The following is a 288358-nucleotide window of genomic DNA, read 5'->3' as shown; positions in this document are numbered from 1 at the left end:
GGGCCGGCCCACACCCCGCCATTGAGACTGAACGGGGATTATTATTTTTTTTAACTCGGCCTCCGGGCCGGCGCGGGCTTCGCCCCCGGTACCTCCAGCCGCTTCTATATACGCGCGCCGCGTTCCAACATATTCACCCCGGCCAAGAGGCCTCTTCCCCGGCCACACTCGTCCGCCGGGCCGGCCCGCACCCCGCCATTGAGACTGCACGGGAATTATTATTTTTTTATCTCTCAACCTGTCCAAGAGGCCTGCTGCCCGCCGCACTCGCCGCCGGGCCGGCCCACACCCCGCCATTGAGACTGAACGGGGATTATTATTTTTTTTAACTCGGCCTCCGGGCCGGCGCGGGCTTCGCCCCCGGTACCTCCAGCCGCTTCTATATACGCGCGCCGCGTTCCAACATATTCACCCCGGCCAAGAGGCCTCTTCCCCGGCCACACTCGTCCGCCGGGCCGGCCCGCACCCCGCCATTGAGACTGCACGGGAATTATTATTTTTATATCTCTCAACCTGTCCAAGAGGCCTGCTGCCCGCCGCAATCGCCGCCGGGCCGGCCCGCACCCTGCCATTGAGACTGAACGGGATTATTTATTTTTTTAATTTGGCCGCCGGGCCGGGGCGGGCATCGCCCCCGGTACCTCCAGCCGCTACTATTTCCGCGGGCCGTGTTCCAACACTATTCACCCCGGCCAAGAGGCCTATTCCCCGGCCCGCACCCCGCCATTGAGACTGCATGGGAATTATTATTTTTTTATCTCTCAACCTGTCCAAGAGGCCTGCTGCCCGCCGCAATCGCCGCCGGGCCGGCCCGCACCCTGCCATTGAGACTGAACGGGATTATTTATTTTTTTAACTTGGCCGCCGGGCCGGGGCGGGCATCGCCCCCGGTACCTCCAGCCGCTTCTATTTACGCGCGCCGCGTTCCAACATATTCACCCCGGCCAAGAGGCCTATTCCCCGGCCCGCACCCCGCCATTGAGACTGCACGGGAATTATTATTTTTTTATCTCTCAACCTGTCCAAGAGGCCTGCTGCCCGCCGCAATCGCCGCCGGGCCGGCCCGCACCCTGCCATTGAGACTGAACGGGAATTATTATTTTTTTATTTCTCAACCTGTCCAAGAGGCCTGCTGCCCGCCGCACTCGCCGCCGGGCCGGCCCGCATCCCGCCATTGAGACTGAACGGGGATTTTTTTTTTTTTTAACTCGGCCTCCGGGCCGGGGCGGGCTTCGCCCCCGGTACCTCCAGCCGCTTCTATTTACGCGCGCCGCGTTCCAACATATTCACCCCGGCCAAGAGGCCTCTTCCCCGGCCACACTCGTCCGCCGGGCCGGCCCGCGCCCCGCCATTGAGACTGCACGGGAATTATTATTTTTTTATCTCTCAACCTGTCCAAGAGGTCTGCTGCCCGCCGCACTCGTCGCCGGGCCGGCCCGCACCCCGCCATTGAGACTGAACGGGGATTATTATTTTTTTTAACTCGGCCTCCGGGCCGGCGCGGGCTTCGCCCCCGGTACCTCCAGCCGCTTCTATTTACGCGCGCCGCGTTCCAACATATTCACCCCGGCCAAGAGGCCTCTTCCCCGGCCACACTCGTCCGCCGGGCCGGCCCGCACCCCGCCATTGAGACTGCACGGGAATTATTATTTTTATATCTCTCAACCTGTCCAAGAGGCCTGCTGCCCGCCGCAATCGCCGCCGGGCCGGCCCGCACCCTGCCATTGAGACTGAACGGGGATTATTTATTTTTTTAATTTGGCCGCCGGGCCGGGGCGGGCATCGCCCCCGGTACCTCCAGCCGCTACTATTTCCGCGGGCCGTGTTCCAACACTATTCACCCCGGCCAAGAGGCCTATTCCCCGGCCCGCACCCCGCCATTGAGACTGCACGGGAATTATTATTTTTTTATCTCTCAACCTGTCCAAGAGGCCTGCTGCCCGCCGCACTCGCCGCCGGGCCGGCCCGCACCCCGCCATTGAGACTGAACGGGGATTATTATTTTTTTAATTTGGCCGCCGGGCCGGGGTGGGCATCGCCCCCGGTACCTCCAGCCGCTTCTATTTACGCGCGCCGCGTTCCAACATATTCACCCCGGCCAAGAGGCCTCTTCCCCGGCCACACTCGTCCGCCGGGCCGGCCCGCGCCCCGCCATTGAGACTGCACGGGAATTATTATTTTTTTATCTCTCAACCTGTCCAAGAGGTCTGCTGCCCGCCGCACTCGTCGCCGGGCCGGCCCGCACCCCGCCATTGAGACTGAACGGGGATTATTATTTTTTTTAACTCGGCCTCCGGGCCGGGGCGGGCTTCGCCCCCGGTACCTCCAGCCGCTTCTATTTACGCGCGCCGCGTTCCAACATATTCACCCCGGCCAAGAGGCCTCTTCCCCGCCCACACTCGTCCGCCGGGCCGGCCCGCACCCCGCCATTGAGACTGCACGGGAATTATTATTTTTTTATCTCTCAACCTGTCCAAGAGGCCTGCTGCCCGCCGCACTCGCCGCCGGGCCGGCCCACACCCCGCCATTGAGACTGAACGGGGATTATTATTTTTTTTAACTCGGCCTCCGGGCCGGCGCGGGCTTCGCCCCCGGTACCTCCAGCCGCTTCTATATACGCGCGCCGCGTTCCAACATATTCACCCCGGCCAAGAGGCCTCTTCCCCGGCCACACTCGTCCGCCGGGCCGGCCCGCACCCCGCCATTGAGACTGCACGGGAATTATTATTTTTATATCTCTCAACCTGTCCAAGAGGCCTGCTGCCCGCCGCAATCGCCGCCGGGCCGGCCCGCACCCTGCCATTGAGACTGAACGGGGATTATTTATTTTTTTAATTTGGCCGCCGGGCCGGGGCGGGCATCGCCCCCGGTACCTCCAGCCGCTACTATTTCCGCGGGCCGTGTTCCAACACTATTCACCCCGGCCAAGAGGCCTATTCCCCGGCCCGCACCCCGCCATTGAGACTGCACGGGAATTATTATTTTTTTATCTCTCAACCTGTCCAAGAGGCCTGCTGCCCGCCGCACTCGCCGCCGGGCCGGCCCGCACCCCGCCATTGAGACTGAACGGGGATTATTATTTTTTTTAACTCGACCTCCGGGCCGGGGCGGGCTTCGCCCCCGGTACCTCCAGCCGCTTCTATTTACGCGCGCCGCGTTCCAACATATTCACCCCGGCCAAGAGGCCTATTCCCCGGCCCGCACCCCGCCATTGAGACTGCATGGGAATTATTATTTTTTTATCTCTCAACCTGTCCAAGAGGCCTGCTGCCCGCCGCAATCGCCGCCGGGCCGGCCCGCACCCTGCCATTGAGACTGCACGGGAATTATTATTTTTTTATCTCTCAACCTGTCCAAGAGGCCTGCTGCCCGCCGCACTCGCCGCCGGGCCGGCCCACACCCCGCCATTGAGACTGAACGGGGATTATTATTTTTTTTAACTCGGCCGCCGGGCCGGGGCGGGCATCGCCCCCGGTACCTCCAGCCGCTACTATTTCCGCGGGCCGTGTTCCAACACTATTCACCCCGGCCAAGAGGCCTATTCCCCGGCCCGCACCCCGCCATTGAGACTGCACGGGAATTATTATTTTTTTATCTCTCAACCTGTCCAAGAGGCCTGCTGCCCGCCGCAATCGCCGCCGGGCCGGCCCGCACCCTGCCATTGAGACTGAACGGGGATTATTTATTTTTTTAACTTGGCCGCCGGCCCGGGGCGGGCATCGCCCCCGGTACCTCCAGCCGCTACTATTTCCGCGGGCCGTGTTCCAACACTATTCACCCCGGCCAAGAGGCCTATTCCCCGGCCCGCACCCCGCCATTGAGACTGCATGGGAATTATTATTTTTTTATCTCTCAACCTGTCCAAGAGGCCTGCTGCCCGCCGCAATCGCCGCCGGGCCAGCCCGCACCCTGCCATTGAGACTGAACGGGAATTATTATTTTTTTATCTCTCAACCTGTCCAAGAGGCCTGCTGCCCGCCGCACTCGCCGCCGGGCCGGCCCGCACCCTGCCATTGAGACTGAACGGGGATTATTTATTTTTTTAACCTGGCCGCCGGCCCGGGGCGGGCATCGCCCCCGGTACCTCCAGCCGCTACTATTTCCGCGGGTCGTGTTCCAACACTATTCACCCCGGCCAAGAGGCCTATTCCCCGGCCCGCACCCCGCCATTGAGACTGCACGGGAATTATTATTTTTTTATCTCTCAACCTGTCCAAGAGGCCTGCTGCCCGCCGCAATCGCCGCCGGGCCGGCCCGCACCCTGCCATTGAGACTGAACGGGGATTATTTATTTTTTTAACTTGGCCGCCGGGCCGGGGCGGGCATCGCCCCAGGTACCTCCAGCCGCTACTATTTCCGCGGGCCGTGTTCCAACACTATTCACCCCGGCCAAGAGTCCTATTCCCCGGCCCGCACCCCGCCATTGAGACTGCACGGGAATTATTATTTTTTTATCTCTCAACCTGTCCAAGAGGCCTGCTGCCCGCCGCACTCGCCGCCGGGCCGGCCCGCACCCCGCCATTGAGACTGAACGGGGATTATTATTTTTTTTAACTCGGCCTCCGGGCCGGGGCGGGCTTCGCCCCCGGTACCTCCAGCCGCTTCTATTTACGCGCGCCGCGTTCCAACATATTCACCCCGGCCAAGAGGCCTCTTCCCCGGCCACACTCGTCCGCCGGGCCGGCCCGCACCCTGCCATTGAGACTGAACGGGGATTATTTATTTTTTTAACTTGGCCGCCGGGCCGGGGCGGGCATCGCCCCCGGTACCTCCAGCCGCTACTATTTCCGCGGGCCGTGTTCCAACACTATTCACCCCGGCCAAGAGGCCTATTCCCCGGCCCGCACCCCGCCATTGAGACTGCACGGGAATTATTATTTTTTTATCTCTCAACCTGTCCAAGAGGCCTGCTGCCCGCCGCACTCGCCGCCGGGCCGGCCCGCACCCCGCCATTGAGACTGAACGGGGATTATTATTTTTTTTAACTCGGCCTCCGGGCCGGGGCGGGCTTCGCCCCCGGTACCTCCAGCCGCTTCTATTTACGCGCGCCGCGTTCCAACATATTCACCCCGGCCAAGAGGCCTCTTCCCCGGCCACACTCGTCCGCCGGGCCGGCCCGCACCCCGCCATTGAGACTGCACGGGAATTATTATTTTTTTATCTCTCAACCTGTCCAAGAGGCCTGCTGCCCGCCGCACTCGCCGCCGGGCCGGCCCGCACCCTGCCATTGAGACTGAACGGGAATTATTATTTTTTTATTTCTCAACCTGTCCAAGAGGCCTGCTGCCCGCCGCACTCGCCGCCGGGCCGGCCCGCACCCCGCCATTGAGACTGAACGGGGATTATTTTTTTTTTTAACTCGGCCTCCGGGCCGGGGCGGGCTTCGCCCCCGGTACCTCCATCCGCTTCTATTTACGCACGCCGCGTTCCAACATATTCACCCCGGCCAAGAGGCCTCTTCCCCGGCCACACTCGTCCGCCGGGCCGGCCCGCACCCCGCCATTGAGACTGCACGGGAATTATTATTTTTTTATCTCTCAACCTGTCCAAGAGGCCTGCTGCCCGCCGCACTCGCCGCCGGGCCGGCCCGCACCCCGCCATTGAGACTGAAAGGGGATTATTATTTTTTTTAACTCGGCCTCCGGGCCGGGGCGGGCTTCGCCCCCGGTACCTCCAGCCGCTTCTATTTACGCGCGCCGCGTTCCAACATATTCACCCCGGCCAAGAGGCCTCTTCCCCGGCCACACTCGTCCGCCGGGCCGGCCCGCACCCCGCCATTGAGACTGCACGGGAATTATTATTTTTATATCTCTCAACCTGTCCAAGAGGCCTGCTGCCCGCCGCAATCGCCGCCGGGCCGGCCCGCACCCTGCCATTGAGACTGAACGGGGATTATTTATTTTTTTAACTTGGCCGCCGGCCCGGGGCGGGCATCGCCCCCGGTACCTCCAGCCGCTACTATTTCCGCGGGCCGTGTTCCAACACTATTCACCCCGGCCAAGAGGCCTATTCCCCGGCCCGCACCCCGCCATTGAGACTGCATGGGAATTATTATTTTTTTATCTCTCAACCTGTCCAAGAGGCCTGCTGCCCGCCGCACTCGCCGCCGGGCCGGCCCGCACCCCGCCATTGAGACTGAACGGGGATTATTATTTTTTTTAACTCGGCCTCCGGGCCGGGGCGGGCTTCGCCCCCGGTACATCCAGCCGCTTCTATTTACGCGCGCCGCGTTCCAACATATTCACCCCGGCCAAGAGGCCTATTCCCCGGCCCGCACCCCGCCATTGAGACTGCATGGGAATTATTATTTTTTTATCTCTCAACCTGTCCAAGAGGCCTGCTGCCCGCCGCAATCGCCGCCGGGCCGGCCCGCACCCTGCCATTGAGACTGAACGGGAATTATTATTTTTTTATCTCTCAACCTGTCCAAGAGGCCTGCTGCCCGCCGCACTCGCCGCCGGGCCGGCCCGCACCCTGCCATTGAGACTGAACGGGGATTATTTATTTTTTTAACTTGGCCGCCGGGCCGGGGCGGGCATCGCCCCCGGTACCTCCAGCCGCTACTATTTCCGCGGGCCGTGTTCCAACACTATTCACCCCGGCCAAGAGGCCTATTCCCCGGCCCGCACCGCCATTGAGACTGCATGGGAATTATTATTTTTTTATCTCTCAACCTGTCCAAGAGGCCTGCTGCCCGCCGCACTCGCCGCCGGGCCGGCCCGCACCCCGCCATTGAGACTGAACGGGGATTATTATTTTTTTTAACTCGGCCTCCGGGCCGGGGCGGGCTTCGCCCCCGGTACCTCCAGCCGCTTCTATTTACGCGCGCCGCGTTCCAACATATTCACCCCGGCCAAGAGGCCTATTCCCCGGCCCGCACCCCGCCATTGAGACTGCATGGGAATTATTATTTTTTTATCTCTCAACCTGTCCAAGAGGCCTGCTGCCCGCCGCAATTGCCGCCGGGCCGGCCCGCACCCTGCCATTGAGACTGAACGGGAATTATTATTTTTTTATCTCTCAACCTGTCCAAGAGGCCTGCTGCCCGCCGCACTCGCCGCCGGGCCGGCCCGCACCCTGCCATTGAGACTGAACGGGGATTATTTATTTTTTTAACTTGGCCGCCGGGCCGGGGCGGGCATCGCCCCCGGTACCTCCAGCCGCTACTATTTCTGCGGGCCGTGTTCCAACACTATTCACCCCGGCCAAGAGGCCTATTCCCCGGCCCGCACCCCGCCATTGAGACTGCACGGGAATTATTATTTTTTTATCTCTCAACCTGTCCAAGAGGCCTGCTGCCCGCCGCACTCGCCGCCGGGCCGGCCCGCACCCCGCCATTGAGACTGAACGGGGATTATTATTTTTTTTAACTCGGCCTCCGGGCCGGGGCGGGCTTCGCCCCCGGTACCTCCAGCCGCTTCTATTTACGCGCGCCGCGTTCCAACATATTCACCCCGGCCAAGAGGCCTCTTCCCCGGCCACACTCGTCCGCCGGGCCGGCCCGCACCCCGCCATTGAGACTGCATGGGAATTATTATTTTTTTATCTCTCAACCTGTCCAAGAGGCCTGCTGCCCGCCGCAATCGCCGCCGGGCCGGCCCGCACCCTGCCATTGAGACTGAACGGGGATTATTTATTTTTTTAACTTGGCCGCCGGGCCGGGGCGGGCATCGCCCCCGGTACCTCCAGCCGCTACTATTTCCGCGGGCCGTGTTCCAACACTATTCACCCCGGCCAAGAGGCCTATTCCCCGGCCCGCACCCCGCCATTGAGACTGCATGGGAATTATTATTTTTTTATCTCTCAACCTGTCCAAGAGGCCTGCTGCCCGCCGCAATCGCCGCCGGGCGGGCCCGCACCCTGCCATTGAGACTGAACGGGAATTATTATTTTTTTATCTCTCAACCTGTCCAAGAGGCCTGCTGCCCGCCGCACTCGCCGCCGGGCCGGCCCACACCCTGCCATTGAGACTGAACGGGGATTATTTATTTTTTTAACTTGGCCGCCGGCCCGGGGCGGGCATCGCCCCCGGTACCTTCAGCCGCTACTATTTCCGCGGGCCGTGTTCCAACACTATTCACCCCGGCCAAGAGGCCTATTCCCCGGCCCGCACCCCGCCATTGAGACTGCACGGGAATTATTATTTTTTTATCTCTCAACCTGTCCAAGAGGCCTGCTGCCCGCCGCACTCGCCGCCGGGCCGGCCCGCACCCCGCCATTGAGACTGAACGGGGATTTTTATTTTTTTTAACTCGGCCTCCGGGCCGGGGCGGGCTTCGCCCCCGGTACCTCCAGCCGCTTCTATTTACGCGCGCCGCGTTCCAACATATTCACCCCGGCCAAGAGGCCTATTCCCCGGCCCGCACCCCGCCATTGAGACTGCATGGGAATTATTATTTTTTTATCTCTCAACCTGTCCAAGAGGCCTGCTGCCCGCCGCAATTGCCGCCGGGCCGGCCCGCACCCTGCCATTGAGACTGAACGGGAATTATTATTTTTTTATCTCTCAACCTGTCCAAGAGGCCTGATGCCCGCCGCAATCGCCGCCGGGCCGGCCCGCACCCTGCCATTGAGACTGAACGGGGATTATTTATTTTTTTAACTTGGCCGCCGGGCCGGGGCGGGCATCGCCCCCGGTACCTCCAGCCGCTACTATTTCCGCGGGCCGTGTTCCAACACTATTCACCCTGGCCAAGAGGCCTATTCCCCGGCCCGCACCCCGCCATTGAGACTGCATGGGAATTATTATTTTTTTATCTCTCAACCTGTCCAAGAGGCCTGCTGCCCGCCGCAATCGCCGCCGGGCCGGCCCGCACCCTGCCATTGAGACTGAACGGGGATTATTTATTTTTTTAACTTGGCCGCCGGGCCGGGGCGGGCATCGCCCCCGGTACCTCCAGCCGCTACTATTTCCGCGGGCCGTGTTCCAACACTATTCACCCCGGCCAAGAGGCCTATTCCCCGGCCCGCACCCCGCCATTGAGACTGAACGGGAATTATTATTTTTTTATCTCTCAACCTGTCCAAGAGGCCTGCTGCCCGCCGCACTCGCCGCCGGGCCGGCCCGCACCCCGCCATTGAGACTGAACGGGGATTATTATTTTTTTAATTTGGCCGCCGGGCCGGGGTGGGCATCGCCCCCGGTACCTCCAGCCGCTTCTATTTACGCGCGCCGCGTTCCAACATATTCACCCCGGCCAAGAGGCCTCTTCCCCGGCCACACTCGTCCGCCGGGCCGGCCCGCGCCCCGCCATTGAGACTGCACGGGAATTATTATTTTTTTATCTCTCAACCTGTCCAAGAGGTCTGCTGCCCGCCGCACTCGTCGCCGGGCCGGCCCGCACCCCGCCATTGAGACTGAACGGGGATTATTATTTTTTTTAACTCGGCCTCCGGGCCGGGGCGGGCTTCGCCCCCGGTACCTCCAGCCGCTTCTATTTACGCGCGCCGCGTTCCAACATATTCACCCCGGCCAAGAGGCCTCTTCCCCGCCCACACTCGTCCGCCGGGCCGGCCCGCACCCCGCCATTGAGACTGCACGGGAATTATTATTTTTTTATCTCTCAACCTGTCCAAGAGGCCTGCTGCCCGCCGCACTCGCCGCCGGGCCGGCCCACACCCCGCCATTGAGACTGAACGGGGATTATTATTTTTTTTAACTCGGCCTCCGGGCCGGCGCGGGCTTCGCCCCCGGTACCTCCAGCCGCTTCTATATACGCGCGCCGCGTTCCAACATATTCACCCCGGCCAAGAGGCCTCTTCCCCGGCCACACTCGTCCGCCGGGCCGGCCCGCACCCCGCCATTGAGACTGCACGGGAATTATTATTTTTATATCTCTCAACCTGTCCAAGAGGCCTGCTGCCCGCCGCAATCGCCGCCGGGCCGGCCCGCACCCTGCCATTGAGACTGAACGGGGATTATTTATTTTTTTAATTTGGCCGCCGGGCCGGGGCGGGCATCGCCCCCGGTACCTCCAGCCGCTACTATTTCCGCGGGCCGTGTTCCAACACTATTCACCCCGGCCAAGAGGCCTATTCCCCGGCCCGCACCCCGCCATTGAGACTGCACGGGAATTATTATTTTTTTATCTCTCAACCTGTCCAAGAGGCCTGCTGCCCGCCGCACTCGCCGCCGGGCCGGCCCGCACCCTGCCATTGAGACTGAACGGGGATTATTTATTTTTTTAACTTGGCCGCCGGGCCGGGGCGGGCATCGCCCCCGGTACCTCCAGCCGCTACTATTTCTGCGGGCCGTGTTCCAACACTATTCACCCCGGCCAAGAGGCCTATTCCCCGGCCCGCACCCCGCCATTGAGACTGCACGGGAATTATTATTTTTTTATCTCTCAACCTGTCCAAGAGGCCTGCTGCCCGCCGCACTCGCCGCCGGGCCGGCCCGCACCCCGCCATTGAGACTGAACGGGGATTATTATTTTTTTTAACTCGGCCTCCGGGCCGGGGCGGGCTTCGCCCCCGGTACCTCCAGCCGCTTCTATTTACGCGCGCCGCGTTCCAACATATTCACCCCGGCCAAGAGGCCTCTTCCCCGGCCACACTCGTCCGCCGGGCCGGCCCGCACCCCGCCATTGAGACTGCATGGGAATTATTATTTTTTTATCTCTCAACCTGTCCAAGAGGCCTGCTGCCCGCCGCAATCGCCGCCGGGCCGGCCCGCACCCTGCCATTGAGACTGAACGGGGATTATTTATTTTTTTAACTTGGCCGCCGGGCCGGGGCGGGCATCGCCCCCGGTACCTCCAGCCGCTACTATTTCCGCGGGCCGTGTTCCAACACTATTCACCCCGGCCAAGAGGCCTATTCCCCGGCCCGCACCCCGCCATTGAGACTGCATGGGAATTATTATTTTTTTATCTCTCAACCTGTCCAAGAGGCCTGCTGCCCGCCGCAATCGCCGCCGGGCGGGCCCGCACCCTGCCATTGAGACTGAACGGGAATTATTATTTTTTTATCTCTCAACCTGTCCAAGAGGCCTGCTGCCCGCCGCAATTGCCGCCGGGCCGGCCCGCACCCTGCCATTGAGACTGAACGGGAATTATTATTTTTTTATCTCTCAACCTGTCCAAGAGGCCTGATGCCCGCCGCAATCGCCGCCGGGCCGGCCCGCACCCTGCCATTGAGACTGAACGGGGATTATTTATTTTTTTAACTTGGCCGCCGGGCCGGGGCGGGCATCGCCCCCGGTACCTCCAGCCGCTACTATTTCCGCGGGCCGTGTTCCAACACTATTCACCCTGGCCAAGAGGCCTATTCCCCGGCCCGCACCCCGCCATTGAGACTGCATGGGAATTATTATTTTTTTATCTCTCAACCTGTCCAAGAGGCCTGCTGCCCGCCGCAATCGCCGCCGGGCCGGCCCGCACCCTGCCATTGAGACTGAACGGGGATTATTTATTTTTTTAACTTGGCCGCCGGGCCGGGGCGGGCATCGCCCCCGGTACCTCCAGCCGCTACTATTTCCGCGGGCCGTGTTCCAACACTATTCACCCCGGCCAAGAGGCCTATTCCCCGGCCCGCACCCCGCCATTGAGACTGAACGGGAATTATTATTTTTTTATCTCTCAACCTGTCCAAGAGGCCTGCTGCCCGCCGCACTCGCCGCCGGGCCGGCCCGCACCCCGCCATTGAGACTGAACGGGGATTATTATTTTTTTTAACTCGGCCTCCGGGCCGGGGCGGGCTTCGCCCCCGGTACCTCCAGCCGCTTCTATTTACGCGCGCCGCGTTCCAACATATTCACCCCGGCCAAGAGGCCTATTCCCCGGCCCGCACCCCGCCATTGAGACTGCATGGGAATTATTATTTTTTTATCTCTCAACCTGTCCAAGAGGCCTGCTGCCCGCCGCAATCGCCGCCGGGCCGGCCCGCACCCTGCCATTGAGACTGAACGGGATTATTTATTTTTTTAACTTGGCCGCCGGGCCGGGGCGGGCATCGCCCCCGGTACCTCCAGCCGCTACTATTTCCGCGGGCCGTGTTCCAACACTATTCACCCCGGCCAAGAGGCCTATTCCCCGGCCCGCACCCCGCCATTGAGACTGCACGGGAATTATTATTTTTTTATCTCTCAACCTGTCCAAGAGGCCTGCTGCCCGCCGCACTCGCCGCCGGGCCGGCCCGCACCCTGCCATTGAGACTGAACGGGAATTATTATTTTTTTATTTCTCAACCTGTCCAAGAGGCCTGCTGCCCGCCGCACTCGCCGCCGGGCCGGCCCGCACCCCGCCATTGAGACTGAACGGGGATTATTATTTTTTTTAACTCGGCCTCCGGGCCGGGGCGGGCTTCGCCCCCGGTACCTCCATCCGCTTCTATTTACGCGCGCCGCGTTCCAACATATTCACCCCGGCCAAGAGGCCTCTTCCCCGGCCACACTCGTCCGCCGGGCCGGCCCGCACCCCGCCATTGAGACTGCACGGGAATTATTATTTTTTTATCTCTCAACCTGTCCAAGAGGCCTGCTGCCCGCCGCACTCGCCGCCGGGCCGGCCCGCACCCTGCCATTGAGACTGAACGGGATTATTTATTTTTTTAACTTGGCCGCCGGGCCGGGGCGGGCATCGCCCCCGGTACCTCCAGCCGCTTCTATTTACGCGCGCCGCGTTCCAACATATTCACCCCGGCCAAGAGGCCTATTCCCCGGCCCGCACCCCGCCATTGAGACTGCACGGGAATTATTATTTTTTTATCTCTCAACCTGTCCAAGAGGCCTGCTGCCCGCCGCAATCGCCGCCGGGCCGGCCCGCACCCTGCCATTGAGACTGAACGGGAATTATTATTTTTTTATTTCTCAACCTGTCCAAGAGGCCTGCTGCCCGCCGCACTCGCCGCCGGGCCGGCCCGCACCCCGCCATTGAGACTGAACGGGGATTATTATTTTTTTTAACTCGGCCTCCGGGCCGGGGCGGGCTTCGCCCCCGGTACCTCCAGCCGCTTCTATTTACGCGCGCCGCGTTCCAACATATTCACCCCGGCCAAGAGGCCTCTTCCCCGGCCACACTCGTCCGCCGGGCCGGCCCGCACCCCGCCATTGAGACTGCACGGGAATTATTATTTTTTTATCTCTCAACCTGTCCAAGAGGCCTGCTGCCCGCCGCACTCGCCGCCGGGCCGGCCCGCACCCCGCCATTGAGACTGAAAGGGGATTATTATTTTTTTTTAACTCGGCCTCCGGGCCGGGGCGGGCTTCGCCCCCGGTACCTCCAGCCGCTTCTATTTACGCGCGCCGCGTTCCAACATATTCACCCCGGCCAAGAGGCCTCTTCCCCGGCCACACTCGTCCGCCGGGCCGGCCCGCACCCCGCCATTGAGACTGCACGGGAATTATTATTTTTATATCTCTCAACCTGTCGAAGAGGCCTGCTGCCCGCCGCAATCGCCGCCGGGCCGGCCCGCACCCTGCCATTGAGACTGAACGGGGATTATTTATTTTTTTAACTTGGCCGCCGGCCCGGGGCGGGCATCGCCCCCGGTACCTCCAGCCGCTACTATTTCCGCGGGCCGTGTTCCAACACTATTCACCCCGGCCAAGAGGCCTATTCCCCGGCCCGCACCCCGCCATTGAGACTGCATGGGAATTATTATTTTTTTATCTCTCAACCTGTCCAAGAGGCCTGCTGCCCGCCGCACTCGCCGCCGGGCCGGCCCGCACCCCGCCATTGAGACTGAACGGGGATTATTATTTTTTTTAACTCGGCCTCCGGGCCGGGGCGGGCTTCGCCCCCGGTACCTCCAGCCGCTTCTATTTACGCGCCGCGTTCCAACATATTCACCCCGGCCAAGAGGCCTATTCCCCGGCCCGCACCCCGCCATTGAGACTGCATGGGAATTATTATTTTTTTATCTCTCAACCTGTCCAAGAGGCCTGCTGCCCGCCGCAATCGCCGCCGGGCCGGCCCGCACCCTGCCATTGAGACTGAACGGGAATTATTATTTTTTTATCTCTCAACCTGTCCAAGAGGCCTGCTGCCCGCCGCACTCGCCGCCGGGCCGGCCCGCACCCTGCCATTGAGACTGAACGGGGATTATTTATTTTTTTAACTTGGCCGCCGGGCCGGGGCGGGCATCGCCCCCGGTACCTCCAGCCGCTACTATTTCCGCGGGCCGTGTTCCAACACTATTCACCCCGGCCAAGAGGCCTATTCCCAGGCCCGCACCCCGCCATTGAGACTGCATGGGAATTATTATTTTTTTATCTCTCAACCTGTCCAAGAGGCCTGCTGCCCGCCGCACTCGCCGCCGGGCCGGCCCGCACCCCGCCATTGAGACTGAACGGGGATTATTATTTTTTTTAACTCGGCCTCCGGGCCGGGGCGGGCTTCGCCCCCGGTACCTCCAGCCGCTTCTATTTACGCGCGCCGCGTTCCAACATATTCACCCCGGCCAAGAGGCCTATTCCCCGGCCCGCACCCCGCCATTGAGACTGCATGGGAATTATTATTTTTTTATCTCTCAACCTGTCCAAGAGGCCTGCTGCCCGCCGCAATCGCCGCCGGGCCGGCCCGCACCCTGCCATTGAGACTGAACGGGAATTATTATTTTTTTATCTCTCAACCTGTCCAAGAGGCCTGCTGCCCGCCGCACTCGCCGCCGGGCCGGCCCACACCCTGCCATTGAGACTGAACGGGGATTATTTATTTTTTTAACTTGGCCGCCGGCCCGGGACGGGCATCGCCCCCGGTACCTCCAGCCGCTACTATTTCCGCGGGCCGTGTTCCAACACTATTCACCCCGGCCAAGAGGCCTATTCCCCGGCCCGCACCCCGCCATTGAGACTGCACGGGAATTATTATTTTTTTATCTCTCAACCTGTCCAAGAGGCCAGCTGCCCGCCGCACTCGCCGCCGGGCCGGCCCGCACCCCGCCATTGAGACTGAACGGGGATTATTATTTTTTTTAACTCGGCCTCCGGGCCGGGGCGGGCTTCGCCCCCGGTACCTCCAGCCGCTTCTATTTACGCGCGCTGCGTTCCAACATATTCACCCCGGCCAAGAGGCCTATTCCCCGGCCCGCACCCCGCCATTGAGACTGCATGGGAATTATTATTTTTTTATCTCTCAACCTGTCCAAGAGGCCTGCTGCCCGCCGCAATTGCCGCCGGGCCGGCCCGCACCCTGCCATTGAGACTGAACGGGAATTATTATTTTTTTATCTCTCAACCTGTCCAAGAGGCCTGCTGCCCGCCGCACTCGCCGCCGGGCCGGCCCGCACCCTGCCATTGAGACTGAACGGGGATTATTTATTTTTTTAACTTGGCCGCCGGGCCGGGGCGGGCATCGCCCCCGGTACCTCCAGCCGCTACTATTTCCGCGGGCCGTGTTCCAACACTATTCACCCCGGCCAAGAGGCCTATTCCCCGGCCCGCACCCCGCCATTGAGACTGCACGGGAATTATTATTTTTTTATCTCTCAACCTGTCCAAGAGGCCTGCTGCCCGCCGCACTCGCCGCCGGGCCGGCCCGCACCCCGCCATTGAGACTGAACGGGGATTATTATTTTTTTTAACTCGGCCTCCGGGCCGGGGCGGGCTTCGCCCCCGGTACCTCCAGCCGCTTCTATTTACGCGCGCCGCGTTCCAACATATTCACCCCGGCCAAGAGGCCTCTTCCCCGGCCACACTCGTCCGCCGGGCCGGCCCGCACCCCGCCATTGAGACTGCATGGGAATTATTATTTTTTTATCTCTCAACCTGTCCAAGAGGCCTGCTGCCCGCCGCAATCGCCGCCGGGCCGGCCCGCACCCTGCCATTGAGACTGAACGGGGATTATTTATTTTTTTAACTTGGCCGCCGGGCCGGGGCGGGCATCGCCCCCGGTACCTCCAGCCGCTACTATTTCCGCGGGCCGTGTTCCAACACTATTCACCCCGGCCAAGAGGCCTATTCCCCGGCCCGCACCCCGCCATTGAGACTGCATGGGAATTATTATTTTTTTATCTCTCAACCTGTCCAAGAGGCCTGCTGCCCGCCGCAATCGCCGCCGGGCGGGCCCGCACCCTGCCATTGAGACTGAACGGGAATTATTATTTTTTTATCTCTCAACCTGTCCAAGAGGCCTGCTGCCCGCCGCACTCGCCGCCGGGCCGGCCCGCACCCCGCCATTGAGACTGAACGGGGATTTTTATTTTTTTTAACTCGGCCTCCGGGCCGGGGCGGGCTTCGCCCCCGGTACCTCCAGCCGCTTCTATTTACGCGCGCCGCGTTCCAACATATTCACCCCGGCCAAGAGGCCTATTCCCCGGCCCGCACCCCGCCATTGAGACTGCATGGGAATTATTATTTTTTTATCTCTCAACCTGTCCAAGAGGCCTGCTGCCCGCCGCAATCGCCGCCGGGCCGGCCCGCACCCTGCCATTGAGACTGAACGGGATTATTTATTTTTTTAACTTGGCCGCCGGGCCGGGGCGGGCATCGCCCCCGGTACCTCCAGCCGCTACTATTTCCGCGGGCCGTGTTCCAACACTATTCACCCCGGCCAAGAGGCCTATTCCCCGGCCCGCACCCCGCCATTGAGACTGCACGGGAATTATTATTTTTTTATCTCTCAACCTGTCCAAGAGGCCTGCTGCCCGCCGCACTCGCCGCCGGGCCGGCCCGCACCCCGCCATTGAGACTGAACGGGGATTATTATTTTTTTTAACTCGGCCTCCGGGCCGGGGCGGGCTTCGCCCCCGGTACCTCCAGCCGCTTCTATTTACGCGCGCCGCGTTCCAACATATTCACCCCGGCCAAGAGGCCTATTCCCCGGCCCGCACCCCGCCATTGAGACTGCACGGGAATTATTATTTTTTTATCTCTCAACCTGTCCAAGAGGCCTGCTGCCCGCCGCACTCGCCGCCGGGCCGGCCCGCACCCCGCCATTGAGACTGAACGGGGATTATTATTTTTTTTAACTCGGCCTCCGGGCCGGGGCGGGCTTCGCCCCCGGTACCTCCAGCCGCTTCTATTTACGCGCGCCGCGTTCCAACATATTCACCCCGGCCAAGAGGCCTCTTCCCCGGCAACACTCGTCCGCCGGGCCGGCCCGCACCCTGCCATTGAGACTGAACGGGGATTATTTATTTTTTTAACTTGGCCGCCGGGCCGGGGCGGGCATCGCCCCCGGTACCTCCAGCCGCTACTATTTCCGCGGGCCGTGTTCCAACACTATTCACCCCGGCCAAGAGGCCTATTCCCCGGCCCGCACCCCGCCATTGAGACTGCACGGGAATTATTATTTTTTTATCTCTCAACCTGTCCAAGAGGCCTGCTGCCCGCCGCACTCGCCGCCGGGCCGGCCCGCACCCCGCCATTGAGACTGAACGGGGATTATTATTTTTTTTAACTCGGCCTCCGGGCCGGGGCGGGCTTCGCCCCCGGTACCTCCAGCCGCTTCTATTTACGCGCGCTGCGTTCCAACATATTCACCCCGGCCAAGAGGCCTATTCCCCGGCCCGCACCCCGCCATTGAGACTGCATGGGAATTATTATTTTTTTATCTCTCAACCTGTCCAAGAGGCCTGCTGCCCGCCGCAATTGCCGCCGGGCCGGCCCGCACCCTGCCATTGAGACTGAACGGGAATTATTATTTTTTTATCTCTCAACCTGTCCAAGAGGCCTGCTGCCCGCCGCACTCGCCGCCGGGCCGGCCCGCACCCTGCCATTGAGACTGAACGGGGATTATTTATTTTTTTAACTTGGCCGCCGGGCCGGGGCGGGCATCGCCCCCGGTACCTCCAGCCGCTACTATTTCCGCGGGCCGTGTTCCAACACTATTCACCCCGGCCAAGAGGCCTATTCCCCGGCCCGCACCCCGCCATTGAGACTGCACGGGAATTATTATTTTTTTATCTCTCAACCTGTCCAAGAGGCCTGCTGCCCGCCGCACTCGCCGCCGGGCCGGCCCGCACCCCGCCATTGAGACTGAACGGGGATTATTATTTTTTTTAACTCGGCCTCCGGGCCGGGGCGGGCTTCGCCCCCGGTACCTCCAGCCGCTTCTATTTACGCGCGCCGCGTTCCAACATATTCACCCCGGCCAAGAGGCCTCTTCCCCGGCCACACTCGTCCGCCGGGCCGGCCCGCACCCCGCCATTGAGACTGCATGGGAATTATTATTTTTTTATCTCTCAACCTGTCCAAGAGGCCTGCTGCCCGCCGCAATCGCCGCCGGGCCGGCCCGCACCCTGCCATTGAGACTGAACGGGGATTATTTATTTTTTTAACTTGGCCGCCGGGCCGGGGCGGGCATCGCCCCCGGTACCTCCAGCCGCTACTATTTCCGCGGGCCGTGTTCCAACACTATTCACCCCGGCCAAGAGGCCTATTCCCCGGCCCGCACCCCGCCATTGAGACTGCATGGGAATTATTATTTTTTTATCTCTCAACCTGTCCAAGAGGCCTGCTGCCCGCCGCAATCGCCGCCGGGCGGGCCCGCACCCTGCCATTGAGACTGAACGGGAATTATTATTTTTTTATCTCTCAACCTGTCCAAGAGGCCTGCTGCCCGCCGCACTCGCCGCCGGGCCGGCCCGCACCCCGCCATTGAGACTGAACGGGGATTTTTATTTTTTTTAACTCGGCCTCCGGGCCGGGGCGGGCTTCGCCCCCGGTACCTCCAGCCGCTTCTATTTACGCGCGCCGCGTTCCAACATATTCACCCCGGCCAAGAGGCCTATTCCCCGGCCCGCACCCCGCCATTGAGACTGCATGGGAATTATTATTTTTTTATCTCTCAACCTGTCCAAGAGGCCTGCTGCCCGCCGCAATCGCCGCCGGGCCGGCCCGCACCCTGCCATTGAGACTGAACGGGATTATTTATTTTTTTAACTTGGCCGCCGGGCCGGGGCGGGCATCGCCCCCGGTACCTCCAGCCGCTACTATTTCCGCGGGCCGTGTTCCAACACTATTCACCCCGGCCAAGAGGCCTATTCCCCGGCCCGCACCCCGCCATTGAGACTGCACGGGAATTATTATTTTTTTATCTCTCAACCTGTCCAAGAGGCCTGCTGCCCGCCGCACTCGCCGCCGGGCCGGCCCGCACCCCGCCATTGAGACTGAACGGGGATTATTATTTTTTTTAACTCGGCCTCCGGGCCGGGGCGGGCTTCGCCCCCGGTACCTCCAGCCGCTTCTATTTACGCGCGCCGCGTTCCAACATATTCACCCCGGCCAAGAGGCCTATTCCCCGGCCCGCACCCCGCCATTGAGACTGCACGGGAATTATTATTTTTTTATCTCTCAACCTGTCCAAGAGGCCTGCTGCCCGCCGCACTCGCCGCCGGGCCGGCCCGCACCCCGCCATTGAGACTGAACGGGGATTATTATTTTTTTTAACTCGGCCTCCGGGCCGGGGCGGGCTTCGCCCCCGGTACCTCCAGCCGCTTCTATTTACGCGCGCCGCGTTCCAACATATTCACCCCGGCCAAGAGGCCTCTTCCCCGGCAACACTCGTCCGCCGGGCCGGCCCGCACCCTGCCATTGAGACTGAACGGGGATTATTTATTTTTTTAACTTGGCCGCCGGGCCGGGGCGGGCATCGCCCCCGGTACCTCCAGCCGCTACTATTTCCGCGGGCCGTGTTCCAACACTATTCACCCCGGCCAAGAGGCCTATTCCCCGGCCCGCACCCCGCCATTGAGACTGCACGGGAATTATTATTTTTTTATCTCTCAACCTGTCCAAGAGGCCTGCTGCCCGCCGCACTCGCCGCCGGGCCGGCCCGCACCCCGCCATTGAGACTGAACGGGGATTATTATTTTTTTTAACTCGGCCTCCGGGCCGGGGCGGGCTTCGCCCCCGGTACCTCCAGCCGCTTCTATTTACGCGCGCCGCGTTCCAACATATTCACCCCGGCCAAGAGGCCTCTTCCCCGGCCACACTCGTCCGCCGGGCCGGCCCGCACCCCGCCATTGAGACTGCACGGGAATTATTATTTTTTTATCTCTCAACCTGTCCAAGAGGCCTGCTGCCCGCCGCACTCGCCGCCGGGCCGGCCCGCACCCCGCCATTGAGACTGAACGGGGATTATTATTTTTTTTAACTCGGCCTCCGGGCCGGGGCGGGCTTCGCCCCCGGTACCTCCAGCCGCTTCTATTTACGCGCGCCGCGTTCCAACATATTCACCCCGGCCAAGAGGCCTCTTCCCCGGCCACACTCGTCCGCCGGGCCGGCCCGCACCCCGCCATTGAGACTGCACGGGAATTATTATTTTTATATCTCTCAACCTGTCCAAGAGGCCTGCTGCCCGCCGCAATCGCCGCCGGGCCGGCCCGCACCCTGCCATTGAGACTGAACGGGGATTATTTATTTTTTTAACTTGGCCGCCGGCCCGGGGCGGGCATCGCCCCCGGTACCTCCAGCCGCTACTATTTCCGCGGGTCGTGTTCCAACACTATTCACCCCGGCCAAGAGGCCTATTCCCCGGCCCGCACCCCGCCATTGAGACTGCATGGGAATTATTATTTTTTTATCTCTCAACCTGTCCAAGAGGCCTGCTGCCCGCCGCAATCGCCGCCGGGCCGGCCCGCACCCTGCCATTGAGACTGAACGGGGATTATTTATTTTTTTAACTTGGCCGCCGGGCCGGGGCGGGCATCGCCCCCGGTACCTCCAGCCGCTACTATTTCCGCGGGCCGTGTTCCAACACTATTCACCCCGGCCAAGAGGCCTATTCCCCGGCCCGCACCCCGCCATTGAGACTGCATGGGAATTATTATTTTTTTATCTCTCAACCTGTCCAAGAGGCCTGCTGCCCGCCGCAATCGCCGCCGGGCCGGCCCGCACCCTGCCATTGAGACTGAACGGGGATTATTTATTTTTTTAACTTGGCCGCCGGGCCGGGGCGGGCATCGCCCCGGTACCTCCAGCCGCTACTATTTCCGCGGGCCGTGTTCCAACACTATTCACCCCGGCCAAGAGGCCTATTCCCCGGCCCGCACCCCGCCATTGAGACTGCACGGGAATTATTATTTTTTTATCTCTCAACCTGTCCAAGAGGCCTGCTGCCCGCCGCACTCGCCGCCGGGCCGGCCCGCACCCCGCCATTGAGACTGAACGGGGATTATTATTTTTTTTAACTCGGCCTCCGGGCCGGGGCGGGCTTCGCCCCCGGTACCTCCAGCCGCTTCTATTTACGCGCGCCGCGTTCCAACATATTCACCCCGGCCAAGAGGCCTATTCCCCGGCCCGCACCCCGCCATTGAGACTGCATGGGAATTATTATTTTTTTATCTCTCAACCTGTCCAAGAGGCCTGCTGCCCGCCGCAATCGCCGCCGGGCCGGCCCGCACCCTGCCATTGAGACTGAACGGGATTATTTATTTTTTTAACTTGGCCGCCGGGCCGGGGCGGGCATCGCCCCCCGGTACCTCCAGCCGCTACTATTTCCGCGGGCCGTGTTCCAACACTATTCACCCCGGCCAAGAGGCCTATTCCCCGGCCCGCACCCCGCCATTGAGACTGCACGGGAATTATTATTTTTTTATCTCTCAACCTGTCCAAGAGGCCTGCTGCCCGCCGCACTCGCCGCCGGGCCGGCCCGCACCCTGCCATTGAGACTGAACGGGAATTATTATTTTTTTATTTCTCAACCTGTCCAAGAGGCCTGCTGCCCGCCGCACTCGCCGCCGGGCCGGCCCGCACCCCGCCATTGAGACTGAACGGGGATTATTTTTTTTTTTAACTCGGCCTCCGGGCCGGGGCGGGCTTCGCCCCCGGTACCTCCAGCCGCTTCTATTTACGCGCGCCGCGTTCCAACATATTCACCCCGGCCAAGAGGCCTCTTCCCCGGCCACACTCGTCCGCCGGGCCGGCCCGCACCCCGCCATTGAGACTGCACGGGAATTATTATTTTTTTATCTCTCAACCTGTCCAAGAGGCCTGCTGCCCGCCGCACTCGCTGCCGGGCCGGCCCGCACCCTGCCATTGAGACTGAACGGGATTATTTATTTTTTTAACTTGGCCGCCGGGCCGGGGCGGGCATCGCCCCCGGTACCTCCAGCCGCTTCTATTTACGCGCGCCGCGTTCCAACATATTCACCCCGGCCAAGAGGCCTATTCCCCGGCCCGCACCCCGCCATTGAGACTGCACGGGAATTATTATTTTTTTATCTCTCAACCTGTCCAAGAGGCCTGCTGCCCGCCGTAATCGCCGCCGGGCCGGCCCGCACCCTGCCATTGAGACTGAACGGGAATTATTATTTTTTTATTTCTCAACCTGTCCAAGAGGCCTGCTGCCCGCCGCACTCGCCGCCGGGCCGGCCCGCACCCCGCCATTGAGACTGAACGGGGATTATTATTTTTTTTAACTCGGCCTCCGGGCCGGGGCGGGCTTCGCCCCCGGTACCTCCAGCCGCTTCTATTTACGCGCGCCGCGTTCCAACATATTCACCCCGGCCAAGAGGCCTCTTCCCCGGCCACACTCGTCCGCCGGGCCGGCCCGCACCCCGCCATTGAGACTGCACGGGAATTATTATTTTTTTATCTCTCAACCTGTCCAAGAGGCCTGCTGCCCGCCGCACTCGCCGCCGGGCCGGCCCGCACCCCGCCATTGAGACTGAAAGGGGATTATTATTTTTTTTAACTCGGCCTCCGGGCCGGGGCGGGCTTCGCCCCCGGTACCTCCAGCCGCTTCTATTTACGCGCGCCGCGTTCCAACATATTCACCCCGGCCAAGAGGCCTCTTCCCCGGCCACACTCGTCCGCCGGGCCGGCCCGCACCCCGCCATTGAGACTGCACGGGAATTATTATTTTTATATCTCTCAACCTGTCCAAGAGGCCTGCTGCCCGCCGCACTCGCCGCCGGGCCGGCCCGCACCCCGCCATTGAGACTGAACGGGGATTATTATTTTTTTTAACTCGGCCTCCGGGCCGGGGCGGGCTTCGCCCCCGGTACCTCCAGCCGCTTCTATTTACGCGCGCTGCGTTCCAACATATTCACCCCGGCCAAGAGGCCTATTCCCCGGCCCGCACCCCGCCATTGAGACTGCATGGGAATTATTATTTTTTTATCTCTCAACCTGTCCAAGAGGCCTGCTGCCCGCCGCAATTGCCGCCGGGCCGGCCCGCACCCTGCCATTGAGACTGAACGGGAATTATTATTTTTTTATCTCTCAACCTGTCCAAGAGGCCTGCTGCCCGCCGCACTCGCCGCCGGGCCGGCCCGCACCCTGCCATTGAGACTGAACGGGGATTATTTATTTTTTTAACTTGGCCGCCGGGCCGGGGCGGGCATCGCCCCCGGTACCTCCAGCCGCTACTATTTCCGCGGGCCGTGTTCCAACACTATTCACCCCGGCCAAGAGGCCTATTCCCCGGCCCGCACCCCGCCATTGAGACTGAACGGGAATTATTATTTTTTTATCTCTCAACCTGTCCAAGAGGCCTGCTGCCCGCCGCACTCGCTGCCGGGCCGGCCCGCACCCCGCCAATGAGACTGAACGGGGATTATTATTTTTTTTAACTCGGCCTCCGGGCCGGGGCGGGCTTCGCCCCCGGTACCTCCAGCCGCTTGTATTTACGCGCGCCGCGTTCCAACATATTCACCCCGGGAAAGAGGCCTATTCCCCGGCCACACTCGTCCGCCGGGCCGGCCCGCACCCCGCCGTTGAGACTGCACGGGAATTATTATTTTTATATCTCTCAACCTGTCCAAGAGGCCTGCTGCCCACCGCACTCGCCGCCGGGCCGGCCCGCACCCTGCCATTGAGACTGAACGGGGATTATTTATTTTTTTAACTTGGCCGCCGGCCCGGGGCGGGCATCGCCCCCGGTACCTCCAGCCGCTACTATTTCCGCGGGCCGTGTTCCAACACTATTCACCCCGGCCAAGAGGCCTATTCCCCGGCCCGCACCCCGCCATTGAGACTGCACGGGAATTATTATTTTTTTATCTCTCAACCTGTCCAAGAGGCCTGCTGCCCGCCGCACTCGCCGCCGGGCCGGCCCGCACCCCGCCATTGAGACTGAACGGGGATTATTATTTTTTTTAACTCGGCCTCCGGGCCGGGGCGGGCTTCGCCCCCGGTACCTCCAGCCGCTTCTATTTACGCGCGCCGCGTTCCAACATATTCACCCCGGCCGAGAGGCCTATTCCCCGGCCCGCACCCCGCCATTGAGACTGCACGGGAATTATTATTTTTTTATCTCTCAACCTGTCCAAGAGGCCTGCTGCCCGCCGCACTCGCCGCCGGGCCGGCCCGCACCCCGCCATTGAGACTGAACGGGGATTATTATTTTTTTTAACTCGGCCTCCGGGCCGGGGCGGGCTTCGCCCCCGGTACCTCCAGTCGCTTCTATTTACGCGCGCCGCGTTCCAACATATTCACCCCGGCCAAGAGGCCTATTCCCCGGCCCGCACCCCGCCATTGAGACTGCATGGGAATTATTATTTTTTTATCTCTCAACCTGTCCAAGAGGCCTGCTGCCCGCCGCAATTGCCGCCGGGCCGGCCCGCACCCCGCCATTGAGACTGAACGGGGATTATTATTTTTTTTAACTCGGCCTCCGGGCCGGGGCGGGCTTCGCCCCCGGTACCTCCAGCCGCTTCTATTTACGCGCGCCGCGTTCCAACATATTCACCCCGGCCAAGAGGCCTATTCCCCGGCCCGCACCCCGCCATTGAGACTGCATGGGAATTATTATTTTTTTATCTCTCAACCTGTCCAAGAGGCCTGCTGCCCGCCGCAATCGCCGCCGGGCCGGCCCGCACCCTGCCATTGAGACTGAACGGGGATTATTTATTTTTTTAACTTGGCCGCCGGGCCGGGGCGGGCATCGCCCCCGGTACCTCCAGCCGCTACTATTTCCGCGCGCCGTGTTCCAACACTATTCACCCCGGCCAAGAGGCCTATTCCCCGGCCCGCACCCCGCCATTGAGACTGCACGGGAATTATTATTTTTTTATCTCTCAACCTGTCCAAGAGGCCTGCTGCCCGCCGCACTCGCACCCCGCCATTGAGACTGAACGGGGATTATTATTTTTTTTAACTCGGCCTCCGGGCCGGGGCGGGCTTCGCCCCCGGTACCTCCAGCCGCTACTATTTCCGCGGGCCGTGTTCCAACACTATTCACCCCGGCCAAGAGGCCTATTCCCCGGCCCGCACCCCGCCATTGAGACTGCATGGGAATTATTATTTTTTTATCTCTCAACCTGTCCAAGAGGCCTGCTGCCCGCCGCAATCGCCGCCGGGCCGGCCCGCACCCTGCCATTGAGACTGAACGGGAATTATTATTTTTTTATCTCTCAACCTGTCCAAGAGGCCTGCTGCCCGCCGCACTCGCACCCCGCCATTGAGACTGAACGGGGATTATTATTTTTTTTAACTCGGCCTCCGGGCCGGGGCGGGTTTCGCCCCCGGTACCTCCAGCCGCTACTATTTCCGCGGGCCGTGTTCCAACACTATTCACCCCGGCCAAGAGGCCTATTCCCCGGCCCGCACCCCGCCATTGAGACTGCATGGGAATTATTATTTTTTTATCTCTCAACCTGTCCAAGAGGCCTGCTGCCCGCCGCACTCGCCGCCGGGCCGGCCCGCACCCCGCCATTGAGACTGAACGGGGATTATTATTTTTTTTAACTCGGCCTCCGGGCCGGGGCGGGCTTCGCCCCCGGTACCTCCAGCCGCTTCTATTTACGCGCGCCGCGTTCCAACATATTCACCCCGGCCAAGAGGCCTATTCCCCGCCCGCACCCCGCCATTGAGACTGCATGGGAATTATTATTTTTTTATCTCTCAACCTGTCCAAGAGGCCTGCTGCCCGCCGCAATCGCCGCCGGGCCGGCCCGCACCCTGCCATTGAGACTGAACGGGATTATTTATTTTTTTAACTTGGCCGCCGGGCCGGGGCGGGAATCGCCCCCGGTACCTCCAGCCGCTACTATTTCCGCGGGCCGTGTTCCAACACTATTCACCCCGGCCAAGAGGCCTATTCCCCGGCCCGCACCCCGCCATTGAGACTGCACGGGAATTATTATTTTTTTATCTCTCAACATGTCCAAGAGGCCTGCTGCCCGCCGCACTCGCCGCCGGGCCGGCCCACACCCCGCCATTGAGACTGAACGGGGATTATTATTTTTTTTAACTCGGCCTCCGGGCCGGGGCGGGCATTGCCCCCGGTACCTCCAGCCGCTACTATTTCCGCGGGCCGTGTTCCAACACTATTCACCCCGGCCAAGAGGCCTATTCCCCGGCCCGCACCCCGCCATTGAGACTGCACGGGAATTATTATTTTTTTATCTCTCAACCTGTCCAAGAGGCCTGCTGCCCGCCGCACTCGCTGCCGGGCCGGCCCGCACCCCGCCATTGAGACTGAACGGGGATTATTATTTTTTTTAACTCGGCCTCCGGGCCGGGGCGGGCTTCGCCCCCGGTACCTCCAGCCGCTTGTATTTACGCGCGCCGCGTTCCAACATATTCACCCCGGCCAAGAGGCCTATTCCCCGGCCACACTCGTCCGCCGGGCCGGCCCGCACCCCGCCGTTGAGACTGCACGGGAATTATTATTTTTATATCTCTCAACCTGTCCAAGAGGCCTGCTGCCCACCGCACTCGCCGCCGGGCCGGCCCGCACCCTGCCATTGAGACTGAACGGGGATTATTTATTTTTTTAACTTGGCCGCCGGCCCGGGGCGGGCATCGCCCCCGGTACCTCCAGCCGCTACTATTTCCGCGGGCCGTGTTCCAACACTATTCACCCCGGCCAAGAGGCCTATTCCCCGGCCCGCACCCCGCCATTGAGACTGCACGGGAATTATTATTTTTTTATCTCTCAACCTGTCCAAGAGGCCTGCTGCCCGCCGCAATCGCCGCCGGGCCGGCCCGCACCCTGCCATTGAGACTGAACGGGGATTATTATTTTTTTTAACTCGGCCTCCGGGCCGGGGCGGGCTTCGCCCCCGGTACCTCCAGCCGCTACTATTTCCGCGGGCCGTGTTCCAACACTATTCACCCCGGCCAAGAGGCCTATTCCCCGGCCCGCACCCCGCCATTGAGACTGCATGGGAATTATTATTTTTTTATCTCTCAACCTGTCCAAGAGGCCTGCTGCCCGCCGCAATCGCCGCCGGGCCGGCCCGCACCCTGCCATTGAGACTGAACGGGAATTATTATTTTTTTATCTCTCAACCTGTCCAAGAGGCCTGCTGCCCGCCGCACTCGCACCCCGCCATTGAGACTGAACGGGGATTATTATTTTTTTTAACTCGGCCTCCGGGCCGGGGCGGGTTTCGCCCCCGGTACCTCCAGCCGCTACTATTTCCGCGGGCCGTGTTCCAACACTATTCACCCCGGCCAAGAGGCCTATTCCCCGGCCCGCACCCCGCCATTGAGACTGCATGGGAATTATTATTTTTTTATCTCTCAACCTGTCCAAGAGGCCTGCTGCCCGCCGCACTCGCCGCCGGGCCGGCCCGCACCCCGCCATTGAGACTGAACGGGGATTATTATTTTTTTTAACTCGGCCTCCGGGCCGGGGCGGGCTTCGCCCCCGGTACCTCCAGCCGCTTCTATTTACGCGCGCCGCGTTCCAACATATTCACCCCGGCCAAGAGGCCTATTCCCCGCCCGCACCCCGCCATTGAGACTGCATGGGAATTATTATTTTTTTATCTCTCAACCTGTCCAAGAGGCCTGCTGCCCGCCGCAATCGCCGCCGGGCCGGCCCGCACCCTGCCATTGAGACTGAACGGGATTATTTATTTTTTTAACTTGGCCGCCGGGCCGGGGCGGGAATCGCCCCCGGTACCTCCAGCCGCTACTATTTCCGCGGGCCGTGTTCCAACACTATTCACCCCGGCCAAGAGGCCTATTCCCCGGCCCGCACCCCGCCATTGAGACTGCACGGGAATTATTATTTTTTTATCTCTCAACATGTCCAAGAGGCCTGCTGCCCGCCGCACTCGCCGCCGGGCCGGCCCACACCCCGCCATTGAGACTGAACGGGGATTATTATTTTTTTTAACTCGGCCTCCGGGCCGGGGCGGGCATTGCCCCCGGTACCTCCAGCCGCTACTATTTCCGCGGGCCGTGTTCCAACACTATTCACCCCGGCCAAGAGGCCTATTCCCCGGCCCGCACCCCGCCATTGAGACTGCACGGGAATTATTATTTTTTTATCTCTCAACCTGTCCAAGAGGCCTGCTGCCCGCCGCACTCGCTGCCGGGCCGGCCCGCACCCCGCCATTGAGACTGAACGGGGATTATTATTTTTTTTAACTCGGCCTCCGGGCCGGGGCGGGCTTCGCCCCCGGTACCTCCAGCCGCTTGTATTTACGCGCGCCGCGTTCCAACATATTCACCCCGGCCAAGAGGCCTATTCCCCGGCCACACTCGTCCGCCGGGCCGGCCCGCACCCCGCCGTTGAGACTGCACGGGAATTATTATTTTTATATCTCTCAACCTGTCCAAGAGGCCTGCTGCCCACCGCACTCGCCGCCGGGCCGGCCCGCACCCTGCCATTGAGACTGAACGGGGATTATTTATTTTTTTAACTTGGCCGCCGGCCCGGGGCGGGCATCGCCCCCGGTACCTCCAGCCGCTACTATTTCCGCGGGCCGTGTTCCAACACTATTCACCCCGGCCAAGAGGCCTATTCCCCGGCCCGCACCCCGCCATTGAGACTGCACGGGAATTATTATTTTTTTATCTCTCAACCTGTCCAAGAGGCCTGCTGCCCGCCGCAATCGCCGCCGGGCCGGCCCGCACCCTGCCATTGAGACTGAACGGGGATTATTTATTTTTTTAACTTGGCCGCCGGGCCGGGGCGGGCATCGCCCCCGGTACCTCCAGCCGCTACTATTTCCGCGGGCCGTGTTCCAACACTATTCACCCCGGCCAAGAGGCCTATTCCCCGGCCCGCACCCCGCCATTGAGACTGCACGGGAATTATTATTTTTTTATCTCTCAACCTGTCCAAGAGGCCTGCTGCCCGCCGCACTCGCCGCCGGGCCGGCCCGCACCCCGCCATTGAGACTGAACGGGGATTATTATTTTTTTTAACTCGGCCTCCGGGCCGGGGCGGGCTTCGCCCCCGGTACCTCCAGCCGCTTCTATTTACGCGCGCCGCGTTCCAACATATTCACCCCGGCCAAGAGGCCTATTCCCCGGCCCGCACCCCGCCATTGAGACTGCACGGGAATTATTATTTTTTTTATCTCTCAACCTGTCCAAGAGGCCTGCTGCCCGCCGCACTCGCCGCCGGGCCGGCCCGCACCCCGCCATTGAGACTGAGCGGGGATTATTTTTTTTTTTAACTCGGCCTCCGGGCCGGGGCGGGCTTCGCCCCCGGTACCTCCAGCCGCTTCTATTTACGCGCGCCGCGTTCCAACATATTCACCCCGGCCAAGAGGCCTATTCCCCGGCCCGCACCCCGCCATTGAGACTGCATGGGAATTATTATTTTTTTATCTCTCAACCTGTCCAAGAGGCCTGCTGCCCGCCGCAATCGCCGCCGGGCCGGCCCGCACCCTGCCATTGAGACTGAACGGGATTATTTATTTTTTTAACTTGGCCGCCGGGCCGGGGCGGGCATCGCCCCCGGTACCTCCAGCCGCTACTATTTCCGCGGGCCGTGTTCCAACACTATTCACCCCGGCCAAGAGGCCTATTCCCCGGCCCGCACCCCGCCATTGAGACTGCACGGGAATTATTATTTTTTTATCTCTCAACCTGTCCAAGAGGCCTGCTGCCCGCCGCACTCGCCGCCGGGCCGGCCCGCACCCCGCCATTGAGACTGAACGGGGATTATTATTTTTTTTAACTCGGCCTCCGGGCCGGGGCGGGCTTCGCCCCCGGTACCTCCAGCCGCTTCTATTTACGCGCGCCGCGTTCCAACATATTCACCCCGGCCGAGAGGCCTATTCCCCGGCCCGCACCCCGCCATTGAGACTGCACGGGAATTATTATTTTTTTATCTCTCAACCTGTCCAAGAGGCCTGCTGCCCGCCGCACTCGCCGCCGGGCCGGCCCGCACCCCGCCATTGAGACTGAACGGGGATTATTATTTTTTTTAACTCGGCCTCCGGGCCGGGGCGGGCTTCGCCCCCGGTACCTCCAGCCGCTTCTATTTACGCGCGCCGCGTTCCAACATATTCACCCCGGCCAAGAGGCCTATTCCCCGGCCCGCACCCCGCCATTGAGACTGCATGGGAATTATTATTTTTTTATCTCTCAACCTGTCCAAGAGGCCTGCTGCCCGCCGCAATTGCCGCCGGGCCGGCCCGCACCCTGCCATTGAGACTGAACGGGAATTATTATTTTTTAATCTCTCAACCTGTCCAAGAGGCCTGCTGCCCGCCGCAATCGCCGCCGGGCCGGCCCGCACCCTGCCATTGAGACTGAACGGGGATTATTTATTTTTTTAACTTGGCCGCCGGGCCGGGGCGGGCATCGCCCCCGGTACCTCCAGCCGCTACTATTTCCGCGGGCCGTGTTCCAACACTATTCACCCCGGCCAAGAGGCCTATTCCCCGGCCCGCACCCCGCCATTGAGACTGCACGGGAATTATTATTTTTTTATCTCTCAACCTGTCCAAGAGGCCTGCTGCCCGCCGCACTCGCCGCCGGGCCGGCCCGCACCCCGCCATTGAGACTGAACGGGGATTATTATTTTTTTTAACTCGGCCTCCGGGCCGGGGCGGGCTTCGCCCCCGGTACCTCCAGCCGCTTCTATTTACGCGCGCCGCGTTCCAACATATTCACCCCGGCCAAGAGGCCTATTCCCCGGCCCGCACCCCGCCATTGAGACTGCATGGGAATTATTATTTTTTTATCTCTCAACCTGTCCAAGAGGCCTGCTGCCCGCCGCAATCGCCGCCGGGCCGGCCCGCACCCTGCCATTGAGACTGAACGGGAATTATTATTTTTTTATCTCTCAACTTGTCCAAGAGGCCTGCTGCCCGCCGCACTCGCACCCCGCCATTGAGACTGAACGGGGATTATTATTTTTTTTAACTCGGCCTCCGGGCCGGGGCGGGTTTCGCCCCCGGTACCTCCAGCCGCTACTATTTCCGCGGGCCGTGTTCCAACACTATTCACCCCGGCCAAGAGGCCTATTCCCCGGCCCGCACCCCGCCATTGAGACTGCATGGGAATTATTATTTTTTTATCTCTCAACCTGTCCAAGAGGCCTGCTGCCCGCCGCACTCGCCGCCGGGCCGGCCCGCACCCCGCCATTGAGACTGAACGGGGATTATTATTTTTTTTAACTCGGCATCCGGGCCGGGGCGGGCTTCGCCCCCGGTACCTCCAGCCGCTTCTATTTACGCTGCCGCGTTCCAACATATTCACCCCGGCCAAGAGGCCTATTCCCCGGCCCGCACCCCGCCATTGAGACTGCATGGGAATTATTATTTTTTTATCTCTCAACCTGTCCAAGAGGCCTGCTGCCCGCCGCAATCGCCGCCGGGCCGGCCCGCGCCCTGCCATTGAGACTGAACGGGATTATTTATTTTTTTAACTTGGCCGCCGGGCCGGGGCGGGAATCGCCCCCGGTACCTCCAGCCGCTACTATTTCCGCGGGCCGTGTTCCAACACTATTCACCCCGGCCAAGAGGCCTATTCCCCGGCCCGCACCCCGCCATTGAGACTGCACGGGAATTATTATTTTTTTATCTCTCAACCTGTCCAAGAGGCCTGCTGCCCGCCGCACTCGCCGCCGGGCCGGCCCGCACCCTGCCATTGAGACTGAACGGGGATTATTTATTTTTTTAACTTGGCCGCCGGGCCGGGGCGGGCATCGCCCCCGGTACCTCCAGCCGCTACTATTTCCGCGGGCCGTGTTCCAACACTATTCACCCCGGCCAAGAGGCCTATTCCCCGGCCCGCACCCCGCCATTGAGACTGCATGGGAATTATTATTTTTTTATCTCTCAACCTGTCCAAGAGGCCTGCTGCCCGCCGCAATCGCCGCCGGGCCGGCCCGCACCCTGCCATTGAGACTGAACGGGAATTATTATTTTTTTATCTCTCAACCTGTCCAAGAGGCCTGCTGCCCGCCGCACTCGCACCCCGCCATTGAGACTGAACGGGGATTATTATTTTTTTTAACTCGGCCTCCCGGCCGGGGCGGGCTTCGCCCCGGTACCTCCAGCCGCTTCTATTTACGCGCGCTGCGTTCCAACATATTCACCCCGGCCATGAGGCCTATTCCCCGGCCCGCACCCCGCCATTGAGACTGCATGGGAATTATTATTTTTTTATCTCTCAACCTGTCCAAGAGGCCTGCTGCCCGCCGCAATCGCCGCCGGGCCGGCCCGCACCCTGCCATTGAGACTGAACGGGATTATTTATTTTTTTAACTTGGCCGCCGGGCCGGGGCGGGCATCGCCCCCGGTACCTCCAGCCGCTTCTATTTACGCGCGCCGCGTTCCAACATATTCACCCCGGCCAAGAGGCCTATTCCCCGGCCCGCACCCCGCCATTGAGACTGCACGGGAATTATTATTTTTTTATCTCTCAACCTGTCCAAGAGGCCTGCTGCCCGCCGCAATCGCCGCCGGGCCGGCCCGCACCCTGCCATTGAGACTGAACGGGAATTATTATTTTTTTATTTCTCAACCTGTCCAAGAGGCCTGCTGCCCGCCGCACTCGCCGCCGGGCCGGCCCGCATCCCGCCATTGAGACTGAACGGGGATTATTATTTTTTTTAACTCGGCCTCCGGGCCGGGGCGGGCTTCGCCCCCGGTACCTCCAGCCGCTTCTATTTACGCGCGCCGCGTTCCAACATATTCACCCCGGCCAAGAGGCCTCTTCCCCGGCCACACTCGTCCGCCGGGCCGGCCCGCGCCCCGCCATTGAGACTGCACGGGAATTATTATTTTTTTATCTCTCAACCTGTCCAAGAGGTCTGCTGCCCGCCGCACTCGCCGCCGGGCCGGCCCGCACCCCGCCATTGAGACTGAACGGGGATTATTATTTTTTTTAACTCGGCCTCCGGGCCGGGGCGGGCTTCGCCCCCGGTACCTCCAGCCGCTTCTATTTACGCGCGCCGCGTTCCAACATATTCACCCCGGCCAAGAGGCCTCTTCCCCGCCCACACTCGTCCGCCGGGCCGGCCCGCACCCCGCCATTGAGACTGAACGGGGATTATTATTTTTTTTAACTCGGCCTCCGGGCCGGGGCGGGCTTCGCCCCCGGTACCTCCAGCCGCTACTATTTCCGCGGGCCGTGTTCCAACACTATTCACCCCGGCCAAGAGGCCTATTCCCCGGCCCGCACCCCGCCATTGAGACTGCATGGGAATTATTATTTTTTTATCTCTCAACCTGTCCAAGAGGCCTGCTGCCCGCCGCAATCGCCGCCGGGCCGGCCTGCACCCTGCCATTGAGACTGAACGGGAATTATTATTTTTTAATCTCTCAACCTGTCCAAGAGGCCTGCTGCCCGCCGCACTCGCACCCCGCCATTGAGACTGAACGGGGATTATTATTTTTTTTAACTCGGCCTCCGGGCCGGGGCGGGTTTCGCCCCCGGTACCTCCAGCCGCTACTATTTCCGCGGGCCGTGTTCCAACACTATTCACCCCGGCCAAGAGGCCTATTCCCCGGCCCGCACCCCGCCATTGAGACTGCATGGGAATTATTATTTTTTTATCTCTCAACCTGTCCAAGAGGCCTGCTGCCCGCCGCACTCGCCGCCGGGCCGGCCCGCACCCCGCCATTGAGACTGAACGGGGATTATTATTTTTTTTAACTCGGCCTCCGGGCCGGGGCGGGCTTCGCCCCCGGTACCTCCAGCCGCTTCTATTTACGCGCGCCGCGTTCCAACATATTCACCCCGGCCAAGAGGCCTATTCCCCGGCCCGCACCCCGCCATTGAGACTGCATGGGAATTATTATTTTTTTATCTCTCAACCTGTCCAAGAGGCCTGCTGCCCGCCGCAATCGCCGCCGGGCCGGCCCGCACCCTGCCATTGAGACTGAACGGGATTATTTATTTTTTTAACTTGGCCGCCGGGCCGGGGCGGGAATCGCCCCCGGTACCTCCAGCCGCTACTATTTCCGCGGGCCGTGTTCCAACACTATTCACCCCGGCCAAGAGGCCTATTCCCCGGCCCGCACCCCGCCATTGAGACTGCACGGGAATTATTATTTTTTTATCTCTCAACCTGTCCAAGAGGCCTGCTGCCCGCCGCACTCGCCGCCGGGCCGGCCCGCACCCTGCCATTGAGACTGAACGGGGATTATTTATTTTTTTAACTTGGCCGCCGGGCCGGGGCGGGCATCGCCCCCGGTACCTCCAGCCGCTACTATTTCCGCGGGCCGTGTTCCAACACTATTCACCCCGGCCAAGAGGCCTATTCCCCGGCCCGCACCCCGCCATTGAGACTGCATGGGAATTATTATTTTTTTATCTCTCAACCTGTCCAAGAGGCCTGCTGCCCGCCGCAATCGCCGCCGGGCCGGCCCGCACCCTGCCATTGAGACTGAACGGGAATTATTATTTTTTTATCTCTCAACCTGTCCAAGAGGCCTGCTGCCCGCCGCACTCGCAACCCGCCATTGAGACTGAACGGGGATTATTATTTTTTTTAACTCGGCCTCCCGGCCGGGGCGGGCTTCGCCCCGGTACCTCCAGCCGCTTCTATTTACGCGCGCTGCGTTCCAACATATTCACCCCGGCCATGAGGCCTATTCCCCGGCCCGCACCCCGCCATTGAGACTGCATGGGAATTATTATTTTTTTATTTCTCAACCTGTCCAAGAGGCCTGCTGCCCGCCGCACTCGCCGCCGGGCCGGCCCGCATCCCGCCATTGAGACTGAACGGGGATTATTATTTTTTTTAACTCGGCCTCCGGGCCGGGGCGGGCTTCGCCCCCGGTACCTCCAGCCGCTTCTATTTACGCGCGCCGCGTTCCAACATATTCACCCCGGCCAAGAGGCCTCTTCCCCGGCCACACTCGTCCGCCGGGCCGGCCCGCGCCCCGCCATTGAGACTGCACGGGAATTATTATTTTTTTATCTCTCAACCTGTCCAAGAGGTCTGCTGCCCGCCGCACTCGCCGCCGGGCCGGCCCGCACCCCGCCATTGAGACTGAACGGGGATTATTATTTTTTTTAACTCGGCCTCCGGGCCGGGGCGGGCTTCGCCCCCGGTACCTCCAGCCGCTTCTATTTACGCGCGCCGCGTTCCAACATATTCACCCCGGCCAAGAGGCCTCTTCCCCGCCTAAACTCGTCCGCCGGGCCGGCCCGCACCCCGCCATTGAGACTGCACGGGAATTATTATTTTTTTATCTCTCAACCTGTCCAAGAGGCCTGCTGCCCGCCGCACTCGCCGCCGGGCCGGCCCACACCCCGCCATTGAGACTGAACGGGGATTATTATTTTTTTTAACTCAGCCTCCGGGCCGGCGCGGGCTTCGCCCCCGGTACCTCCAGCCGCTTCTATTTACGCGCGCCGCGTTCCAACATATTCACCCCGGCCAAGAGGCCTCTTCCCCGGCCACACTCGTCCGCCGGGCCGGCCCGCACCCCGCCATTGAGACTGCACGGGAATTATTATTTTTATATCTCTCAACCTGTCCAAGAGGCCTGCTGCCCGCCGCAATCGCCGCGGGGCCGGCCCGCACCCTGCCATTGAGACTGAACGGGGATTATTTATTTTTTTAATTTGGCCGCCGGGCCGGGGCGGGCATCGCCCCCGGTACCTCCAGCCGCTACTATTTCCGCGGGCCGCGTTCCAACATATTCACCCCGGCCAAGAGGCCTATTCCCCGGCCCGCACCCCGCCATTGAGACTGCATGGGAATTATTATTTTTTTATCTCTCAACCTGTCCAAGAGGCCTGCTGCCCGCCGCAATCGCCGCCGGGCCGGCCCGCACCCTGCCATTGAGACTGCACGGGAATTATTATTTTTTTATCTCTCAACCTGTCCAAGAGGCCTGCTGCCCGCCGCACTCGCCGCCGGGCCGGCCCACACCCCGCCATTGAGACTGAACGGGGATTATTATTTTTTTTAACTCGGCCGCCGGGCCGGGGCGGGCATCGCCCCCGGTACCTCCAGCCACTACTATTTCCGCGGGCCGTGTTCCAACACTATTCACCCCGGCCAAGAGGCCTATTCCCCGGCCCGCACCCCGCCATTGAGACTGCACGGGAATTATTATTTTTTTATCTCTCAACCTGTCCAAGAGGCCTGCTGCCCGCCGCACTCGCCGCCGGGCCGGCCCGCACCCCGCCATTGAGACTGAACGGGGATTATTATTTTTTTTAACTCGGCCTCCGGGCCGGGGCGGGCTTCGCCCCCGGTACCTCCAGCCGCTTCTATTTACGCGCGCCGCGTTCCAACATATTCACCCCGGCCAAGAGGCCTCTTCCCCGGCCACACTCGTCCGCCGGGCCGGCCCGCACCCCGCCATTGAGACTGCACGGGAATTATTATTTTTATATCTCTCAACCTGTCCAAGAGGCCTGCTGCCCGCCGCAATCGCCGCCGGGCCGGCCCGCACCCTGCCATTGAGACTGAACGGGGATTATTTATTTTTTTAACTTGGCCGCCGGCCCGGGGCGGGCATCGCCCCCGGTACCTCCAGCCGCTACTATTTCCGCGGGCCGTGTTCCAACACTATTCACCCCGGCCAAGAGTCCTATTCCCCGGCCCGCACCCCGCCATTGAGACTGCACGGGAATTATTATTTTTTTATCTCTCAACCTGTCCAAGAGGCCTGCTGCCCGCCGCAATCGCCGCCGGGCCGGCCCGCACCCTGCCATTGAGACTGAACGGGAATTATTATTTTTTTATCTCTCAACCTGTCCAAGAGGCCTGCTGCCCGCCGCAATCGCCGCCGGGCCGGCCCGCACCCTGCCATTGAGACTGAACGGGGATTATTTATTTTTTTAACTTGGCCGCCGGGCCGTGGCGGGCATCGCCCCCGGTACCTCCAGCCGCTACTATTTCCGCGGGCCGTGTTCCAACACTATTCACCCCGGCCAAGAGTCCTATTCCCCGGCCCGCACCCCGCCATTGAGACTGCACGGGAATTATTATTTTTTTATCTCTCAACCTGTCCAAGAGGCCTGCTGCCCGCCGCACTCGCCGCCGGGCCGGCCCGCACCCCGCCATTGAGACTGAACGGGGATTATTTATTTTTTTAACTTGGCCGCCGGGCCGGGGCGGGCATCGCCCCCGGTACCTCCAGCCGCTACTATTTCCGCGGGCCGTGTTCCAACACTATTCACCCCGGCCAAGAGGCCTATTCCCCGGCCCGCACCCCGCCATTGAGACTGCACGGGAATTATTATTTTTTTATCTCTCAACCTGTCCAAGAGGCCTGCTGCCCGCCGCACTCGCCGCCGGGCCGGCCCGCACCCCGCCATTGAGACTGAACGGGGATTATTATTTTTTTTAACTCGGCCTCCGGGCCGGGGCGGGCTTCGCCCCCGGTACCTCCAGCCGCTTCTATTTACGCGCGCCGCGTTCCAACATATTCACCCCGGCCAAGAGGCCTCTTCCCCGGCCACACTCGTCCGCCGGGCCGGCCCGCACCCCGGCATTGAGACTGCACGGGAATTATTATTTTTATATCTCTCAACCTGTCCAAGAGGCCTGCTGCCCGCCGCAATCGCCGCCGGGCCGGCCCGCACCCTGCCATTGAGACTGAACGGGGATTATTTATTTTTTTAACTTGGCCGCCGGGCCGGGGCGGGCATCGCCCCCGGTACCTCCAGCCGCTACTATTTCCGCGGGCCGTGTTCCAACACTATTCACCCCGGCCAAGAGGCCTATTCCCCGGCCCGCACCCCGCCATTGAGACTGCATGGGAATTATTATTTTTTTATCTCTCAACCTGTCCAAGAGGCCTGCTGCCCGCCGCAATCGCCGCCGGGCCGGCCCGCACCCTGCCATTGAGACTGAACGGGGATTATTTATTTTTTTAACTTGGCCGCCGGGCCGGGGCGGGCATCGCCCCCGGTACCTCCAGCCGCTACTATTTCCGCGGGCCGTGTTCCAACACTATTCACCCCGGCCAAGAGGCCTATTCCCCGGCTCGCACCCCGCCATTGAGAGTGCACGGGAATTATTATTTTTTTATCTCTCAACCTGTCCAAGAGGCCTGCTGCCCGCCGCAATCGCCGCCGGGCCGGCCCGCACCCTGCCATTGAGACTGAACGGGAATTATTATTTTTTTATTTCTCAACCTGTCCAAGAGGCCTGCTGCCCGCCGCACTCGCCGCCGGGCCGGCCCGCATCCCGCCATTGAGACTGAACGGGGATTATTATTTTTTTTAACTCGGCCTCCGGGCCGGGGCGGGCTTCGCCCCCGGTACCTCCAGCCGCTTCTATTTACGCGCGCCGCGTTCCAACATATTCACCCCGGCCAAGAGGCCTCTTCCCCGCCCACACTCGTCCGCCGGGCCGGCCCGCACCCCGCCATTGAGACTGCACGGGAATTATTATTTTTTTATCTCTCAACCTGTCCAAGAGGCCTGCTGCCCGCCGCACTCGCCGCCGGGCCGGCCCACACCCCGCCATTGAGACTGAACGGGATTATTATTTTTTTAATTTGGCCGCCGGGCCGGGGCGGGCATCGCCCCCGGTACCTCCAGCCGCTTCTATTTACGCGCGCCGCGTTCCAACATATTCACCCCGGCCAAGAGGCCTCTTCCCCGGCCACACTCGTCCGCCGGGCCGGCCCGCGCCCCGCCATTGAGACTGCACGGGAATTATTATTTTTTTATCTCTCAACCTGTCCAAGAGGTCTGCTGCCCGCCGCACTCGCCGCCGGGCCGGCCCGCACCCCGCCATTGAGACTGAACGGGGATTATTATTTTTTTTAACTCGGCCTCCGGGCCGGCGCGGGCTTCGCCCCCGGTACCTCCAGCCGCTTCTATTTACGCGCGCCGCGTTCCAACATATTCACCCCGGCCAAGAGGCCTCTTCCCCGCCCACACTCGTCCGCCGGGCCGGCCCGCACCCCGCCATTGAGACTGCACGGGAATTATTATTTTTTTATCTCTCAACCTGTCCAAGAGGCCTGCTGCCCGCCGCACTCGCCGCCGGGCCGGCGCACACCCCGCCATTGAGACTGAACGGGGATTATTATTTTTTTTAACTCGGCCTCCGGGCCGGCGCGGGCTTCGCCCCCGGTACCTCCAGCCGCTTCTATTTACGCGCGCCGCGTTCCAACATATTCACCCCGGCCAAGAGGCCTCTTCCCCGGCCACACTCGTCCGCCGGGCCGGCCCGCACCCCGCCATTGAGACTGCACGGGAATTATTATTTTTATATCTCTCAACCTGTCCAAGAGGCCTGCTGCCCGCCGCAATCGCCGCCGGGCCGGCCCGCACCCTGCCATTGAGACTGAACGGGGATTATTTATTTTTTTAATTTGGCCGCCGGGCCGGGGCGGGCATCGCCCCCGGTACCTCCAGCCGCTACTATTTCCGCGGGCCGTGTTCCAACACTATTCACCCCGGCCAAGAGGCCTATTCCCCGGCCCGCACCCCGCCATTGAGACTGCACGGGAATTATTATTTTTTTATCTCTCAACCTGTCCAAGAGGCCTGCTGCCTGCCGCACTCGCCGCCGGGCCGGCCCGCACCCCGCCATTGAGACTGAACGGGATTATTATTTTTTTTAACTCGGCCTCCGGGCCGGGGCGGGCTTCGCCCCCGGTACCTCCAGCCGCTTCTATTTACGCGCGCCGCGTTCCAACATATTCACCCCGGCCAAGAGGCCTATTCCCCGGCCCGCACCCCGCCATTGAGACTGCATGGGAATTATTATTTTTTTATCTCTCAACCTGTCCAAGAGGCCTGCTGCCCGCCGCAATCGCCGCCGGGCCGGCCCGCACCCTGCCATTGAGACTGCACGGGAATTATTATTTTTTTATCTCTCAACCTGTCCAAGAGGCCTGCTGCCCGCCGCACTCGCCGCCGGGCCGGCCCACACCCCGCCATTGAGACTGAACGGGGATTATTATTTTTTTTTAACTCGGCCGCCGGGCCGGGGCGGGCATCGCCCCCGGTACCTCCAGCCGCTACTATTTCCGCGGGCCGTGTTCCAACACTATTCACCCCGGCCAAGAGGCCTATTCCCCGGCCCGCACCCCGCCATTGAGACTGCACGGGAATTATTATTTTTTTATCTCTCAACCTGTCCAAGAGGCCTGCTGCCCGCAGCAATCGCCGCCGGGCCGGCCCGCACCCTGCCATTGAGACTGAACGGGGATTATTTATTTTTTTAACTTGGCCGCCGGCCCGGGGCGGGCATCGCCCCCGGTACCTCCAGCCGCTACTATTTCCGCGGGCCGTGTTCCAACACTATTCACCCCGGCCAAGAGGCCTATTCCCCGGCCCGCACCCCGCCATTGAGACTGCATGGGAATTATTATTTTTTTATCTCTCAACCTGTCCAAGAGGCCTGCTGCCCGCCGCAATCGCCGCCGGGCCAGCCCGCACCCTGCCATTGAGACTGAACGGGAATTATTATTTTTTTATCTCTCAACCTGTCCAAGAGGCCTGCTGCCCGCCGCACTCGCCGCCGGGCCGGCCCGCACCCCGCCATTGAGACTGAACGGGGATTATTATTTTTTTTAACTCGGCCTCCGGGCCGGGGCGGGCTTCGCCCCCGGTACCTCCAGCCGCTTCTATTTACGCGCGCCGCGTTCCAACATATTCACCCCGGCCAAGAGGCCTCTTCCCCGGCCACACTCGTCCGCCGGGCCGGCCCGCACCCCGCCATTGAGACTGCACGGGAATTATTATTTTTATATCTCTCAACCTGTCCAAGAGGCCTGCTGCCCGCCGCAATCGCCGCCGGGCCGGCCCGCACCCTGCCATTGAGACTGAACGGGGATTATTTATTTTTTTAACTTGGCCGCCGGCCCGGGGCGGGCATCGCCCCCGGTACCTCCAGCCGCTACTATTTCCGCGGGCCGTGTTCCAACACTATTCACCCCGGCCAAGAGTCCTATTCCCCGGCCCGCACCCCGCCATTGAGACTGCACGGGAATTATTATTTTTTTATCTCTCAACCTGTCCAAGAGGCCTGCTGCCCGCTGCAATCGCCGCCGGGCCGGCCCGCACCCTGCCATTGAGACTGAACGGGAATTATTATTTTTTTATCTCTCAACCTGTCCAAGAGGCCTGCTGCCCGCCGCAATCGCCGCCGGGCCGGCCCGCACCCTGCCATTGAGACTGAACGGGGATTATTTATTTTTTTAACTTGGCCGCCGGGCCGGGGCGGGCATCGCCCCCGGTACCTCCAGCCGCTACTATTTCCGCGGGCCGTGTTCCAACACTATTCACCCCGGCCAAGAGTCCTATTCCCCGGCCCGCACCCCGCCATTGAGACTGCACGGGAATTATTATTTTTTTATCTCTCAACCTGTCCAAGAGGCCTGCTGCCCGCCGCACTCGCCGCCGGGCCGGCCCGCACCCCGCCATTGAGACTGAACGGGGATTATTATTTTTTTTAACTCGGCCTCCGGGCCGGGGCGGGCTTCGCCCCCGGTACCTCCAGCCGCTTCTATTTACGCGCGCCGCGTTCCAACATATTCACCCCGGCCAAGAGGCCTCTTCCCCGGCCACACTCGTCCGCCGGGCCGGCCCCCACCCTGCCATTGAGACTGAACGGGGATTATTTATTTTTTTAACTTGGCCGCCGGGCCGGGGCGGGCATCGCCCCCGGTACCTCCAGCCGCTACTATTTCCGCGGGCCGTGTTCCAACACTATTCACCCCGGCCAAGAGGCCTATTCCCCGGCCCGCACCCCGCCATTGAGACTGCACGGGAATTATTATTTTTTTATCTCTCAACCTGTCCAAGAGGCCTGCTGCCCGCCGCACTCGCCGCCGGGCCGGCCCGCACCCCGCCATTGAGACTGAACGGGGATTATTATTTTTTTTAACTCGGCCTCCGGGCCGGGGCGGGCTTCGCCCCCGGTACCTCCAGCCGCTTCTATTTACGCGCGCCGCGTTCCAACATATTCACCCCGGCCAAGAGGCCTCTTCCCCGGCCACACTCGTCCGCCGGGCCGGCCCGCACCCCGCCATTGAGACTGCACGGGAATTATTATTTTTTTATCTCTCAACCTGTCCAAGAGGCCTACTGCCCGCCGCACTCGCCGCCGGGCCGGCCCGCACCCCGCCATTGAGACTGAACGGGGATTATTATTTTTTTTAACTCGGCCTCCGGGCCGGGGCGGGCTTCGCCCCCGGTACCTCCAGCCGCTTCTATTTACGCGCGCCGCGTTCCAACATATTCACCCCGGCCAAGAGGCCTCTTCCCCGGCCACACTCGTCCGCCGGGCCGGCCCGCACCCCGCCATTGAGACTGCACGGGAATTATTATTTTTATATCTCTCAACCTGTCCAAGAGGCCTGCTGCCCGCCGCAATCGCCGCCGGGCCGGCCCGCACCCTGCCATTGAGACTGAACGGGGATTATTTATTTTTTTAACTTGGCCGCCGGCCCGGGGCGGGCATCGCCCCCGGTACCTCCAGCCGCTACTATTTCCGCGGGCCGTGTTCCAACACTATTCACCCCGGCCAAGAGGCCTATTCCCCGGCCCGCACCCCGCCATTGAGACTGCATGGGAATTATTATTTTTTTATCTCTCAACCTGTCCAAGAGGCCTGCTGCCCGCCGCACTCGCCGCCGGGCCGGCCCGCACCCCGCCATTGAGACTGAACGGGGATTATTATTTTTTTTAACTCGGCCTCCGGGCCGGGGCGGGCTTCGCCCCCGGTACCTCCAGCCGCTTCTATTTACGCGCGCCGCGTTCCAACATATTCACCCCGGCCAAGAGGCCTATTCCCCGGCCCGCACCCCGCCATTGAGACTGCATGGGAATTATTATTTTTTTATCTCTCAACCTGTCCAAGAGGCCTGCTGCCCGCCGCAATCGCCGCCGGGCCGGCCCGCACCCTGCCATTGAGACTGAACGGGAATTATTATTTTTTTATCTCTCAACCTGTCCAAGAGGCCTGCTGCCCGCCGCACTCGCCGCCGGGCCGGCCCGCACCCTGCCATTGAGACTGAACGGGGATTATTTATTTTTTTAACTTGGCCGCCGGGCCGGGGCGGGCATCGCCCCCGGTACCTCCAGCCGCTACTATTTCCGCGGGCCGTGTTCCAACACTATTCACCCCGGCCAAGAGGCCTATTCCCCGGCCCGCACCCCGCCATTGAGACTGCATGGGAATTATTATTTTTTTATCTCTCAACCTGTCCAAGAGGCCTGCTGCCCGCCGCACTCGCCGCCGGGCCGGCCCGCACCCCGCCATTGAGACTGAACGGGGATTATTATTTTTTTTAACTCGGCCTCCGGGCCGGGGCGGGCTTCGCCCCCGGTACCTCCAGCCGCTTCTATTTACGCGCGCCGCGTTCCAACATATTCACCCCGGCCAAGAGGCCTATTCCCCGGCCCGCACCCCGCCATTGAGACTGCATGGGAATTATTATTTTTTTATCTCTCAACCTGTCCAAGAGGCCTGCTGCCCGCCGCAATCGCCGCCGGGCCGGCCCGCACCCTGCCATTGAGACTGAACGGGAATTATTATTTTTTTATCTCTCAACCTGTCCAAGAGGCCTGCTGCCCGCCGCACTCGCCGCCGGGCCGGCCCACACCCTGCCATTGAGACTGAACGGGGATTATTTATTTTTTTAACTTGGCCGCCGGCCCGGGACGGGCATCGCCCCCGGTACCTCCAGCCGCTACTATTTCCGCGGGCCGTGTTCCAACACTATTCACCCCGGCCAAGAGGCCTATTCCCCGGCCCGCACCCCGCCATTGAGACTGCACGGGAATTATTATTTTTTTATCTCTCAACCTGTCCAAGAGGCCAGCTGCCCGCCGCACTCGCCGCCGGGCCGGCCCGCACCCCGCCATTGAGACTGAACGGGGATTATTATTTTTTTTAACTCGGCCTCCGGGCCGGGGCGGGCTTCGCCCCCGGTACCTCCAGCCGCTTCTATTTACGCGCGCTGCGTTCCAACATATTCACCCCGGCCAAGAGGCCTATTCCCCGGCCCGCACCCCGCCATTGAGACTGCATGGGAATTATTATTTTTTTATCTCTCAACCTGTCCAAGAGGCCTGCTGCCCGCCGCAATTGCCGCCGGGCCGGCCCGCACCCTGCCATTGAGACTGAACGGGAATTATTATTTTTTTATCTCTCAACCTGTCCAAGAGGCCTGCTGCCCGCCGCACTCGCCGCCGGGCCGGCCCGCACCCTGCCATTGAGACTGAACGGGGATTATTTATTTTTTTAACTTGGCCGCCGGGCCGGGGCGGGCATCGCCCCCGGTACCTCCAGCCGCTACTATTTCCGCGGGCCGTGTTCCAACACTATTCACCCCGGCCAAGAGGCCTATTCCCCGGCCCGCACCCCGCCATTGAGACTGCACGGGAATTATTATTTTTTTATCTCTCAACCTGTCCAAGAGGCCTGCTGCCCGCCGCACTCGCCGCCGGGCCGGCCCGCACCCCGCCATTGAGACTGAACGGGGATTATTATTTTTTTTAACTCGGCCTCCGGGCCGGGGCGGGCTTCGCCCCCGGTACCTCCAGCCGCTTCTATTTACGCGCGCCGCGTTCCAACATATTCACCCCGGCCAAGAGGCCTCTTCCCCGGCCACACTCGTCCGCCGGGCCGGCCCGCACCCCGCCATTGAGACTGCATGGGAATTATTATTTTTTTATCTCTCAACCTGTCCAAGAGGCCTGCTGCCCGCCGCAATCGCCGCCGGGCCGGCCCGCACCCTGCCATTGAGACTGAACGGGGATTATTTATTTTTTTAACTTGGCCGCCGGGCCGGGGCGGGCATCGCCCCCGGTACCTCCAGCCGCTACTATTTCCGCGGGCCGTGTTCCAACACTATTCACCCCGGCCAAGAGGCCTATTCCCCGGCCCGCACCCCGCCATTGAGACTGCATGGGAATTATTATTTTTTTATCTCTCAACCTGTCCAAGAGGCCTGCTGCCCGCCGCAATCGCCGCCGGGCGGGCCCGCACCCTGCCATTGAGACTGAACGGGAATTATTATTTTTTTATCTCTCAACCTGTCCAAGAGGCCTGCTGCCCGCCGCACTCGCCGCCGGGCCGGCCCACACCCTGCCATTGAGACTGAACGGGGATTATTTATTTTTTTAACTTGGCCGCCGGCCCGGGGCGGGCATCGCCCCCGGTACCTTCAGCCGCTACTATTTCCGCGGGCCGTGTTCCAACACTATTCACCCCGGCCAAGAGGCCTATTCCCCGGCCCGCACCCCGCCATTGAGACTGCACGGGAATTATTATTTTTTTATCTCTCAACCTGTCCAAGAGGCCTGCTGCCCGCCGCACTCGCCGCCGGGCCGGCCCGCACCCCGCCATTGAGACTGAACGGGGATTTTTATTTTTTTTAACTCGGCCTCCGGGCCGGGGCGGGCTTCGCCCCCGGTACCTCCAGCCGCTTCTATTTACGCGCGCCGCGTTCCAACATATTCACCCCGGCCAAGAGGCCTATTCCCCGGCCCGCACCCCGCCATTGAGACTGCATGGGAATTATTATTTTTTTATCTCTCAACCTGTCCAAGAGGCCTGCTGCCCGCCGCAATCGCCGCCGGGCCGGCCCGCACCCTGCCATTGAGACTGAACGGGATTATTTATTTTTTTAACTTGGCCGCCGGGCCGGGGCGGGCATCGCCCCCGGTACCTCCAGCCGCTACTATTTCCGCGGGCCGTGTTCCAACACTATTCACCCCGGCCAAGAGGCCTATTCCCCGGCCCGCACCCCGCCATTGAGACTGCACGGGAATTATTATTTTTTTATCTCTCAACCTGTCCAAGAGGCCTGCTGCCCGCCGCACTCGCCGCCGGGCCGGCCCGCACCCCGCCATTGAGACTGAACGGGGATTATTATTTTTTTTAACTCGGCCTCCGGGCCGGGGCGGGCTTCGCCCCCGGTACCTCCAGCCGCTTCTATTTACGCGCGCCGCGTTCCAACATATTCACCCCGGCCAAGAGGCCTATTCCCCGGCCCGCACCCCGCCATTGAGACTGCACGGGAATTATTATTTTTTTATCTCTCAACCTGTCCAAGAGGCCTGCTGCCCGCCGCACTCGCCGCCGGGCCGGCCCGCACCCCGCCATTGAGACTGAACGGGGATTATTATTTTTTTTAACTCGGCCTCCGGGCCGGGGCGGGCTTCGCCCCCGGTACCTCCAGCCGCTTCTATTTACGCGCGCCGCGTTCCAACATATTCACCCCGGCCAAGAGGCCTATTCCCCGGCCCGCACCCCGCCATTGAGACTGCATGGGAATTATTATTTTTTTATCTCTCAACCTGTCCAAGAGGCCTGCTGCCCGCCGCAATTGCCGCCGGGCCGGCCCGCACCCTGCCATTGAGACTGAACGGGAATTATTATTTTTTTATCTCTCAACCTGTCCAAGAGGCCTGCTGCCCGCCGCAATCGCCGCCGGGCCGGCCCGCACCCTGCCATTGAGACTGAACGGGGATTATTTATTTTTTTAACTTGGCCGCCGGGCCGGGGCGGGCATCGCCCCCGGTACCTCCAGCCGCTACTATTTCCGCGGGCCGTGTTCCAACACTATTCACCCCGGCCAAGAGGCCTATTCCCCGGCCCGCACCCCGCCATTGAGACTGCACGGGAATTATTATTTTTTTATCTCTCAACCTGTCCAAGAGGCCTGCTGCCCGCCGCACTCGCCGCCGGGCCGGCCCGCACCCCGCCATTGAGACTGAACGGGGATTATTTTTTTTTTTAACTCGGCCTCCGGGCCGGGGCGGGCTTCGCCCCCGGTACCTCCAGCCGCTTCTATTTACGCGCGCCGCGTTCCAACATATTCACCCCGGCCAAGAGGCCTATTCCCCGGCCCGCACCCCGCCATTGAGACTGCATGGGAATTATTATTTTTTTATCTCTCAACCTGTCCAAGAGGCCTGCTGCCCGCCGCAATTGCCGCCGGGCCGGCCCGCACCCTGCCATTGAGACTGAACGGGAATTATTATTTTTTTATCTCTCAACCTGTCCAAGAGGCCTGCTGCCCGCCGCAATCGCCGCCGGGCCGGCCCGCACCCTGCCATTGAGACTGAACGGGGATTATTTATTTTTTTAACTTGGCCGCCGGGCCGGGGCGGGCATCGCCCCCGGTACCTCCAGCCGCTACTATTTCCGCGGGCCGTGTTCCAACACTATTCACCCCGGCCAAGAGGCCTATTCCCCGGCCCGCACCCCGCCATTGAGACTGCATGGGAATTATTATTTTTTTATCTCTCAACCTGTCCAAGAGGCCTGCTGCCCGCCGCAATCGCCGCCGGGCCGGCCCGCACCCTGCCATTGAGACTGAACGGGAATTATTATTTTTTTATCTCTCAACCTGTCCAAGAGGCCTGCTGCCCGCCGCAATCGCCGCCGGGCCGGCCCGCACCCTGCCATTGAGACTGAACGGGGATTATTTATTTTTTTAACTTGGCCGCCGGGCCGGGGCGGGCATCGCCCCCGGTACCTCCAGCCGCTACTATTTCCGCGGGCCGTGTCCCAACACTATTCACCCCGGCCAAGAGGCCTATTCCCCGGCCCGCACCCCGCCATTGAGACTGCATGGGAATTATTATTTTTTTATCTCTCAACCTGTCCAAGAGGCCTGCTGCCCGCCGCAATCGCCGCCGGGCCGGCCCGCACCCTGCCATTGAGACTGAACGGGGATTATTTATTTTTTTAACTGGGCCGCCGGGCCGGGGCGGGCATCGCCCCCGGTACCTCCAGCCGCTACTATTTCCGCGGGCCGTGTTCCAACACTATTCACCCCGGCCAAGAGGCCTATTCCCCGGCCCGCACCCCGCCATTGAGACTGCACGGGAATTATTATTTTTTTATCTCTCAACCTGTCCAAGAGGCCTGCTGCCCGCCGCACTCGCCGCCGGGCCGGCCCGCACCCCGCCATTGAGACTGAACGGGGATTATTATTTTTTTTAACTCGGCCTCCGGGCCGGGGCGGGCTTCGCCCCCGGTACCTCCAGCCGCTTCTATTTACGGGCGCCGCGTTCCAACATATTCACCCCGGCCAAGAGGCCTCTTCCCCGGCCACACTCGTCCGCCGGGCCGGCCCGCACCCCGCCATTGAGACTGCACGGGAATTATTATTTTTATATCTCTCAACCTGTCCAAGAGGCCTGCTGCCCGCCGCAATCGCCGCCGGGCCGGCCCGCACCCTGCCATTGAGACTGAACGGGGATTATTTATTTTTTTAACTTGGCCGCCGGGCCGGGGCGGGCATCGCCCCCGGTACCTCCAGCCGCTACTATTTCCGCGGGCCGTGTTCCAACACTATTCACCCCGGCCAAGAGGCCTATTCCCCGGCCCGCACCCCGCCATTGAGACTGCATGGGAATTATTATTTTTTTATCTCTCAACCTGTCCAAGAGGCCTGCTGCCCGCCGCAATCGCCGCCGGGCCGGCCCGCACCCTGCCATTGAGACTGAACGGGGATTATTTATTTTTTTAACTTGGCCGCCGGGCCGGGGCGGGCATCTCCCCCGGTACCTCCAGCCGCTACTATTTCCGCGGGCCGTGTTCCAACACTATTCACCCCGGCCAAGAGGCCTATTCCCCGGCCCGCACCCCGCCATTGAGACTGCACGGGAATTATTATTTTTTTATCTCTCAACCTGTCCAAGAGGCCTGCTGCCCGCCGCACTCGCCGCCGGGCCGGCCCGCACCCCGCCATTGAAACTGAACGGGGATTATTATTTTTTTTAACTCGGCCTCCGGGCCTGGGCGGGCTTCGCCCCCGGTACCTCCAGCCGCTTCTATTTACGCGCGCCGCGTTCCAACATATTCACCCCGGCCAAGAGGCCTATTCCCCGGCCCGCACCCCGCCATTGAGACTGCATGGGAATTATTATTTTTTTATCTCTCAACCTGTCCAAGAGGCCTGCTGCCCGCCGCAATCGCCGCCGGGCCGGCCCGCACCCTGCCATTGAGACTGAACGGGATTATTTATTTTTTTAACTTGGCCGCCGGGCCGGGGCGGGCATCGCCCCCGGTACCTCCAGCCGCTACTATTTCCGCGGGCCGTGTTCCAACACTATTCACCCCGGCCAAGAGGCCTATTCCCCGGCCCGCACCCCGCCATTGAGACTGCACGGGAATTATTATTTTTTTATCTCTCAACCTGTCCAAGAGGCCTGCTGCCCGCCGCAATTGCCGCCGGGCCGGCCCGCACCCTGCCATTGAGACTGAACGGGAATTATTATTTTTTTATCTCTCAACCTGTCCAAGAGGCCTGCTGCCCGCCGCAATCGCCGCCGGGCCGGCCCGCACCCTGCCATTGAGACTGAACGGGGATTATTTATTTTTTTAACTTGGCCGCCGGCCCGGGGCGGGCATCGCCCCCGGTACCTCCAGCCGCTACTATTTCCGCGGGCCGTGTTCCAACACTATTCACCCCGGCCAAGAGGCCTATTCCCCGGCGAGCACCCCGCCATTGAGACTGCACGGGAATTATTATTTTTTTATCTCTCAACCTGTCCAAGAGGCCTGCTGCCCGCCGCACTCGCCGCCGGGCCGGCCCGCACCCCGCCATTGAGACTGAACGGGGATTATTATTTTTTTTAACTCGGCCTCCGGGCCGGGGCGGGCTTCGCCCCCGGTACCTCCAGCCGCTTCTATTTACGCGCGCCGCGTTCCAACATATTCACCCCGGCCAAGAGGCCTCTTCCCCGGCCACACTCGTCCGCCGGGCCGGCCCGCACCCCGCCATTGAGACTGCACGGGAATTATTATTTTTATATCTCTCAACCTGTCCAAGAGGCCTGCTGCCCGCCGCAATCGCCGCCGGGCCGGCCCGCACCCTGCCATTGAGACTGAACGGGGATTATTTATTTTTTTAACTTGGCCGCCGGGCCGGGGCGGGCATCGCCCCCGGTACCTCCAGCCGCTACTATTTCCGCGGGCCGTGTTCCAACACTATTCACCCCGGCCAAGAGGCCTATTCCCCGGCCCGCACCCCGCCATTGAGACTGCATGGGAATTATTATTTTTTTATCTCTCAACCTGTCCAAGAGGCCTGCTGCCCGCCGCACTCGCCGCCGGGCCGGCCCGCACCCTGCCATTGAGACTGAACGGGGATTATTATTTTTTTTAACTCGGCCTCCGGGCCTGGGCGGGCTTCGCCCCCGGTACCTCCAGCCGCTTCTATTTACGCGCGCCGCGTTCCAACATATTCACCCCGGCCAAGAGGCCTCTTCCCCGGCCACACTCGTCCGCCGGGCCGGCCCGCACCCTGCCATTGAGACTGAACGGGGATTATTTATTTTTTTAACTTGGCCGCCGGGCCGGGGCGGGCATCGCCCCCGGTACCTCCAGCCGCTACTATTTCCGCGGGCCGTGTTCCAACACTATTCACCCCGGCCAAGAGGCCTATTCCCCGGCCCGCACCCCGCCATTGAGACTGCACGGGAATTATTATTTTTTTATCTCTCAACCTGTCCAAGAGGCCTGCTGCCCGCCGCACTCGCCGCCGGGCCGGCCCGCACCCCGCCATTGAGACTGCACGGGAATTATTATTTTTATATCTCTCAACCTGTCCAAGAGGCCTGCTGCCCGCCGCAATCGCCGCCGGGCCGGCCCGCACCCTGCCATTGAGACTGAACGGGGATTATTTATTTTTTTAACTTGGCCGCCGGCCCGGGGCGGGCATCGCCCCCGGTACCTCCAGCCGCTACTATTTCCGCGGGTCGTGTTCCAACACTATTCACCCCGGCCAAGAGGCCTATTCCCCGGCCCGCACCCCGCCATTGAGACTGCATGGGAATTATTATTTTTTTATCTCTCAACCTGTCCAAGAGGCCTGCTGCCCGCCGCAATCGCCGCCGGGCCGGCCCGCACCCTGCCATTGAGACTGAACGGGGATTATTTATTTTTTTAACTTGGCCGCCGGGCCGGGGCGGGCATCGCCCCCGGTACCTCCAGCCGCTACTATTTCCGCGGGCCGTGTTCCAACACTATTCACCCCGGCCAAGAGGCCTATTCCCCGGCCCGCACCCGCCATTGAGACTGCATGGGAATTATTATTTTTTTATCTCTCAACCTGTCCAAGAGGCCTGCTGCCCGCCGCAATCGCCGCCGGGCCGGCCCGCACCCTGCCATTGAGACTGAACGGGGATTATTTATTTTTTTAACTTGGCCGCCGGGCCGGGGCGGGCATCGCCCCGGTACCTCCAGCCGCTACTATTTCCGCGGGCCGTGTTCCAACACTATTCACCCCGGCCAAGAGGCCTATTCCCCGGCCCGCACCCCGCCATTGAGACTGCACGGGAATTATTATTTTTTTATCTCTCAACCTGTCCAAGAGGCCTGCTGCCCGCCGCACTCGCCGCCGGGCCGGCCCGCACCCCGCCATTGAGACTGAACGGGATTATTATTTTTTTTAACTCGGCCTCCGGGCCGGGGCGGGCTTCGCCCCCGGTACCTCCAGCCGCTTCTACTTACGCGCGCCGCGTTCCAACATATTCACCCCGGCCAAGAGGCCTCTTCCCCGGCCACACTCGTCCGCCGGGCCGGCCCGCACCCCGCCATTGAGACTGCACGGGAATTATTATTTTTATATCTCTCAACCTGTCCAAGAGGCCTGCTGCCCGCCGCAATCGCCGCCGGGCCGGCCCGCACCCTGCCATTGAGACTGAACGGGATTATTTATTTTTTTAACTTGGCCGCCGGCCCGGGGCGGGCATCGCCCCCGGTACCTCCAGCCGCTACTATTTCTGCGGGCCGTGTTCCAACACTATTCACCCCGGCCAAGAGGCCTATTCCCCGGCCCGCACCCCGCCATTGAGACTGCATGGGAATTATTATTTTTTTATCTCTCAACCTGTCCAAGAGGCCTGCTGCCCGCCGCAATCGCCGCCGGGCCGGCCCGCACCCTGCCATTGAGACTGAACGGGGATTATTTATTTTTTTAACTTGGCCGCCGGGCCGGGGCGGGCATCGCCCCCGGTACCTCCAGCCGCTACTATTTCCGCGGGCCGTGTTCCAACACTATTCACCCCGGCCAAGAGGCCTATTCCCCGGCCCGCACCCCGCCATTGAGACTGCATGGGAATTATTATTTTTTTATCTCTCAACCTGTCCAAGAGGCCTGCTGCCCGCCGCAATCGCCGCCGGGCCGGCCCGCACCCTGCCATTGAGACTGAACGGGGATTATTTATTTTTTTAACTTGGCCGCCGGGCCGGGGCGGGCATCGCCCCCGGTACCTCCAGCCGCTTCTACTTACGCGCGCCGCGTTCCAACATATTCACCCCGGCTAAGAGGCCTCTTCCCCGGCCACACTCGTCCGCCGGGCCGGCCCGCACCCCGCCATTGAGACTGCACGGGAATTATTATTTTTATATCTCTCAACCTATCCAAGAGGCCTGCTGCCCGCCGCAATCGCCGCCGGGCCGGCCCGCACCCTGCCATTGAGACTGAACGGGATTATTTATTTTTTTAACTTGGCCGCCGGCCCGGGGCGGGCATCGCCCCCGGTACCTCCAGCCGCTACTATTTCCGCGGGCCGTGTTCCAACACTATTCACCCCGGCCAAGAGGCCTATTCCCCGGCCCGCACCCCGCCATTGAGACTGCACGGGAATTATTATTTTTTTATCTCTCAACCTGTCCAAGAGGCCTGCTGCCCGCCGCAATCGCCGCCGGGCCGGCCCGCACCCTGCCATTGAGACTGAACGGGGATTATTTATTTTTTTAACTTGGCCGCCGGGCCGGGGCGGGCATCGCCCCCGGTACCTCCAGCCGCTACTATTTCCGCGGGCCGTGTTCCAACACTATTCACCCCGGCCAAGAGGCCTATTCCCCGGCCCGCACCCCGCCATTGAGACTGCACGGGAATTATTATTTTTTTATCTCTCAACCTGTCCAAGAGGCCTGCTGCCCGCCGCACTCGCCGCCGGGCCGGCCCGCACCCCGCCATTGAGACTGAACGGGGATTATTATTTTTTTTAACTCGGCCTCCGGGCCGGGGCGGGCTTCGCCCCCGGTACCTCCAGCCGCTTCTATTTACGCGCGCCGCGTTCCAACATATTCACCCCGGCCAAGAGGCCTATTCCCCGGCCCGCACACCGCCATTGAGACTGCATGGGAATTATTATTTTTTTATCTCTCAACCTGTCCAAGAGGCCTGCTGCCCGCCGCAATCGCCGCCGGGCCGGCCCGCACCCTGCCATTGAGACTGAACGGGATTATTTATTTTTTTAACTTGGCCGCCGGGCCGGGGCGGGCATCGCCCCCGGTACCTCCAGCCGCTACTATTTCCGCGGGCCGTGTTCCAACACTATTCACCCCGGCCAAGAGGCCTATTCCCCGGCCCGCACCCCGCCATTGAGACTGCACGGGAATTATTATTTTTTTATCTCTCAACCTGTCCAAGAGGCCTGCTGCACGCCGCACTCGCCGACGGGCCGGCCCGCACCCTGCCATTGAGACTGAACGGGAATTATTATTTTTTTATTTCTCAACCTGTCCAAGAGGCCTGCTGCCCGCCGCACTCGCCGCCGGGCCGGCCGCACCCCGCCATTGAGACTGAACGGGGATTATTATTTTTTTTAACTCGGCCTCCGGGCCGGGGCGGGCTTCGCCCCCGGTACCTCCAGCCGCTTCTATTTACGCGCGCCGCGTTCCAACATATTCACCCCGGCCAAGAGGCCTCTTCCCCGGCCACACTCGTCCGCCGGGCCGGCCCGCACCCCGCCATTGAGACTGCACGGGAATTATTATTTTTTTATCTCTCAACCTGTCCAAGAGGCCTGCTGCCCGCCGCACTCGCCGCCGGGCCGGCCCGCACCCTGCCATTGAGACTGAACGGGATTATTTATTTTTTTAACTTGGCCGCCGGGCCGGGGCGGGCATCGCCCCCGGTACCTCCAGCCGCTTCTATTTACGCGCGCCGCGTTCCAACATATTCACCCCGGCCAAGAGGCCTATTCCCCGGCCCGCACCCCGCCATTGAGACTGCACGGGAATTATTATTTTTTTATCTCTCAACCTGTCCAAGAGGCCTGCTGCCCGCCGCAATCGCCGCCGGGCCGGCCCGCAACCTGCCATTGAGACTGAACGGGAATTATTATTTTTTTATTTCTCAACCTGTCCAAGAGGCCTGCTGCCCGCCGCACTCGCCGCCGGGCCGGCCGCACCCCGCCATTGAGACTGAACGGGGATTATTATTTTTTTTAACTCGGCCTCCGGGCCGGGGCGGGTTTCGCCCCCGGTACCTCCAGCCGCTTCTATTTACGCGCGCCGCGTTCCAACATATTCACCCCGGCCAAGAGGCCTCTTCCCCGGCCACACTCGTCCGCCGGGCCGGCCCGCACCCCGCCATTGAGACTGCACGGGAATTATTATTTTTTTATCTCTCAACCTGTCCAAGAGGCCTGCTGCCCGCCGCACTCGCCGCCGGGCCGGCCCGCACCCTGCCATTGAGACTGAACGGGATTATTTATTTTTTTAACTTGGCCGCCGGGCCGGGGCGGGCATCGCCCCCGGTACCTCCAGCCGCTTCTATTTACGCGCGCCGCGTTCCAACATATTCACCCCGGCCAAGAGGCCTATTCCCCGGCCCGCACCCCGCCATTGAGACTGCACGGGAATTATTATTTTTTTATCTCTCAACCTGTCCAAGAGGCCTGCTGCCCGCCGCAATCGCCGCCGGGCCGGCCCGCAACCTGCCATTGAGACTGAACGGGAATTATTATTTTTTTATTTCTCAACCTGTCCAAGAGGCCTGCTGCCCGCCGCACTCGCCGCCGGGCCGGCCCGCACCCTGCCATTGAGACTGAACGGGGATTATTTATTTTTTTAACTTGGCCGCCGGGCCGGGGCGGGCATCGCCCCCGGTACCTCCAGCCGCTACTATTTCCGCGGGCCGTGTTCCAACACTATTCACCCCGGCCAAGAGGCCTATTCCCCGGCCCGCACCCCGCCATTGAGACTGCACGGGAATTATTATTTTTTTATCTCTCAACCTGTCCAAGAGGCCTGCTGCCCGCCGCAATCGCCGCCGGGCCGGCCCGCAACCTGCCATTGAGACTGAACGGGAATTATTATTTTTTTATTTCTCAACCTGTCGGAGAGGCCTGCTGCCCGCCGCACTCGCCGCCGGGCCGGCCCGCACCCTGCCATTGAGACTGAACGGGGATTATTTATTTTTTTAACTTGGCCGCCGGGCCGGGGCGGGCATCGCCCCCGGTACCTCCAGCCGCTACTATTTCCGCGGGCCGTGTTCCAACACTATTCACCCCGGCCAAGAGGCCTATTCCCCGGCCCGCACCCCGCCATTGAGACTGCATGGGAATTATTATTTTTTTATCTCTCAACCTGTCCAAGAGGCCTGCTGCCCGCCGCACTCGCCGCCGGGCCGGCCCGCACCCCGCCATTGAGACTGAACGGGGATTATTATTTTTTTTAACTCGGCCTCCGGGCCGGGGCGGGCTTCGCCCCCGGTACCTCCAGCCGCTTCTATTTACGCGCGCCGCGTTCCAACATATTCACCCCGGCCAAGAGGTCTATTCCCCGGCCCGCACCCCGCCATTGAGACTGCATGGGAATTATTATTTTTTTATCTCTCAACCTGTCCAAGAGGCCTGCTGCCCGCCGCAATCGCCGCCGGGCCGGCCCGCACCCTGCCATTGAGACTGAACGGGAATTATTATTTTTTTATCTCTCAACCTGTCCAAGAGGCCTGCTGCCCGCCGCACTCGCCGCCGGGCCGGCCCACACCCTGCCATTGAGACTGAACGGGGATTATTTATTTTTTTAACTTGGCCGCCGGCCCGGGACGGGCATCGCCCCCGGTACCTCCAGCCGCTACTATTTCCGCGGGCCGTGTTCCAACACTATTCACCCCGGCCAAGAGGCCTATTCCCCGGCCCGCACCCCGCCATTGAGACTGCACGGGAATTATTATTTTTTTATCTCTCAACCTGTCCAAGAGGCCTGCTGCCCGCCGCACTCGCCGCCGGGCCGGCCCGCACCCCGCCATTGAGACTGAACGGGGATTTTTTTTTTTTTTAACTCGGCCTCCGGGCCGGGGCGGGCTTCGCCCCCGGTACCTCCAGCCGCTTCTATTTACGCGCGCCGCGTTCCAACATATTCACCCCGGCCAAGAGGCCTATTCCCCGGCCCGCACCCCGCCATTGAGACTGCATGGGAATTATTATTTTTTTATCTCTCAACCTGTCCAAGAGGCCCGCTGCCCGCCGCAATTGCCGCCGGGCCGGCCCGCACCCTGCCATTGAGACTGAACGGGAATTATTATTTTTTTATCTCTCAACCTGTCCAAGAGGCCTGCTGCCCGCCGCAATCGCCGCCGGGCCGGCCCGCACCCTGCCATTGAGACTGAACGGGGATTATTTATTTTTTTAACTTGGCCGCCGGGCCGGGGCGGGCATCGCCCCCGGTACCTCCAGCCGCTACTATTTCCGCGGGCCGTGTTCCAACACTATTCACCCCGGCCAAGAGGCCTATTCCCCGGCCCGCACCCCGCCATTGAGACTGCACGGGAATTATTATTTTTTTATCTCTCAACCTGTCCAAGAGGCCTGCTGCCCGCCGCACTCGCCGCTGGGCCGGCCCGCACCCCGCCATTGAGACTGAACGGGGATTATTATTTTTTTTAACTCGGCCTCCGGGCCGGGGCGGGCTTCGCCCCCCGGTACCTCCAGCCGCTTCTATTTACGCGCGCCGCGTTCCAACATATTCAACCCGGCCAAGAGGCCTATTCCCCGGCCCGCACCCCGCCATTGAGACTGCACGGGAATTATTATTTTTTTATGTCTCAACCTGTCCAAGAGGCCTGCTGCCCGCCGCACTCGCCGCCGGGCCGGCCCGCACCCCGCCATTGAGACTGAACGGGGATTATTATTTTTTTTAACTCGGCCTCCGGGCCGGGGCGGGCTTCGCCCCCGGTACCTCCAGCCGCTTCTATTTACGCGCGCCGCGTTCCAACATATTCACCCCGGCCAAGAGGCCTATTCCCCGGCCCGCACCCCGCCATTGAGACTGCATGGGAATTATTATTTTTTTATCTCTCAACCTGTCCAAGAGGCCTGCTGCCCGCCGCAATCGCCGCCGGGCCGGCCCGCACCCTGCCATTGAGACTGAACGGGAATTATTATTTTTTTATCTCTCAACCTGTCCAAGAGGCCTGCTGCCCGCCGCAATCGCCGCCGGGCCGGCCCGCACCCTGCCATTGAGACTGAACGGGATTATTTATTTTTTTAACTTGGCCGCCGGGCCGGGGCGGGCATCGCCCCCGGTACCTCCAGCCGCTACTATTTCCGCGGGCCGTGTTCCAACACTATTCACCCCGGCCAAGAGGCCTATTCCCCGGCCCGCACCCCGCCATTGAGACTGCACGGGAATTATTATTTTTTTATCTCTCAACCTGTCCAAGAGGCCTGCTGCCCGCCGCACTCGCCGCCGGGCCGGCCCGCACCCCGCCATTGAGACTGAAAGGGGATTATTATTTTTTTTAACTCGGCCTCCGGGCCGGGGCGGGCTTCGCCCCCGGTACCTCCAGCCGCTTCTATTTACGCGCGCCGCGTTCCAACATATTCACCCCGGCCAAGAGGCCTCTTCCCCGGCCACACTCGTCCGCCGGGCCGGCCCGCACCCCGCCATTGAGACTGCACGGGAATTATTATTTTTATATCTCTCAACCTGTCCAAGAGGCCTGCTGCCCGCCGCAATCGCCGCCGGGCCGGCCCGCACCCTGCCATTGAGACTGAACGGGGATTATTTATTTTTTTAACTTGGCCGCCGGCCCGGGGCGGGCATCGCCCCCGGTACCTCCAGCCGCTACTATTTCCACGGGCCGTGTTCCAACACTATTCACCCCGGCCAAGAGGCCTATTCCCCGGCCCGCACCCCGCCATTGAGACTGCATGGGAATTATTATTTTTTTATCTCTCAACCTGTCCAAGAGGCCTGCTGCCCGCCGCACTCGCCGCCGGGCCGGCCCGCACCCCGCCATTGAGACTGAACGGGGATTATTATTTTTTTTAACTCGGCCTCCGGGCCGGGGCGGGCTTCGCCCCCGGTACCTCCAGCCGCTTCTATTTACGCGCGCCGCGTTCCAACATATTCACCCCGGCCAAGAGGCCTATTCCCCGGCCCGCACCCCGCCATTGAGACTGCATGGGAATTATTATTTTTTTATCTCTCAACCTGTCCAAGAGGCCTGCTGCCCGCCGCAATCGCCGCCGGGCCGGCCCGCACCCTGCCATTGAGACTGAACGGGAATTATTATTTTTTTATCTCTCAACCTGTCCAAGAGGCCTGCTGCCCGCCGCACTCGCCGCCGGGCCGGCCCGCACCCTGCCATTGAGACTGAACGGGGATTATTTATTTTTTTAACTTGGCCGCCGGGCCGGGGCGGGCATCGCCCCCGGTACCTCCAGCCGCTACTATTTCCGCGGGCCGTGTTCCAACACTATTCACCCCGGCCAAGAGGCCTATTCCCCGGCCCGCACCCCGCCATTGAGACTGCATGGGAATTATTATTTTTTTATCTCTCAACCTGTCCAAGAGGCCTGCTGCCCGCCGCACTCGCCGCCGGGCCGGCCCGCACCCCGCCATTGAGACTGAACGGGGATTATTATTTTTTTTAACTCGGCCTCCGGGCCGGGGCGGGCTTCGCCCCCGGTACCTCCAGCCGCTTCTATTTACGCGCGCCGCGTTCCAACATATTCACCCCGGCCAAGAGGCCTATTCCCCGGCCCGCACCCCGCCATTGAGACTGCATGGGAATTATTATTTTTTTATCTCTCAACCTGTCCAAGAGGCCTGCTGCCCGCCGCAATCGCCGCCGGGCCGGCCCGCACCCTGCCATTGAGACTGAACGGGAATTATTATTTTTTTATCTCTCAACCTGTCCAAGAGGCCTGCTGCCCGCCGCACTCGCCGCCGGGCCGGCCCACACCCTGCCATTGAGACTGAACGGGGATTATTTATTTTTTTAACTTGGCCGCCGGCCCGGGACGGGCTTCGCCCCCGGTACCTCCAGCCGCTTCTATTTACGCGCGCCGCGTTCCAACATATTCACCCCGGCCAAGAGGCCTATTCCCCGGCCCGCACCCCGCCATTGAGACTGAACGGGGATTATTTATTTTTTTAACTTGGCCGCCGGCCCGGGGCGGGCTTCGCCCCCGGTACCTCCAGCCGCTTCTATTTACGCGCGCCGCGTTCCAACATATTCACCCCGGCCAAGAGGCCTATTCCCCGGCCCGCACCCCGCCATTGAGACTGCATGGGAATTATTATTTTTTTATCTCTCAACCTGTCCAAGAGGCCTGCTGCCCGCCGCAATCGCCGCCGGGCCGGCCCGCACCCTGCCATTGAGACTGAACGGGAATTATTATTTTTTTATCTCTCAACCTGTCCAAGAGGCCTGCTGCCCGCCGCACTCGCCGCCGGGCCGGCCCACACCCTGCCATTGAGACTGAACGGGGATTATTTATTTTTTTAACTTGGCCGCCGGCCCGGGACGGGCTTCGCCCCCGGTACCTCCAGCCGCTTCTATTTACGCGCGCCGCGTTCCAACATATTCACCCCGGCCAAGAGGCCTATTCCCCGGCCCGCACCCCGCCATTGAGACTGCATGGGAATTATTATTTTTTTATCTCTCAACCTGTCCAAGAGGCCTGCTGCCCGCCGCAATCGCCGCCGGGCCGGCCCGCACCCTGCCATTGAGACTGAACGGGAATTATTATTTTTTTATCTCTCAACCTGTCCAAGAGGCCTGCTGCCCGCCGCAATCGCCGCCGGGCCGGCCCGCACCCTGCCATTGAGACTGCACGGGAATTATTATTTTTTTATCTCTCAACCTGTCCAAGAGGCCAGCTGCCCGCCGCACTCGCCGCCGGGCCGGCCCGCACCCCGCCATTGAGACTGAACGGGGATTTTTATTTTTTTTAACTCGGCCTCCGGGCCGGGGCGGGCTTCGCCCCCGGTACCTCCAGCCGCTTCTATTTACGCGCGCTGCGTTCCAACATATTCACCCCGGCCAAGAGGCCTATTCCCCGGCCCGCACCCCGCCATTGAGACTGCATGGGAATTATTATTTTTTTATCTCTCAACCTGTCCAAGAGGCCTGCTGCCCGCCGCAATTGCCGCCGGGCCGGCCCGCACCCTGCCATTGAGACTGAACGGGAATTATTATTTTTTTATCTCTCAACCTGTCCAAGAGGCCTGCTGCCCGCCGCACTCGCCGCCGGGCCGGCCCGCACCCTGCCATTGAGACTGAACGGGGATTATTTATTTTTTTAACTTGGCCGCCGGGCCGGGGCTGGCATCGCCCCCGGTACCTCCAGCCGCTACTATTTCCGCGGGCCGTGTTCCAACACTATTCACCCCGGCCAAGAGGCCTATTCCCCGGCCCGCACCCCGCCATTGAGACTGCACGGGAATTATTATTTTTTTATCTCTCAACATGTCCAAGAGGCCTGCTGCCCGCCGCACTCGCCGCCGGGCCGGCCCGCACCCCGCCATTGAGACTGAACGGGGATTATTATTTTTTTTAACTCGGCCTCCGGGCCGGGGCGGGCTTCGCCCCCGGTACCTCCAGCCGCTTCTATTTACGCGCGCCGCGTTCCAACATATTCACCCCGGCCAAGAGGCCTCTTCCCCGGCCACACTCGTCCGCCGGGCCGGCCCGCACCCCGCCATTGAGACTGCATGGGAATTATTATTTTTTTATCTCTCAACCTGTCCAAGAGGCCTGCTGCCCGCCGCAATCGCCGCCGGGCCGGCCCGCACCCTGCCATTGAGACTGAACGGGGATTATTTATTTTTTTAACTTGGCCGCCGGGCCGGGGCGGGCATCGCCCCCGGTACCTCCAGCCGCTACTATTTCCGCGGGCCGTGTTCCAACACTATTCACCCCGGCCAAGAGGCCTATTCCCCGGCCCGCACCCCGCCATTGAGACTGCATGGGAATTATTATTTTTTTATCTCTCAACCTGTCCAAGAGGCCTGCTGCCCGCCGCAATCGCCGCCGGGCGGGCCCGCACCCTGCCATTGAGACTGAACGGGAATTATTATTTTTTTATCTCTCAACCTGTCCAAGAGGCCTGCTGCCCGCCGCACTCGCCGCCGGGCCGGCCCACACCCTGCCATTGAGACTGAACGGGGATTATTTATTTTTTTAACTTGGCCGCCGGCCCGGGGCGGGCATCGCCCCCGGTACCTTCAGCCGCTACTATTTCCGCGGGCCGTGTTCCAACACTATTCACCCCGGCCAAGAGGCCTATTCCCCGGCCCGCACCCCGCCATTGAGACTGCACGGGAATTATTATTTTTTTATCTCTCAACCTGTCCAAGAGGCCTGCTGCCCGCCGCACTCGCCGCCGGGCCGGCCCGCACCCCGCCATTGAGACTGAACGGGGATTTTTATTTTTTTTAACTCGGCCTCCGGGCCGGGGCGGGCTTCGCCCCCGGTACCTCCAGCCGCTTCTATTTACGCGCGCCGCGTTCCAACATATTCACCCCGGCCAAGAGGCCTATTCCCCGGCCCGCACCCCGCCATTGAGACTGCATGGGAATTATTATTTTTTTATCTCTCAACCTGTCCAAGAGGCCTGCTGCCCGCCGCAATCGCCGCCGGGCCGGCCCGCACCCTGCCATTGAGACTGAACGGGATTATTTATTTTTTTAACTTGGCCGCCGGGCCGGGGCGGGCATCGCCCCCGGTACCTCCAGCCGCTACTATTTCCGCGGGCCGTGTTCCAACACTATTCACCCCGGCCAAGAGGCCTATTCCCCGGCCCGCACCCCGCCATTGAGACTGCACGGGAATTATTATTTTTTTATCTCTCAACCTGTCCAAGAGGCCTGCTGCCCGCCGCACTCGCCGCCGGGCCGGCCCGCACCCCGCCATTGAGACTGAACGGGGATTATTATTTTTTTTAACTCGGCCTCCGGGCCGGGGCGGGCTTCGCCCCCGGTACCTCCAGCCGCTTCTATTTACGCGCGCCGCGTTCCAACATATTCACCCCGGCCAAGAGGCCTATTCCCCGGCCCGCACCCCGCCATTGAGACTGCACGGGAATTATTATTTTTTTATCTCTCAACCTGTCCAAGAGGCCTGCTGCCCGCCGCACTCGCCGCCGGGCCGGCCCGCACCCCGCCATTGAGACTGAACGGGGATTATTATTTTTTTTAACTCGGCCTCCGGGCCGGGGCGGGCTTCGCCCCCGGTACCTCCAGCCGCTTCTATTTACGCGCGCCGCGTTCCAACATATTCACCCCGGCCAAGAGGCCTATTCCCCGGCCCGCACCCCGCCATTGAGACTGCATGGGAATTATTATTTTTTTATCTCTCAACCTGTCCAAGAGGCCTGCTGCCCGCCGCAATTGCCGCCGGGCCGGCCCGCACCCTGCCATTGAGACTGAACGGGAATTATTATTTTTTTATCTCTCAACCTGTCCAAGAGGCCTGCTGCCCGCCGCAATCGCCGCCGGGCCGGCCCGCACCCTGCCATTGAGACTGAACGGGGATTATTTATTTTTTTAACTTGGCCGCCGGGCCGGGGCGGGCATCGCCCCCGGTACCTCCAGCCGCTACTATTTCCGCGGGCCGTGTTCCAACACTATTCACCCCGGCCAAGAGGCCTATTCCCCGGCCCGCACCCCGCCATTGAGACTGCACGGGAATTATTATTTTTTTATCTCTCAACCTGTCCAAGAGGCCTGCTGCCCGCCGCACTCGCCGCCGGGCCGGCCCGCACCCCGCCATTGAGACTGAACGGGGATTATTATTTTTTTTAACTCGGCCTCCGGGCCGGGGCGGGCTTCGCCCCCGGTACCTCCAGCCGCTTCTATTTACGCGCGCCGCGTTCCAACATATTCACCCCGGCCAAGAGGCCTATTCCCCGGCCCGCACCCCGCCATTGAGACTGCATGGGAATTATTATTTTTTTATCTCTCAACCTGTCCAAGAGGCCTGCTGCCCGCCGCAATTGCCGCCGGGCCGGCCCGCACCCTGCCATTGAGACTGAACGGGAATTATTATTTTTTTATCTCTCAACCTGTCCAAGAGGCCTGCTGCCCGCCGCAATCGCCGCCGGGCCGGCCCGCACCCTGCCATTGAGACTGAACGGGGATTATTTATTTTTTTAACTTGGCCGCCGGGCCGGGGCGGGCATCGCCCCCGGTACCTCCAGCCGCTACTATTTCCGCGGGCCGTGTTCCAACACTATTCACCCCGGCCAAGAGGCCTATTCCCCGGCCCGCACCCCGCCATTGAGACTGCACGGGAATTATTATTTTTTTATCTCTCAACCTGTCCAAGAGGCCTGCTGCCCGCCGCACTCGCCGCCGGGCCGGCCCGCACCCCGCCATTGAGACTGAACGGGATTATTATTTTTTTTAACTCGGCCTCCGGGCCGGGGCGGGCTTCGCCCCCGGTACCTCCAGCCGCTTCTATTTACGCGCGCCGCGTTCCAACATATTCACCCCGGCCAAGAGGCCTATTCCCCGGCCCGCACCCCGCCATTGAGACTGCACGGGAATTATTATTTTTTTATCTCTCAACCTGTCCAAGAGGCCTGCTGCCCGCCGCACTCGCCGCCGGGCCGGCCCGCACCCCGCCATTGAGACTGAACGGGGATTATTATTTTTTTTAACTCGGCCTCCGGGCCGGGGCGGGCTTCGCCCCCGGTACCTCCAGCCGCTTCTATTTACGCGCGCCGCGTTCCAACATATTCACCCCGGCCAAGAGGCCTATTCCCCGGCCCGCACCCCGCCATTGAGACTGCATGGGAATTATTATTTTTTTATCTCTCAACCTGTCCAAGAGGCCTGCTGCCCGCCGCAATTGCCGCCGGGCCGGCCCGCACCCTGCCATTGAGACTGAACGGGAATTATTATTTTTTTATCTCTCAACCTGTCCAAGAGGCCTGCTGCCCGCCGCAATCGCCGCCGGGCCGGCCCGCACCCTGCCATTGAGACTGAACGGGGATTATTTATTTTTTTAACTTGGCCGCCGGGCCGGGGCGGGCATCGCCCCCGGTACCTCCAGCCGCTACTATTTCCGCGGGCCGTGTTCCAACACTATTCACCCCGGCCAAGAGGCCTATTCCCCGGCCCGCACCCCGCCATTGAGACTGCACGGGAATTATTATTTTTTTATCTCTCAACCTGTCCAAGAGGCCTGCTGCCCGCCGCACTCGCCGCCGGGCCGGCCCGCACCCCGCCATTGAGACTGAACGAGGATTATTATTTTTTTTAACTCGGCCTCCGGGCCGGGGCGGGCTTCGCCCCCGGTACCTCCAGCCGCTTCTATTTACGCGCGCCGCGTTCCAACATATTCACCCCGGCCAAGAGGCCTCTTCCCCGGCCACACTCGTCCGCCGGGCCGGCCCGCACCCCGCCATTGAGACTGCACGGGAATTATTATTTTTATATCTCTCAACCTGTCCAAGAGGCCTGCTGCCCGCCGCAATCGCCGCCGGGCCGGCCCGCACCCTGCCATTGAGACTGAACGGGGATTATTTATTTTTTTAACTTGGCCGCCGGGCCGGGGCGGGCATCGCCCCCGGTACCTCCAGCCGCTACTATTTCCGCGGGCCGTGTTCCAACACTATTCACCCCGGCCAAGAGGCCTATTCCCCGGCCCGCACCCCGCCATTGAGACTGCATGGGAATTATTATTTTTTTATCTCTCAACCTGTCCAAGAGGCCTGCTGCCCGCCGCAATCGCCGCCGGGCCGGCCCGCACCCTGCCATTGAGACTGAACGGGGATTATTTATTTTTTTAACTTGGCCGCCGGGCCGGGGCGGGCATCGCCCCCGGTACCTCCAGCCGCTACTATTTCCGCGGGCCGTGTTCCAACACTATTCACCCCGGCCAAGAGGCCTATTCCCCGGCCCGCACCCCGCCATTGAGACTGCACGGGAATTATTATTTTTTTATCTCTCAACCTGTCCAAGAGGCCTGCTGCCCGCCGCACTCGCCGCCGGGCCGGCCCGCACCCCGCCATTGAAACTGAACGGGGATTATTATTTTTTTTAACTCGGCCTCCGGGCCTGGGCGGGCTTCGCCCCCGGTACCTCCAGCCGCTTCTATTTACGCGCGCCGCGTTCCAACATATTCACCCCGGCCAAGAGGCCTATTCCCCGGCCCGCACCCCGCCATTGAGACTGCATGGGAATTATTATTTTTTTATCTCTCAACCTGTCCAAGAGGCCTGCTGCCCGCCGCAATCGCCGCCGGGCCGGCCCGCACCCTGCCATTGAGACTGAACGGGGATTATTTATTTTTTTAACTTGGCCGCCGGGCCGGGGCGGGCATCGCCCCCGGTACCTCCAGCCGCTACTATTTCCGCGGGCCGTGTTCCAACACTATTCACCCCGGCCAAGAGGCCTATTCCCCGGCCCGCACCCCGCCATTGAGACTGCACGGGAATTATTATTTTTTTATCTCTCAACCTGTCCAAGAGGCCTGCTGCCCGCCGCACTCGCCGCCGGGCCGGCCCGCACCCCGCCATTGAGACTGAACGGGGATTATTATTTTTTTTAACTCGGCCTCCGGGCCGGGGCGGGCTTCGCCCCCGGTACCTCCAGCCGCTTCTATTTACGCGCGCCGCGTTCCAACATATTCACCCCGGCCAAGAGGCCTATTCCCCGGCCCGCACCCCGCCATTGAGACTGCACGGGAATTATTATTTTTTTATCTCTCAACCTGTCCAAGAGGCCTGCTGCCCGCCACACTCGCCGCCGGGCCGGCCCGCACCCCGCCATTGAGACTGAACGGGGATTATTATTTTTTTTAACTCGGCCTCCGGGCCGGGGCGGGCTTCGCCCCCGGTACCTCCAGCCGCTTCTATTTACGCGCGCCGCGTTCCAACATATTCACCCCGGCCAAGAGGCCTATTCCCCGGCCCGCACCCCGCCATTGAGACTGCATGGGAATTATTATTTTTTTATCTCTCAACCTGTCCAAGAGGCCTGCTGCCCGCCGCAATCGCCGCCGGGCCGGCCCGCACCCTGCCATTGAGACTGAACGGGATTATTTATTTTTTTAACTTGGCCGCCGGGCCGGGGCGGGCATCGCCCCCGGTACCTCCAGCCGCTACTATTTCCGCGGGCCGTGTTCCAACACTATTCACCCCGGCCAAGAGGCCTATTCCCCGGCCCGCACCCCGCCATTGAGACTGCACGGGAATTATTATTTTTTTATCTCTCAACCTGTCCAAGAGGCCTGCTGCCCGCCGCACTCGCCGCCGGGCCGGCCCGCACCCCGCCATTGAGACTGAACGGGGATTATTATTTTTTTTAACTCGGCCTCCGGGCCGGTGCGGGCTTCGCCCCCGGTACCTCCAGCCGCTTCTATTTACTCGCGCCGCGTTCCAACATATTCACCCCGGCCAAGAGGCCTATTCCCCGGCCCGCACCCCGCCATTGAGACTGCACGGGAATTATTATTTTTTTATCTCTCAACCTGTCCAAGAGGCCTGCTGCCCGCCGCACTCGCCGCCGGGCCGGCCCGCACCCCGCCATTGAGACTGAACGGGGATTATTATTTTTTTTAACTCGGCCTCCGGGCCGGGGCGGGCTTCGCCCCCGGTACCTCCAGCCGCTTCTATTTACGCGCGCCGCGTTCCAACATATTCACCCCGGCCAAGAGGCCTATTCCCCGGCCCGCACCCCGCCATTGAGACTGCATGGGAATTATTATTTTTTTATCTCTCAACCTGTCCAAGAGGCCTGCTGCCCGCCGCAATTGCCGCCGGGCCGGCCCGCACCCTGCCATTGAGACTGAACGGGGATTATTATTTTTTTTTAACTCGGCCTCCGGGCCGGGGCGGGCTTCGCCCCCGGTACCTCCAGCCGCTTCTATTTACGCGCGCCGCGTTCCAACATATTCACCCCGGCCAAGAGGCCTATTCCCCGGCCCGCACCCCGCCATTGAGACTGAACGGGAATTATTATTTTTTTATCTCTCAACCTGTCCAAGAGGCCTGCTGCCCGCCGCACTCGCCGCCGGGCCGGCCCGCACCCCGCCATTGAGACTGAACGGGGATTATTATTTTTTTTAACTCGGCCTCCGGGCCGGGGAGGCTTCGCCCCCGGTACCTCCAGCCGCTTCTATTTACGCGCGCCGCGTTCCAACATATTCACCCCGGCCAAGAGGCCTATTCCCCGGCCCGCACCCCGCCATTGAGACTGCACGGGAATTATTATTTTTTTATCTCTCAACCTGTCCAAGAGGCCTGCTGCCCGCCGCAATCGCCGCCGGGCCGGCCCGCACCCTGCCATTGAGACTGAACGGGAATTATTATTTTTTTATCTCTCAACCTGTCCAAGAGGCCTGCTGCCCGCCGCACTCGCCGCCGGGCCGGCCCGCACCCCGCCATTGAGACTGAACGGGGATTATTATTTTTTTTAACTCGGCCTCCGGGCCGGGGCGGGCTTCGCCCCCGGTACCTCCAGCCGCTTCTATTTACGCGCGCCGCGTTCCAACATATTCACCCCGGCCAAGAGGCCTCTTCCCCGGCCCGCACCCCGCCATTGAGACTGCACGGGAATTATTATTTTTTTATCTCTCAACCTGTCCAAGAGGCCTGCTGCCCGCCGCAATCGCCGCCGGGCCGGCCCGCACCCTGCCATTGAGACTGAACGGGAATTATTATTTTTTTATCTCTCAACCTGTCCAAGAGGCCTGCTGCCCGCCGCACTCGCCGCCGGGCCGGCCCGCACCCCGCCATTGAGACTGAACGGGGATTATTATTTTTTTTAACTCGGCCTCCGGGCCGGGGCGGGCTTCGCCCCCGGTACCTCCAGCCGCTTCTATTTACGCGCGCCGCGTTCCAACATATTCACCCCGGCCAAGAGGCCTCTTCCCCGGCCACACTCGTCCGCCGGGCCGGCCCGCACCCCGCCATTGAGACTGCACGGGAATTATTATTTTTTTATCTCTCAACCTGTCCAAGAGGCCTGCTGCCCGCCGCACTCGCCGCCGGGCCGGCCCGCACCCCGCCATTGAGACTGAACGGGGATTATTTATTTTTTTAACTTGGCCGCCGGCCCGGGGCGGGCATCGCCCCCGGTACCTCCAGCCGCTACTATTTCCGCGGGCCGTGTTCCAACACTATTCACCCCGGCCAAGAGGCCTATTCCCCGGCCCGCACCCCGCCATTGAGACTGCATGGGAATTATTATTTTTTTATCTCTCAACCTGTCCAAGAGGCCTGCTGCCCGCCGCAATCGCCGCCGGGCCGGCCCGCACCCTGCCATTGAGACTGAACGGGGATTATTTATTTTTTTAACTTGGCCGCCGGGCCGGGGCGGGCATCGCCCCCGGTACCTCCAGCCGCTACTATTTCCGCGGGCCGTGTTCCAACACTATTCACCCCGGCCAAGAGGCCTATTCCCCGGCCCGCACCCCGCCATTGAGACTGCATGGGAATTATTATTTTTTTATCTCTCAACCTGTCCAAGAGGCCTGCTGCCCGCCGCAATCGCCGCCGGGCCGGCCCGCACCCTGCCATTGAGACTGAACGGGGATTATTTATTTTTTTAACTTGGCCGCCGGGCCGGGGCGGGCATCGCCCCCGGTACCTCCAGCCGCTACTATTTCCGCGGGCCGTGTTCCAACACTATTCACCCCGGCCAAGAGGCCTATTCCCCGGCCCGCACCCCGCCATTGAGACTGCATGGGAATTATTATTTTTTTATCTCTCAACCTGTCCAAGAGGCCTGCTGCCCGCCGCAATCGCCGCCGGGCCGGCCCGCACCCTGCCATTGAGACTGAACGGGGATTATTTATTTTTTTAACTTGGCCGCCGGGCCGGGGCGGGCATCGCCCCCGGTACCTCCAGCCGCTACTATTTCCGCGTGCCGTGTTCCAACACTATTCACCCCGGCCAAGAGGCCTATTCCCCGGCCCGCACCCCGCCATTGAGACTGCACGGGAATTATTATTTTTTTATCTCTCAACCTGTCCAAGAGGCCTGCTGCCCGCCGCACTCGCCGCCGGGCCGGCCCGCACCCCGCCATTGAGACTGAACGGGGATTATTATTTTTTTTAACTCGGCCTCCGGGCCGGGGCGGGCTTCGCCCCCGGTACCTCCAGCCGCTTCTATTTACGCGCGCCGCGTTCCAACATATTCACCCCGGCCAAGAGGCCTCTTCCCCGGCCACACTCGTCCGCCGGGCCGGCCCGCACCCCGCCATTGAGACTGCACGGGAATTATTATTTTTTTATCTCTCAACCTGTCCAAGAGGCCTGCTGCCCGCCGCACTCGCCGCCGGGCCGGCCCGCACCCCGCCATTGAGACTGAACGGGGATTATTTATTTTTTTAACTTGGCCGCCGGGCCGGGGCGGGCATCGCCCCCGGTACCTCCAGCCGCTACTATTTCCGCGGGCCGTGTTCCAACACTATTCACCCCGGCCAAGAGGCCTATTCCCCGGCCCGCACCCCGCCATTGAGACTGCATGGGAATTATTATTTTTTTATCTCTCAACCTGTCCAAGAGGCCTGCTGCCCGCCGCAATCGCCGCCGGGCCGGCCCGCACCCTGCCATTGAGACTGAACGGGGATTATTTATTTTTTTAACTTGGCCGCCGGGCCGGGGCGGGCATCGCCCCCGGTACCTCCAGCCGCTACTATTTCCGCGGGCCGTGTTCCAACACTATTCACCCCGGCCAAGAGGCCTATTCCCCGGCCCGCACCCCGCCATTGAGACTGCATGGGAATTATTATTTTTTTATCTCTCAACCTGTCCAAGAGGCCTGCTGCCCGCCGCAATCGCCGCCGGGCCGGCCCGCACCCTGCCATTGAGACTGAACGGGGATTATTTATTTTTTTAACTTGGCCGCCGGGCCGGGGCGGGCATCGCCCCCGGTACCTCCAGCCGCTACTATTTCCGCGTGCCGTGTTCCAACACTATTCACCCCGGCCAAGAGGCCTATTCCCCGGCCCGCACCCCGCCATTGAGACTGCACGGGAATTATTATTTTTTTATCTCTCAACCTGTCCAAGAGGCCTGCTGCCCGCCGCACTCGCCGCCGGGCCGGCCCGCACCCCGCCATTGAGACTGAACGGGGATTATTATTTTTTTTAACTCGGCCTCCGGGCCGGGGAGGCTTCGCCCCCGGTACCTCCAGCCGCTTCTATTTACGCGCGCCGCGTTCCAACATATTCACCCCGGCCAAGAGGCCTATTCCCCGGCCCGCACCCCGCCATTGAGACTGCACGGGAATTATTATTTTTTTATCTCTCAACCTGTCCAAGAGGCCTGCTGCCCGCCGCACTCGCCGCCGGGCCGGCCCGCACCCCGCCATTGAGACTGAACGGGGATTATTATTTTTTTTAACTCGGCCTCCGGGCCGGGGCGGGCTTCGCCCCCGGTACCTCCAGCCGCTTCTATTTACGCGCGCCGCGTTCCAACATATTCACCCCGGCCAAGAGGCCTATTCCCCGGCCCGCACCCCGCCATTGAGACTGCATGGGAATTATTATTTTTTTATCTCTCAACCTGTCCAAGAGGCCTGCTGCCCGCCGCAATTGCCGCCGGGCCGGCCCGCACCCTGCCATTGAGACTGAACGGGGATTATTATTTTTTTTTAACTCGGCCTCCGGGCCGGGGCGGGCTTCGCCCCCGGTACCTCCAGCCGCTTCTATTTACGCGCGCCGCGTTCCAACATATTCACCCCGGCCAAGAGGCCTATTCCCCGGCCCGCACCCCGCCATTGAGACTGAACGGGAATTATTATTTTTTTATCTCTCAACCTGTCCAAGAGGCCTGCTGCCCGCCGCAATCGCCGCCGGGCCGGCCCGCACCCTGCCATTGAGACTGAACGGGATTATTTATTTTTTTAACTTGGCCGCCGGGCCGGGGCGGGCATCGCCCCCGGTACCTCCAGCTGCTACTATTTCCGCGTGCCGTGTTCCAACACTATTCACCCCGGCCAAGAGGCCTATTCCCCGGCCCGCACCCCGCCATTGAGACTGCACGGGAATTATTATTTTTTTATCTCTCAACCTGTCCAAGAGGCCTGCTGCCCGCCGCACTCGCCGCCGGGCCGGCCCGCACCCCGCCATTGAGACTGAACGGGGATTATTATTTTTTTTTAACTTGGCCTCCGGGCCGGGGCGGGCTTCGCCCCCGGTACCTCCAGCCGCTTCTATTTACGCGCGCCGCGTTCCAACATATTCACCCCGGCCAAGAGGCCTATTCCCCGGCCCGCACCCCGCCATTGAGACTGCATGGGAATTATTATTTTTTTATCTCTCAACCTGTCCAAGAGGCCTGCTGCCCGCCGCAATCGCCGCCGGGCCGGCCCGCACCCTGCCATTGAGACTGAACGGGATTATTTATTTTTTTAACTTGGCCGCCGGGCCGGGGCGGGCATCGCCCCCGGTACCTCCAGCCGCTACTATTTCCGCGTGCCGTGTTCCAACACTATTCACCCCGGCCAAGAGGCCTATTCCCCGGCCCGCACCCCGCCATTGAGACTGCACGGGAATTATTATTTTTTTATCTCTTAACCTGTCCAAGAGGCCTGCTGCCCGCCGCACTCGCCGCCGGGCCGGCCCGCACCCCGCCATTGAGACTGAACGGGGATTATTATTTTTTTTAACTCGGCCTCCGGGCCGGGGAGGCTTCGCCCCCGGTACCTCCAGCCGCTTCTATTTACGCGCGCCGCGTTCCAACATATTCACCCCGGCCAAGAGGCCTATTCCCCGGCCCGCACCCCGCCATTGAGACTGCACGGGAATTATTATTTTTTTATCTCTCAACCTGTCCAAGAGGCCTGCTGCCCGCCGCAATCGCCGCCGGGCCGGCCCGCACCCTGCCATTGAGACTGAACGGGAATTATTATTTTTTTATCTCTCAACCTGTCCAAGAGGCCTGCTGCCCGCCGCACTCGCCGCCGGGCCGGCCCGCACCCCGCCATTGAGACTGAACGGGGATTATTATTTTTTTTAACTCGGCCTCCGGGCCGGGGCGGGCTTCGCCCCCGGTACCTCCAGCCGCTTCTATTTACGCGCGCCGCGTTCCAACATATTCACCCCGGCCAAGAGGCCTCTTCCCCGGCCACACTCGTCCGCCGGGCCGGCCCGCACCCCGCCATTGAGACTGCACGGGAATTATTATTTTTTTATCTCTCAACCTGTCCAAGAGGCCTGCTGCCCGCCGCACTCGCCGCCGGGCCGGCCCGCACCCCGCCATTGAGACTGAACGGGGATTATTTATTTTTTTAACTTGGCCGCCGGGCCGGGGCGGGCATCGCCCCCGGTACCTCCAGCCGCTACTATTTCCGCGGGCCGTGTTCCAACACTATTCACCCCGGCCAAGAGGCCTATTCCCCGGCCCGCACCCCGCCATTGAGACTGCATGGGAATTATTATTTTTTTATCTCTCAACCTGTCCAAGAGGCCTGCTGCCCGCCGCAATCGCCGCCGGGCCGGCCCGCACCCTGCCATTGAGACTGAACGGGGATTATTTATTTTTTTAACTTGGCCGCCGGGCCGGGGCGGGCATCGCCCCCGGTACCTCCAGCCGCTACTATTTCCGCGGGCCGTGTTCCAACACTATTCACCCCGGCCAAGAGGCCTATTCCCCGGCCCGCACCCCGCCATTGAGACTGCATGGGAATTATTATTTTTTTATCTCTCAACCTGTCCAAGAGGCCTGCTGCCCGCCGCAATCGCCGCCGGGCCGGCCCGCACCCTGCCATTGAGACTGAACGGGGATTATTTATTTTTTTAACTTGGCCGCCGGGCCGGGGCGGGCATCGCCCCCGGTACCTCCAGCCGCTACTATTTCCGCGTGCCGTGTTCCAACACTATTCACCCCGGCCAAGAGGCCTATTCCCCGGCCCGCACCCCGCCATTGAGACTGCACGGGAATTATTATTTTTTTATCTCTCAACCTGTCCAAGAGGCCTGCTGCCCGCCGCACTCGCCGCCGGGCCGGCCCGCACCCCGCCATTGAGACTGAACGGGGATTTTTTTTTTTTTTAACTCGGCCTCCGGGCCGGGGAGGCTTCGCCCCCGGTACCTCCAGCCGCTTCTATTTACGCGCGCCGCGTTCCAACATATTCACCCCGGCCAAGAGGCCTATTCCCCGGCCCGCACCCCGCCATTGAGACTGCACGGGAATTATTATTTTTTTATCTCTCAACCTGTCCAAGAGGCCTGCTGCCCGCCGCAATCGCCGCCGGGCCGGCCCGCACCCTGCCATTGAGACTGAACGGGAATTATTATTTTTTTATCTCTCAACCTGTCCAAGAGGCCTGCTGCCCGCCGCACTCGCCGCCGGGCCGGCCCGCACCCCGCCATTGAGACTGAACGGGGATTATTATTTTTTTTAACTCGGCCTCCGGGCCGGGGCGGGCTTCGCCCCCGGTACCTCCAGCCGCTTCTATTTACGCGCGCCGCGTTCCAACATATTCACCCCGGCCAAGAGGCCTCTTCCCCGGCCCGCACCCCGCCATTGAGACTGCACGGGAATTATTATTTTTTTATCTCTCAACCTGTCCAAGAGGCCTGCTGCCCGCCGCAATCGCCGCCGGGCCGGCCCGCACCCTGCCATTGAGACTGAACGGGAATTATTATTTTTTTATCTCTCAACCTGTCCAAGAGGCCTGCTGCCCGCCGCACTCGCCGCCGGGCCGGCCCGCACCCCGCCATTGAGACTGAACGGGGATTATTATTTTTTTTAACTCGGCCTCCGGGCCGGGGCGGGCTTCGCCCCCGGTACCTCCAGCCGCTTCTATTTACGCGCGCCGCGTTCCAACATATTCACCCCGGCCAAGAGGCCTCTTCCCCGGCCACACTCGTCCGCCGGGCCGGCCCGCACCCCGCCATTGAGACTGCACGGGAATTATTATTTTTTTATCTCTCAACCTGTCCAAGAGGCCTGCTGCCCGCCGCACTCGCCGCCGGGCCGGCCCGCACCCCGCCATTGAGACTGAACGGGGATTATTATTTTTTTTAACTCGGCCTCCGGGCCGGGGAGGCTTCGCCCCCGGTACCTCCAGCCGCTTCTATTTACGCGCGCCGCGTTCCAACATATTCACCCCGGCCAAGAGGCCTATTCCCCGGCCCGCACCCCGCCATTGAGACTGCACGGGAATTATTATTTTTTTATCTCTCAACCTGTCCAAGAGGCCTGCTGCCCGCCGCAATCGCCGCCGGGCCGGCCCGCACCCTGCCATTGAGACTGAACGGGAATTATTATTTTTTTATCTCTCAACCTGTCCAAGAGGCCTGCTGCCCGCCGCACTCGCCGCCGGGCCGGCCCGCACCCCGCCATTGAGACTGCATGGGAATTATTATTTTTTTATCTCTCAACCTGTCCAAGAGGCCTGCTGCCCGCCGCAATCGCCGCCGGGCCGGCCCGCACCCTGCCATTGAGACTGAACGGGGATTATTTATTTTTTTAACTTGGCCGCCGGGCCGGGGCGGGCATCGCCCCCGGTACCTCCAGCCGCTACTATTTCCGCGTGCCGTGTTCCAACACTATTCACCCCGGCCAAGAGGCCTATTCCCCGGCCCGCACCCCGCCATTGAGACTGCACGGGAATTATTATTTTTTTATCTCTCAACCTGTCCAAGAGGCCTGCTGCCCGCCGCACTCGCCGCCGGGCCGGCCCGCACCCCGCCATTGAGACTGAACGGGGATTATTATTTTTTTTAACTCGGCCTCCGGGCCGGGGCGGGCTTCGCCCCCGGTACCTCCAGCCGCTTCTATTTACGCGCGCCGCGTTCCAACATATTCACCCCGGCCAAGAGGCCTCTTCCCCGGCCACACTCGTCCGCCGGGCCGGCCCGCACCCCGCCATTGAGACTGCACGGGAATTATTATTTTTTTATCTCTCAACCTGTCCAAGAGGCCTGCTGCCCGCCGCACTCGCCGCCGGGCCGGCCCGCACCCCGCCATTGAGACTGAACGGGGATTATTTATTTTTTTAACTTGGCCGCCGGCCCGGGGCGGGCATCGCCCCCGGTACCTCCAGCCGCTACTATTTCCGCGGGCCGTGTTCCAACACTATTCACCCCGGCCAAGAGGCCTATTCCCCGGCCCGCACCCCGCCATTGAGACTGCATGGGAATTATTATTTTTTTATCTCTCAACCTGTCCAAGAGGCCTGCTGCCCGCCGCAATCGCCGCCGGGCCTGCCCGCACCCTGCCATTGAGACTGAACGGGGATTATTTATTTTTTTAACTTGGCCGCCGGGCCGGGGCGGGCATCGCCCCCGGTACCTCCAGCCGCTACTATTTCCGCGGGCCGTGTTCCAACACTATTCACCCCGGCCAAGAGGCCTATTCCCCGGCCCGCACCCCGCCATTGAGACTGCATGGGAATTATTATTTTTTTATCTCTCAACCTGTCCAAGAGGCCTGCTGCCCGCCGCAATCGCCGCCGGGCCGGCCCGCACCCTGCCATTGAGACTGAACGGGGATTATTTATTTTTTTAACTTGGCCGCCGGGCCGGGGCGGGCATCGCCCCCGGTACCTCCAGCCGCTACTATTTCCGCGGGCCGTGTTCCAACACTATTCACCCCGGCCAAGAGGCCTATTCCCCGGCCCGCACCCCGCCATTGAGACTGCACGGGAATTATTATTTTTTTATCTCTCAACCTGTCCAAGAGGCCTGCTGCCCGCCGCACTCGCCGCCGGGCCGGCCCGCACCCCGCCATTGAGACTGAACGGGGATTATTATTTTTTTTTAACTCGGCCTCCGGGCCGGGGCGGGCTTCGCCCCCAGTACCTCCAGCCGCTTCTATTTACGCGCGCCGCGTTCCAACATATTCACCCCGGCCAAGAGGCCTATTCCCCGGCCCGCACCCCGCCATTGAGACTGAACGGGAATTATTATTTTTTTATCTCTCAACCTGTCCAAGAGGCCTGCTGCCCGCCGCAATCGCCGCCGGGCCTGCCCGCACCCTGCCATTGAGACTGAACGGGGATTATTTATTTTTTTAACTTGGCCGCCGGGCCGGGGCGGGCATCGCCCCCGGTACCTCCAGCCGCTACTATTTCCGCGGGCCGTGTTCCAACACTATTCACCCCGGCCAAGAGGCCTATTCCCCGGCCCGCACCCCGCCATTGAGACTGCACGGGAATTATTATTTTTTTATCTCTCAACCTGTCCAAGAGGCCTGCTGCCCGCCGCACTCGCCGCCGGGCCGGCCCGCACCCCGCCATTGAGACTGAACGGGGATTATTTATTTTTTTAACTTGGCCGCCGGCCCGGGGCGGGCATCGCCCCGGGTACCTCCAGCCGCTACTATTTCCGCGGGCCGTGTTCCAACACTATTCACCCCGGCCAAGAGGCCTATTCCCCGGCCCGCACCCCGCCATTGAGACTGCATGGGAATTATTATTTTTTTATCTCTCAACCTGTCCAAGAGGCCTGCTGCCCGCCGCAATCGCCGCCGGGCCGGCCCGCACCCTGCCATTGAGACTGAACGGGGATTATTTATTTTTTTAACTTGGCCGCCGGGCCGGGGCGGGCATCGCCCCCGGTACCTCCAGCCGCTACTATTTCCGCGGGCCGTGTTCCAACACTATTCACCCCGGCCAAGAGGCCTATTCCCCGGCCCGCACCCCGCCATTGAGACTGCATGGGAATTATTATTTTTTTATCTCTCAACCTGTCCAAGAGGCCTGCTGCCCGCCGCAATCGCCGCCGGGCCGGCCCGCACCCTGCCATTGAGACTGAACGGGGATAATTTATTTTTTTAACTTGGCCGCCGGGCCGGGGCGGGCATCGCCCCCGGTACCTCCAGCCGCTACTATTTCCGCGGGCCGTGTTCCAACACTATTCACCCCGGCCAAGAGGCCTATTCCCCGGCCCGCACCCCGCCATTGAGACTGAACGGGAATTATTATTTTTTTATTTCTCAACCTGTCCAAGAGGCCTGCTGCCCGCCGCACTCGCCGCCGGGCCGGCCCGCACCCCGCCATTGAGACTGAACGGGGATTATTATTTTTTTTAACTCGGCCTCCGGGCCGGGGCGGGCTTCGCCCCCGGTACCTCCAGCCGCTTCTATTTACGCGCGCCGCGTTCCAACATATTCACCCCGGCCAAGAGGCCTCTTCCCCGGCCACACTCGTCCGCCGGGCCGGCCCGCACCCCGCCATTGAGACTGCACGGGAATTATTATTTTTTTATCTCTCAACCTGTCCAAGAGGCCTGCTGCCCGCCGCACTCGCCGCCGGGCCGGCCCGCACCCCGCCATTGAGACTGAACGGGGATTATTTATTTTTTTAACTTGGCCGCCGGCCCGGGGCGGGCATCGCCCCCGGTACCTCCAGCCGCTACTATTTCCGCGGGCCGTGTTCCAACACTATTCACCCCGGCCAAGAGGCCTATTCCCCGGCCCGCACCCCGCCATTGAGACTGCACGGGAATTATTATTTTTTTATCTCTCAACCTGTCCAAGAGGCCTGCTGCCCGCCGCACTCGCCGCCGGGCCGGCCCGCACCCCGCCATTGAGACTGAACGGGGATTATTATTTTTTTTAACTCGGCCTCCGGGCCGGGGCGGGCTTCGCCCCCGGTACCTCCAGCCGCTTCTATTTACGCGCGCCGCGTTCCAACATATTCACCCCGGCCAAGAGGCCTATTCCCCGGCCCGCACCCCGCCATTGAGACTGCATGGGAATTATTATTTTTTTATCTCTCAACCTGTCCAAGAGGCCTGCTGCCCGCCGCAATCGCCGCCGGGCCGGCCCGCACCCTGCCATTGAGACTGAACGGGAATTATTATTTTTTTTATCTCTCAACCTGTCCAAGAGGCCTGCTGCCCGCCGCACTCGCCGCCGGGCCGGCCCGCACCCTGCCATTGAGACTGAACGGGGATTATTTATTTTTTTAACTTGGCCGCCGGCCCGGGGCGGGCATCGCCCCCGGTACCTCCAGCCGCTACTATTTCCGCGGGCCGTGTTCCAACACTATTCACCCCGGCCAAGAGGCCTATTCCCCGGCCCGCACCCCGCCATTGAGACTGCACGGGAATTATTATTTTTTTATCTCTCAACCTGTCCAAGAGGCCTGCTGCCCGCCGCAATCGCCGCCGGGCCGGCCCGCACCCTGCCATTGAGACTGAACGGGGATTATTTATTTTTTTAACTTGGCCGCCGGGCCGGGGCGGGCTTCGCCCCCGGTACCTCCAGCCGCTACTATTTCCGCGGGCCGTGTTCCAACACTATTCACCCCGGCCAAGAGGCCTATTCCCCGGCCCGCACCCCGCCATTGAGACTGCACGGGAATTATTATTTTTTTTATCTCTCAACCTGTCCAAGAGGCCTGCTGCCCGCCGCACTCGCCGCCGGGCCGGCCCGCACCCCGCCATTGAGACTGAACGGGGATTATTATTTTTTTTAACTCGGCCTCCGGGCCGGGGCGGGCTTCGCCCCCGGTACCTCCAGCCGCTTCTATTTACGCGCGCCGCGTTCCAACATATTCACCCCGGCCAAGAGGCCTATTCCCCGGCCCGCACCCCGCCATTGACACTGCATGGGAATTATTATTTTTTTATCTCTCAACCTGTCCAAGAGGCCTGCTGCCCGCCGCAATCGCCGCCGGGCCGGCCCGCACCCTGCCATTGAGACTGAACGGGAATTATTATTTTTTTATCTCTCAACCTGTCCAAGAGGCCTGCTGCCCGCCGCACTCGCCGCCGGGCCGGCCCGCACCCTGCCATTGAGACTGAACGGGGATTATTTATTTTTTTAACTTGGCCGCCGGCCCGGGGCGGGCATCGCCCCCGGTACCTCCAGCCGCTACTATTTCCGCGGGCCGTGTTCCAACACTATTCACCCCGGCCAAGAGGCCTATTCCCCGGCCCGCACCCCGCCATTGAGACTGCACGGGAATTATTATTTTTTTATCTCTCAACCTGTCCAAGAGGCCTGCTGCCCGCCGCAATCGCCGCCGGGCCGGCCCGCACCCTGCCATTGAGACTGAACGGGGATTATTTATTTTTTTAACTTGGCCGCCGGGCCGGGGCGGGCTTCGCCCCCGGTACCTCCAGCCGCTACTATTTCCGCGGGCCGTGTTCCAACACTATTCACCCCGGCCAAGAGGCCTATTCCCCGGCCCGCACCCCGCCATTGAGACTGCACGGGAATTATTATTTTTTTATCTCTCAACCTGTCCAAGAGGCCTGCTGCCCGCCGCACTCGCCGCCGGGCCGGCCCGCACCCCGCCATTGAGACTGAACGGGGATTATTATTTTTTTTAACTCGGCCTCCGGGCCGGGGCGGGCTTCGCCCCCGGTACCTCCAGCCGCTTCTATTTACGCGCGCCGCGTTCCAACATATTCACCCCGGCCAAGAGGCCTATTCCCCGGCCCGCACCCCGCCATTGACACTGCATGGGAATTATTATTTTTTTATCTCTCAACCTGTCCAAGAGGCCTGCTGCCCGCCGCAATCGCCGCCGGGCCGGCCCGCACCCTGCCATTGAGACTGAACGGGAATTATTATTTTTTTATCTCTCAACCTGTCCAAGAGGCCTGCTGCCCGCCGCATTCGCCGCCGGGCCGGCCCGCACCTTGCCATTGAGACTGAACGGGGATTATTTATTTTTTTAACTTGGCCGCCGGCCCGGGGCGAGCATCGCCCCCGGTACCTCCAGCCGCTACTATTTCCGCGGGCCGTGTTCCAACACTATTCACCCCGGCCAAGAGGCCTATTCCCCGGCCCGCACCCCGCCATTGAGACTGCACGGGAATTATTATTTTTTTATCTCTCAACCTGTCCAAGAGGCCTGGTGCCCGCCACAATCGCCGCCGGGCCGGCCCGCACCCCGCCATTGAGACTGAACGGGGATTATTATTTTTTTTAACTCGGCCTCCGGGCCGGGGCGGGCTTCGCCCCCGGTACCTCCAGCCGCTTCTATTTACGCGCGCCGCGTTCCAACATATTCACCCCGGCCAAGAGGCCTATTCCCCGGCCCGCACCCCGCCATTGAGACTGCATGGGAATTATTATTTTTTTATCTCTCAACCTGTCCAAGAGGCCTGCTGCCCGCCGCAATCGCCGCCGGGCCGGCCCGCACCCTGCCATTGAGACTGAACGGGAATTATTATTTTTTTATCTCTCAACCTGTCCAAGAGGCCTGCTGCCCGCCGCACTCGCCGCCGGGCCGGCCCGCACCCTGCCATTGAGACTGAACGGGGATTATTTATTTTTTTAACTTGGCCGCCGGGCCGGGGCGGGCATCGCCCCCGGTACCTCCAGCCGCTACTATTTCCGCGGGCCGTGTTCCAACACTATTCACCCCGGCCAAGAGGCCTATTCCCCGGCCCGCACCCCGCCATTGAGACTGCACGGGAATTATTATTTTTTTATCTCTCAACCTGTCCAAGAGGCCTGCTGCCCGCCGCAATCGCCGCCGGGCCGGCCCGCACCCTGCCATTGAGACTGAACGGGGATTATTTATTTTTTTAACTTGGCCGCCGGGCCGGGGCGGGCATCGCCCCCGGTACCTCCAGCCGCTACTATTTCCGCGGGCCGTGTTCCAACACTATTCACCCCGGCCAAGAGGCCTATTCCCCGGCCCGCACCCCGCCATTGAGACTGCACGGGAATTATTATTTTTTTATCTCTCAACCTGTCCAAGAGGCCTGCTGCCCGCCGCACTCGCCGCCGGGCCGGCCCGCACCCCGCCATTGAGACTGAACGGGGATTATTATTTTTTTTAACTCGGCCTCCGGGCCGGGGCGGGCTTCGCCCCCGGTACCTCCAGCCGCTTCTATTTACGCGCGCCGCGTTCCAACATATTCACCCCGGCCAAGAGGCCTATTCCCCGGCCCGCACCCCGCCATTGAGACTGCACGGGAATTATTATTTTTTTATCTCTCAACCTGTCCAAGAGGCCTGCTGCCCGCCGCACTCGCCGCCGGGCCGGCCCGCACCCCGCCATTGAGATTGAACGGGGATTATTATTTTTTTTAACTCGGCCTCCGGGCCGGGGCGGGCTTCGTCCCCGGTACCTCCAGCCGCTTCTATTTACGCGCGCCGCGTTCCAACATATTCACCCCGGCCAAGAGGCCTATTCCCCGGCCCGCACCCCGCCATTGAGACTGCACGGGAATTATTATTTTTTTATCTCTCAACCTGTCCAAGAGGCCTGCTGCCCGCCGCACTCGCCGCCGGGCCGGCCCGCACCCCGCCATTGAGACTGAACGGGGATTATTATTTTTTTTAACTCGGCCTCCGGGCCGGGGCGGGCTTCGCCCCCGGTACCTCCAGCCGCTTCTATTTACGCGCGCCGCGTTCCAACATATTCACCCCGGCCAAGAGGCCTATTCCCCGGCCCGCACCCCGCCATTGAGACTGCACGGGAATTATTATTTTTTTATCTCTCAACCTGTCCAAGAGGCCTGCTGCCCGCCGCACTCGCCGCCGGGCCGGCCCGCACCCCGCCATTGAGACTGAACGGGGATTATTATTTTTTTTAACTCGGCCTCCGGGCAGGGGCGGGCTTCGCCCCCGGTACCTCCAGCCGCTTCTATTTACGCGCGCCGCGTTCCAACATATTCACCCCGGCCAAGAGGCCTCTTCCCCGGCCACACTCGTCCGCCGGGCCGGCCCGCACCCCGCCATTGAGACTGCACGGGAATTATTATTTTTTTATCTCTCAACCTGTCCAAGAGGCCTGCTGCCCGCCGCACTCGCCGCCGGGCCGGCCCGCACCCCGCCATTGAGACTGAACGGGGATTATTATTTTTTTTAACTCGGCCTCCGGGCCGGGGCGGGCTTTGCCCCCGGTACCTCCAGCCGCTTCTATTTACGCGCGCCGCGTTCCAACATATTCACCCCGGCCAAGAGGCCTATTCCCCGGCCACACTCGTCCGCCGGGCCGGCCCGCACCCCGCCGTTGAGACTGCACGGGAATTATTATTTTTATATCTCTCAACCTGTCCAAGAGGCCTGCTGCCCGCCGCAATCGCCGCCGGGCCGGCCCGCACCCTGCCATTGAGACTGAACGGGGATTATTTATTTTTTTAACTTGGCCGCCGGCCCGGGGCGGGCATCGCCCCCGGTACCTCCAGCCGCTACTAATTCCGCGGGCCGTGTTCCAACACTATTCACCCCGGCCAAGAGGCCTATTCCCCGGCCCGCACCCCGCCATTGAGACTGCACGGGAATTATTATTTTTTTATCTCTCAACCTGTCCAAGAGGCCTGCTGCCCGCCGCACTCGCCGCCGGGCCGGCCCGCACCCCGCCATTGAGACTGTACGGGATTATTATTTTTTTTAACTCGGCCGCCGGGCCGGGGCGGGCTTCGCCCCCGGTACCTCCAGCCGCTTCTATTTACGCGCGCCGCGTTCCAACATATTCACCCCGGCCAAGAGGCCTCTTCCCCGGCCACACTCGTCCGCCGGGCCGGCCCGCACCCCGCCATTGAGACTGCACGGGAATTATTATTTTTTTATCTCTCAACCTGTCCAAGAGGCCTGCTGCCCGCCGCACTCGCCGCCGGGCCGGCCCGCACCCCGCCATTGAGACTGAACGGGGATTATTATTTTTTTTAACTCGGCCTCCGGGCCGGGGCGGGCTTCGCCCCCGGTACCTCCAGCCGCTTCTATTTACGCGCGCCGCGTTCCAACATATTCACCCCGGCCAAGAGGCCTCTTCCTCGGCCACACTCGTCCGCCGGGCCGGCCCGCACCCCGCCATTGAGACTGCACGGGAATTATTATTTTTATATCTCTCAACCTGTCCAAGAGGCCTGCTGCCCGCCGCAATCGCCGCCGGGCCGGCGCGCACCCTGCCATTGAGACTGAACGGGGATTATTTATTTTTTTAACTTGGCCGCCGGGCCGGGGCGGGCATCGCCCCCGGTACCTCCAGCCGTTACTATTTCCGCGGGCCGTGTTCCAACACTATTCACCCCGGCCAAGAGGCCTATTCCCCGGCCCGCACCCCGCCATTGAGACTGCACGGGAATTATTATTTTTTTATCTCTCAACCTGTCCAAGAGGCCTGCTGCCCGCCGCACTCGCCGCCGGGCCGGCCCGCACCCCGCCATTGAGACTGAACGGGGATTATTATTTTTTTTAACTCGGCCTCCGGGCCGGGGCGGGCTTCGCCCCCGGTACCTCCAGCCGCTTTTATTTACGCGCGCTGCGTTCCAACATATTCACCCCGGCCAAGAGGCCTATTCCCCGGCCCGCACCCCGCCATTGAGACTGCACGGGAATTATTATTTTTTTATCTCTCAACCTGTCCAAGAGGCCTGCTGCCCGCCGCAATCGCCGCCGGGCCGGCCCGCACCCTGCCATTGAGACTGAACGGGAATTATTATTTTTTTATTTCTCAACCTGTCCAAGAGGCCTGCTGCCCGCCGCAATCGCCGCCGGGCCGGCCCGCACCCCGCCATTGAGACTGAACGGTGATTATTATTTTTTTTAACTCGGCCTCCGGGCCGGGGCGGGCTTCGCCCCCGGTACCTCCAGCCGCTTCTATTTACGCGCGCCGCGTTCCAACACTATTCACCCCGGCCAAGAGGCCTATTCCCCGGCCCGCACCCCGCCATTGAGACTGCACGGGAATTATTATTTTTTTATCTCTCAACCTGTCCAAGAGGCCTGCTGCCCGCCGCACTCGCCGCCGGGCCGGCCCGCACCTTGCCATTGAGACTGAACGGGGATTATTTATTTTTTTAACTTGGCCGCCGGGCCGGGGCGGGCATCGCCCCCGGTACCTCCAGCCGCTATTATTTCCGCGGGCCGTGTTCCAACACTATTCACCCCGGCCAAGAGGCCTATTCCCCGGCCCGCACCCCGCCATTGAGACTGCATGGGAATTATTATTTTTTTATCTCTCAACCTGTCCAAGAGGCCTGCTGCCCGCCGCAATCGCCGCCGGGCCGGCCCGCACCCCGCCATTGAGACTGAACGGTGATTATTATTTTTTTTAACTCGGCCTCCGGGCCGGGGCGGGCTTCGCCCCCGGTACCTCCAGCCGCTTCTATTTACGCGCGCCGCGTTCCAACATATTCACCCCGGCCAAGAGGCCTATTCCCCGGCCTGCACCCCGCCATTGAGACTGCATGGGAATTATTATTTTTTTATCTCTCAACCTGTCCAAGAGGCCTGCTGCCCGCCGCAATCGCCGCCGGGCCGGCCCGCACCCTGCCATTGAGACTGAACGGGAATTATTATTTTTTTATCTCTCAACCTGTCCAAGAGGCCTGCTGCCCGCCGCACTCGCCGCCGGGCCGGCCCGCACCCTGCCATTGAGACTGAACGGGGATTATTTATTTTTTTAACTTGGCCGCCGGGCCGGGGCGGGCATCGCCCCCGGTACCTCCAGCCGCTACTATTTCCGCGGGCCGTGTTCCAACACTATTCACCCCGGCCAAGAGGCCTATTCCCCGGCCCGCACCCCGCCATTGAGACTGCACGGGAATTATTATTTTTTTATCTCTCAACCTGTCCAAGAGGCCTGCTGCCCGCCGCAATCGCCGCCGGGCCGGCCCGCACCCTGCCATTGAGACTGAACGGGGATTATTTATTTTTTTAACTTGGCCGCCGGGCCGGGGCGGGCATCGCCCCCGGTACCTCCAGCCGCTACTATTTCCGCGGGCCGTGTTCCAACACTATTCACCCCGGCCAAGAGGCCTATTCCCCGGCCCGCACCCCGCCATTGAGACTGCACGGGAATTATTATTTTTTTATCTCTCAACCTGTCCAAGAGGCCTGCTGCCCGCCGCACTCGCCGCCGGGCCGGCCCGCACCCCGCCATTGAGACTGAACGGGGATTATTATTTTTTTTAACTCGGCCTCCGGGCCGGGGCGGGCTTCGCCCCCGGTACCTCCAGCCGCTTCTATTTACGCGCGCCGCGTTCCAACATATTCACCCCGGCCAAGAGGCCTATTCCCCGGCCCGCACCCCGCCATTGAGACTGCACGGGAATTATTATTTTTTTATCTCTCAACCTGTCCAAGAGGCCTGCTGCCCGCCGCACTCGCCGCCGGGCCGGCCCGCACCCCGCCATTGAGATTGAACGGGGATTATTATTTTTTTTAACTCGGCCTCCGGGCCGGGGCGGGCTTCGTCCCCGGTACCTCCAGCCGCTTCTATTTACGCGCGCCGCGTTCCAACATATTCACCCCGGCCAAGAGGCCTATTCCCCGGCCCGCACCCCGCCATTGAGACTGCACGGGAATTATTATTTTTTTATCTCTCAACCTGTCCAAGAGGCCTGCTGCCCGCCGCACTCGCCGCCGGGCCGGCCCGCACTCCGCCATTGAGACTGAACGGGGATTATTATTTTTTTTAACTCGGCCTCCGGGCCGGGGCGGGCTTCGCCCCCGGTACCTCCAGCCGCTTCTATTTACGCGCGCCGCGTTCCAACATATTCACCCCGGCCAAGAGGCCTATTCCCCGGCCCGCACCCCGCCATTGAGACTGCACGGGAATTATTATTTTTTTATCTCTCAACCTGTCCAAGAGGCCTGCTGCCCGCCGCACTCGCCGCCGGGCCGGCCCGCACCCCGCCATTGAGACTGAACGGGGATTATTATTTTTTTTAACTCGGCCTCCGGGCCGGGGCGGGCTTCGCCCCCGGTACCTCCAGCCGCTTCTATTTACGCGCGCCGCGTTCCAACATATTCACCCCGGCCAAGAGGCCTCTTCCCCGGCCACACTCGTCCGCCGGGCCGGCCCGCACCCCGCCATTGAGACTGCACGGGAATTATTATTTTTTTATCTCTCAACCTGTCCAAGAGGCCTGCTGCCCGCCGCACTCGCCGCCGGGCCGGCCCGCACCCCGCCATTGAGACTGAACGGGGATTATTATTTTTTTTAACTCGGCCTCCGGGCCGGGGCGGGCTTCGCCCCCGGTACCTCCAGCCGCTTCTATTTACGCGCGCCGCGTTCCAACATATTCACCCCGGCCAAGAGGCCTATTCCCCGGCCACACTCGTCCGCCGGGCCGGCCCGCACCCCGCCGTTGAGACTGCACGGGAATTATTATTTTTATATCTCTCAACCTGTCCAAGAGGCCTGCTGCCCGCCGCAATCGCCGCCGGGCCGGCCCGCACCCTGCCATTGAGACTGAACGGGGATTTTTTTTTTTTTTAACTTGGCCGCCGGCCCGGGGCGGGCATCGCCCCCGGTACCTCCAGCCGCTACTATTTCCGCGGGCCGTGTTCCAACACTATTCACCCCGGCCAAGAGGCCTATTCCCCGGTCCGCACCCCGCCATTGAGACTGCACGGGAATTATTATTTTTTTATCTCTCAACCTGTCCAAGAGGCCTGCTGCCCGCCGCACTCGCCGCCGGGCCGGCCCGCACCCCGCCATTGAGACTGTACGGGATTATTATTTTTTTTAACTCGGCCGCCGGGCCGGGGCGGGCTTCGCCCCCGGTACCTCCAGCCGCTTCTATTTACGCGCGCCGCGTTCCAACATATTCACCCCGGCCAAGAGGCCTCTTCCCCGGCCACACTCGTCCGCCGGGCCGGCCCGCACCCCGCCATTGAGACTGCACGGGAATTATTATTTTTTTATCTCTCAACCTGTCCAAGAGGCCTGCTGCCCGCCGCACTCGCCGCCGGGCCGGCCCGCACCCCGCCATTGAGACTGAACGGGGATTATTATTTTTTTTAACTCGGCCTCCGGGCCGGGGCGGGCTTCGCCCCCGGTACCTCCAGCCGCTTCTATTTACGCGCGCCGCGTTCCAACATATTCACCCCGGCCAAGAGGCCTCTTCCTCGGCCACACTCGTCCGCTGGGCCGGCCCGCACCCCGCCATTGAGACTGCACGGGAATTATTATTTTTATATCTCTCAACCTGTCCAAGAGGCCTGCTGCCCGCCGCAATCGCCGCCGGGCCGGCCCGCACCCTGCCATTGAGACTGAACGGGGATTATTTATTTTTTTAACTTGGCCGCCGGGCCGGGGCGGGCATCGCCCCCGGTACCTCCAGCCGTTACTATTTCCGCGGGCCGTGTTCCAACACTATTCACCCCGGCCAAGAGGCCTATTCCCCGGCCCGCACCCCGCCATTGAGACTGCATGGGAATTATTATTTTTTTATCTCTCAACCTGTCCAAGAGGCCTGCTGCCCGCCGCAATCGCCGCCGGGCCGGCCCGCACCCTGCCATTGAGACTGAACGGGGATTATTTATTTTTTTAACTTGGCCGCCGGGCCGGGGCGGGCATCGCCCCCGGTACCTCCAGCCGCTACTATTTCCGCGGGCCGTGTTCCAACACTATTCACCCCGGCCAAGAGGCCTATTCCCCGGCCCGCACCCCGCCATTGAGACTGCACGGGAATTATTATTTTTTTATCTCTCAACCTGTCCAAGAGGCCTGCTGCCCGCCGCACTCGCCGCCGGGCCGGCCCGCACCCCGCCATTGAGACTGAACGGTGATTATTATTTTTTTTAACTCGGCCTCCGGGCCGGGGCGGGCTTCGCCCCCGGTACCTCCAGCCGCTTCTATTTACGCGCGCCGCGTTCCAACACTATTCACCCCGGCCAAGAGGCCTATTCCCCGGCCCGCACCCCGCCATTGAGACTGCACGGGAATTATTATTTTTTTATCTCTCAACCTGTCCAAGAGGCCTGCTGCCCGCCGCACTCGCCGCCGGGCCGGCCCGCACCCCACCATTGAGACTGAACGGGGATTATTATTTTTTTTAACTCGGCCTCCGGGCCGGGCGGGCTTCGCCCCCGGTACCTCCAGCCGCTTTTATTTACGCGCGCTGCGTTCCAACATATTCACCCCGGCCAAGAGGCCTATTCCCCGGCCCGCACCCCGCCATTGAGACTGCACGGGAATTATTATTTTTTTATCTCTCAACCTGTCCAAGAGGCCTGCTGCCCGCCGCAATCGCCGCCGGGCCGGCCCGCACCCTGCCATTGAGACTGAACGGGAATTATTATTTTTTTATTTCTCAACCTGTCCAAGAGGCCTGCTGCCCGCCGCACTCGCCGCCGGGCCGGCCCGCACCCCGCCATTGAGACTGAACGGGGATTATTATTTTTTTTAACTCGGCCTCCGGGCCGGGGCGGGCTTCGCCCCCGGTACCTCCAGCCGCTTCTATTTACGCGCGCCGCGTTCCAACATATTCACCCCGGCCAAGAGGCCACTTCCCCGGCCACACTCGTCCGCCGGGCCGGCCCGCACCCCGCCATTAAGACTGCACGGGAATTATTATTTTTTTATCTCTCAACCTGTCCAAGAGGCCTGCTGCCCGCCGCACTCGCCGCCGGGCCGGCCCGCACCCCGCCATTGAGACTGAACGGGGATTATTATTTTTTTTAACTCGGCCTCCGGGCCGGGGCGGGCTTCGCCCCCGGTACCTCCAGCCGCTTCTATTTACGCGCGCCGCGTTCCAACATATTCACCCCGGCCAAGAGGCCTATTCCCCGGCCCGCACCCCGCCATTGAGACTGCATGGGAATTATTATTTTTTTATCTCTCAACCTGTCCAAGAGGCCTGCTGCCCGCCGCAATTGCCGCCGGGCCGGCCCGCACCCTGCCATTGAGACTGAACGGGAATTATTATTTTTTTATCTCTCAACCTGTCCAAGAGGCCTGCTGCCCGCCGCACTCGCCGCCGGGCCGGCCCGCACCCCGCCATTGAGACTGAACGGGGATTATTATTTTTTTTAACTCGGCCTCCGGGCCGGGGCGGGCTTCGCCCCCGGTACCTCCAGCCGCTTCTATTTACGCGCGCCGCGTTCCAACATATTCACCCCGGCCAAGAGGCCTATTCCCCGGCCACACTCGTCCGCCGGGCCGGCCCGCACCCCGCCGTTGAGACTGCACGGGAATTATTATTTTTATATCTCTCAACCTGTCCAAGAGGCCTGCTGCCCGCCGCAATCGCCGCCGGGCCGGCCCGCACCCTGCCATTGAGACTGAACGGGGATTATTTATTTTTTTAACTTGGCCGCCGGCCCGGGACGGGCATCGCCCCCGGTACCTCCAGCCGCTACTATTTCCGCGGGCCGTGTTCCAACACTATTCACCCCGGCCAAGAGGCCTATTCCCCGGCCCGCACCCCGCCATTGAGACTGCACGGGAATTATTATTTTTTTATCTCTCAACCTGTCCAAGAGGCCTGCTGCCCGCCGCACTCGCCGCCGGGCCGGCCCGCACCCCGCCATTGAGACTGTACGGGATTATTATTTTTTTTAACTCGGCCGCCGGGCCGGGGCGGGCTTCGCCCACGGTACCTCCAGCCGCTTCTATTTACGCGCGCCGCGTTCCAACATATTCACCCCGGCCAAGAGGCCTCTTCCCCGGCCACACTCGTCCGCCGGGCCGGCCCGCACCCCGCCATTGAGACTGCACGGGAATTATTATTTTTTTATCTCTCAACCTGTCCAAGAGGCCTGCTGCCCGCCGCACTCGCCGCCGGGCCGGCCCGCACCCCGCCATTGAGACTGAACGGGGATTATTATTTTTTTTAACTCGGCCTCCGGGCCGGGGCGGGCTTCGCCCCCGGTACCTCCAGCCGCTTCTATTTACGCGCGCCGCGTTCCAACATATTCACCCCGGCCAAGAGGCCTCTTCCTCGGCCACACTCGTCCGCTGGGCCGGCCCGCACCCCGCCATTGAGACTGCACGGGAATTATTATTTTTATATCTCTCAACCTGTCCAAGAGGCCTGCTGCCCGCCGCAATCGCCGCCGGGCCGGCCCGCACCCTGCCATTGAGACTGAACGGGGATTATTTATTTTTTTAACTTGGCCGCCGGGCCGGGGCGGGCATCGCCCCCGGTACCTCCAGCCGTTACTATTTCCGCGGGCCGTGTTCCAACACTATTCACCCCGGCCAAGAGGCCTATTCCCCGGCCCGCACCCCGCCATTGAGACTGCATGGGAATTATTATTTTTTTATCTCTCAACCTGTCCAAGAGGCCTGCTACCCGCCGCAATCGCCGCCGGGCCGGCCCGCACCCTGCCATTGAGACTGAACGGGGATTATTTATTTTTTTAACTTGGCCGCCGGGCCGGGGCGGGCATCGCCCCCGGTACCTCCAGCCGCTACTATTTCCGCGGGCCGTGTTCCAACACTATTCACCCCGGCCAAGAGGCCTATTCCCCGGCCCGCACCCCGCCATTGAGACTGCACGGGAATTATTATTTTTTTATCTCTCAACCTGTCCAAGAGGCCTGCTGCCCGCCGCACTCGCAGCCGGGCCGGCCCGCACCCCGCCATTGAGACTGAACGGGGATTATTATTTTTTTTAACTCGGCCTCCGGGCCGGGGCGGGCTTCGCCCCCGGTACCTCCAGCCGCTTCTATTTACGCGCGCCGCGTTCCAACATATTCACCCCGGCCAAGAGGCCTATTCCCCGGCCCGCACCCCGCCATTGACACTGCATGGGAATTATTATTTTTTTATCTCTCAACCTGTCCAAGAGGCCTGCTGCCCGCCGCAATCGCCGCCGGGCCGGCCCGCACCCTGCCATTGAGACTGAACGGGAATTATTATTTTTTTATCTCTCAACCTGTCCAAGAGGCCTGCTGCCCGCCGCACTCGCCGCCGGGCCGGCCCGCACCTTGCCATTGAGACTGAACGGGGATTATTTATTTTTTTAACTTGGCCGCCGGGCCGGGGCGGGCATCGCCCCCGGTACCTCCAGCCGCTATTATTTCCGCGGGCCGTGTTCCAACACTATTCACCCCGGCCAAGAGGCCTATTCCCCGGCCCGCACCCCGCCATTGAGACTGCATGGGAATTATTATTTTTTTATCTCTCAACCTGTCCAAGAGGCCTGCTGCCCGCCGCACTCGCCGCCGGGCCGGCCCGCACCCCGCCATTGAGACTGAACGGGGATTATTATTTTTTTTAACTCGGCCTCCGGGCCGGGGCGGGCTTCGCCCCCGGTACCTCCAGCCGCTTCTATTTACGCGCGCCGCGTTCCAACATATTCACCCGGGCCAAGAGGCCTATTCCCCGGCCCGCACCCCGCCATTGAGACTGCATGGGAATTATTATTTTTTTATCTCTCAACCTGTCCAAGAGGCCTGCTGCCCGCCGCAATCGCCGCCGGGCCGGCCCGCACCCTGCCATTGAGACTGAACGGGAATTATTATTTTTTTATCTCTCAACCTGTCCAAGAGGCCTGCTGCCCGCCGCACTCGCCGCCGGGCCGGCCCGCACCCTGCCATTGAGACTGAACGGGGATTATTTATTTTTTTAACTTGGCCGCCGGCCCGGGGCGAGCATCGCCCCCGGTACCTCCAGCCGCTACTATTTCCGCGGGCCGTGTTCCAACACTATTCACCCCGGCCAAGAGGCCTATTCCCCGGCCCGCACCCCGCCATTGAGACTGCACGGGAATTATTATTTTTTTATCTCTCAACCTGTCCAAGAGGCCTGGTGCCCGCCACAATCGCCGCCGGGCCGGCCCGCACCCCGCCATTGAGACTGAACGGGGATTATTATTTTTTTTAACTCGGCCTCCGGGCAGGGGCGGGCTTCGCCCCCGGTACCTCCAGCCGCTTCTATTTACTCGCGCCGCGTTCCAACATATTCACCCCGGCCAAGAGGCCTATTCCCCGGCCCGCACCCCGCCATTGAGACTGCATGGGAATTATTATTTTTTTATCTCTCAACCTGTCCAAGAGGCCTGCTGCCCGCCGCAATCGCCGCCGGGCCGGCCCGCACCCTGCCATTGAGACTGAACGGGAATTATTATTTTTTTATCTCTCAACCTGTCCAAGAGGCCTGCTGCCCGCCGGACTCGCCGCCGGGCCGGCCCGCACCCCGCCATTGAGACTGAACGGGGATTATTATTTTTTTTAACTCGGCCTCCGGGCCGGGGCGGGCTTCGCCCCCGGTACCTCCAGCCGCTTCTATTTACGCGCGCCGCGTTCCAACATATTCACCCCGGCCAAGAGGCCTATTCCCCGGCCCGCACCCCGCCATTGAGACTGCACGGGAATTATTATTTTTTTATCTCTCAACCTGTCCAAGAGGCCTGCTGCCCGCCGCACTCGCCGCCGGGCCGGCCCGCACCCCGCCATTGAGACTGAACGGGGATTATTTTTTTTTTTAACTCGGCCTCCGGGCCGGGGCGGGCTTCGCCCCCGGTACCTCCAGCCGCTTCTATTTACGCGCGCCGCGTTCCAACATATTCACCCCGGCCAAGAGGCCTATTCCCCGGCCCGCACCCCGCCATTGAGACTGCACGGGAATTATTATTTTTTTATCTCTCAACCTGTCCAAGAGGCCTGCTGCCCGCCGCACTCGCCGCCGGGCCGGCCCGCACCCCGCCATTGAGATTGAACGGGGATTATTATTTTTTTTAACTCGGCCTCCGGGCCGGGGCGGGCTTCGTCCCCGGTACCTCCAGCCGCTTCTATTTACGCGCGCCGCGTTCCAACATATTCACCCCGGCCAAGAGGCCTATTCCCCGGCCCGCACCCCGCCATTGAGACTGCACGGGAATTATTATTTTTTTATCTCTCAACCTGTCCAAGAGGCCTGCTGCCCGCCGCACTCGCCGCCGGGCCGGCCCGCACCCCGCCATTGAGACTGCACGGGAATTATTATTTTTTTATCTCTCAACCTGTCCAAGAGGCCTGCTGCCCGCCGCACTCGCCGCCGGGCCGGCCCGCACCCCGCCATTGAGACTGAACGGGGATTATTATTTTTTTTAACTCGGCCTCCGGGCCGGGGCGGGCTTCGCCCCCGGTACCTCCAGCCGCTTCTATTTACGCGCGCCGCGTTCCAACATATTCACCCCGGCCAAGAGGCCTATTCCCCGGCCACACTCGTCCGCCGGGCCGGCCCGCACCCCGCCGTTGAGACTGCACGGGAATTATTATTTTTATATCTCTCAACCTGTCCAAGAGGCCTGCTGCCCGCCGCAATCGCCGCCGGGCCGGCCCGCACCCTGCCATTGAGACTGAACGGGATTATTTATTTTTTTAACTTGGCCGCCGGGCCGGGGCGGGCATCGCCCCCGGTACCTCCAGCCGCTACTATTTCCGCGTGCCGTGTTCCAACACTATTCACCCCGGCCAAGAGGCCTATTCCCCGGCCCGCACCCCGCCATTGAGACTGCACGGGAATTATTATTTTTTTATCTCTCAACCTGTCCAAGAGGCCTGCTGCCCGCCGCACTCGCCGCCGGGCCGGCCCGCACCCCGCCATTGAGACTGAACGGGGATTATTATTTTTTTTAACTCGGCCTCCGGGCCGGGGAGGCTTCGCCCCCGGTACCTCCAGCCGCTTCTATTTACGCGCGCCGCGTTCCAACATATTCACCCCGGCCAAGAGGCCTATTCCCCGGCCCGCACCCCGCCATTGAGACTGCACGGGAATTATTATTTTTTTATCTCTCAACCTGTCCAAGAGGCCTGCTGCCCGCCGCAATCGCCGCCGGGCCGGCCCGCACCCTGCCATTGAGACTGAACGGGAATTATTATTTTTTTATTTCTCAACCTGTCCAAGAGGCCTGCTGCCCGCCGCACTCGCCGCCGGGCCGGCCCGCACCCCGCCATTGAGACTGAACGGGGATTATTATTTTTTTTAACTCGGCCTCCGGGCCGGGGCGGGCTTCGCCCCCGGTACCTCCAGCCGCTTCTATTTACGCGCGCCGCGTTCCAACATATTCACCCCGGCCAAGAGGCCTCTTCCCCGGCCACACTCGTCCGCCGGGCCGGCCCGCACCCCGCCATTGAGACTGCACGGGAATTATTATTTTTTTATCTCTCAACCTGTCCAAGAGGCCTGCTGCCCGCCGCACTCGCCGCCGGGCCGGCCCGCACCCCGCCATTGAGACTGAACGGGGATTATTTATTTTTTTAACTTGGCCGCCGGCCCGGGGCGGGCATCGCCCCCGGTACCTCCAGCCGCTACTATTTCCGCGGGCCGTGTTCCAACACTATTCACCCCGGCCAAGAGGCCTATTCCCCGGCCCGCACCCCGCCATTGAGACTGCATGGGAATTATTATTTTTTTATCTCTCAACCTGTCCAAGAGGCCTGCTGCCCGCCGCAATCGCCGCCGGGCCGGCCCGCACCCTGCCATTGAGACTGAACGGGGATTATTTATTTTTTTAACTTGGCCGCCGGGCCGGGGCGGGCATCGCCCCCGGTACCTCCAGCCGCTACTATTTCCGCGGGCCGTGTTCCAACACTATTCACCCCGGCCAAGAGGCCTATTCCCCGGCCCGCACCCCGCCATTGAGACTGCATGGGAATTATTATTTTTTTATCTCTCAACCTGTCCAAGAGGCCTGCTGCCCGCCGCAATCGCCGCCGGGCCGGCCCGCACCCTGCCATTGAGACTGAACGGGGATTATTTATTTTTTTAACTTGGCCGCCGGGCCGGGGCGGGCATCGCCCCCGGTACCTCCAGCCGCTACTATTTCCGCGGGCCGTGTTCCAACACTATTCACCCCGGCCAAGAGGCCTATTCCCCGGCTCGCACCCCGCCATTGAGACTGAACGGGAATTATTATTTTTTTATTTCTCAACCTGTCCAAGAGGCCTGCTGCCCGCCGCACTCGCCGCCGGGCCGGCCCGCACCCCGCCATTGAGACTGAACGGGGATTATTATTTTTTTTAACTCGGCCTCCGGGCCGGGGCGGGCTTCGCCCCCGGTACCTCCAGCCGCTTCTATTTACGCGCGCCGCGTTCCAACATATTCACCCCGGCCAAGAGGCCTCTTCCCCGGCCACACTCGTCCGCCGGGCCGGCCCGCACCCCGCCATTGAGACTGCACGGGAATTATTATTTTTTTATCTCTCAACCTGTCCAAGAGGCCTGCTGCCCGCCGCACTCGCCGCCGGGCCGGCCCGCACCCCGCCATTGAGACTGAACGGGGATTATTTATTTTTTTAACTTGGCCGCCGGCCCGGGGCGGGCATCGCCCCCGGTACCTCCAGCCGCTACTATTTCCGCGGGCCGTGTTCCAACACTATTCACCCCGGCCAAGAGGCCTATTCCCCGGCCCGCACCCCGCCATTGAGACTGCATGGGAATTATTATTTTTTTATCTCTCAACCTGTCCAAGAGGCCTGCTGCCCGCCGCAATCGCCGCCGGGCCGGCCCGCACCCTGCCATTGAGACTGAACGGGGATTATTTATTTTTTTAACTTGGCCGCCGGGCCGGGGCGGGCATCGCCCCCGGTACCTCCAGCCGCTACTATTTCCACGGGCCGTGTTCCAACACTATTCACCCCGGCCAAGAGGCCTATTCCCCGGCCCGCACCCCGCCATTGAGACTGCATGGGAATTATTATTTTTTTATCTCTCAACCTGTCCAAGAGGCCTGCTGCCCGCCGCAATCGCCGCCGGGCCTGCCCGCACCCTACCATTGAGACTGAACGGGGATTATTTATTTTTTTAACTTGGCCGCCGGGCCGGGGCGGGAATCGCCCCCGGTACCTCCAGCCGCTACTATTTCCGCGGGCCGTGTTCCAACACTATTCACCCCGGCCAAGAGGCCTATTCCCCGGCCCGCACCCCGCCATTGAGACTGCACGGGAATTATTATTTTTTTATCTCTCAACCTGTCCAAGAGGCCTGCTGCCCGCCGCACTCGCCGCCGGGCCGGCCCGCACCCCGCCATTGAGACTGAACGGGGATTATTTATTTTTTTAACTTGGCCGCCGGCCCGGGGCGGGCATCGCCCCCGGTACCTCCAGCCGCTACTATTTCCGCGGGCCGTGTTCCAACACTATTCACCCCGGCCAAGAGGCCTATTCCCCGGCCCGCACCCCGCCATTGAGACTGCATGGGAATTATTATTTTTTTATCTCTCAACCTGTCCAAGAGGCCTGCTGCCCGCCGCAATCGCCGCCGGGCCTGCCCGCACCCTGCCATTGAGACTGAACGGGGATTATTTATTTTTTTAACTTGGCCGCCGGGCCGGGGCGGGCATCGCCCCCGGTACCTCCAGCCGCTACTATTTCCGCGGGCCGTGTTCCAACACTATTCACCCCGGCCAAGAGGCCTATTCCCCGGCCCGCACCCCGCCATTGAGACTGCATGGGAATTATTATTTTTTTATCTCTCAACCTGTCCAAGAGGCCTGCTGCCCGCCGCAATCGCCGCCGGGCCGGCCCGCACCCTGCCATTGAGACTGAACGGGGATTATTTATTTTTTTAACTTGGCCGCCGGGCCGGGGCGGGCATCGCCCCCGGTACCTCCAGCCGCTACTATTTCCGCGGGCCGTGTTCCAACACTATTCACCCCGGCCAAGAGGCCTATTCCCCGGCCCGCACCCCGCCATTGAGACTGCACGGGAATTATTATTTTTTTATCTCTCAACCTGTCCAAGAGGCCTGCTGCCCGCCGCACTCGCCGCCGGGCCGGCCCGCACCCCGCCATTGAGACTGAACGGGGATTATTATTTTTTTTTAACTCGGCCTCCGGGCCGGGGCGGGCTTCGCCCCCGGTACCTCCAGCCGCTTCTATTTACGCGCGCCGCGTTCCAACATATTCACCCCGGCCAAGAGGCCTATTCCCCGGCCCGCACCCCGCCATTGAGACTGAACGGGAATTATTATTTTTTTATCTCTCAACCTGTCCAAGAGGCCTGCTGCCCGCCGCAATCGCCGCCGGGCCTGCCCGCACCCTGCCATTGAGACTGAACGGGGATTATTTATTTTTTTAACTTGGCCGCCGGGCCGGGGCGGGCATCGCCCCCGGTACCTCCAGCCGCTACTATTTCCGCGGGCCGTGTTCCAACACTATTCACCCCGGCCAAGAGGCCTATTCCCCGGCCCGCACCCCGCCATTGAGACTGCACGGGAATTATTATTTTTTTATCTCTCAACCTGTCCAAGAGGCCTGCTGCCCGCCGCACTCGCCGCCGGGCCGGCCCGCACCCCGCCATTGAGACTGAACGGGGATTATTTATTTTTTTAACTTGGCCGCCGGCCCGGGGCGGGCATCGCCCCGGGTACCTCCAGCCGCTACTATTTCCGCGGGCCGTGTTCCAACACTATTCACCCCGGCCAAGAGGCCTATTCCCCGGCCCGCACCCCGCCATTGAGACTGCATGGGAATTATTATTTTTTTATCTCTCAACCTGTCCAAGAGGCCTGCTGCCCGCCGCAATCGCCGCCGGGCCGGCCCGCACCCTGCCATTGAGACTGAACGGGGATTATTTATTTTTTTAACTTGGCCGCCGGGCCGGGGCGGGCATCGCCCCCGGTACCTCCAGCCGCTACTATTTCCGCGGGCCGTGTTCCAACACTATTCACCCCGGCCAAGAGGCCTATTCCCCGGCCCGCACCCCGCCATTGAGACTGCATGGGAATTATTATTTTTTTATCTCTCAACCTGTCCAAGAGGCCTGCTGCCCGCCGCAATCGCCGCCGGGCCGGCCCGCACCCTGCCATTGAGACTGAACGGGGATAATTTATTTTTTTAACTTGGCCGCCGGGCCGGGGCGGGCATCGCCCCCGGTACCTCCAGCCGCTACTATTTCCGCGGGCCGTGTTCCAACACTATTCACCCCGGCCAAGAGGCCTATTCCCCGGCCCGCACCCCGCCATTGAGACTGAACGGGAATTATTATTTTTTTATTTCTCAACCTGTCCAAGAGGCCTGCTTCCCGCCGCACTCGCCGCCGGGCCGGCCCGCACCCCGCCATTGAGACTGAACGGGGATTATTATTTTTTTTAACTCGGCCTCCGGGCCGGGGCGGGCTTCGCCCCCGGTACCTCCAGCCGCTTCTATTTACGCGCGCCGCGTTCCAACATATTCACCCCGGCCAAGAGGCCTCTTCCCCGGCCACACTCGTCCGCCGGGCCGGCCCGCACCCCGCCATTGAGACTGCACGGGAATTATTATTTTTTTATCTCTCAACCTGTCCAAGAGGCCTGCTGCCCGCCGCACTCGCCGCCGGGCCGGCCCGCACCCCGCCATTGAGACTGAACGGGGATTATTTATTTTTTTAACTTGGCCGCCGGCCCGGGGCGGGCATCGCCCCCGGTACCTCCAGCCGCTACTATTTCCGCGGGCCGTGTTCCAACACTATTCACCCCGGCCAAGAGGCCTATTCCCCGGCCCGCACCCCGCCATTGAGACTGCACGGGAATTATTATTTTTTTATCTCTCAACCTGTCCAAGAGGCCTGCTGCCCGCCGCACTCGCCGCCGGGCCGGCCCGCACCCCGCCATTGAGACTGAACGGGGATTATTATTTTTTTTAACTCGGCCTCCGGGCCGGGGCGGGCTTCGCCCCCGGTACCTCCAGCCGCTTCTATTTACGCGCGCCGCGTTCCAACATATTCACCCCGGCCAAGAGGCCTATTCCCCGGCCCGCACCCCGCCATTGAGACTGCATGGGAATTATTATTTTTTTATCTCTCAACCTGTCCAAGAGGCCTGCTGCCCGCCGCAATCGCCGCCGGGCCGGCCCGCACCCTGCCATTGAGACTGAACGGGAATTATTATTTTTTTATCTCTCAACCTGTCCAAGAGGCCTGCTGCCCGCCGCACTCGCCGCCGGGCCGGCCCGCACCCTGCCATTGAGACTGAACGGGGATTATTTATTTTTTTAACTTGGCCGCCGGCCCGGGGCGGGCATCGCCCCCGGTACCTCCAGCCGCTACTATTTCCGCGGGCCGTGTTCCAACACTATTCACCCCGGCCAAGAGGCCTATTCCCCGGCCCGCACCCCGCCATTGAGACTGCACGGGAATTATTATTTTTTTATCTCTCAACCTGTCCAAGAGGCCTGCTGCCCGCCGCAATCGCCGCCGGGCCGGCCCGCACCCTGCCATTGAGACTGAACGGGGATTATTTATTTTTTTAACTTGGCCGCCGGGCCGGGGCGGGCTTCGCCCCCGGTACCTCCAGCCGCTACTATTTCCGCGGGCCGTGTTCCAACACTATTCACCCCGGCCAAGAGGCCTATTCCCCGGCCCGCACCCCGCCATTGAGACTGCACGGGAATTATTATTTTTTTTATCTCTCAACCTGTCCAAGAGGCCTGCTGCCCGCCGCACTCGTCGCCGGGCCGGCCCGCACCCCGCCATTGAGACTGAACGGGGATTATTATTTTTTTTAACTCGGCCTCCGGGCCGGGGCGGGCTTCGCCCCCGGTACCTCCAGCCGCTTCTATTTACGCGCGCCGCGTTCCAACATATTCACCCCGGCCAAGAGGCCTATTCCCCGGCCCGCACCCCGCCATTGACACTGCATGGGAATTATTATTTTTTTATCTCTCAACCTGTCCAAGAGGCCTGCTGCCCGCCGCAATCGCCGCCGGGCCGGCCCGCACCCTGCCATTGAGACTGAACGGGAATTATTATTTTTTTATCTCTCAACCTGTCCAAGAGGCCTGCTGCCCGCCGCAATCGCCGCCGGGCCTGCCCGCACCCTGCCATTGAGACTGAACGGGGATTATTTATTTTTTTAACTTGGCCGCCGGGCCGGGGCGGGCATCGCCCCCGGTACCTCCAGCCGCTACTATTTCCGCGGGCCGTGTTCCAACACTATTCACCCCGGCCAAGAGGCCTATTCCCCGGCCCGCACCCCGCCATTGAGACTGCATGGGAATTATTATTTTTTTATCTCTCAACCTGTCCAAGAGGCCTGCTGCCCGCCGCAATCGCCGCCGGGCCTGCCCGCACCCTGCCATTGAGACTGAACGGGGATTATTTATTTTTTTAACTTGGCCGCCGGGCCGGGGCGGGCATCGCCCCCGGTACCTCCAGCCGCTACTATTTCCGCGGGCCGTGTTCCAACACTATTCACCCCGGCCAAGAGGCCTATTCCCCGGCCCGCACCCCGCCATTGAGACTGCATGGGAATTATTATTTTTTTATCTCTCAACCTGTCCAAGAGGCCTGCTGCCCGCCGCAATCGCCGCCGGGCCGGCCCGCACCCTGCCATTGAGACTGAACGGGGATTATTTATTTTTTTAACTTGGCCGCCGGTCCGGGGCGGGCATCGCCCCCGGTACCTCCAGCCGCTACTATTTCCGCGGGCCGTGTTCCAACACTATTCACCCCGGCCAAGAGGCCTATTCCCCGGCCCGCACCCCGCCATTGAGACTGCACGGGAATTATTATTTTTTTATCTCTCAACCTGTCCAAGAGGCCTGCTGCCCGCCGCACTCGCCGCCGGGCCGGCCCGCACCCCGCCATTGAGACTGAACGGGGATTATTATTTTTTTTTAACTCGGCCTCCGGGCCGGGGCGGGCTTCGCCCCCGGTACCTCCAGCCACTTCTATTTACGCGCGCCGCGTTCCAACATATTCACCCCGGCCAAGAGGCCTATTCCCCGGCCCGCACCCCGCCATTGAGACTGAACGGGAATTATTATTTTTTTATCTCTCAACCTGTCCAAGAGGCCTGCTGCCCGCACCCTGCCATTGAGACTGAACGGGGATTATTTATTTTTTTAACTTGGCCGCCGGGCCGGGGCGGGCATCGCCCCCGGTACCTCCAGCCGCTACTATTTCCGCGGGCCGTGTTCCAACACTATTCACCCCGGCCAAGAGGCCTATTCCCCGGCCCGCACCCTGCCATTGAGACTGCACGGGAATTATTATTTTTTTATCTCTCAACCTGTCCAAGAGGCCTGCTGCCCGCCGCACTCGCCGCCGGGCCGGCCCGCACCCCGCCATTGAGACTGAACGGGGATTATTTATTTTTTTAACTTGGCCGCCGGCCCGGGGCGGGCATCGCCCCGGGTACCTCCAGCCGCTACTATTTCCGCGGGCCGTGTTCCAACACTATTCACCCCGGCCAAGAGGCCTATTCCCCGGCCCGCACCCCGCCATTGAGACTGCATGGGAATTATTATTTTTTTATCTCTCAACCTGTCCAAGAGGCCTGCTGCCCGCCGCAATCGCCGCCGGGCCGGCCCGCACCCTGCCATTGAGACTGAACGGGGATTATTTATTTTTTTAACTTGGCCGCCGGGCCGGGGCGGGCATCGCCCCCGGTACCTCCAGCCGCTACTATTTCCGCGGGCCGTGTTCCAACACTATTCACCCCGGCCAAGAGGCCTATTCCCCGGCCCGCACCCCGCCATTGAGACTGCATGGGAATTATTATTTTTTTATCTCTCAACCTGTCCAAGAGGCCTGCTGCCCGCCGCAATCGCCGCCGGGCCGGCCCGCACCCTGCCATTGAGACTGAACGGGGATTATTTATTTTTTTAACTTGGCCGCCGGGCCGGGGCGGGCATCGCCCCCGGTACCTCCAGCCGCTACTATTTCCGCGGGCCGTGTTCCAACACTATTCACCCCGGCCAAGAGGCCTATTCCCCGGCCCGCACCCCGCCATTGAGACTGAACGGGAATTATTATTTTTTTATTTCTCAACCTGTCCAAGAGGCCTGCTGCCCGCCGCACTCGCCGCCGGGCCGGCCCGCACCCCGCCATTGAGACTGAACGGGGATTATTATTTTTTTTAACTCGGCCTCCGGGCCGGGGCGGGCTTCGCCCCCGGTACCTCCAGCCGCTTCTATTTACGCGCGCCGCGTTCCAACATATTCACCCCGGCCAAGAGGCCTCTTCCCCGGCCACACTCGTCCGCCGGGCCGGCCCGCACCCCGCCATTGAGACTGCACGGGAATTATTATTTTTTTATCTCTCAACCTGTCCAAGAGGCCTGCTGCCCGCCGCACTCGCCGCCGGGCCGGCCCGCACCCCGCCATTGAGACTGAACGGGGATTATTTATTTTTTTAACTTGGCCGCCGGCCCGGGGCGGGCATCGCCCCCGGTACCTCCAGCCGCTACTATTTCCGCGGGCCGTGTTCCAACACTATTCACCCCGGCCAAGAGGCCTATTCCCCGGCCCGCACCCCGCCATTGAGACTGCACGGGAATTATTATTTTTTTATCTCTCAACCTGTCCAAGAGGCCTGCTGCCCGCCGCACTCGCCGCCGGGCCGGCCCGCACCCCGCCATTGAGACTGAACGGGGATTATTATTTTTTTTAACTCGGCCTCCGGGCCGGGGCGGGCTTCGCCCCCGGTACCTCCAGCCGCTTCTATTTACGCGCGCCGCGTTCCAACATATTCACCCCGGCCAAGAGGCCTATTCCCCGGCCCGCACCCCGCCATTGAGACTGCATGGGAATTATTATTTTTTTATCTCTCAACCTGTCCAAGAGGCCTGCTGCCCGCCGCAATCGCCGCCGGGCCGGCCCGCACCCTGCCATTGAGACTGAACGGGAATTATTATTTTTTTATCTCTCAACCTGTCCAAGAGGCCTGCTGCCCGCCGCACTCGCCGCCGGGCCGGCCCGCACCCTGCCATTGAGACTGAACGGGGATTATTTATTTTTTTAACTTGGCCGCCGGCCCGGGGCGGGCATCGCCCCCGGTACCTCCAGCCGCTACTATTTCCGCGGGCCGTGTTCCAACACTATTCACCCCGGCCAAGAGGCCTATTCCCCGGCCCGCACCCCGCCATTGAGACTGCACGGGAATTATTATTTTTTTATCTCTCAACCTGTCCAAGAGGCCTGCTGCCCGCCGCAATCGCCGCCGGGCCGGCCCGCACCCTGCCATTGAGACTGAACGGGGATTATTTATTTTTTTAACTTGGCCGCCGGGCCGGGGCGGGCTTCGCCCCCGGTACCTCCAGCCGCTACTATTTCCGCGGGCCGTGTTCCAACACTATTCACCCCGGCCAAGAGGCCTATTCCCCGGCCCGCACCCCGCCATTGAGACTGCACGGGAATTATTATTTTTTTTATCTCTCAACCTGTCCAAGAGGCCTGCTGCCCGCCGCACTCGTCGCCGGGCCGGCCCGCACCCCGCCATTGAGACTGAACGGGGATTATTATTTTTTTTAACTCGGCCTCCGGGCCGGGGCGGGCTTCGCCCCCGGTACCTCCAGCCGCTTCTATTTACGCGCGCCGCGTTCCAACATATTCACCCCGGCCAAGAGGCCTATTCCCCGGCCCGCACCCCGCCATTGACACTGCATGGGAATTATTATTTTTTTATCTCTCAACCTGTCCAAGAGGCCTGCTGCCCGCCGCAATCGCCGCCGGGCCGGCCCGCACCCTGCCATTGAGACTGAACGGGAATTATTATTTTTTTATCTCTCAACCTGTCCAAGAGGCCTGCTGCCCGCCGCACTCGCCGCCGGGCCGGCCCGCACCCTGCCATTGAGACTGAACGGGGATTATTTATTTTTTTAACTTGGCCGCCGGCCCGGGGCGGGCATCGCCCCCGGTACCTCCAGCCGCTACTATTTCCGCGGGCCGTGTTCCAACACTATTCACCCCGGCCAAGAGGCCTATTCCCCGGCCCGCACCCCGCCATTGAGACTGCACGGGAATTATTATTTTTTTATCTCTCAACCTGTCCAAGAGGCCTGCTGCCCGCCGCAATCGCCGCCGGGCCGGCCCGCACCCTGCCATTGAGACTGAACGGGGATTATTTATTTTTTTAACTTGGCCGCCGGGCCAGGGCGGGCTTCGCCCCCGGTACCTCCAGCCGCTACTATTTCCGCGGGCCGTGTTCCAACACTATTCACCCCGGCCAAGAGGCCTATTCCCCGGCCCGCACCCCGCCATTGAGACTGCACGGGAATTATTATTTTTTTATCTCTCAACCTGTCCAAGAGGCCTGCTGCCCGCCGCACTCGCCGCCGGGCCGGCCCGCACCCCGCCATTGAGACTGAACGGGGATTATTATTTTTTTTAACTCGGCCTCCGGGCCGGGGCGGGCTTCGCCCCCGGTACCTCCAGCCGCTTCTATTTACGCGCGCCGCGTTCCAACATATTCACCCCGGCCAAGAGGCCTATTCCCCGGCCCGCACCCCGCCATTGACACTGCATGGGAATTATTATTTTTTTATCTCTCAACCTGTCCAAGAGGCCTGCTGCCCGCCGCAATCGCCGCCGGGCCGGCCCGCACCCTGCCATTGAGACTGAACGGGAATTATTATTTTTTTATCTCTCAACCTGTCCAAGAGGCCTGCTGCCCGCCGCACTCGCCGCCGGGCCGGCCCGCACCTTGCCATTGAGACTGAACGGGGATTATTTATTTTTTTAACTTGGCCGCCGGGCCGGGGCGGGCATCGCCCCCGGTACCTCCAGCCGCTATTATTTCCGCGGGCCGTGTTCCAACACTATTCACCCCTGCCAAGAGGCCTATTCCCCGGCCCGCACCCCGCCATTGAGACTGCATGGGAATTATTATTTTTTTATCTCTCAACCTGTCCAAGAGGCCTGCTGCCCGCCGCACTCGCCGCCGGGCCGGCCCGCACCCCGCCATTGAGACTGAACGGGGATTATTATTTTTTTTAACTCGGCCTCCGGGCCGGGGCGGGCTTCGCCCCCGGTACCTCCAGCCGCTTCTATTTACGCGCGCCGCATTCCAACATATTCACCCCGGCCAAGAGGCCTATTCCCCGGCCCGCACCCCGCCATTGAGACTGCACGGGAATTATTATTTTTTTATCTCTCAACCTGTCCAAGAGGCCTGGTGCCCGCCACAATCGCCGCCGGGCCGGCCCGCACCCCGCCATTGAGACTGAACGGGGATTATTATTTTTTTTAACTCGGCCTCCGGGCCGGGGCGGGCTTCGCCCCCGGTACCTCCAGCCGCTTCTATTTACGCGCGCCGCGTTCCAACATATTCACCCCGGCCAAGAGGCCTATTCCCCGGCCCGCACCCCGCCATTGAGACTGCATGGGAATTATTATTTTTTTATCTCTCAACCTGTCCAAGAGGCCTGCTGCCCGCCGCAATCGCCGCCGGGCCGGCCCGCACCCTGCCATTGAGACTGAACGGGAATTATTATTTTTTTATCTCTCAACCTGTCCAAGAGGCCTGCTGCCCGCCGCACTCGCCGCCGGGCCGGCCCGCACCCTGCCATTGAGACTGAACGGGGATTATTTATTTTTTTAACTTGGCCGCCGGGCCGGGGCGGGCATCGCCCCCGGTACCTCCAGCCGCTACTATTTCCGCGGGCCGTGTTCCAACACTATTCACCCCGGCCAAGAGGCCTATTCCCCGGCCCGCACCCCGCCATTGAGACTGCACGGGAATTATTATTTTTTTATCTCTCAACCTGTCCAAGAGGCCTGCTGCCCGCCGCAATCGCCGCCGGGCCGGCCCGCACCCTGCCATTGAGACTGAACGGGGATTATTTATTTTTTTAACTTGGCCGCCGGGCCGGGGCGGGCATCGCCCCCGGTACCTCCAGCCGCTACTATTTCCGCGGGCCGTGTTCCAACACTATTCACCCCGGCCAAGAGGCCTATTCCCCGGCCCGCACCCCGCCATTGAGACTGCACGGGAATTATTATTTTTTTATCTCTCAACCTGTCCAAGAGGCCTGCTGCCCGCCGCACTCGCCGCCGGGCCGGCCCGCACCCCGCCATTGAGACTGAACGGGGATTATTATTTTTTTTAACTCGGCCTCCGGGCCGGGGCGGGCTTCGCCCCCGGTACCTCCAGCCGCTTCTATTTACGCGCGCCGCGTTCCAACATATTCACCCCGGCCAAGAGGCCTATTCCCCGGCCCGCACCCCGCCATTGAGACTGCACGGGAATTATTATTTTTTTATCTCTCAACCTGTCCAAGAGGCCTGCTGCCCGCCGCACTCGCCGCCGGGCCGGCCCGCACCCCGCCATTGAGATTGAACGGGGATTATTATTTTTTTTAACTCGGCCTCCGGGCCGGGGCGGGCTTCGTCCCCGGTACCTCCAGCCGCTTCTATTTACGCGCGCCGCGTTCCAACATATTCACCCCGGCCAAGAGGCCTATTCCCCGGCCCGCACCCCGCCATTGAGACTGCACGGGAATTATTATTTTTTTATCTCTCAACCTGTCCAAGAGGCCTGCTGCCCGCCGCACTCGCCGCCGGGCCGGCCCGCACCCCGCCATTGAGACTGAACGGGGATTATTATTTTTTTTAACTCGGCCTCCGGGCCGGGGCGGGCTTCGCCCCCGGTACCTCCAGCCGCTTCTATTTACGCGCGCCGCGTTCCAACATATTCACCCCGGCCAAGAGGCCTATTCCCCGGCCCGCACCCCGCCATTGAGACTGCACGGGAATTATTATTTTTTTATCTCTCAACCTGTCCAAGAGGCCTGCTGCCCGCCGCACTCGCCGCCGGGCCGGCCCGCACCCCGCCATTGAGACTGAACGGGGATTATTATTTTTTTTAACTCGGCCTCCGGGCCGGGGCGGGCTTCGCCCCCGGTACCTCCAGCCGCTTCTATTTACGCGCGCCGCGTTCCAACATATTCACCCCGGCCAAGAGGCCTCTTCCCCGGCCACACTCGTCCGCCGGGCCGGCCCGCACCCCGCCATTGAGACTGCACGGGAATTATTATTTTTTTATCTCTCAACCTGTCCAAGAGGCCTGCTGCCCGCCGCACTCGCCGCCGGGCCGGCCCGCACCCCGCCATTGAGACTGAACGGGGATTATTATTTTTTTTAACTCGGCCTCCGGGCCGGGGCGGGCTTTGCCCCCGGTACCTCCAGCCGCTTCTATTTACGCGCGCCGCGTTCCAACATATTCACCCCGGCCAAGAGGCCTATTCCCCGGCCACACTCGTCCGCCGGGCCGGCCCGCACCCCGCCGTTGAGACTGCACGGGAATTATTATTTTTATATCTCTCAACCTGTCCAAGAGGCCTGCTGCCCGCCGCAATCGCCGCCGGGCCGGCCCGCACCCTGCCATTGAGACTGAACGGGGATTATTTATTTTTTTAACTTGGCCGCCGGCCCGGGGCGGGCATCGCCCCCGGTACCTCCAGCCGCTACTAATTCCGCGGGCCGTGTTCCAACACTATTCACCCCGGCCAAGAGGCCTATTCCCCGGCCCGCACCCCGCCATTGAGACTGCACGGGAATTATTATTTTTTTATCTCTCAACCTGTCCAAGAGGCCTGCTGCCCGCCGCAATCGCCGCCGGGCCGGCCCGCACCCTGCCATTGAGACTGAACGGGGATTATTTATTTTTTTAACTTGGCCGCCGGGCCGGGGCGGGCATCGCCCCCGGTACCTCCAGCCGCTACTATTTCCGCGGGCCGTGTTCCAACACTATTCACCCCGGCCAAGAGGCCTATTCCCCGGCCCGCACCCCGCCATTGAGACTGCACGGGAATTATTATTTTTTTATCTCTCAACCTGTCCAAGAGGCCTGCTGCCCGCCGCACTCGCCGCCGGGCCGGCCCGCACCCCGCCATTGAGACTGAACGGGGATTATTATTTTTTTTTAACTCGGCCTCCGGGCCGGGGCGGGCTTCGCCCCCGGTACCTCCAGCCACTTCTATTTACGCGCGCCGCGTTCCAACATATTCACCCCGGCCAAGAGGCCTATTCCCCGGCCCGCACCCCGCCATTGAGACTGAACGGGAATTATTATTTTTTTATCTCTCAACCTGTCCAAGAGGCCTGCTGCCCGCACCCTGCCATTGAGACTGAACGGGGATTATTTATTTTTTTAACTTGGCCGCCGGGCCGGGGCGGGCATCGCCCCCGGTACCTCCAGCCGCTACTATTTCCGCGGGCCGTGTTCCAACACTATTCACCCCGGCCAAGAGGCCTATTCCCCGGCCCGCACCCTGCCATTGAGACTGCACGGGAATTATTATTTTTTTATCTCTCAACCTGTCCAAGAGGCCTGCTGCCCGCCGCACTCGCCGCCGGGCCGGCCCGCACCCCGCCATTGAGACTGAACGGGGATTATTTATTTTTTTAACTTGGCCGCCGGCCCGGGGCGGGCATCGCCCCGGGTACCTCCAGCCGCTACTATTTCCGCGGGCCGTGTTCCAACACTATTCACCCCGGCCAAGAGGCCTATTCCCCGGCCCGCACCCCGCCATTGAGACTGCATGGGAATTATTATTTTTTTATCTCTCAACCTGTCCAAGAGGCCTGCTGCCCGCCGCAATCGCCGCCGGGCTGGCCCGCACCCTGCCATTGAGACTGAACGGGGATTATTTATTTTTTTAACTTGGCCGCCGGGCCGGGGCGGGCATCGCCCCCGGTACCTCCAGCCGCTACTATTTCCGCGGGCCGTGTTCCAACACTATTCACCCCGGCCAAGAGGCCTATTCCCCGGCCCGCACCCCGCCATTGAGACTGCATGGGAATTATTATTTTTTTATCTCTCAACCTGTCCAAGAGGCCTGCTGCCCGCCGCAATCGCCGCCGGGCCGGCCCGCACCCTGCCATTGAGACTGAACGGGGATTATTTATTTTTTTAACTTGGCCGCCGGGCCGGGGCGGGCATCGCCCCCGGTACCTCCAGCCGCTACTATTTCCGCGGGCCGTGTTCCAACACTATTCACCCCGGCCAAGAGGCCTATTCCCCGGCCCGCACCCCGCCATTGAGACTGAACGGGAATTATTATTTTTTTATTTCTCAACCTGTCCAAGAGGCCTGCTGCCCGCCGCACTCGCCGCCGGGCCGGCCCGCACCCCGCCATTGAGACTGAACGGGGATTATTATTTTTTTTAACTCGGCCTCCGGGCCGGGGCGGGCTTCGCCCCCGGTACCTCCAGCCGCTTCTATTTACGCGCGCCGCGTTCCAACATATTCACCCCGGCCAAGAGGCCTCTTCCCCGGCCACACTCGTCCGCCGGGCCGGCCCGCACCCCGCCGTTGAGACTGCACGGGAATTATTATTTTTATATCTCTCAACCTGTCCAAGAGGCCTGCTGCCCGCCGCAATCGCCGCCGGGCCGGCCCGCACCCTGCCATTGAGACTGAACGGGGATTATTTATTTTTTTAACTTGGCCGCCGGCCCGGGGCGGGCATCGCCCCCGGTACCTCCAGCCGCTACTAATTCCGCGGGCCGTGTTCCAACACTATTCACCCCGGCCAAGAGGCCTATTCCCCGGCCCGCACCCCGCCATTGAGACTGCACGGGAATTATTATTTTTTTATCTCTCAACCTGTCCAAGAGGCCTGCTGCCCGCCGCACTCGCCGCCGGGCCGGCCCGCACCCCGCCATTGAGACTGTACGGGATTATTATTTTTTTTAACTCGGCCGCCGGGCCGGGGCGGGCTTCGCCCCCGGTACCTCCAGCCGCTTCTATTTACGCGCGCCGCGTTCCAACATATTCACCCCGGCCAAGAGGCCTCTTCCCCGGCCACACTCGTCCGCCGGGCCGGCCCGCACCCCGCCATTGAGACTGCACGGGAATTATTATTTTTTTATCTCTCAACCTGTCCAAGAGGCCTGCTGCCCGCCGCACTCGCCGCCGGGCCGGCCCGCACCCCGCCATTGAGACTGAACGGGGATTATTATTTTTTTTAACTCGGCCTCCGGGCCGGGGCGGGCTTCGCCCCCGGTACCTCCAGCCGCTTCTATTTACGCGCGCCGCGTTCCAACATATTCACCCCGGCCAAGAGGCCTCTTCCTCGGCCACACTCGTCCGCCGGGCCGGCCCGCACCCCGCCATTGAGACTGCACGGGAATTATTATTTTTATATCTCTCAACCTGTCCAAGAGGCCTGCTGCCCGCCGCAATCGCCGCCGGGCCGGCGCGCACCCTGCCATTGAGACTGAACGGGGATTATTTATTTTTTTAACTTGGCCGCCGGGCCGGGGCGGGCATCGCCCCCGGTACCTCCAGCCGTTACTATTTCCGCGGGCCGTGTTCCAACACTATTCACCCCGGCCAAGAGGCCTATTCCCCGGCCCGCACCCCGCCATTGAGACTGCACGGGAATTATTATTTTTTTATCTCTCAACCTGTCCAAGAGGCCTGCTGCCCGCCGCACTCGCCGCCGGGCCGGCCCGCACCCCGCCATTGAGACTGAACGGGGATTATTATTTTTTTTAACTCGGCCTCCGGGCCGGGGCGGGCTTCGCCCCCGGTACCTCCAGCCGCTTTTATTTACGCGCGCTGCGTTCCAACATATTCACCCCGGCCAAGAGGCCTATTCCCCGGCCCGCACCCCGCCATTGAGACTGCACGGGAATTATTATTTTTTTATCTCTCAACCTGTCCAAGAGGCCTGCTGCCCGCCGCAATCGCCGCCGGGCCGGCCCGCACCCTGCCATTGAGACTGAACGGGAATTATTATTTTTTTATTTCTCAACCTGTCCAAGAGGCCTGCTGCCCGCCGCAATCGCCGCCGGGCCGGCCCGCACCCCGCCATTGAGACTGAACGGTGATTATTATTTTTTTTAACTCGGCCTCCGGGCCGGGGCGGGCTTCGCCCCCGGTACCTCCAGCCGCTTCTATTTACGCGCGCCGCGTTCCAACACTATTCACCCCGGCCAAGAGGCCTATTCCCCGGCCCGCACCCCGCCATTGAGACTGCACGGGAATTATTATTTTTTTATCTCTCAACCTGTCCAAGAGGCCTGCTGCCCGCCGCACTCGCCGCCGGGCCGGCCCGCACCTTGCCATTGAGACTGAACGGGGATTATTTATTTTTTTAACTTGGCCGCCGGGCCGGGGCGGGCATCGCCCCCGGTACCTCCAGCCGCTATTATTTCCGCGGGCCGTGTTCCAACACTATTCACCCCGGCCAAGAGGCCTATTCCCCGGCCCGCACCCCGCCATTGAGACTGCATGGGAATTATTATTTTTTTATCTCTCAACCTGTCCAAGAGGCCTGCTGCCCGCCGCAATCGCCGCCGGGCCGGCCCGCACCCCGCCATTGAGACTGAACGGTGATTATTATTTTTTTTAACTCGGCCTCCGGGCCGGGGCGAGCTTCGCCCCCGGTACCTCCAGCCGCTTCTATTTACGCGCGCCGCGTTCCAACATATTCACCCCGGCCAAGAGGCCTATTCCCCGGCCTGCACCCCGCCATTGAGACTGCATGGGAATTATTATTTTTTTATCTCTCAACCTGTCCAAGAGGCCTGCTGCCCGCCGCAATCGCCGCCGGGCCGGCCCGCACCCTGCCATTGAGACTGAACGGGAATTATTATTTTTTTATCTCTCAACCTGTCCAAGAGGCCTGCTGCCCGCCGCACTCGCCGCCGGGCCGGCCCGCACCCTGCCATTGAGACTGAACGGGGATTATTTATTTTTTTAACTTGGCCGCCGGGCCGGGGCGGGCATCGCCCCCGGTACCTCCAGCCGCTACTATTTCCGCGGGCCGTGTTCCAACACTATTCACCCCGGCCAAGAGGCCTATTCCCCGGCCCGCACCCCGCCATTGAGACTGCACGGGAATTATTATTTTTTTATCTCTCAACCTGTCCAAGAGGCCTGCTGCCCGCCGCAATCGCCGCCGGGCCGGCCCGCACCCTGCCATTGAGACTGAACGTGGATTATTTATTTTTTTAACTTGGCCGCCGGGCCGGGGCGGGCATCGCCCCCGGTACCTCCAGCCGCTACTATTTCCGCGGGCCGTGTTCCAACACTATTCACCCCGGCCAAGAGGCCTATTCCCCGGCCCGCACCCCGCCATTGAGACTGCACGGGAATTATTATTTTTTTATCTCTCAACCTGTCCAAGAGGCCTGCTGCCCGCCGCACTCGCCGCCGGGCCGGCCCGCACCCCGCCATTGAGACTGAACGGGGATTATTATTTTTTTTAACTCGGCCTCCGGGCCGGGGCGGGCTTCGCCCCCGGTACCTCCAGCCGCTTCTATTTACGCGCGCCGCGTTCCAACATATTCACCCCGGCCAAGAGGCCTATTCCCCGGCCCGCACCCCGCCATTGAGACTGCACGGGAATTATTATTTTTTTATCTCTCAACCTGTCCAAGAGGCCTGCTGCCCGCCGCACTCGCCGCCGGGCCGGCCCGCACCCCGCCATTGAGATTGAACGGGGATTATTATTTTTTTTAACTCGGCCTCCGGGCCGGGGCGGGCTTCGTCCCCGGTACCTCCAGCCGCTTCTATTTACGCGCGCCGCGTTCCAACATATTCACCCCGGCCAAGAGGCCTATTCCCCGGCCCGCACCCCGCCATTGAGACTGCACGGGAATTATTATTTTTTTATCTCTCAACCTGTCCAAGAGGCCTGCTGCCCGCCGCACTCGCCGCCGGGCCGGCCCGCACTCCGCCATTGAGACTGAACGGGGATTATTATTTTTTTTAACTCGGCCTCCGGGCCGGGGCGGGCTTCGCCCCCGGTACCTCCAGCCGCTTCTATTTACGCGCGCCGCGTTCCAACATATTCACCCCGGCCAAGAGGCCTATTCCCCGGCCCGCACCCCGCCATTGAGACTGCACGGGAATTATTATTTTTTTATCTCTCAACCTGTCCAAGAGGCCTGCTGCCCGCCGCACTCGCCGCCGGGCCGGCCCGCACCCCGCCATTGAGACTGAACGGGGATTATTATTTTTTTTAACTCGGCCTCCGGGCCGGGGCGGGCTTCGCCCCCGGTACCTCCAGCCGCTTCTATTTACGCGCGCCGCGTTCCAACATATTCACCCCGGCCAAGAGGCCTCTTCCCCGGCCACACTCGTCCGCCGGGCCGGCCCGCACCCCGCCATTGAGACTGCACGGGAATTATTATTTTTTTATCTCTCAACCTGTCCAAGAGGCCTGCTGCCCGCCGCACTCGCCGCCGGGCCGGCCCGCACCCCGCCATTGAGACTGAACGGGGATTATTATTTTTTTTAACTCGGCCTCCGGGCCGGGGCGGGCTTCGCCCCCGGTACCTCCAGCCGCTTCTATTTACGCGCGCCGCGTTCCAACATATTCACCCCGGCCAAGAGGCCTATTCCCCGGCCACACTCGTCCGCCGGGCCGGCCCGCACCCCGCCGTTGAGACTGCACGGGAATTATTATTTTTATATCTCTCAACCTGTCCAAGAGGCCTGCTGCCCGCCGCAATCGCCGCCGGGCCGGCCCGCACCCTGCCATTGAGACTGAACGGGGATTTTTTTTTTTTTTAACTTGGCCGCCGGCCCGGGGCGGGCATCGCCCCCGGTACCTCCAGCCGCTACTATTTCCGCGGGCCGTGTTCCAACACTATTCACCCCGGCCAAGAGGCCTATTCCCCGGTCCGCACCCCGCCATTGAGACTGCACGGGAATTATTATTTTTTTATCTCTCAACCTGTCCAAGAGGCCTGCTGCCCGCCGCACTCGCCGCCGGGCCGGCCCGCACCCCGCCATTGAGACTGTACGGGATTATTATTTTTTTTAACTCGGCCGCCGGGCCGGGGCGGGCTTCGCCCCCGGTACCTCCAGCCGCTTCTATTTACGCGCGCCGCGTTCCAACATATTCACCCCGGCCAAGAGGCCTCTTCCCCGGCCACACTCGTCCGCCGGGCCGGCCCGCACCCCGCCATTGAGACTGCACGGGAATTATTATTTTTTTATCTCTCAACCTGTCCAAGAGGCCTGCTGCCCGCCGCACTCGCCGCCGGGCCGGCCCGCACCCCGCCATTGAGACTGAACGGGGATTATTATTTTTTTTAACTCGGCCTCCGGGCCGGGGCGGGCTTCGCCCCCGGTACCTCCAGCCGCTTCTATTTACGCGCGCACCCCGGCCAAGAGGCCTCTTCCTCGGCCACACTCGTCCGCTGGGCCGGCCCGCACCCCGCCATTGAGACTGCACGGGAATTATTATTTTTATATCTCTCAACCTGTCCAAGAGGCCTGCTGCCCGCCGCAATCGCCGCCGGGCCGGCCCGCACCCTGCCATTGAGACTGAACGGGGATTATTTATTTTTTTAACTTGGCCGCCGGGCCGGGGCGGGCATCGCCCCCGGTACCTCCAGCCGTTACTATTTCCGCGGGCCGTGTTCCAACACTATTCACCCCGGCCAAGAGGCCTATTCCCCGGCCCGCACCCCGCCATTGAGACTGCATGGGAATTATTATTTTTTTATCTCTCAACCTGTCCAAGAGGCCTGCTGCCCGCCGCAATCGCCGCCGGGCCGGCCCGCACCCTGCCATTGAGACTGAACGGGGATTATTTATTTTTTTAACTTGGCCGCCGGGCCGGGGCGGGCATCGCCCCCGGTACCTCCAGCCGCTACTATTTCCGCGGGCCGTGTTCCAACACTATTCACCCCGGCCAAGAGGCCTATTCCCCGGCCCGCACCCCGCCATTGAGACTGCACGGGAATTATTATTTTTTTGTCTCTCAACCTGTCCAAGAGGCCTGCTGCCCGCCGCACTCGCCGCCGGGCCGGCCCGCACCCCGCCATTGAGACTGAACGGTGATTATTATTTTTTTTAACTCGGCCTCCGGGCCGGGGCGGGCTTCGCCCCCGGTACCTCCAGCCGCTTCTATTTACGCGCGCCGCGTTCCAACACTATTCACCCCGGCCAAGAGGCCTATTCCCCGGCCCGCACCCCGCCATTGAGACTGCACGGGAATTATTATTTTTTTATCTCTCAACCTGTCCAAGAGGCCTGCTGCCCGCCGCACTCGCCGCCGGGCCGGCCCGCACCCCGCCATTGAGACTGAACGGGGATTATTATTTTTTTTAACTCGGCCTCCGGGCCGGGGCGGGCTTCGCCCCCGGTACCTCCAGCCGCTTTTATTTACGCGCGCTGCGTTCCAACATATTCACCCCGGCCAAGAGGCCTATTCCCCGGCCCGCACCCCGCCATTGAGACTGCACGGGAATTATTATTTTTTTATCTCTCAACCTGTCCAAGAGGCCTGCTGCCCGCCGCAATCGCCGCCGGGCCGGCCCGCACCCTGCCATTGAGACTGAACGGGAATTATTATTTTTTTATTTCTCAACCTGTCCAAGAGGCCTGCTGCCCGCCGCACTCGCCGCCGGGCCGGCCCGCACCCCGCCATTGAGACTGAACGGGATTATTATTTTTTTTAACTCGGCCTCCGGGCCGGGGCGGGCTTCGCCCCCGGTACCTCCAGCCGCTTCTATTTACGCGCGCCGCGTTCCAACATATTCACCCCGGCCAAGAGGCCACTTCCCCGGCCACACTCGTCCGCCGGGCCGGCCCGCACCCCGCCATTGAGACTGCACGGGAATTATTATTTTTTTATCTCTCAACCTGTCCAAGAGGCCTGCTGCCCGCCGCACTCGCCGCCGGGCCGGCCCGCACCCCGCCATTGAGACTGAACGGGGATTATTATTTTTTTTAACTCGGCCTCCGGGCCGGGGCGGGCTTCGCCCCCGGTACCTCCAGCCGCTTCTATTTACGCGCGCCGCGTTCCAACATATTCACCCCGGCCAAGAGGCCTATTCCCCGGCCCGCACCCCGCCATTGAGACTGCACGGGAATTATTATTTTTTTATCTCTCAACCTGTCCAAGAGGCCTGCTGCCCGCCGCACTCGCCGCCGGGCCGGCCCGCACCCCGCCATTGAGACTGAACGGGGATTATTATTTTTTTTAACTCGGCCTCCGGGCCGGGGCGGGCTTCGCCCCCGGTACCTCCAGCCGCTTCTATTTACGCGCGCCGCGTTCCAACATATTCACCCCGGCCAAGAGGCCTCTTCCCCGGCCACACTCGTCCGCCGGGCCGGCCCGCACCCCGCCATTGAGACTGCACGGGAATTATTATTTTTTTATCTCTCAACCTGTCCAAGAGGCCTGCTGCCCGCCGCACTCGCCGCCGGGCCGGCCCGCACCCCGCCATTGAGACTGAACGGGGATTATTATTTTTTTTAACTCGGCCTCCGGGCCGGGGCGGGCTTCGCCCCCGGTACCTCCAGCCGCTTCTATTTACGCGCGACGCGTTCCAACATATTCACCCCGGCCAAGAGGCCTATTCCCCGGCCACACTCGTCCGCCGGGCCGGCCCGCACCCCGCCGTTGAGACTGCACGGGAATTATTATTTTTATATCTCTCAACCTGTCCAAGAGGCCTGCTGCCCGCCGCAATCGCCGCCGGGCCGGCCCGCACCCTGCCATTGAGACTGAACGGGGATTATTTATTTTTTTAACTTGGCCGCCGGCCCGGGACGGGCATCGCCCCCGGTACCTCCAGCCGCTACTATTTCCGCGGGCCGTGTTCCAACACTATTCACCCCGGCCAAGAGGCCTATTCCCCGGCCCGCACCCCGCCATTGAGACTGCACGGGAATTATTATTTTTTTATCTCTCAACCTGTCCAAGAGGCCTGCTGCCCGCCGCAATCGCCGCCGGGCCGGCCCGCACCCTGCCATTGAGACTGAACGGGGATTATTTATTTTTTTAACTTGGCCGCCGGGCCGGGGCGGGCATCGCCCCCGGTACCTCCAGCCGTTACTATTTCCGCGGGCCGTGTTCCAACACTATTCACCCCGGCCAAGAGGCCTATTCCCCGGCCCGCACCCCGCCATTGAGACTGCATGGGAATTATTATTTTTTTATCTCTCAACCTGTCCAAGAGGCCTGCTACCCGCCGCAATCGCCGCCGGGCCGGCCCGCACCCTGCCATTGAGACTGAACGGGGATTATTTATTTTTTTAACTTGGCCGCCGGGCCGGGGCGGGCATCGCCCCCGGTACCTCCAGCCGCTACTATTTCCGCGGGCCGTGTTCCAACACTATTCACCCCGGCCAAGAGGCCTATTCCCCGGCCCGCACCCCGCCATTGAGACTGCACGGGAATTATTATTTTTTTATCTCTCAACCTGTCCAAGAGGCCTGCTGCCCGCCGCACTCGCAGCCGGGCCGGCCCGCACCCCGCCATTGAGACTGAACGGTGATTATTATTTTTTTTAACTCGGCCTCCGGGCCGGGGCGGGCTTCGCCCCCGGTACCTCCAGCCGCTTCTATTTACGCGCGCTGCGTTCCAACACTATTCACCCCGGCCAAGAGGCCTATTCCCCGGCCCGCACCCCGCCATTGAGACTGCACGGGAATTATTATTTTTTTATCTCTCAACCTGTCCAAGAGGCCTGCTGCCCGCCGCACTCGCCGCCGGGCCGGCCCGCACCCCGCCATTGAGACTGAACGGGGATTATTATTTTTTTTAACTCGGCCTCCGGGCCGGGGCGGGCTTCGCCCCCGGTACCTCCAGCCGCTTTTATTTACGCGCGCTGCGTTCCAACATATTCACCCCGGCCAAGAGGCCTATTCCCCGGCCCGCACCCCGCCATTGAGACTGCACGGGAATTATTATTTTTTTATCTCTCAACCTGTCCAAGAGGCCTGCTGCCCGCCGCAATCGCCGCCGGGCCGGCCCGCACCCTGCCATTGAGACTGAACGGGGATTATTTTTTTTTTTAACTCGGCCTCCGGGCCTGGGCGGGCTTCGCCCCCGGTACCTCCAGCCGCTTCTATTTACGCGCGCCGCGTTCCAACATATTCACCCCGGCCAAGAGGCCTATTCCCCGGCCCGCACCCCGCCATTGAGACTGCACGGGAATTATTATTTTTTTATCTCTCAACCTGTCCAAGAGGCCTGCTGCCCGCCGCACTCGCCGCCGGGCCGGCCCGCACCCCGCCATTGAGACTGCACGGGAATTATTATTTTTTTATCTCTCAACCTGTCCAAGAGGCCTGCTGCCCGCCGCACTCGCCGCCGGGCCGGCCCGCACCCTGCCATTGAGACTGAACGGGAATTATTATTTTTTTATTTCTCAACCTGTCCAAGAGGCCTGCTGCCCGCCGCACTCGCCGCCGGGCCGGCCCGCACCCCGCCATTGAGACTGAACGGGGATTATTATTTTTTTTAACTCGGCCTCCGGGCCGGGGCGGGCTTCGCCCCCGGTACCTCCAGCCGCTTCTATTTACGCGCGCCGCGTTCCAACATATTCACCCCGGCCAAGAGGCCTATTCCCCGGCCCGCACCCCGCCATTGACACTGCATGGGAATTATTATTTTTTTATCTCTCAACCTGTCCAAGAGGCCTGCTGCCCGCCGCAATCGCCGCCGGGCCGGCCCGCACCCTGCCATTGAGACTGAACGGGAATTATTATTTTTTTATCTCTCAACCTGTCCAAGAGGCCTGCTGCCCGCCGCACTCGCCGCCGGGCCGGCCCGCACCTTGCCATTGAGACTGAACGGGGATTATTTATTTTTTTAACTTGGCCGCCGGGCCGGGGCGGGCATCGCCCCCGGTACCTCCAGCCGCTATTATTTCCGCGGGCCGTGTTCCAACACTATTCACCCCGGCCAAGAGGCCTATTCCCCGGCCCGCACCCCGCCATTGAGACTGCATGGGAATTATTATTTTTTTATCTCTCAACCTGTCCAAGAGGCCTGCTGCCCGCCGCACTCGCCGCCGGGCCGGCCCGCACCCCGCCATTGAGACTGAACGGGGATTATTATTTTTTTTAACTCGGCCTCCGGGCCGGGGCGGGCTTCGCCCCCGGTACCTCCAGCCGCTTCTATTTACGCGCGCCGCGTTCCAACATATTCACCCCGGCCAAGAGGCCTATTCCCCGGCCCGCACCCCGCCATTGAGACTGCATGGGAATTATTATTTTTTTATCTCTCAACCTGTCCAAGAGGCCTGCTGCCCGCCGCAATCGCCGCCGGGCCGGCCCGCACCCTGCCATTGAGACTGAACGGGAATTATTATTTTTTTATCTCTCAACCTGTCCAAGAGGCCTGCTGCCCGCCGCACTCGCCGCCGGGCCGGCCCGCACCCTGCCATTGAGACTGAACGGGGATTATTTATTTTTTTAACTTGGCCGCCGGCCCGGGGCGAGCATCGCCCCCGGTACCTCCAGCCGCTACTATTTCCGCGGGCCGTGTTCCAACACTATTCACCCCGGCCAAGAGGCCTATTCCCCGGCCCGCACCCCGCCATTGAGACTGCACGGGAATTATTATTTTTTTATCTCTCAACCTGTCCAAGAGGCCTGGTGCCCGCCACAATCGCCGCCGGGCCGGCCCGCACCCCGCCATTGAGACTGAACGGGGATTATTATTTTTTTTAACTCGGCCTCCGGGCAGGGGCGGGCTTCGCCCCCGGTACCTCAGGCCGCTTCTATTTACGCGCGCCGCGTTCCAACATATTCACCCCGGCCAAGAGGCCTATTCCCCGGCCCGCACCCCGCCATTGAGACTGCATGGGAATTATTATTTTTTTATCTCTCAACCTGTCCAAGAGGCCTGCTGCCCGCCGCAATCGCCGCCGGGCCGGCCCGCACCCTGCCATTGAGACTGAACGGGAATTATTATTTTTTTATCTCTCAACCTGTCCAAGAGGCCTGCTGCCCGCCGGACTCGCCGCCGGGCCGGCCCGCACCCCGCCATTGAGACTGAACGGGGATTATTATTTTTTTTAACTCGGCCTCCGGGCCGGGGCGGGCTTCGCCCCCGGTACCTCCAGCCGCTTCTATTTACGCGCGCCGCGTTCCAACATATTCACCCCGGCCAAGAGGCCTATTCCCCGGCCCGCACCCCGCCATTGAGACTGCACGGGAATTATTATTTTTTTATCTCTCAACCTGTCCAAGAGGCCTGCTGCCCGCCGCACTCGCCGCCGGGCCGGCCCGCACCCCGCCATTGAGACTGAACGGGGATTATTATTTTTTTTAACTCGGCCTCCGGGCCGGGGCGGGCTTCGCCCCCGGTACCTCCAGCCGCTTCTATTTACGCGCGCCGCGTTCCAACATATTCACCCCGGCCAAGAGGCCTATTCCCCGGCCCGCACCCCGCCATTGAGACTGCACGGGAATTATTATTTTTTTATCTCTCAACCTGTCCAAGAGGCCTGCTGCCCGCCGCACTCGCCGCCGGGCCGGCCCGCACCCCGCCATTGAGATTGAACGGGGATTATTATTTTTTTTAACTCGGCCTCCGGGCCGGGGCGGGCTTCGTCCCCGGTACCTCCAGCCGCTTCTATTTACGCGCGCCGCGTTCCAACATATTCACCCCGGCCAAGAGGCCTATTCCCCGGCCCGCACCCCGCCATTGAGACTGCACGGGAATTATTATTTTTTTATCTCTCAACCTGTCCAAGAGGCCTGCTGCCCGCCGCACTCGCCGCCGGGCCGGCCCGCACCCCGCCATTGAGACTGCACGGGAATTATTATTTTTTTATCTCTCAACCTGTCCAAGAGGCCTGCTGCCCGCCGCACTCGCCGCCGGGCCTGCCCGCACCCCGCCATTGAGACTGAACGGGGATTATTATTTTTTTTAACTCGGCCTCCGGGCCGGGGCGGGCTTCGCCCCCGGTACCTCCAGCCGCTTCTATTTACGCGCGCCGCGTTCCAACATATTCACCCCGGCCAAGAGGCCTATTCCCCGGCCACACTCGTCCGCCGGGCCGGCCCGCACCCCGCCGTTGAGACTGCACGGGAATTATTATTTTTATATCTCTCAACCTGTCCAAGAGGCCTGCTGCCCGCCGCAATCGCCGCCGGGCCGGCCCGCACCCTGCCATTGAGACTGAACGGGGATTATTTATTTTTTTAACTTGGCCGCCGGCCCGGGGCGGGCATCGCCCCCGGTACCTCCAGCCGCTACTATTTCCGCGGGCCGTGTTCCAACACTATTCACCCCGGCCAAGAGGCCTATTCCCCGGCCCGCACCCCGCCATTGAGACTGCACGGGAATTATTATTTTTTTATCTCTCAACCTGTCCAAGAGGCCTGCTGCCCGCCGCACTCGCCGCCGGGCCGGCCCGCACCCCGCCATTGAGACTGTACGGGATTATTATTTTTTTTAACTCGGCCGCCGGGCCGGGGCGGGCTTCGCCCCCGGTACCTCCAGCCGCTTCTATTTACGCGCGCCGCGTTCCAACATATTCACCCCGGCCAAGAGGCCTCTTCCCCGGCCACACTCGTCCGCCGGGCCGGCCCGCACCCCGCCATTGAGACTGCACGGGAATTATTATTTTTTTATCTCTCAACCTGTCCAAGAGGCCTGCTGCCCGGCCGCACTCGCCGCCGGGCCGGCCCGCACCCCGCCATTGAGACTGAACGGGGATTATTATTTTTTTTAACTCGGCCTCCGGGCCGGGGCGGGCTTCGCCCCCGGTACCTCCAGCCGCTTCTATTTACGCGCGCCGCGTTCCAACATATTCACCCCGGCCAAGAGGCCTCTTCCTCGGCCACACTCGTCCGCCGGGCCGGCCCGCACCCCGCCATTGAGACTGCACGGGAATTATTATTTTTATAAATCTCAACCTGTCCAAGAGGCCTGCTGCCCGCCGCAATCGCCGCCGGGCCGGCCCGCACCCTGCCATTGAGACTGAACGGGGATTATTTATTTTTTTAACTTGGCCGCCGGGCCGGGGCGGGCATCGCCCCCGGTACCTCCAGCCGTTACTATTTCCGCGGGCCGTGTTCCAACACTATTCACCCCGGCCAAGAGGCCTATTCCCCGGCCCGCACCCCGCCATTGAGACTGCATGGGAATTATTATTTTTTTATCTCTCAACCTGTCCAAGAGGCCTGCTGCCCGCCGCAATCGCCGCCGGGCCGGCCCGCACCCTGCCATTGAGACTGAACGTGGATTATTTATTTTTTTAACTTGGCCGCCGGGCCGGGGCGGGCATCGCCCCCGGTACCTCCAGCCGCTACTATTTCCGCGGGCCGTGTTCCAACACTATTCACCCCGGCCAAGAGGCCTATTCCCCGGCCCGCACCCCGCCATTGAGACTGCACGGGAATTATTATTTTTTTATCTCTCAACCTGTCCAAGAGGCCTGCTGCCCGCCGCACTCGCCGCCGGGCCGGCCCGCACCCCGCCATTGAGACTGAACGGTGATTATTATTTTTTTTAACTCGGCCTCCGGGCCGGGGCGGGCTTCGCCCCCGGTACCTCCAGCCGCTTCTATTTACGCGCGCCGCGTTCCAACACTATTCACCCCGGCCAAGAGGCCTATTCCCCGGCCCGCACCCCGCCATTGAGACTGCACGGGAATTATTATTTTTTTATCTCTCAACCTGTCCAAGAGGCCTGCTGCCCGCCGCACTCGCCGCCGGGCCGGCCCGCACCCCGCCATTGAGACTGAACGGGGATTATTATTTTTTTAACTCGGCCTCCGGGCCGGGGCGGGCTTCGCCCCCGGTACCTCCAGCCGCTTTTATTTACGCGCGCTGCGTTCCAACATATTCACCCCGGCCAAGAGGCCTATTCCCCGGCCCGCACCCCGCCATTGAGACTGCACGGGAATTATTATTTTTTTATCTCTCAACCTGTCCAAGAGGCCTGCTGCCCGCCGCAATCGCCGCCGGGCCGGCCCGCACCCTGCCATTGAGACTGAACGGGAATTATTATTTTTTTATTTCTCAACCTGTCCAAGAGGCCTGCTGCCCGCCGCACTCGCCGCCGGGCCGGCCCGCACCCCGCCATTGAGACTGAACGGGGATTATTATTTTTTTTAACTCGGCCTCCGGGCCGGGGCGGGCTTCGCCCCCGGTACCTCCAGCCGCTTCTATTTACGCGCGCCGCGTTCCAACATATTCACCCCGGCCAAGAGGCCACTTCCCCGGCCACACTCGTCCGCCGGGCCGGCCCGCACCCCGCCATTGAGAATGCACGGGAATTATTATTTTTTTATCTCTCAACCTGTCCAAGAGGCCTGCTGCCCGCCGCACTCGCCGCCGGGCCGGCCCGCACCCCGCCATGGAGACTGAACGGGGATTATTATTTTTTTTAACTCGGCCTCCGGGCCGGGGCGGGCTTCGCCCCCGGTACCTCCAGCCGCTTCTATTTACGCGCGCCGCGTTCCAACATATTCACCCCGGCCAAGAGGCCTATTCCCCGGCCCGCACCCCGCCATTGAGACTGCACGGGAATTATTATTTTTTTATCTCTCAACCTGTCCAAGTGGCCTGCTGCCCGCCGCACTCGCCGCCGGGCCGGCCCGCACCCCGCCATTGAGACTGAACGGGGATTATTATTTTTTTTAACTCGGCCTCCGGGCCGGGGCGGGCTTCGCCCCCGGTACCTCCAGCCGCTTCTATTTACGCGCGCCGCGTTCCAACACTATTCACCCCGGCCAAGAGGCCTATTCCCCGGCCCGCACCCCGCCATTGAGACTGCATGGGAATTATTATTTTTTTAATCTCTCAACCTATCCAAGAGGCATGCTGCCCGCCGCAATTGCCGCCGGGCCGGCCCGCACCCTGCCATTGAGACTGAACGGGAATTATTATTTTTTTATCTCTCAACCTGTCCAAGAGGCCTGCTGCCCGCCGCACTCGCCGCCGGGCCGGCCCGCACCCTGCCATTGAGACTGAACGGGGATTATTTATTTTTTTAACTTGGCCGCCGGGCCGGGGCGGGCATCGCCCCCGGTACCTCCAGCCGCTACTATTTCCGCGGGCCGTGTTCCAACACTATTCACCCCGGCCAAGAGGCCTATTCCCCGGCCCGCACCCCGCCATTGAGACTGCATGGGAATTATTATTTTTTTATCTCTCAACCTGTCCAAGAGGCCTGCTGCCCGCCGCAATCGCCGCCGGGCCGGCCCGCACCCTGCCATTGAGACTGAACGGGGATTATTTATTTTTTTAACTTGGCCGCCGGGCCGGGGCGGGCATCGCCCCCGGTACCTCCAGCCGCTACTATTTCCGCGGGCCGTGTTCCAACACTATTCACCCCGGCCAAGAGGCCTATTCCCCGGCCCGCACCCCGCCATTGAGACTGCACGGGAATTATTATTTTTTTATCTCTCAACCTGTCCAAGAGGCCTGCTGCCCGCCGCACTCGCCGCCGGGCCGGCCCGCACCCCGCCATTGAGACTGAACGGGGATTATTATTTTTTTTTAACTCGGCCTCCGGGCCGGGGCGGGCTTCGCCCCCGGTACCTCCAGCCGCTTCTATTTACGCGCGCCGCGTTCCAACATATTCACCCCGGCCAAGAGGCCTATTCCCCGGCCCGCACCCAGCCATTGAGACTGCATGGGAATTATTATTTTTTTATCTCTCAACCTGTCCAAGAGGCCTGCTGCCCGCCGCAATCGCCGCCGGGCCGGCCCGCACCCCGCCATTGAGACTGAACGGGATTATTTATTTTTTTAACTTGGCCGCCGGGCCGGGGCAGGCATCGCCCCCGGTACCTCCAGCCGCTACTATTTCCGCGTGCCGTGTTCCAACACTATTCACCCCGGCCAAGAGGCCTATTCCCCGGCCCGCACCCCGCCATTGAGACTGCACGGGAATTATTATTTTTTTATCTCTCAACCTGTCCAAGAGGCCTGCTGCCCGCCGCACTCGCCGCCGGGCCGGCCCGCACCCCGCCATTGAGACTGAACGGGGATTATTATTTTTTTTTAACTTGGCCTCCGGGCCGGGGCGGGCTTCGCCCCCGGTACCTCCAGCCGCTTCTATTTACGCGTGCCGCGTTCCAACATATTCACCCCGGCCAAGAGGCCTATTCCCCGGCCCGCACCCCGCCATTGAGACTGCATGGGAATTATTATTTTTTTATCTCTCAACCTGTCCAAGAGGCCTGCTGCCCGCCGCAATCGCCGCCGGGCCGGCCCGCACCCTGCCATTGAGACTGAACGGGATTATTTATTTTTTTAACTTGGCCGCCGGGCCGGGGCGGGCATCGCCCCCGGTACCTCCAGCCGCTACTATTTCCGCGGGTGTTCCAACACTATTCACCCCGGCCAAGAGGCCTATTCCCCGGCCCGCACCCCGCCATTGAGACTGCACGGGAATTATTATTTTTTTATCTCTCAACCTGTCCAAGAGGCCTGCTGCCCGCCGCACTCGCCGCCGGGCCGGCCCGCACCCCGCCATTGAGACTGAACGGGGATTATTATTTTTTTTAACTCGGCCTCCGGGCCGGGGCGGGCTTCGCCCCCGGTACCTCCAGCCGCTTCTATTTACGCGCGCCGCGTTGCAACATATTCACCCCGGCCAAGAGGCCTATTCCCCGGCCCGCACCCCGCCATTGAGACTGCACGGGAATTATTATTTTTTTATCTCTCAACCTGTCCAAGAGGCCTGCTGCCCGCCGCACTCGCCGCCGGGCCGGCCCGCACCCCGCCATTGAGACTGAACGGGGATTATTATTTTTTTTAACTCGGCCTCCGGGCCGGGGCGGGCTTCGCCCCCGGTACCTCCAGCCGCTTCTATTTACGCGCGCCGCGTTCCAACACTATTCACCCCGGCCAAGAGGCCTATTCCCCGGCCCGCACCCCGCCATTGAGACTGCATGGGAATTATTATTTTTTTTATCTCTCAACCTATCCAAGAGGCCTGCTGCCCGCCGCAATTGCCGCCGGGCCGGCCCGCACCCTGCCATTGAGACTGAACGGGAATTATTATTTTTTTATCTCTCAACCTGTCCAAGAGGCCTGCTGCCCGCCGCACTCGCCGCCGGGCCGGCCCGCACCCTGCCATTGAGACTGAACGGGGATTATTTATTTTTTTAACTTGGCCGCCGGGCCGGGGCGGGCATCGCCCCCGGTACCTCCAGCCGCTACTATTTCCGCGGGCCGTGTTCCAACACTATTCACCCCGGCCAAGAGGCCTATTCCCCGGCCCGCACCCCGCCATTGAGACTGCACGGGAATTATTATTTTTTTATCTCTCAACCTGTCCAAGAGGCCTGCTGCCCGCCGCACTAGCCGCCGGGCCGGCCCGCACCCCGCCATTGAGACTGAACGGGGATTATTATTTTTTTTTAACTCGGCCTCCGGGCCGGGGCGGGCTTCGCCCCCGGTACCTCCAGCCGCTTCTATTTACGCGCGCCGCGTTCCAACATATTCACCCCGGCCAAGAGGCCTATTCCCCGGCCCGCACCCCGCCATTGAGACTGCACGGGAATTATTATTTTTTTATCTCTCAACCTGTCCAAGAGGCCTGCTGCCCGCCGCACTCGCCGCCGGGCCGGCCCGCACCCCGCCATTGAGACTGAACGGGGATTATTATTTTTTTTTAACTCGGCCTCCGGGCCGGGGCGGGCTTCGCCCCCGGTACCTCCAGCCGCTTCTATTTACGCGCGCCGCGTTCCAACATATTCACCCCGGCCAAGAGGCCTCTTCCCCGGCCACACTCGTCCGCCGGGCCGGCCCGCACCCCGCCATTGAGACTGCACGGGAATTATTATTTTTATATCTCTCAACCTGTCCAAGAGGCCTGCTGCCCGCCGCACTCGCCGCCGGGCCGGCCCGCACCCCGCCATTGAGACTGAACGGGGATTATTATTTTTTTTTAACTCGGCCTCTGGGCCGGGGCGGGCTTCGCCCCCGGTACCTCCAGCCGCTACTATTTCCGCGGGCCGTGTTCCAACACTATTCACCCCGGCCAAGAGGCCTATTCCCCGGCCCGCACCCCGCCATTGAGACTGCACGGGAATTATTATTTTTATATCTCTCAACCTGTCCAAGAGGCCTGCTGCCCGCCGCACTCGCCGCCGGGCCGGCCCGCACCCCGCCATTGAGACTGAACGGGGATTATTATTTTTTTTTAACTCGGCCTCCGGGCCGGGGCGGGCTTCGCCCCCGGTACCTCCAGCCGCTACTATTTCCGCGGGCCGTGTTCCAACACTATTCACCCCGGCCAAGAGGCCTATTCCCCGGCCCGCACCCCGCCATTGAGACTGCACGGGAATTATTATTTTTATATCTCTCAACCTGTCCAAGAGGCCTGCTGCCCGCCGCACTCGCCGCCGGGCCGGCCCGCACCCCGCCATTGAGACTGAACGGGGATTATTATTTTTTTTAACTCGGCCTCCGGGCCGGGGCGGGCTTCGCCCCCGGTACCTCCAGCCGCTTCTATTTACGCGCGCCGCGTTCCAACATATTCACCCCGGCCAAGAGGCCTCTTCCCCGGCCACACTCGTCCGCCGGGCCGGCCCGCACCCCGCCATTGAGACTGCACGGGAATTATTATTTTTATATCTCTCAACCTGTCCAAGAGGCCTGCTGCCCGCCGCAATCGCCGCCGGGCCGGCCCGCACCCTGCCATTGAGACTGAACGGGGATTATTTATTTTTTTAACTTGGCCGCCGGGCCGGGGCGGGCATCGCCCCCGGTACCTCCAGCCGCTACTATTTCCGCGGGCCGTGTTCCAACACTATTCACCCCGGCCAAGAGGCCTATTCCCCGGCCCGCACCCCGCCATTGAGACTGCATGGGAATTATTATTTTTTTAATCTCTCAACCTATCCAAGAGGCCTGCTGCCCGCCGCAATTGCCGCCGGGCCGGCCCGCACCCTGCCATTGAGACTGAACGGGAATTATTATTTTTTTATCTCTCAACCTGTCCAAGAGGCCTGCTGCCCGCCGCACTCGCCGCCGGGCCGGCCCGCACCCTGCCATTGAGACTGAACGGGGATTATTTATTTTTTTAACTTGGCCGCCGGGCCGGGGCGGGCATCGCCCCCGGTACCTCCAGCCGCTACTATTTCCGCGGGCCGTGTTCCAACACTATTCACCCCGGCCAAGAGGCCTATTCCCCGGCCCGCACCCCGCCATTGAGACTGCATGGGAATTATTATTTTTTTATCTCTCAACCTGTCCAAGAGGCCTGCTGCCCGCCGCAATCGCCGCCGGGCCGGCCCGCACCCTGCCATTGAGACTGAACGGGGATTATTTATTTTTTTAACTTGGCCGCCGGGCCGGGGCGGGCATCGCCCCCGGTACCTCCAGCCGCTACTATTTCCGCGGGCCGTGTTCCAACACTATTCACCCCGGCCAAGAGGCCTATTCCCCGGCCCGCACCCCGCCATTGAGACTGCACGGGAATTATTATTTTTTTATCTCTCAACCTGTCCAAGAGGCCTGCTGCCCGCCGCACTCGCCGCCGGGCCGGCCCGCACCCCGCCATTGAGACTGAACGGGGATTATTATTTTTTTTTAACTCGGCCTCCGGGCCGGGGCGGGCTTCGCCCCCGGTACCTCCAGCCGCTTCTATTTACGCGCGCCGCGTTCCAACATATTCACCCCGGCCAAGAGGCCTATTCCCCGGCCCGCACCCAGCCATTGAGACTGCATGGGAATTATTATTTTTTTATCTCTCAACCTGTCCAAGAGGCCTGCTGCCCGCCGCAATCGCCGCCGGGCCGGCCCGCACCCCGCCATTGAGACTGAACGGGATTATTTATTTTTTTAACTTGGCCGCCGGGCCGGGGCAGGCATCGCCCCCGGTACCTCCAGCCGCTACTATTTCCGCGTGCCGTGTTCCAACACTATTCACCCCGGCCAAGAGGCCTATTCCCCGGCCCGCACCCCGCCATTGAGACTGCACGGGAATTATTATTTTTTTATCTCTCAACCTGTCCAAGAGGCCTGCTGCCCGCCGCACTCGCCGCCGGGCCGGCCCGCACCCCGCCATTGAGACTGAACGGGGATTATTATTTTTTTTTAACTTGGCCTCCGGGCCGGGGCGGGCTTCGCCCCCGGTACCTCCAGCCGCTTCTATTTACGCGTGCCGCGTTCCAACATATTCACCCCGGCCAAGAGGCCTATTCCCCGGCCCGCACCCCGCCATTGAGACTGCATGGGAATTATTATTTTTTTATCTCTCAACCTGTCCAAGAGGCCTGCTGCCCGCCGCAATCGCCGCCGGGCCGGCCCGCACCCTGCCATTGAGACTGAACGGGATTATTTATTTTTTTAACTTGGCCGCCGGGCCGGGGCGGGCATCGCCCCCGGTACCTCCAGCCGCTACTATTTCCGCGGGTGTTCCAACACTATTCACCCCGGCCAAGAGGCCTATTCCCCGGCCCGCACCCCGCCATTGAGACTGCACGGGAATTATTATTTTTTTATCTCTCAACCTGTCCAAGAGGCCTGCTGCCCGCCGCACTCGCCGCCGGGCCGGCCCGCACCCCGCCATTGAGACTGAACGGGGATTATTATTTTTTTTAACTCGGCCTCCGGGCCGGGGCGGGCTTCGCCCCCGGTACCTCCAGCCGCTTCTATTTACGCGCGCCGCGTTGCAACATATTCACCCCGGCCAAGAGGCCTATTCCCCGGCCCGCACCCCGCCATTGAGACTGCACGGGAATTATTATTTTTTTATCTCTCAACCTGTCCAAGAGGCCTGCTGCCCGCCGCACTCGCCGCCGGGCCGGCCCGCACCCCGCCATTGAGACTGAACGGGGATTATTATTTTTTTTAACTCGGCCTCCGGGCCGGGGCGGGCTTCGCCCCCGGTACCTCCAGCCGCTTCTATTTACGCGCGCCGCGTTCCAACACTATTCACCCCGGCCAAGAGGCCTATTCCCCGGCCCGCACCCCGCCATTGAGACTGCATGGGAATTATTATTTTTTTTATCTCTCAACCTATCCAAGAGGCCTGCTGCCCGCCGCAATTGCCGCCGGGCCGGCCCGCACCCTGCCATTGAGACTGAACGGGAATTATTATTTTTTTATCTCTCAACCTGTCCAAGAGGCCTGCTGCCCGCCGCACTCGCCGCCGGGCCGGCCCGCACCCTGCCATTGAGACTGAACGGGGATTATTTATTTTTTTAACTTGGCCGCCGGGCCGGGGCGGGCATCGCCCCCGGTACCTCCAGCCGCTACTATTTCCGCGGGCCGTGTTCCAACACTATTCACCCCGGCCAAGAGGCCTATTCCCCGGCCCGCACCCCGCCATTGAGACTGCACGGGAATTATTATTTTTTTATCTCTCAACCTGTCCAAGAGGCCTGCTGCCCGCCGCACTAGCCGCCGGGCCGGCCCGCACCCCGCCATTGAGACTGAACGGGGATTATTATTTTTTTTTAACTCGGCCTCCGGGCCGGGGCGGGCTTCGCCCCCGGTACCTCCAGCCGCTTCTATTTACGCGCGCCGCGTTCCAACATATTCACCCCGGCCAAGAGGCCTATTCCCCGGCCCGCACCCCGCCATTGAGACTGCACGGGAATTATTATTTTTTTATCTCTCAACCTGTCCAAGAGGCCTGCTGCCCGCCGCACTCGCCGCCGGGCCGGCCCGCACCCCGCCATTGAGACTGAACGGGGATTATTATTTTTTTTTAACTCGGCCTCCGGGCCGGGGCGGGCTTCGCCCCCGGTACCTCCAGCCGCTTCTATTTACGCGCGCCGCGTTCCAACATATTCACCCCGGCCAAGAGGCCTCTTCCCCGGCCACACTCGTCCGCCGGGCCGGCCCGCACCCCGCCATTGAGACTGCACGGGAATTATTATTTTTATATCTCTCAACCTGTCCAAGAGGCCTGCTGCCCGCCGCACTCGCCGCCGGGCCGGCCCGCACCCCGCCATTGAGACTGAACGGGGATTATTATTTTTTTTTAACTCGGCCTCTGGGCCGGGGCGGGCTTCGCCCCCGGTACCTCCAGCCGCTACTATTTCCGCGGGCCGTGTTCCAACACTATTCACCCCGGCCAAGAGGCCTATTCCCCGGCCCGCACCCCGCCATTGAGACTGCACGGGAATTATTATTTTTATATCTCTCAACCTGTCCAAGAGGCCTGCTGCCCGCCGCACTCGCCGCCGGGCCGGCCCGCACCCCGCCATTGAGACTGAACGGGGATTATTATTTTTTTTTAACTCGGCCTCCGGGCCGGGGCGGGCTTCGCCCCCGGTACCTCCAGCCGCTACTATTTCCGCGGGCCGTGTTCCAACACTATTCACCCCGGCCAAGAGGCCTATTCCCCGGCCCGCACCCCGCCATTGAGACTGCACGGGAATTATTATTTTTTTATCTCTCAACCTGTCCAAGAGGCCTGCTGCCCGCCGCACTCGCCGCCGGGCCGGCCCGCACCCCGCCATTGAGACTGAACGGGGATTATTATTTTTTTTAACTCGGCCTCCGGGCCGGGGCGGGCTTCGCCCCCGGTACCTCCAGCCGCTTTTATTTACGCGCGCCGCGTTCCAACATATTCACCCCGGCCAAGAGGCCTCTTCCCCGGCCACACTCGTCCGCCGGGCCGGCCCGCACCCCGCCATTGAGACTGCACGGGAATTATTATTTTTATATCTCTCAACCTGTCCAAGAGGCCTGCTGCCCGCCGCAATCGCCGCCGGGCCGGCCCGCACCCTGCCATTGAGACTGAACGGGGATTATTTATTTTTTTAACTTGGCCGCCGGGCCGGGGCGGGCATCGCCCCCGGTACCTCCAGCCGCTACTATTTCCGCGGGCCGTGTTCCAACACTATTCACCCCGGCCAAGAGGCCTATTCCCCGGCCCGCACCCCGCCATTGAGACTGCACGGGAATTATTATTTTTTTATCTCTCAACCTGTCCAAGAGGCCTGCTGCCCGCCGCACTCGCCGCCGGGCCGGCCCGCACCCCGCCATTGAGACTGAACGGGGATTATTATTTTTTTTTAACTCGGCCTCCGGGCCGGGGCGGGCTTCGCCCCCGGTACCTCCAGCCGCTTCTATTTACGCGCGCCGCGTTCCAACATATTCACCCCGGCCAAGAGGCCTATTCCCCGGCCCGCACCCCGCCATTGAGACTGCATGGGAATTATTATTTTTTTATCTCTCAACCTGTCCAAGAGGCCTGCTGCCCGCCGCAATCGCCGCCGGGCCGGCCCGCACCCTGCCATTGAGACTGAACGGGAATTATTATTTTTTTATCTCTCAACCTGTCCAAGAGGCCTGCTGCCCGCCGCACTCGCCGCCGGGCCGGCCCGCACCCTGCCATTGAGACTGAACGGGGATTATTTATTTTTTTAACTTGGCCGCCGGGCCGGGGCGGGCATCGCCCCCGGTACCTCCAGCCGCTACTATTTCCGCGGGCCGTGTTCCAACACTATTCACCCCGGCCAAGAGGCCTATTCCCCGGCCCGCACCCCGCCATTGAGACTGCATGGGAATTATTATTTTTTTATCTCTCAACCTGTCCAAGAGGCCTGCTGCCCGCCGCAATCGCCCCCGGGCCGGCCCGCACCCTGCCATTGAGACTGAACGGGATTTATTATTTTTTTATCTCTCAACCTGTCCAAGAGGCCTGCTGCCCGCCGCACTCGCCGCCGGGCCGGCCCGCACCCTGCCATTGAGACTGAACGGGGATTATTTATTTTTTTAACTTGGCCGCCGGCCCGGGGCGGGCATCGCCCCCGGTACCTCCAGCCGCTACTATTTCCGCGGGCCGTGTTCCAACACTATTCACCCCGGCCAAGAGGCCTATTCCCCGGCCCGCACCCCGCCATTGAGACTGCACGGGAATTATTATTTTTTTATCTCTCAACCTGTCCAAGAGGCCTGCTGCCCGCCGCAATCGCCGCCGGGCCGGCCCGCACCCTGCCATTTAGACTGAACGGGGATTATTTATTTTTTTAACTTGGCCGCCGGGCCGGGGCGGGCATCGCCCCCGGTACCTCCAGCCGCTACTATTTCCGCGGGCCGTGTTCCAACACTATTCACCCCGGCCAAGAGGCCTATTCCCCGGCCCGCACCCCGCCATTGAGACTGCACGGGAATTATTATTTTTTTATCTCTCAACCTGTCCAAGAGGCCTGCTGCCCGCCGCACTCGCCGCCGGGCCGGCCCGCACCCCGCCATTGAGACTGAACGGGGATTATTATTTTTTTTAACTCGGCCTCCGGGCCGGGGCGGGCTTCGCCCCCGGTACCTCCAGCCGCTTCTATTTACGCGCGCCGCGTTCCAACATATTCACCCCAGCCAAGAGGCCTATTCCCCGGCCCGCACCCCGCCATTGAGACTGCACGGGAATTATTATTTTTTTATCTCTCAACCTGTCCAAGAGGCCTGCTGCCCGCCGCACTCGCCGCCGGGCCGGCCCGCACCCCGCCATTGAGACTGAACGGGATTATTTATTTTTTTAACTTGGCTGCCGGGCCGGGGCGGGCATCGCCCCCGGTACCTCCAGCCGCTACTATTTCCGCGGGCCGTGTTCCAACACTATTCACCCCGGCCAAGAGGCCTATTCCCCGGCCCGCACCCCGCCATTGAGACTGCACGGGAATTATTATTTTTTTATCTCTCAACCTGTCCAAGAGGCCTGCTGCCCGCCGCACTCGCCGCCGGGCCGGCCCACACCCCGCCATTGAGACTGAACGGGGATTATTATTTTTTTTAACTCGGCCGCCGGGCCGGGGCGGGCATCGCCCCCGGTACCTCCAGCCGCTACTATTTCCGCGGGCCGTGTTCCAACACTATTCACCCCGGCCAAGAGGCCTATTCCCCGGCCCGCACCCCGCCATTGAGACTGCACGGGAATTATTATTTTTTTATCTCTCAACCTGTCCAAGAGGCCTGCTGCCCGCCGCACTCGCCGCCGGGCCGGCCCGCACCCCGCCATTGAGACTGAACGGGGATTATTATTTTTTTTAACTCGGCCTCCGGGCCGGGGCGGGCTTCGCCCCCGGTACCTCCAGCCGCTTCTATTTACGCGCGCCGCGTTCCAACATATTCACCCCGGCCAAGAGGCCTCTTCCCCGGCCACACTCGTCCGCCGGGCCGGCCCGCACCCCGCCATTGAGACTGCACGGGAATTATTATTTTTTTATCTCTCAACCTGTCCAAGAGGCCTGCTGCCCGCCGCACTCGCCGCCGGGCCGGCCCGCACCCTGCCATTGAGACTGAACGGGGATTATTTATTTTTTTAACTTGGCCGCCGGCCCGGGGCGGGCATCGCCCCCGGTACCTCCAGCCGCTACTATTTCCGCGGGCCGTGTTCCAACACTATTCACCCCGGCCAAGAGGCCTATTCCCCGGCCCGCACCCCGCCATTGAGACTGCACGGGAATTATTATTTTTTTATCTCTCAACCTGTCCAAGAGGCCTGCTGCCCGCCGCAATCGCCGCCGGGCCGGCCCGCACCCTGCCATTTAGACTGAACGGGGATTATTTATTTTTTTAACTTGGCCGCCGGGCCGGGGCGGGCATCGCCCCCGGTACCTCCAGCCGCTACTATTTCCGCGGGCCGTGTTCCAACACTATTCACCCCGGCCAAGAGGCCTATTCCCCGGCCCGCACCCCGCCATTGAGACTGCACGGGAATTATTATTTTTTTATCTCTCAACCTGTCCAAGAGGCCTGCTGCCCGCCGCACTCGCCGCCGGGCCGGCCCGCACCCCGCCATTGAGACTGAACGGGGATTATTATTTTTTTTAACTCGGCCTCCGGGCCGGGGCGGGCTTCGCCCCCGGTACCTCCAGCCGCTTCTATTTACGCGCGCCGCGTTCCAACATATTCACCCCAGCCAAGAGGCCTATTCCCCGGCCCGCACCCCGCCATTGAGACTGCACGGGAATTATTATTTTTTTATCTCTCAACCTGTCCAAGAGGCCTGCTGCCCGCCGCACTCGCCGCCGGGCCGGCCCGCACCCCGCCATTGAGACTGAACGGGATTATTTATTTTTTTAACTTGGCTGCCGGGCCGGGGCGGGCATCGCCCCCGGTACCTCCAGCCGCTACTATTTCCGCGGGCCGTGTTCCAACACTATTCACCCCGGCCAAGAGGCCTATTCCCCGGCCCGCACCCCGCCATTGAGACTGCACGGGAATTATTATTTTTTTATCTCTCAACCTGTCCAAGAGGCCTGCTGCCCGCCGCACTCGCCGCCGGGCCGGCCCACACCCCGCCATTGAGACTGAACGGGGATTATTATTTTTTTTAACTCGGCCGCCGGGCCGGGGCGGGCATCGCCCCCGGTACCTCCAGCCGCTACTATTTCCGCGGGCCGTGTTCCAACACTATTCACCCCGGCCAAGAGGCCTATTCCCCGGCCCGCACCCCGCCATTGAGACTGCACGGGAATTATTATTTTTTTATCTCTCAACCTGTCCAAGAGGCCTGCTGCCCGCCGCACTCGCCGCCGGGCCGGCCCGCACCCCGCCATTGAGACTGAACGGGGATTATTATTTTTTTTAACTCGGCCTCCGGGCCGGGGCGGGCTTCGCCCCCGGTACCTCCAGCCGCTTCTATTTACGCGCGCCGCGTTCCAACATATTCACCCCGGCCAAGAGGCCTCTTCCCCGGCCACACTCGTCCGCCGGGCCGGCCCGCACCCCGCCATTGAGACTGCACGGGAATTATTATTTTTTTATCTCTCAACCTGTCCAAGAGGCCTGCTGCCCGCCGCACTCGCCGCCGGGCCGGCCCGCACCCCGCCATGGAGACTGAACGGGGATTATTATTTTTTTTAACTCGGCCTCCGGGCCGGGGCGGGCTTCGCCCCCGGTACCTCCAGCCGCTTCTATTTACGCGCGCCGCGTTCCAACATATTCACCCCGGCCAAGAGGCCTATTCCCCGGCCCGCACCCCGCCATTGAGACTGCACGGGAATTATTATTTTTTTATCTCTCAACCTGTCCAAGTGGCCTGCTGCCCGCCGCACTCGCCGCCGGGCCGGCCCGCACCCCGCCATTGAGACTGAACGGGGATTATTATTTTTTTTAACTCGGCCTCCGGGCCGGGGCGGGCTTCGCCCCCGGTACCTCCAGCCGCTTCTATTTACGCGCGCTGCGTTCCAACACTATTCACCCCGGCCAAGAGGCCTATTCCCCGGCCCGCACCCCGCCATTGAGACTGCATGGGAATTATTATTTTTTTAATCTCTCAACCTATCCAAGAGGCCTGCTGCCCGCCGCAATTGCCGCCGGGCCGGCCCGCACCCTGCCATTGAGACTGAACGGGAATTATTATTTTTTTATCTCTCAACCTGTCCAAGAGGCCTGCTGCCCGCCGCACTCGCCGCCGGGCCGGCCCGCACCCTGCCATTGAGACTGAACGGGGATTATTTATTTTTTTAACTTGGCCGCCGGGCCGGGGCGGGCATCGCCCCCGGTACCTCCAGCCGCTACTATTTCCGCGGGCCGTGTTCCAACACTATTCACCCCGGCCAAGAGGCCTATTCCCCGGCCCGCACCCCGCCATTGAGACTGCATGGGAATTATTATTTTTTTATCTCTCAACCTGTCCAAGAGGCCTGCTGCCCGCCGCAATCGCCGCCGGGCCGGCCCGCACCCTGCCATTGAGACTGAACGGGGATTATTTATTTTTTTAACTTGGCCGCCGGGCCGGGGCGGGCATCGCCCCCGGTACCTCCAGCCGCTACTATTTCCGCGGGCCGTGTTCCAACACTATTCACCCCGGCCAAGAGGCCTATTCCCCGGCCCGCACCCCGCCATTGAGACTGCACGGGAATTATTATTTTTTTATCTCTCAACCTGTCCAAGAGGCCTGCTGCCCGCCGCACTCGCCGCCGGGCCGGCCCGCACCCCGCCATTGAGACTGAACGGGGATTATTATTTTTTTTTAACTCGGCCTCCGGGCCGGGGCGGGCTTCGCCCCCGGTACCTCCAGCCGCTTCTATTTACGCGCGCCGCGTTCCAACATATTCACCCCGGCCAAGAGGCCTATTCCCCGGCCCGCACCCAGCCATTGAGACTGCATGGGAATTATTATTTTTTTATCTCTCAACCTGTCCAAGAGGCCTGCTGCCCGCCGCAATCGCCGCCGGGCCGGCCCGCACCCCGCCATTGAGACTGAACGGGATTATTTATTTTTTTAACTTGGCCGCCGGGCCGGGGCAGGCATCGCCCCCGGTACCTCCAGCCGCTACTATTTCCGCGTGCCGTGTTCCAACACTATTCACCCCGGCCAAGAGGCCTATTCCCCGGCCCGCACCCCGCCATTGAGACTGCACGGGAATTATTATTTTTTTATCTCTCAACCTGTCCAAGAGGCCTGCTGCCCGCCGCACTCGCCGCCGGGCCGGCCCGCACCCCGCCATTGAGACTGAACGGGGATTATTATTTTTTTTTAACTTGGCCTCCGGGCCGGGGCGGGCTTCGCCCCCGGTACCTCCAGCCGCTTCTATTTACGCGTGCCGCGTTCCAACATATTCACCCCGGCCAAGAGGCCTATTCCCCGGCCCGCACCCCGCCATTGAGACTGCATGGGAATTATTATTTTTTTATCTCTCAACCTGTCCAAGAGGCCTGCTGCCCGCCGCAATCGCCGCCGGGCCGGCCCGCACCCTGCCATTGAGACTGAACGGGATTATTTATTTTTTTAACTTGGCCGCCGGGCCGGGGCGGGCATCGCCCCCGGTACCTCCAGCCGCTACTATTTCCGCGGGTGTTCCAACACTATTCACCCCGGCCAAGAGGCCTATTCCCCGGCCCGCACCCCGCCATTGAGACTGCACGGGAATTATTATTTTTTTATCTCTCAACCTGTCCAAGAGGCCTGCTGCCCGCCGCACTCGCCGCCGGGCCGGCCCGCACCCCGCCATTGAGACTGAACGGGGATTATTATTTTTTTTAACTCGGCCTCCGGGCCGGGGCGGGCTTCGCCCCCGGTACCTCCAGCCGCTTCTATTTACGCGCGCCGCGTTGCAACATATTCACCCCGGCCAAGAGGCCTATTCCCCGGCCCGCACCCCGCCATTGAGACTGCACGGGAATTATTATTTTTTTATCTCTCAACCTGTCCAAGAGGCCTGCTGCCCGCCGCACTCGCCGCCGGGCCGGCCCGCACCCCGCCATTGAGACTGAACGGGGATTATTATTTTTTTTAACTCGGCCTCCGGGCCGGGGCGGGCTTCGCCCCCGGTACCTCCAGCCGCTTCTATTTACGCGCGCCGCGTTCCAACACTATTCACCCCGGCCAAGAGGCCTATTCCCCGGCCCGCACCCCGCCATTGAGACTGCATGGGAATTATTATTTTTTTTATCTCTCAACCTATCCAAGAGGCCTGCTGCCCGCCGCAATTGCCGCCGGGCCGGCCCGCACCCTGCCATTGAGACTGAACGGGAATTATTATTTTTTTATCTCTCAACCTGTCCAAGAGGCCTGCTGCCCGCCGCACTCGCCGCCGGGCCGGCCCGCACCCTGCCATTGAGACTGAACGGGGATTATTTATTTTTTTAACTTGGCCGCCGGGCCGGGGCGGGCATCGCCCCCGGTACCTCCAGCCGCTACTATTTCCGCGGGCCGTGTTCCAACACTATTCACCCCGGCCAAGAGGCCTATTCCCCGGCCCGCACCCCGCCATTGAGACTGCACGGGAATTATTATTTTTTTATCTCTCAACCTGTCCAAGAGGCCTGCTGCCCGCCGCACTAGCCGCCGGGCCGGCCCGCACCCCGCCATTGAGACTGAACGGGGATTATTATTTTTTTTTAACTCGGCCTCCGGGCCGGGGCGGGCTTCGCCCCCGGTACCTCCAGCCGCTTCTATTTACGCGCGCCGCGTTCCAACATATTCACCCCGGCCAAGAGGCCTATTCCCCGGCCCGCACCCCGCCATTGAGACTGCACGGGAATTATTATTTTTTTATCTCTCAACCTGTCCAAGAGGCCTGCTGCCCGCCGCACTCGCCGCCGGGCCGGCCCGCACCCCGCCATTGAGACTGAACGGGGATTATTATTTTTTTTTAACTCGGCCTCCGGGCCGGGGCGGGCTTCGCCCCCGGTACCTCCAGCCGCTTCTATTTACGCGCGCCGCGTTCCAACATATTCACCCCGGCCAAGAGGCCTCTTCCCCGGCCACACTCGTCCGCCGGGCCGGCCCGCACCCCGCCATTGAGACTGCACGGGAATTATTATTTTTATATCTCTCAACCTGTCCAAGAGGCCTGCTGCCCGCCGCACTCGCCGCCGGGCCGGCCCGCACCCCGCCATTGAGACTGAACGGGGATTATTATTTTTTTTTAACTCGGCCTCTGGGCCGGGGCGGGCTTCGCCCCCGGTACCTCCAGCCGCTACTATTTCCGCGGGCCGTGTTCCAACACTATTCACCCCGGCCAAGAGGCCTATTCCCCGGCCCGCACCCCGCCATTGAGACTGCACGGGAATTATTATTTTTATATCTCTCAACCTGTCCAAGAGGCCTGCTGCCCGCCGCACTCGCCGCCGGGCCGGCCCGCACCCCGCCATTGAGACTGAACGGGGATTATTATTTTTTTTTAACTCGGCCTCCGGGCCGGGGCGGGCTTCGCCCCCGGTACCTCCAGCCGCTACTATTTCCGCGGGCCGTGTTCCAACACTATTCACCCCGGCCAAGAGGCCTATTCCCCGGCCCGCACCCCGCCATTGAGACTGCACGGGAATTATTATTTTTTTATCTCTCAACCTGTCCAAGAGGCCTGCTGCCCGCCGCACTCGCCGCCGGGCCGGCCCGCACCCCGCCATTGAGACTGAACGGGGATTATTATTTTTTTTAACTCGGCCTCCGGGCCGGGGCGGGCTTCGCCCCCGGTACCTCCAGCCGCTTCTATTTACGCGCGCCGCGTTCCAACATATTCACCCCGGCCAAGAGGCCTCTTCCCCGGCCACACTCGTCCGCCGGGCCGGCCTGCACCCCGCCATTGAGACTGCACGGGAATTATTATTTTTATATCTCTCAACCTGTCCAAGAGGCCTGCTGCCCGCCGCAATCGCCGCCGGGCCGGCCCGCACCCTGCCATTGAGACTGAACGGGGATTATTTATTTTTTTAACTTGGCCGCCGGGCCGGGGCGGGCATCGCCCCCGGTACCTCCAGCCGCTACTATTTCCGCGGGCCGTGTTCCAACACTATTCACCCCGGCCAAGAGGCCTATTCCCCGGCCCGCACCCCGCCATTGAGACTGCACGGGAATTATTATTTTTTTATCTCTCAACCTGTCCAAGAGGCCTGCTGCCCGCCGCACTCGCCGCCGGGCCGGCCCGCACCCCGCCATTGAGACTGAACGGGGATTATTATTTTTTTTTAACTCGGCCTCCGGGCCGGGGCGGGCTTCGCCCCCGGTACCTCCAGCCGCTTCTATTTACGCGCGCCGCGTTCCAACATATTCACCCCGGCCAAGAGGCCTATTCCCCGGCCCGCACCCCGCCATTGAGACTGCATGGGAATTATTATTTTTTTATCTCTCAACCTGTCCAAGAGGCCTGCTGCCCGCCGCAATCGCCGCCGGGCCGGCCCGCACCCTGCCATTGAGACTGAACGGGAATTATTATTTTTTTATCTCTCAACCTGTCCAAGAGGCCTGCTGCCCGCCGCACTCGCCGCCGGGCCGGCCCGCACCCTGCCATTGAGACTGAACGGGGATTATTTATTTTTTTAACTTGGCCGCCGGGCCGGGGCGGGCATCGCCCCCGGTACCTCCAGCCGCTACTATTTCCGCGGGCCGTGTTCCAACACTATTCACCCCGGCCAAGAGGCCTATTCCCCGGCCCGCACCCCGCCATTGAGACTGCATGGGAATTATTATTTTTTTATCTCTCAACCTGTCCAAGAGGCCTGCTGCCCGCCGCAATCGCCCCCGGGCCGGCCCGCACCCTGCCATTGAGACTGAACGGGATTTATTATTTTTTTATCTCTCAACCTGTCCAAGAGGCCTGCTGCCCGCCGCACTCGCCGCCGGGCCGGCCCGCACCCTGCCATTGAGACTGAACGGGGATTATTTATTTTTTTAACTTGGCCGCCGGCCCGGGGCGGGCATCGCCCCCGGTACCTCCAGCCGCTACTATTTCCGCGGGCCGTGTTCCAACACTATTCACCCCGGCCAAGAGGCCTATTCCCCGGCCCGCACCCCGCCATTGAGACTGCACGGGAATTATTATTTTTTTATCTCTCAACCTGTCCAAGAGGCCTGCTGCCCGCCGCAATCGCCGCCGGGCCGGCCCGCACCCTGCCATTTAGACTGAACGGGGATTATTTATTTTTTTAACTTGGCCGCCGGGCCGGGGCGGGCATCGCCCCCGGTACCTCCAGCCGCTACTATTTCCGCGGGCCGTGTTCCAACACTATTCACCCCGGCCAAGAGGCCTATTCCCCGGCCCGCACCCCGCCATTGAGACTGCACGGGAATTATTATTTTTTTATCTCTCAACCTGTCCAAGAGGCCTGCTGCCCGCCGCACTCGCCGCCGGGCCGGCCCGCACCCCGCCATTGAGACTGAACGGGGATTATTATTTTTTTTAACTCGGCCTCCGGGCCGGGGCGGGCTTCGCCCCCGGTACCTCCAGCCGCTTCTATTTACGCGCGCCGCGTTCCAACATATTCACCCCAGCCAAGAGGCCTATTCCCCGGCCCGCACCCCGCCATTGAGACTGCACGGGAATTATTATTTTTTTATCTCTCAACCTGTCCAAGAGGCCTGCTGCCCGCCGCACTCGCCGCCGGGCCGGCCCGCACCCCGCCATTGAGACTGAACGGGATTATTTATTTTTTTAACTTGGCTGCCGGGCCGGGGCGGGCATCGCCCCCGGTACCTCCAGCCGCTACTATTTCCGCGGGCCGTGTTCCAACACTATTCACCCCGGCCAAGAGGCCTATTCCCCGGCCCGCACCCCGCCATTGAGACTGCACGGGAATTATTATTTTTTTATCTCTCAACCTGTCCAAGAGGCCTGCTGCCCGCCGCACTCGCCGCCGGGCCGGCCCACACCCCGCCATTGAGACTGAACGGGGATTATTATTTTTTTTAACTCGGCCGCCGGGCCGGGGCGGGCATCGCCCCCGGTACCTCCAGCCGCTACTATTTCCGCGGGCCGTGTTCCAACACTATTCACCCCGGCCAAGAGGCCTATTCCCCGGCCCGCACCCCGCCATTGAGACTGCACGGGAATTATTATTTTTTTATCTCTCAACCTGTCCAAGAGGCCTGCTGCCCGCCGCACTCGCCGCCGGGCCGGCCCGCACCCCGCCATTGAGACTGAACGGGGATTATTATTTTTTTTAACTCGGCCTCCGGGCCGGGGCGGGCTTCGCCCCCGGTACCTCCAGCCGCTTCTATTTACGCGCGCCGCGTTCCAACATATTCACCCCGGCCAAGAGGCCTCTTCCCCGGCCACACTCGTCCGCCGGGCCGGCCCGCACCCCGCCATTGAGACTGCACGGGAATTATTATTTTTATATCTCTCAACCTGTCCAAGAGGCCTGCTGCCCGCCGCAATCGCCGCCGGGCCGGCCCGCACCCTGCCATTGAGACTGAACGGGGATTATTATTTTTTTTAACTTGGCCTCCGGGCCTGGGCGGGCTTCGCCCCCGGTACCTCCAGCCGCTTCTATTTACGCGCGCCGCGTTCCAACATATTCACCCCGGCCAAGAGGCCTATTCCCCGGCCCGCACCCCGCCATTGAGACTGCATGGGAATTATTATTTTTTTATCTCTCAACCTGTCCAAGAGGCCTGCTGCCCGCCGCACTCGCCGCCGGGCCGGCCCGCACCCTGCCATTGAGACTGAACGGGATTATTTATTTTTTTAACTTGGCCGCCGGGCCGGGGCGGGCATCGCCCCCGGTACCTCCAGCCGCTACTATTTCCGCGGGCCGTGTTCCAACACTATTCACCCCGGCCAAGAGGCCTATTCCCCGGCCCGCACCCCGCCATTGAGACTGCAAGGGAATTATTATTTTTTCATCTCTCAACCTGTCCAAGAGGCCTGCTGCCCGCCGCACTCGCCGCCGGGCCGGCCCGCACCCCGCCATTGAGACTGAACGGGGATTATTATTTTTTTTAACTCGGCCTCCGGGCCGGGGCGGGCTTCGCCCCCGGTACCTCCAGCCGCTTCTATTTACGCGCGCCGCGTTCCAACATATTCACCCCGGCCAAGAGGCCTATTCCCCGGCCCGCACCCCGCCATTGAGACTGTACGGGAATTATTATTTTTTTATCTCTCAACCTGTCCAAGAGGCCTGCTGCCCGCCGCACTCGCCGCCGGGCCGGCCCGCACCCCGCCATTGAGACTGAACGGGGATTATTATTTTTTTTAACTCGGCCGCCGGGCCGGGGCGGGCATCGCCCCCGGTACCTCCAGCCGCTACTATTTCCGCGGGCCGTGTTCCAACACTATTCACCCCGGCCAAGAGGCCTATTCCCCGGCCCGCACCCCGCCATTGAGACTGCACGGGAATTATTATTTTTTTTTCTCTCAACCTGTCCAAGAGGCCTGCTGCCCGCCGCACTCGCCGCCGGGCCGGCCCGCACCCCGCCATTGAGACTGAACGGGGATTATTATTTTTTTTAACTCGGCCTCCGGGCCGGGGCGGGCTTCGCCCCCGGTACCTCCAGCCGCTTCTATTTACGCGCGCCGCGTTCCAACATATTCACCCCGGCCAAGAGGCCTCTTCCCCGGCCACACTCGTCCGCCGGGCCGGCCCGCACCCCGCCATTGAGACTGCACGGGAATTATTATTTTTATATCTCTCAACCTGTCCAAGAGGCCTGCTGCCCGCCGCAATCGCCGCCGGGCCGGCCCGCACCCTGCCATTGAGACTGAACGGGGATTATTTTTTTTTTTAACTCGGCCTCCGGGCCTGGGCGGGCTTCGCCCCCGGTACCTCCAGCCGCTTCTATTTACGCGCGCCGCGTTCCAACATATTCACCCCGGCCAAGAGGCCTATTCCCCGGCCCGCACCCCGCCATTGAGACTGCATGGGAATTATTATTTTTTTATCTCTCAACCTATCCAAGAGGCCTGCTGCCCGCCGCAATTGCCGCCCGGCCGGCCCGCACCCTGCCATTGAGACTGAACGGGAATTATTATTTTTTTATCTCTCAACCTGTCCAAGAGGCCTGCTGCCCGCCGCAATCGCCGCCGGGCCGGCCCGCACCCTGCCATTGAGACTGAACGGGGATTATTTATTTTTTTAACTTGGCCGCCGGGCCGGGGCGGGCATCGCCCCCGGTACCTCCAGCCGCTACTATTTCCGCGGGCCGTGTTCCAACACTATTCACCCCGGCCAAGAGGCCTATTCCCCGGCCCGCACCCCGCCATTGAGACTGCACGGGAATTATTATTTTTTTATCTCTCAACCTGTCCAAGAGGCCTGCTGCCCGCCGCACTCGCCGCCGGGCCGGCCCGCACCCCGCCATTGAGACTGAACGGGGATTATTATTTTTTTTTAACTCGGCCTCCGGGCCGGGGCGGGCTTCGCCCCCGGTACCTCCAGCCGCTTCTATTTACGCGCGCCGCGTTCCAACATATTCACCCCGGCCAAGAGGCCTATTCCCCGGCCCGCACCCCGCCATTGAGACTGCATGGGAATTATTATTTTTTTATCTCTCAACCTGTCCAAGAGGCCTGCTGCCCGCCGCAATCGCCGCCGGGCCGGCCCGCACCCTGCCATTGAGACTGAACGGGGATTATTTATTTTTTTAACTTGGCCGCCGGGCCGGGGCGGGCATCGCCCCCGGTACCTCCAGCCGCTACTATTTCCGCGGGCCGTGTTCCAACACTATTCACCCGGCCAAGAGGCCTATTCCCCGGCCCGCACCCCGCCATTGAGACTGCATGGGAATTATTATTTTTTTATCTCTCAACCTGTCCAAGAGGCCTGCTGCCCGCCGCAATCGCCGCCGGGCCGGCCCGCACCCTGCCATTGAGACTGAACGGGGATTATTTATTTTTTTAACTTGGCCGCCGGGCCGGGGCGGGCATCGCCCCCGGTACCTCCAGCCGCTACTATTTCCGCGGGCCGTGTTCCAACACTATTCACCCCGGCCAAGAGGCCTATTCCCCGGCCACACTCGTCCGCCGGGCCGGCCCGCACCCCGCCATTGAGACTGCACGGGAATTATTATTTTTATATCTCTCAACCTGTCCAAGAGGCCTGCTGCCCGCCGCAATCGCCGCCGGGCCGGCCCGCACCCTGCCATTGAGACTGAACGGGATTATTTATTTTTTTAACTTGGCCGCCGGGCCGGGGCGGGCATCGCCCCCGGTACCTCCAGCCGCTACTATTTCCGCGGGCCGTGTTCCAACACTATTCACCCCGGCCAAGAGGCCTATTCCCCGGCCCGCACCCCGCCATTGAGACTGCATGGGAATTATTATTTTTTTATCTCTCAACCTGTCCAAGAGGCCTGCTGCCCGCCGCAATCACCGCCGGGCCGGCCCGCACCCTGCCATTGAGACTGAACGGGGATTATTTATTTTTTTAACTTGGCCGCCGGGCCGGGGCGGGCATCGCCCCCGGTACCTCCAGCCGCTACTATTTCCGCGGGCCGTGTTCCAACACTATTCACCCCGGCCAAGAGGCCTATTCCCCGGCCCGCACCCCGCCATTGAGACTGCATGGGAATTATTATTTTTTTATCTCTCAACCTGTCCAAGAGGCCTGCTGCCCGCCGCCGGGCCGGCCCGCACCCTGCCATTGAGACTGAACGGGGATTATTTATTTTTTTAACTTGGCCGCCGGGCCGGGGCGGGCATCGCCCCCGGTACCTCCAGCCGCTACTATTTCCGCGGGCCGTGTTCCAACACTATTCACCCCGGCCAAGAGGCCTATTCCCCTGCCCGCACCCCGCCATTGAGACTGCACGGGAATTATTATTTTTTTATCTCTCAACCTGTCCAAGAGGCCTGCTGCCCGCCGCACTCGCCGCCGGGCCGGCCCGCACCCCGCCATTGAGACTGAACGGGGATTATTATTTTTTTTAACTCGGCCTCCGGGCCGGGGCGGGCTTCGCCCCCGGTACCTCCAGCCGCTTCTATTTACGCGCGCCGCGTTCCAACATATTCACCCCGGCCAAGAGGCCTATTCCCCGGCCCGCACCCCGCCATTGAGACTGCATGGGAATTATTATTTTTTTATCTCTCAACCTGTCCAAGAGGCCTGCTGCCCGCCGCAATCGCCGCCGGGCCGGCCCGCACCCTGCCATTGAGACTGAACGGGAATTATTATTTTTTTATCTCTCAACCTGTCCAAGAGGCCTGCTGCCCGACGCACTCGCCGCCGGGCCGGCCCGCACCCTGCCATTGAGACTGAACGGGGATTATTTATTTTTTTAACTTGGCCGCCGGGCCGGGGCGGGCATCGCCCCCGGTACCTCCAGCCGCTACTATTTCCGCGGGCCGTGTTCCAACACTATTCACCGCGGCCAAGAGGCCTATTCCCCGGCCCGCACCCCGCCATTGAGACTGCATGGGAATTATTATTTTTTTATCTCTCAACCTGTCCAAGAGGCCTGCTGCCCGCCGCACTCGCCGCCGGGCCGGCCCGCACCCCGCCATTGAGACTGAACGGGGATTATTATTTTTTTTAACTCGGCCTCCGGGCCGGGGCGGGCTTCGCCCCCGGTACCTCCAGCCGCTTCTATTTACGCGCGCCGCGTTCCAACATATTCACCCCGGCCAAGAGGCCTATTCCCCGGCCCGCACCCCGCCATTGAGACTGCATGGGAATTATTATTTTTTTATCTCTCAACCTGTCCAAGAGGCCTGCTGCCCGCCGCAATCGCCGCCGGGCCGGCCCGCACCCTGCCATTGAGACTGAACGGGATTATTTATTTTTTTAACTTGGCCGCCGGGCCGGGGCGGGCATCGCCCCCGGTACCTCCAGCCGCTACTATTTCCGCGGGCCGTGTTCCAACACTATTCACCCCGGCCAAGAGGCCTATTCCCCGGCCCGCACCCCGCCATTGAGACTGCACGGGAATTATTACTTTTTTATCTCTCAACCTGTCCAAGAGGCCTGCTGCCCGCCGCACTCGCCGCCGGGCCGGCCCGCACCCCGCCATTGAGACTGAACGGGGATTATTATTTTTTTTAACTCGGCCTCCGGGCCGGGGCGGGCTTCGCCCCCGGTACCTCCAGCCGCTTCTATTTACGCGCGCCTCGTTCCAACATATTCACCCCGGCCAAGAGGCCTATTCCCCGGCCCGCACCCCGCCATTGAGACTGCACGGGAATTATTATTTTTTTATCTCTCAACCTGTCCAAGAGGCCTGCTGCCCGCCGCACTCGCCGCCGGGCCGGCCCGCACCCCGCCATTGAGACTGAACGGGGATTATTATTTTTTTTAACTCGGCCTCCGGGCCGGGGCGGGCTTCGCCCCCGGTACCTCCAGCCACTTCTATTTACGCGCGCCGCGTTCCAACACTATTCACCCCGGCCAAGAGGCCTATTCCCCGGCCCGCACCCCGCCATTGAGACTGCACGGGAATTATTATTTTTTTATCTCTCAACCTGTCCAAGAGGCCTGCTGCCCGCCGCACTCGCCGCCGGGCCGGCCCGCACCCCGCCATTGAGACTGAACGGGGATTATTATTTTTTTTAACTCGGCCTCCGGGCCGGGGCGGGCTTCGCCCCCGGTACCTCCAGCCGCTTTTATTTACGCGCGCCGCGTTCCAACATATTCACCCCGGCCAAGAGGCCTATTCCCCGGCCCGCACCGCGCCATTGAGACTGCACGGGAATTATTATTTTTTTATCTCTCAACCTGTCCAAGAGGCCTGCTGCCCGCCGCAATCGCCGCCGGGCCGGCCCGCACCCTGCCATTGAGACTGAACGGGAATTATTATTTTTTTATTTCTCAACCTGTCCAAGAGGCCTGCTGCCCGCCGCACTCGCCGCCGGGCCGGCCCGCACCCCGCCATTGAGACTGAACGGGGATTATTATTTTTTTTAACTCGGCCTCCGGGCCGGGGCGGGCTTCGCCCCCGGTACCTCCAGCCGCTTCTATTTACGCGCGCCGCGTTCCAACATATTCACCCCGGCCAAGAGGCCACTTCCCCGGCCACACTAGTCCGCCGGGCCGGCCCGCACCCCGCCATTGAGACTGAACGGGAATTATTATTTTTTTATTTCTCAACCTGTCCAAGAGGCCTGCTGCCCGCCGCACTCGCCGCCGGGCCGGCCCGCACCCCGCCATTGAGACTGAACGGGGATTATTATTTTTTTTAACTTGGCCACCGGGCCGGGGCGGGCATCGCCCCCGGTACCTCCAGCCTCTACTATTTCCGCGGGCCGTGTTCCAACACTATTCACCCCGGCCAAGAGGCCTATTCCCCGGCCCGCACCCCGCCATTGAGACTGCACGGGAATTATTATTTTTTTATCTCTCAACCTGTCCAAGAGGCCTGCTGCCCGCCGCACTCGCCGCCGGGCCGGCCCGCACCCCGCCATTGAGACTGAACGGGGATTATTATTTTTTTTAACTCGGCCTCCGGGCCGGGGCGGGCTTCGCCCCCGGTACCTCCAGCCGCTTCTATTTACGCGCGCCGCGTTCCAACATATTCACCCCGGCCAAGAGGCCTATTCCCCGGCCCGCACCCCGCCATTGAGACTGCACGGGAATTATTATTTTTTTATCTCTCAACCTGTCCAAGAGGCCTGCTGCCCGCCGCAATCGCCGCCGGGCCGGCCCGCACCCTGCCATTGAGACTGAACGGGAATTATTATTTTTTTATTTCTCAACCTGTCCAAGAGGCCTGCTGCCCGCCGCACTCGCCGCCGGGCCGGCCCGCACCCCGCCATTGAGACTGAACGGGGATTATTATTTTTTTTAACTTGGCCGCCGGGCCGGGGCGGGCATCGCCCCCGGTACCTCCAGCCTCTACTATTTCCGCGGGCCGTGTTCCAACACTATTCACCCCGGCCAAGAGGCCTATTCCCCGGCCCACACCCCGCCATTGAGACTGCACGGGAATTATTATTTTTTTATCTCTCAACCTGTCCAAGAGGCCTGCTGCCCGCCGCACTCGCCGCCGGGCCGGCCCGCACCCCGCCATTGAGACTGAACGGGGATTATTATTTTTTTTAACTCGGCCTCCGGGCCGGGGCGGGCTTCGCCCCCGGTACCTCCAGCCGCTTCTATTTACGCGCGCCGCGTTCCAACATATTCACCCCGGCCAAGAGGACTATTCCCCGGCCCGCACCCCGCCATTGAGACTGCATGGGAATTATTATTTTTTTATCTCTCAACCTGTCCAAGAGGCCTGCTGCCCGCCGCAATCGCCGCCGGGCCGGCCCGCACCCTGCCATTGAGACTGAACGGGATTATTTATTTTTTTAACTTGGCCGCCGGGCCGGGGCGGGCATCGCCCCCGGTACCTCCAGCCGCTACTATTTCCGCGGGCCGTGTTCCAACACTATTCACCCCGGCCAAGAGGCCTATTCCCCGGCCCGCACCCCGCCATTGAGACTGCACGGGAATTATTATTTTTTTATCTCTCAACCTGTCCAAGAGGCCTGCTGCCCGCCACACTCGCCGCCGGGCCGGCCCGCACCCCGCCATTGAGACTGAACGGGGATTATTATTTTTTTTAACTCGGCCTCCGGGCCGGGGCGGGCTTCGCCCCCGGTACCTCCAGCCGCTTCTATTTACGCGCGCCGCGTTCCAACATATTCACCCCGGCCAAGAGGCCTCTTCCCCGGTCACACTCGTCCGCCGGGCCGGCCCGCACCCCGCCATTGAGACTGCACGGGAATTATTATTTTTTTATCTCTCAACCTGTCCAAGAGGCCTGCTGCCCGCCGCACTCGCCGCCGGGCCGGCCCGCACCCCGCCATTGAGACTGAACGGGGATTATTATTTTTTTTAACTCAGCCTCCGGGCCGGGGCGGGCTTCGCCCCCGGTACCTCCAGCCGCTTCTATTTACGCGCGCCGCGTTCCAACATATTCACCCCGGCCAAGAGGCCTCTTCCCCGGCCACACTCGTCCGCCGGGCCGGCCCGCACCCCGCCATTGAGACTGCACGGGAATTATTATTTTTTTATCTCTCAACCTGTCCAAGAGGCCTGCTGCCCGCCGCAATCGCCGCCGGGCCGGCCCGCACCCTGCCATTGAGACTGAACGGGATTATTTATTTTTTTAACTTGGCCGCCGGGCCGGGGCGGGCATCGCCCCCGGTACCTCCAGCCGCTACTATTTCCGCGGGCCGTGTTCCAACACTATTCACCCCGGCCAAGAGGCCTATTCCCCGGCCCGCACCCCGCCATTGAGACTGCACGGGAATTATTATTTTTTTATCTCTCAACCTGTCCAAGAGGCCTGCTGCCCGCCACACTCGCCGCCGGGCCGGCCCGCACCCCGCCATTGAGACTGAACGGGGATTATTATTTTTTTTAACTCGGCCTCCGGGCCGGGGCGGGCTTCGCCCCCGGTACCTCCAGCCGCTTCTATTTACGCGCGCCGCGTTCCAACATATTCACCCCGGCCAAGAGGCCTCTTCCCCGGTCACACTCGTCCGCCGGGCCGGCCCGCACCCCGCCATTGAGACTGCACGGGAATTATTATTTTTTTATCTCTCAACCTGTCCAAGAGGCCTGCTGCCCGCCGCACTCGCCGCCGGGCCGGCCCGCACCCCGCCATTGAGACTGAACGGGGATTATTATTTTTTTTAACTCAGCCTCCGGGCCGGGGCGGGCTTCGCCCCCGGTACCTCCAGCCGCTTCTATTTACGCGCGCCGCGTTCCAACATATTCACCCCGGCCAAGAGGCCTCTTCCCCGGCCACACTCGTCCGCCGGGCCGGCCCGCACCCCGCCATTGAGACTGCACGGGAATTATTATTTTTATATCTCTCAACCTGTCCAAGAGGCCTGCTGCCCGCCGCAATCGCCGCCGGGCCGGCCCGCACCCTGCCATTGAGACTGAACGGGGATTATTTATTTTTTTAACTTGGCCGCCGGGCCGGGGCGGGCATCGCCCCCGGTACCTCCAGCCGCTACTATTTCCGCGGGCCGTGTTCCAACACTATTCACCCCGGCCAAGAGGCCTATTCCCCGGCCCGCACCCCGCCATTGAGACTGCATGGGAATTATTATTTTTTTATCTCTCAACCTGTCCAAGAGGCCTGCTGCCCGCCGCAATCGCCGCCGGGCCGGCCCGCACCCTGCCATTGAGACTGAACGGGAATTATTATTTTTTTATTTCTCAACCTGTCCAAGAGGCCTGCTGCCCGCCGCACTCGCCGCCGGGCCGGCCCGCACCCCGCCATTGAGACTGAACGGGGATTATTATTTTTTTTAACTCGGCCTCCGGGCCGGGGCGGGCTTCGCCCCCGGTACCTCCAGCCGCTTCTATTTACGCGCGCCGCGTTCCAACATATTCACCCCGGCCAAGAGGCCTCTTCCCCGGCCACACTCGTCCGCCGGGCCGGCCCGCACCCCGCCATTGAGACTGCACGGGAATTATTATTTTTTTATCTCTCAACCTGTCCAAGAGGCCTGCTGCCCGCCGCACTCGCCGCCGGGCCGGCCCGCACCCCGCCATTGAGACTGAACGGGGATTATTATTTTTTTTAACTCGGCCTCCGGGCCGGGGCGGGCTTCGCCCCCGGTACCTCCAGCCGCTTCTATTTACGCGCGCCGCGTTCCAACATATTCACCCCGGCCAAGAGGCCTCTTCCCCGGCCACACTCGTCCGCCGGGCCGGCCCGCACCCCGCCATTGAGACTGCACGGGAATTATTATTTTTATATCTCTCAACCTGTCCAAGAGGCCTGCTGCCCGCCGCAATCGCCGCCGGGCCGGCCCGCACCCTGCCATTGAGACTGAACGGGGATTATTTATTTTTTTAACTTGGCCGCCGGCCCGGGGCGGGCATCGCCCCCGGTACCTCCAGCCGCTACTATTTCCGCGGGCCGTGTTCCAACACTATTCACCCCGGCCAAGAGGCCTATTCCCCGGCCCGCACCCCGCCATTGAGACTGCATGGGAATTATTATTTTTTTATCTCTCAACCTGTCCAAGAGGCCTGCTGCCCGCCGCAATCGCCGCCGGGCCGGCCCGCACCCTGCCATTGAGACTGAACGGGGATTATTTATTTATTTTTTTAACTTGGCCGCCGGGCCGGGGCGGGCATCGCCCCCGGTACCTCCAGCCGCTACTATTTCCGCGGGCCGTGTTCCAACACTATTCACCCCGGCCAAGAGGCCTATTCCCCGGCCCGCACCCCGCCATTGAGACTGCACGGGAATTATTAGTTTTTTACCTCTCAACCTGTCCAAGAGGCCTGCTGCCCGCATCGCGGCCGGGCCGGCCCGCACCCTGCCATTGAGACTGAACGGGGATTATTTATTTTTTTAACTTGGCCGCCGGCCCGGGGCGGGCATCGCCCCCGGTACCTCCAGCCGCTACTATTTCCGCGGGCCGTGTTCCAACACTATTCACCCCGGCCAAGAGGCCTATTCCCCGGCCCGCACCCCGCCATTGAGACTGCATGGGAATTTTTATTTTTTTATCTCTCAACCTGTCCAAGAGGCCTGCTGCCCGCCGCACTCGCCGCCGGGCCGGCCCGCACCCCGCCATTGAGACTGAACGGGGATTATTATTTTTTTTTAACTCGGCCTCCGGGCCGGGGCGGGCTTCGCCCCCGGTACCTCCAGCCGCTTCTATTTACGCGCGCCGCGTTCCAACATATTCACCCCGGCCAAGAGGCCTCTTCCCCGGCCACACTCGTCCGCCGGGCCGGCCCGCACCCCGCCATTGAGACTGCACGGGAATTATTATTTTTTTATCTCTCAACCTGTCCAAGAGGCCTGCTGCCCGCCGCACTCGCCGCCGGGCCGGCCCGCACCCCGCCATTGAGACTGAACGGGGATTATTATTTTTTTTAACTCAGCCTCCGGGCCGGGGCGGGCTTCGCCCCCGGTACCTCCAGCCGCTTCTATTTACGCGCGCCGCGTTCCAACATATTCACCCCGGCCAAGAGGCCTCTTCCCCGGCCACACTCGTCCGCCGGGCCGGCCCGCACCCCGCCATTGAGACTGAACGGGGATTATTTATTTTTTTAACTTGGCCGCCGGCCCGGGGCGGGCATCGCCCCCGGTACCTCCAGCCGCTACTATTTCCGCGGGCCGTGTTCCAACACTATTCACCCCGGCCAAGAGGCCTATTCCCCGGCCCGCACCCCGCCATTGAGACTGCACGGGAATTATTATTTTTTTATCTCTCAACCTGTCCAAGAGGCCTGCTGCCCGCCGCAATCGCCGCCGGGCCGGCCCGCACCCTGCCATTGAGACTGAACGGGGATTATTTATTTTTTTAACTTGGCCGCCGGGCCGGGGCGGGCATCGCCCCCGGTACCTCCAGCCGCTACTATTCCCGCGGGCCGTGTTCCAACACTATTCACCCCGGCCAAGAGGCCTATTCCCCGGCCCGCACCCCGCCATTGAGACTGCACGGGAATTATTATTTTTTTATCTCTCAACCTGTCCAAGAGGCCTGCTGCCCGCCGCACTCGCCGCCGGGCCGGCCCGCACCCCGCCATTGAGACTGAACGGGGATTATTATTTTTTTTAACTCGGCCTCCGGGCCGGGGCGGGCTTCGCCCCCGGTACCTCCAGCCGCTTCTATTTACGCGCGCCGCGTTCCAACATTTTCACCCCGGCCAAGAGGCCTATTCCCCGGCCCGCACACCGCCATTGAGACTGCATGGGAATTATTATTTTTTTATCTCTCAACCTGTCCAAGAGGCCTGCTGCACGCCGCAATCGCCGCCGGGCCGGCCCGCACCCTGCCATTGAGACTGAACGGGAATTATTATTTTTTTATCTCTCAACCTGTCCAAGAGGCCTGCTGCCCGCCGCACTCGCCGCCGGGCCGGCCCGCACCCTGCCATTGAGACTGAACGGGGATTATTTATTTTTTTAACTTGGCCGCCGGCCCGGGGCGGGCATCCTCCCCGGTACCTCCAGCCGCTACTATTTCCGCGGGCCGTGTTCCAACACTATTCACCCCGGCCAAGAGGCCTATTCCCCGGCCCGCACCCCGCCATTGAGACTGCACGGGAATTATTATTTTTTTATCTCTCAACCTGTCCAAGAGGCCTGCTGCCCGCCGCAATCGCCGCCGGGCCGGCCCGCACCCTGCCATTGAGACTGAACGGGGATTATTTATTTTTTTAACTTGGCCGCCAGGCCGGGGCGGGCATCGCCCCCGGTACCTCCAGCCGCTACTATTTCCGCGGGCCGTGTTCCAACACTATTCACCCCGGCCAAGAGGCCTATTCCCCGGCCCGCACCCCGCCATTGAGACTGCACGGGAATTATTATTTTTTTATCTCTCAACCTGTCCAAGAGGCCTGCTGCCCGCCGCACTCGCCGCCGGGCCGGCCCGCACCCCGCCATTGAGACTGAACGGGGATTATTATTTTTTTTTAACTCGGCCTCCGGGCCGGGGCGGGCTTCGCCCCCGGTACCTCCAGCCGCTTCTATTTACGCGCGCCGCGTTCCAACATATTCACCCCGGCCAAGAGGCCTATTCCCCGGCCCGCACCCCGCCATTGAGACTGCATGGGAATTATTATTTTTTATCTCTCGACCTGTCCAAGAGGCCTGCTGCCCGCCGCAATTGCCGCCGGGCCGGCCCGCACCCTGCCATTGAGACTGAACGGGAATTATTATTTTTTTATCTCTCAACCTGTCCAAGAGGCCTGCTGCCCGCCGCAATCGCCGCCGAGCCGGCCCGCACCCTGCCATTGAGACTGAACGGGGATTATTTATTTTTTTAACTTGGCCGCCGGGCCGGGGCGGGCATCGCCCCCGGTACCTCCAGCCGCTACTATTTCCGCGGGCCGTGTTCCAACACTATTCACCCCGGCCAAGAGGCCTATTCCCCGGCCCGCACCCCGCCTTTGAGACTGCACGGGAATTATTATTTTTTTATCTCTCAACCTGTCCAAGAGGCCTGCTGCCCGCCGCACTCGCCGCCGGGCCGGCCCGCACCCCGCCATTGAGACTGAACGGGGATTATTATTTTTTTTAACTCGGCCTCCGGGCCGGGGCGGGCTTCGCCCCCGGTACCTCCAGCCGCTTCTATTTACGCGCGCCGCGTTCCAACATATTCACCCCGGCCAAGAGGCCTATTCCCCGGCCCGCACCCCGCCATTGAGACTGCACGGGAATTATTATTTTTTTATCTCTCAACCTGTCCAAGAGGCCTGCTGCCCGCCGCACTCGCCGCCGGGCCGGCCCGCACCCCGCCATTGAGACTGAACGGGGATTATTATTTTTTTTAACTCGGCCTCCGGGCCGGGGCGGGCTTCGCCCCCGGTACCTCCAGCCGCTTCTATTTACGCGCGCCGCGTTCCAACATATTCACCCGGGCCAAGAGGCCTATTCCCCGGCCCGCACCCCGCCATTGAGACTGCATGGGAATTTTTTTTTTTTTATCTCTCAACCTGTCCAAGAGGCCTGCTGCCCGCCGCAATCGCCGCCGGGCCGGCCCGCACCCTGCCATTGAGACTGAACGGGATTATTTATTTTTTTAACTTGGCCGCCGGGCCGGGGCGGGCATCGCCCCCGGTACCTCCAGCCGCTACTATTTCCGCGGGCCGTGTTCCAACACTATTCACCCCGGCCAAGAGGCCTATTCCCCGGCCCGCACCCCGCCTTTGAGACTGCACGGGAATTATTATTTTTTTATCTCTCAACCTGTCCAAGAGGCCTGCTGCCCGCCGCACTCGCCGCCGGGCCGGCCCGCACCCCGCCATTGAGACTGAACGGGGATTATTATTTTTTTTAACTCGGCCTCCGGGCCGGGGCGGGCTTCGCCCCCGGTACCTCCAGCCGCTTCTATTTACGCGCGCCGCGTTCCAACATATTCACCCCGGCCAAGAGGCCTATTCCCCGGCCCGCACCCCGCCATTGAGACTGCACGGGAATTATTATTTTTTTATCTCTCAACCTGTCCAAGAGGCCTGCTGCCCGCCGCACTCGCCGCCGGGCCGGCCCGCACCCCGCCATTGAGACTGAACGGGGATTATTATTTTTTTTAACTCGGCCTCCGGGCCGGGGCGGGCTTCGCCCCCGGTACCTCCAGCCGCTTCTATTTACGCGCGCCGCGTTCCAACATATTCACCCGGGCCAAGAGGCCTATTCCCCGGCCCGCACCCCGCCATTGAGACTGCATGGGAATTTTTTTTTTTTTATCTCTCAACCTGTCCAAGAGGCCTGCTGCCCGCCGCAATCGCCGCCGGGCCGGCCCGCACCCTGCCATTGAGACTGAACGGGATTATTTATTTTTTTAACTTGGCCGCCGGGCCGGGGCGGGCATCGCCCCCGGTACCTCCAGCCGCTACTATTTCCGCGGGCCGTGTTCCAACACTATTCAGCCCGGCCAAGAGGCCTATTCCCCGGCCCGCACCCCGCCATTGAGACTGCACGGGAATTATTATTTTTTTATCTCTCAACCTGTCCAAGAGGCCTGCTGCCCGCCGCAATCGCCGCCGGGCCGGCCCGCACCCCGCCATTGAGACTGAACGGGGATTATTATTTTTTTTAACTCGGCCTCCGGCCGGGGCGGGCTTCGCCCCCGGTACCTCCAGCCGCTTCTATTTACGCGCGCCGCGTTCCAACATATTCACCCCGGCCAAGAGGCCTATTCCCCGGCCCGCACCCCGCCATTGAGACTGCATGGGAATTATTATTTTTTTATCTCTCAACCTGTCCAAGAGGCCTGCTGCCCGCCGCAATTGCCGCCGGGCCGGCCCGCACCCTGCCATTGAGACTGAACGGGAATTAATATTTTTTTATCTCTCAACCTGTCCAAGAGGCCTGCTGCCCGCCGCAATCGCCGCTGGGCCGGCCCGCACCCTGCCATTGAGACTGAACGGGGATTATTTATTTTTTTAACTTGGCCGCCGGGCCGGGGCGGGCATCGCCCCCGGTACCTCCAGCCGCTACTATTTCCGCGGGCCGTGTTCCAACACTATTCACCCCGGCCAAGAGGCCTATTCCCCGGCCCGCACCCCGCCATTGAGACTGCACGGGAATTATTATTTTTTTATCTCTCAACCTGTCCAAGAGGCCTGCTGCCCGCCGCACTCGCCGCCGGGCCGGCCCGCACCCCGCCATTGAGACTGAACGGGGATTATTATTTTTTTTAACTCGGCCTCCGGGCCGGGGCGGGCTTCGCCCCCGTTACCTCCAGCCGCTTCTATTTACGCGCGCCGCGTTCCAACATATTCACCCCGGCCAAGAGGCCTATTCCCCGGCCCGCACCCCGCCATTGAGACTGCATGGGAATTATTATTTTTTTATCTCTCAACCTGTCCAAGAGGCCTGCTGCCCGCCGCAATCGCCGCCGGGCCGGCCCGCACCCTGCCATTGAGACTGAACGGGATTATTTATTTTTTTAACTTGGCCGCCGGGCCGGGGCGGGCATCGCCCCCGGTACCTCCAGCCGCTTCTATTTACGCGCGCCGCGTTCCAACATATTCACCCCGGCCAAGAGGCCTATTCCCCGGCCCGCACCCCGCCATTGAGACTGCACGGGAATTATTATTTTTTTATCTCTCAACCTGTCCAAGAGGCCTGCTGCCCTCCGCACTCGCCGCCGGGCCGGCCCGCACCCCGCCATTGAGACTGAACGGGGATTATTATTTTTTTTAACTCGGCCTCCGGGCCGGGGCGGGCTTCGCCCCCGGTACCTCCAGCCGCTTCTATTTACGCGCGCCGCGTTCCAACATATTCACCCCGGCCAAGAGGCCTATTCCCCGGCCCGCACCCCGCCATTGAGACTGCATGGGAATTATTATTTTTTTATCTCTCAACCTGTCCAAGAGGCCTGCTGCCCGCCGCACTCGCCGCCGGGCCGGCCAGCACCCTGCCATTGAGACTGAACGGGGATTATTTATTTTTTTAACTTGGCCGCCGGGCCGGGGCGGGCATCGCCCCCGGTACCTCCAGCCGCTTCTATTTACGCGCGCCGCGTTCCAACATATTCACCCCGGCCAAGAGGCCTATTCCCCGGCCCGCACCCCGCCATTGAGACTGCATGGGAATTATTATTTTTTTATCTCTCAACCTGTCCAAGAGGCCTGCTGCCCGCCGCAATCGCCGCCGGGCCGGCCCGCACCCTGCCATTGAGACTGAACGGGATTATTTATTTTTTTAACTTGGCCGCCGGGCCGGGGCGGGCATCGCCCCCGGTACCTCCAGCCGCTACTATTTCCGCGGGCCGTGTTCCAACACTATTCACCCCGGCCAAGAGGCCTATTCCCCGGCCCGCACCCCGCCATTGAGACTGCATGGGAATTATTATTTTTTTATCTCTCAACCTGTCCAAGAGGCCTGCTGCCCGCCGCAATTGCCGCCGGGCCGGCCCGCACCCTGCCATTGAGACTGAACGGGAATTATTATTTTTTTATCTCTCAACCTGTCCAAGAGGCCTGCTGCCCGCCGCAATCGCCGCCGGGCCGGCCCGCACCCCGCCATTGAGACTGAACGGGGATTATTATTTTTTTTAACTCGGCCTCCGGGCCGGGGCGGGCTTCGCCCCCGGTACCTCCAGCCGCTTCTATTTACGCGCGCCGCGTTCCAACATATTCACCCCGGCCAAGAGGCCTATTCCCCGGCCCGCACCCCGCCATTGAGACTGCATGGGAATTATTATTTTTTTATCTCTCAACCTGTCCAAGAGGCCTGCTGCCCGCCGCAATTGCCGCCGGGCCGGCCCGCACCCTGCCATTGAGACTGAACGGGAATTATTATTTTTTTATCTCTCAACCTGTCCAAGAGGCCTGCTGCCCGCCGCAATCGCCGCTGGGCCGGCCCGCACCCTGCCATTGAGACTGAACGGGGATTATTTATTTTTTTAACTTGGCCGCCGGGCCGGGGCGGGCATCGCCCCCGGTACCTCCAGCCGCTACTATTTCCGCGGGCCGTGTTCCAACACTATTCACCCCGGCCAAGAGGCCTATTCCCCGGCCCGCACCCCGCCATTGAGACTGCACGGGAATTATTATTTTTTTATCTCTCAACCTGTCCAAGAGGCCTGCTGCCCTCCGCACTCGCCGCCGGGCCGGCCCGCACCCCGCCATTGAGACTGAACGGGGATTATTATTTTTTTTAACTCGGCCTCCGGGCCGGGGCGGGCTTCGCCCCCGGTACCTCCAGCCGCTTCTATTTACGCGCGCCGCGTTCCAACATATTCACCCCGGCCAAGAGGCCTATTCCCCGGCCCGCACCCCGCCATTGAGACTGCATGGGAATTATTATTTTTTTATCTCTCAACCTGTCCAAGAGGCCTGCTGCCCGCCGCACTCGCCGCCGGGCCGGCCAGCACCCTGCCATTGAGACTGAACGGGGATTATTTATTTTTTTAACTTGGCCGCCGGGCCGGGGCGGGCATCGCCCCCGGTACCTCCAGCCGCTACTATTTCCGCGGGCCGTGTTCCAACACTATTCACCCCGGCCAAGAGGCCTATTCCCCGGCCCGCACCCCGCCATTGAGACTGCATGGGAATTATTATTTTTTTATCTCTCAACCTGTCCAAGAGGCCTGCTGCCCGCCGCAATCGCCGCCGGGCCGGCCCGCACCCTGCCATTGAGACTGAACGGGATTATTTATTTTTTTAACTTGGCCGCTGGGCCGGGGCGGGCATCGCCCCCGGTACCTCCAGCCGCTACTATTTCCGCGGGCCGTGTTCCAACACTATTCACCCCGGCCAAGAGGCCTATTCCCCGGCCCGCACCCCGCCATTGAGACTGCACGGGAATTATTATTTTTTTATCTCTCAACCTGTCCAAGAGGCCTGCTGCCCGCCGCACTCGCCGCCGGGCCGGCCCGCACCCCGCCATTGAGACTGAACGGGGATTATTATTTTTTTTAACTCGGCCTCCGGGCCGGGGCGGGCTTCGCCCCCGGTACCTCCAGCCGCTTCTATTTACGCGCGCCGCGTTCCAACATATTCACCCCGGCCAAGAGGCCTATTCACCGGCCCGCACCCCGCCATTGAGACTGCATGGGAATTATTATTTTTTTATCTCTCAACCTGTCCAAGAGGCCTGCTGCCCGCCGCAATCGCCGCCGGGCCGGCCCGCACCCTGCCATTGAGACTGAACGGGATTATTTATTTTTTTAACTTGGCCGCCGGGCCGGGGCGGGCATCGCCCCCGGTACCTCCAGCCGCTACTATTTCCGCGGGCCGTGTTCCAACACTATTCACCCCGGCCAAGAGGCCTATTCCCCGGCCCGCACCCCGCCATTGAGACTGCACGGGAATTATTATTTTTTTATCTCTCAACCTGTCCAAGAGGCCTGCTGCCCGCCGCACTCGCCGCCGGGCCGGCCCGCACCCCGCCATTGAGACTGAACGGGGATTATTATTTTTTTTAACTCGGCCTCCGGGCCGGGGCGGGCTTCGCCCCCGGTACCTCCAGCCGCTTCTATTTACGCGCGCCGCGTTCCAACATATTCACCCCGGCCAAGAGGCCTATTCCCCGGCCCGCACCCCGCCATTGAGACTGCATGGGAATTATTTTTTTTTTATCTCTCAACCTGTCCAAGAGGCCTGCTGCCCGCCGCACTCGCCGCCGGGCCGGCCCGCACCCCGCCATTGAGACTGACCGGGGATTATTATTTTTTTTAACTCGGCCTCCGGGCCGGGGCGGGCTTCGCCCCCGGTACCTCCAGCCGCTTCTATTTACGCGCGCCGAGTTCCAACATATTCACCCCGGCCAAGAGGCCTATTCCCCGGCCCGCACCCCGCCATTGAGACTGCATGGGAATTATTTTTTTTTTTATCTCTCAACCTGTCCAAGAGGCCTGCTGCCCGCCGCAATCGCCGCCGGGCCGGCCCGCACCCTGCCATTGAGACTGAACGGGATTATTTATTTTTTTAACTTGGCCGCCGGGCCGGGGCGGGCATCGCCCCCGGTACCTCCAGCCGCTACTATTTCCGCGGGCCGTGTTCCAACACTATTCACCCCGGCCAAGAGGCCTATTCCCCGGCCCGCACCCCGCCATTGAGACTGCACGGGAATTATTATTTTTTTATCTCTCAACCTGTCCAAGAGGCCTGCTGCCCGCCGCAATCGCCGCCGGGCCGGCCCGCACCCCGCCATTGAGACTGAACGGGGATTATTATTTTTTTTAACTCGGCCTCCGGGCCGGGGCGGGCTTCGCCCCCGGTACCTCCAGCCGCTTCTATTTACGCGCGCCGCGTTCCAACATATTCACCCCGGCCAAGAGGCCTCTTCCCCGGCCCGCACCCCGCCATTGAGACTGCACGGGAATTATTATTTTTTTATCTCTCAACCTGTCCAAGAGGCCTGCTGCCCGCCGCACTCGCCGCCGGGCCGGCCCGCACCCCGCCATTGAGACTGAACGGGGATTATTATTTTTTTTAACTCGGCCTCCGGGCCGGGGCGGGCTTCGCCCCCGGTACCTCCAGCCGCTTCTATTTACGCGCGCCGCGTTCCAACATATTCACCCCGGCCAAGAGGCCTATTCCCCGGCCCGCACCCCGCCATTGAGACTGCATGGGAATTATTATTTTTTTATCTCTCAACCTGTCCAAGAGGCCTGCTGCCCGCCGCAATTGCCGCTGGGCCGGCCCGCACCCTGCCATTGAGACTGAACGGGAATTATTATTTTTTTATCTCTCAACCTGTCCAAGAGGCCTGCTGCCCGCCGCAATCGCCGCTGGGCCGGCCCGCACCCTGCCATTGAGACTGAACGGGATTATTTATTTTTTTAACTTGGCCGCCGGGCCGGGGCGGGCATCGCCCCCGGTACCTCCAGCCGCTACTATTTCCGCGGGCCGTGTTCCAACACTATTCACCCCGGCCAAGAGGCCTATTCCCCGGCCCGCACCCCGCCATTGAGACTGCACGGGAATTATTATTTTTTTATCTCTCAACCTGTCCAAGAGGCCTGCTGCCCGCCGCACTCGCCGCCGGGCCGGCCCGCACCCCGCCATTGAGACTGAACGGGGATTATTATTTTTTTTAACTCGGCCTCCGGGCCGGGGCGGGCTTCGCCCCCGGTACCTCCAGCCGCTTCTATTTACGCGCGCCACGTTCCAACATATTCACCCCGGCCAAGAGGCCTATTCCCCGGCCCGCACCCCGCCATTGAGACTGCATGGGAATTATTATTTTTTTATCTCTCAACCTGTCCAAGAGGCCTGCTGCCCGCCGCAATTGCCGCCGGGCCGGCCCGCACCCTGCCATTGAGACTGAACGGGAATTATTATTTTTTTATCTCTCAACCTGTCCAAGAGGCCTGCTGCCCGCCGCAATCGCCGCTGGGCCGGCCCGCACCCTGCCATTGAGACTGAACGGGGATTATTTATTTTTTTAACTTGGCCGCCGGGCCGGGGCGGGCATCGCCCCCGGTACCTCCAGCCGCTACTATTTCCGCGGGCCGTGTTCCAACACTATTCACCCCGGCCAAGAGGCCTATTCCCCGGCCCGCACCCCGCCATTGAGACTGCATGGGAATTATTTTTTTTTTATCTCTCAACCTGTCCAAGAGGCCTGCTGCCCGCCGCAATCGCCGCCGGGCCGGCCCGCACCCTGCCATTGAGACTGAACGGGATTATTTATTTTTTTAACTTGGCCGCCGGGCCGGGGCGGGCATCGCCCCCGGTACCTCCAGCCGCTACTATTTCCGCGGGCCGTGTTCCAACACTATTCACCCCGGCCAAGAGGCCTATTCCCCGGCCCGCACCCCGCCATTGAGACTGCACGGGAATTTTTATTTTTTTATCTCTCAACCTGTCCAAGAGGCCTGCTGCCCGCCGCAATCGCCGCCGGGCCGGCCCGCACCCCGCCATTGAGACTGAACGGGGATTATTATTTTTTTTAACTCGGCCTCCGGGCCGGGGCGGGCTTCGCCCCCGGTACCTCCAGCCGCTTCTATTTACGCGCGCCGCGTTCCAACATATTCACCCCGGCCAAGAGGCCTCTTCCCCGGCCCGCACCCCGCCATTGAGACTGCACGGGAATTATTATTTTTTTATCTCTCAACCTGTCCAAGAGGCCTGCTGCCCGCCGCACTCGCCGCCGGGCCGGCCCGCACCCCGCCATTGAGACTGAACGGGGATTATTATTTTTTTTAACTCGGCCTCCGGGCCGGGGCGGGCTTCGCCCCCGGTACCTCCAGCCGCTTCTATTTACGCGCGCCGCGTTCCAACATATTCACCCCGGCCAAGAGGCCTATTCCCCGGCCCGCACCCCGCCATTGAGACTGCACGGGAATGATTATTTTTTTATCTCTCAACCTGTCCAAGAGGCCTGCTGCCCGCCGCACTCGCCGCCGGGCCGGCCCGCACCCCGCCATTGAGACTGAACGGGGATTATTATTTTTTTTAACTCGGCCTCCGGGCCGGGGCGGGCTTCGCCCCCGGTACCTCCAGCCGCTTCTATTTACGCGCGCCACGTTCCAACATATTCACCCCGGCCAAGAGGCCTATTCCCCGGCCCGCACCCCGCCATTGAGACTGCATGGGAATTATTATTTTTTTATCTCTCAACCTGTCCAAGAGGCCTGCTGCCCGCCGCAATTGCCGCCGGGCCGGCCCGCACCCTGCCATTGAGACTGAACGGGAATTATTATTTTTTTATCTCTCAACCTGTCCAAGAGGCCTGCTGCCCGCCGCAATCGCCGCTGGGCCGGCCCGCACCCTGCCATTGAGACTGAACGGGGATTATTTATTTTTTTAACTTGGCCGCCGGGCCGGGGCGGGCATCGCCCCCGGTACCTCCAGCCGCTACTATTTCCGCGGGCCGTGTTCCAACACTATTCACCCCGGCCAAGAGGCCTATTCCCCGGCCCGCACCCCGCCATTGAGACTGCATGGGAATTATTTTTTTTTTATCTCTCAACCTGTCCAAGAGGCCTGCTGCCCGCCGCAATCGCCGCCGGGCCGGCCCGCACCCTGCCATTGAGACTGAACGGGATTATTTATTTTTTTAACTTGGCCGCCGGGCCGGGGCGGGCATCGCCCCCGGTACCTCCAGCCGCTACTATTTCCGCGGGCCGTGTTCCAACACTATTCACCCCGGCCAAGAGGCCTATTCCCCGGCCCGCACCCCGCCATTGAGACTGCACGGGAATTTTTATTTTTTTATCTCTCAACCTGTCCAAGAGGCCTGCTGCCCGCCGCAATCGCCGCCGGGCCGGCCCGCACCCCGCCATTGAGACTGAACGGGGATTATTATTTTTTTTAACTCGGCCTCCGGGCCGGGGCGGGCTTCGCCCCCGGTACCTCCAGCCGCTTCTATTTACGCGCGCCGCGTTCCAACATATTCACCCCGGCCAAGAGGCCTCTTCCCCGGCCCGCACCCCGCCATTGAGACTGCACGGGAATTATTATTTTTTTATCTCTCAACCTGTCCAAGAGGCCTGCTGCCCGCCGCACTCGCCGCCGGGCCGGCCCGCACCCCGCCATTGAGACTGAACGGGGATTATTATTTTTTTTAACTCGGCCTCCGGGCCGGGGCGGGCTTCGCCCCCGGTACCTCCAGCCGCTTCTATTTACGCGCGCCGCGTTCCAACATATTCACCCCGGCCAAGAGGCCTATTCCCCGGCCCGCACCCCGCCATTGAGACTGCATGGGAATTATTATTTTTTTATCTCTCAACCTGTCCAAGAGGCCTGCTGCCCGCCGCAATTGCCGCTGGGCCGGCCCGCACCCTGCCATTGAGACTGAACGGGAATTATTATTTTTTTATCTCTCAACCTGTCCAAGAGGCCTGCTGCCCGCCGCAATCGCCGCTGGGCCGGCCCGCACCCTGCCATTGAGACTGAACGGGATTATTTATTTTTTTAACTTGGCCGCCGGGCCGGGGCGGGCATCGCCCCCGGTACCTCCAGCCGCTACTATTTCCGCGGGCCGTGTTCCAACACTATTCACCCCGGCCAAGAGGCCTATTCCCCGGCCCGCACCCCGCCATTGAGACTGCACGGGAATTATTATTTTTTTATCTCTCAACCTGTCCAAGAGGCCTGCTGCCCGCCGCACTCGCCGCCGGGCCGGCCCGCACCCCGCCATTGAGACTGAACGGGGATTATTATTTTTTTTAACTCGGGATCCGGGCCGGGGCGGGCTTCGCCCCCGGTACCTCCAGCCGCTTCTATTTACGCGCGCCGCGTTCCAACATATTCACCCCGGCCAAGAGGCCTATTCCCCGGCCCGCACCCCGCCATTGAGACTGCATGGGAATTATTATTTTTTTATCTCTCAACCTGTCCAAGAGGCCTGCTGCCCGCCGCAATTGCCGCCGGGCCGGCCCGCACCCTGCCATTGAGACTGAACGGGAATTATTATTTTTTTATCTCTCAACCTGTCCAAGAGGCCTGCTGCCCGCCGCAATCGCCGCTGGGCCGGCCCGCACCCTGCCATTGAGACTGAACGGGATTATTTATTTTTTTAACTTGGCCGCCGGGCCGGGGCGGGCATCGCCCCCGGTACCTCCAGCCGCTACTATTTCCGCAGGCCGTGTTCCAACACTATTCACCCCGGCCAAGAGGCCTATTCCCCGGCCCGCACCCCGCCATTGAGACTGCACGGGAATTATTATTTTTTTATCTCTCAACCTGTCCAAGAGGCCTGCTGCCCGCCGCACTCGCCGCCGGGCCGGCCCGCACCCCGCCATTGAGACTGAACGGGGATTATTATTTTTTTTAACTCGGCCTCCGGGCCGGGGCGGGCTTCGCCCCCGGTACCTCCAGCCGCTTCTATTTACGCGCGCCGCGTTCCAACATATTCACCCCGGCCAAGAGGCCTATTCCCCGGCCCGCACCCCGCCATTGAGACTGCACGGGAATTATTATTTTTTTATCTCTCAACCTGTCCAAGAGGCCTGCTGCCCGCCGCACTCGCCGCCGGGCCGGCCCGCACCCCGCCATTGAGACTGAACGGGGATTATTATTTTTTTTAACTCGCCTCCGGGCCGGGGCGGGCTTCGCCCCCGGTACCTCCAGCCGCTTCTATTTACACGCGCCGCGTTCCAACATATTCACCCCGGCCAAGAGGCCTATTCCCCGGCCCGCACCCCGCCATTGAGACTGCATGGGAATTATTATTTTTTTATCTCTCAACCTGTCCAAGAGGCCTGCTGCCCGCCGCAATCGCCGCCGGGCCGGCCCGCACCCTGCCATTGAGACTGAACGGGATTATTTATTTTTTTAACTTGGCCGCCGGGCCGGGGCGGGCATCGCCCCCGGTACCTCCAGCCGCTACTATTTCCGCGGGCCGTGTTCCAACACTATTCACCCCGGCCAAGAGGCCTATTCCCCGGCCCGCACCCCGCCATTGAGACTGCACGGGAATTATTATTTTTTTATCTCTCAACCTGTCCAAGAGGCCTGCTGCCCGCCGCACTCGCCGCCGGGCCGGCCCGCACCCCGCCATTGAGACTGAACGGGGATTATTATTTTTTTTAACTCGGCCTCCGGGCCGGGGCGGACTTCGCCCCCGGTACCTCCAGCCGCTTCTATTTACGCGCGCCGCGTTCCAACATATTCACCCCGGCCAAGAGGCCTATTCCCCGGCCCGCACCCCGCCATTGAGACTGCATGGGAATTATTATTTTTTTATCTCTCAACCTGTCCAAGAGGCCTGCTGCCCGCCGCAATTGCCGCCGGGCCGGCCCGCACCCTGCCATTGAGACTGAACGGGAATTATTATTTTTTTATCTCTCAACCTGTCCAAGAGGCCTGCTGCCCGCCGCAATCGCCGCCGGGCCGGCCCGCACCCTGCCATTGAGACTGAACGGGGATTATTTATTTTTTTAACTTGGCCGCCGGGCCCGGGCGGGCATCGCCCCCGGTACCTCCAGCCGCTACTATTTCCGCGGGCCGTGTTCCAACACTATTCACCCCGGCCAAGAGGCCTATTCCCCGGCCCGCACCCCGCCATTGAGACTGCATGGGAATTATTTTTTTTTTATCTCTCAACCTGTCCAAGAGGCCTGCTGCCTGCCGCACTCGCCGCCGGGCCGGCCCGCACCCCGCCATTGAGACTGAACGGGGATTATTATTTTTTTTAACTCGGCCTCCGGGCCGGGGCGGGCTTCGCCCCCGGTACCTCCAGCCGCTTCTATTTACGCGCGCCGTGTTCCAACACTATTCACCCCGGCCAAGAGGCCTATTCCCCGGCCCGCACCCCGCCATTGAGACTGCATGGGAATTATTATTTTTTTATCTCTCAACCTGTCCAAGAGGCCTGCTGCCCGCCGCAATTGCCGCCGGGCCGGCCCGCACCCTGCCATTGAGACTGAACGGGAATTATTATTTTTTTATCTCTCAACCTGTCCAAGAGGCCTGCTGCCCGCCGCAATCGCCGCTGGGCCGGCCCGCACCCTGCCATTGAGACTGAACGGGGATTATTTATTTTTTTAACTTGGCCGCCGGGCCGGGGCGGGCATCGCCCCCGGTACCTCCAGCCGCTACTATTTCCGCGGGCCGTGTTCCAACGGTATTCACCCCGGCCAAGAGGCCTATTCCCCGGCCCGCACCCCGCCATTGAGACTGCATGGGAATTATTATTTTTTTATCTCTCAACCTGTCCAAGAGGCCTGCTGCCCGCCGCAATCGCCGCCGGGCCGGCCCGCACCCTGCCATTGAGACTGAACGGGAATTATTATTTTTTTATCTCTCAACCTGTCCAAGAGGCCTGCTGCCCGCCGCACTCGCCGCCGGGCCGGCCCGCACCCCGCCATTGAGACTGAACGGGGATTATTATTTTTTTTAACTCGGCCTCCGGGCCGGGGCGGGCTTCGCCCCCGGTACCTCCAGCCGCTTCTATTTACGCGCGCCGCGTTCCAACATATTCACCCCGGCCAAGAGGCGTCTTCCCCGGCCACACTTGTCCGCCGGGCCGGCCCGCACCCCGCCATTGAGACTGAACGGGGATTATTATTTTTTTTAACTCGGCCTCCGGGCCGGGGCGGGCTTCGCCCCCGGTACCTCCAGCCGCTACTATTTCCGCGGGCCGTGTTCCAACACTATTCACCCCGGCCAAGAGGCCTATTCCCCGGCCCGCACCCCGCCATTGAGACTGCACGGGAATGATTATTTTTTTATCTCTCAACCTGTCCAAGAGGCCTGCTGCCCGCCGCACTCGCCGCCGGGCCGGCCCGCACCCCGCCATTGAGACTGAACGGGGATTATTATTTTTTTTAACTCGGCCTCCGGGCCGGGGCGGGCTTCGCCCCCGGTACCTCCAGCCGCTTCTATTTACGCGCGCGCCTTGTTCCAACATATTCACCCCGGCCAAGAGGCCTATTCCCCGGCCCGCACCCCGCCATTGAGACTGCATGGGAATTATTATTTTTTTATCTCTCAACCTGTCCAAGAGGCCTGCTGCCCGCCGCAATCGCCGCCGGGCCGGCCCGCACCCTGCCATTGAGACTGAACGGGAATTATTATTTTTTTATCTCTCAACCTGTCCAAGAGGCCTGCTGCCCGCCGCACTCGCCGCCGGGCCGGCCCGCACCCCGCCATTGAGACTGAACGGGGATTATTATTTTTTTTAACTCGGCCTCCGGGCCGGGGCGGGCTTCGCCCCCGGTAGCTCCAGCCGCTTCTATTATGCGCGCCGCGTTCCAACATATTCACCCCGGCCAAGAGGCCTCTTCCCCGGCCACACTCGTCCGCCGGGCCGGCCTGCACCCCGCCATTGAGACTGCACGGGAATTATTATTTTTTTATCTCTCAACCTGTCCAAGAGGCCTGCTGCCCGCCGCACTCGCCGCCGGGCCGGCCCGCACCCCGCCATTGAGACTGCATGGGAATTATTATTTTTTTATCTCTCAACCTGTCCAAGAGAACTGCTGCCCGCCGCAATCGTCGCCGGGCCGGCCCGCACCCTGCCATTGAGACTGAACGGGGATTATTTATTTTTTTTAACTTGGCCGCCGGGCCGGGGCGGGCATCGCCCCCGGTACCTCCAGCCGCTACTATTTCCGCGGGCCGTGTTCCAACACTATTCACCCCGGCCAAGAGGCCTATTCCCCGGCCCGCACCCCGCCATTGAGACTGCACGGGAATTATTATTTTTTTATCTCTCAACCTGTCCAAGAGGCCTGCTGCCCGCCGCACTCGCCGCCGGGCCGGCCCGCACCCCGCCATTGAGACTGAACGGGGATTATTATTTTTTTTAACTCGGCCTCCGGGCCGGGGCGGGCTTCGCCCCCGGTACCTCCAGCCGCTTCTATTTACGCGCGCCGCGTTCCAACATATTCACCCCGGCCAAGAGGCCTATTCCCCGGCCCGCACCCCGCCATTGAGACTGCATGGGAATTATTATTTTTTTATCTCTCAACCTGTCCAAGAGGCCTGCTGCCCGCCGCAATCGCCGCCGGGCCGGCCCGCACCCTGCCATTGAGACTGAACGGGGATTATTTATTTTTTTAACTTGGCCGCCGGGCCGTGGCGGGCATCGCCCCCGGTACCTCCAGCCGCTACTATTTCCGCGGGCCGTGTTCCAACACTATTCACCCCGGCCAAGAGGCCTATTCCCCGGCCCGCACCCCGCCATTGAGACTGCACGGGAATTATTATTTTTTTATATCTCAACCTGTCCAAGAGGCCAGCTGCCCGCCGCACTCGCCGCCGGGCCGGCCCGCACCCTGCCATTGAGACTGAACGGGGATTATTTATTTTTTTAACTTGGCCGCCGGCCCAGGGCGGTCATCGCCCCCGGTACCTCCAGCCGCTACTATTTCCGCGGGCCGTGTTCCAACACTATTCACCCCGGCCAAGAGGCCTATTACCCCGGCCCGCACCCCGCCATTGAGACTGCATGGGAATTATTATTTTTTTATCTCTCAACCTGTCCAAGAGGCCTGCTGCCCGCCGCAATCGCCGCCGGGCCGGCCCGCACCCTGCCATTGAGACTGAACGGGGATTATTTATTTTTTTAACTTGGCCGCCGGGCCGGGGCGGGCATCGCCCCCGGTACCTCCAGCCGCTACTATTTCCGCGGGCCGTGTTCCAACACTATTCACCCCGGCCAAGAGGCCTATTCCCCGGCCCGCACCCCGCCATTGAGACTGCATGGGAATTATTATTTTTTTATCTCTCAACCTGTCCAAGAGGCCTGCTGCCCGCCGCAATCGCCGCCGGGCCGGCCCGCACCCTGCCATTGAGACTGAACGGGGATTATTTATTTTTTTAACTTGGCCGCCGGGCCGGGGCGGGCATCGCCCCCGGTACCTCCAGCCGCTACTATTTCCGCGGGCCGTGTTCCAACACTATTCACCCCGGCCAAGAGGCCTATTCCCCGGCCCGCACCCCGCCATTGAGACTGCACGGGAATTATTATTTTTTTATCTCTCAACCTGTCCAAGAGGCCTGCTGCCCGCCGCACTCGCCGCCGGGCCGGCCCGCACCCCGCCATTGAGACTGAACGGGGATTATTATTTTTTTTAACTCGGCCTCCGGGCCGGGGCGGGCTTCGCCCCCGGGACCTCCAGCCGCTTCTATTTACGCGCACCGCGTTCCAACATATTCACCCCGGCCAAGAGGCCTATTCCCCGGCCCGCACCCCGCCATTGAGACTGCACGGGAATTATTATTTTTTTATCTCTCAACCTGTCCAAGAGGCCTGCTGCCCGCCGCAATCGCCGCCGGGCCGGCCCGCACCCTGCCATTGAGACTGAACGGGGATTATTTATTTTTTTAACTTGGCCGCCGGGCCGTGGCGGGCATCGCCCCCGGTACCTCCAGCCGCTACTATTTCCGCGGGCCATGTTCCAACACTATTCACCCCGGCCAAGAGGCCTATTCCCCGGCCCGCACCCCGCCATTGAGACTGCACGGGAATTATTATTTTTTTATCTCTCAACCTGTCCAAGAGGCCTGCTGCCCGCCGCACTCGCCGCCGGGCCGGCCCGCACCCCGCCATTGAGACTGAACGGGGATTATTATTTTTTTTAACTCGGCCTCCGGGCCGGGGCGGGCTTCGCCCCCGGTACCTCCAGCCGCTTCTATTTACGCGCGCCGCGTTCCAACATATTCACCCCTGGCCAAGAGGCCTATTCCCCTTCCCGCACCCCGCCATTGAGACTGCATGGGAATTATTATTTTTTTATCTCTCAACCTGTCCAAGAGGCCTGCTGCCCGCCGCAATCGCCGCCGGGCCGGCCCGCACCCTGCCATTGAGACTGAACGGGATTATTTATTTTTTTAACTTGGCCGCCGGGCCGGGGCGGGCATCGCCCCCGGTACCTCCAGCCGCTACTATTTCCGCGGGCCGTGTTCCAACACTATTCACCCCGGCCAAGAGGCCTATTCCCCGGCCCGCACCCCGCCATTGAGACTGCACGGGAATTATTATTTTTTTATCTCTCAACCTGTCCAAGAGGCCTGCTGCCCGCCGCAATCGCCGCCGGGCCGGCCCGCACCCCGCCATTGAGACTGAACGGGGATTATTATTTTTTTTAACTCGACCTCCGGGCCGGGGCGGGCTTCGCCCCCGGTACCTCCAGCCGCTTCTATTTACGCGCGCCGCGTTCCAACATATTCACCCCGGCCAAGAGGCCTATTCCCCGGCCCGCACCCCGCCATTGAGACTGCACGGGAATTATTATTTTTTTATCTCTCAACCTGTCCAAGAGGCCTGCTGCCCGCCGCACTCGCCGCCGGGCCGGCCCGCACCCCGCCATTGAGACTGAACGGGGATTATTATTTTTTTTAACTCGGCCTCCGGGCCGGGGCGGGCTTCGCCCCCGGTACCTCCAGCCGCTTCTATTTACGCGCGCCGCGTTCCAACATATTCACCCCGGCCAAGAGGCCTATTCCCCGGCCCGCACCCCGCCATTGAGACTGCATGGGAATTGTTATTTGTTTATCTCTCAACCTGTCCAAGAGGCCTGCTGCCCGCCGCAATCGCCGCCGGGCCGCCCGCACCCTGCCATTGAGACTGAACGGGATTATTTATTTTTTTAACTTGGCCACCGGGCCGGGGCGGGCATCGCCCCCGGTACCTCCAGCCGCTACTATTTCCGCGGGCCGTGTTCCAACACTATTCACCCCGGCCAAGAGGCCTATTCCCCGGCACGCACCCCGCCATTGAGACTGCACGGGAATTATTATTTTTTTATCTCTCAACCTGTCCAAGAGGCCTGCTGCCCGCCGCACTCGCCGCCGGGCCGGCCCGCACCCCGCCATTGAGACTGAACGGGGATTATTATTTTTTTTAACTCGGCCTCCGGGCCGGGGCGGGCTTCGCCCCCGGTACCTCCAGCCGCTTCTATTTACGCGCGCCGCGTTCCAACATATTCACCCCGGCCAAGAGGCCTATTCCCCGGCCCGCACCCCGCCATTGAGACTGCATGGGAATTATTATTTTTTTATCTCTCAACCTGTCCAAGAGGCCTGCTGCCCGCCGCACTCGCCGCCGGGCCGGCCCGCACCCCGCCATTGAGACTGCACGGGAATTATTATTTTTATATCTCTCAACCTGTCCAAGAGGCCTGCTGCCCGCCGCAATCGCCGCCGGGCCGGCCCGCACCGTGCCATTGAGACTGAACGGGGATTATTTATTTTTTTAACTTGGCCGCCGGGCCGGGAGCGGGCATCGCCCCCGGTACCTCCAGCCGCTTCTATTTACGCGCGCCGCGTTCCAACATATTCACCCCGGCCAAGAGGCCTATTCCCCGGCCCGCACCCCGCCATTGAGACTGCACGGGAATTATTATTTTTTTATCTCTCAACCTGTCCAAGAGGCCTGCTGCCCGCCGCACTCGCCGCCGGGCCGGCCCGCACCCCGCCATTGAGACTGAACGGGGATTATTTTTTTTTTTAACTCGGCCTCCGGGCCGGGGCGGGCTTCGCCCCCGGTACCTCCAGCCGCTTCTATTTACGCGCGCCGCGTTCCAACATATTCACCCCGGCCAAGAGGCCTCTTCCCCGGCCACACTCGTCCGCCGGGCCGGCCCGCACCCCGCCATTGAGACTGCACGGGAATTATTATTTTTATATCTCTCAACCTGTCCAAGAGGCCTGCTGCCCGCCGCAATCGCCGCCGGGCCGGCCCGCACCCTGCCATTGAGACTGAACGGGGATTATTTATTTTTTTAACTTGGCCGCCGGGCCGGGGCGGGCATCGCCCCCGGTACCTCCAGCCGCTACTATTTCCGCGGGCCGTGTTCCAACACTATTCACCCCGGCCAAGAGGCCTATTCCCCGGCCCGCACCCCGCCATTGAGACTGCATGGGAATTATTATTTTTTTATCTCTCAACCTGTCCAAGAGGCCTGCTGCCCGCCGCAATCGCCGCCGGGCCGGCCCGCACCCTGCCATTGAGACTGAACGGGGATTATTTATTTTTTTAACTTGGCCTCCGGGCCGGGGCGGGCTTCGCCCCCGGTACCTCCAGCCGCTTCTATTTACGCGCGCCGCGTTCCAACATATTCACCCCGGCCAAGAGGCCTATTCCCCGGCCCGCACCCCGCCATTGAGACTGCATGGGAATTATTATTTTTTTATCTCTCAACCTGTCCAAGAGGCCTGCTGCCCGCCGCAATCGCCGCCGGGCCGGCCCGCACCCTGCCATTGAGACTGAACGGGAATTATTATTTTTTTATCTCTCAACCTGTCCAAGAGGCCTGCTGCCCGCCGCACTCGCCGCCGGGCCGGCCCGCACCCTGCCATTGAGACTGAACGGGGATTATTTATTTTTTTAACTTGGCCGCCGGGCCGTGGCGGGCATCGCCCCCGGTACCTCCAGCCGCTACTATTTCCGCGGGCCGTGTTCCAACACTATTCACCCCGGCCAAGAGGCCTATTCCCCGGCCCGCACCCCGCCATTGAGACTGCATGGGAATTATTATTTTTTTATCTCTCAACCTGTCCAAGAGGCCTGCTGCCCGCCGCAATCGCCGCCGGGCCGGCCCGCACCCTGCCATTGAGACTGAACGGGGATTATTATTTTTTTTAACTCGGCCTCCTGGCCGGGGCGGGCTTCGCCCCCGGTACCTCCAGCCGCTTCTATTTACGCGCGCCGCGTTCCAACATATTCACCCCGGCCAAGAGGCCTCTTCCCCGGCCACACTCGTCCGCCGGGCCGGCCCGCACCCCGCCATTGAGACTGCACGGGAATTATTATTTTTATATCTCTCAACCTGTCCAAGAGGCCTGCTGCCCGCCGCAATCGCCGCCGGGCCGGCCCGCACCCTGCCATTGAGACTGAACGGGGATTATTTATTTTTTTAACTTGGCCGCCGGGCCGGGGCGGGCTTCGCCCCCGGTACCTCCAGCCGCTTCTATTTACGCGCGCCGCGTTCCAACATATTCACCCCGGCCAAGAGGCCTATTCCCCGGCCCGCACCCCGCCATTGAGACTGCATGGGAATTATTATTTTTTTATCTCTCAACCTGTCCAAGAGGCCTGCTGCCCGCCGCAATCGCCGCCGGGCCGGCCCGCACCCTGCCATTGAGACTGAACGGGAATTATTATTTTTTTATCTCTCAACCTGTCCAAGAGGCCTGCTGCCCGCCGCACTCGCCGCCGGGCCGGCCCGCACCCTGCCATTGAGACTGAACGGGGATTATTATTTTTTTTAACTCGGCCTCCGGGCCGGGGCGGGCTTCGCCCCCGGTACCTCCAGCCGCTTCTATTTACGCGCGCCGCGTTCCAACATATTCACCCCGGCCAAGAGGCCTATTCCCCGGCCCGCACCCCGCCATTGAGACTGCACGGGAATTATTATTTTTTTATCTCTCAACCTGTCCAAGAGGCCTGCTGCCCGCCGCAATCGCCGCCGGGCCGGCCCGCACCCTGCCATTGAGACTGAACGGGAATTATTATTTTTTTATTTCTCAACCTGTCCAAGAGGCCTGCTGCCCGCCGCACTCGCCGCCGGGCCGGCCCGCACCCCGCCATTGAGACTGAACGGGATTATTATTTTTTTTAACTCGGCCTCCGGGCCGGGGCGGGCTTCGCCCCCGGTACCTCCAGCCGCTTCTATTTACGCGCGCCGCGTTCCAACATATTCACCCCGGCCAAGAGGCCTATTCCCCGGCCCGCACCCCGCCATTGAGACTGCATGGGAATTGTTATTTTTTTATCTCTCAACCTGTCCAAGAGGCCTGCTGCCCGCCGCAATCGCCGCCGGGCCGGCCCGCACCCTGCCATTGAGACTGAACGGGGATTATTTATTTTTTTAACTTGGCCGCCGGGCCGGGGCGGGCATCGCCCCCGGTACCTCCAGCCGCTACTATTTCCGCGGGCCGTGTTCCAACACTATTCACCCCGGCCAAGAGGCCTATTCCCCGGCCCGCACCCCGCCATTGAGACTGCATGGGAATTATTATTTTTTTATCTCTCAACCTGTCCAAGAGGCCTGCTGCCCGCCGCAATCGCCGCCGGGCCGGCCCGCACCCTGCCATTGAGACTGAACGGGGATTATTTATTTTTTTAACTCGGCCTCCGGGCCGGGGCGGGCTTCGCCCCCGGTACCTCCAGCCGCTTCTATTTACGCGCGCCGCGTTCCAACATATTCACCCCGGCCAAGAGGCCTATTCCCCGGCCCGCACCCCGCCATTGAGACTGCATGGGAATTATTATTTTTTTATCTCTCAACCTGTCCAAGAGGCCTGCTGCCCGCCGCACTCGCCGCCGGGCCGGCCCGCACCCTGCCATTGAGACTGAACGGGAATTATTATTTTTTTATCTCTCAACCTGTCCAAGAGGCCTGCTGCCCGCCGCACTCGCCGCCGGGCCGGCCCGCACCCTGCCATTGAGACTGAACGGGGATTATTTATTTTTTTAACTTGGCCGCCGGGCCGTGGCGGGCATCGCCCCCGGTACCTCCAGCCGCTACTATTTCCGCGGGCCGTGTTCCAACACTATTCACCCCGGCCAAGAGGCCTATTCCCCGGCCCGCACCCCGCCATTGAGACTGCACGGGAATTATTATTTTTTTATCTCTCAACCTGTCCAAGAGGCCTGCTGCCCGCCGCACTCGCCGCCGGGCCGGCCCGCACCCCGCCATTGAGACTGAACGGGGATTATTATTTTTTTTAACTCGGCCTCCGGGCCGGGGCGGGCTTCGCCCCCGGTACCTCCAGCCGCTTCTATTTACACGCGCCGCGTTCCAACATATTCACCCCGGCCAAGAGGCCTATTCCCCGGCCCGCACCCCGCCATTGAGACTGCATGGGAATTGTTATTTTTTTTATCTCTCAACCTGTCCAAGAGGCCTGCTGCCCGCCGCAATCGCCGCCGGGCCGCCCGCACCCTGCCATTGAGACTGAACGGGATTATTTATTTTTTTAACTTGGCCACCGGGCCGGGGCGGGCATCGCCCCCGGTACCTCCAGCCGCTACTATTTCCGCGGGCCGTGTTCCAACACTATTCACCCCGGCCAAGAGGCCTATTCCCCGGCACGCACCCCGCCATTGAGACTGCACGGGAATTATTATTTTTTTATCTCTCAACCTGTCCAAGAGGCCTGCTGCCCGCCGCACTCGCCGCCGGGCCGGCCCGAACCCCGCCATTGAGACTGAACCGGGATTATTTATTTTTTTAACTTGGCCGCCGGGCCGGGGCGGGCATCGCCCCCGGTACCTCCAGCCGCTACTATTTCCGCGGGCCGTGTTCCAACACTATTCACCCCGGCCAAGAGGCCTATTCCCCGGCCCGCACCCCGCCATTGAGACTGCATGGGAATTATTATTTTTTTATCTCTCAACCTGTCCAAGAGGCCTGCTGCCCGCCGCAATCGCCGCCGGGCCGGCCCGCACCCTGCCATTGAGACTGAACGGGGATTATTTTTTTTTTTAACTCGGCCTCCGGGCCGGGGCGGGCTTCGCCCCCGGTACCTCCAGCCGCTTCTATTTACGCGCGCCGCGTTCCAACATATTCACCCCGGCCAAGAGGCCTCTTCCCCGGCCACACTCGTCCGCCGGGCCGGCCCGCACCCCGCCATTGAGACTGCACGGGAATTATTATTTTTATATCTCTCAACCTGTCCAAGAGGCCTGCTGCCCGCCGCAATCGCCGCCGGGCCGGCCCGCACCCTGCCATTGAGACTGAACGGGGATTATTTATTTTTTTAACTTGGCCGCCGGGCCGGGGCGGGCATCGCCCCCGGTACCTCCAGCCGCTACTATTTCCGCGGGCCGTGTTCCAACACTATTCACCCCGGCCAAGAGGCCTATTCCCCGGCCCGCACCCCGCCATTGAGACTGCATGGGAATTATTATTTTTTTATCTCTCAACCTGTCCAAGAGGCCTGCTGCCCGCCGCAATCGCCGCCGGGCCGGCCCGCACCCTGCCATTGAGACTGAACGGGGATTATTTATTTTTTTAACTTGGCCTCCGGGCCGGGGCGGGCTTCGCCCCCGGTACCTCCAGCCGCTTCTATTTACGCGCGCCGCGTTCCAACATATTCACCCCGGCCAAGAGGCCTATTCCCCGGCCCGCACCCCGCCATTGAGACTGCATGGGAATTATTATTTTTTTATCTCTCAACCTGTCCAAGAGGCCTGCTGCCCGCCGCAATCGCCGCCGGGCCGGCCCGCACCCTGCCATTGAGACTGAACGGGAATTATTATTTTTTTATCTCTCAACCTGTCCAAGAGGCCTGCTGCCCGCCGCACTCGCCGCCGGGCCGGCCCGCACCCTGCCATTGAGACTGAACGGGGATTATTTATTTTTTTAACTTGGCCGCCGGGCCGTGGCGGGCATCGCCCCCGGTACCTCCAGCCGCTACTATTTCCGCGGGCCGTGTTCCAACACTATTCACCCCGGCCAAGAGGCCTATTCCCCGGCCCGCACCCCGCCATTGAGACTGCATGGGAATTATTATTTTTTTATCTCTCAACCTGTCCAAGAGGCCTGCTGCCCGCCGCAATCGCCGCCGGGCCGGCCCGCACCCTGCCATTGAGACTGAACGGGGATTATTATTTTTTTTAACTCGGCCTCCTGGCCGGGGCGGGCTTCGCCCCCGGTACCTCCAGCCGCTTCTATTTACGCGCGCCGCGTTCCAACATATTCACCCCGGCCAAGAGGCCTCTTCCCCGGCCACACTCGTCCGCCGGGCCGGCCCGCACCCCGCCATTGAGACTGCACGGGAATTATTATTTTTATATCTCTCAACCTGTCCAAGAGGCCTGCTGCCCGCCGCAATCGCCGCCGGGCCGGCCCGCACCCTGCCATTGAGACTGAACGGGGATTATTTATTTTTTTAACTTGGCCGCCGGGCCGGGGCGGGCTTCGCCCCCGGTACCTCCAGCCGCTTCTATTTACGCGCGCCGCGTTCCAACATATTCACCCCGGCCAAGAGGCCTATTCCCCGGCCCGCACCCCGCCATTGAGACTGCATGGGAATTATTATTTTTTTATCTCTCAACCTGTCCAAGAGGCCTGCTGCCCGCCGCAATCGCCGCCGGGCCGGCCCGCACCCTGCCATTGAGACTGAACGGGAATTATTATTTTTTTATCTCTCAACCTGTCCAAGAGGCCTGCTGCCCGCCGCACTCGCCGCCGGGCCGGCCCGCACCCTGCCATTGAGACTGAACGGGGATTATTATTTTTTTTAACTCGGCCTCCGGGCCGGGGCGGGCTTCGCCCCCGGTACCTCCAGCCGCTTCTATTTACGCGCGCCGCGTTACAACATATTCACCCCGGCCAAGAGGCCTATTCCCCGGCCCGCACCCCGCCATTGAGACTGCACGGGAATTATTATTTTTTTATCTCTCAACCTGTCCAAGAGGCCTGCTGCCCGCCGCAATCGCCGCCGGGCCGGCCCGCACCCTGCCATTGAGACTGAACGGGAATTATTATTTTTTTATTTCTCAACCTGTCCAAGAGGCCTGCTGCCCGCCGCACTCGCCGCCGGGCCGGCCCGCACCCCGCCATTGAGACTGAACGGGATTATTATTTTTTTTAACTCGGCCTCCGGGCCGGGGCGGGCTTCGCCCCCGGTACCTCCAGCCGCTTCTATTTACGCGCGCCGCGTTCCAACATATTCACCCCGGCCAAGAGGCCTATTCCCCGGCCCGCACCCCGCCATTCAGACTGCATGGGAATTGTTATTTTTTTATCTCTCAACCTGTCCAAGAGGCCTGCTGCCCGCCGCAATCGCCGCCGGGCCGGCCCGCACCCTGCCATTGAGACTGAACGGGGATTATTTATTTTTTTAACTTGGCCGCCGGGCCGGGGCGGGCATCGCCCCCGGTACCTCCAGCCGCTACTATTTCCGCGGGCCGTGTTCCAACACTATTCACCCCGGCCAAGAGGCCTATTCCCCGGCCCGCACCCCGCCATTGAGACTGCATGGGAATTATTATTTTTTTATCTCTCAACCTGTCCAAGAGGCCTGCTGCCCGCCGCAATCGCCGCCGGGCCGGCCCGCACCCTGCCATTGAGACTGAACGGGGATTATTTATTTTTTTAACTCGGCCTCCGGGCCGGGGCGGGCTTCGCCCCCGGTACCTCCAGCCGCTTCTATTTACGCGCGCCGCGTTCCAACATATTCACCCCGGCCAAGAGGCCTATTCCCCGGCCCGCACCCCGCCATTGAGACTGCATGGGAATTATTATTTTTTTATCTCTCAACCTGTCCAAGAGGCCTGCTGCCCGCCGCAATCGCCGCCGGGCCGGCCCGCACCCTGCCATTGAGACTGAACGGGAATTATTATTTTTTTATCTCTCAACCTGTCCAAGAGGCCTGCTGCCCGCCGCACTCGCCGCCGGGCCGGCCCGCACCCTGCCATTGAGACTGAACGGGGATTATTTATTTTTTTAACTTGGCCGCCGGGCCGTGGCGGGCATCGCCCCCGGTACCTCCAGCCGCTACTATTTCCGCGGGCCGTGTTCCAACACTATTCACCCCGGCCAAGAGGCCTATTCCCCGGCCCGCACCCCGCCATTGAGACTGCATGGGAATTATTATTTTTTTATCTCTCAACCTGTCCAAGAGGCCTGCTGCCCGCCGCAATCGCCGCCGGGCCGGCCCGCACCCTGCCATTGAGACTGAACGGGGATTATTATTTTTTTTAACTCGGCCTCCTGGCCGGGGCGGGCTTCGCCCCCGGTACCTCCAGCCGCTTCTATTTACGCGCGCCGCGTTCCAACATATTCACCCCGGCCAAGAGGCCTCTTCCCCGGCCACACTCGTCCGCCGGGCCGGCCCGCACCCCGCCATTGAGACTGCACGGGAATTATTATTTTTATATCTCTCAACCTGTCCAAGAGGCCTGCTGCCCGCCGCAATCGCCGCCGGGCCGGCCCGCACCCTGCCATTGAGACTGAACGGGGATTATTTATTTTTTTAACTTGGCCGCCGGGCCGGGGCGGGCTTCGCCCCCGGTACCTCCAGCCGCTTCTATTTACGCGCGCCGCGTTCCAACATATTCACCCCGGCCAAGAGGCCTATTCCCCGGCCCGCACCCCGCCATTGAGACTGCATGGGAATTATTATTTTTTTATCTCTCAACCTGTCCAAGAGGCCTGCTGCCCGCCGCAATCGCCGCCGGGCCGGCCCGCACCCTGCCATTGAGACTGAACGGGAATTATTATTTTTTTATCTCTCAACCTGTCCAAGAGGCCTGCTGCCCGCCGCACTCGCCGCCGGGCCGGCCCGCACCCTGCCATTGAGACTGAACGGGGATTATTATTTTTTTTAACTCGGCCTCCGGGCCGGGGCGGGCTTCGCCCCCGGTACCTCCAGCCGCTTCTATTTACGCGCGCCGCGTTCCAACATATTCACCCCGGCCAAGAGGCCTATTCCCCGGCCCGCACCCCGCCATTGAGACTGCATGGGAATTATTATTTTTTTATCTCTCAACCTGTCCAAGAGGCCTGCTGCCCGCCGCAATCGCCGCCGGGCCGGCCCGCACCCTGCCATTGAGACTGAACAGGAATTATTATTTTTTTATTTCTCAACCTGTCCAAGAGGCCTGCTGCCCGCCGCACTCGCCGCCGGGCCGGCCCGCACCCCGCCATTGAGACTGAACGGGATTATTATTTTTTTTAACTCGGCCTCCGGGCCGGGGCGGGCTTCGCCCCCGGTACCTCCAGCCGCTTCTATTTACGCGCGCCGCGTTCCAACATATTCACCCCGGCCAAGAGGCCTATTCCCCGGCCCGCACCCCGCCATTGAGACTGAACGGGAATTATTATTTTTTTATCTCTCAACCTGTCCAAGAGGCCTGCTGCCCGCCGCACTCGCCGCCGGGCCGGCCCGCACCCTGCCATTGAGACTGAACGGGGATTATTTATTTTTTTAACTTGGCCGCCGGGCCGGGGCGGGCATCGCCCCCGGTACCTCCAGCCGCTACTATTTCCGCGGGCCGTGTTCCAACACTATTCACCCCGGCCAAGAGGCCTATTCCCCGGCCCGCACCCCGCCATTGAGACTGCATGGGAATTATTATTTTTTTATCTCTCAACCTGTCCAAGAGGCCTGCTGCCCGCCGCAATCGCCGCCGGGCCGGCCCGCACCCTGCCATTGAGACTGAACGGGGATTATTTATTTTTTTAACTCGGCCTCCGGGCCGGGGCGGGCTTCGCCCCCGGTACCTCCAGCCGCTTCTATTTACGCGCGCCGCGTTCCAACATATTCACCCCGGCCAAGAGGCCTATTCCCCGGCCCGCACCCCGCCATTGAGACTGCATGGGAATTATTATTTTTTTATCTCTCAACCTGTCCAAGAGGCCTGCTGCCCGCCGCACTCGCCGCCGGGCCGGCCCGCACCCTGCCATTGAGACTGAACGGGAATTATTATTTTTTTATCTCTCAACCTGTCCAAGAGGCCTGCTGCCCGCCGCACTCGCCGCCGGGCCGGCCCGCACCCTGCCATTGAGACTGAACGGGGATTATTTATTTTTTTAACTTGGCCGCCGGGCCGTGGCGGGCATCGCCCCCGGTACCTCCAGCCGCTACTATTTCCGCGGGCCGTGTTCCAACACTATTCACCCCGGCCAAGAGGCCTATTCCCCGGCCCGCACCCCGCCATTGAGACTGCACGGGAATTATTATTTTTTTATCTCTCAACCTGTCCAAGAGGCCTGCTGCCCGCCGCACTCGCCGCCGGGCCGGCCCGCACCCCGCCATTGAGACTGAACGGGGATTATTATTTTTTTTAACTCGGCCTCCGGGCCGGGGCGGGCTTCGCCCCCGGTACCTCCAGCCGCTTCTATTTACACGCGCCGCGTTCCAACATATTCACCCCGGCCAAGAGGCCTATTCCCCGGCCCGCACCCCGCCATTGAGACTGCATGGGAATTGTTATTTTTTTTATCTCTCAACCTGTCCAAGAGGCCTGCTGCCCGCCGCAATCGCCGCCGGGCCGCCCGCACCCTGCCATTGAGACTGAACGGGATTATTTATTTTTTTAACTTGGCCACCGGGCCGGGGCGGGCATCGCCCCCGGTACCTCCAGCCGCTACTATTTCCGCGGGCCGTGTTCCAACACTATTCACCCCGGCCAAGAGGCCTATTCCCCGGCACGCACCCCGCCATTGAGACTGCACGGGAATTATTATTTTTTTATCTCTCAACCTGTCCAAGAGGCCTGCTGCCCGCCGCACTCGCCGCCGGGCCGGCCCGAACCCCGCCATTGAGACTGAACCGGGATTATTTATTTTTTTAACTTGGCCGCCGGGCCGGGGCGGGCATCGCCCCCGGTACCTCCAGCCGCTACTATTTCCGCGGGCCGTGTTCCAACACTATTCACCCCGGCCAAGAGGCCTATTCCCCGGCCCGCACCCCGCCATTGAGACTGCATGGGAATTATTATTTTTTTATCTCTCAACCTGTCCAAGAGGCCTGCTGCCCGCCGCAATCGCCGCCGGGCCGGCCCGCACCCTGCCATTGAGACTGAACGGGGATTATTTTTTTTTTTAACTCGGCCTCCGGGCCGGGGCGGGCTTCGCCCCCGGTACCTCCAGCCGCTTCTATTTACGCGCGCCGCGTTCCAACATATTCACCCCGGCCAAGAGGCCTCTTCCCCGGCCACACTCGTCCGCCGGGCCGGCCCGCACCCCGCCATTGAGACTGCACGGGAATTATTATTTTTATATCTCTCAACCTGTCCAAGAGGCCTGCTGCCCGCCGCAATCGCCGCCGGGCCGGCCCGCACCCTGCCATTGAGACTGAACGGGGATTATTTATTTTTTTAACTTGGCCGCCGGGCCGGGGCGGGCATCGCCCCCGGTACCTCCAGCCGCTACTATTTCCGCGGGCCGTGTTCCAACACTATTCACCCCGGCCAAGAGGCCTATTCCCCGGCCCGCACCCCGCCATTGAGACTGCATGGGAATTATTATTTTTTTATCTCTCAACCTGTCCAAGAGGCCTGCTGCCCGCCGCAATCGCCGCCGGGCCGGCCCGCACCCTGCCATTGAGACTGAACGGGGATTATTTATTTTTTTAACTTGGCCTCCGGGCCGGGGCGGGCTTCGCCCCCGGTACCTCCAGCCGCTTCTATTTACGCGCGCCGCGTTCCAACATATTCACCCCGGCCAAGAGGCCTATTCCCCGGCCCGCACCCCGCCATTGAGACTGCATGGGAATTATTATTTTTTTATCTCTCAACCTGTCCAAGAGGCCTGCTGCCCGCCGCAATCGCCGCCGGGCCGGCCCGCACCCTGCCATTGAGACTGAACGGGAATTATTATTTTTTTATCTCTCAACCTGTCCAAGAGGCCTGCTGCCCGCCGCACTCGCCGCCGGGCCGGCCCGCACCCTGCCATTGAGACTGAACGGGGATTATTTATTTTTTTAACTTGGCCGCCGGGCCGTGGCGGGCATCGCCCCCGGTACCTCCAGCCGCTACTATTTCCGCGGGCCGTGTTCCAACACTATTCACCCCGGCCAAGAGGCCTATTCCCCGGCCCGCACCCCGCCATTGAGACTGCATGGGAATTATTATTTTTTTATCTCTCAACCTGTCCAAGAGGCCTGCTGCCCGCCGCAATCGCCGCCGGGCCGGCCCGCACCCTGCCATTGAGACTGAACGGGGATTATTATTTTTTTTAACTCGGCCTCCTGGCCGGGGCGGGCTTCGCCCCCGGTACCTCCAGCCGCTTCTATTTACGCGCGCCGCGTTCCAACATATTCACCCCGGCCAAGAGGCCTCTTCCCCGGCCACACTCGTCCGCCGGGCCGGCCCGCACCCCGCCATTGAGACTGCACGGGAATTATTATTTTTATATCTCTCAACCTGTCCAAGAGGCCTGCTGCCCGCCGCAATCGCCGCCGGGCCGGCCCGCACCCTGCCATTGAGACTGAACGGGGATTATTTATTTTTTTAACTTGGCCGCCGGGCCGGGGCGGGCTTCGCCCCCGGTACCTCCAGCCGCTTCTATTTACGCGCGCCGCGTTCCAACATATTCACCCCGGCCAAGAGGCCTATTCCCCGGCCCGCACCCCGCCATTGAGACTGCATGGGAATTATTATTTTTTTATCTCTCAACCTGTCCAAGAGGCCTGCTGCCCGCCGCAATCGCCGCCGGGCCGGCCCGCACCCTGCCATTGAGACTGAACGGGAATTATTATTTTTTTATCTCTCAACCTGTCCAAGAGGCCTGCTGCCCGCCGCACTCGCCGCCGGGCCGGCCCGCACCCTGCCATTGAGACTGAACGGGGATTATTATTTTTTTTAACTCGGCCTCCGGGCCGGGGCGGGCTTCGCCCCCGGTACCTCCAGCCGCTTCTATTTACGCGCGCCGCGTTACAACATATTCACCCCGGCCAAGAGGCCTATTCCCCGGCCCGCACCCCGCCATTGAGACTGCACGGGAATTATTATTTTTTTATCTCTCAACCTGTCCAAGAGGCCTGCTGCCCGCCGCAATCGCCGCCGGGCCGGCCCGCACCCTGCCATTGAGACTGAACGGGAATTATTATTTTTTTATTTCTCAACCTGTCCAAGAGGCCTGCTGCCCGCCGCACTCGCCGCCGGGCCGGCCCGCACCCCGCCATTGAGACTGAACGGGATTATTATTTTTTTTAACTCGGCCTCCGGGCCGGGGCGGGCTTCGCCCCCGGTACCTCCAGCCGCTTCTATTTACGCGCGCCGCGTTCCAACATATTCACCCCGGCCAAGAGGCCTATTCCCCGGCCCGCACCCCGCCATTCAGACTGCATGGGAATTGTTATTTTTTTATCTCTCAACCTGTCCAAGAGGCCTGCTGCCCGCCGCAATCGCCGCCGGGCCGGCCCGCACCCTGCCATTGAGACTGAACGGGGATTATTTATTTTTTTAACTTGGCCGCCGGGCCGGGGCGGGCATCGCCCCCGGTACCTCCAGCCGCTACTATTTCCGCGGGCCGTGTTCCAACACTATTCACCCCGGCCAAGAGGCCTATTCCCCGGCCCGCACCCCGCCATTGAGACTGCATGGGAATTATTATTTTTTTATCTCTCAACCTGTCCAAGAGGCCTGCTGCCCGCCGCAATCGCCGCCGGGCCGGCCCGCACCCTGCCATTGAGACTGAACGGGGATTATTTATTTTTTTAACTCGGCCTCCGGGCCGGGGCGGGCTTCGCCCCCGGTACCTCCAGCCGCTTCTATTTACGCGCGCCGCGTTCCAACATATTCACCCCGGCCAAGAGGCCTATTCCCCGGCCCGCACCCCGCCATTGAGACTGCATGGGAATTATTATTTTTTTATCTCTCAACCTGTCCAAGAGGCCTGCTGCCCGCCGCAATCGCCGCCGGGCCGGCCCGCACCCTGCCATTGAGACTGAACGGGAATTATTATTTTTTTATCTCTCAACCTGTCCAAGAGGCCTGCTGCCCGCCGCACTCGCCGCCGGGCCGGCCCGCACCCTGCCATTGAGACTGAACGGGGATTATTTATTTTTTTAACTTGGCCGCCGGGCCGTGGCGGGCATCGCCCCCGGTACCTCCAGCCGCTACTATTTCCGCGGGCCGTGTTCCAACACTATTCACCCCGGCCAAGAGGCCTATTCCCCGGCCCGCACCCCGCCATTGAGACTGCATGGGAATTATTATTTTTTTATCTCTCAACCTGTCCAAGAGGCCTGCTGCCCGCCGCAATCGCCGCCGGGCCGGCCCGCACCCTGCCATTGAGACTGAACGGGGATTATTATTTTTTTTAACTCGGCCTCCTGGCCGGGGCGGGCTTCGCCCCCGGTACCTCCAGCCGCTTCTATTTACGCGCGCCGCGTTCCAACATATTCACCCCGGCCAAGAGGCCTCTTCCCCGGCCACACTCGTCCGCCGGGCCGGCCCGCACCCCGCCATTGAGACTGCACGGGAATTATTATTTTTATATCTCTCAACCTGTCCAAGAGGCCTGCTGCCCGCCGCAATCGCCGCCGGGCCGGCCCGCACCCTGCCATTGAGACTGAACGGGGATTATTTATTTTTTTAACTTGGCCGCCGGGCCGGGGCGGGCTTCGCCCCCGGTACCTCCAGCCGCTTCTATTTACGCGCGCCGCGTTCCAACATATTCACCCCGGCCAAGAGGCCTATTCCCCGGCCCGCACCCCGCCATTGAGACTGCATGGGAATTATTATTTTTTTATCTCTCAACCTGTCCAAGAGGCCTGCTGCCCGCCGCAATCGCCGCCGGGCCGGCCCGCACCCTGCCATTGAGACTGAACGGGAATTATTATTTTTTTATCTCTCAACCTGTCCAAGAGGCCTGCTGCCCGCCGCACTCGCCGCCGGGCCGGCCCGCACCCTGCCATTGAGACTGAACGGGGATTATTATTTTTTTTAACTCGGCCTCCGGGCCGGGGCGGGCTTCGCCCCCGGTACCTCCAGCCGCTTCTATTTACGCGCGCCGCGTTCCAACATATTCACCCCGGCCAAGAGGCCTATTCCCCGGCCCGCACCCCGCCATTGAGACTGCATGGGAATTATTATTTTTTTATCTCTCAACCTGTCCAAGAGGCCTGCTGCCCGCCGCAATCGCCGCCGGGCCGGCCCGCACCCTGCCATTGAGACTGAACAGGAATTATTATTTTTTTATTTCTCAACCTGTCCAAGAGGCCTGCTGCCCGCCGCACTCGCCGCCGGGCCGGCCCGCACCCCGCCATTGAGACTGAACGGGATTATTATTTTTTTTAACTCGGCCTCCGGGCCGGGGCGGGCTTCGCCCCCGGTACCTCCAGCCGCTTCTATTTACGCGCGCCGCGTTCCAACATATTCACCCCGGCCAAGAGGCCTATTCCCCGGCCCGCACCCCGCCATTCAGACTGCATGGGAATTGTTATTTTTTTATCTCTCAACCTGTCCAAGAGGCCTGCTGCCCGCCGCAATCGCCGCCGGGCCGGCCCGCACCCTGCCATTGAGACTGAACGGGGATTATTTATTTTTTTAACTTGGCCGCCGGCCCGGGGCGGGCATCGCCCCCGGTACCTCCAGCCGCTACTATTTCCGCGGGCCGTGTTCCAACACTATTCACCCCGGCCAAGAGGCCTATTCCCCGGCCCGCACCCCGCCATTGAGACTGCACGGGAATTATTATTTTTTTATCTCTCAACCTGTCCAAGAGGCCTGCTGCCCGCCGCACTCGCCGCCGGGCCGGCCCGCACCCCGCCATTGAGACTGAACGGGGATTATTATTTTTTTTAACTCGGCCTCCGGGCCGGGGCGGGCTTCGCCCCCGGTACCTCCAGCCGCTTCTATTTACACGCGCCGCGTTCCAACATATTCACCCCGGCCAAGAGGCCTATTCCCCGGCCCGCACCCCGCCATTGAGACTGCATGGGAATTGTTATTTTTTTATCTCTCAACCTGTCCAAGAGGCCTGCTGCCCGCCGCAATCGCCGCCGGGCCGGCCCGCACCCTGCCATTGAGACTGAACGGCGATTATTTATTTTTTTAACTTGGCCGCCGGCCCGGGGCGGGCATCGCCCCCGGTACCTCCAGCCGCTACTATTTCCGCGGGCCGTGTTCCAACACTATTCACCCCGGCCAAGAGGCCTATTCCCCGGCCCGCACCCCGCCATTGAGACTGCACGGGAATTATTATTTTTTTATCTCTCAACCTGTCCAAGAGGCCTGCTGCCCGCCGCACTCGCCGCCGGGCCGGCCCGCACCCCGCCATTGAGACTGAACGGGGATTATTATTTTTTTTAACTCGGCCTCCGGGCCGGGGCGGGCTTCGCCCCCGGTACCTCCAGCCGCTTCTATTTACGCGCGCCGCGTTCCAACATATTCACCCCGGCCAAGAGGCCTATTCCCCGGCCCGCACCCCGCCATTGAGACTGCATGGGAATTGTTATTTTTTTATCTCTCAACCTGTCCAAGAGGCCTGCTGCCCGCCGCAATCGCCGCCGGGCCGGCCCGCACCCTGCCATTGAGACTGAACGGGATTATTTATTTTTTTAACTTGGCCGCCGGGCCGGGGCGGGCATCGCCCCCGGTACCTCCAGCCGCTACTATTTCCGCGGGCCGTGTTCCAACACTATTCACCCCGGCCAAGAGGCCTATTCCCCGGCACGCACCCCGCCATTGAGACTGCACGGGAATTATTATTTTTTTATCTCTCAACCTGTCCAAGAGGCCTGCTGCCCGCCGCACTCGCCGCCGGGCCGGCCCGCACCCCGCCATTGAGACTGAACGGGGATTATTATTTTTTTTAACTCGGCCTCCGGGCCGGGGCGGGCTTCGCCCCCGGTACCTCCAGCCGCTTCTATTTACGCGCGCCGCGTTCCAACATATTCACCCCGGCCAAGAGGCCTATTCCCCGGCCCGCACCCCGCCATTGAGACTGCACGGGAATTATTATTTTTTTATCTCTCAACCTGTCCAAGAGGCCTGCTGCCCGCCGCACTCGCCGCCGGGCCGGCCCGCACCCCGCCATTGAGACTGAACGGGGATTATTATTTTTTTTAACTCGGCCTCCGGGCCGGGGCGGGCTTCGCCCCCGGTACCTCCAGCCGCTACTATTTACGCGCGCCGCGTTCCAACATATTCACCCCGGCCAAGAGGCCTATTCCCCGGCCCGCACCCCGCCATTGAGACTGCATGGGAATTATTATTTTTTTATCTCTCAACCTGTCCAAGAGGCCTGCTGCCCGCCGCAATTGCCGCCGGGCCGGCCCGCACCCTGCCATTGAGACTGAACGGGAATTATTATTTTTTTATCTCTCAACCTGTCCAAGAGGCCTGCTGCCCGCCGCACTCGCCGCCGGGCCGGCCCGCACCCTGCCATTGAGACTGAACGGGGATTATTTATTTTTTTAACTTGGCCGCCGGGCCGGGGCGGGCATCGCCCCCGGTACCTCCAGCCGCTACTATTTCCGCGGGCCGTGTTCCAACACTATTCACCCCGGCCAAGAGGCCTATTCCCCGGCCCGCACCCCGCCATTGAGACTGCATGGGAATTATTATTTTTTTATCTCTCAACCTGTCCAAGAGGCCTGCTGCCCGCCGCACTCGCCGCCGGGCCGGCCCGCACCCCGCCATTGAGACTGAACGGGGATTATTATTTTTTTTAACTCGGCCTCCGGGCCTGGGCGGGCTTCGCCCCCGGTACCTCCAGCCGCTTCTATTTACGCGCGCCGCGTTCCAACATATTCACCCCGGCCAAGAGGCCTATTCCCCGGCCCGCACCCCGCCATTGAGACTGCATGGGAATTATTATTTTTTTATCTCTCAACCTGTCCAAGAGGCCTGCTGCCCGCCGCAATCGCCGCCGGGCCGGCCCGCACCCTGCCATTGAGACTGAACGGGATTATTTATTTTTTTAACTCGGCCTCCGGGCCTGGGCGGGCTTCGCCCCCGGTACCTCCAGCCGCTTCTATTTACGCGCGCCGCGTTCCAACATATTCACCCCGGCCAAGAGGCCTATTCCCCGGCCCGCACCCCGCCATTGAGACTGCATGGGAATTATTATTTTTTTATCTCTCAACCTGTCCAAGAGGCCTGCTGCCCGCCGCACTCGCCGCCGGGCCGGCCCGCACCCTGCCATTGAGACTGAACGGGAATTATTATTTTTTTATCTCTCAACCTGTCCAAGAGGCCTGCTGCCCGCCGCACTCGCCGCCGGGCCGGCCCGCACCCTGCCATTGAGACTGAACGGGGATTATTTATTTTTTTAACTTGGCCGCCGGGCCGGGGCGGGCATCGCCCCCGGTACCTCCAGCCGCTACTATTTCCGCGGGCCGTGTTCCAACACTATTCACCCCGGCCAAGAGGCCTATTCCCCGGCCCGCACCCCGCCATTGAGACTGCATGGGAATTATTATTTTTTTATCTCTCAACCTGTCCAAGAGGCCTGCTGCCCGCCGCAATCGCCGCCGGGCCGGCCCACACCCTGCCATTGAGACTGAACGGGATTATTTATTTTTTTAACTTGGCCGCCGGGCCGGGGCGGGCATCGCCCCCGGTACCTCCAGCCGCTACTATTTCCGCGTGCCGTGTTCCAACACTATTCACCCCGGCCAAGAGGCCTATTCCCCGGCCCGCACCCCGCCATTGAGACTGCACGGGAATTATTATTTTTTTATCTCTCAACCTGTCCAAGAGGCCTGCTGCCCGCCGCACTCGCCGCCGGGCCGGCCCGCACCCCGCCATTGAGACTGAACGGGGATTATTATTTTTTTTTAACTTGGCCTCCGGGCCGGGGCGGGCTTCGCCCCCGGTACCTCCAGCCGCTTCTATTTACGCGCGCCGCGTTCCAACATATTCACCCCGGCCAAGAGGCCTATTCCCCGGCCCGCACCCCGCCATTGAGACTGCACGGGAATTATTATTTTTTTTATCTCTCAACCTGTCCAAGAGGCCTGCTGCCCGCCGCAATCGCCGCCGGGCCGGCCCGCACCCTGCCATTGAGACTGAACGGGAATTATTATTTTTTTATTTCTCAACCTGTCCAAGAGGCCTGCTGCCCGCCGCACTCGCCGCCGGGCCGGCCCGCACCCCGCCATTGAGACTGAACGGGGATTATTATTTTTTTTAACTCGGCCTCCGGGCCGGGGCGGGCTTCGCCCCCGGTACCTCCAGCCGCTTCTATTTACGCGCGCCGCGTTCCAACATATTCACCCCGGCCAAGAGGCCTCTTCCCCGGCCACACTCGTCCGCCGGGCCGGCCCGCACCCCGCCATTGAGACTGCACGGGATTATTTATTTTTTTAATTTGGCCGCCGGGCCGGGGCGGGCATCGCCCCCGGTACCTCCAGCCGCTACTATTTCCGCGTGCCGTGTTCCAACACTATTCACCCCGGCCAAGAGGCCTATTCCCCGGCCCGCACCCCGCCATTGAGACTGCACGGGAATTATTATTTTTTTATCTCTCAACCTGTCCAAGAGGCCTGCTGCCCGCCGCACTCGCCGCCGGGCCGGCCCGCACCCCGCCATTGAGACTGAACGGGGATTATTATTTTTTTTAACTCGGCCTCCGGGCCGGGGCGGGCTTCGCCCCCGGTACCTCCAGCCGCTTCTATTTACGCGCGCCGCGTTCCAACATATTCACCCCGGCCAAGAGGCCTATTCCCCGGCCCGCACCCCGCCATTGAGACTGCACGGGAATTATTATTTTTTTATCTCTCAACCTGTCCAAGAGGCCTGCTGCCCGCCGCAATCGCCGCCGGGCCGGCCCGCACCCTGCCATTGAGACTGAACGGGGATTATTTATTTTTTTAACTTGGCCGCCGGGCCGTGGCGGGCATCGCCCCCGGTACCTCCAGCCGCTACTATTTCCGCGGGCCGTGTTCCAACACTATTCACCCCGGCCAAGAGGCCTATTCCCCGGCCCGCACCCCGCCATTGAGACTGCACGGGAATTATTATTTTTTTTATCTCTCAACCTGTCCAAGAGGCCTGCTGCCCGCCGCACTCGCCGCCGGGCCGGCCCGCACCCTGCCATTGAGACTGAACGGGGATTATTTATTTTTTTAACTTGGCCGCCGGGCCGGGGCGGGCATCGCCCCCGGTACCTCCAGCCGCTACTATTTCCGCGGGCCGTGTTCCAACACTATTCACCCCGGCCAAGAGGCCTATTCCCCGGCCCGCACCCCGCCAAATTGACTGCATGGGAATTATTATTTTTTTATCTCTCAACCTGTCCAAGAGGCCTGCTGCCCGCCGCAATCGCCGCCGGGCCGGCCCGCACCCTGCCATTGAGACTGAACGGGGATTATTTATTTTTTTAACTTGGCCGCCGGCCCGGGGCGGGCATCGCCCCCGGTACCTCCAGCCGCTACTATTTCCGCGGGCCGTGTTCCAACACTATTCACCCCGGCCAAGAGGCCTATTCCCCGGCCCGCACCCCGCCATTGAGACTGAACGGGAATTATTATTTTTTTATCTCTCAACCTGTCCAAGAGGCCTGCTGCCCGCCGCAATCGCCGCCGGGCCGGCCCGCACCCTGCCATTGAGACTGAACGGGATTATTATTTTTTTTAACTCGGCCTCCGGGCCGGGGCGGGCTTCGCCCCCGGTACCTCCAGCCGCTTCTATTTACGCGCGCCGCGTTCCAACATATTCACCCCGGCCAAGAGGCCTCTTCCCCGGCCACACTCGTCCGCCGGGCCGGCCTGCACCCCGCCATTGAGACTGCACGGGAATTATTATTTTTTTATCTCTCAACCTGTCCAAGAGGCCTGCTGCCCGCCGCACTCGCCGCCGGGCGGGCCCGCACCCCGCCATTGAGACTGCATGGGAATTATTATTTTTTTATCTCTCAACCTGTCCAAGAGAACTGCTGCCCGCCGCAATCGTCGCCGGGCCGGCCCGCACCCTGCCATTGAGACTGAACGGGGATTATTTATTTTTTTTAACTTGGCCGCCGGGCCGGGGCGGGCATCGCCCCCGGTACCTCCAGCCGCTACTATTTCCGCGGGCCGTGTTCCAACACTATTCACCCCGGCCAAGAGGCCTATTCCCCGGCCCGCACCCCGCCATTGAGACTGCACGGGAATTATTATTTTTTTATCTCTCAACCTGTCCAAGAGGCCTGCTGCCCGCCGCACTCGCCGCCGGGCCGGCCCGCACCCCGCCATTGAGACTGAACGGGATTATTATTTTTTTTAACTCGGCCTCCGGGCCGGGGCGGGCTTCGCCCCCGGTACCTCCAGCCGCTTCTATTTACGCGCGCCGCGTTCCAACATATTCACCCCGGCCAAGAGGCCTATTCCCCGGCCCGCACCCCGCCATTGAGACTGCATGGGAATTATTATTTTTTTATCTCTCAACCTGTCCAAGAGGCCTGCTGCCCGCCGCAATCGCCGCCGGGCCGGCCCGCACCCTGCCATTGAGACTGAACGGGGATTATTTATTTTTTTAACTTGGCCGCCGGGCCGTGGCGGGCATCGCCCCCGGTACCTCCAGCCGCTACTATTTCCGCGGGCCGTGTTCCAACACTATTCACCCCGGCCAAGAGGCCTATTCCCCGGCCCGCACCCCGCCATTGAGACTGCACGGGAATTATTATTTTTTTATATCTCAACCTGTCCAAGAGGCCAGCTGCCCGCCGCACTCGCCGCCGGGCCGGCCCGCACCCTGCCATTGAGACTGAACGGGGATTATTTATTTTTTTAACTTGGCCGCCGGCCCAGGGCGGGCATCGCCCCCGGTACCTCCAGCCGCTACTATTTCCGCGGGCCGTGTTCCAACACTATTCACCCCGGCCAAGAGGCCTATTCCCCGGCCCGCACCCCGCCATTGAGACTGCATGGGAATTATTATTTTTTTATCTCTCAACCTGTCCAAGAGGCCTGCTGCCCGCCGCAATCGCCGCCGGGCCGGCCCGCACCCTGCCATTGAGACTGAACGGGGATTATTTATTTTTTTAACTTGGCCGCCGGCCCGGGGCGGGCATCGCCCCCGGTACCTCCAGCCGCTACTATTTCCGCGGGCCGTGTTCCAACACTATTCACCCCGGCCAAGAGGCCTATTCCCCGGCCCGCACCCCGCCATTGAGACTGCATGGGAATTATTATTTTTTTATCTCTCAACCTGTCCAAGAGGCCTGCTGCCCGCCGCAATCGCCGCCGGGCCGGCCCGCACCCTGCCATTGAGACTGAACGGGGATTATTTATTTTTTTAACTTGGCCGCCGGCCCGGGGCGGGCATCGCCCCCGGTACCTCCAGCCGCTACTATTTCCGCGGGCCGTGTTCCAACACTATTCACCCCGGCCAAGAGGCCTATTCCCCGGCCCGCACCCCGCCATTGAGACTGCACGGGAATTATTATTTTTTTATCTCTCAACCTGTCCAAGAGGCCTGCTGCCCGCCGCACTCGCCGCCGGGCCGGCCCGCACCCCGCCATTGAGACTGAACGGGAATTATTATTTTTTTATCTCTCAACCTGTCCAAGAGGCCTGCTGCCCGCCGCACTCGCCGCCGGGCCGGCCCGCACCCCGCCATTGAGACTGAACGGGGATTATTATTTTTTTAACTTGGCCGCCGGGCCGGGGCGGGCATCGCCCCCGGTACCTCCAGCCGCTACTATTTCCGCGGGCCGTGTTCCAACACTATTCACCCCGGCCAAGAGGCCTATTCCCCGGCCCGCACCCCGCCAAATTGACTGCATGGGAATTATTATTTTTTTATCTCTCAACCTGTCCAAGAGGCCTGCTGCCCGCCGCAATCGCCGCCGGGCCGGCCCGCACCCTGCCATTGAGACTGAACGGGGATTATTTATTTTTTTAACTTGGCCGCCGGCCCGGGGCGGGCATCGCCCCCGGTACCTCCAGCCGCTACTATTTCCGCGGGCCGTGTTCCAACACTATTCACCCCGGCCAAGAGGCCTATTCCCCGGCCCGCACCCCGCCAAATTGACTGCATGGGAATTATTATTTTTTTATCTCTCAACCTGTCCAAGAGGCCTGCTGCCCGCCGCACTCGCCGCCGGGCCGGCCCGCACCCCGCCATTGAGACTGAACGGGGATTATTATTTTTTTAACTTGGCCGCCGGGCCGGGGCGGGCATCGCCCCCGGTACCTCCAGCCGCTACTATTTCCGCGGGCCGTGTTCCAACACTATTCACCCCGGCCAAGAGGCCTATTCCCCGGCCCGCACCCCGCCAAATTGACTGCATGGGAATTATTATTTTTTTATCTCTCAACCTGTCCAAGAGGCCTGCTGCCCGCCGCAATCGCCGCCGGGCCGGCCCGCACCCTGCCATTGAGACTGAACGGGGATTATTTATTTTTTTAACTTGGCCGCCGGCCCGGGGCGGGCATCGCCCCCGGTACCTCCAGCCGCTACTATTTCCGCGGGCCGTGTTCCAACACTATTCACCCCGGCCAAGAGGCCTATTCCCCGGCCCGCACCCCGCCTTTGAGACTGCACGGGAATTATTATTTTTTTATCTCTCAACCTGTCCAAGAGGCCTGCTGCCCGCCGCACTCGCCGCCGGGCCGGCCCGCACCCCGCCATTGAGACTGAACGGGGATTATTATTTTTTTTAACTCGGCCTCCGGGCCGGGGCGGGCTTCGCCCCCGGTACCTCCAGCCGCTTCTATTTACGCGCGCCGCGTTCCAACATATTCACCCCGGCCAAGAGGCCTATTCCCCGGCCCGCACCCCGCCATTGAGACTGCACGGGAATTATTATTTTTTTATCTCTCAACCTGTCCAAGAGGCCTGCTGCCCGCCGCACTCGCCGCCGGGCCGGCCCGCACCCCGCCATTGAGACTGAACGGGGATTATTATTTTTTTTAACTCGGCCTCCGGGCCGGGGCGGGCTTCGCCCCCGGTACCTCCAGCCGCTTCTATTTACGCGCGCCGCGTTCCAACATATTCACCCGGGCCAAGAGGCCTATTCCCCGGCCCGCACCCCGCCATTGAGACTGCATGGGAATTATTTTTTTTTTATCTCTCAACCTGTCCAAGAGGCCTGCTGCCCGCCGCAATCGCCGCCGGGCCGGCCCGCACCCTGCCATTGAGACTGAACGGGATTATTTATTTTTTTAACTTGGCCGCCGGGCCGGGGCGGGCATCGCCCCCGGTACCTCCAGCCGCTACTATTTCCGCGGGCCGTGTTCCAACACTATTCAGCCCGGCCAAGAGGCCTATTCCCCGGCCCGCACCCCGCCATTGAGACTGCACGGGAATTATTATTTTTTTATCTCTCAACCTGTCCAAGAGGCCTGCTGCCCGTCGCAATCGCCGCCGGGCCGGCCCGCACCCCGCCATTGAGACTGAACGGGGATTATTATTTTTTTTAACTCGGCCTCCGGCCGGGGCGGGCTTCGCCCCCGGTACCTCCAGCCGCTTCTATTTACGCGCGCCGCGTTCCAACATATTCACCCCGGCCAAGAGGCCTATTCCCCGGCCCGCACCCCGCCATTGAGACTGCATGGGAATTATTATTTTTTTATCTCTCAACCTGTCCAAGAGGCCTGCTGCCCGCCGCAATTGCCGCCGGGCCGGCCCGCACCCTGCCATTGAGACTGAACGGGAATTAATATTTTTTTATCTCTCAACCTGTCCAAGAGGCCTGCTGCCCGCCGCAATCGCCGCTGGGCCGGCCCGCACCCTGCCATTGAGACTGAACGGGGATTATTTATTTTTTTAACTTGGCCGCCGGGCCGGGGCGGGCATCGCCCCCGGTACCTCCAGCCGCTACTATTTCCGCGGGCCGTGTTCCAACACTATTCACCCCGGCCAAGAGGCCTATTCCCCGGCCCGCACCCCGCCATTGAGACTGCACGGGAATTATTATTTTTTTATCTCTCAACCTGTCCAAGAGGCCTGCTGCCCGCCGCACTCGCCGCCGGGCCGGCCCGCACCCCGCCATTGAGACTGAACGGGGATTATTATTTTTTTTAACTCGGCCTCCGGGCCGGGGCGGGCTTCGCCCCCGTTACCTCCAGCCGCTTCTATTTACGCGCGCCGCGTTCCAACATATTCACCCCGGCCAAGAGGCCTATTCCCCGGCCCGCACCCCGCCATTGAGACTGCATGGGAATTATTATTTTTTTATCTCTCAACCTGTCCAAGAGGCCTGCTGCCCGCCGCAATCGCCGCCGGGCCGGCCCGCACCCTGCCATTGAGACTGAACGGGATTATTTATTTTTTTAACTTGGCCGCCGGGCCGGGGCGGGCATCGCCCCCGGTACCTCCAGCCGCTTCTATTTACGCGCGCCGCGTTCCAACATATTCACCCCGGCCAAGAGGCCTATTCCCCGGCCCGCACCCCGCCATTGAGACTGCACGGGAATTATTATTTTTTTATCTCTCAACCTGTCCAAGAGGCCTGCTGCCCTCCGCACTCGCCGCCGGGCCGGCCCGCACCCCGCCATTGAGACTGAACGGGGATTATTATTTTTTTTAACTCGGCCTCCGGGCCGGGGCGGGCTTCGCCCCCGGTACCTCCAGCCGCTTCTATTTACGCGCGCCGCGTTCCAACATATTCACCCCGGCCAAGAGGCCTATTCCCCGGCCCGCACCCCGCCATTGAGACTGCATGGGAATTATTATTTTTTTATCTCTCAACCTGTCCAAGAGGCCTGCTGCCCGCCGCACTCGCCGCCGGGCCGGCCAGCACCCTGCCATTGAGACTGAACGGGGATTATTTATTTTTTTAACTTGGCCGCCTCGCCCCCGGTACCTCCAGCCGCTTCTATTTACGCGCGCCGCGTTCCAACATATTCACCCCGGCCAAGAGGCCTATTCCCCGGCCCGCACCCCGCCATTGAGACTGCATGGGAATTATTATTTTTTTATCTCTCAACCTGTCCAAGAGGCCTGCTGCCCGCCGCAATCGCCGCCGGGCCGGCCCGCACCCTGCCATTGAGACTGAACGGGATTATTTATTTTTTTAACTTGGCCGCCGGGCCGGGGCGGGCATCGCCCCCGGTACCTCCAGCCGCTACTATTTCCGCGGGCCGTGTTCCAACACTATTCACCCCGGCCAAGAGGCCTATTCCCCGGCCCGCACCCCGCCATTGAGACTGCATGGGAATTATTATTTTTTTATCTCTCAACCTGTCCAAGAGGCCTGCTGCCCGCCGCAATTGCCGCCGGGCCGGCCCGCACCCTGCCATTGAGACTGAACGGGAATTATTATTTTTTTATCTCTCAACCTGTCCAAGAGGCCTGCTGCCCGCCGCAATCGCCGCCGGGCCGGCCCGCACCCCGCCATTGAGACTGAACGGGGATTATTATTTTTTTTAACTCGGCCTCCGGGCCGGGGCGGGCTTCGCCCCCGGTACCTCCAGCCGCTTCTATTTACGCGCGCCGCGTTCCAACATATTCACCCCGGCCAAGAGGCCTATTCCCCGGCCCGCACCCCGCCATTGAGACTGCATGGGAATTATTATTTTTTTATCTCTCAACCTGTCCAAGAGGCCTGCTGCCCGCCGCAATTGCCGCCGGGCCGGCCCGCACCCTGCCATTGAGACTGAACGGGAATTATTATTTTTTTATCTCTCAACCTGTCCAAGAGGCCTGCTGCCCGCCGCAATCGCCGCTGGGCCGGCCCGCACCCTGCCATTGAGACTGAACGGGGATTATTTATTTTTTTAACTTGGCCGCCGGGCCGGGGCGGGCATCGCCCCCGGTACCTCCAGCCGCTACTATTTCCGCGGGCCGTGTTCCAACACTATTCACCCCGGCCAAGAGGCCTATTCCCCGGCCCGCACCCCGCCATTGAGACTGCACGGGAATTATTATTTTTTTATCTCTCAACCTGTCCAAGAGGCCTGCTGCCCTCCGCACTCGCCGCCGGGCCGGCCCGCACCCCGCCATTGAGACTGAACGGGGATTATTATTTTTTTTAACTCGGCCTCCGGGCCGGGGCGGGCTTCGCCCCCGGTACCTCCAGCCGCTTCTATTTACGCGCGCCGCGTTCCAACATATTCACCCCGGCCAAGAGGCCTATTCCCCGGCCCGCACCCCGCCATTGAGACTGCATGGGAATTATTATTTTTTTATCTCTCAACCTGTCCAAGAGGCCTGCTGCCCGCCGCACTCGCCGCCGGGCCGGCCAGCACCCTGCCATTGAGACTGAACGGGGATTATTTATTTTTTTAACTTGGCCGCCGGGCCGGGGCGGGCATCGCCCCCGGTACCTCCAGCCGCTACTATTTCCGCGGGCCGTGTTCCAACACTATTCACCCCGGCCAAGAGGCCTATTCCCCGGCCCGCACCCCGCCATTGAGACTGCATGGGAATTATTATTTTTTTATCTCTCAACCTGTCCAAGAGGCCTGCTGCCCGCCGCAATCGCCGCCGGGCCGGCCCGCACCCTGCCATTGAGACTGAACGGGATTATTTATTTTTTTAACTTGGCCGCTGGGCCGGGGCGGGCATCGCCCCCGGTACCTCCAGCCGCTACTATTTCCGCGGGCCGTGTTCCAACACTATTCACCCCGGCCAAGAGGCCTATTCCCCGGCCCGCACCCCGCCATTGAGACTGCACGGGAATTATTATTTTTTTATCTCTCAACCTGTCCAAGAGGCCTGCTGCCCGCCGCACTCGCCGCCGGGCCGGCCCGCACCCCGCCATTGAGACTGAACGGGGATTATTATTTTTTTTAACTCGGCCTCCGGGCCGGGGCGGGCTTCGCCCCCGGTACCTCCAGCCGCTTCTATTTACGCGCGCCGCGTTCCAACATATTCACCCCGGCCAAGAGGCCTATTCACCGGCCCGCACCCCGCCATTGAGACTGCATGGGAATTATTATTTTTTTATCTCTCAACCTGTCCAAGAGGCCTGCTGCCCGCCGCAATCGCCGCCGGGCCGGCCCGCACCCTGCCATTGAGACTGAACGGGATTATTTATTTTTTTAACTTGGCCGCCGGGCCGGGGCGGGCATCGCCCCCGGTACCTCCAGCCGCTACTATTTCCGCGGGCCGTGTTCCAACACTATTCACCCCGGCCAAGAGGCCTATTCCCCGGCCCGCACCCCGCCATTGAGACTGCACGGGAATTATTATTTTTTTATCTCTCAACCTGTCCAAGAGGCCTGCTGCCCGCCGCACTCGCCGCCGGGCCGGCCCGCACCCCGCCATTGAGACTGAACGGGGATTATTATTTTTTTTAACTCGGCCTCCGGGCCGGGGCGGGCTTCGCCCCCGGTACCTCCAGCCGCTTCTATTTACGCGCGCCGCGTTCCAACATATTCACCCCGGCCAAGAGGCCTATTCCCCGGCCCGCACCCCGCCATTGAGACTGCATGGGAATTATTTTTTTTTTATCTCTCAACCTGTCCAAGAGGCCTGCTGCCCGCCGCACTCGCCGCCGGGCCGGCCCGCACCCCGCCATTGAGACTGAACGGGGATTATTATTTTTTTTAACTCGGCCTCCGGGCCGGGGCGGGCTTCGCCCCCGGTACCTCCAGCCGCTTCTATTTACGCGCGCCGAGTTCCAACATATTCACCCCGGCCAAGAGGCCTATTCCCCGGCCCGCACCCCGCCATTGAGACTGCATGGGAATTATTTTTTTTTTATCTCTCAACCTGTCCAAGAGGCCTGCTGCCCGCCGCAATCGCCGCCGGGCCGGCCCGCACCCTGCCATTGAGACTGAACGGGATTATTTATTTTTTTAACTTGGCCGCCGGGCCGGGGCGGGCATCGCCCCCGGTACCTCCAGCCGCTACTATTTCCGCGGGCCGTGTTCCAACACTATTCACCCCGGCCAAGAGGCCTATTCCCCGGCCCGCACCCCGCCATTGAGACTGCACGGGAATTATTATTTTTTTATCTCTCAACCTGTCCAAGAGGCCTGCTGCCCGCCGCAATCGCCGCCGGGCCGGCCCGCACCCCGCCATTGAGACTGAACGGGGATTATTATTTTTTTTAACTCGGCCTCCGGGCCGGGGCGGGCTTCGCCCCCGGTACCTCCAGCCGCTTCTATTTACGCGCGCCGCGTTCCAACATATTCACCCCGGCCAAGAGGCCTCTTCCCCGGCCCGCACCCCGCCATTGAGACTGCACGGGAATTATTATTTTTTTATCTCTCAACCTGTCCAAGAGGCCTGCTGCCCGCCGCACTCGCCGCCGGGCCGGCCCGCACCCCGCCATTGAGACTGAACGGGGATTATTATTTTTTTTAACTCGGCCTCCGGGCCGGGGCGGGCTTCGCCCCCGGTACCTCCAGCCGCTTCTATTTACGCGCGCCGCGTTCCAACATATTCACCCCGGCCAAGAGGCCTATTCCCCGGCCCGCACCCCGCCATTGAGACTGCATGGGAATTATTATTTTTTTATCTCTCAACCTGTCCAAGAGGCCTGCTGCCCGCCGCAATTGCCGCTGGGCCGGCCCGCACCCTGCCATTGAGACTGAACGGGAATTATTATTTTTTTATCTCTCAACCTGTCCAAGAGGCCTGCTGCCCGCCGCAATCGCCGCTGGGCCGGCCCGCACCCTGCCATTGAGACTGAACGGGATTATTTATTTTTTTAACTTGGCCGCCGGGCCGGGGCGGGCATCGCCCCCGGTACCTCCAGCCGCTACTATTTCCGCGGGCCGTGTTCCAACACTATTCACCCCGGCCAAGAGGCCTATTCCCCGGCCCGCACCCCGCCATTGAGACTGCACGGGAATTATTATTTTTTTATCTCTCAACCTGTCCAAGAGGCCTGCTGCCCGCCGCACTCGCCGCCGGGCCGGCCCGCACCCCGCCATTGAGACTGAACGGGGATTATTATTTTTTTTAACTCGGCCTCCGGGCCGGGGCGGGCTTCGCCCCCGGTACCTCCAGCCGCTTCTATTTACGCGCGCCGCGTTCCAACATATTCACCCCGGCCAAGAGGCCTATTCCCCGGCCCGCACCCCGCCATTGAGACTGCATGGGAATTATTATTTTTTTATCTCTCAACCTGTCCAAGAGGCCTGCTGCCCGCCGCAATTGCCGCCGGGCCGGCCCGCACCCTGCCATTGAGACTGAACGGGAATTATTATTTTTTTATCTCTCAACCTGTCCAAGAGGCCTGCTGCCCGCCGCAATCGCCGCTGGGCCGGCCCGCACCCTGCCATTGAGACTGAACGGGGATTATTTATTTTTTTAACTTGGCCGCCGGGCCGGGGCGGGCATCGCCCCCGGTACCTCCAGCCGCTACTATTTCCGCGGGCCGTGTTCCAACACTATTCACCCCGGCCAAGAGGCCTATTCCCCGGCCCGCACCCCGCCATTGAGACTGCATGGGAATTATTTTTTTTTTATCTCTCAACCTGTCCAAGAGGCCTGCTGCCCGCCGCAATCGCCGCCGGGCCGGCCCGCACCCTGCCATTGAGACTGAACGGGATTATTTATTTTTTTAACTTGGCCGCCGGGCCGGGGCGGGCATCGCCCCCGGTACCTCCAGCCGCTACTATTTCCGCGGGCCGTGTTCCAACACTATTCACCCCGGCCAAGAGGCCTATTCCCCGGCCCGCACCCCGCCATTGAGACTGCACGGGAATTTTTATTTTTTTATCTCTCAACCTGTCCAAGAGGCCTGCTGCCCGCCGCAATCGCCGCCGGGCCGGCCCGCACCCCGCCATTGAGACTGAACGGGGATTATTATTTTTTTTAACTCGGCCTCCGGGCCGGGGCGGGCTTCGCCCCCGGTACCTCCAGCCGCTTCTATTTACGCGCGCCGCGTTCCAACATATTCACCCCGGCCAAGAGGCCTCTTCCCCGGCCCGCACCCCGCCATTGAGACTGCACGGGAATTATTATTTTTTTATCTCTCAACCTGTCCAAGAGGCCTGCTGCCCGCCGCACTCGCCGCCGGGCCGGCCCGCACCCCGCCATTGAGACTGAACGGGGATTATTATTTTTTTTAACTCGGCCTCCGGGCCGGGGCGGGCTTCGCCCCCGGTACCTCCAGCCGCTTCTATTTACGCGCGCCGCGTTCCAACATATTCACCCCGGCCAAGAGGCCTATTCCCCGGCCCGCACCCCGCCATTGAGACTGCATGGGAATTATTATTTTTTTATCTCTCAACCTGTCCAAGAGGCCTGCTGCCCGCCGCAATTGCCGCTGGGCCGGCCCGCACCCTGCCATTGAGACTGAACGGGAATTATTATTTTTTTATCTCTCAACCTGTCCAAGAGGCCTGCTGCCCGCCGCAATCGCCGCTGGGCCGGCCCGCACCCTGCCATTGAGACTGAACGGGATTATTTATTTTTTTAACTTGGCCGCCGGGCCGGGGCGGGCATCGCCCCCGGTACCTCCAGCCGCTACTATTTCCGCGGGCCGTGTTCCAACACTATTCACCCCGGCCAAGAGGCCTATTCCCCGGCCCGCACCCCGCCATTGAGACTGCACGGGAATTATTATTTTTTTATCTCTCAACCTGTCCAAGAGGCCTGCTGCCCGCCGCACTCGCCGCCGGGCCGGCCCGCACCCCGCCATTGAGACTGAACGGGGATTATTATTTTTTTTAACTCGGCCTCCGGGCCGGGGCGGGCTTCGCCCCCGGTACCTCCAGCCGCTTCTATTTACGCGCGCCGCGTTCCAACATATTCACCCCGGCCAAGAGGCCTATTCCCCGGCCCGCACCCCGCCATTCAGACTGCATGGGAATTATTATTTTTTTATCTCTCAACCTGTCCAAGAGGCCTGCTGCCCGCCGCAATTGCCGCCGGGCCGGCCCGCACCCTGCCATTGAGACTGAACGGGAATTATTATTTTTTTATCTCTCAACCTGTCCAAGAGGCCTGCTGCCCGCCGCAATCGCCGCTGGGCCGGCCCGCACCCTGCCATTGAGACTGAACGGGGATTATTTATTTTTTTAACTTGGCCGCCGGGCCGGGGCGGGCATCGCCCCCGGTACCTCCAGCCGCTACTATTTCCGCGGGCCGTGTTCCAACACTATTCACCCCGGCCAAGAGGCCTATTCCCCGGCCCGCACCCCGCCATTGAGACTGCACGGGAATTATTATTTTTTTATCTCTCAACCTGTCCAAGAGGCCTGCTGCCCGCCGCACTCGCCGCCGGGCCGGCCCGCACCCCGCCATTGAGACTGAACGGGGATTATTATTTTTTTTAACTCGGCCTCCGGGCCGGGGCGGGCTTCGCCCCCGGTACCTCCAGCCGCTTCTATTTACGCGCGCCGCGTTCCAACATATTCACCCCGGCCAAGAGGCCTATTCCCCGGCCCGCACCCCGCCATTGAGACTGCACGGGAATTATTATTTTTTTATCTCTCAACCTGTCCAAGAGGCCTGCTGCCCGCCGCACTCGCCGCCGGGCCGGCCCGCACCCCGCCATTGAGACTGAACGGGGATTATTATTTTTTTTAACTCGGCCTCCGGGCCGGGGCGGGCTTCGCCCCCGGTACCTCCAGCCGCTTCTATTTACACGCGCCGCGTTCCAACATATTCACCCCGGCCAAGAGGCCTATTCCCCGGCCCGCACCCCGCCATTGAGACTGCATGGGAATTATTATTTTTTTATCTCTCAACCTGTCCAAGAGGCCTGCTGCCCGCCGCAATCGCCGCCGGGCCGGCCCGCACCCTGCCATTGAGACTGAACGGGATTATTTATTTTTTTAACTTGGCCGCCGGGCCGGGGCGGGCATCGCCCCCGGTACCTCCAGCCGCTACTATTTCCGCGGGCCGTGTTCCAACACTATTCACCCCGGCCAAGAGGCCTATTCCCCGGCCCGCACCCCGCCATTGAGACTGCACGGGAATTATTATTTTTTTATCTGTCAACCTGTCCAAGAGGCCTGCTGCCCGCCGCAATCGCCGCCGGGCCGGCCCGCACCCCGCCATTGAGACTGAACGGGGATTATTATTTTTTTTAACTCGGCCTCCGGGCCGGGGCGGGCTTCGCCCCCGGTACCTCCAGCCGCTTCTATTTACGCGCGCCGCGTTCCAACATATTCACCCCGGCCAAGAGGCCTATTCCCCGGCCCGCACCCCGCCATTGAGACTGCACGGGAATTATTATTTTTTTATCTCTCAACCTGTCCAAGAGGCCTGCTGCCCGCCGCACTCGCCGCCGGGCCGGCCCGCACCCCGCCATTGAGACTGAACGGGGATTATTATTTTTTTTAACTCGGCCTCCGGGCCGGGGCGGACTTCGCCCCCGGTACCTCCAGCCGCTTCTATTTACGCGCGCCGCGTTCCAACATATTCACCCCGGCCAAGAGGCCTATTCCCCGGCCCGCACCCCGCCATTGAGACTGCATGGGAATTATTATTTTTTTATCTCTCAACCTGTCCAAGAGGCCTGCTGCCCGCCGCAATTGCCGCCGGGCCGGCCCGCACCCTGCCATTGAGACTGAACGGGAATTATTATTTTTTTATCTCTCAACCTGTCCAAGAGGCCTGCTGCCCGCCGCAATCGCCGCCGGGCCGGCCCGCACCCTGCCATTGAGACTGAACGGGGATTATTTATTTTTTTAACTTGGCCGCCGGGCCCGGGCGGGCATCGCCCCCGGTACCTCCAGCCGCTACTATTTCCGCGGGCCGTGTTCCAACACTATTCACCCCGGCCAAGAGGCCTATTCCCCGGCCCGCACCCCGCCATTGAGACTGCATGGGAATTATTTTTTTTTTATCTCTCAACCTGTCCAAGAGGCCTGCTGCCCGCCGCACTCGCCGCCGGGCCGGCCCGCACCCCGCCATTGAGACTGAACGGGGATTATTATTTTTTTTAACTCGGCCTCCGGGCCGGGGCGGGCTTCGCCCCCGGTACCTCCAGCCGCTTCTATTTACGCGTGCCGTGTTCCAACACTATTCACCCCGGCCAAGAGGCCTATTCCCCGGCCCGCACCCCGCCATTGAGACTGCATGGGAATTATTATTTTTTTATCTCTCAACCTGTCCAAGAGGCCTGCTGCCCGCCGCAATTGCCGCCGGGCCGGCCCGCACCCTGCCATTGAGACTGAACGGGAATTATTATTTTTTTATCTCTCAACCTGTCCAAGAGGCCTGCTGCCCGCCGCAATCGCCGCTGGGCCGGCCCGCACCCTGCCATTGAGACTGAACGGGGATTATTTATTTTTTTAACTTGGCCGCCGGGCCGGGGCGGGCATCGCCCCCGGTACCTCCAGCCGCTACTATTTCCGCGGGCCGTGTTCCAACGGTATTCACCCCGGCCAAGAGGCCTATTCCCCGGCCCGCACCCCGCCATTGAGACTGCATGGGAATTATTATTTTTTTATCTCTCAACCTGTCCAAGAGGCCTGCTGCCCGCCGCAATCGCCGCCGGGCCGGCCCGCACCCTGCCATTGAGACTGAACGGGAATTATTATTTTTTTATCTCTCAACCTGTCCAAGAGGCCTGCTGCCCGCCGCACTCGCCGCCGGGCCGGCCCGCACCCCGCCATTGAGACTGAACGGGGATTATTATTTTTTTTAACTCGGCCTCCGGGCCGGGGCGGGCTTCGCCCCCGGTACCTCCAGCCGCTTCTATTTACGCGCGCCGCGTTCCAACATATTCACCCCGGCCAAGAGGCGTCTTCCCCGGCCACACTTGTCCGCCGGGCCGGCCCGCACCCCGCCATTGAGACTGAACGGGGATTATTATTTTTTTTAACTCGGCCTCCGGGCCGGGGCGGGCTTCGCCCCCGGTACCTCCAGCCGCTACTATTTCCGCGGGCCGTGTTCCAACACTATTCACCCCGGCCAAGAGGCCTATTCCCCGGCCCGCACCCCGCCATTGAGACTGCACGGGAATGATTATTTTTTTATCTCTCAACCTGTCCAAGAGGCCTGCTGCCCGCCGCACTCGCCGCCGGGCCGGCCCGCACCCCGCCATTGAGACTGAACGGGGATTATTATTTTTTTTAACTCGGCCTCCGGGCCGGGGCGGGCTTCGCCCCCGGTACCTCCAGCCGCTTCTATTTACGCGCGCGCCTTGTTCCAACATATTCACCCCGGCCAAGAGGCCTATTCCCCGGCCCGCACCCCGCCATTGAGACTGCATGGGAATTATTATTTTTTTATCTCTCAACCTGTCCAAGAGGCCTGCTGCCCGCCGCAATCGCCGCCGGGCCGGCCCGCACCCTGCCATTGAGACTGAACGGGAATTATTATTTTTTTATCTCTCAACCTGTCCAAGAGGCCTGCTGCCCGCCGCACTCGCCGCCGGGCCGGCCCGCACCCCGCCATTGAGACTGAACGGGGATTATTATTTTTTTTAACTCGGCCTCCGGGCCGGGGCGGGCTTCGCCCCCGGTAGCTCCAGCCGCTTCTATTTACGCGCGCCGCGTTCCAACATATTCACCCCGGCCAAGAGGCCTCTTCCCCGGCCACACTCGTCCGCCGGGCCGGCCTGCACCCCGCCATTGAGACTGCACGGGAATTATTATTTTTTTATCTCTCAACCTGTCCAAGAGGCCTGCTGCCCGCCGCACTCGCCGCCGGGCCGGCCCGCACCCCGCCATTGAGACTGCATGGGAATTATTATTTTTTTATCTCTCAACCTGTCCAAGAGAACTGCTGCCCGCCGCAATCGTCGCCGGGCCGGCCCGCACCCTGCCATTGAGACTGAACGGGGATTATTTATTTTTTTTAACTTGGCCGCCGGGCCGGGGCGGGCATCGCCCCCGGTACCTCCAGCCGCTACTATTTCCGCGGGCCGTGTTCCAACACTATTCACCCCGGCCAAGAGGCCTATTCCCCGGCCCGCACCCCGCCATTGAGACTGCACGGGAATTATTATTTTTTTATCTCTCAACCTGTCCAAGAGGCCTGCTGCCCGCCGCACTCGCCGCCGGGCCGGCCCGCACCCCGCCATTGAGACTGAACGGGGATTATTATTTTTTTTAACTCGGCCTCCGGGCCGGGGCGGGCTTCGCCCCCGGTACCTCCAGCCGCTTCTATTTACGCGCGCCGCGTTCCAACATATTCACCCCGGCCAAGAGGCCTATTCCCCGGCCCGCACCCCGCCATTGAGACTGCATGGGAATTATTATTTTTTTATCTCTCAACCTGTCCAAGAGGCCTGCTGCCCGCCGCAATCGCCGCCGGGCCGGCCCGCACCCTGCCATTGAGACTGAACGGGGATTATTTATTTTTTTAACTTGGCCGCCGGGCCGTGGCGGGCATCGCCCCCGGTACCTCCAGCCGCTACTATTTCCGCGGGCCGTGTTCCAACACTATTCAACCCGGCCAAGAGGCCTATTCCCCGGCCCGCACCCCGCCATTGAGACTGCACGGGAATTATTATTTTTTTATATCTCAACCTGTCCAAGAGGCCAGCTGCCCGCCGCACTCGCCGCCGGGCCGGCCCGCACCCTGCCATTGAGACTGAACGGGGATTATTTATTTTTTTAACTTGGCCGCCGGCCCAGGGCGGTCATCGCCCCCGGTACCTCCAGCCGCTACTATTTCCGCGGGCCGTGTTCCAACACTATTCACCCCGGCCAAGAGGCCTATTACCCCGGCCCGCACCCCGCCATTGAGACTGCATGGGAATTATTATTTTTTTATCTCTCAACCTGTCCAAGAGGCCTGCTGCCCGCCGCAATCGCCGCCGGGCCGGCCCGCACCCTGCCATTGAGACTGAACGGGGATTATTTATTTTTTTAACTTGGCCGCCGGGCCGGGGCGGGCATCGCCCCCGGTACCTCCAGCCGCTACTATTTCCGCGGGCCGTGTTCCAACACTATTCACCCCGGCCAAGAGGCCTATTCCCCGGCCCGCACCCCGCCATTGAGACTGCATGGGAATTATTATTTTTTTATCTCTCAACCTGTCCAAGAGGCCTGCTGCCCGCCGCAATCGCCGCCGGGCCGGCCCGCACCCTGCCATTGAGACTGAACGGGGATTATTTATTTTTTTAACTTGGCCGCCGGGCCGTGGCGGGCATCGCCCCCGGTACCTCCAGCCGCTACTATTTCCGCGGGCCATGTTCCAACACTATTCACCCCGGCCAAGAGGCCTATTCCCCGGCCCGCACCCCGCCATTGAGACTGCACGGGAATTATTATTTTTTTATCTCTCAACCTGTCCAAGAGGCCTGCTGCCCGCCGCACACGCCGCCGGGCCGGCCCGCACCCCGCCATTGAGACTGAACGGGGATTATTATTTTTTTTAACTCGGCCTCCGGGCCGGGGCGGGCTTCGCCCCCGGTACCTCCAGCCGCTTCTATTTACGCGCGCCGCGTTCCAACATATTCACCCCTGGCCAAGAGGCCTATTCCCCTTCCCGCACCCCGCCATTGAGACTGCATGGGAATTATTATTTTTTTATCTCTCAACCTGTCCAAGAGGCCTGCTGCCCGCCGCAATCGCCGCCGGGCCGGCCCGCACCCTGCCATTGAGACTGAACGGGATTATTTATTTTTTTAACTTGGCCGCCGGGCCGGGGCGGGCATCGCCCCCGGTACCTCCAGCCGCTACTATTTCCGCGGGCCGTGTTCCAACACTATTCACCCCGGCCAAGAGGCCTATTCCCCGGCCCGCACCCCGCCATTGAGACTGCACGGGAATTATTATTTTTTTATCTCTCAACCTGTCCAAGAGGCCTGCTGCCCGCCGCAATCGCCGCCGGGCCGGCCCGCACCCCGCCATTGAGACTGAACGGGGATTATTATTTTTTTTAACTCGACCTCCGGGCCGGGGCGGGCTTCGCCCCCGGTACCTCCAGCCGCTTCTATTTACGCGCGCCGCGTTCCAACATATTCACCCCGGCCAAGAGGCCTATTCCCCGGCCCGCACCCCGCCATTGAGACTGCACGGGAATTATTATTTTTTTATCTCTCAACCTGTCCAAGAGGCCTGCTGCCCGCCGCACTCGCCGCCGGGCCGGCCCGCACCCCGCCATTGAGACTGAACGGGGATTATTATTTTTTTTAACTCGGCCTCCGGGCCGGGGCGGGCTTCGCCCCCGGTACCTCCAGCCGCTTCTATTTACGCGCGCCGCGTTCCAACATATTCACCCCGGCCAAGAGGCCTATTCCCCGGCCCGCACCCCGCCATTGAGACTGCATGGGAATTGTTATTTGTTTATCTCTCAACCTGTCCAAGAGGCCTGCTGCCCGCCGCAATCGCCGCCGGGCCGCCCGCACCCTGCCATTGAGACTGAACGGGATTATTTATTTTTTTAACTTGGCCACCGGGCCGGGGCGGGCATCGCCCCCGGTACCTCCAGACGCTACTATTTCCGCGGGCCGTGTTCCAACACTATTCACCCCGGCCAAGAGGCCTATTCCCCGGCACGCACCCCGCCATTGAGACTGCACGGGAATTATTATTTTTTTATCTCTCAACCTGTCCAAGAGGCCTGCTGCCCGCCGCACTCGCCGCCGGGCCGGCCCGCACCCCGCCATTGAGACTGAACGGGGATTATTATTTTTTTTAACTCGGCCTCCGGGCCGGGGCGGGCTTCGCCCCCGGTACCTCCAGCCGCTTCTATTTACGCGCGCCGCGTTCCAACATATTCACCCCGGCCAAGAGGCCTATTCCCCGGCCCGCACCCCGCCATTGAGACTGCATGGGAATTATTATTTTTTTATCTCTCAACCTGTCCAAGAGGCCTGCTGCCCGCCGCACTCGCCGCCGGGCCGGCCCGCACCCCGCCATTGAGACTGCACGGGAATTATTATTTTTATATCTCTCAACCTGTCCAAGAGGCCTGCTGCCCGCCGCAATCGCCGCCGGGCCGGCCCGCACCGTGCCATTGAGACTGAACGGGGATTATTTATTTTTTTAACTTGGCCGCCGGGCCGGGAGCGGGCATCGCCCCCGGTACCTCCAGCCGCTTCTATTTACGCGCGCCGCGTTCCAACATATTCACCCCGGCCAAGAGGCCTATTCCCCGGCCCGCACCCCGCCATTGAGACTGCACGGGAATTATTATTTTTTTATCTCTCAACCTGTCCAAGAGGCCTGCTGCCCGCCGCACTCGCCGCCGGGCCGGCCCGCACCCCGCCATTGAGACTGAACGGGGATTATTATTTTTTTTAACTCGGCCTCCGGGCCGGGGCGGGCTTCGCCCCCGGTACCTCCAGCCGCTTCTATTTACACGCGCCGCGTTCCAACATATTCACCCCGGCCAAGAGGCCTATTCCCCGGCCCGCACCCCGCCATTGAGACTGCATGGGAATTGTTATTTTTTTATCTCTCAACCTGTCCAAGAGGCCTGCTGCCCGCCGCACTCGCCGCCGGGCCGGCCCGAACCCCGCCATTGAGACTGAACCGGGATTATTTATTTTTTTAACTTGGCCGCCGGGCCGGGGCGGGCATCGCCCCCGGTACCTCCAGCCGCTACTATTTCCGCGGGCCGTGTTCCAACACTATTCACCCCGGCCAAGAGGCCTATTCCCCGGCCCGCACCCCGCCATTGAGACTGCATGGGAATTATTATTTTTTTATCTCTCAACCTGTCCAAGAGGCCTGCTGCCCGCCGCAATCGCCGCCGGGCCGGCCCGCACCCTGCCATTGAGACTGAACGGGGATTATTTTTTTTTTTAACTCGGCCTCCGGGCCGGGGCGGGCTTCGCCCCCGGTACCTCCAGCCGCTTCTATTTACGCGCGCCGCGTTCCAACATATTCACCCCGGCCAAGAGGCCTCTTCCCCGGCCACACTCGTCCGCCGGGCCGGCCCGCACCCCGCCATTGAGACTGCACGGGAATTATTATTTTTATATCTCTCAACCTGTCCAAGAGGCCTGCTGCCCGCCGCAATCGCCGCCGGGCCGGCCCGCACCCTGCCATTGAGACTGAACGGGGATTATTTATTTTTTTAACTTGGCCGCCGGGCCGGGGCGGGCATCGCCCCCGGTACCTCCAGCCGCTACTATTTCCGCGGGCCGTGTTCCAACACTATTCACCCCGGCCAAGAGGCCTATTCCCCGGCCCGCACCCCGCCATTGAGACTGCATGGGAATTATTATTTTTTTATCTCTCAACCTGTCCAAGAGGCCTGCTGCCCGCCGCAATCGCCGCCGGGCCGGCCCGCACCCTGCCATTGAGACTGAACGGGGATTATTTATTTTTTTAACTTGGCCTCCGGGCCGGGGCGGGCTTCGCCCCCGGTACCTCCAGCCGCTTCTATTTACGCGCGCCGCGTTCCAACATATTCACCCCGGCCAAGAGGCCTATTCCCCGGCCCGCACCCCGCCATTGAGACTGCATGGGAATTATTATTTTTTTATCTCTCAACCTGTCCAAGAGGCCTGCTGCCCGCCGCACTCGCCGCCGGGCCGGCCCGCACCCTGCCATTGAGACTGAACGGGGATTATTTATTTTTTTAACTTGGCCGCCGGGCCGTGGCGGGCATCGCCCCCGGTACCTCCAGCCGCTACTATTTCCGCGGGCCGTGTTCCAACACTATTCACCCCGGCCAAGAGGCCTATTCCCCGGCCCGCACCCCGCCATTGAGACTGCATGGGAATTATTATTTTTTTATCTCTCAACCTGTCCAAGAGGCCTGCTGCCCGCCGCAATCGCCGCCGGGCCGGCCCGCACCCTGCCATTGAGACTGAACGGGGATTATTTATTTTTTTTAACTCGGCCTCCTGGCCGGGGCGGGCTTCGCCCCCGGTACCTCCAGCCGCTTCTATTTACGCGCGCCGCGTTCCAACATATTCACCCCGGCCAAGAGGCCTCTTCCCCGGCCACACTCGTCCGCCGGGCCGGCCCGCACCCCGCCATTGAGACTGCACGGGAATTATTATTTTTATATCTCTCAACCTGTCCAAGAGGCCTGCTGCCCGCCGCAATCGCCGCCGGGCCGGCCCGCACCCTGCCATTGAGACTGAACGGGGATTATTTATTTTTTTAACTTGGCCGCCGGGCCGGGGCGGGCTTCGCCCCCGGTACCTCCAGCCGCTTCTATTTACGCGCGCCGCGTTCCAACATATTCACCCCGGCCAAGAGGCCTATTCCCCGGCCCGCACCCCGCCATTGAGACTGCATGGGAATTATTATTTTTTTATCTCTCAACCTGTCCAAGAGGCCTGCTGCCCGCCGCAATCGCCGCCGGGCCGGCCCGCACCCTGCCATTGAGACTGAACGGGAATTATTATTTTTTTATCTCTCAACCTGTCCAAGAGGCCTGCTGCCCGCCGCACTCGCCGCCGGGCCGGCCCGCACCCTGCCATTGAGACTGAACGGGGATTATTATTTTTTTTAACTCGGCCTCCGGGCCGGGGCGGGCTTCGCCCCCGGTACCTCCAGCCGCTTCTATTTACGCGCGCCGCGTTCCAACATATTCACCCCGGCCAAGAGGCCTATTCCCCGGCCCGCACCCCGCCATTGAGACTGCACGGGAATTATTATTTTTTTATCTCTCAACCTGTCCAAGAGGCCTGCTGCCCGCCGCAATCGCCGCCGGGCCGGCCCGCACCCTGCCATTGAGACTGAACGGGAATTATTATTTTTTTATTTCTCAACCTGTCCAAGAGGCCTGCTGCCCGCCGCACTCGCCGCCGGGCCGGCCCGCACCCCGCCATTGAGACTGAACGGGGATTATTATTTTTTTTAACTCGGCCTCCGGGCCGGGGCGGGCTTCGCCCCCGGTACCTCCAGCCGCTTCTATTTACGCGCGCCGCGTTCCAACATATTCACCCCGGCCAAGAGGCCTATTCCCCGGCCCGCACCCCGCCATTCAGACTGCATGGGAATTGTTATTTTTTTATCTCTCAACCTGTCCAAGAGGCCTGCTGCCCGCCGCAATCGCCGCCGGGCCGGCCCGCACCCTGCCATTGAGACTGAACGGGGATTATTTATTTTTTTAACTTGGCCGCCGGGCCGGGGCGGGCATCGCCCCCGGTACCTCCAGCCGCTACTATTTCCGCGGGCCGTGTTCCAACACTATTCACCCCGGCCAAGAGGCCTATTCCCCGGCCCGCACCCCGCCATTGAGACTGCATGGGAATTATTATTTTTTTATCTCTCAACCTGTCCAAGAGGCCTGCTGCCCGCCGCAATCGCCGCCGGGCCGGCCCGCACCCTGCCATTGAGACTGAACGGGGATTATTTATTTTTTTAACTTGGCCTCCGGGCCGGGGCGGGCTTCGCCCCCGGTACCTCCAGCCGCTTCTATTTACGCGCGCCGCGTTCCAACATATTCACCCCGGCCAAGAGGCCTATTCCCCGGCCCGCACCCCGCCATTGAGACTGCATGGGAATTATTATTTTTTTATCTCTCAACCTGTCCAAGAGGCCTGCTGCCCGCCGCAATCGCCGCCGGGCCGGCCCGCACCCTGCCATTGAGACTGAACGGGAATTATTATTTTTTTATCTCTCAACCTGTCCAAGAGGCCTGCTGCCCGCCGCACTCGCCGCCGGGCCGGCCCGCACCCTGCCATTGAGACTGAACGGGGATTATTTATTTTTTTAACTTGGCCGCCGGGCCGTGGCGGGCATCGCCCCCGGTACCTCCAGCCGCTACTATTTCCGCGGGCCGTGTTCCAACACTATTCACCCCGGCCAAGAGGCCTATTCCCCGGCCCGCACCCCGCCATTGAGACTGCATGGGAATTATTATTTTTTTATCTCTCAACCTGTCCAAGAGGCCTGCTGCCCGCCGCAATCGCCGCCGGGCCGGCCCGCACCCTGCCATTGAGACTGAACGGGGATTATTATTTTTTTTAACTCGGCCTCCTGGCCGGGGCGGGCTTCGCCCCCGGTACCTCCAGCCGCTTCTATTTACGCGCGCCGCGTTCCAACATATTCACCCCGGCCAAGAGGCCTCTTCCCCGGCCACACTCGTCCGCCGGGCCGGCCCGCACCCCGCCATTGAGACTGCACGGGAATTATTATTTTTATATCTCTCAACCTGTCCAAGAGGCCTGCTGCCCGCCGCAATCGCCGCCGGGCCGGCCCGCACCCTGCCATTGAGACTGAACGGGGATTATTTATTTTTTTAACTTGGCCGCCGGGCCGGGGCGGGCTTCGCCCCCGGTACCTCCAGCCGCTTCTATTTACGCGCGCCGCGTTCCAACATATTCACCCCGGCCAAGAGGCCTATTCCCCGGCCCGCACCCCGCCATTGAGACTGCATGGGAATTATTATTTTTTTATCTCTCAACCTGTCCAAGAGGCCTGCTGCCCGCCGCAATCGCCGCCGGGCCGGCCCGCACCCTGCCATTGAGACTGAACGGGAATTATTATTTTTTTATCTCTCAACCTGTCCAAGAGGCCTGCTGCCCGCCGCACTCGCCGCCGGGCCGGCCCGCACCCTGCCATTGAGACTGAACGGGATTATTATTTTTTTTAACTCGGCCTCCGGGCCGGGGCGGGCTTCGCCCCCGGTACCTCCAGCCGCTTCTATTTACGCGCGCCGCGTTCCAACATATTCACCCCGGCCAAGAGGCCTATTCCCCGGCCCGCACCCCGCCATTGAGACTGCATGGGAATTATTATTTTTTTATCTCTCAACCTGTCCAAGAGGCCTGCTGCCCGCCGCAATCGCCGCCGGGCCGGCCCGCACCCTGCCATTGAGACTGAACGGGAATTATTATTTTTTTATTTCTCAACCTGTCCAAGAGGCCTGCTGCCCGCCGCACTCGCCGCCGGGCCGGCCCGCACCCCGCCATTGAGACTGAACGGGATTATTATTTTTTTTAACTCGGCCTCCGGGCCGGGGCGGGCTTCGCCCCCGGTACCTCCAGCCGCTTCTATTTACGCGCGCCGCGTTCCAACATATTCACCCCGGCCAAGAGGCCTATTCCCCGGCCCGCACCCCGCCATTCAGACTGCATGGGAATTGTTATTTTTTTATCTCTCAACCTGTCCAAGAGGCCTGCTGCCCGCCGCAATCGCCGCCGGGCCGGCCCGCACCCTGCCATTGAGACTGAACGGGGATTATTTATTTTTTTAACTTGGCCGCCGGCCCGGGGCGGGCATCGCCCCCGGTACCTCCAGCCGCTACTATTTCCGCGGGCCGTGTTCCAACACTATTCACCCCGGCCAAGAGGCCTATTCCCCGGCCCGCACCCCGCCATTGAGACTGCACGGGAATTATTATTTTTTTATCTCTCAACCTGTCCAAGAGGCCTGCTGCCCGCCGCACTCGCCGCCGGGCCGGCCCGCACCCCGCCATTGAGACTGAACGGGGATTATTATTTTTTTTAACTCGGCCTCCGGGCCGGGGCGGGCTTCGCCCCCGGTACCTCCAGCCGCTTCTATTTACACGCGCCGCGTTCCAACATATTCACCCCGGCCAAGAGGCCTATTCCCCGGCCCGCACCCCGCCATTGAGACTGCATGGGAATTGTTATTTTTTTATCTCTCAACCTGTCCAAGAGGCCTGCTGCCCGCCGCAATCGCCGCCGGGCCGGCCCGTCCCCTGCCATTGAGACTGAACGGGATTATTTATTTTTTTAACTTGGCCGCCGGGCCGGGGCGGGCATCGCCCCCGGTACCTCCAGCCGCTACTATTTCCGCGGGCCGTGTTCCAACACTATTCACCCCGGCCAAGAGGCCTATTCCCCGGCACGCACCCCGCCATTGAGACTGCACGGGAATTATTATTTTTTTATCTCTCAACCTGTCCAAGAGGCCTGCTGCCCGCCGCACTCGCCGCCGGGCCGGCCCGCACCCCGCCATTGAGACTGAACGGGGATTATTATTTTTTTTAACTCGGCCTCCGGGCCGGGGCGGGCTTCGCCCCCGGTACCTCCAGCCGCTTCTATTTACGCGCGCCGCGTTCCAACATATTCACCCCGGCCAAGAGGCCTATTCCCCGGCCCGCACCCCGCCATTGAGACTGCATGGGAATTGTTATTTTTTTATCTCTCAACCTGTCCAAGAGGCCTGCTGCCCGCCGCAATCGCCGCCGGGCCGGCCCGCACCCTGCCATTGAGACTGAACGGCGATTATTTATTTTTTTAACTTGGCCGCCGGCCCGGGGCGGGCATCGCCCCCGGTACCTCCAGCCGCTACTATTTCCGCGGGCCGTGTTCCAACACTATTCACCCCGGCCAAGAGGCCTATTCCCCGGCCCGCACCCCGCCATTGAGACTGCACGGGAATTATTATTTTTTTATCTCTCAACCTGTCCAAGAGGCCTGCTGCCCGCCGCACTCGCCGCCGGGCCGGCCCGCACCCCGCCATTGAGACTGAACGGGGATTATTATTTTTTTTAACTCGGCCTCCGGGCCGGGGCGGGCTTCGCCCCCGGTACCTCCAGCCGCTTCTATTTACGCGCGCCGCGTTCCAACATATTCACCCCGGCCAAGAGGCCTATTCCCCGGCCCGCACCCCGCCATTGAGACTGCATGGGAATTGTTATTTTTTTATCTCTCAACCTGTCCAAGAGGCCTGCTGCCCGCCGCAATCGCCGCCGGGCCGGCCCGCACCCTGCCATTGAGACTGAACGGGATTATTTATTTTTTTAACTTGGCCGCCGGGCCGGGGCGGGCATCGCCCCCGGTACCTCCAGCCGCTACTATTTCCGCGGGCCGTGTTCCAACACTATTCACCCCGGCCAAGAGGCCTATTCCCCGGCACGCACCCCGCCATTGAGACTGCACGGGAATTATTATTTTTTTATCTCTCAACCTGTCCAAGAGGCCTGCTGCCCGCCGCACTCGCCGCCGGGCCGGCCCGCACCCCGCCATTGAGACTGAACGGGGATTATTATTTTTTTTAACTCGGCCTCCGGGCCGGGGCGGGCTTCGCCCCCGGTACCTCCAGCCGCTTCTATTTACGCGCGCCGCGTTCCAACATATTCACCCCGGCCAAGAGGCCTATTCCCCGGCCCGCACCCCGCCATTGAGACTGCACGGGAATTATTATTTTTTTATCTCTCAACCTGTCCAAGAGGCCTGCTGCCCGCCGCACTCGCCGCCGGGCCGGCCCGCACCCCGCCATTGAGACTGAACGGGGATTATTATTTTTTTTAACTCGGCCTCCGGGCCGGGGCGGGCTTCGCCCCCGGTACCTCCAGCCGCTACTATTTACGCGCGCCGCGTTCCAACATATTCACCCCGGCCAAGAGGCCTATTCCCCGGCCCGCACCCCGCCATTGAGACTGCATGGGAATTATTATTTTTTTATCTCTCAACCTGTCCAAGAGGCCTGCTGCCCGCCGCAATTGCCGCCGGGCCGGCCCGCACCCTGCCATTGAGACTGAACGGGAATTATTATTTTTTTATCTCTCAACCTGTCCAAGAGGCCTGCTGCCCGCCGCACTCGCCGCCGGGCCGGCCCGCACCCTGCCATTGAGACTGAACGGGGATTATTTATTTTTTTAACTTGGCCGCCGGGCCGGGGCGGGCATCGCCCCCGGTACCTCCAGCCGCTACTATTTCCGCGGGCCGTGTTCCAACACTATTCACCCCGGCCAAGAGGCCTATTCCCCGGCCCGCACCCCGCCATTGAGACTGCATGGGAATTATTATTTTTTTATCTCTCAACCTGTCCAAGAGGCCTGCTGCCCGCCGCACTCGCCGCCGGGCCGGCCCGCACCCCGCCATTGAGACTGAACGGGGATTATTATTTTTTTTAACTCGGCCTCCGGGCCTGGGCGGGCTTCGCCCCCGGTACCTCCAGCCGCTTCTATTTACGCGCGCCGCGTTCCAACATATTCACCCCGGCCAAGAGGCCTATTCCCCGGCCCGCACCCCGCCATTGAGACTGCATGGGAATTATTATTTTTTTATCTCTCAACCTGTCCAAGAGGCCTGCTGCCCGCCGCACTCGCCGCCGGGCCGGCCCGCACCCTGCCATTGAGACTGAACGGGAATTATTATTTTTTTATCTCTCAACCTGTCCAAGAGGCCTGCTGCCCGCCGCACTCGCCGCCGGGCCGGCCCGCACCCTGCCATTGAGACTGAACGGGGATTATTTATTTTTTTAACTTGGCCGCCGGGCCGGGGCGGGCATCGCCCCCGGTACCTCCAGCCGCTACTATTTCCGCGGGCCGTGTTCCAACACTATTCACCCCGGCCAAGAGGCCTATTCCCCGGCCCGCACCCCGCCATTGAGACTGCATGGGAATTATTATTTTTTTATCTCTCAACCTGTCCAAGAGGCCTGCTGCCCGCCGCAATCGCCGCCGGGCCGGCCCACACCCTGCCATTGAGACTGAACGGGATTATTTATTTTTTTAACTTGGCCGCCGGGCCGGGGCGGGCATCGCCCCCGGTACCTCCAGCCGCTACTATTTCCGCGTGCCGTGTTCCAACACTATTCACCCCGGCCAAGAGGCCTATTCCCCGGCCCGCACCCCGCCATTGAGACTGCACGGGAATTATTATTTTTTTATCTCTCAACCTGTCCAAGAGGCCTGCTGCCCGCCGCACTCGCCGCCGGGCCGGCCCGCACCCCGCCATTGAGACTGAACGGGGATTATTATTTTTTTTTAACTTGGCCTCCGGGCCGGGGCGGGCTTCGCCCCCGGTACCTCCAGCCGCTTCTATTTACGCGCGCCGCGTTCCAACATATTCACCCCGGCCAAGAGGCCTATTCCCCGGCCCGCACCCCGCCATTGAGACTGCACGGGAATTATTATTTTTTTTATCTCTCAACCTGTCCAAGAGGCCTGCTGCCCGCCGCAATCGCCGCCGGGCCGGCCCGCACCCTGCCATTGAGACTGAACGGGAATTATTATTTTTTTATTTCTCAACCTGTCCAAGAGGCCTGCTGCCCGCCGCACTCGCCGCCGGGCCGGCCCGCACCCCGCCATTGAGACTGAACGGGGATTATTATTTTTTTTAACTCGGCCTCCGGGCCGGGGCGGGCTTCGCCCCCGGTACCTCCAGCCGCTTCTATTTACGCGCGCCGCGTTCCAACATATTCACCCCGGCCAAGAGGCCTCTTCCCCGGCCACACTCGTCCGCCGGGCCGGCCCGCACCCCGCCATTGAGACTGCACGGGATTATTTATTTTTTTAATTTGGCCGCCGGGCCGGGGCGGGCATCGCCCCCGGTACCTCCAGCCGCTACTATTTCCGCGTGCCGTGTTCCAACACTATTCACCCCGGCCAAGAGGCCTATTCCCCGGCCCGCACCCCGCCATTGAGACTGCACGGGAATTATTATTTTTTTATCTCTCAACCTGTCCAAGAGGCCTGCTGCCCGCCGCACTCGCCGCCGGGCCGGCCCGCACCCCGCCATTGAGACTGAACGGGGATTATTATTTTTTTTAACTCGGCCTCCGGGCCGGGGCGGGCTTCGCCCCCGGTACCTCCAGCCGCTTCTATTTACGCGCGCCGCGTTCCAACATATTCACCCCGGCCAAGAGGCCTATTCCCCGGCCCGCACCCCGCCATTGAGACTGCACGGGAATTATTATTTTTTTATCTCTCAACCTGTCCAAGAGGCCTGCTGCCCGCCGCAATCGCCGCCGGGCCGGCCCGCACCCTGCCATTGAGACTGAACGGGGATTATTTATTTTTTTAACTTGGCCGCCGGGCCGTGGCGGGCATCGCCCCCGGTACCTCCAGCCGCTACTATTTCCGCGGGCCGTGTTCCAACACTATTCACCCCGGCCAAGAGGCCTATTCCCCGGCCCGCACCCCGCCATTGAGACTGCACGGGAATTATTATTTTTTTTATCTCTCAACCTGTCCAAGAGGCCTGCTGCCCGCCGCACTCGCCGCCGGGCCGGCCCGCACCCTGCCATTGAGACTGAACGGGGATTATTTATTTTTTTAACTTGGCCGCCGGGCCGGGGCGGGCATCGCCCCCGGTACCTCCAGCCGCTACTATTTCCGCGGGCCGTGTTCCAACACTATTCACCCCGGCCAAGAGGCCTATTCCCCGGCCCGCACCCCGCCAAATTGACTGCATGGGAATTATTATTTTTTTATCTCTCAACCTGTCCAAGAGGCCTGCTGCCCGCCGCAATCGCCGCCGGGCCGGCCCGCACCCTGCCATTGAGACTGAACGGGGATTATTTATTTTTTTAACTTGGCCGCCGGCCCGGGGCGGGCATCGCCCCCGGTACCTCCAGCCGCTACTATTTCCGCGGGCCGTGTTCCAACACTATTCACCCCGGCCAAGAGGCCTATTCCCCGGCCCGCACCCCGCCATTGAGACTGAACGGGAATTATTATTTTTTTATCTCTCAACCTGTCCAAGAGGCCTGCTGCCCGCCGCAATCGCCGCCGGGCCGGCCCGCACCCTGCCATTGAGACTGAACGGGATTATTATTTTTTTTAACTCGGCCTCCGGGCCGGGGCGGGCTTCGCCCCCGGTACCTCCAGCCGCTTCTATTTACGCGCGCCGCGTTCCAACATATTCACCCCGGCCAAGAGGCCTCTTCCCCGGCCACACTCGTCCGCCGGGCCGGCCTGCACCCCGCCATTGAGACTGCACGGGAATTATTATTTTTTTATCTCTCAACCTGTCCAAGAGGCCTGCTGCCCGCCGCACTCGCCGCCGGGCGGGCCCGCACCCCGCCATTGAGACTGCATGGGAATTATTATTTTTTTATCTCTCAACCTGTCCAAGAGAACTGCTGCCCGCCGCAATCGTCGCCGGGCCGGCCCGCACCCTGCCATTGAGACTGAACGGGGATTATTTATTTTTTTTAACTTGGCCGCCGGGCCGGGGCGGGCATCGCCCCCGGTACCTCCAGCCGCTACTATTTCCGCGGGCCGTGTTCCAACACTATTCACCCCGGCCAAGAGGCCTATTCCCCGGCCCGCACCCCGCCATTGAGACTGCACGGGAATTATAATTTTTTTATCTCTCAACCTGTCCAAGAGGCCTGCTGCCCGCCGCACTCGCCGCCGGGCCGGCCCGCACCCCGCCATTGAGACTGAACGGGATTATTATTTTTTTTAACTCGGCCTCCGGGCCGGGGACGGGCTTCGCCCCCGGTACCTCCAGCCGCTTCTATTTACGCGCGCCGCGTTCCAACATATTCACCCCGGCCAAGAGGCCTATTCCCCGGCCCGCACCCCGCCATTGAGACTGCATGGGAATTATTATTTTTTTATCTCTCAACCTGTCCAAGAGGCCTGCTGCCCGCCGCAATCGCCGCCGGGCCGGCCCGCACCCTGCCATTGAGACTGAACGGGGATTATTTATTTTTTTAACTTGGCCGCCGGGCCGTGGCGGGCATCGCCCCCGGTACCTCCAGCCGCTACTATTTCCGCGGGCCGTGTTCCAACACTATTCACCCCGGCCAAGAGGCCTATTCCCCGGCCCGCACCCCGCCATTGAGACTGCACGGGAATTATTATTTTTTTATCTCTCAACCTGTCCAAGAGGCCTGCTGCCCGCCGCACTCGCCGCCGGGCCGGCCCGCACCCCGCCATTGAGACTGAACGGGATTATTATTTTTTTTAACTCGGCCTCCGGGCCGGGGCGGGCTTCGCCCCCGGTACCTCCAGCCGCTTCTATTTACGCGCGCCGCGTTCCAACATATTCACCCCGGCCAAGAGGCCTATTCCCCGGCCCGCACCCCGCCATTGAGACTGCATGGGAATTATTATTTTTTTATCTCTCAACCTGTCCAAGAGGCCTGCTGCCCGCCGCAATCGCCGCCGGGCCGGCCCGCACCCTGCCATTGAGACTGAACGGGGATTATTTATTTTTTTAACTTGGCCGCCGGGCCGTGGCGGGCATCGCCCCCGGTACCTCCAGCCGCTACTATTTCCGCGGGCCGTGTTCCAACACTATTCACCCCGGCCAAGAGGCCTATTCCCCGGCCCGCACCCCGCCATTGAGACTGCACGGGAATTATTATTTTTTTATATCTCAACCTGTCCAAGAGGCCAGCTGCCCGCCGCACTCGCCGCCGGGCCGGCCCGCACCCTGCCATTGAGACTGAACGGGGATTATTTATTTTTTTAACTTGGCCGCCGGCCCAGGGCGGGCATCGCCCCCGGTACCTCCAGCCGCTACTATTTCCGCGGGCCGTGTTCCAACACTATTCACCCCGGCCAAGAGGCCTATTCCCCGGCCCGCACCCCGCCATTGAGACTGCATGGGAATTATTATTTTTTTATCTCTCAACCTGTCCAAGAGGCCTGCTGCCCGCCGCAATCGCCGCCGGGCCGGCCCGCACCCTGCCATTGAGACTGAACGGGGATTATTTATTTTTTTAACTTGGCCGCCGGCCCGGGGCGGGCATCGCCCCCGGTACCTCCAGCCGCTACTATTTCCGCGGGCCGTGTTCCAACACTATTCACCCCGGCCAAGAGGCCTATTCCCCGGCCCGCACCCCGCCATTGAGACTGCATGGGAATTATTATTTTTTTATCTCTCAACCTGTCCAAGAGGCCTGCTGCCCGCCGCAATCGCCGCCGGGCCGGCCCGCACCCTGCCATTGAGACTGAACGGGGATTATTTATTTTTTTAACTTGGCCGCCGGCCCGGGGCGGGCATCGCCCCCGGTACCTCCAGCCGCTACTATTTCCGCGGGCCGTGTTCCAACACTATTCACCCCGGCCAAGAGGCCTATTCCCCGGCCCGCACCCCGCCATTGAGACTGCACGGGAATTATTATTTTTTTATCTCTCAACCTGTCCAAGAGGCCTGCTGCCCGCCGCACTCGCCGCCGGGCCGGCCCGCACCCCGCCATTGAGACTGAACGGGAATTATTATTTTTTTATCTCTCAACCTGTCCAAGAGGCCTGCTGCCCGCCGCACTCGCCGCCGGGCCGGCCCGCACCCCGCCATTGAGACTGAACGGGGATTATTATTTTTTTAACTTGGCCGCCGGGCCGGGGCGGGCATCGCCCCCGGTACCTCCAGCCGCTACTATTTCCGCGGGCCGTGTTCCAACACTATTCACCCCGGCCAAGAGGCCTATTCCCCGGCCCGCACCCCGCCAAATTGACTGCATGGGAATTATTATTTTTTTATCTCTCAACCTGTCCAAGAGGCCTGCTGCCCGCCGCAATCGCCGCCGGGCCGGCCCGCACCCTGCCATTGAGACTGAACGGGGATTATTTATTTTTTTAACTTGGCCGCCGGCCCGGGGCGGGCATCGCCCCCGGTACCTCCAGCCGCTACTATTTCCGCGGGCCGTGTTCCAACACTATTCACCCCGGCCAAGAGGCCTATTCCCCGGCCCGCACCCCGCCATTGAGACTGCACGGGAATTATTATTTTTTTATCTCTCAACCTGTCCAAGAGGCCTGCTGCCCGCCGCACTCGCCGCCGGGCCGGCCCGCACCCCGCCATTGAGACTGAACGGGATTATTATTTTTTTTAACTCGGCCTCCGGGCCGGGGCGGGCTTCGCCCCCGGTACCTCCAGCCGCTTCTATTTACGCGCGCCGCGTTCCAACATATTCACCCCGGCCAAGAGGCCTATTCCCCGGCCCGCACCCCGCCATTGAGACTGCATGGGAATTATTATTTTTTTATCTCTCAACCTGTCCAAGAGGCCTGCTGCCCGCCGCAATCGCCGCCGGGCCGGCCCGCACCCTGCCATTGAGACTGAACGGGGATTATTTATTTTTTTAACTTGGCCGCCGGGCCGTGGCGGGCATCGCCCCCGGTACCTCCAGCCGCTACTATTTCCGCGGGCCGTGTTCCAACACTATTCACCCCGGCCAAGAGGCCTATTCCCCGGCCCGCACCCCGCCATTGAGACTGCACGGGAATTATTATTTTTTTATATCTCAACCTGTCCAAGAGGCCAGCTGCCCGCCGCACTCGCCGCCGGGCCGGCCCGCACCCTGCCATTGAGACTGAACGGGGATTATTTATTTTTTTAACTTGGCCGCCGGCCCAGGGCGGGCATCGCCCCCGGTACCTCCAGCCGCTACTATTTCCGCGGGCCGTGTTCCAACACTATTCACCCCGGCCAAGAGGCCTATTCCCCGGCCCGCACCCCGCCATTGAGACTGCATGGGAATTATTATTTTTTTATCTCTCAACCTGTCCAAGAGGCCTGCTGCCCGCCGCAATCGCCGCCGGGCCGGCCCGCACCCTGCCATTGAGACTGAACGGGGATTATTTATTTTTTTAACTTGGCCGCCGGCCCGGGGCGGGCATCGCCCCCGGTACCTCCAGCCGCTACTATTTCCGCGGGCCGTGTTCCAACACTATTCACCCCGGCCAAGAGGCCTATTCCCCGGCCCGCACCCCGCCATTGAGACTGCATGGGAATTATTATTTTTTTATCTCTCAACCTGTCCAAGAGGCCTGCTGCCCGCCGCACTCGCCGCCGGGCCGGCCCGCACCCCGCCATTGAGACTGAACGGGAATTATTATTTTTTTATCTCTCAACCTGTCCAAGAGGCCTGCTGCCCGCCGCACTCGCCGCCGGGCCGGCCCGCACCCCGCCATTGAGACTGAACGGGGATTATTATTTTTTTAACTTGGCCGCCGGGCCGGGGCGGGCATCGCCCCCGGTACCTCCAGCCGCTACTATTTCCGCGGGCCGTGTTCCAACACTATTCACCCCGGCCAAGAGGCCTATTCCCCGGCCCGCACCCCGCCAAATTGACTGCATGGGAATTATTATTTTTTTATCTCTCAACCTGTCCAAGAGGCCTGCTGCCCGCCGCAATCGCCGCCGGGCCGGCCCGCACCCTGCCATTGAGACTGAACGGGGATTATTTATTTTTTTAACTTGGCCGCCGGCCCGGGGCGGGCATCGCCCCCGGTACCTCCAGCCGCTACTATTTCCGCGGGCCGTGTTCCAACACTATTCACCCCGGCCAAGAGGCCTATTCCCCGGCCCGCACCCCGCCATTGAGATTGAACGGGAATTATTATTTTTTTATCTCTCAACCTGTCCAAGAGGCCTGCTGCCCGCCGCAATCGCCGCCGGGCCGGCCCGCACCCTGCCATTGAGACTGAACGGGAATTATTATTTTTTTATCTCTCAACCTGTCCAAGAGGCCTGCTGCCCGCCGCACTCGCCGCCGGGCCGGCCCGCACCCCGCCATTGAGACTGAACGGGGATTATTATTTTTTTTAACTCGGCCTCCGGGCCGGGGCGGGCTTCGCCCCCGGTACCTCCAGCCGCTTCTATTTACGCGCGCCGCGTTCCAACATATTCACCCCGGCCAAGAGGCCTCTTCCCCGGCCACACTCGTCCGCCGGGCCGGCCTGCACCCCGCCATTGAGACTGCACGGGAATTATTATTTTTTTATCTCTCAACCTGTCCAAGAGGCCTGCTGCCCGCCGCACTCGCCGCCGGGCCGGCCCGCACCCCGCCATTGAGACTGCATGGGAATTATTATTTTTTTATCTCTCAACCTGTCCAAGAGAACTGCTGCCCGCCGCAATCGTCGCCGGGCCGGCCCGCACCCTGCCATTGAGACTGAACGGGGATTATTTATTTTTTTTAACTTGGCCGCCGGGCCGGGGAGGGCATCGCCCCCGGTACCTCCAGCCGCTACTATTTCCGCGGGCCGTGTTCCAACACTATTCACCCCGGCCAAGAGGCCTATTCCCCGGCCCGCACCCCGCCATTGAGACTGCACGGGAATTATTATTTTTTTATCTCTCAACCTGTCCAAGAGGCCTGCTGCCCGCCGCACTCGCCGCCGGGCCGGCCCGCACCCCGCCATTGAGACTGAACGGGGATTATTATTTTTTTTAACTCGGCCTCCGGGCCGGGGCGGGCTTCGCCCCCGGTACCTCCAGCCGCTTCTATTTACGCGCGCCGCGTTCCAACATATTCACCCCGGCCAAGAGGCCTATTCCCCGGCCCGCACCCCGCCATTGAGACTGCATGGGAATTATTATTTTTTAATCTCTCAACCTGTCCAAGAGGCCTGCTGCCCGCCGCAATCGCCGCCGGGCCGGCCCGCACCCTGCCATTGAGACTGAACGGGGATTATTTTTTTTTTTAACTTGGCCGCCGGGCCGTGGCGGGCATCGCCCCCGGTACCTCCAGCCGCTACTATTTCCGCTGGCCGTGTTCCAACACTATTCACCCCGGCCAAGAGGCCTATTCCCCGGCCCGCACCCCGCCATTGAGACTGCACGGGAATTATTATTTTTTTATATCTCAACCTGTCCAAGAGGCCAGCTGCCCGCCGCACTCGCCGCCGGGCCGGCCCGCACCCTGCCATTGAGACTGAACGGGGATTATTTATTTTTTTAACTTGGCCGCCGGCCCAGGGCGGGCATCGCCCCCGGTACCTCCAGCCGCTACTATTTCCGCGGGCCGTGTTCCAACACTATTCACCCCGGCCAAGAGGCCTATTCCCCGGCCCGCACCCCGCCATTGAGACTGCATGGGAATTATTATTTTTTTATCTCTCAACCTGTCCAAGAGGCCTGATGCCCGCCGCAATCGCCGCCGGGCCGGCCCGCACCCTGCCATTGAGACTGAACGGGGATTATTTATTTTTTTAACTTGGCCGCCGGCCCGGGGCGGGCATCGCCCCCGGTACCTCAAGCCGCTACTATTTCCGCGGGCCGTGTTCCAACACTATTCACCCCGGCCAAGAGGCCTATTCCCCGGCCCGCACCCCGCCATTGAGACTGCACGGGAATTATTATTTTTTTATCTCTCAACCTGTCCAAGAGGCCTGCTGCCCGCCGCACTCGCCGCCGGGCCGGCCCGCACCCCGCCATTGAGACTGAACGGGAATTATTATTTTTTTATCTCTCAACCTGTCCAAGAGGCCTGCTGCCCGCCGCACTCGCCGCCGGGCCGGCCCGCACCCCGCCATTGAGACTGAACGGGGATTATTATTTTTTTTAACTCGGCCTCCGGGCCGGGGCGGGCTTCGCCCCCGGTACCACCAGCCGCTTCTATTTACGCGCGCCGCGTTCCAACATATTCACCCCGGCCAAGAGGCCTCTTCCCCGGCCACACTCGTCCGCCGGGCCGGCCTGCACCCCGCCATTGAGACTGCACGGGAATTATTATTTTTTTATCTCTCAACCTGTCCAAGAGGCCTGCTGCCCGCCGCACTCGCCGCCGGGCCGGCCCGCACCCCGCCATTGAGACTGCATGGGAATTATTATTTTTTTATCTCTCAACCTGTCCAAGAGAACTGCTGCCCGCCGCAATCGCCGCCGGGCCGGCCCGCACCCTGCCATTGAGACTGAACGGGGATTATTTATTTTTTTTAACTTGGCCGCCGGGCCGGGGCGGGCATCGCCCCCGGTACCTCCAGCCGCTACTATTTCCGCGGGCCGTGTTCCAACACTATTCACCCCGGCCAAGAGGCCTATTCCCCGGCCCGCACCCCGCCATTGAGACTGCACGGGAATTATTATTTTTTTATCTCTCAACCTGTCCAAGAGGCCTGCTGCCCGCCGCACTCGCCGCCGGGCCGGCCCGCACCCCGCCATTGAGACTGAACGGGGATTATTATTTTTTTTAACTCGGCCTCCGGGCCGGGGCGGGCTTCGCCCCCGGTACCTCCAGCCGCTTCTATTTACGCGCGCCGGTTCCAACATATTCACCCCGGCCAAGAGGCCTATTCCCCGGCCCGCACCCCGCCATTGAGACTGCATGGGAATTATTATTTTTTTATCTCTCAACCTGACCAAGAGGCCTGCTGCCCGCCGCAATCGCCGCCGGGCCGGCCCGCACCCTGCCATTGAGACTGAACGGGGATTATTTATTTTTTTAACTTGGCCGCCGGCCCGGGGCGGGCATCGCCCCCGGTACCTCCAGCCGCTACTATTTCCGCGGGCCGTGTTCCAACACTATTCACCCCGGACAAGAGGCCTATTCCCCGGCCCGCACCCCGCCATTGAGACTGCATGGGAATTATTATTTTTTTATCTCTCAACCTGTCCAAGAGGCCTGCTGCCCGCCGCAATCGCCGCCGGGCCGGCCCGCACCCTTCCATTGAGACTGAACGGGGATTATTTATTTTTTTAACTTGGCCGCCGTCCCGGGGCGGGCATCGCCCCCGGTACCTCCAGCCGCTACTATTTCCGCGGGCCGTGTTCCAACACTATTCACCCCGGCCAAGAGGCCTATTCCCCGGCCCGCACCCCGCCATTGAGACTGCACGGGAATTATTATTTTTTTATCTCTCAACCTGTCCAAGAGGCCTGCTGCCCGCCGCACTCGCCGCCGGGCCGGCCCGCACCCCGCCATTGAGACTGAACGGGGATTATTATTTTTTTTAACTCGGCCTCCGGGCCGGGGCGGGCTTCGCCCCCGGTACCTCCAGCCGCTTCTATTTACGCGCGCCGCGTTCCAACATATTCACCCCGGCCAAGAGGCCTCTTCCCCGGCCACACTCGTCCGCCGGGCCGGCCCGCACCCCGCCATTGAGATTGCACGGGAATTATTATTTTTTTATCTCCCAACCTGTCCAAGAGGCCTGCTGCCCGCCGCAATCGCCGCCGGGCCGGCCCGCACCCTGCCATTGAGACTGAACGGGGATTATTTATTTTTTTAACTTGGCCGCCGGCCCGGAGCGGGCATCGCCCCCGGTACCTCCAGCCGCTACTATTTCCGCGGGCCGTGTTCCAACACTATTCACCCCGGCCAAGAGGCCTATTCCCCGGCCCGCACCCCGCCATTGAGACTGCACGGGAATTATTATTTTTTTATCTCTCAACCTGTCCAAGAGGCCTGCTGCCCGCCGCACTCGCCGCCGGGCCGGCCCGCACCCTGCCATTGAGACTGAACGGGGATTATTTATTTTTTTAACTCGGCCTCCGGGCCGGGGCGGGCTTCGCCCCCGGTACCTCCAGCCGCTTCTATTTACGCGCGCCGCGTTCCAACATATTCACCCCGGCCAAGAGGCCTATTCCCCGGCCCGCACCCCGCCATTGAGACTGCATGGGAATTATTATTTTTTTATCTCTCAACCTGTCCAAGAGGCCTGCTTCCCGCCGCAATCGCCGCCGGGCCGGCCCGCACCCTGCCATTGAGACTGAACGGGGATTATTTATTTTTTTAACTTGGCCGCCGGCCCGGGGCGGGCATCGCCCCCGGTACCTCCAGCCGCTACTATTTCCGCGGGCCGTGTTCCAACACTATTCACCCCGGCCAAGAGGCCTATTCCCCGGCCCGCACCCCGCCATTGAGACTGCACGGGAATTATTATTTTTTTATCTCTCAACCTGTCCAAGAGGCCTGCTGCCCGCCGCACTCGCCGCCGGGCCGGCCCGCACCCCGCCATTGAGACTGAACGGGGATTATTATTTTTTTTAACTCGGCCTCCGGGCCGGGGCGGGCTTCGCCCCCGGTACCTCCAGCCGCTTCTATTTACGCGCGCCGCGTTCCAACATATTCACCCCGGCCAAGAGGCCTCTTCCCCGGCCACACTCGTCCGCCGGGCCGGCCCGCACCCCGCCATTGAGATTGCACGGGAATTATTATTTTTTTATCTCCCAACCTGTCCAAGAGGCCTGCTGCCCGCCGCAATCGCCGCCGGGCCGGCCCGCACCCTGCCATTGAGACTGAACGGGGATTATTTATTTTTTTAACTTGGCCGCCGGCCCGGAGCGGGCATCGCCCCCGGTACCTCCAGCCGCTACTATTTCCGCGGGCCGTGTTCCAACACTATTCACCCCGGCCAAGAGGCCTATTCCCCGGCCCGCACCCCGCCATTGAGACTGCACGGGAATTATTATTTTTTTATCTCTCAACCTGTCCAAGAGGCCTGCTGCCCGCCGCACTCGCCGCCGGGCCGGCCCGCACCCTGCCATTGAGACTGAACGGGGATTATTTATTTTTTTAACTCGGCCTCCGGGCCGGGGCGGGCTTCGCCCCTGGTACCTCCAGCCGCTTCTATTTACGCGCGCCGCGTTCCAACATATTCACCCCGGCCAAGAAGCCTATTCCCCGGCCCGCACCCCGCCATTGAGACTGCATGGGAATTATTATTTTTTTATCTCTCAAACTGTCCAAGAGGCCTACTGCCCGCCGCACTCGCCGCCGGGCCGGCCCGCACCCTGCCATTGAGACTGAACGGGGATTATTTATTTTTTTAACTCGGCCTCCGGGCCGGGGCGGGCTTCGCCCACGGTACCTCCAGCCGCTTCTATTTACGCGCGCCACGTTCCAACATATTCACCCCGGCCAAGAGGCCTATTCCCCGGCCCGCACCCCTCCATTGAGACTGCATGGGAATTATTATTTTTTTATCTCTCAACCTGTCCAAGAGGCCTGCTGCCCGCCGCACTCGCCGCCGGGCCGGCCCGCACCCTGCCATTGAGACTGAACGGGGATTATTTATTTTTTTAACTTGGCCGCCGGCCCGGGGCGGGCATCGCCCCCGGTACCTCCAGCCGCTACTATTTCCGCGGGCCGTGTTCCAACACTATTCACCCCGGCCAAGAGGCCTATTCCCCGGCCCGCACCCCGCCATTGAGACTGCATGGGAATTATTATTTTTTTATCTCTCAACCTGTCCAAGAGGCCTGCTGCCCGCCGCACTCGCCGCCGGGCCGGCCCGCACCCTGCCATTGAGACTGAACGGGATTATTTATTTTTTTAACTTGGCCGCCGGCCCGGGGCGGGCATCGCCCCCGGTACCTCCAGCCGCTACTATTTCCGCGGGCCGTGTTCCAACACTATTCACCCCGGCCAAGAGGCCTATTCCCCGGCCCGCACCCCGCCATTGAGACTGCACGGGAATTATTATTTTTTTATCTCTCAACCTGTCCAAGAGGCCTGCTGCCCGCCGCACTCGCCGCCGGGCCGGCCCGCACCCCGCCATTGAGACTGAACGGGGATTATTATTTTTTTTAACTCGGCCTCCGGGCCGGGGCGGGCTTCGCCCCCGGTACCTCCAGCCGCTTCTATTTACGCGCGCCGCGTTCCAACATATTCACCCCGGCCAAGAGGCCTCTTCCCCGGCCACACTCGTCCGCCGGGCCGGCCCGCACCCCGCCATTGAGACTGCACGGGAATTATTATTTTTATATCTCTCAACCTGTCCAAGAGGCCTGCTGCCCGCCGCAATCGCCGCCGGGCCGGCCCGCACCCTGCCATTGAGACTGAACGGGGATTATTTATTTTTTTAACTTGGCCGCCGGGCCGGGGCGGGCATCGCCCCCGGTACCTCCAGCCGCTACTATTTCCGCGGGCCGTGTTCCAACACTATTCACCCCGGCCAAGAGGCCTATTCCCCGGCCCGCACCCCGCCATTGAGACTGCATGGGAATTATTATTTTTTTATCTCTCAACCTGTCCAAGAGGCCTGCTGCCCGCCGCACTCGCCGCCGGGCCGGCCCGCACCCTGCCATTGAGACTGAACGGGGATTATTTATTTTTTTAACTTGGCCGCCGGCCCGGGGCGGGCATCGCCCCCGGTACCTCCAGCCGCTACTATTTCCGCGGGCCGTGTTCCAACACTATTCACCCCGGCCAAGAGGCCTATTCCCCGGCCCGCACCCCGCCATTGAGACTGCATGGGAATTATTATTTTTTTATCTCTCAACCTGTCCAAGAGGCCTGCTGCCCGCCGCAATCGCCGCCGGGCCGGCCCGCACCCTGCCATTGAGACTGAACGGGAATTATTATTTTTTTATCTCTCAACCTGTCCAAGAGGCCTGCTGCCCGCCGCACTCGCCGCCGGGCCGGCCCGCACCCCGCCATTGAGACTGAACGGGGATTATTATTTTTTTTAACTCGGCCTCCGGGCCGGGGCGGGCTTCGCCCCCGGTACCTCCAGCCGCTTCTATTTACGCGCGCCGCGTTCCAACATATTCACCCCGGCCAAGAGGCCTCTTCCCCGGCCACACTTGTCCGCCGGGCCGGCCCGCACCCCGCCATTGAGACTGCACGGGAATTATTATTTTTTTATCTCTCAACCTGTCCAAGAGGCCTGCTGCCCGCCGCACTCGCCGCCGGGCCGGCCCGCACCCCGCCATTGAGACTGCATGGGAATTATTATTTTTTTATCTCTCAACCTGTCCAAGAGAACTGCTGCCCGCCGCAATCGCCGCCGGGCCGGCCCGCACCCTGCCATTGAGACTGAACGGGGATTATTTATTTTTTTTAACTTGGCCGCCGGGCCGGGGCGGGCATCGCCCCCGGTACCTCCAGCCGCTACTATTTCCGCGGGCCGTGTTCCAACACTATTCACCCCGGCCAAGAGGCCTATTCCCCGGCCCGCACCCCGCCATTGAGACTGCACGGGAATTATTATTTTTTTTATCTCTCAACCTGTCCAAGAGGCCTGCTGCCCGCCGCACTCGCCGCCGGGCCGGCCCGCACCCCGCCATTGAGACTGAACGGGGATTATTATTTTTTTTTAACTCGGCCTCCGGGCCGGGGCGGGCTTCGCCCCCGGTACCTCCAGCCGCTTCTATTTACGCGCGCCGCGTTCCAACATATTCACCCCGGCCAAGAGGCCTCTTCCCCGGCCACACTCGTCCGCCGGGCCGGCCCGCACCCCGCCATTGAGACTGCACGGGAATTATTATTTTTATATCTCTCAACCTGTCCAAGAGGCCTGCTGCCCGCCGCAATCGCCGCCGGGCCGGCCCGCACCCTGCCATTGAGACTGAACGGGGATTATTTATTTTTTTAACTTGGCCGCCGGGCCGGGGCGGGCATCGCCCCCGGTACCTCCAGCCGCTACTATTTCCGCGGGCCGTGTTCCAACACTATTCACCCCGGCCAAGAGGCCTATTCCCCGGCCCGCACCCCGCCATTGAGACTGAACGGGAATTATTATTTTTTTATCTCTCAACCTGTCCAAGAGGCCTGCTGCCCGCCGCACTCGCCGCCGGGACGGCCCGCACCCCGCCATTGAGACTGAACGGGGATTATTATTTTTTTTAACTCGGCCTCCGGGCCGGGGCGGGCTTCGCCCCGGTACCTCCAGCCGCTTCTATTTACGCGCGCCGCGTTCCAACATATTCACCCCGGCCAAGAGGCCTCTTCCCCGGCCACACTCGTCCGCCGGGCCGGCCTGCACCCCGCCATTGAGACTGCACGGGAATTATTATTTTTTTATCTCTCAACCTGTCCAAGAGGCCTGCTGCCCGCCGCACTCGCCGCCGGGCCGGCCCGCACCCCGCCATTGAGACTGCATGGGAATTATTATTTTTTTATCTCTCAACCTGTCCAAGAGAACTGCTGCCCGCCGCAATCGTCGCCGGGCCGGCCCGCACCCTGCCATTGAGACTGAACGGGGATTATTTATTTTTTTTAACTTGGCCGCCGGGCCGGGGCGGGCATCGCCCCCGGTACCTCCAGCCGCTACTATTTCCGCGGGCCGTGTTCCAACACTATTCACCCCGGCCAAGAGGCCTATTCCCCGGCCCGCACCCCGCCATTGAGACTGCACGGGAATTATTATTTTTTTATCTCTCAACCTGTCCAAGAGGCCTGCTGCCCGCCGCACTCGCCGCCGGGCCGGCCCGCACCCCGCCATTGAGACTGAACGGGGATTATTTTTTTTTTTAACTCGGCCTCCGGGCCGGGGCGGGCTTCGCCCCCGGTACCTCCAGCAGCTTCTATTTACGCGCGCCGCGTTCCAACATATTCACCCCGGCCAAGAGGCCTATTCCCCGGCCCGCACCCCGCCATTGAGACTGCATGGGAATTATTATTTTTTTATCTCTCAACCTGTCCAAGAGGCCTGCTGCCCGCCGCACTCGCCGCCGGGCCGGCCCGCACCCTGCCATTGAGACTGAACGGGGATTATTTATTTTTTTAACTTGGCCGCCGGCCCGGGGCGGGCATCGCCCCCGGTACCTCCAGCCGCTACTATTTCCGCGGGCCGTGTTCCAACGCTATTCACCCCGGCCAAGAGGCCTATTCCCCGGCCCGCACCCCGCCATTGAGACTGCACGGGAATTATTATTTTTTTATCTCTCAACCTGTCCAAGAGGCCTGCTGCCCGCCGCACTCGCCGCCGGGCCGGCCCGCACCCCGCCATTGAGACTGAACGGGGATTATTATTTTTTTTAACTCGGCCTCCGGGCCGGGGCGGGCTTCGCCCCCGGTACCTCCAGCCGCTTCTATTTACGCGCGCCGCGTTCCAACATATTCACCCCGGCCAAGAGGCCTCTTCCCCGGCCACACTCGTCCGCCGGGCCGGCCCGCACCCCGCCATTGAGATTGCACGGGAATTATTATTTTTTTATCTCCCAACCTGTCCAAGAGGCCTGCTGCCCGCCGCAATCGCCGCCGGGCCGGCCCGCACCCTGCCATTGAGACTGAAGGGGATTATTTATTTTTTTAACTTGGCCGCCGGCCCGGGGCGGGCATCGCCCCCGGTACCTCCAGCCGCTACTATTTCCGCGGGCCGTGTTCCAACACTATTCACCCCGGCCAAGAGGCCTATTCCCCGGCCCGCACCCCGCCATTGAGACTGCACGGGAATTATTATTTTTTTATCTCTCAACCTGTCCAAGAGGCCTGCTGCCCGCCGCACTCGCCGCCGGGCCGGCCCGCACCCTGCCATTGAGACTGAACGGGGATTATTTATTTTTTTAACTCGGCCTCCGGGCCGGGGCGGGCTTCGCCCCCGGTACCTCCAGCCGCTTCTATTTACGCGCGCCGCGTTGCAACATATTCACCCCGGCCAAGAGGCCTATTCCCCGGCCCGCACCCCGCCATTGAGACTGCATGGGAATTATTATTTTTTTATCTCTCAAACTGTCCAAGAGGCCTACTGCCCGCCGCACTCGCCGCCGGGCCGGCCCGCACCCTGCCATTGAGACTGAACGGGGATTATTTATTTTTTTAACTCGGCCTCCGGGCCGGGGCGGGCTTCGCCCACGGTACCTCCAGCCGCTTCTATTTACGCGCGCCACGTTCCAACATATTCACCCCGGCCAAGAGGCCTATTCCCCGGCCCGCACCCCTCCATTGAGACTGCATGGGAATTATTATTTTTTTATCTCTCAACCTGTCCAAGAGGCCTGCTGCCCGCCGCACTCGCCGCCGGGCCGGCCCGCACCCTGCCATTGAGACTGAACGGGGATTATTTATTTTTTTAACTTGGCCGCCGGGCCGGGGCGGGCATCGCCCCCGGTACCTCCAGCCGCTACTATTTCCGCGGGCCGTGTTCCAACACTATTCACCCCGGCCAAGAGGCCTATTCCCCGGCCCGCACCCCGCCATTGAGACTGCATGGGAATTATTATTTTTTTATCTCTCAACCTGTCCAAGAGGCCTGCTGCCCGCCGCACTCGCCGCCGGGCCGGCCCGCACCCTGCCATTGAGACTGAACGGGGATTATTTATTTTTTTAACTTGGCCGCCGGCCCGGGGCGGGCATCGCCCCCGGTACCTCCAGCCGCTACTATTTCCGCGGGCCGTGTTCCAACACTATTCACCCCGGCCAAGAGGCCTATTCCCCGGCCCGCACCCCGCCATTGAGACTGCATGGGAATTATTATTTTTTTATCTCTCAACCTGTCCAAGAGGCCTGCTGCCCGCCGCAATCGCCGCCGGGCCGGCCCGCACCCTGCCATTGAGACTGAACGGGAATTATTATTTTTTTATCTCTCAACCTGTCCAAGAGGCCTGCTGCCCGCCGCACTCGCCGCCGGGCCGGCCCGCACCCCGCCATTGAGACTGAACGGGGATTATTATTTTTTTTAACTCGGCCTCCGGGCCGGGGCGGGCTTCGCCCCCGGTACCTCCAGCCGCTTCTATTTACGCGCGCCGCGTTCCAACATATTCACCCCGGCCAAGAGGCCTCTTCCCCGGCCACACTTGTCCGCCGGGCCGGCCCGCACCCCGCCATTGAGACTGCACGGGAATTATTATTTTTTTATCTCTCAACCTGTCCAAGAGGCCTGCTGCCCGCCGCACTCGCCGCCGGGCCGGCCCGCACCCCGCCATTGAGACTGCATGGGAATTATTATTTTTTTATCTCTCAACCTGTCCAAGAGAACTGCTGCCCGCCGCAATCGCCGCCGGGCCGGCCCGCACCCTGCCATTGAGACTGAACGGGGATTATTTATTTTTTTTAACTTGGCCGCCGGGCCGGGGCGGGCATCGCCCCCGGTACCTCCAGCCGCTACTATTTCCGCGGGCCGTGTTCCAACACTATTCACCCCGGCCAAGAGGCCTATTCCCCGGCCCGCACCCCGCCATTGAGACTGCACGGGAATTATTATTTTTTTTATCTCTCAACCTGTCCAAGAGGCCTGCTGCCCGCCGCACTCGCCGCCGGGCCGGCCCGCACCCCGCCATTGAGACTGAACGGGGATTATTATTTTTTTTTAACTCGGCCTCCGGGCCGGGGCGGGCTTCGCCCCCGGTACCTCCAGCCGCTTCTATTTACGCGCGCCGCGTTCCAACATATTCACCCCGGCCAAGAGGCCTATTCCCCGGCCCGCACCCCGCCATTGAGACTGCATGGGAATTATTATTTTTTTATCTCTCAACCTGTCCAAGAGGCCTGCTGCCCGCCGCAATCGCCGCCGGGCCGGCCCGCACCCTGCCATTGAGACTGAACGGGGATTATTTATTTTTTTAACTTGGCCGCCGGGCCGTGGCGGGCATCGCCCCTCGGTACCTCCAGCCGCTACTATTTCCGCGGGCCGTGTTCCAACACTATTCACCCCGGCCAAGAGGCCTATTCCCCGGCCCGCACCCCGCCATTGAGACTGCACGGGAATTATTATTTTTTTATATCTCAACCTGTCCAAGAGGCCAGCTGCCCGCCGCACTCGCCGCCGGGCCGGCCCCGCACCCTGCCATTGAGACTGAACGGGGATTATTTATTTTTTTAACTTGGCCGCCGGCCCAGGGCGGGCATCGCCCCCGGTACCTCCAGCCGCTACTATTTCCGCGGGCCGTGTTCCAACACTATTCACCCCGGCCAAGAGGCCTATTCCCCGGCCCGCACCCCGCCATTGAGACTGCATGGGAATTATTATTTTTTTATCTCTCAACCTGTCCAAGAGGCCTGCTGCCCGCCGCAATCGCCGCCGGGCCGGCCCGCACCCTGCCATTGAGACTGAACGGGGATTATTTATTTTTTTAACTTGGCCGCCGGGCCGGGGCGGGCATCGCCCCCGGTACCTCCAGCCGCTACTATTTCCGCGGGCCGTGTTCCAACACTATTCACCCCGGCCAAGAGGCCTATTCCCCGGCCCGCACCCCGCCATTGAGACTGCATGGGAATTATTATTTTTTTATCTCTCAACCTGTCCAAGAGGCCTGCTGCCCGCCGCACTCGCCGCCGGGCCGGCCCGCACCCTGCCATTGAGACTGAACGGGGATTATTTATTTTTTTAACTTGGCCGCCGGCCCGGGGCGGGCATCGCCCCCGGTACCTCCAGCCGCTACTATTTCCGCGGGCCGTGTTCCAACACTATTCACCCCGGCCAAGAGGCCTATTCCCCGGCCCGCACCCCGCCATTGAGACTGCATGGGAATTATTATTTTTTTATCTCTCAACCTGTCCAAGAGGCCTGCTGCCCGCCGCAATCGCCGCCGGGCCGGCCCGCACCCTGCCATTGAGACTGAACGGGAATTATTATTTTTTTATCTCTCAACCTGTCCAAGAGGCCTGCTGCCCGCCGCACTCGCCGCCGGGCCGGCCCGCACCCCGCCATTGAGACTGAACGGGGATTATTATTTTTTTTAACTCGGCCTCCGGGCCGGGGCGGGCTTCGCCCCCGGTACCTCCAGCCGCTTCTATTTACGCGTGCCGCGTTCCAACATATTCACCCCGGCCAAGAGGCCTCTTCCCCGGCCACACTTGTCCGCCGGGCCGGCCCGCACCCCGCCATTGAGACTGCACGGGAATTATTATTTTTTTATCTCTCAACCTGTCCAAGAGGCCTGCTGCCCGCCGCACTCGCCGCCGGGCCGGCCCGCACCCCGCCATTGAGACTGCATGGGAATTATTATTTTTTTATCTCTCAACCTGTCCAAGAGAACTGCTGCCCGCCGCAATCGCCGCCGGGCCGGCCCGCACCCTGCCATTGAGACTGAACGGGGATTATTTATTTTTTTTAACTTGGCCGCCGGGCCGGGGCGGGCATCGCCCCCGGTACCTCCAGCCGCTACTATTTCCGCGGGCCGTGTTCCAACACTATTCACCCCGGCCAAGAGGCCTATTCCCCGGCCCGCACCCCGCCATTGAGACTGCACGGGAATTATTATTTTTTTTATCTCTCAACCTGTCCAAGAGGCCTGCTGCCCGCCGCACTCGCCGCCGGGCCGGCCCGCACCCCGCCATTGAGACTGAACGGGGATTATTATTTTTTTTTAACTCGGCCTCCGGGCCGGGGCGGGCTTCGCCCCCGGTACCTCCAGCCGCTTCTATTTACGCGCGCCGCGTTCCAACATATTCACCCCGGCCAAGAGGCCTATTCCCCGGCCCGCACCCCGCCATTGAGACTGCATGGGAATTATTATTTTTTTATCTCTCAACCTGTCCAAGAGGCCTGCTGCCCGCCGCAATCGCCGCCGGGCCGGCCCGCACCCTGCCATTGAGACTGAACGGGGATTATTTATTTTTTTAACTTGGCCGCCGGGCCGTGGCGGGCATCGCCCCTCGGTACCTCCAGCCGCTACTATTTCCGCGGGCCGTGTTCCAACACTATTCACCCCGGCCAAGAGGCCTATTCCCCGGCCCGCACCCCGCCATTGAGACTGCACGGGAATTATTATTTTTTTATATCTCAACCTGTCCAAGAGGCCAGCTGCCCGCCGCACTCGCCGCCGGGCCGGCCCCGCACCCTGCCATTGAGACTGAACGGGGATTATTTATTTTTTTAACTTGGCCGCCGGCCCAGGGCGGGCATCGCCCCCGGTACCTCCAGCCGCTACTATTTCCGCGGGCCGTGTTCCAACACTATTCACCCCGGCCAAGAGGCCTATTCCCCGGCCCGCACCCCGCCATTGAGACTGCATGGGAATTATTATTTTTTTATCTCTCAACCTGTCCAAGAGGCCTGCTGCCCGCCGCAATCGCCGCCGGGCCGGCCCGCACCCTGCCATTGAGACTGAACGGGGATTATTTATTTTTTTAACTTGGCCGCCGGGCCGGGGCGGGCATCGCCCCCGGTACCTCCAGCCGCTACTATTTCCGCGGGCCGTGTTCCAACACTATTCACCCCGGCCAAGAGGCCTATTCCCCGGCCCGCACCCCGCCATTGAGACTGCATGGGAATTATTATTTTTTTATCTCTCAACCTGTCCAAGAGGCCTGCTGCCCGCCGCACTCGCCGCCGGGCCGGCCCGCACCCTGCCATTGAGACTGAACGGGGATTATTTATTTTTTTAACTTGGCCGCCGGCCCGGGGCGGGCATCGCCCCCGGTACCTCCAGCCGCTACTATTTCCGCGGGCTGTGTTCCAACACTATTCACCCCGGCCAAGAGGCCTATTCCCCGGCCCGCACCCCGCCATTGAGACTGCATGGGAATTATTATTTTTTTATCTCTCAACCTGTCCAAGAGGCCTGCTGCCCGCCGCAATCGCCGCCGGGCCGGCCCGCACCCTGCCATTGAGACTGAACGGGAATTATTATTTTTTTATCTCTCAACCTGTCCAAGAGGCCTGCTGCCCGCCGCACTCGCCGCCGGGCCGGCCCGCACCCCGCCATTGAGACTGAACGGGGATTATTATTTTTTTTAACTCGGCCTCCGGGCCGGGGCGGGCTTCGCCCCCGGTACCTCCAGCCGCTTCTATTTACGCGCGCCGCGTTCCAACATATTCACCCCGGCCAAGAGGCCTCTTCCCCGGCCACACTTGTCCGCCGGGCCGGCCCGCACCCCGCCATTGAGACTGCACGGGAATTATTATTTTTTTATCTCTCAACCTGTCCAAGAGGCCTGCTGCCCGCCGCACTCGCCGCCGGGCCGGCCCGCACCCCGCCATTGAGACTGCATGGGAATTATTATTTTTTTATCTCTCAACCTGTCCAAGAGAACTGCTGCCCGCCGCAATCGCCGCCGGGCCGGCCCGCACCCTGCCATTGAGACTGAACGGGGATTATTTATTTTTTTTAACTTGGCCGCCGGGCCGGGGCGGGCATCGCCCCCGGTACCTCCAGCCGCTACTATTTCCGCGGGCCGTGTTCCAACACTATTCACCCCGGCCAAGAGGCCTATTCCCCGGCCCGCACCCCGCCATTGAGACTGCACGGGAATTATTATTTTTTTTATCTCTCAACCTGTCCAAGAGGCCTGCTGCCCGCCGCACTCGCCGCCGGGCCGGCCCGCACCCCGCCATTGAGACTGAACGGGGATTATTATTTTTTTTTAACTCGGCCTCCGGGCCGGGGCGGGCTTCGCCCCCGGTACCTCCAGCCGCTTCTATTTACGCGCGCCGCGTTCCAACATATTCACCCCGGCCAAGAGGCCTATTCCCCGGCCCGCACCCCGCCATTGAGACTGCATGGGAATTATTATTTTTTTATCTCTCAACCTGTCCAAGAGGCCAGCTGCCCGCCGCACTCGCCGCCGGGCCGGCCCGCACCCTGCCATTGAGACTGAACGGGGATTATTTATTTTTTTAACTTGGCCGCCGGCCCAGGGCGGGCATCGCCCCCGGTACCTCCAGCCGCTACTATTTCCGCGGGCCGTGTTCCAACACTATTCACCCCGGCCAAGAGGCCTATTCCCCGGCCCGCACCCCGCCATTGAGACTGCATGGGAATTATTATTTTTTTATCTCTCAACCTGTCCAAGAGGCCTGCTGCCCGCCGCAATCGCCGCCGGGCCGGCCCGCACCCTGCCATTGAGACTGAACGGGGATTATTTATTTTTTTAACTTGGCCGCCGGGCCGGGGCGGGCATCGCCCCCGGTACCTCCAGCCGCTACTATTTCCGCGGGCCGTGTTCCAACACTATTCACCCCGGCCAAGAGGCCTATTCCCCGGCCCGCACCCCGCCATTGAGACTGCATGGGAATTATTATTTTTTTATCTCTCAACCTGTCCAAGAGGCCTGCTGCCCGCCGCAATCGCCGCCGGGCCGGCCCGCACCCTGCCATTGAGACTGAACGGGGATTATTTATTTTTTTAACTTGGCCGCCGGGCCGGGGCGGGCATCGCCACCGGTACCTCAAGCCGCTACTATTTCCGCGGGCCGTGTTCCAACACTATTCACCCCGGCCAAGAGGCCTATTCCCCGGCCCGCACCCCGCCATTGAGACTGCACGGGAATTATTATTTTTTTATCTCTCAACCTGTCCAAGAGGCCTGCTGCCCGCCGCACTCGCCGCCGGGCCGGCCCGCACCCCGCCATTGAGACTGAACGGGGATTATTATTTTTTTTAACTCGGCCTCCGGGCCGGGGCGGGCTTCGCCCCCGGTACCTCCAGCCGCTTCTATTTACGCGCGCCGCGTTCCAACATATTCACCCCGGCCAAGAGGCCTATTCCCCGGCCCGCACCCCGCCATTGAGACTGCACGGGAATTATTATTTTTTTATCTCTCAACCTGTCCAAGAGGCCTGCTGCCCGCCGCACTCGCCGCCGGGCCGGCCCGCACCCTGCCATTGAGACTGAACGGGGATTATTTATTTTTTTAACTTGGCCGCCGGGCCGGGGCGGGCATCGCCCCCGGTACCTCCAGCCGCTACTATTTCCGCGGGCCGTGTTCCAACACTATTCACCCCGGCCAAGAGGCCTATTTCCGCGGGCCGTGTTCCAACACTATTCACCCCGGCCCGCACCCCGCCATTGAGACTGCACGGGAATTATTATTTTTTTTATCTCTCAACCTGTCCAAGAGGCCTGCTGCCGCCGCACTCGCCGCCGGGCCGGCCCGCACCCCGTCATTGAGACTGCATGGGAATTATTATTTTTTTATCTCTCAACCTGTCCAAGAGAACTGCTGCCCGCCGCAATCGCCGCCGGGCCGGCCCGCACCCTGCCATTGAGACTGAACGGGGATTATTTATTTTTTTAACTTGGCCGCCGGCCCGGGGCGGGCATCGCCCCCGGTACCTCCAGCCGCTACTATTTCCGCGGGCCGTGTTCCAACACTATTCACCCCGGCCAAGAGGCCTATTCCCCGGCCCGCACCCCGCCATTGAGACTGCATGGGAATTATTATTTTTTTATCTCTCAAACTGTCCAAGAGGCCTACTGCCCGCCGCACTCGCCGCCGGGCCGGCCCGCACCCTGCCATTGAGACTGAACGGGATTATTTATTTTTTTAACTCGGCCTCCGGGCCGGGGCGGGCTTCGCCCACGGTACCTCCAGCCGCTTCTATTTACGCGCGCCACGTTCCAACATATTCACCCCGGCCAAGAGGCCTATTCCCCGGCCCGCACCCCTCCATTGAGACTGCATGGGAATTATTATTTTTTTATCTCTCAACCTGTCCAAGAGGCCTGCTGCCCGCCGCACTCGCCGCCGGGCCGGCCCGCACCCTGCCATTGAGACTGAACGGGGATTATTTATTTTTTTAACTTGGCCGCCGGCCCGGGGCGGGCATCGCCCCCGGTACCTCCAGCCGCTACTATTTCCGCGGGCCGTGTTCCAACACTATTCACCCCGGCCAAGAGGCCTATTCCCCGGCCCGCACCCCGCCATTGAGACTGCATGGGAATTATTATTTTTTTATCTCTCAACCTGTCCAAGAGGCCTGCTGCCCGCCGCACTCGCCGCCGGGCCGGCCCGCACCCTGCCATTGAGACTGAACGGGGATTATTTATTTTTTTTAACTTGGCCGCCGGCCCGGGGCGGGCATCGCCCCCGGTACCTCCAGCCGCTACTATTTCCGCGGGCCGTGTTCCAACACTATTCACCCCGGCCAAGAGGCCTATTCCCCGGCCTGCACCCCGCCATTGAGACTGCATGGGAATTATTATTTTTTTATCTCTCAACCTGTCCAAGAGGCCTGCTGCCCGCCGCAATCGCCACCGGGCCGGCCCGCACCCTGCCATTGAGACTGAACGGGAATTATTATTTTTTTATCTCTCAACCTGTCCAAGAGGCCTGCTGCCCGCCGCACTCGCCGCCGGGCCGGCCCGCACCCCGCCATTGAGACTGAACGGGGATTATTATTTTTTTTAACTCGGCCTCCGGGCCGGGGCGGGCTTCGCCCCCGGTACCTCCAGCCGCTACTATTTCCGCGGGCCGTGTTCCAACACTATTCACCCCGGCCAAGAGGCCTATTCCCCGGCCCGCACCCCGCCATTGAGACTGCACGGGAATTATTATTTTTTTTATCTCTCAACCTGTCCAAGAGGCCTGCTGCCCGCCGCACTCGCCGCCGGGCCGGCCCGCACCCCCCATTGAGACTGCATGGGAATTATTATTTTTTTTATCTCTCAACCTGTCCAAGAGAACTGCTGCCCGCCGCAATCGCCGCCGGGCCGGCCCGCACCCTGCCATTGAGACTGAACGGGGATTATTTATTTTTTTTAACTTGGCCGCCGGGCCGGGGCGGGCATCGCCCCCGGTACCTCCAGCCGCTACTATTTCCGCGGGCCGTGTTCCAACACTATTCACCCCGGCCAAGAGGCCTATTCCCCGGCCCGCACCCCGCCATTGAGACTGCACGGGAATTATTATTTTTTTATCTCTCAACCTGTCCAAGAGGCCTGCTGCCCGCCGCACTCGCCGCCGGGCCGGCCCGCACCCCGCCATTGAGACTGAACGGGGATTATTATTTTTTTTAACTCGGCCTCCGGGCCGGGGCGGGCTTCGCCCCCGGTACCTCCAGCCGCTTCTATTTACGCGCGCCGCGTTCCAACATATTCACCCCGGCCAAGAGGCCTATTCCCCGGCCCGCACCCCGCCATTGAGACTGCATGGGAATTATTATTTTTTTATCTCTCAACCTGTCCAAGAGGCCTGCTGCCCGCCGCAATCGCCGCCGGGCCGGCCCGCACCCTGCCATTGAGACTGAACGGGGATTATTTATTTTTTTAACTTGGCCGCCGGGCCGTGGCGGGCATCGCCCCCGGTACCTCCAGCCGCTACTATTTCCGCGGGCCGTGTTCCAACACTATTCACCCCGGCCAAGAGGCCTATTCCCCGGCCCGCACCCCGCCATTGAGACTGCACGGGAATTATTATTTTTTTATATCTCAACCTGTCCAAGAGGCCAGCTGCCCGCCGCACTCGCCGCCGGGCCGGCCCGCACCCTGCCATTGAGACTGAACGGGGATTATTTATTTTTTTAACTTGGCCGCCGGCCCAGGGCGGGCATCGCCCCCGGTACCTCCAGCCGCTACTATTTCCGCGGGCCGTGTTCCAACACTATTCACCCCGGCCAAGAGGCCTATTCCCCGGCCCGCACCCCGCCATTGAGACTGCATGGGAATTATTATTTTTTTATCTCTCAACCTGTCCAAGAGGCCTGCTGCCCGCCGCAATCGCCGCCGGGCCGGCCCGCACCCTGCCATTGAGACTGAACGGGGATTATTTATTTTTTTAACTCGGCCTCCGGGCCGGGGCGGGCTTCGCCCCCGGTACCTCCAGCCGCTTCTATTTACGCGCGCCGCGTTCCAACATATTCACCCCGGCCAAGAGGCCTATTCCCCGGCCCGCACCCCGCCATTGAGACTGCATGGGAATTATTATTTTTTTATCTCTCAACCTGTCCAAGAGGCCTGCTGCCCGCCGCAATCGCCGCCGGGCCGGCCCGCACCCTGCCATTGAGACTGAACGGGGATTATTTATTTTTTTAACTTGGCCGCCGGGCCGTGGCGGGCATCGCCCCCGGTACCTCCAGCCGCTACTATTTCCGCGGGCCGTGTTCCAACACTATTCACCCCGGCCAAGAGGCCTATTCCCCGGCCCGCACCCCGCCATTGAGACTGCACGGGAATTATTATTTTTTTATATCTCAACCTGTCCAAGAGGCCAGCTGCCCGCCGCACTCGCCGCCGGGCCGGCCCGCACCCTGCCATTGAGACTGAACGGGGATTATTTATTTTTTTAACTTGGCCGCCGGCCCAGGGCGGGCATCGCCCCCGGTACCTCCAGCCGCTACTATTTCCGCGGGCCGTGTTCCAACACTATTCACCCCGGCCAAGAGGCCTATTCCCCGGCCCGCACCCCGCCATTGAGACTGCATGGGAATTATTATTTTTTTATCTCTCAACCTGTCCAAGAGGCCTGCTGCCCGCCGCAATCGCCGCCGGGCCGGCCCGCACCCTGCCATTGAGACTGAACGGGGATTATTTATTTTTTTAACTTGGCCGCCGGGCCGGGGCGGGCATCGCCCCCGGTACCTCCAGCCGCTACTATTTCCGCGGGCCGTGTTCCAACACTATTCACCCCGGCCAAGAGGCCTATTCCCCGGCCCGCACCCCGCCATTGAGACTGCATGGGAATTATTATTTTTTTATCTCTCAACCTGTCCAAGAGGCCTGCTGCCCGCCGCAATCGCCGCCGGGCCGGCCCGCACCCTGCCATTGAGACTGAACGGGAATTATTATTTTTTTATCTCTCAACCTGTCCAAGAGGCCTGCTGCCCGCCGCACTCGCCGCCGGGCCGGCCCGCACCCCGCCATTGAGACTGAACGGGGATTATTATTTTTTTTAACTCGGCCTCCGGGCCGGGGCGGGCTTCGCCCCCGGTACCTCCAGCCGCTTCTATTTACGCGTGCCGCGTTCCAACATATTCACCCCGGCCAAGAGGCCTCTTCCCCGGCCACACTCGTCCGCCGGGCCGGCCTGCACCCCGCCATTGAGACTGCACGGGAATTATTATTTTTTTATCTCTCAACCTGTCCAAGAGGCCTGCTGCCCGCCGCACTCGCCGCCGGGCCGGCCCGCACCCCGCCATTGAGACTGCATGGGAATTATTATTTTTTTATCTCTCAACCTGTCCAAGAGAACTGCTGCCCGCCGCAATCGTCGCCGGGCCGGCCCGCACCCTGCCATTGAGACTGAACGGGGATTATTTATTTTTTTTAACTTGGCCGCCGGGCCGGGGCGGGCATCGCCCCCGGTACCTCCAGCCGCTACTATTTCCGCGGGCCGTGTTCCAACACTATTCACCCCGGCCAAGAGGCCTATTCCCCGGCCCGCACCCCGCCATTGAGACTGCACGGGAATTATTATTTTTTTATCTCTCAACCTGTCCAAGAGGCCTGCTGCCCGCCGCACTCGCCGCCGGGCCGGCCCGCACCCCGCCATTGAGACTGAACGGGGATTATTTATTTTTTTAACTTGGCCGCCGGGCCGTGGCGGGCATCGCCCCCGGTACCTCCAGCCGCTACTATTTCCGCGGGCCGTGTTCCAACACTATTCACCCCGGCCAAGAGGCCTATTCCCCGGCCCGCACCCCGCCATTGAGACTGCACGGGAATTATTATTTTTTTATATCTCAACCTGTCCAAGAGGCCAGCTGCCCGCCGCACTCGCCGCCGGGCCGGCCCGCACCCTGCCATTGAGACTGAACGGGGATTATTTATTTTTTTAACTTGGCCGCCGGCCCAGGGCGGGCATCGCCCCCGGTACCTCCAGCCGCTACTATTTCCGCGGGCCGTGTTCCAACACTATTCACCCCGGCCAAGAGGCCTATTCCCCGGCCCGCACCCCGCCATTGAGACTGCATGGGAATTATTATTTTTTTATCTCTCAACCTGTCCAAGAGGCCTGCTGCCCGCCGCAATCGCCGCCGGGCCGGCCCGCACCCTGCCATTGAGACTGAACGGGGATTATTTATTTTTTTAACTTGGCCGCCGGGCCGGGGCGGGCATCGCCCCCGGTACCTCCAGCCGCTACTATTTCCGCGGGCCGTGTTCCAACACTATTCACCCCGGCCAAGAGGCCTATTCCCCGGCCCGCACCCCGCCAAATTGACTGCATGGGAATTATTATTTTTTTATCTCTCAACCTGTCCAAGAGGCCTGCTGCCCGCCGCAATCGCCGCCGGGCCGGCCCGCACCCTGCCATTGAGACTGAACGGGGATTATTTATTTTTTTAACTTGGCCGCCGGCCCGGGGCGGGCATCGCCCCCGGTACCTCCAGCCGCTACTATTTCCGCGGGCCGTGTTCCAACACTATTCACCCCGGCCAAGAGGCCTATTCCCCGGCCCGCACCCCGCCATTGAGACTGCATGGGAATTATTATTTTTTTATCTCTCAACCTGTCCAAGAGGCCTGCTGCCCGCCGCAATCGCCGCCGGGCCGGCCCGCACCCTGCCATTGAGACTGAACGGGAATTATTATTTTTTTATCTCTCAACCTGTCCAAGAGGCCTGCTGCCCGCCGCACTCGCCGCCGGGCCGGCCCGCACCCCGCCATTCAGACTGAACGGGGATTATTATTTTTTTTAACTCGGCCTCCGGGCCGGGGCGGGCTTCGCCCCCGGTACCTCCAGCCGCTTCTATTTACGCGCGCCGCGTTCCAACATATTCACCCCGGCCAAGAGGCCTCTTCCCCGGCCACACTCGTCCGCCGGGCCGGCCCGCACCCCGCCATTGAGACTGCATGGGAATTATTATTTTTTTATCTCTCAACCTGTCCAAGAGAACTGCTGCCCGCCGCAATCGTCGCCGGGCCGGCCCGCACCCTGCCATTGAGACTGAACGGGGATTATTTATTTTTTTTAACTTGGCCGCTGGGCCGGGGCGGGCATCGCCCCCGGTACCTCCAGCCGCTACTATTTCCGCGGGCCGTGTTCCAACACTATTCACCCCGGCCAAGAGGCCTATTCCCCGGCCCGCACCCCGCCATTGAGACTGCACGGGAATTATTATTTTTTTATCTCTCAACCTGTCCAAGAGGCCTGCTGCCCGCCGCACTCGCCGCCGGGCCGGCCCGCACCCCGCCATTGAGACTGAACGGGGATTATTATTTTTTTTAACTCGGCCTCCGGGCCGGGGCGGGCTTCGCCCCCGGTACCTCCAGCCGCTTCTATTTACGCGCGCCGCGTTCCAACATATTCACCCCGGCCAAGAGGCCTATTCCCCGGCCCGCACCCCGCCATTGAGACTGCATGGGAATTATTATTTTTTTATCTCTCAACCTGTCCAAGAGGCCTGCTGCCCGCCGCACTCGCCGCCGGGCCGGCCCGCACCCTGCCATTGAGACTGAACGGGGATTATTTATTTTTTTAACTTGGCCGCCGGGCCGTGGCGGGCATCGCCCCCGGTACCTCCAGCCGCTACTATTTCCGCGGGCCGTGTTCCAACACTATTCACCCCGGCCAAGAGGCCTATTCCCCGGCCCGCACCCCGCCATTGAGACTGCATGGGAATTATTATTTTTTTATCTCTCAACCTGTCCAAGAGGCCTGCTGCCCGCCGCAATCGCCGCCGGGCCGGCCCGCACCCTGCCATTGAGACTGAACGGGGATTATTTATTTTTTTAACTTGGCCGCCGGGCCGGGGCGGGCATCGCCCCCGGTACCTCCAGCCGCTACTATTTCCGCGGGCCGTGTTCCAACACTATTCACCCCGGCCAAGAGGCCTATTCCCCGGCCCGCACCCCGCCATTGAGACTGCATGGGAATTATTATTTTTTTATCTCTCAACCTGTCCAAGAGGCCTGCTGCCCGCCGCAATCGCCGCCGGGCCGGCCCGCACCCTGCCATTGAGACTGAACGGGGATTATTTATTTTTTTAACTTGGCCGCCGGGCCGGGGCGGGCATCGCCCCCGGTACCTCCAGCCGCTACTATTTCCGCGGGCCGTGTTCCAACACTATTCACCCCGGCCAAGAGGCCTATTCCCCGGCCCGCACCCCGCCATTGAGACTGCACGGGAATTATTATTTTTTTATCTCTCAACCTGTCCAAGAGGCCTGCTGCCCGCCGCACTCGCCGCCGGGCCGGCCCGCACCCCGCCATTGAGACTGAACGGGGATTATTATTTTTTTTAACTCGGCCTCCGGGCCGGGGCGGGCTTCGCCCCCGGTACCTCCAGCCGCTTCTATTTACGCGCGCCGCGTTCCAACATATTCACCCCGGCCAAGAGGCCTATTCCCCGGCCCGCACCCCGCCATTGAGACTGCACGGGAATTATTATTTTTTTATCTCTCAACCTGTCCAAGAGGCCTGCTGCCCGCCGCAATCGCCGCCGGGCCGGCCCGCACCCTGCCATTGAGACTGAACGGGGATTATTTATTTTTTTAACTTGGCCGCCGGGCCGTGGCGGGCATCGCCCCCGGTACCTCCAGCCGCTACTATTTCCGCGGGCCGTGTTCCAACACTATTCACCCCGGCCAAGAGGCCTATTCCCCGGCCCGCACCCCGCCATTGAGACTGCACGGGAATTATTATTTTTTTTATCTCTCAACCTGTCCAAGAGGCCTGCTGCCCGCCGCACTCGCCGCCGGGCCGGCCCGCACCCTGCCATTGAGACTGAACGGGGATTATTTATTTTTTTAACTTGGCCGCCGGGCCGGGGCGGGCATCGCCCCCGGTACCTCCAGCCGCTACTATTTCCGCGGGCCGTGTTCCAACACTATTCACCCCGGCCAAGAGGCCTATTCCCCGGCCCGCACCCCGCCAAATTGACTGCATGGGAATTATTATTTTTTTATCTCTCAACCTGTCCAAGAGGCCTGCTGCCCGCCGCACTCGCCGCCGGGCCGGGGCGGGCATCGCCCCCGGTACCTCCAGCCGCTACTATTTCCGCGGGCCGTGTTCCAACACTATTCACCCCGGCCAAGAGGCCTATTCCCCGGCCCGCACCCCGCCATTGAGACTGCACTGGAATTATTATTTTTTTATCTCTCAACCTGTCCAAGAGGCCTGCTGCCCGCCGCACTCGCCGCCGGGCCGGCCCGCACCCCGCCATTGAGACTGAACGGGGATTATTATTTTTTTTAACTCGGCCTCCGGGCCGGGGCGGGCTTCGCCCCCGGTACCTCCAGCCGCTTCTATTTACGCGCGCCGCGTTCCAACATATTCACCCCGGCCAAGAGGCCTCTTCCCCGGGCACACTCGTCCGCCGGGCCGGCCCGGACCCCGCCATTGAGACTGCACGGGAATTATTATTTTTATATCTCTCAACCTGTCCAAGAGGCCTGCTGCCCGCCGCAATCGCCGCCGGGCCGGCCCGCACCCTGCCATTGAGACTGAACGGGGATTATTTATTTTTTTAACTTGGCCGCCGGCCCGGGGCGGGCATCGCCCCCGGTACCTCCAGCCGCTACTATTTCCGCGGGCCGTGTTCCAACACTATTCACCCCGGCCAAGAGGCCTATTCCCCGGCCCGCACCCCGCCATTGAGACTGCATGGGAATTATTATTTTTTTATCTCTCAACCTGTCCAAGAGGCCTGCTGCCCGCCGCAATCGCCGCCGGGCCGGCCCGCACCCTGCCATTGAGACTGAACGGGGATTATTTATTTTTTTAACTTGGCCGCCGGGCCGTGGCGGGCATCGCCCCCGGTACCTCCAGCCGCTACTATTTCCGCGGGCCGTGTTCCAACACTATTCACCCCGGCCAAGAGGCCTATTCCCCGGCCCGCACCCCGCCATTGAGACTGCACGGGAATTATTATTTTTTTATCTCTCAACCTGTCCAAGAGGCCTGCTGCCCGCCGCACTCGCCGCCGGGCCGGCCCGCACCCTGCCATTGAGACTGAACGGGGATTATTTATTTTTTTAACTTGGCCGCCGGCCCGGGGCGGGCATCGCCCCCGGTACCTCCAGCCGCTACTATTTCCGCGGGCCGTGTTCCAACACTATTCACCCCGGCCAAGAGGCCTATTCCCCGGCCCGCACCCCGCCATTGAGACTGCATGGGAATTATTATTTTTTTATCTCTCAACCTGTCCAAGAGGCCTGCTGCCCGCCGCACTCGCCGCCGGGCCGGCCCGCACCCCGCCATTGAGACTGAACGGGGATTATTATTTTTTTTAACTCGGCCTCCGGGCCGGGGCGGGCTTCGCCCCCGGTACCTCCAGCCGCTTCTATTTACGCGCGCCGCGTTCCAACATATTCACCCCGGCCAAGAGGCCTATTCCCCGGCCCGCACCCCGCCATTGAGACTGCATGGGAATTATTATTTTTTTATCTCTCAACCTGTCCAAGAGGCCTGCTGCCCGCCGCAATCGCCGCCGGGCCGTCCCGCACCCCGCCATTGAGACTGCACGGGAATTATTATTTTTTTATCTCTCAACCTGTCCAAGAGGCCTGCTGCCCGCCGCAATCGCCGCCGGGCCGGCCCGCACCCTGCCATTGAGACTGAACGGGGATTATTTATTTTTTTAACTTGGCCGCCGGGCCGTGGCGGGCATCGCCCCCGGTACCTCCAGCCGCTACTATTTCCGCGGGCCGTGTTCCAACACTATTCACCCCGGCCAAGAGGCCTATTCCCCGGCCCGCACCCCGCCATTGAGACTGCATGGGAATTATTATTTTTTTATCTCTCAACCTGTCCAAGAGGCCTGCTGCCCGCCGCACTCGCCGCCGGGCCGGCCCGCACCCCGCCATTGAGACTGAACGGGGATTATTATTTTTTTTAACTCGGCCTCCGGGCCGGGGCGGGCTTCGCCCCCGGTACCTCCAGCCGCTTCTATTTACGCGCGCCGCGTTCCAACATATTCACCCCGGCCAAGAGGCCTCGTCCCCGGCCACACTCGTCCGCCGGGCCGGCCCGCACCCCGCCATTGGACTGCACGGGAATTATTATTTTTTTATCTCTCAACCTGTCCAAGAGGCCTGCTGCCCGCCGCACTCGCCGCCGGGCCGGCCCGCACCCCGCCATTGAGACTGCATGGGAATTATTATTTTTTTATCTCTCAACCTGTCCAAGAGAACTGCTGCCCGCCGCAATCGCCGCCGGGCGGCCCGCACCCTGCCATTGAGACTGAACGGGGATTATTTATTTTTTTTAACTTGGCCGCCGGGCCGGGGCGGGCATCGCCCCCGGTACCTCCAGCCGCTACTATTTCCGCGGGCCGTGTTCCAACACTATTCACCCCGGCCAAGAGGCCTATTCCCCGGCCCGCACCCTGCCATTGAGACTGCACGGGAATTATTTTTTTTTATCTCTCAACCTGTCCAAGAGGCCTGCTGCCCGCCGCACTCGACGCCGGGCCGGCCCGCACCCCGCCATTGAGACTGAACGGGGATTATTATTTTTTTTAACTCGGCCTCCGGGCCGGGGCGGGCTTCGCCCCCGGTACCTCCAGCCGCTTCTATTTACGCGCGCCGCGTTCCAACATATTCACCCCGGCCAAGAGGCCTATTCCCCGGCCCGCACCCCGCCATTGAGACTGCATGGGAATTATTATTTTTTTATCTCTCAACCTGTCCAAGAGGCCTGCTGCCCGCCGCAATCGCCGCCGGGCCGGCCCGCACCCCGCCATTGAGACTGCACGGGAATTATTATTTTTTTATCTCTCAACCTGTCCAAGAGGCCTACTGCCCGCCGCACTCGCCGCCGGGCCGGCCCGCACCCTGCCATTGAGACTGAACGGGGATTATTTATTTTTTTAACTTGGCCGCCGGCCCGGGGCGGGCATCGCCCCCGGTACCTCCAGCCGCTACTATTTCCGCGGGCCGTGTTCCAACACTATTCACCCCGGCCAAGAGGCCTATTCCCCGGCCCGCACCCCGCCATTGAGACTGCATGGGAATTATTATTTTTTTATCTCTCAACCTGTCCAAGAGGCCTGCTGCCCGCCGCAATCGCCGCCGGGCCGGCCCGCACCCTGCCATTGAGACTGAACGGGAATTATTATTTTTTTATCTCTCAACCTGTCCAAGAGGCCTGCTGCCCGCCGCACTCGCCGCCGGGCCGGCCCGCACCCCGCCATTGAGACTGAACGGGGATTATTATTTTTTTTAACTCGGCCTCCGGGCCGGGGCGGGCTTCGCCCCCGGTACCTCCAGCCGCTTCTATTTACGCGCGCCGCATTCCAACATATTCACCCCGGCCAAGAGGCCTCTTCCCCGGCCACACTTGTCCGCCGGGCCGGCCCGCACCCCGCCATTGAGACTGCACGGGAATTATTATTTTTTTTATCTCTCAACCTGTCCAAGAGGCCTGCTGCCCGCCGCACTCGCCGCCGGGCCGGCCCGCACCCCGCCATTGAGACTGCATGGGAATTATTATTTTTTTATCTCTCAACCTGTCCAAGAGAACTGCTGCCCGCCGCAATCGCCGCCGGGCCGGCCCGCCCCCTGCCATTGAGACTGAACGGGGATTATTATTTTTTTTAACTCGGCCTCCGGGCCGGGGCGGGCTTCGCCCCCGGTACCTCCAGCCGCTTCTATTTACGCGCGCCGCGTTCCAACATATTCACCCCGGCCAAGAGGCCTATTCCCCGGCCCGCACCCCGCCATTGAGACTGCATGGGAATTATTATTTTTTTATCTCTCAAACTGTCCAAGAGGCCTACTGCCCGCCGCACTCGCCGCCGGGCCGGCCCGCACCCTGCCATTGAGACTGAACGGGGATTATTTATTTTTTTAACTCGGCCTCCGGGCCGGGGCGGGCTTCGCCCACGGTACCTCCAGCCGCTTCTATTTACGCGCGCCACGTTCCAACATATTCACCCCGGCCAAGAGGCCTATTCCCCGGCCCGCACCCCTCCATTGAGACTGCATGGGAATTATTATTTTTTTATCTCTCAACCTGTCCAAGAGGCCTGCTGCCCGCCGCACTCGCCGCCGGGCCGGCCCGCACCCTGCCATTGAGACTGAACGGGGATTATTTATTTTTTTAACTTGGCCGCCGGCCCGGGGCGGGCATCGCCCCCGGTACCTCCAGCCGCTACTATTTCCGCGGGCCGTGTTCCAACACTATTCACCCCGGCCAAGAGGCCTATTCCCCGGCCCGCACCCCGCCATTGAGACTGCACGGGAATTATTATTTTTTTATCTCTCAACCTGTCCAAGAGGCCTGCTGCCCGCCGCACTCGCCGCCGGGCCGGCCCGCACCCCGCCATTGAGACTGAACGGGGATTATTATTTTTTTTAACTCGGCCTCCGGGCCGGGGCGGGCTTCGCCCCCGGTACCTCCAGCCGCTTCTATTTACGCGCGCCGCGTTCCAACATATTCACCCCGGCCAAGAGGCCTCTTCCCCGGCCACACTCGTCCGCCGGGCCGGCCCGCACCCCGCCATTGAGATTGCACGGGAATTATTATTTTTTTATCTCCCAACCTGTCCAAGAGGCCTGCTGCCCGCCGCAATCGCCGCCGGGCCGGCCCGCACCCTGCCATTGAGACTGAACGGGGATTATTTATTTTTTTAACTTGGCCGCCGGCCCGGGGCGGGCATCGCCCCCGGTACCTCCAGCCGCTACTATTTCCGCGGGCCGTGTTCCAACACTATTCACCCCGGCCAAGAGGCCTATTCCCCGGCCCGCACCCCGCCATTGAGACTGCACGGGAATTATTATTTTTTTATCTCTCAACCTGTCCAAGAGGCCTGCTGCCCGCCGCACTCGCCGCCGGGCCGGCCCGCACCCTGCCATTGAGACTGAACGGGGATTATTTATTTTTTTAACTCGGCCTCCGGGCCGGGGCGGGCTTCGCCCCCGGTACCTCCAGCCGCTTCTATTTACGCGCGCCGCGTTCCAACATATTCACCCCGGCCAAGAGGCCTATTCCCCGGCCCGCACCCCGCCATTGAGACTGCATGGGAATTATTATTTTTTTATCTCTCAACCTGTCCAAGAGGCCTACTGCCCGCCGCACTCGCCGCCGGGCCGGCCCGCACCCTGCCATTGAGACTGAACGGGGATTATTTATTTTTTTAACTTGGCCGCCGGCCCGGGGCGGGCATCGCCCCCGGTACCTCCAGCCGCTACTATTTCCGCGGGCCGTGTTCCAACACTATTCACCCCGGCCAAGAGGCCTATTCCCCGGCCCGCACCCCGCCATTGAGACTGCATGGGAATTATTATTTTTTTATCTCTCAACCTGTCCAAGAGGCCTGCTGCCCGCCGCAATCGCCGCCGGGCCGGCCCGCACCCTGCCATTGAGACTGAACGGGGATTATTTATTTTTTTAACTTGGCCGCCGGCCCGGGGCGGGCATCGCCCCCGGTACCTCCAGCCGCTACTATTTCCGCGGGCCGTGTTCCAACACTATTCACCCCGGCCAAGAGGCCTATTCCCCGGCCCGCACCCCGCCATTGAGACAGCATGGGAATTATTATTTTTTTATCTCTCAACCTGTCCAAGAGGCCTGCTGCCCGCCGCAATCGCCGCCGGGCCGGCCCGCACCCTGCCATTGAGACTGAACGGGAATTATTATTTTTTTATCTCTCAACCTGTCCAAGAGGCCTGCTGCCCGCCGCACTCGCCGCCGGGCCGGCCCGCACCCCGCCATTGAGACTGAACGGGGATTATTATTTTTTTTAACTCGGCCTCCGGGCCGGGGCGGGCTTCGCCCCCGGTACCTCCAGCCGCTTCTATTTACGCGCGCCGCGTTCCAACATATTCACCCCGGCCAAGAGGCCTCTTCCCCGGCCACACTCGTCCGCCGGGCCGGCCTGCACCCCGCCATTGAGATTGCACGGGAATTATTATTTTTTTATCTCCCAACCTGTCCAAGAGGCCTGCTGCCCGCCGCAATCGCCGCCGGGCCGGCCCGCACCCTGCCATTGAGACTGAACGGGGATTATTTATTTTTTTAACTTGGCCGCCGGCCCGGGGCGGGCATCGCCCCCGGTACCTCCAGCCGCTACTATTTCCGCGGGCCGTGTTCCAACACTATTCACCCCGGCCAAGAGGCCTATTCCCCGGCCCGCACCCCGCCATTGAGACTGCACGGGAATTATTATTTTTTTATCTCTCAACCTGTCCAAGAGGCCTGCTGCCCGCCGCACTCGCCGCCGGGCCGGCCCGCACCCCGCCATTGAGACTGAACGGGGATTATTATTTTTTTTAACTCGGCCTCCGGGCCGGGGCGGGCTTCGCCCCCGGTACCTCCAGCCGCTTCTATTTACGCGCGCCGCGTTCCAACATATTCACCCCGGCCAAGAGGCCTCTTCCCCGGCCACACTCGTCCGCCGGGCCGGCCCGCACCCCGCCATTGAGATTGCACGGGAATTATTATTTTTTTATCTCCCAACCTGTCCAAGAGGCCTGCTGCCCGCCGCAATCGCCGCCGGGCCGGCCCGCACCCTGCCATTGAGACTGAACGGGGATTATTTATTTTTTTAACTTGGCCGCCGGCCCGGGGCGGGCATCGCCCCCGGTACCTCCAGCCGCTACTATTTCCGCGGGCCGTGTTCCAACACTATTCACCCCGGCCAAGAGGCCTATTCCCCGGCCCGCACCCCGCCATTGAGACTGCACGGGAATTATTATTTTTTTATCTCTCAACCTGTCCAAGAGGCCTGCTGCCCGCCGCACTCGCCGCCGGGCCGGCCCGCACCCTGCCATTGAGACTGAACGGGGATTATTTATTTTTTTAACTCGGCCTCCGGGCCGGGGCGGGCTTCGCCCCCGGTACCTCCAGCCGCTTCTATTTACGCGCGCCGCGTTCCAACATATTCACCCCGGCCAAGAGGCCTATTCCCCGGCCCGCACCCCGCCATTGAGACTGCATGGGAATTATTATTTTTTTATCTCTCAAACTGTCCAAGAGGCCTACTGCCCGCCGCACTCGCCGCCGGGCCGGCCCGCACCCTGCCATTGAGACTGAACGGGGATTATTTATTTTTTTAACTTGGCCGCCGGCCCGGGGCGGGCATCGCCCCCGGTACCTCCAGCCGCTACTATTTCCGCGGGCCGTGTTCCAACACTATTCACCCCGGCCAAGAGGCCTATTCCCCGGCCCGCACCCCGCCATTGAGACTGCATGGGAATTATTATTTTTTTATCTCTCAACCTGTCCAAGAGGCCTGCTGCCCGCCGCACTCGCCGCCGGGCCGGCCCGCACCCTGCCATTGAGACTGAACGGGGATTATTTATTTTTTTAACTTGGCCGCCGGCCCGGGGCGGGCATCGCCCCCGGTACCTCCAGCCGCTACTATTTCCGCGGGCCGTGTTCCAACACTATTCACCCCGGCCAAGAGGCCTATTCCCCGGCCCGCAACCCCGCCATTGAGACTGCATGGGAATTATTATTTTTTTATCTCTCAACCTGTCCAAGAGGCCTGCTGCCCGCCGCAATCGCCGCCGGGCCGGCCCGCACCCTGCCATTGAGACTGAACGGGAATTATTATTTTTTTATCTCTCAACCTGTCCAAGAGGCCTGCTGCCCGCCGCACTCGCCGCCGGGCCGGCCCGCACCCCGCCATTGAGACTGAACGGGGATTATTTTTTTTTTTAACTCGGCCTCCGGGCTAGGGCGGGCTTCGCCCCCGGTACCTCCAGCCGCTTCTATTTACGCGCGCCGCGTTCCAACATATTCACCCCGGCCAAGAGGCCTCTTCCCCGGCCACACTTGTCCGCCGGTCCGGCCCGCACCCCGCCATTGAGACTGAACGGGGATTATTTTTTTTTTAACTCGGCCTCCGGGCCGGGGCGGGCTTCGCCCCCGGTACCTCCAGCCGCTTCTATTTACGCGCGCCGCGTTCCAACATATTCACCCCGGCCAAGAGGCCTATTCCCCGGCCCGCACCCCGCCATTGAGACTGCACGGGAATTATTATTTTTTTATCTCTCAACCTGTCCAAGAGGCCTGCTGCCCGCCGCAATCGCCGCCGGGCCGGCCCGCACCCTGCCATTGAGACTGTACGGGGATTATTTATTTTTTTAACTTGGCCGCCGGGCCGTGGCGGGCATCGCCCCCGGTACCTCCAGCCGCTACTATTTCCGCGGGCCGTGTTCCAACACTATTCACCCCGGCCAAGAGGCCTATTCCCCGGCCCGCACCCCGCCATTGAGACTGCACGGAATTATTATTTTTTTTATCTCTCAACCTGTCCAAGAGGCCTGCTGCCCGCCGCACTCGCCGCCGGGCCGGCCCGCACCCTGCCATTGAGACTGAACGGGGATTATTTATTTTTTTAACTTGGCCGCCGGGCCGGGGCGGGCATCGCCCCCGGTACCTCCAGCCGCTACTATTTCCGCGGGCCGTGTTCCAACACTATTCACCCCGGCCAAGAGGCCTATTCCCCGGCCCGCACCCCGCCATTGAGACTGCATGGGAATTATTATTTTTTTATCTCTCAACCTGTCCAAGAGGCCTGCTGCCCGCCGCAATCGCCGCCGGGCCGGCCCGCACCCTGCCATTGAGACTGAACGGGGATTATTTATTTTTTTAACTTGGCCGCCGGCCCGGGGCGGGCATCGCCCCCGGTACCTCCAGCCGCTACTATTTCCGCGGGCCGTGTTCCAACACTATTCACCCCGGCCAAGAGGCCTATTCCCCGGCCCGCACCCCGCCATTGAGACAGCATGGGAATTATTATTTTTTTATCTCTCAACCTGTCCAAGAGGCCTGCTGCCCGCCGCACTCGCCGCCGGGCCGGCCCGCACCCCGCCATTGAGACTGAACGGGGATTATTATTTTTTTTAACTCGGCCTCCGGGCCGGGGCGGGCTTCGCCCCCGGTACCTCCAGCCGCTTCTATTTACGCGCGCCGCGTTCCAACATATTCACCCCGGCCAAGAGGCCTCTTCCCCGGCCACACTCGTCCGCCGGGCCGGCCCGCACCCCGCCATTGAGATTGCACGGGAATTATTATTTTTTTATCTCCCAACCTGTCCAAGAGGCCTGCTGCCCGCCGCAATCGCCGCCGGGCCGGCCCGCACCCTGCCATTGAGACTGAACGGGGATTATTTATTTTTTTAACTTGGCCGCCGGCCCGGGGCGGGCATCGCCCCCGGTACCTCCAGCCGCTACTATTTCCGCGGGCCGTGTTCCAACACTATTCACCCCGGCCAAGAGGCCTATTCCCCGGCCCGCACCCCGCCATTGAGACTGCACGGGAATTATTATTTTTTTATCTCTCAACCTGTCCAAGAGGCCTGCTGCCCGCCGCACTCGCCGCCGGGCCGGCCCGCACCCTGCCATTGAGACTGAACGGGGATTATTTATTTTTTTAACTCGGCCTCCGGGCCGGGGCGGGCTTCGCCCCCGGTACCTCCAGCCGCTTCTATTTACGCGCGCCGCGTTCCAACATATTCACCCCGGCCAAGAGGCCTATTCCCCGGCCCGCACCCCGCCATTGAGACTGCATGGGAATTATTATTTTTTTATCTCTCAAACTGTCCAAGAGGCCTACTGCCCGCCGCACTCGCCGCCGGGCCGGCCCGCACCCTGCCATTGAGACTGAACGGGGATTATTTATTTTTTTAACTTGGCCGCCGGCCCGGGGCGGGCATCGCCCCCGGTACCTCCAGCCGCTACTATTTCCGCGGGCCGTGTTCCAACACTATTCACCCCGGCCAAGAGGCCTATTCCCCGGCCCGCACCCCGCCATTGAGACTGCATGGGAATTATTATTTTTTTATCTCTCAACCTGTCCAAGAGGCCTGCTGCCCGCCGCACTCGCCGCCGGGCCGGCCCGCACCCTGCCATTGAGACTGAACGGGGATTATTTATTTTTTTAACTTGGCCGCCGGCCCGGGGCGGGCATCGCCCCCGGTACCTCCAGCCGCTACTATTTCCGCGGGCCGTGTTCCAACACTATTCACCCCGGCCAAGAGGCCTATTCCCCGGCCCGCACCCCGCCATTGAGACTGCATGGGAATTATTATTTTTTTATCTCTCAACCTGTCCAAGAGGCCTGCTGCCCGCCGCAATCGCCGCCGGGCCGGCCCGCACCCTGCCATTGAGACTGAACGGGAATTATTATTTTTTTATCTCTCAACCTGTCCAAGAGGCCTGCTGCCCGCCGCACTCGCCGCCGGGCCGGCCCGCACCCCGCCATTGAGACTGAACGGGGATTATTTTTTTTTTTAACTCGGCCTCCGGGCCGGGGCGGGCTTCGCCCCCGGTACCTCCAGCCGCTTCTATTTACGCGCGCCGCGTTCCAACATATTCACCCCGGCCAAGAGGCCTCTTCCCCGGCCACACTTGTCCGCCGGTCCGGCCCGCACCCCGCCATTGAGACTGAACGGGGATTATTTTTTTTTTAACTCGGCCTCCGGGCCGGGGCGGGCTTCGCCCCCGGTACCTCCAGCCGCTTCTATTTACGCGCGCCGCGTTCCAACATATTCACCCCGGCCAAGAGGCCTATTCCCCGGCCCGCACCCCGCCATTGAGACTGCACGGGAATTATTATTTTTTTATCTCTCAACCTGTCCAAGAGGCCTGCTGCCCGCCGCAATCGCCGCCGGGCCGGCCCGCACCCTGCCATTGAGACTGTACGGGGATTATTTATTTTTTTAACTTGGCCGCCGGGCCGTGGCGGGCATCGCCCCCGGTACCTCCAGCAGCTACTATTTCCGCGGGCCGTGTTCCAACACTATTCACCCCGGCCAAGAGGCCTATTCCCCGGCCCGCACCCCGCCATTGAGACTGCACGGAATTATTATTTTTTTTATCTCTCAACCTGTCCAAGAGGCCTGCTGCCCGCCGCACTCGCCGCCGGGCCGGCCCGCACCCTGCCATTGAGACTGAACGGGGATTATTTATTTTTTTAACTTGGCCGCCGGGCCGGGGCGGGCATCGCCCCCGGTACCTCCAGCCGCTACTATTTCCGCGGGCCGTGTTCCAACACTATTCACCCCGGCCAAGAGGCCTATTCCCCGGCCCGCACCCCGCCATTGAGACTGCATGGGAATTATTATTTTTTTATCTCTCAACCTGTCCAAGAGGCCTGCTGCCCGCCGCAATCGCCGCCGGGCCGGCCCGCACCCTGCCATTGAGACTGAACGGGGATTATTTATTTTTTTAACTTGGCCGCCGGCCCGGGGCGGGCATCGCCCCCGGTACCTCCAGCCGCTACTATTTCCGCGGGCCGTGTTCCAACACTATTCACCCCGGCCAAGAGGCCTATTCCCCGGCCCGCACCCCGCCATTGAGACAGCATGGGAATTATTATTTTTTTATCTCTCAACCTGTCCAAGAGGCCTGCTGCCCGCCGCAATCGCCGCCGGGCCGGCCCGCACCCTGCCATTGAGACTGAACGGGAATTATTATTTTTTTATCTCTCAACCTGTCCAAGAGGCCTGCTGCCCGCCGCACTCGCCGCCGGGCCGGCCCGCACCCCGCCATTGAGACTGAACGGGGATTATTATTTTTTTTAACTCGGCCTCCGGGCCGGGGCGGGCTTCGCCCCCGGTACCTCCAGCCGCTTCTATTTACGCGCGCCGCGTTCCAACATATTCACCCCGGCCAAGAGGCCTCTTCCCCGGCCACACTCGTCCGCCGGGCCGGCCTGCACCCCGCCATTGAGACTGCACGGGAATTATTATTTTTTTATCTCTCAACCTGTCCAAGAGGCCTGCTGCCCGCCGCACTCGCCGCCGGGCCGGCCCGCACCCCGCCATTGAGACTGAACGGGGATTATTATTTTTTTTAACTCGGCCTCCGGGCCGGGGCGGGCTTCGCCCCCGGTACCTCCAGCCGCTTCTATTTACGCGCGCCGCGTTCCAACATATTCACCCCGGCCAAGAGGCCTCTTCCCCGGCCACACTCGTCCGCCGGGCCGGCCCGCACCCCGCCATTGAGATTGCACGGGAATTATTATTTTTTTATCTCCCAACCTGTCCAAGAGGCCTGCTGCCCGCCGCAATCGCCGCCGGGCCGGCCCGCACCCTGCCATTGAGACTGAACGGGGATTATTTATTTTTTTAACTTGGCCGCCGGCCCGGGGCGGGCATCGCCCCCGGTACCTCCAGCCGCTACTATTTCCGCGGGCCGTGTTCCAACACTATTCACCCCGGCCAAGAGGCCTATTCCCCGGCCCGCACCCCGCCATTGAGACTGCACGGGAATTATTATTTTTTTATCTCTCAACCTGTCCAAGAGGCCTGCTGCCCGCCGCACTCGCCGCCGGGCCGGCCCGCACCCTGCCATTGAGACTGAACGGGGATTATTTATTTTTTTAACTTGGCCGCCGGGCCGGGGCGGGCATCGCCCCCGGTACCTCCAGCCGCTACTATTTCCGCGGGCCGTGTTCCAACACTATTCACCCCGGCCAAGAGGCCTATTCCCCGGCCCGCACCCCGCCATTGAGACTGCATGGGAATTATTATTTTTTTATCTCTCAACCTGTCCAAGAGGCCTGCTGCCCGCCGCAATCGCCGCCGGGCCGGCCCGCACCCTGCCATTGAGACTGAACGGGAATTATTATTTTTTTATCTCTCAACCTGTCCAAGAGGCCTGCTGCCCGCCGCACTCGCCGCCGGGCCGGCCCGCACCCCGCCATTGAGACTGAACGGGGATTATTATTTTTTTTAACTCGGCCTCCGGGCCGGGGCGGGCTTCGCCCCCGGTACCTCCAGCCGCTTCTATTTACGCGCGCCGCGTTCCAACATATTCACCCCGGCCAAGAGGCCTCTTCCCCGGCCACACTCGTCCGCCGGGCCGGCCTGCACCCCGCCATTGAGACTGCACGGGAATTATTATTTTTTTATCTCTCAACCTGTCCAAGAGGCCTGCTGCCCGCCGCACTCGCCGCCGGGCCGGCCCGCACCCCGCCATTGAGACTGCATGGGAATTATTATTTTTTTATCTCTCAACCTGTCCAAGAGAACTGCTGCCCGCCGCAATCGCCGCCGGGCCGGCCCGCACCCTGCCATTGAGACTGAACGGGGATTATTTATTTTTTTTAACTTGGCCGCCGGGCCGGGGCGGGCATCGCCCCCGGTACCTCCAGCCGCTACTATTTCCGCGGGCCGTGTTCCAACACTATTCACCCCGGCCAAGAGGCCTATTCCCCGGCCCGCATCCCTCCATTGAGACTGCACGGGAATTATTATTTTTTTATCTCTCAAACTGTCCAAGAGGCCTGCTGCCCGCCGCACTCGCCGCCGGGCCGGCCCGCACCCCGCCATTGAGACTGAACGGGGATTATTATTTTTTTTAACTCGGCCTCCGGGCCGGGGCGGGGTTCGCCCCCGGTACCTCCAGCCGCTTCTATTTACGCGCGCCGCGTTCCAACATATTCACCCCGGCCAAGAGGCCTCTTCCCCGGCCACACTCGTCCGCTGGGCCGGCCCGCACCCCGCCATTGAGATTGCACGGGAATTATTATTTTTTTATCTCCCAACCTGTCCAAGAGGCCTGCTGCCCGCCGCAATCGCCGCCGGGCCGGCCCGCACCCTGCCATTGAGACTGAACGGGGATTATTTATTTTTTTAACTTGGCCGCCGGCCCGGGGCGGGCATCGCCCCCGGTACCTCCAGCCGCTACTATTTCCGCGGGCCGTGTTCCAACACTATTCACCCCGGCCAAGAGGCCTATTCCCCGGCCCGCACCCCGCCATTGAGACTGCACGGGAATTATTATTTTTTTATCTCTCAACCTGTCCAAGAGGCCTGCTGCCCGCCGCACTCGCCGCCAGGCCGGCCCGCACCCTGCCATTGAGACTGAACGGGGATTATTTATTTTTTTAACTCGGCCTCCGGGCCGGGGCGGGCTTCGCCCCCGGTACCTCCAGCCGCTTCTATTTACGCGCGCCGCGTTCCAACATATTCACCCCGGCCAAGAGGCCTATTCCCCGGCCCGCACCCCGCCATTGAGACTGCATGGGAATTATTATTTTTTTATCTCTCAAACTGTCCAAGAGGCCTACTGCCCGCCGCACTCGCCGCCGGGCCGGCCCGCACCCTGCCATTGAGACTGAACGGGGATTATTTATTTTTTTAACTCGGCCTCCGGGCCGGGGCGGGCTTCGCCCACGGTACCTCCAGCCGCTTCTATTTACGCGCGCCACGTTCCAACATATTCACCCCGGCCAAGAGGCCTATTCCCCGGCCCGCACCCCTCCATTGAGACTGCATGGGAATTATTATTTTTTTATCTCTCAACCTGTCCAAGAGGCCTGCTGCCCGCCGCACTCGCCGCCGGGCCGGCCCGCACCCTGCCATTGAGACTGAACGGGGATTATTTATTTTTTTAACTTGGCCGCCGGCCCGGGGCGGGCATCGCCCCCGGTACCTCCAGCCGCTACTATTTCCGCGGGCCGTGTTCCAACACTATTCACCCCGGCCAAGAGGCCTATTCCCCGGCCCGCACCCCGCCATTGAGACTGCATGGGAATTATTATTTTTTTATCTCTCAACCTGTCCAAGAGGCCTGCTGCCCGCCGCACTCGCCGCCGGGCCGGCCCGCACCCTGCCATTGAGACTGAACGGGGATTATTTATTTTTTTAACTTGGCCGCCGGCCCGGGGCGGGCATCGCCCCCGGTACCTCCAGCCGCTACTATTTCCGCGGGCCGTGTTCCAACACTATTCACCCCGGCCAAGAGGCCTATTCCCCGGCCCGCACCCCGCCATTGAGACTGCACGGGAATTATTATTTTTTTATCTCTCAACCTGTCCAAGAGGCCTGCTGCCCGCCGCACTCGCCGCCGGGCCGGCCCGCACCCCGCCATTGAGACTGAACGGGGATTATTTTTTTTTTTAACTCGGCCTCCGGGCCGGGGCGGGCTTCGCCCCCGGTACCTCCAGCCGCTTCTATTTACGCGCGCCGCGTTCCAACATATTCACCCCGGCCAAGAGGCCTCTTCCCCGGCCACACTCGTCCGCCGGGCCGGCCCGCACCCCGCCATTGAGATTGCACGGGAATTATTATTTTTTTATCTCCCAACCTGTCCAAGAGGCCTGCTGCCCGCCGCATTCGCCGCCGGGCCGGCCCGCACCCTGCCATTGAGACTGAACGGGGATTATTTATTTTTTTAACTTGGCCGCCGGCCCGGGGCGGGCATCGCCCCCGGTACCTCCAGCCGCTACTATTTCCGCGGGCCGTGTTCCAACACTATTCACCCCGGCCAAGAGGCCTATTCCCCGGCCCGCACCCCGCCATTGAGACTGCACGGGAATTATTATTTTTTTATCTCTCAACCTGTCCAAGAGGCCTGCTGCCCGCCGCACTCGCCGCCGGGCCGGCCCGCACCCTGCCATTGAGACTGAACGGGGATTATTTATTTTTTTAACTCGGCCTCCGGGCCGGGGCGGGCTTCGCCCCCGGTACCTCCAGCCGCTTCTATTTACGCGCGCCGCGTTCCAACATATTCACCCCGGCCAAGAGGCCTATTCCCCGGCCCGCACCCCGCCATTGAGACTGCATGGGAATTATTATTTTTTTATCTCTCAAACTGTCCAAGAGGCCTACTGCCCGCCGCACTCGCCGCCGGGCTGGCCCGCACCCTGCCATTGAGACTGAACGGGGATTATTTATTTTTTTAACTTGGTCGCCGGCCCGGGGCGGGCATCGCCCCCGGTACCTCCAGCCGCTACTATTTCCGCGGGCCGTGTTCCAACACTATTCACCCCGGCCAAGAGGCCTATTCCCCGGCCCGCACCCCGCCATTGAGACTGCATGGGAGTTATTATTTTTATATCTCTCAACCTGTCCAAGAGGCCTGCTGCCCGCCGCACTCGCCGCCGGGCCGGCCCGCACCCTGCCATTGAGACTGAACGGGGATTATTTATTTTTTTAACTTGGCCGCCGGCCCGGGGCGGGCATCGCCCCCGGTACCTCCAGCCGCTACTATTTCCGCGGGCCGTGTTCCAACACTATTCACCCCGGCCAAGAGGCCTATTCCCCGGCCCGCACCCCGCCATTGAGACTGCATGGGAATTATTATTTTTTTATCTCTCAACCTGTCCAAGAGGCCTGCTGCCCGCCGCACTCGCCGCCGGGCCGGCCCGCACCCCGCCATTGAGACTGAACGGGGATTATTTTTTTTTTTAACTCGGCCTCCGGGCCGGGGCGGGCTTCGCCCCCGGTACCTCCAGCCGCTTCTATTTACGCGCGCCGCGTTCCAACATATTCACCCCGGCCAAGAGGCCTCTTCCCCGGCCACACTTGTCCGCCGGGCCGGCCCGCACCCCGCCATTGAGACTGCACGGGAATTATTATTTTTTTATCTCTCAACCTGTCCAAGAGGCCTGCTGCCCGCCGCACTCGCCGCCGGGCCGGCCCGCACCCCGCCATTGAGACTGCATGGGAATTATTATTTTTTTATCTCTCAACCTGTCCAAGAGAACTGCTGCCCGCCGCAATCGCCGCCGGGCCGGCCCGCACCCTGCCATTGAGACTGAACGGGGATTATTTATTTTTTTTAACTTGGCCGCCGGGCCGGGGCGGGCATCGCCCCCGGTACCTCCAGCCGCTACTATTTCCGCGGGCCGTGTTCCAACACTATTCACCCCGGCCAAGAGGCCTATTCCCCGGCCCGCACCCCGCCATTGAGACTGCACGGGAATTATTATTTTTTTATCTCTCAACCTGTCCAAGAGGCCTGCTGCCCGCCGCACTCGCCGCCGGGCCGGCCCGCACCCCGCCATTGAGACTGAACGGGGATTATTATTTTTTTTAACTCGGCCTCCGGGCCGGGGCGGGCTTCGCCCCCGGTACCTCCAGCCGCTTCTATTTACGCGCGCCGCGTTCCAACATATTCACCCCGGCCAAGAGGCCTATTCCCCGGCCCGCACCCCGCCATTGAGACTGCACGGGAATTATTATTTTTTTATCTCTCAACCTGTCCAAGAGGCCAGCTGCCCGCCGCACTCGCCGCCGGGCCGGCCCGCACCCTGCCATTGAGACTGAACGGGGATTATTTATTTTTTTAACTTGGCCGCCGGGCCGTGGCGGGCATCGCCCCCGGTACCTCCAGCCGCTACTATTTCCGCGGGCCGTGTTCCAACACTATTCACCCCGGCCAAGAGGCCTATTCCCCGGCCCGCACCCCGCCATTGAGACTGCACGGGAATTATTATTTTTTTTATCTCTCAACCTGTCCAAGAGGCCTGCTGCCCGCCGCACTCGCCGCCGGGCCGGCCCGCACCCTGCCATTGAGACTGAACGGGGATTATTTATTTTTTTAACTTGGCCGCCGGCCCGGGGCGGGCATCGCCCCCGGTACCTCCAGCCGCTACTATTTCCGCGGGCCGTGTTCCAACACTATTCACCCCGGCCAAGAGGCCTATTCCCCGGCCCGCACCCCGCCATTGAGACTGCATGGGAATTATTATTTTTTTATCTCTCAACCTGTCCAAGAGGCCTGCTGCCCGCCGCAATCGCCGCCGGGCCGGCCCGCACCCTGCCATTGAGACTGAACGGGAATTATTATTTTTTTATCTCTCAACCTGTCCAAGAGGCCTGCTGCCCGCCGCACTCGCCGCCGGGCCGGCCCGCACCCCGCCATTGAGACTGAACGGGGATTATTATTTTTTTTAACTCGGCCTCCGGGCCGGGGCGGGCTTCGCCCCCGGTACCTCCAGCCGCTTCTATTTACGCGCGCCGCGTTCCAACATATTCACCCCGGCCAAGAGGCCTCTTCCCCGGCCACACTCGTCCGCCGGGCCGGCCCGCACCCCGCCATTGAGACTGCACGGGAATTATTATTTTTTTATCTCTCAACCTGTCCAAGAGGCCTGCTGCCCGCCGCACTCGCCGCCGGGCCGGCCCGCACCCCGCCATTGAGACTGCATGGGAATTATTATTTTTTTATCTCTCAACCTGTCCAAGAGGCCTGCTGCCCGCCGCAATCGCCGCCGGGCCGGCCCGCACCCTGCCATTGAGACTGAACGGGGATTATTTATTTTTTTAACTTGGCCGCCGGCCCGGGGCGGGCATCGCCCCCGGTACCTCCAGCCGCTACTATTTCCGCGGGCCGTGTTCCAACACTATTCACCCCGGCCAAGAGGCCTATTCCCCGGCCCGCACCCCGCCATTGAGACTGCACGGGAATTATTATTTTTTTATCTCTCAACCTGTCCAAGAGGCCTGCTGCCCGCCGCAATCGCCGTCGGGCCGGCCCGCACCCTGCCATTGAGACTGAACGGGATTATTTATTTTTTTAACTTGGCCGCCGGCCCGGGGCGGGCATCGCCCCCGGTACCTCCAGCCGCTACTATTTCCGCGGGCCGTGTTCCAACACTATTCACCCCGGCCAAGAGGCCTATTCCCCGGCCCGCACCCCGCCATTGAGACTGCATGGGAATTATTATTTTTTTATCTCTCAAACTGTCCAAGAGGCCTACTGCCCGCCGCACTCGCCGCCGGGCCGGCCCGCACCCTGCCATTGAGACTGAACGGGGATTATTTATTTTTTTAACTCGGCCTCCGGGCCGGGGCGGGCTTCGCCCACGGTACCTCCAGCCGCTTCTATTTACGCGCGCCACGTTCCAACATATTCACCCCGGCCAAGAGGCCTATTCCCCGGCCCGCACCCCTCCATTGAGACTGCATGGGAATTATTATTTTTTTATCTCTCAACCTGTCCAAGAGGCCTGCTGCCCGCCGCACTCGCCGCCGGGCCGGCCCGCACCCTGCCATTGAGACTGAACGGGGATTATTTATTTTTTTAACTTGGCCGCCGGCCCGGGGCGGGCATCGCCCCCGGTACCTCCAGCCGCTACTATTTCCGCGGGCCGTGTTCCAACACTATTCACCCCGGCCAAGAGGCCTATTCCCCGGCCCGCACCCCGCCATTGAGACTGCATGGGAATTATTATTTTTTTATCTCTCAACCTGTCCAAGAGGCCTGCTGCCCGCCGCAATCGCCGCCGGGCCGGCCCGCACCCTGCCATTGAGACTGAACGGGGATTATTTATTTTTTTAACTTGGCCGCCGGGCCGGGGCGGGCATCGCCCCCGGTACCTCCAGCCGCTACTATTTCCGCGGGCCGTGTTCCAACACTATTCACCCCGGCCAAGAGGCCTATTCCCCGGCCCGCACCCCGCCATTGAGACTGCACGGGAATTATTATTTTTTTATCTCTCAACCTGTCCAAGAGGCCTGCTGCCCGCCGCACTCGCCGCCGGGCCGGCCCGCACCCCGCCATTGAGACTGAACGGGGATTATTTATTTTTTTAACTTGGCCGCCGGCCCGGGGCGGGCATCGCCCCCGGTGCCTCCAGCCGCTACTATTTCCGCGGGCCGTGTTCCAACACCATTCACCCCGGCCAAGAGGCCTATTCCCCGGCCCGCACCCCGCCATTGAGACTGCACGGGAATTATTATTTTTTTATCTCTCAACCTGTCCAAGAGGCCTGCTGCCCGCCGCACTCGCCGCCGGGCCGGCCCGCACCCCGCCATTGAGACTGAACGGGGATTATTATTTTTTTTAACTCGGCCGCCGGGCCGGGCGGGCTTCGCCCCCGGGACCTCCAGCCGCTTCTATTTACGCGCGCCGCGTTCCAACATATTCACCCCGGCCAAGAGGCCTCTTCCCCGGCCACACTCGTCCGCCGGGCCGGCCCGCACCCCGCCATTGAGACTGCATGGGAATTATTATTTTTTTATCTCTCAACCTGTCCAAGAGAACTGCTGCCCGCCGCAATCGCAGCCGGGCCGGCCCGCACCCTGCCATTGAGACTGAACGCGGATTATTTATTTTTTTTAACTTGGCCGCCGGGCCGGGGCGGGCATCGCCCCCGGTACCTCCAGCCGCTACTATTTCCGCGGGCCGTGTTCCAACACTATTCACCCCGGCCAAGAGGCCTATTCCCCGGCCCGCACCCCGCCATTGAGACTGCACGGGAATTATTATTTTTTTATCTCTCAACCTGTCCAAGAGGCCTGCTGCCCGCCGCACTCGCCGCCGGGCCGGCCCGCACCCCGCCATTGAGACTGAACGGGGATTATTTTTTTTTTTAACTCGGCCTCCGGGCCGGGGCGGGCTTCGCCCCCGGTACCTCCAGCCGCTTCTATTTACGCGCGCCGCGTTCCAACATATTCACCCCGGCCAAGAGGCCTCTTCCCCGGGCACACTCGTCCGCCGGGCCGGCCCGCACCCCGCTATTGAGACTGCACGGGAATTATTATTTTTATATCTCTCAACCTGTCCAAGAGGCCTGCTGCCCGCCGCAATCGCCGCCGGGCCGGCCCGCACCCTGCCATTGAGACTGAACGGGGATTATTTATTTTTTTAACTTGGCCGCCGGCCCGGGGCGGGCATCGCCCCCGGTACCTCCAGCCGCTACTATTTCCGCGGGCCGTGTTCCAACACTATTCACCCCGGCCAAGAGGCCTATTCCCCGGCCCGCACCCCGCCATTGAGACTGCACGGGAATTATTATTTTTTTATCTCTCAACCTGTCCAAGAGGCCTGCTGCCCGCCGCAATCGCCGTCGGGCCGGCCCGCACCCTGCCATTGAGACTGAACGGGATTATTTATTTTTTTAACTTGGCCGCCGGCCCGGGGCGGGCATCGCCCCCGGTACCTCCAGCCGCTACTATTTCCGCGGGCCGTGTTCCAACACTATTCACCCCGGCCAAGAGGCCTATTCCCCGGCCCGCACCCCGCCATTGAGACTGCATGGGAATTATTATTTTTTTATCTCTCAAACTGTCCAAGAGGCCTACTGCCCGCCGCACTCGCCGCCGGGCCGGCCCGCACCCTGCCATTGAGACTGAACGGGGATTATTTATTTTTTTAACTTGGCCGCCGGCCCGGGGCGGGCATCGCCCCCGGTACCTCCAGCCGCTACTATTTCCGCGGGCCGTGTTCCAACACTATTCACCCCGGCCAAGAGGCCTATTCCCCGGCCCGCACCCCGCCATTGAGACTGCATGGGAATTATTATTTTTTTATCTCTCAACCTGTCCAAGAGGCCTGCTGCCCGCCGCAATCGCCGCCGGGCCGGCCCGCACCCTGCCATTGAGACTGAACGGGGATTATTTATTTTTTTAACTTGGCCGCCGGGCCGGGGCGGGCATCGCCCCCGGTACCTCCAGCCGCTACTATTTCCGCGGGCCGTGTTCCAACACTATTCACCCCGGCCAAGAGGCCTATTCCCCGGCCCGCACCCCGCCATTGAGACTGCACGGGAATTATTATTTTTTTATCTCTCAACCTGTCCAAGAGGCCTGCTGCCCGCCGCACTCGCCGCCGGGCCGGCCCGCACCCCGCCATTGAGACTGAACGGGGATTATTTATTTTTTTAACTTGGCCGCCGGCCCGGGGCGGGCATCGCCCCCGGTGCCTCCAGCCGCTACTATTTCCGCGGGCCGTGTTCCAACACCATTCACCCCGGCCAAGAGGCCTATTCCCCGGCCCGCACCCCGCCATTGAGACTGCACGGGAATTATTATTTTTTTATCTCTCAACCTGTCCAAGAGGCCTGCTGCCCGCCGCACTCGCCGCCGGGCCGGCCCGCACCCCGCCATTGAGACTGAACGGGGATTATTATTTTTTTTAACTCGGCCGCCGGGCCGGGCGGGCTTCGCCCCCGGGACCTCCAGCCGCTTCTATTTACGCGCGCCGCGTTCCAACATATTCACCCCGGCCAAGAGGCCTCTTCCCCGGCCACACTCGTCCGCCGGGCCGGCCCGCACCCCGCCATTGAGACTGCATGGGAATTATTATTTTTTTATCTCTCAACCTGTCCAAGAGAACTGCTGCCCGCCGCAATCGCAGCCGGGCCGGCCCGCACCCTGCCATTGAGACTGAACGCGGATTATTTATTTTTTTTAACTTGGCCGCCGGGCCGGGGCGGGCATCGCCCCCGGTACCTCCAGCCGCTACTATTTCCGCGGGCCGTGTTCCAACACTATTCACCCCGGCCAAGAGGCCTATTCCCCGGCCCGCACCCCGCCATTGAGACTGCACGGGAATTATTATTTTTTTATCTCTCAACCTGTCCAAGAGGCCTGCTGCCCGCCGCACTCGCCGCCGGGCCGGCCCGCACCCTGCCATTGAGACTGAACGGGGATTATTTTTTTTTTTAACTCGGCCTCCGGGCCGGGGCGGGCTTCGCCCCCGGTACCTCCAGCCGCTTCTATTTACGCGCGCCGCGTTCCAACATATTCACCCCGGCCAAGAGGCCTCTTCCCCGGGCACACTCGTCCGCCGGGCCGGCCCGCACCCCGCTATTGAGACTGCACGGGAATTATTATTTTTATATCTCTCAACCTGTCCAAGAGGCCTGCTGCCCGCCGCAATCGCCGCCGGGCCGGCCCGCACCCTGCCATTGAGACTGAACGGGGATTATTTATTTTTTTAACTTGGCCGCCGGCCCGGGGCGGGCATCGCCCCCGGTACCTCCAGCCGCTACTATTTCCGCGGGCCGTGTTCCAACACTATTCACCCCGGCCAAGAGGCCTATTCCCCGGCCCGCACCCCGCCATTGAGACTGCATGGGAATTATTATTTTTTTATCTCTCAACCTGTCCAAGAGGCCTGCTGCCCGCCGCAATCGCCGCCGGGCCGGCCCGCACCCCGCCATTGAGACTGAACGGGGATTATTATTTTTTTTAACTCGGCCTCCGGGCCGGGGCGGGCTTCGCCCCCGGTACCTCCAGCCGCTTCTATTTACGTGCGCCGCGTTCCAACATATTCACCCCGGGCAAGAGGCCTCTTCCCCGGCCACACTCGTCCGCCGGGCCGGCCCGCACCCCGCCATTGAGACTGCACGGGAATTATTATTTTTTTATCTCTCAACCTGTCCAAGAGGCCTGCTGCCCACCGCAATCGCCGCCGGGCCGGCCCGCACCCTGCCATTGAGACTGAACGGGGATTATTTATTTTTTTAACTTGGCCGCCGGACCGGGGCGGGCATCGCCCCCGGTACCTCCAGCCGCTACTATTTCCGCGGGCCGTGTTCCAACACTATTCACCCCGGCCAAGAGGCCTATTCCCCGGCCCGCACCCCGCCATTGAGACTGCACGGGAATTATTATTTTTTTATCTCTCAACCTGTCCAAGAGGCCTGCTGCCCGCCGCAATCGCCGCCGGGCCGGCCCGCACCCTGCCATTGAGACTGAACGGGGATTATTTATTTTTTTAACTTGGCCGCCGGCCCGGGGCGGGCATCGCCCCCGGTACCTCCAGCCGCTACTATTTCCGCGGGCCGTGTTCCAACACTATTCACCCCGGCCAAGAGGCCTATTCCCCGGCCCGCACCCCGCCATTGAGACTGCACGGGAATTATTATTTTTTTATCTCTCAACCTGTCCAAGAGGCCTGCTGCCCGCCGCACTCGCCGCCGGGCCGGCCCGCACCCCGCCATTGAGACTGAACGGGGATTATTTATTTTTTTAACTTGGCCGCCGGCCCGGGGCGGGCATCGCCCCCGGTGCCTCCAGCCGCTACTATTTCCGCGGGCCGTGTTCCAACACCATTCACCCCGGCCAAGAGGCCTATTCCCCGGCCCGCACCCCGCCATTGAGACTGCACGGGAATTATTATTTTTTTATCTCTCAACCTGTCCAAGAGGCCTGCTGCCCGCCGCACTCGCCGCCGGGCCGGCCCGCACCCCGCCATTGAGACTGAACGGGGATTATTATTTTTTTTAACTCGGCCGCCGGGCCGGGCGGGCTTCGCCCCCGGGACCTCCAGCCGCTTCTATTTACGCGCGCCGCGTTCCAACATATTCACCCCGGCCAAGAGGCCTCTTCCCCGGCCACACTCGTCCGCCGGGCCGGCCCGCACCCCGCCATTGAGACTGCATGGGAATTATTATTTTTTTATCTCTCAACCTGTCCAAGAGAACTGCTGCCCGCCGCAATCGCAGCCGGGCCGGCCCGCACCCTGCCATTGAGACTGAACGCGGATTATTTATTTTTTTTAACTTGGCCGCCGGGCCGGGGCGGGCATCGCCCCCGGTACCTCCAGCCGCTACTATTTCCGCGGGCCGTGTTCCAACACTATTCACCCCGGCCAAGAGGCCTATTCCCCGGCCCGCACCCCGCCATTGAGACTGCACGGGAATTATTATTTTTTTATCTCTCAACCTGTCCAAGAGGCCTGCTGCCCGCCGCACTCGCCGCCGGGCCGGCCCGCACCCCGCCATTGAGACTGAACGGGGATTATTTTTTTTTTTAACTCGGCCTCCGGGCCGGGGCGGGCTTCGCCCCCGGTACCTCCAGCCGCTTCTATTTACGCGCGCCGCGTTCCAACATATTCACCCCGGCCAAGAGGCCTCTTCCCCGGGCACACTCGTCCGCCGGGCCGGCCCGCACCCCGCTATTGAGACTGCACGGGAATTATTATTTTTATATCTCTCAACCTGTCCAAGAGGCCTGCTGCCCGCCGCAATCGCCGCCGGGCCGGCCCGCACCCTGCCATTGAGACTGAACGGGGATTATTTATTTTTTTAACTTGGCCGCCGGCCCGGGGCGGGCATCGCCCCCGGTACCTCCAGCCGCTACTATTTCCGCGGGCCGTGTTCCAACACTATTCACCCCGGCCAAGAGGCCTATTCCCCGGCCCGCACCCCGCCATTGAGACTGCATGGGAATTATTATTTTTTTATCTCTCAACCTGTCCAAGAGGCCTGCTGCCCGCCGCAATCGCCGCCGGGCCGGCCCGCACCCCGCCATTGAGACTGAACGGGGATTATTATTTTTTTTAACTCGGCCTCCGGGCCGGGGCGGGCTTCGCCCCCGGTACCTCCAGCCGCTTCTATTTACGCGCGCCGCGTTCCAACATATTCACCCCGGGCAAGAGGCCTCTTCCCCGGCCACACTCGTCCGCCGGGCCGGCCCGCACCCCGCCATTGAGACTGCACGGGAATTATTATTTTTTTATCTCTCAACCTGTCCAAGAGGCCTGCTGCCCACCGCAATCGCCGCCGGGCCGGCCCGCACCCTGCCATTGAGACTGAACGGGGATTATTTATTTTTTTAACTTGGCCGCCGGACCGGGGCGGGCATCGCCCCCGGTACCTCCAGCCGCTACTATTTCCGCGGGCCGTGTTCCAACACTATTCACCCCGGCCAAGAGGCCTATTCCCCGGCCCGCACCCCGCCATTGAGACTGCACGGGAATTATTATTTTTTTATCTCTCAACCTGTCCAAGAGGCCTGCTGCCCGCCGCAATCGCCGCCGGGCCGGCCCGCACCCTGCCATTGAGACTGAACGGGGATTATTTATTTTTTTAACTTGGCCGCCGGCCCGGGGCGGGCATCGCCCCCGGTACCTCCAGCCGCTACTATTTCCGCGGGCCGTGTTCCAACACTATTCACCCCGGCCAAGAGGCCTATTCCCCGGCCCGCACCCCGCCATTGAGACTGCATGGGAATTATTATTTTTTTATCTCTCAACCTGTCCAAGAGGCCTGCTGCCCGCCGCACTCGCCGCCGGGCCGGCCCGCACCCCGCCATTGAGACTGAACGGGGATTATTATTTTTTTTAACTCGGCCTCCGGGCCGGGGCGGGCTTCGCCCCCGGTACCTCCAGCCGCTTCTATTTACGCGCGCCGCGTTCCAACATATTCACCCCGGCCAAGAGGCCTCTTCCCCGGCCACACTCGTCCGCCGGGCCGGCCCGCACCCCGCCATTGAGATTGCACGGGAATTATTATTTTTTTATCTCCCAACCTGTCCAAGAGGCCTGCTGCCCGCCGCAATCGCCGCCGGGCCGGCCCGCACCCTGCCATTGAGACTGAACGGGGATTATTTATTTTTTTAACTTGGCCGCCGGCCCGGGGCGGGCATCGCCCCCGGTACCTCCAGCCGCTACTATTTCCGCGGGCCGTGTTCCAACACTATTCACCCCGGCCAAGAGGCCTATTCCCCGGCCCGCACCCCGCCATTGAGACTGCACGGGAATTATTATTTTTTTATCTCTCAACCTGTCCAAGAGGCCTGCTGCCCGCCGCACTCGCCGCCGGGCCGGCCCGCACCCTGCCATTGAGACTGAACGGGGATTATTTATTTTTTTAACTCGGCCTCCGGGCCGGGGCGGGCTTCGCCCCCGGTACCTCCAGCCGCTTCTATTTACGCGCGCCGCGTTCCAACATATTCACCCCGGCCAAGAGGCCTATTCCCCGGCCCGCACCCCTCCATTGAGACTGCATGGGAATTATTATTTTTTTATCTCTCAACCTGTCCAAGAGGCCTGCTGCCCGCCGCACTCGCCGCCGGGCCGGCCCGCACCCTGCCATTGAGACTGAACGGGGATTATTTATTTTTTTAACTTGGCCGCCGGCCCGGGGCGGGCATCGCCCCCGGTACCTCCAGCCGCTACTATTTCCGCAGGCCGTGTTCCAACACTATTCACCCCGGCCAAGAGGCCTATTCCCCGGCCCGCACCCCGCCATTGAGACTGCATGGGAATTATTATTTTTTTATCTCTCAACCTGTCCAAGAGGCCTGCTGCCCGCCGCAATCGCCGCCGGGCCGGCCCGCACCCTGCCATTGAGACTGAACGGGGATTATTTATTTTTTTAACTTGGCCGCCGGGCCGGGGCGGGCATCGCCCCCGGTACCTCCAGCCGCTACTATTTCCGCGGGCCGTGTTCCAACACTATTCACCCCGGCCAAGAGGCCTATTCCCCGGCCCGCACCCCGCCATTGAGACTGCACGGGAATTATTATTTTTTTATCTCTCAACCTGTCCAAGAGGCCTGCTGCCCGCCGCACTCGCCGCCGGGCCGGCCCGCACCCCGCCATTGAGACTGAACGGGGATTATTTATTTTTTTAACTTGGCCGCCGGCCCGGGGCGGGCATCGCCCCCGGTGCCTCCAGCCGCTACTATTTCCGCGGGCCGTGTTCCAACACCATTCACCCCGGCCAAGAGGCCTATTCCCCGGCCCGCACCCCGCCATTGAGACTGCACGGGAATTATTATTTTTTTATCTCTCAACCTGTCCAAGAGGCCTGCTGCCCGCCGCACTCGCCGCCGGGCCGGCCCGCACCCCGCCATTGAGACTGAACGGGGATTATTATTTTTTTTAACTCGGCCGCCGGGCCGGGCGGGCTTCGCCCCCGGGACCTCCAGCCGCTTCTATTTACGCGCGCCGCGTTCCAACATATTCACCCCGGCCAAGAGGCCTCTTCCCCGGCCACACTCGTCCGCCGGGCCGGCCCGCACCCCGCCATTGAGACTGCATGGGAATTATTATTTTTTTATCTCTCAACCTGTCCAAGAGAACTGCTGCCCGCCGCAATCGCAGCCGGGCCGGCCCGCACCCTGCCATTGAGACTGAACGCGGATTATTTATTTTTTTTAACTTGGCCGCCGGGCCGGGGCGGGCATCGCCCCCGGTACCTCCAGCCGCTACTATTTCCGCGGGCCGTGTTCCAACACTATTCACCCCGGCCAAGAGGCCTATTCCCCGGCCCGCACCCCGCCATTGAGACTGCATGGGAATTATTATTTTTTTATCTCTCAACCTGTCCAAGAGGCCTGCTGCCCGCCGCAATCGCCGCCGGGCCGGCCCGCACCCTGCCATTGAGACTGAACGGGGATTATTTATTTTTTTAACTTGGCCGCCGGGCCGGGGCGGGCATCGCCCCCGGTACCTCCAGCCGCTACTATTTCCGCAGGCCGTGTTCCAACACTATTCACCCCGGCCAAGAGGCCTATTCCCCGGCCCGCACCCCGCCATTGAGACTGCACGGGAATTATTATTTTTTTTATCTCTCAACCTGTCCAAGAGGCCTGCTGCCCGCCGCACTCGCCGCCGGGCCGGCCCGCACCCCGCCATTGAGACTGAACGGGGATTATTATTTTTTTTAACTCGGCCTCCGGGCCGGGGCGGGCATCGCCCCCGGTACCTCCAGCCGCTACTATTTCCGCGGGCCGTGTTCCAACACTATTCACCCCGGCCAAGAGGCCTATTCCCCGGCCCGCACCCCGCCATTGAGACTGCACGGGAATTATTATTTTTTTATCTCTCAACCTGTCCAAGAGGCCTGCTGCCCGCCGCACTCGCCGCCGGGCCGGCCCGCACCCTGCCATTGAGACTGAACGGGGATTATTTATTTTTTTAACTTGGCCGCCGGCCCGGGGCGGGCATCGCCCCCGGTACCTCCAGCCGCTACTATTTCCGCGGGCCGTGTTCCAACACTATTCACCCCGGCCAAGAGGCCTATTCCCCGGCCCGCACCCCGCCATTGAGACTGCATGGGAATTATTATTTTTTTATCTCTCAACCTGTCCAAGAGGCCTGCTGCCCGCCGCAATCGCCGCCGGGCCGGCCCGCACCCTGCCATTGAGACTGAACGGGAATTATTATTTTTTTATCTCTCAACCTGTCCAAGAGGCCTGCTGCCCGCCGCACTCGCCGCCGGGCCGGCCCGCACCCCGCCATTGAGACTGAACGGGGATTATTATTTTTTTTAACTCGGCCTCCGGGCCGGGGCGGGCTTCGCCCCCGGTACCTCCAGCCGCTTCTATTTACGCGCGCCGCGTTCCAACATATTCACCCCGGCCAAGAGGCCTCTTCCCCGGCCACACTCGTCCGCCGGGCCGGCCCGCACCCCGCCATTGAGACTGCACGGGAATTATTATTTTTTTATCTCTCAACCTGTCCAAGAGGCCTGCTGCCCGCCGCACTCGCCGCCGGGCCGGCCCGCACCCCGCCATTGAGACTGCATGGGAATTATTATTTTTTTATCTCTCAACCTGTCCAAGAGGCCTGCTGCCCGCCGCACTCGCCGCCGGGCCGGCCCGCACCCCGCCATTGAGACTGAACGGGGATTATTATTTTTTTTAACTCGGCCTCCGGGCCGGGGCGGGCTTCGCCCCCGGTACCTCCAGCCGCTTCTATTTACGCGCGCCGCGTTCCAACATATTCACCCCGGCCAAGAGGCCTATTCCCCGGCCCGCACCCCGCCATTGAGACTGCATGGGAATTATTATTTTTTTATCTCTCAACCTGTCCAAGAGGCCTGCTGCCCGCCGCAATCGCCGCCGGGCCGGCCCGCACCCCGCCATTGAGACTGCACGGGAATTATTATTTTTTTATCTCTCAACCTGTCCAAGAGGCCTGCTGCCCGCCGCACTCGCCGCCGGGCCGGCCCGCACCCTGCCATTGAGACTGAACGGGGATTATTTATTTTTTTAACTTGGCCGCCGGCCCGGGGCGGGCATCGCCCCCGGTACCTCCAGCCGCTACTATTTCCGCGGGCCGTGTTCCAACACTATTCACCCCGGCCAAGAGGCCTATTCCCCGGCCCGCACCCCGCCATTGAGACTGCATGGGAATTATTATTTTTTTATCTCTCAACCTGTCCAAGAGGCCTGCTGCCCGCCGCAATCGCCGCCGGGCCGGCCCGCACCCTGCCATTGAGACTGAACGGGAATTATTATTTTTTTATCTCTCAACCTGTCCAAGAGGCCTGCTGCCCGCCGCACTCGCCGCCGGGCCGGCCCGCACCCCGCCATTGAGACTGCATGGGAATTATTATTTTTTTATCTCTCAACCTGTCCAAGAGAACTGCTGCCCGCCGCAATCGCCGCCGGGCCGGCCCGCACCCTGCCATTGAGACTGAACGGGAATTATTATTTTTTTATCTCTCAACCTGTCCAAGAGGCCTGCTGCCCGCCGCACTCGCCGCCGGGCCGGCCCGCACCCCGCCATTGAGACTGAACGGGGATTATTATTTTTTTTAACTCGGCCTCCGGGCCGGGGCGGGCTTCGCCCCCGGTAGCTCCAGCCGCTTCTATTTACGCGCGCCGCGTTCCAACATATTCACCCCGGCCAAGAGGCCTCTTCCCCGGCCACACTCGTCCGCCGGGCCGGCCTGCACCCCGCCATTGAGACTGCACGGGAATTATTATTTTTTTATCTCTCAACCTGTCCAAGAGGCCTGCTGCCCGCCGCACTCGCCGCCGGGCCGGCCCGCACCCCGCCATTGAGACTGCATGGGAATTATTATTTTTTTATCTCTCAACCTGTCCAAGAGAACTGCTGCCCGCCGCAATCGTCGCCGGGCCGGCCCGCACCCTGCCATTGAGACTGAACGGGGATTATTTATTTTTTTTAACTTGGCCGCCGGGCCGGGGCGGGCATCGCCCCCGGTACCTCCAGCCGCTACTATTTCCGCGGGCCGTGTTCCAACACTATTCACCCCGGCCAAGAGGCCTATTCCCCGGCCCGCACCCCGCCATTGAGACTGCACGGGAATTATTATTTTTTTATCTCTCTACCTGTCCAAGAGGCCTGCTGCCCGCCGCACTCGCCGCCGGGCCGGCCCGCACCCCGCCATTGAGACTGAACGGGGATTATTATTTTTTTTAACTCGGCCTCCGGGCCGGGGCGGGCTTCGCCCCCGGTACCTCCAGCCGCTTCTATTTACGCGCGCCGCGTTCCAACATATTCACCCCGGCCAAGAGGCCTATTCCCCGGCCCGCACCCCGCCATTGAGACTGCATGGGAATTATTATTTTTTTATCTCTCAACCTGTCCAAGAGGCCTGCTGCCCGCCGCAATCGCCGCCGGGCCGGCCCGCACCCTGCCATTGAGACTGAACGGGGATTATTTATTTTTTTAACTTGGCCGCCGGGCCGTGGCGGGCATCGCCCCCGGTACCTCCAGCCGCTACTATTTCCGCGGGCCGTGTTCCAACACTATTCACCCCGGCCAAGAGGCCTATTCCCCGGCCCGCACCCCGCCATTGAGACTGCACGGGAATTATTATTTTTTTATATCTCAACCTGTCCAAGAGGCCAGCTGCCCGCCGCACTCGCCGCCGGGCTGGCCCGCACCCTGCCATTGAGACTGAACGGGGATTATTTATTTTTTTAACTTGGCCGCCGGCCCAGGGCGGGCATCGCCCCCGGTACCTCCAGCCGCTACTATTTCCGCGGGCCGTGTTCCAACACTATTCACCCCGGCCAAGAGGCCTATTCCCCGGCCCGCACCCCGCCATTGAGACTGCATGGGAATTATTATTTTTTTATCTCTCAACCTGTCCAAGAGGCCTGCTGCCCGCCGCAATCGCCGCCGGGCCGGCCCGCACCCTGCCATTGAGACTGAACGGGGATTATTTATTTTTTTAACTTGGCCGCCGGGCCGGGGCGGGCATCGCCCCCGGTACCTCCAGCCGCTACTATTTCCGCGGGCCGTGTTCCAACACTATTCACCCCGGCCAAGAGGCCTATTCCCCGGCCCGCACCCCGCCATTGAGACTGCATGGGAATTGTTATTTTTATATCTCTCAACCTGTCCAAGAGGCCTGCTGCCCGCCGCACTCGCCGCCGGGCCGGCCCGCACCCCGCCATTGAGACTGCTTGGCAATTATTATTTTTTTATCTCTCAATCCGTCCAAGAGGCCTGCTGCCCGCCGCAATCGCCGCCGGGCCGGCCCGCACCCTGCCATTGAGACTGAACGGGGATTATTTATTTTTTTAACTTGGCCGCCGGGCCGGGGCGGGCATCGCCCCCGGTACCTCCAGCCGCTACTATTTCCGCGGGCCGCGTTCCAACACTATTCACCCCGGCCAAGAGGCCTCTTCCCCGGCCACACTCGTCCGCCGGGCCGGCCCGCACCCCGCCATTGAGACTGAACGGGGATTATTATTTTTTTTAACTCGGCCGCCGGGCCGGGGCGGGCATCGCCCCCGGTACCTCCAGCCGCTACTATTTCCGCGGGCCGCGTTCCAACACTATTCACCCCGGCCAAGAGGCCTATTCCCCGGCCACACTCGTCCGCCGGGCCGGTCCGCACCCCGCCATTGAGACTGAACGGGGATTATTTTTTTTTTTAGCTCGGCCTCCGGGCCGGGGCGGGCATCGCCCCCGGTAGCTCCAGCCGCTACTATTTCCGCGGGCGGCGTTCCAACACTATTCACCCCGGCCAAGAGGCCTATTCCCCGGCCACACTCGGCCGCCGGGCCGGCCCGCACCCCGCCATTGAGACTGCACGGGAATTATTATTTTTTTATCTCTCAACCTGTCCAAGAGGCCTGCTGCCCGCCGCACTCGCCGCCGGGCCGGCCCGCACCCCGCCATTGAGACTGCTTGGGAATTATTATTTTTTTATCTCTCAATCCGTCCAAGAGGCCTGCTGCCCGCCGCAATCGCCGCCGGGCCGGCCCGCACCCTGCCATTGAGACTGAACGGGGATTATTTATTTTTTTAACTTGGCCGCCGGGCCGGGGCGGGCATCGCCCCCGGTACTTCCAGCCGCTACTATTTCCGCGGGCCGCGTTCCAACACTATTCACCCCGGCCAAGAGGCCTCTTCACTGGCCACACTCGTCCGCCGGGCCGGCCCGCACCCCGCCATTGAGACTGCACGGGAATTATTATTTTTTTATCTCTCAACCTGTCCAAGAGGCCTGCTGCCCGCCGCACTCGCCGCCGGGCCGGCCCGCACCCCGCCATTGAGACTGCATGGGAATTATTATTTTTTTATCTCTCAACCTGTCCAAGAGGCCTGCTGCCCGCCGCAATCGCCGACGGGCCGGCCCGCACCCTGCCATTGAGACTGAACGGGGATTATTATTTTTTTTAACTCGGCCGCCGGGCCGGGGCGGGCTTCGCCCCCGGTACCTCCAGCCGCTACTATTTCCGCGGGCCGCGTTCCAACACTATTAACCCCAGCCAAGAGGCCTCTTCCCCGGCCACACTCGGCCACCGGGCCGGCCCGCACCCTGCCATTGAGACTGAACGGGATTATTTATTTTTTTAACTTGGCCGCCGGGCCGGGGCGGGCTTCGCCCCCGGTACCTCCAGCTGCTACTATTTCCGCGGGCCGCGTTCCAACACTATTCACCCCGGCCAAGAGGCCTCTTCCCCGGCCACACTCGTCCACCGGTTCTGCCCGCACCCCGCCATTGAGACTGAACGGGGATTATTATTTTTTTTATCTCTCAACCTGTCCAAGAGGCCTGCTGCCCGCCGCACTCGCCGCCGGGCCGGCACGCACCCTGCCATTGAGACTGAACGGGGATTATTTATTTTTTTAACTTGGCCGCCGGGCCGGGGCGGGCATCGCCCCCGGTCCCTCCAGCCGGTACTATTTCCGCGGGCCGCGTTCCAACACTATTCACCCCGGCCAAGAGGCCTATTCCCCGGCCCGCACCCCGCCATTGAGACTGCACGGGGATTTTTTTTTTTTTTAACTCGGCCGACGGGCCGGGGCGGGCTTCGCCCCCGGTACCTCCAGCCGCTACTATTTCCGCGGGCCGCGTTCCAACACTATTAACCCCGGCCAAGAGGCCTCTTCCCCGGCCACACTCGGCCACCGGGCCGGCCCGCACCCTGCCATTGAGACTGAACGGGATTATTTATTTTTTTAACTTGGCCGCCGGGCCGGGGCGGGCTTCGCCCCCGGTACCTCCAGCCGCTACTATTTCCGCGGGCCGCGTTCCAACACTATTCACCCCGGCCAAGAGGCCTCTTCCCCGGCCACACTCGTCCGCCGGTTCTGCCCGCACCCCGCCATTGAGACTGAACGGGGATTATTATTTTTTTTAACTCGGCCGCCGGGCCGGGGCGGGCATCGCCCCCGGTACCTCCAGCCGCTACTATTTCCGCGCGCCGCGTTCCAACACTATTCACCCCGGCCACACTCGTCCGCCGGGCCGGCCCGTACCCCGCCATTGAGACTGAACGGGGATTATTATTTTTTTTAACTCGGCCGCCGGGCCGGGGCGGGCTTCGGCCCCGGTACCTCCAGCCGCTACTATTTCCGCGGGCCGCGTTCCAACACTATTCACCCCGGCCAAGAGGCCTCTTCCCCGGCCACACTCGTCCGCCGGGCCGGCCCGCACCCCGCCATTGAGACTGAACGGGGATTATTATTTTTTTTAACTCGGCCGCCGGGCCGGGGCGGGCATCGCCCCCGGTACCTCCAGCCGCTACTATTTCCGCGGGCCGCGTTCCAACACTATTCACCCCGGCCAAGAGGCCTATTCCCCGGCCACACTCGTCCGCCGGGCCGGTCCGCACCCCGCCATTGAGACTGAACGGGGATTTTTTTTTTTTTTAGCTCGGCCTCCGGGCCGGGGCGGGCATCGCCCCCGGTAGCTCCAGCCGCTACTATTTCCGCGGGCGGCGTTCCAACACTATTCACCCCGGCCAAGAGGCCTATTCCCCGGCCACACTCGGCCGCCGGGCCGGCCCGCACCCCGCCATTGAGACTGCACGGGAATTATTATTTTTTTATCTCTCAACCTGTCCAAGAGGCCTGCTGCCCGCCGGACTCGCCGCCGGGCCGGCCCGCGCCCCGCCATTGAGACTGCATGGGAATTATTATTTTTTTATCTCTCAACCTGTCCAAGAGGCATGCTGCCCGCCGCAATCGCCGCCGGGCCGGCCCGCACCCTGCCATTGAGACTGAACGGGGATTATTTATTTTTTTAACTTGGCCGCCGGGCCGGGGCGGGCATCGCCCCCGGTACCTCCAGCCGCTACTATTTCCGCGGGCCGCGTTCCAACACTATTCACCCCGGCCAAGAGGCCTCTTCCCCGGCCACACTCTGCCGCCTGGCCGGCCCGCACCCCGCCATTGAGACTGAACGGGGATTATTATTTTTTTATCTCTCAACCTGTCCAAGAGGCCTGCTGCCCGCCGCACTCGGCGGTCGAGTGCAGCCCGCACCCCACCATTGAGACTGAACGGGGATTATTATTTTTTTTAATTCGGCCGCCGGGCCGGGGCGGGCTGAGTCCCCGGTACCTCCAGCCGCTACTATTTCCGCGGGCCGCGTTCCAACACTAGTCACCCCGGCCAAGAGGCCTCTTCGCCGGCCACACTCTGCCGCCGGGCCGGCCCGCACCCCGCCATTGAGACTGAACGGGGATTATTATTTTTTTTAACTCGGCCTCCGGGCCGGGCGGGCTTCGCCCCCGGTACCTCCAGCCGCGACTATTTCTGCGGGCCGCGTTACAACACTATTCACCGCGGCCAAGAGGCCTCTTCCCCGGCCACACTCGGCCGCCGGGCCGGCCCGCACCCCGCCATTGAGACTGCACGGGGATTATTATTTTTTTATCTCTCAACCTGTCCAAGAGGCCTGCTGCCCGCCGCACTCGGCGGCCGAGTGGAGCCTGCTGCCCGCCATTGAGACTGAACGGGGATTATTTTTTTTTTTAACTCGGCCGCCGGGCCGGGGCGGGCTTCGCCCCCGGTACCTCCAACCGCTACTATTTCCGCGGGCCGCGTTCCAACACTATTCACCCCGGCCAAGAGGCCTCTTCCCCGGCCACACTCGGCCGCCGGGCCGGCCCGCACCCCGCCATTGAGACTGCACGGGGATTATTATTTTTTTATCTCTCAACCTGTCCAAGAGGCCTGCTGCCCGCCGCACTCGGTGGCCGAGTGCAGCCTGCTCCCCGCCATTGAGACTGAACGGGGATTATTATTTTTTTATCTCTCAACCTGTCCAAGAGGCCTGCTGCCCGCTGCACTCGGAGGCCGAGTGCGGCCTGCTCCCCGCCATTGAGACTGGACGGGGATTTTATTTTTTTATCTCTCAACCTGTCCAAGAGGCCTGCTCCCCGGCCGCACTCCGCCGCCGGGTCGGCCCTCACCCCGCCATTGAGACTGAACGGGGATTATTATTTTTTTATCTCTCAACCTGTCCAAGGGGCCTGCTCCCCGGCCGCACTCGCCGACCGCACTCGGCGGCCGGCCGCACTCCGCCGCCGGGCCGGCCCGCACCCCGCCATTGAGACTGCACGGGGATTATTATTTTTTTATCTCTCAACCTGTCCAAGAGGACCTGCTGCCCGCCGCACTCGGCGGCCGAGTGCGGCCTGCTCCCCGCCATTGAGACTGAACGGGATTATTATTTTTTTATCTCTCAACCTGTCCAAGGGGCCTGCTCCCCGGCCGCACTCCGCGGCCGCACTCCGCGGCCGGCCGCACTTAGCCGCCGGGCCGGCCCTCACCCCGCCGTTGAGACTGAACTGGGATTATTATTTTTTTATCTCTCAACCTGTCCAAGAGGCCTGCTCCCCGCCATTGAAACTGAACGGGGATTATTATTTTTTTGTCTCTAAACCTGTCCAAGAGGCCTGCTGCCCGCCGCACTCGGCGCCCGAGTGCGGCCTGCTTCCCGCCATTGAGACGGAACGGGGATTATTATTTTTTTATATCTCAACCGGTCCAAGGGGCCTGCTCCCCGGGCGCACTCGGCGGCCGCACTCGGCAACTAGTAAGCCTCAAAATGATCTTGCTAGTGAACTAGTAGGCGTTTTGCGGCTTACATGTCAACTAGTAAGCTTCAAAATGATCTTACTAGTACACTAGTGGGCATTTTGCGGCTTACATGTGAATTAGTAAGCCTCAAAATGATCTTACTAGTGAACTAGTGGGCGTTTTGCGGCTTACAAGTCAACTAGTAAGCCTCAAAATGATCTTACTAGTGAACTAGTGAGCGTTTTGCAGCTTACATGTCAACTAGTAAGCCTCAAAATGCTCTTACTAGTGAACTAGTGGGCGTTTTTCAACTTACATGTCAACTAGTAAGCCTCAAAATGATCTTACTGGTAAACTAGTGGGCGTTTTGTGGCTTACATGTTCACTAGTAAGCGTCAAAATTACCTTACTAGTGAACTAGTGGGCGTTTTGCGGCTTACATGTCAACTAGTAAGCCTCAAAATGATCTTACTAGTGAACTAGTAGGCGTTTTGCGGCATACATGTCAACTAGTAAGCCTCAAAATGATCTTACTAGTGAACTAGTCGGTGTTTGGCGGCTTACATGTCAACTAGTAAGCCTCAAAATGATCTTACTAGTCAACTAGTGGGCGTTTTGTGGCTTACATGTCAACTAGTAAGCCTCAAAATGATCTTACTAGTGAACTAATGGGCACATTTATGGCCTTGTATGTTCACTAGTAAGCGTCAAAATGATCTTACTAGTGAACTAGTGGGCACATTTATGGCCTTACATGTTCACTAGTAAGCGTCAAAATGATCTTACTAGTGAACTAGTGGGCGTTTTGTGGCTTACATGTAAACTAGTAAGCCTCAAAATTATCTTACTAGTGAACTAGTGGGCACATTTATGGCCATACATGTTCACTAGTAAGCGTCAAAATTATCTTACTAGTGAACTAGTGGGTGTTTTGCGGCTTACATGTCAACTAGTAAGCCTCAAAATGATCTTACTAGTGAACTAGTGAGCGTTTTGTGGCTTGCATGTTCACTAGTAAGCCTCAAAATGATCTTACTAGTGAACTAGTGGGCGTTTTGCGGCTTACATGTCAACTAGTGAGCCTCAAAATGATCTTACTAGTGAACTAGTGGGCGTTTTGTGGCTTACATGTTCACTAGTAAGCGTCAAAATGACCTTACTAGTGAATTAGTGAGCGTTTTGTGGCTTACATGTCAACTAGTAAGCCTCAAAATGATCTTACTAGTTAACTAGTGGGCGTTTTGTGGCTTACATGTTCACTAGTAAGCCTCAAAATGACCTTACTAGTAAACTAGTGGGCACATTTATGGCCTTACATGTTCACTAGTAAGCGTCAAAATGATCTTACTAATGAACTAGTGGGCACGTTTATGGCCTTACATGTTCACTAGTAAGCGTGAAAATGATCTTACTAGTGAACTAGTGGGCGTTTTGCACCTTCCATGTCAACTAGTAAGCCTCAAAATGATCTTACAAGTGAGCTAGTGGGCGTTTTGCGGCTTACATGTCAACTAGTAAGCCTCAAAATGATCTTACTAGTGAACTAGTGGGTTCTTTTGTGGCTTACATGTTCAGTAGTAAGCGTCACAATGACCTTACTTGTGAACTAGTGAGCGTTTTGCGGCTTACATGTCAAAAAATAAGCCTCAAAATGATCTTAATAGTGAACTAGTGGGCGTTTTGTGGTTTACATGTTAACTAGTAAGCATCAAAATGACCTTACTAGTGAACTAGTGGGCGTTTTGTGGCTTACATGTTCACTAGTAAGCGTCAAAATGACCATACTAGTGAATTAGTGAGCGTTTTGTGGCTTACATGTCAACTAGTAAGCCTCAAAATGATCTTACTAGTTAATTAGTGGGCGTTTTGTGTCTTACATGTTCACTAGTAAGCCTCAAAATGACCTTACTAGTGAACTAGTGGGCCCATTTATGGCCTTACATGTTCACTAGGAAGCGTCAAAATGATCTTACTAGTGAACTAGTGAGCACGTTTATGGCCTTACATGTTCACTAGTAAGCGTGAAAATGATCTTACTAGTGAACTAGTGGGCGTTTTACGGCTTACATGTCAACTAGTAAACCTCAAAATGATCTTACGAGTGAGCTAGTGGGCGTTTTGCGGCTTACATGTCAACTAGTAAGCCTCAAAATGATCTTACTAGTGAACTAGTGGGTTCTTTTGTGGCTTACATGTTCACTAGTAAGCGTCACAATGACCTTACTTGTGAACTAGTGAGCGTTTTGTAGCTTACATGTTCACTAGTAAGCGTCAAAATGATCTTACGAGTGAACTAGTGGGCGTTTTGCGGCTTCCATGTCAACAAGTAAGCCTCAAAATGATCTTACTCGTGAACTAATGGGCGTTTTGTGGCTTACATGTCAACAAATAAGCCTCAAAATGATCTTACTAGTGAACTAATGGGCACATTTTTGGCCTTACGTGTTCACTAGTAAGCGTCAAAATGATCTTACTAGTGAACTAGTGGGCACGTTTATGGCCTTACATGTTCACTAGTAAGCGTGAAAATGATCTTACTAGTGAACTAGTGGGCGTTTTGCGCCTTACATGTCAACTTGTAAGCCTCAAAATGATCTTACGAGTGAGCTAGTGGGCGTTTTGCGGCTTACATGTCAACTAGTAAGCCTCAAAATGATTTTACTAGTGAACTAGTGGGTTCTTTTGTGGCTTACATGTTCACTAGTAAGCGTCACAATGACCTTACTTGTGAACTAGTGAGCGTTTTGTGGCTTACATGTTCACTAGTAAGTGTCAAAATGATCTTACTAGTGAACTAGTGGGCGTTTTGTGGCTTACATGTTCATTAGTAAGCCTCAAAATGATCTTACGAGTGAACTAGTGGGCGTTTTGTGGCTTACATGTCAAATAGTAAGCCTCAAAATGATCTTACTAGTGAACTAGTGGGCACATTTATGGCCTTACGTGTTCACTAGTAAGCGTCAAAATGATCTTACTAGTGAACTAGTGGGCGTTTTACGGCTTACATGTCAACTAGTAAGCCTCAAAATGATCTTACGAGTGAGCTAGTGGGCGTTTTGCGGCTTACATGTCAACTAGTAAGCCTCAAAATGATCTTACTAGTGAACTAGTGGGTTCTTTTGTGGCTTACATGTTCACTAGTAAGCGTCACAATGACCTTACTTGTGAACTAGTGAACGTTTTGTAGCTTACATGTTCACTA

This window comes from Hippocampus zosterae, chromosome 2 (genome assembly GCF_025434085.1).
Source record: "Hippocampus zosterae strain Florida chromosome 2, ASM2543408v3, whole genome shotgun sequence".
NCBI lineage: Eukaryota > Metazoa > Chordata > Actinopteri > Syngnathiformes > Syngnathidae > Hippocampus > Hippocampus zosterae.
This window is presented reverse-complemented; position numbering follows the sequence as displayed.